General features: G+C 39.1%; 3 protein-coding genes across 3 annotated transcripts; all 3 read right to left on the bottom strand.

Moving 5' to 3' along the window:
- Positions 1-59,200: 59,200 nt before the first annotated feature.
- Positions 59,201-90,136, bottom strand: CLCA4 (chloride channel accessory 4). Its single transcript, XM_052637608.1, has 14 exons — positions 89,969-90,136; positions 84,461-84,601; positions 84,173-84,320; positions 79,580-79,688; positions 77,353-77,533; positions 76,796-77,014; positions 74,000-74,227; positions 68,535-68,712; positions 67,168-67,274; positions 66,271-66,486; positions 65,105-65,372; positions 61,841-62,011; positions 59,980-60,216; positions 59,201-59,640 (listed from the first exon to the last, which is right to left on the bottom strand). The coding sequence occupies exons 1-14, from the start codon at positions 90,125-90,127 to the stop codon at positions 59,201-59,203; spliced, it is 2,802 nt and encodes a 933-aa protein (XP_052493568.1). The 5' UTR covers positions 90,128-90,136.
- Positions 90,137-117,044: 26,908 nt separating this feature from the next.
- Positions 117,045-153,388, bottom strand: CLCA1 (chloride channel accessory 1). The gene is made up of 14 exons (XM_052637702.1): positions 153,227-153,388; positions 147,934-148,074; positions 147,618-147,765; positions 145,144-145,249; positions 140,329-140,506; positions 131,638-131,856; positions 130,865-131,092; positions 126,953-127,127; positions 125,060-125,166; positions 122,218-122,433; positions 120,891-121,152; positions 119,833-120,003; positions 118,237-118,470; positions 117,045-117,427 (listed from the first exon to the last, which is right to left on the bottom strand). The coding sequence occupies exons 1-14, from the start codon at positions 153,386-153,388 to the stop codon at positions 117,045-117,047; spliced, it is 2,730 nt and encodes a 909-aa protein (XP_052493662.1).
- A 17,292-nt stretch (positions 153,389-170,680) lies between these two features.
- Positions 170,681-213,061, bottom strand: CLCA2 (chloride channel accessory 2). Its single transcript, XM_052637901.1, is given in 14 exon segments — positions 170,681-171,123; positions 179,655-179,888; positions 183,781-183,951; positions 186,803-187,073; positions 189,496-189,720; positions 194,700-194,806; positions 195,621-195,798; positions 196,874-197,104; positions 200,294-200,521; positions 202,546-202,705; positions 203,956-204,064; positions 207,699-207,849; positions 211,607-211,744; positions 212,639-213,061. Coding segments are annotated over 14 exon segments (3,069 nt in total).
- Between the last annotated feature and the right edge of the window lie 35,917 nt (positions 213,062-248,978).

A 248,978-nucleotide genomic window follows, 5' to 3' on the forward strand; every position in this document is an offset into this window, starting at 1 on the left:
CTCAAAATCAGTCCTTCCAATGAACACCCAGGACTGGTCTCCTTTAGGATGGACTGGTTGGATCTCCTTGCAATCGAAGGGACTCTCAAGAGTCTTCTCCAACAACCACATTTCAAAAGCATCAATTCTTCGGTGCTCAGCCTTCTTCACAGTCCAACTCTTACATCCATACATGACCACTGGAAAAACCATAGCCTTGACTAGATGGACCTTTGTTAGCAAAGTAATATCTCTGCTTTTTAATATACTATCTAGGTTGGTCATAACTTTCCTTCCAAGGAGTAAGCGTCTTTTAATTCCATGGCTGCAGTCACCATCTGCAGTGATTTTGGAGCCCAAAAAAATGAAGTCTGACACTGTTTCCACTGTTTCCCCATCTATTTCCCATGAAGTGATGGGACCAGATGCCTATAGGGGAACCTGAAACTCCCCTGATGAGAATGACTATACCAAATCTACAATTCATTGAACAACATTCATCCAGAAGCAACTGAATATTAATCTTTTAGTAAGAAGAGATTTTCCTATTACCTGGAGCATTAGCTCTGAGTTACACAAATCTTCTAAATATTGACACATTTTATCTCCAAGCCACAAGCTGATAATCATCAGCTTAAGTGCAAATATGCAACTTTGGCTGTTATGTTCAATGCTGCCATCTCTAGTTGAAAGTCTCAGCATGTTCACTCCTTCCTGGGAACTGGCCATATTCCCAAGGCTGAAGAAGCTTCGTGACTTACTGATTTTCTTATCTGTTGGTTCCCAAGACCTACTTTCACAATTTCTGGTTAGCAGCTTAATATGTAACACCTTTCAGGATCTCTGTTCAGCCAAAGGCCTATTTTTGCCTTTGAAGCCTGTAATGATTTCCCCAGTTGTCTCTTAATCCCATACCCTTTCTTGTCTGACGCTTCTTCCTTGATCCAGTTGATAATTATTAGTTCTCTGTATCTGTGAATCTGTTTCTTTTTTGTTATATTCACTAGTTTGTTGCATTCTTTCTATTTCATATGTAAATGAAAGTCTTTCTCTGACTTATTTCACTTAGCATAATATCCTCTAGGTCTATCCATGTTGTCACAAATGGAACAATTTCATTCTCTTTTATCACCAAGTGATAGTACTTTACATGTTTATACCACATCTTCTTTATCCATTCATTTATTAGTCGGCACTTAGGTTGCCTCCCTATTTTGGCTATTGTAAAAAATGCTGAACATAGGGGTGAACATAGGGGTACATATATCTTTTCTATTTCATGTTTTTCTTTTCTTTGGATAAAGATCCAGGAGTGGAATTGCTTGATCATTTGGTAGTTCTGTTTTTTTAAGTTTTTGATGAATGTCCATCCTGTTTTCCATAATGGCTGCTCAGTGTTTTGCTCTTTAAGAGTACAAAAATGAGTAAAACATAGACACTGCCTTTAAAGAACTTGCAGATTTGGGATCTGAATTCAGGCCATCCAGTTATGGGATTCACAAGTGGATCAGTGGTAAAGAATCTGCCTGCCAGTGCAGGAGGTGCAAGAGACACAGGTTTGATCCCTAGGTTGGTAAGATCCTCTGGAGAAGGAAATGACAACCCACTTCAGTATTCTTGCCAGGAAAATGCTATGGATGGAGGAGCCTGGTGGGCTACAGTTGGTGGGTTTGCAAAGAGCTGGATATGACTTGAGTGACTGAACAGGCATGTATCCAGTTTCAGAATATATGTTTTTAAAGTATATGTAACATATACTACTTTTCAAAAAGGTGAATTAGAGAGTATCGCCTAGAAAACTAGATTGAAAGCAGTTTCTTTTTGTTTATATTACAAACTAGTACTTGATAGTACAAGATCCAAGTGAATGTGGATTGTTATGACCAGTTGTTATAAATAAATAGAATTTTTATCTTGTTTGAATTTTAGATTGAATAATGGAATTTTCGAAAGACTGTTTTGTCATGAATACTTCAGGTTAAGTAAAAGTCTTTCAGAATTTAATTATTCATTTTTTTATTATTTTGAGGACAGAAAACCTTTCCAATAAACAATTCTTAAGTTGAAATTGTAATGGTTAAAAGAGGTGAAAAAAATCATATTGTCATCAAATTACAAAAACTTAATCTCTAATAAAGTTTCTTTTAATGATCTTTATTAAAATTTACTTCTTTATTCTTTTCCTATTGTCTCTTCTCCTGAAAGATATTTTTCTGGATGCCTCACAGTAGTGTTGCAAAATTATTTTTTTATATACTATCTTTGAAAGAGTTACATAAAATGAGTTAAAAGCAAATGCCATTCTTTGTAATGTGAGATATAAAGAAGGAAATGTTAACAGAGTTCACTGAGAGGGTAACAGGTGGGAAGGCCAGGGGTCTCCAAACAGAGGAAATAGGTTGCAAGTGTCAGACATTTTTTATCTCTCTTAAGCAGCAAGAGGAAACAACTAGCGATATTTTATCCCCTTCTTTATACAAATTTACAGAAAAACATCTATTTCTGCTTTATTGACTATGGCAAAGCCTTTGACTGTGTGGATCACAATAAACTGTGGAAAATTCTGAAACAGATGGGAATACCAGACCACCTGACCTGCCTCTTGAGAAATCTATGGGCAGGTCAGGAAGCAACAGTTAGAACTGGACATGGAACAACAGACTGGTTCCAAATAGGAAAACGAGTATGTCAAGGCTGTATGTTGTCACCCTGCTTATTTAACTTCTCTGCAGAGTACATCATGAGAAATGCTGGGCTTGAAGAAGCACAAGCTGGAATCAAGATTGCTGGGAGAAATATCAATCACCTCAGATATGCAGATGACACCACCCTTATGGCAGAAAGTGAAGAGGAGCTAAAAAGCCTCTTGATGAAAGTGAAAGAGGAGAGTGAAAAAGTTGGCTTAAAGCTCAACATTCAGAAAACAAAGATCATGGCATCTGGTCCCATCACTTCATGGGAAATAGATGGGGAAACAGTGGAAACAGTGTCAGACTTTATTTTGGGGGGCTCCAAAATCACTGCAGATGGTGATTGCAGCCATGAAATTAAAACATGCTTACTCCTTGGAAGGAAAGTGATGACCAACCTAGATAGCATATTCTAAAGCAGAGACATTACTTTGCCAACAGAGGTCCGTCTAGTTAAGGCTATGGTTTTATGGCCCAGGATGACTCATCTCCTGCCAAGATTATCCCAAAATACATCTTATGGATGAGGGGCCTGGTGCCATTCTGAGTTTTAAGACATTCCTTTCTTTCATTAACAGATGGGGGAGCCCAGTTGGCTTCCATCTATGGGATCGCACAGAGTCGGACACGACTGAAGTGACGCAGCAGCAGCAGCAGCAGCAGCAGCAGTGACTATATAACATCCAGCTGAAGACTAGCAGGAGGGTACTCTTTCTGCCCCCTTCTGATGCCTATGTCAGAAGCTTTCTCTATCTCCTTTATACTTTAATAAAACTTTATTACACAAAAGCTCTGAGCGATCAAGCCTCGTCTCTGGCCCGGGATTGAATTCTCCTCTGGAGGCCAAGAATCCCGGCTTTTCATGGTTCAACAACAACCTTTCATCACCTGTAGGTACAGTACACTGGTTCAGAGATTTATGAACCATCACAACCTCACACACCCACTTACGCTACAGTCCAACCATTCTTAGATGTCATAGTTAACAGAATTTCAGTTTTGTTCAGATGTTTTCAGTTTTCACGTGACTGGAATAAAGGTCACACCTATCTCAAGCTCAGGGGTAAATCCAGGTTGATCTAAGCCCATAGTCTTCAAGTGTGGTTTGCAGACCCATGAACCGTGAACTTCCTGATGTTCAAGCTGGTTTTAGAAAAGGCAGAGGAACCAGAGATCAAATTGCTAACATCCACTGGATCATCAAAAAAGCAAGAGAGTTCCAGAAAAACATCTATTTCTGCTTTATTGACTATACCAAAGCCTTTGACTGTGCGGATCACAATAAACTGGAAAATTCTGCAAGAGATGGGAATACCAGACCACCTGACCTGCCTCTTGAGAAATCTATATGCAGGTCAGGAAGCAACAGTTAGAACTGGACATGGAACAACAGACTGGTTCCAAATAGGAAAACGAGTATGTCAAGGCTGTATGTTGTCACCCTGCTTATCTAACTTCTCTGCAGAGTACATCATGAGAAATGCTGGACTAGAAGAAACACAAGCTGGAATCAAGATTGCTGGGAGAAATATCAATCACCTCAGATATGCAGATGACACCACCCTTATGGCAGAAAGTGAAGAGGAGCTAAAAAGCCTCTTGATGAAAGTGAAAGAGGAGAGTGAAAAAGTTGGCTTAAAGCTCAACATTCAGAAAATGAAGATCATGGCATCTGGTCCCATCACTTCATGGGAAATAGATGGGGAAACAGTGGAAACACTGTCAGACTTTATTTTGGGGGGCTCCAAAATCACTGCAGATGGTGACTGCAGCCATGAAATTAAAAGACACTTACTCCTTGGAAGAAATGTTATGACCAACCTAGATAGCATATTCAAAAGCAGAGACATTACTTTGCCGAATAAGGTCCCTCTAGTCAAGGCTATGGTTTTTCCAGTGGTCATGTATGGATGTGAGAGTTGGACGGTGAAGTGTGAGCGCTGAAGAATTGATGCTTTTGAACTGTGGTGTTGGAGAAGACTCTTGAGCGTCCCTTGGACTGCAAGGAGATCCAACCAGTCCATTGTGAAGGAGATCAGCCCTGGGATTTCTTTGGAAGGAATGATGCTAAAGCTGAAACTCCAGTACTTTGGGCACCTCATGCGAAGAGTTGACTCACTGGAAAAGACTGTGATGCTGGGAGGGATTGGGGGCAGGAGGAGAAGGGGATGACAGAGGATGAGATGGCTGGATGGCATCACGGACTCAATGGATGTGAGTCTGAGTGAACTCCGGGAGTTGGTGATGAACAGGGAGGCCTGGCTTGCTGCAATTCATGGGGTTGCAAAGAGTCGGACACGACTGAGTGACTGGACTGAAATGAACTGAACTGAAAGGTCTCCAAGACCCTTTCAGAGGATATAAAAGGTCAAAACTGTTTTGATGATGATACTAAGTTATAGTATTTGTATTTTATAAACTTGTTAATATTTGATAATGCAAAGAATGTAGAGGATAAAACTGCTGGAAGCTTAGCAGAAATATAAGTAGAGACACCAACCTGTACTTACAATCATTGAATTATTCACTGCCGAATACTTGCAGTATAAAATAATGCCTCTTTCACTTAAGAGTGGAATTGATGAAGCAGTAAAAGTTAATTGTATTAAATTTCTAACCTTGAACACACTTTTTTATATTCTTTGTGATGATATAGCACTTCTGCTACATGGCAAAGCTGATGTTTGTACTCTAGGAAAACTACTTGGACAAAATGTGCAAGGTTTTCATAAACACCACTTCTTACTTGACAAACTGTGGCTATACAGACACAGATATTTGGCAAATACTCTCTCAAAATGTCATGCAGAAGAATACAACCAACAATATTTGTTGACAATGATAAAATTTGAGCTTTTAAAAATTAGAATTTGGAAAACTTATATCTGTTATTGCAAATAGCTTAAAGACTTTTCTCATAATGTTGGTAGTGGGTGGTATTAATTGATGTGAGTTTTTGATATTATATAATGAAATATGTGAACATTTATAAGATTTGCCTAACTCACTGCATCAGTATTATCCAAGTCATCAGAGCATGATATTAAAAATCATGCAAATGTAAAAGATCAATTCAAAATATAAGATATAGAAAGTGATAATAAGAGTATCAATTTACTTGATTTGTGATATTTTCTATATCAGTGCATGTTTGAAAACATTTATAAAATTTCAGTAAAATCAGTATCACATAAAATTTAAATACCAACTAATAAATATGTGATTTTAATAGTATCTTTTCATTTTAAGTACTCAAGAAGCCTTATTAATAAACAATAAACTGTTTCTAAGAAGACATAATTGGCTTACATTTTAGCTGTTCTTGCTTTAACAACCAAGAAAGATTTTTTATTGATGTTATATTTGTTAAACTTATGGATAACATGTGAAGAATAGTTTAAAAAATTTGAAAGAAGAGGAGAACCAAGGAACTGATATAGTATTAGGTCACCTAATCATAGTTGTCTATCAGTAATCAATATTTGCTACTTCCTTGCTCATTTAAGTAGTTTGATACTTATATACATACACACATAGACATATACACTAAAATATTGGCATAATGGGTTGAGAAGACAATTTATAATATAGCAAAAAAAATCATTTTGAAAATTAAATATTTTGTAATACATTGTGATTAAACTTCTTTTGCAGAAGAAATTTAGTAAAGTGGCACTTGGAAATATTTTTAAAGTATTCTATAGGTATCAAGGATATTTGCTATGACCAGTGTGTTCTCTTGGTAAAACTCTTAGCCTTTGCCCAGCTTCATTTTGTACTCCAAGGCCAAACTTATCTGTTACTCCAGGTATCTCTTGACTTCCTACTTTTGCATTCCAATCCCCTATGGAGAAGAGGACATCTTGTTTTGGTGTTAGTTCTAAGAGGTCTTGTAGGTCTTTATAGACCTACAACTTCTTTGGCATAGTGGTTGGCATAGACTTTGATTACTGTGGTGTTGAATGGTTTGCTTTGGAAATGAACTGAGATCATTCTGTCATTTTTGAGGTTACGCAACTGAATGCAGAGTTCTAGGGAATAGCAAGGAGAAATAAAAAGGCCTACTTATTTATTATTGCAATGTGAATAATGCAAAGAAATAGAGGAAAACAACAGAATGGGAAAGACTAGAGACCTCTTCAATAAAATTAGAGGTACCAAGGGAACATTTCATGCAAAGATGGCCAACAAAAAGGACAAGAATGGCAAGGACCTAACAGAGGCAGAAGAGATTAAGAGGTGGCAAGAATATGCAGAAGAACTGTACAAAAAAGATCTTAATGACTGGTTTAACCATGATGGTGCAGTTACTCACCATCCTGGTTACTAGACATCCTGGAGTGTGATGTCAAGTGGGCCTTAGGAAGCATTACTATGAACAAAGCTAGTGGAGGTGATGGAATTCCAGCTGAGCCTTTTCAAATTCTAAAAGATGATGCTGTTAAAGTGCTTCACTCAATATACCAGCAAATTTGGAAAACTCAGCAGTGGCCACAGGACTGGAAAAGGTCAGTTTTCATTCTAATCCCAAAGAAGGGCAGCACCAAAGGATGTTCAAACTGCCAGACAATTGCACTCATTTCACATACTAGCAAGGTAATGGTTAAAATCCTTCAAGCTAGGCTTCAGCAGAATGTGAACCAAGAACTTGCAGAGGTACAACCTGGGTTTAGAAAAGGCAGAGAAACCAGAGATCAAATAGCCAACATCCACTTGATCATAGAGAAAGCGAAGGAATTCCAAAAAACATCTACCTCTACATCATTCATTGGCTATGCTAAAGCCTTTGACTGCTTAGATCACAACAAACTGTGGAAAATTGTTAAAGAGATGGGAATACCAGACCAGCTTACTTGTCTCTTGAGAAATCTGTAATGTATGCAGGTCAAGAAGCAACAGTTAGAACCAGACATGAACAACAGACTGGTTCAAAATTGAAAAAGAGTAGGTCAAGGCTATATATTGTCACCCTGCTTATTTAACTTCTATGCAGAGTGCATCATGAGAAATGCCAGGCTGAAATCAAGATGGAATCACAAGCTGAAATCAAGATTTCCATAAGAAATATCAACAACCTCGGGTATGGAGATGATACCACTCTAATGGCAGAAAATGAAGAGGAACTACCCAGAGGGATGGTACGAGGAGGGAGAAGGGAGGGGGGTTCAGGATGGGGAACATGTGTATACCTGTGGTGGATTCATGTTGATGTATGGCAAAACCAATACAATATTGTAAAGTAATTAACCTCCAATTAAGATAAATAAATTTATATTAAAAAAATAAAGAGCCTCTTGATGAGGGTAAAAGAGGAGAGTGAAAAACCTGGCTTTTTAATTCAGCATTAAAAAACCAAAGATCATGGCATCCAGTTCCATCACTTTGTGGCAAATAGATGGGGAAAAAGTGGAAACAGTGGCAGATTTTATTTTCTTGGGCTTTGAAATCACTGTGAATGGTGACTGCAGAAATGAAATTAAAAGATTCTTCCTCCTTGGAAGCATCCCTGGGCTTCCCTGGTGGCTCAGAGGTTAAAGCGTCTGCCTCCAATGTGGGAGACCCGGGTTCGATCCCTGGGTTGGGAAGATCCCCTGGAGAAGGAAACGGTAACCCACTCCAGTACTCTTCCCTGGAGAATCCCATGGACGGAGAAGCCTGGTAGGCTACAGTCCATGGGGTCGCAAAGAGTCGGACGTGACTGAGCGACTTCACTTCGCTTCAGTTCACTTCTTCCTTGGAAGAAAAGCTATGACAAAGCTAGACAGCATATTAAAAAGCAGAGACATCTCTTTGCCGACAAAGGTCCATATAGTGAAAGCAGTAGTTTTTCCAGTAGTCATGTAGGATGTGAGAGTTGGGTCATAAAGAAGGCTGACCACTGAAGAATTGATGCTTTTGAACTGTGGTGCTGGAGAAGACTCTTGAGAGTCCTTTAAACTGCAAGGAGATCAAACCAGTCAATCCTAAAGAAATCAATCCTGACTATGCATTGGATGGACTGATGCAGAAGCTGAAGCTTCAGTACTTTGGCTACCTGATGCAAAGAGCCAACTCACTGGAAAAGACCCTGGTGCTGGGAAAGACCAAGGGCAGGAGGAGAAGGGGGCAACAGAGGATGAGATGGTTGGATGGCATCACTGACTCAATGGACATGAGTTTGAACAAACTCCAGGAGACAGTGAAGGAAAGGGAAGCCTGGCAAGCTGCAGTCCCTGAGGTCACAGAGTTGGACATGACTTGGCTACTGAACAACAACAACAAATAGGCATCTGGGGGACCAGTATTTGAGGTTTGTATATGCTACTAATTTACTTTCTACACACTATGTCAATTTGTATAAGCCTCTAGTTCCTCGTTTATAACATAAATTTAGATCTACCTCTAAGACTTTTCATGGAAATTGAATGCAAATGTGAGTACTGTTTGTATATACAAAATTCTATTCAAATAGAAAGCATTGTTATATAGGCTAATAAATGGGGTGCCCATTTATTATAATAATAAATAGTACTACAGGTCGATTCCATACAATAAAGCTAAGAACTCAAGTGTGGATCTTGGTCTATGAAGAGAACTCCCTGTTTGGAAGTCATAAGATTTGAATAGCTTTTAAAATATTACTGGTACATTCATGCTGGAAGTAACATTATTTTCTGATATCAACTCTAGTAATACACATGCTAAACAGATATTTTGTCTGAGTTTAAGGTCCATCGTTTCCAACCATAAAATATTCTCTGCGTGATACCAATTGTTCTATATACAAATAAAATCTGCAGGAGCAGTTTTTCTTGTGGTCGGCTTTAACTTGCTAAGCTAACAGACTGGACTTAAGACCATCAGGCAGTTCTCTTGCCATTTATTCTCTTCCAATAGTTTTAAAGTTATATGCTCTATTTCTGTTTGTTTACTGTGGTGTTCATTGTGGTGGACTCTATTGTTGCAGAGCAGAGGTTCTAAGGTGTGTGGGTTCAGTAGTCGTTGTACATAGGGCATAGTGTACACAGTTCCCACGGCATGTGGAACCTTTGGTTCAGGGATTGAATCCGTGTCCCCTGCATTGGCAGGCAGATTCTTAACCAGTGGACCACCATCAGGGAAGTCCCCTCATGTCTAAATAAGAGTTAATTTTTGTTGTGTAAGTAATCTTTGTTTGTATTTACTTGTATTTTGGCTAATTTTGTTCTTAATTCCTTTTTATTTCTCAGATCTATCTAGGGTCACTTTCCTTACTCTTCAGTATATCCTTTATCATTTTTTTTCTCAGTTTTTGTTTTCCTGAAATATCTTTACTTCTTCCTCATTCCTAAAACTATTTCCCCTGTGTATAGTATTCTAGTTTGATAATTATTTTCTCTTAGCTTAATGAAAAATTTAACTATCTTCTGCCTCCCATTTTTGCGGTTAAGAAGTTACCAGTTAGTCTAATTGTTATTTTAGGAAGCATTCTGTTTTTTGTCTCTATTTAATATTATGCCCTTTCACTGTGACGTAATTCAGAGTATACTTTATTTTATCTATCTTGTTTGGAACATTTAAAAAAGTTATTTATTTTTAATTGAAGGATAATTGCTTTACATAATTTTGTTGTTTTCAGTCACATCAACAAGAATCAGCCATAGGTGCATCCATGTCCCCTCCCTCCCAAAACTCCCTCCCATCTCCCTCTGCGTCCCTCCCTTTGAGATTGTTACAGAGCCCCTGTTTGAGTTCTCTGACTCATTCAGCAAAAGCCCATGGCTATCTATTTTACATATGGTATTGTAAGTTTCCATGTTACTCTTTCCATACATCTCACCCTCTCCCTCCTCGCCTCCCACTGTGTCCATCAGTCTGTTCTCTATGTCTGTTTTTTCACTGCTGCCTTGCAAATAAATTCATCAGTACCATCTTTCTAGATTCCATATGTATATGTTAGTATACAATTTATTTTCTCTTTCTGGATTACTTCACTCTGTATAACAGGCTCTAGGTTTGTCTACTTCATTAGAACGAACTCAAATGCATTCCTTTTTTATGGCTGAGTAATACTCCACTGTATAGATGTACCACAGCTTCTTTATTAATTCATCTGTTGATGGACATCTGGGTTGCTTCCATGTTCTAGCTATTGAAATAGTGCTGCAGTGAACACTGATATACATGTGTCTTTTTCAGTTATGGCGTCCTCAGGATATATGCCTAGTAGTAGGATTGGTGGGTAATATAGTAGTTTTGGGGCTTCTCTGATGGCTCAGAGGTTAAAGCGTCTGTCTGCAATGCAGGAGACCTGGGTTCGATCCCTGGGTTGGGAAGATCTCCTGGAGAAGCAAATGGCAACCCACTCCAGGATTCTTGCCTGGAGAATCCCATGGACAGAGGATCCTGGTGGGCTATAGTCCACGGGGTTGCAAAGAGTCGGACAAGACTGAGCAACTTCACATAGTAGTTTTACCCCTAGTTTTTAAAGGAATCTCCATACTGTCTTCCACAGTGTCTGTATCAATTTACATTCCCACCAGAAATGCAAGAGGGTTCCCTTTTCTCTGCACCCTCTCCAGTATTTATTATTTGCAGACTTTTTGATGATGGCCATTCTGACTGGTGAGGTGGTATCTCATTGTCATTTTGATCTGCATTTCTCTAATAATGAGCGACATTGAACATCTTTTCATTTTTTAGTCATCTATATGTCTTCCACTGTATAATCATAAGGGATTTGATGTGGGTCATACCTGAATGGTCTAGTGGTTTTCCCTAATTTCTTCAATTTAAGTCTGAATTTTGCAATAAGGAATTTATGATCTGAGCCATAGTCTTGTTGTTGCTGACTGTATAGAGCTTTTCCATCTTCGACTGCAAAGAATATAGTCAATCTGATTTTGGTATTGACCATCTGGTAATGTCCATGTGTAGTCTTCTCTTATGTTGTTGGAAGAGGGTGTTTGCTATGACCAGTGTGTTCTCTTGGTGAAACTCTGTTAGCCTTTGCCCTGCTTCACTTTGTACTCCAAGGCCAAACTTGCCTGTTACTCCAGGTATCTCTTGCCTTCCTATTTTTGCATTCCAGTCCCCTATAATGAAAAGGACGTCTTTCTCTGATGTTCATTCTGGAAGGTCCTGTAGGTCATCATAGAACTGTTCAACTTTAGCTTCTTCAGCATTAATGGTTGGGGCATAGACTTGGATTGCTGTGATATTGAATGGTTTGCCTTGGAAATGAACAATATCATTGTTTCATTTTGGGGATTGCTCCCAAGTACTGCATTTCACACTCTTTTATTGATTATTAGGGCTACTCCATTTCTTGTAAGGGATTCTTGCCACAGTAGTAGATATAATGGTCATCTGAATTAATTTCACCCATTCCAGTCCATTTTAGTTCACTGATTCCTAAAATGCCAATGTTCACTCTTGCCACCTCCTGTTTGACCACTTCCAATTTACCTTGATTCATGGACCTAACTTTCCAGGTTCCTATGCAATATTGTTTTTTATAGCATTGGATTGCTCCCACCTACCGTCAGATCTACAACTGGGAATTGTTTCCATTTGGCTCTGTCTCTTCACTCTTTCTGGAGGTATTTCTCCACTCTTCTCCAGTAGCATATTAGGCACCTCTGTGTCATATCTCTTTGCCTTTTCGTACTGTTAATGGGGTTTTCAAGGCAAGAATACTGAAATGGTTGCCATTCCCTTTTCCAGGGAACCGCATTTGTCAGAACTCTCCACTATGACCTGTCTGTCTTGGGTGGCCATACATGGCATGGCTCATAGTTTCTTTGAATTAGAGAAGGCTGTGGTCCATGTGACCAGTTTGGTTACTTTTCTGTGATTGTGGTTTTCATTCTGTCTGCCCACTGATGGATAAGGATAAGACACTTATGGAAGCTTCCTGATGGGAGAGACTTACTGTGAGGGAAACTGGATCTTATTCTGATGAGTGGGGCCATGATCAGTAAAATCCTTAATCCAGTTTTTCTGTTGAGGAGGAGGGCTGTGTTTACCCCCTTTTTGTTTGACCTGAGGCCAAACTACTGTAGGGGTAATGATGGTAATGGTGACCTCCTTTAAAAGGACTTGTGCACGCACTGTTGTATTCAGTTCCCCTGACCCCTCAGCAGGCCACTGTCAACCCACGCCTCTGCTGGAGACTCCTGGACACTCACAGGCAAGTCTGGCTCAGTCTCTTGTGGGGACACTGCTCCTTTCTCCTGGTTCCTGGTGCACAGAAGATTTGGTTTTTGCCCTCCAAAAGTCTGATGCCTTTCATCAGTGTCTTATAATTATAGGTATACAGTTCTTTTGTCTCCTTAGGAAGGTTTATTCCTAGATTTTTTTTTTGTTGTTGTTCTTGTTGTTGCAATTCTGAATGGGATTGATTCCTTAATTTTTCTATCTGATTTTTCATTGTTAATATAGAGGAATGCAAGTGATTTCTGTGTACTAACCTTGAACTGAGAATTTGCTAAATTCGCTGATCAGGTCTAGTGATTCTTTGATAATTCGTTTGGGTTTTCTGTGTATAGTATCACATCATCTGCAAATAGAGTTTTACTTCTTCTTTCCATCAGGGTTCCTTTGATTTCTGTTTCTTCTCTGATTGCCATAGCTAAGACTTCCAAAACTATGCTGAATAATAGTGGTGAGAGTGGATACCCTTGTCTTGTTCCTGATCTTAGAGGGATTGCTTTCAGTTTTTAACCATTGAGAATAATGTTTGCTGTGGGCTTATTATATATGGCCTTTACTGTGTTGAAGTAGGTTCCATGTACATTTTTTGAAGAATTTGTATCATAAATGGGTGTTGAATTTGATCTAAGGCTTTTTCTTCATCTATTGAGATGATCATATGGTTTTCATCTTTCAGTTTGTTAATATGGTATATCACATTGATTGATTTGTGTATATTGAAGAATCCTTGCATCTCTGGAATAAACCCAACTTGATCATGGTGTATGCGTTTTTTAATGTGTTGTTGAATTCTATTTGCTAGAATTTTGTTAAGGATTTTTGCATCGATGTTCATTAGTGATATTGGCCTGTAATTTATTTTTTGTGTGTTGTCTTTGCCTGGTTTTGGTATCAGGGTGATTGATTGTGGCCTGGTTGAATGAGTTTGGAAGTGTTCCATCCTCTGCATTTTTTTGGAAGAGTTTCAGATAAATAGGCATTAGCTCTTCCCTAAATGTTTGATAGAATTCCCTATCTGGCCCTGGGCTTTTGTTTTTTGGGAGATTTTTGACCACAGTTTCGATTTCAGTGTTTGTAATTGACTTGTTCATAATTTCTGTTTCTTCTTGGTTCAATCTTGTGAGGTTGAAGTTTTCTAAGAATCTGTCCATTTCCTCTATGTTGTCCATTTTATTAGCATATAGTTGCTCATAGTATTCTTTTATGATCCTGTGTATTTCTGTGTTGTCTATTGTAACCTCTACTTTTTCATTTCTAATTTTGTTGATTTATTTTTTCTCCCTTTTTTTCTTGTTGAGGCTGGCTAGTGGATTGTCAGTTTTGTTTATCTTCTCAAAGAACCATCTTTTAGTTTCATTAGTCTTTGCTATTGTTTCCTTCATTTCTTTTTCGTTTATTTCTGCTCTGATCTTTATTTCCTTCTTTTGACTTTGGGGTTTTTGTTGTTGTTGTTGTTGTTGTTCTTTTCTCAGCTGCTTTAGATGCAGAGTTCAGTTGTCTATTTGATGCTTTTCTTGTTTCTTGAGGTAGGATTGTATTGCTATAAACCTCCTTCTTAGAACTGCTTTTGCTCAATCCCATAGGTTTTGGGTCGCCATGTTTTTGTTGTCATTTGTTTCTAGGAATCTTCTGATTTCCCTTCTTATTTCTTCAGTAACCTCTTTCTTATTTAGTAATGTATTGTTTAATCTCCATGAATTTTTGTTACAGTTTTTTCCCCTGTAATTGATGTCTAGTCTCATAGCGTTGTGGTCAGAGAAGATACTTGACATGATATCAGTATTTTAGTTTACTGAGGCTTGATTTGTGGCCCAAGATGTGGTCTATCCTGGAGAATGTTACATGTGCACTTGAGAAGAAAATGTATTCGACTGCATTTGTATGGAAAGTCCGGAAGATATCTATTAGGTCCATTTGGTCTAATGTTTCATTTAAGGTTTGTGTTTTCTTATTGATTGTCTATTTTGATGATTTGTCCATTGGTGTAAATGGGGTGTTAAAGTCCCCTATTATTATTGCACTGTTGATTCCCCCTCTTATGCCTGTTACTGTTTGCCTTATGTATTAATGTGCTCCTATGTTGGGTGCATAAATATTTATAATTTTTTGTCTTCTTCTTGGATTGATCCCTTGATCATTATATAGTGTCCTTCTTTGTCTCTCATAATATTCTTTATTTTAAAGTCTTATTTTGTTTTGGTTTCCAATACCACAGTTCAAAAGCATCAATTCTTTAGCATTCAGCTTTTTTTTTTTTTATGATCCAACTCTCACATCCACACATGACTACTGGAAAAACTATAGCTTTGACAATATGGAGCTGTGTTGGCAAAGTGATGTCTCTGTTTTTTAATGCAGTGTCTATGTTTGTCATAGCTATTTTTCCAAGGATCAAGTCTTTTAATTTCATGGCTGCAGTCACTGTCTGCAGTGATTTTGGAGCCCAAGAAAATAAAGTCTTTAACTGTTTCCATTGTTCCCCCATCTATTTGCCATGAAGTGATGGGTCCAGATGCCATAATCTTGGTTTTTTGAATGTTGTATTTTAAGGCAGCTTTTTCACTCTCCTCTTTTACCTTCATCAAGAGCCTCTTTAGTTTGTCTTTGCTTTCTGCCATAAGGGTTGTGTCATCTGTATATCTGAGGTTATTGATATTTCTCAGTGTCACTAGAGGCAAGCTTCATCATGATCACTGTAGCTAGCATCCTTTCTTAAGGATTGTTTCCTGACATTGTCAAGTCTTGGAGTGAGCAGAGAGTATATAGTTTGAAACCAAGCTTTGACCTCTTCTGTTTTTTTTTTTTTTTAACCCCATTTATGAAAAGTAGGCTGTGCTTTGAGAGATGTTTTAGGGATTCCACTTATTTGTTGAAATTCTACTCTTTCATTCATTTCTTTAGCATATTTAAATTTTCTCTAAAGTTATGGTTCATTTTTTATTTCATATGAACATTTGTGTTTTCTTTTTTTGTATTTGTATTTATTTATTTGTTTGGTTGTGCTGGATCTTCAGTGCGGTGTATGGGCTTTCTCTACTTGCAGCGAGTGGGGACTACTTTTAGTTGCGGTGCATGGACTTATAGCTGTGGCTTCTCTTGTTGTGGAGCATAAGCTCTAGAGCATGCAAACTTCAGCAGTTGTAGCACATGGACAGTTGCTTTGCAGGATGTGGGATCTTCCCAGATCAGAGATTGAAACCATGTCCCCTGCATTCACAAGCAGATTCTATCCATACCACCAGGGAAGTCCATGGTTCATATTTTTCTGATTCTTTGCACAGCGTACCATTTTTTCTTATTATATCCTTGACATTGTGCTTGAAAGTACTCTAGAGATTGGGTTAAGTATTGCTTTCTCCCAAAAAAGTCATGCCCTTTGTTTTTTAAGAAGTCCACCTGAGTCAGGAATGGGTTGTAGTTTGGGGTAATTAGAATTCACATGTAGTTTCAAATATCTTGAGAATCAGATCTATTCTGTGTGTATTACAGGAGTTTCCCTCTAAAAAGGATTTTGGGGTCTAAGCATCATGAGACTTTCTGCTGTTAAGTGCAGCCACCAGCCTCTTGTTCTGTTGCAGTCTCCACAGAAGTCCCATGGAACAGAATTGGTAGAGGAATGGAAGAATTACTTCTGTATTTGGGACTCATACAGATTACAGTCTATCACACCAGCATGTGTGGTTCTTAAAGGCACTACTAGCTTCTTACCGCAGCATAGACCTCTGCCTGACATAGATCCTATCCTGTGCCAATGCTCCTATGAATAATTTTCCCTCTGAAATTTAATTCCTTTAGATGTTTTTGGATCCATAACTCTCTGAATTCTAACATGTGTATTGGTCTGCCTGTCTGTCTGGCTGTCTGTCTCTCTCTTTGTTGCATATCTAAATATATTATTTGTGTTCAAAGAAGGAAGAGAGGTGAATTTGGATTCAGGGAAGAGTTAGGAAGATATGACTGAAGGGGGCAAAGATTAAGATTGCAGAGTAGAATGATTGTGTATCTCACCTCCCCCTGCCCCCACAAACACATCAAAAATAAATCTGCATTAACAGTTATCACAAAGTATCAGATGAAAGCTGGTACAACAAAAAGCAAGGAAGATCCCCAATGTAACCAGGTAATATGAAAAGAAAAAAAAGAAAAAAAAGAATCAGGATGGACCGGCTCCCCTGGAAGGGAGCTTTGAAAGAGGAAAGGTTCCTTCATTCTGGGAACCCCTTTCACTGCCTGGAAGGTCCCTGGCCAGATAGGGAGCTGGAGTGGCCTGAACTTTGCTTGAGACAAGTGTACAGGTGCTGGCTTGCTGATGAACAGGGTAGAGAGAGACCAGAACTGATGGCTGCTATGACACTATGAAGCTATGAAGCTTGCCAACCTGTAAATAATAGGGATTTCAGAAGGGGAAGAAAGAGGACAGGGAATCAAAAAGATATTTGAAGAAATTATGGCTGAAAAATTTTCAAACCTAAAGAAAGAAACATATTCAGGTATAGGAAGCACAGAGGATCCCAAATAAGATGAACCCAAACACATCACTACATATAATTAAAATGGCAGAACTTAAAGATAGCAAGATGATTCTAAAGGCATAAAGAGAAGAGTCAGTTATAAGTGAACTGCTGTAGGGATATTAGCTGATTTTTCTGCAGAAAATTTGCAGGCCAGAAGGGAATTATATGCTCAATGTCCTGAAAGGGAAAAACCTGCAACCTAGGAATCTATATCCATCAATATTTTTATTTAGAATAGAGAAGAAGAAATAGAAGAAGAAACTAAGAATTTCTCAAACAAGCAGAAACTTAAAAAATACAGTAAAACCATTCAAGTCCATTCAGGTATGAAGAGACTAGAGTGATAAGAAAACAAAAAAAGATACGGGATAATTTGAGCAAGAATCAACAGAAATGATGAAAGAAGCTATGATATTGTTAGACTTTCATATAAAAAACATTAGAAAATTATGTTTACATAGTAAAGAGTTTGTTTATGTGCCGTGTAAGCCCCTGTAAGATTCCAGTGGGACTAACCTCACTCAAAAGCACTTCACAATTTTTACATTTAGTAAAGAGTTTAACAAACTGTTCAGTTTTATATCCATATTTGATTACTCTTGTCAGATATGCAGAAAATACTGAAAACATTTTAAAAAGAAGTAACTAGGCCTAGAACCTAGCAGTTGCCTGTTAATTACTGTTAACTGGCAAGATTTATGTAACTTTCTTAGTATTAAGGTTAATGAACTTTGATTTAGAACTAGATGACTTGGCAAACTTCCTATAAAGATATAACAATATTTGGACTGTTAAGTGTAAATAAAGTGTAATAATTTATAGTAATTAAATTTACTATATTTAATTACAGTAAACAACCTCTCACTCAACCATTTTTTACGTTTGAAGATATGTCGTTCAGTAGCTCAGTTGTGTCCAGCTCTATGAGACCCCATGGACTGCAGAACACCAGGCCTCCCTGTCCATCACCAACTCCCGGAGATTACCCAAACTCATGTCCATTGAGTTGGTGATGCCATCCAACCATGTCATCCTCTGTCATCCCCTTCTTCTCCTGCCTTCATATTTCCCAGCATCAGGGCCTTTCCACATGAGTCAGCTCTTTGTATCAGGTGGCCAAAGTATTAGAGCTTCAGCTTCAACATCAGTCCTTCCAATGAACACCCAGGCCTGATCTCTTTGAGGATGGACTGGTTGGATCTCCTTGCAGTCCAAGGGACTCTCAAGAGTTCTTCTCCAACACCACACTTCAAAAGCATCAATTCTTCGGTGCTCAGCTTTCTTTATAGTCCAACTCTCACATCCATACATGACTACTGGAAAAACCATAGCCTTGACTAGATGGACCTGTGTTGGCAAAGTGATGTCTCTGCTTTTTAATATGCTATCTAGATTGGTCATAATTTTCCTTCCAAGGAGTAAGTGTCTTTTAATTTCATGGCTGCAATCACCATCTTGGAGCCCCCCAAAATAAAATCTGCAACTGTTTCCACTGTTTTGCCATCTATTTCCCATGAAATGTTGGGATCAGATGCCATGATCTTAGTTTTCTGAATGTTGAGCTTTAAGCTGACTTTTTCACTCTCCTGTTTCGCTTGCATCAAGAGGCTCTTTAGTTCTTCTTCACTTTGTGCCATAAGGGTGGTGTCATCTGCATATCTGAGGTTATTGATATTTCTCCCAGCAATCTTGATTCTAGCTTGTGCTTCATCCAGCCTAGCATTTCTCATGATGTACCCTGCATATGAGTTAAATAAGCAGGGTGACAATATATAGCCTTGATATACTCCTTTTCCTATTTGGAAACAGTCTGTTGCTCTATGTCCAGATCTAACTGCTGCTTCCTGACCTGCATACAGATTTCTCAAGAGGCAGGTCAGGTGTTCTTTTATTGCTATCTGTTTCAGAATTTTCCACAGTTTAATGTGATCCATACAGTCAAACGCTTTGGAATAGTCAATGAAACAGAAATACATGTTTTTCTGGAACTCTCTTGCTTTTTCGATGATCCAGCAGATGTTGGCAATTTGATCTCTGGTTCCTCTGCCTTTAAAACCAGCTTGAACATCTGGAAGTTCACGGTGCATGTATTACTGAAGCCTGGCTTTGAGAATTTTGAGCATTACTTTACTGGCATGTGAGATGAGTGCAATTGTGCGGTAGTTTAAGCATTCTTAAGAATTGCCTTTCTTTGGGATTAGAATGAAAACTGACCTTTTCCAGTCCTGTGGCCACTGCTGAGTTTTCCAAATTTGCTGGCATATTGAGTGCAGCACTTTCACAGCATCATCTTTCAGGATTTGAAATAGCTCTAGCTTTGTTCACAGTGATGCTTCCTAAGGCCCACTTGACTTCACATTCCAGGATGTCTGGCTCTAGGTGAGTGATCACACCATCATGATTATCTGGGTCATGAAGATCTTTTTTGTACAGTTCTCTGTATTCTTGCCACCTGTTCTTAATATCTTCTGCTTCTGTTAGGTCCATACCATTTCTGTCCTTTGTTGAGCCCATCTTTGCATGAAATGTTCCTTTGGTGTCTCTAATTTTCTTGAAGAGATCTCTAGTCTTTCCCATTCTGTTGTTTTCCTCTATTTCTTTGTATTGATCACTGAGGAAGGCTTTCTTATCTCTTCTTGCTATTCTTTGGAACTCTGCATTCAGATGCTCATATCTTTCCTCTTCTCCTTTGCTTTCTCCTCTCTTCTTTTCACAGCTATTTGTAAGGCCTCCCTAGACAGCCATTTTGCTTTTTTGCATTTCTTTTTCTTGGGGATGGTCTTGATCCCTGTCTCCTGTACAATGTCATGAACCTCCGTCCATAGTTCATCAGGCACTCTGTCTATCAGATTTAGTCCCTTAAATCTAATTCTCCCTTCCACTGTATGATCATAAGGGATTTGATTTAGGTCATACCTGAATGGTCTAGTGGTTTTCCCCACTTTCTTCAATTTAAGTCTGAATTTGGCAATAAGGAGTTCATGATCTGAGCCACAGTCAGCTCCCGGTCTTGTGTTTGCTCACTTTATAAAGCTTCTCCTTCTTTGGCTGCAAAGAATATAATCAATCTTATTTTGGTGTTGACTATCTGGTGATGTCCATTTTAGAGTCTTCTTTTGTGCTGCTGGAAGAGGGTGTTTGCTATGACCAGTTTGATCTCTTGGCAAAACTCTGTTAGCCTTTGCCTTGCTTCACTCCAAGGCCAAATTTGCCCGTTACTCCAGGTGTTTCTTGACTTCCTACGTTTGCATTCTATTCCCCTATAATGAAAAGGACATCTTTTTGGGGTTTTCTAGAAGGTTATAGGTCTTCATAGAACCATTCAACGTCAGCTTATTCAGCATTACTGATTGTGGCATATACTTGGATTACTGTGATACTGAATGGTTTGCCTTGGAAATGAACAGAGATCATTCTGTCATTTTTGAGATTTCATCCAAGTACTGCATTTTGGACTCTTTTGTTGACTATGATAGCTACTCCATTTCTTCTAAGGGATTCTTGCCCACAGTAGTAGATATAATGGTCATCTGAGTTAAATTCACCCATTCCAGTCCATTTTAGTTTGTTGATTCCTAAAATGTCGATGTTCACTCTCGTCATCTCCTGTTTGACCACTTCCAATTTGCCTTGATTCATAGACCTAACATTCCCGGTTCGTATGCAGTGTTGTTCTTACAGCGTCAGACCTTACTTCTATAACTAGTCACATCCACAACTGGGTGTTGTTTTTGCTCTGGCTCCATCTCTTCATTCTCTCAGGAGTTATTTCTCCACTAGTCTCCAGTAGCATATTGCGCACCTACTGACTTGGGGAGTTCATCTTTCAGAGTTCTTTTTGCCTCTTCATAGTGTTCATGGTTTCTCAAGGCAAGAGTATTGAAGTGGTTTGCCATTCCCTTCTCCAGTAGATATATAGAGCGGAGAACAAATTTTATATAATAGTTTGTTGGCATAATTTATAACTCTTAAATATTTAAATATGTGATATTTGTTCCATATTGTATCATTTGTACATAGATATGAGGGATGTGCCCCTTGGCTTTGTTTCCCTCTGTGTTTTCTCCACTTTCTGCTATAGTCCTTTATGGTTGCCTCCTGTTCCTTACTGTGCCCAGCTCTTTTTGTATACTGGCATCTTTGCCCTCGTTGTTTCTTCTTCCTGGAATGCCTTTTCTCTTTCATTGTCTGGTAAAATCTCTCACGTGCTTCAAATCTCAATTCAAATGTTTCATTTCTGGGGAGCTAACCTGATCAGGTGACCTTTCCCTCTTCTGTGATCCTACAGATACTTTTAATTATATAGATTATATCACCTACAGTAGTGAACTTTTGAAAACAAGTTCTGATGGTATTAATCCTAGTTACCTTATGATAAAGTCCAAAATCCTTAGTGAGACTTGCAAGGCCCCCACCTCATTAAAACCCACATACTTAATTCCTCAGCTGCATTTCCTATTCTGATCAGACTAGTCGACCTGAGGCTCTCTTGCCTGACTCTTTGCACATGTTGTTCTCTTTGCCTTGAACATTAGTTTTTACCCTCTTGGTGAATCTCTACTCACAGCTTAAGTCTTAGCTGAAATTTTACTCTCTTAGACTTTCCATGACCCTTAGATTAGGTTAGTTCTCCCTGATTTAAGTACCCACTCTATGCACTAAAATAGTGTATCTGATACTATCTTTTCCATTATACTTCTTGAGTATGTTTGCCTTGTTCACATCTATATTTCTTTTAGTCAAGCATATGTCAAGTGCCTCAAAGACATTTGCTAAATAGTTTGTGTTTTTTTGGTAGAATGAATGGAAAAATAAATTCAAAACTTCATTTTAAGAGAAAACTTCTCACTCACCTCACTCTTTCTGTGCCTGTATGTAGGGAACAAGGTATAAAGAAGGTTGAGAAGTGCTTGCAAACGAGACTCTCAACCAGGGCTGAACATTCTTGCAAACGAGATGTTCAGCTAAGAATCCTGTTTGTTCCCGTGGGAAAAGAACATTTCTTGCACACAAGGATGTTTCTCTGATTCCTCAAAAGGAACAGACCCTGGGACAAAACGGATTCTAAGTTGATAAAGAAGTTCCCCAAAACACAGTCTTAGCTGCAGTAAATAAGTCAAGGTAAAGGTTATCTCTCCCTGCGCCTGTGCACTGTATAGTCTCTGAATCATAGTGCTTGGCAGCTTGCCCTGTAGCTTGTTGTGCTAGGGATATAAAATAAAGTAGCTGTAAGAAGCAAGTGTTAAAAATATAAAGATTTAAACCACTCTGCAGTGTTGGTGTTTCATTCCGTCTCCAGCATCTGGCGCCCAACGTGGGGCACGACGGAACCGAAAGGGTAAGCACCCCGGGGCAAAAGGCTGAAAGGGGGACTTTCGAGAAAAAGAGAAAAGAATAAAAATCCAAAAGGGAGAGCACCCCGGAGCGAAACGTTGAAAGGGGGACTTTCGAGAAAATAAGAAAAATAAGAGAAAAAGAACAGAAAATAAGAGAAAAGAAAAAGAAAAAACTATGGGGAATTCCCCGTCTTTAAAGTCACAATATATGGAGCTGGTTAAGGGGCTCCTGCATTCTATAGGAATTAAAACGTCTACTCGCTGCTTGAGTGAGTTATTCTGTCTTATAGAGCAGCATTGTTATTGGTTTCAATATCAAACAGAAGTACAGCTGAATCTGGAGGAATGGAAAGTGGTGCAGAAAGAGTGAAGAAGGCAGCATCAAAAAGGAAATGTGATTCCTTTAAGGCTGTGGACTCTATGTAGCGCTATAACACAGGCTTTAAAATTAATGGCTGCTGATAGTGAGGCCGTGTCATGTTCTCTTAAAAAGGAAGATCCCCTGTATGAAGATGTGCCTATGAGTAAGGAGAAGGAAGATGAAGGTGAAAGGGGGGCTTCATCTCGGCCTCCACTCAAACCCCCAGATGATAGTAAAGATTCATCCACTGAGTCAGATAGAGATGTAAGTTCTGGGGAGGATTCAGATTCTGTAGAGGCAATGACTACTGCCTTTCGGAAGGTTTTATCAAATAAAAAGTGAACTTCCAAGGCTGTTAAGCCTTCTGCACCACCTTACGCATCCCTATTTCTGGTAGCTGCCGACAAGGCTGAGGTAGGGAGAGAGAGTCAATAGTTTTGAAAGTATGGGAAAAAGTATATTTTAAAAAATGCTTATTAATGACTCTCGTCCTTTAATGTCACTGATTATTAAAGGTAAACAGTTTGAAAGATTAGTGGATACAGGAGCAGATGTTTCGGTTATTTCTCTCCAGCAATGGCCTAATGACTGAAAAAAAGAAAAAATTCCTCTTGTTTTAACAGGCTTAGGATCAATAGCAAATGTGTTGAAAAGCGCTCAACCTTTGTCATGCCAATTGTCTAATGGAAAGAAAGTATTTATTTCTTTTTACATTGTTAATATACCTATTAATATCTGGGGAAGAGATCTTTTATTTTCTTTAGGAACAACGCTTACCATCTCGTCAGAAAACTTGTAGCCACTGCTCAAATTCCTCGAGCTCTCCCATTGAAATGGTTAACTGATGTCCCTAAATGGGTTGAGCAGTGGCCGCTTCCAAAAGTGAAGCTCGAGGCTTTAAAACAATTAGTAAAAGAACAGCCTCAATCTGGCCATATTGAACCTTCTACGTCTCCTTGAAATTCTCCTGTTTTTGTCATTAAGAAAAAATCTGGTAAATGGAGAATGTTGACTGATTTAAGGGAAGTTAACAAATGTATAGAACCTATGGGAGCTTTGCAATTAGGTCTCCCTTCTCCTGCTTTGATTCCACAGGATTGGTCTTTGATGGTTTTAGATTTGAAGGATTGTTTTTTTAATATTCCTTTGCAAATAAAAGATAGAAATAAATTTGCTTTTACTATTCCAGTGTATAATCATGGGCAGCCCGTAAAACGTTATCAATGGACAGTGTTGCCTCAAGGAATGATTAATAGCCCTACACTTTGTCAGGAGTTTGTTGATCGTGCTCTTATTACTGTGAGACAACAATTTTCTAGTTGTCTTCTCTATCATTATATGGATGATCTTCTATTGGCAGCTCCTAGTAAAGAGGAACGAGATAAATTTTTTATTCATGTAAAGAAAGCTTTAAGTGATTTTAATCTTCAAATTGCTCCTGAAAAAATTCAAACTGAATTCCTATTTCATATTTAGGTGCTATTTTAGAACGACAAAAAATAAAACCTCAAAAAGTCCAAATTAGACGAGATAATTTAAAAACTCTTAATGATTTTCAGAAGCCTTTGGGTGATATTAACTGGTTACGTCCCATGTTAGGGATTCCTACACCTCAATTGCGTCATTTATTTTCTACTTTAGAGGGTGATACTGCTCTTAACAGTCCTCGGTCTCTTACTTCTCAAGCAAAAGAGGAATTACACTTTGTAGAGCAACGGTTAAATGAAGGGTTTCTTACTTATCTACAACAGGATCAACCTATATATTTCATAGTGTTCCATACTCCCTATTCTCCTACTGGAGTTATTGTTCAATCTGCAGGGTTGATTGAGTGGGTATTTTTACCCAATATCTATACAAATAAGCTTACTACTTATATGGATAGAATTGCTTTCCTTATTTTGAAAGGTCGAGGCCGTATTACCCAGTTAATTGGAAGTGACCCTCAAACAATTATTACTCAACTTACTTCCACCCAAATTTCTAATTGCTTACAGTTTAATGAAAATTGGCAGATAGCTCTTGCATCTTATTCAGGGACTTTTTCTAATCAATATCCTCAATCTAAAATGATAGATTTTCTTCGACATACATCAATGGTTTGTAAATCTCCTATATCTAATATTCCAGCTGAAGGAAAAACTATTTTTACAGATGCCAATAAAAATACTGCTGGTTATTGGACTGATACTACTTCTAAAGTTGTTCCACATTCCTTTTCTTCTGTGCAGCTTGCTGAACTTTGGGCCATTTGTTTGGCATTACAGGATTTTTTAGATATTCCTATTAATATTGTTTCTGATTCTAAATATGCAGTGTTTTCATGTATTTATCTTCCTGAAGCCACCCTACCGGTAACTTTAAAAACTAATATTGATAAATTATTTTTTCAGGTTCAACAATTATTAATTAGGCGAACTAACCCTGTCTTTTTTACTCATATTCGAGCTCATTCTTCTCTCCCTGGACCATTATCTCAAGGAAATGAAACTGTAAAATGGCAACATTTTGCATTGGTTCCACCTCAATTACAAATGGATGGGCACCTTCAATTACAAGGAGATATATGGAAATTATGGGCAGTGTCAGGTGACCTTACTATATGGACGGGAAACTTTACTTTAAATATTAATGATCCTAAGGGGCCATTTCAAGTTCATTTGCATATTAATAAATCTTACTCTGCTATAGCATGTGTAAAATTTCCTTATTCTTTACTGTATGGGCAATGGATTTGGAATGAAATTTTGGGAGTTATATCATGTTCTGATTGTAACTTGACTCAATGTATAAATCGTTCCTGGTGGGAAAATGTTGAAAACAAGATGGTCCATTCCAGTAATTATTCTTTGGTCATTGTGAAAGCACGGACTAAACTTTGGTTGCCTGTTAATCTTACTCGACCTTGGTCGGACTCTTTTGCTGTTACTCATCTTGTGAATGCTGTACAAACTCTTCTCCATCGATCTCGAAGAATGCTTGGCATTGTCATCGCATCAATTCTTGCCGTGGCTTCAGTAACAGCAACAGCAACTGTAGCAGGTCTTGCTTTGCATCAAGGCATACAGACTGCTGATTTTGTCAGGGAATGGCATAAAGATGCTCATTTATTGTGGCAACAACAGCATGATTTGGACTCTCAATTGGCTACTGATGTATTGAATTTACAACATACTGTTTCCTGGTTAGGAGATCAAGTGACTGTGTTAGCTACAAAGAGTGTGTTAAAATGTGATTGGAACTCATCTCACCTATGTGTAACCCCTGTTCCCTTTAATATGAGTGAGGGTTGGGAAAAGGTGAAAAGGTCTTTAGTGGGACACCAGAATTTAACTGCTGAAATTATGGAATTGGAACAAACTATATTGTCAACTTTTAGTAAGACGCTGCCTGATATTCTTGGTTCTGATATACTGAAGAGTCTTCAAGAAGGATTAGATAACCTTAATCCTTTAGGGCATGTATCTACATTGTTAACAACATCCTTTGTGAATACTTTGTTAATTGCTGCTTTATGTTTTATTGCTTTTATAGTCTACTGGCTCTGGCGAAAAGGGAAACAATTAAAAGAAGAAGCTTTGCGTATTCAAGCACTTATTCAGCATCTACAAGAAAAGAAAGGGGGAGATGTAGGGAACAAGGTATAAAGAAGGTTGAGAAGTGCTTGCAAACGAGACTGTCAACCAGGGCTGAACATTCTTGCAAACGAGATGTTCTGCCCAGTGTAGGGAACTAGGTTTAAGGAAGGTTGAGAAGTGCTTGCAAACGAGACTCTCAACCAGGGCTGAACATTCTTGCAAACGAGATGTTCAGCTAAGAATCCTGTTTGTTCCCGTGGGAAAAGAACATTTCTTGCACACAAGGATGTTTCTCTGATTCCTCAAAAGGAACAGACCCTGGGACAAAACGGATTCTAAGTTGATAAAGAAGTTCCCCAAAACACAGTCTTAGCTGCAGTAAATAAGTCAAGGTAAAGGTTATCTCTCCCTGCGCCTGCGCACTGTATAGTCTCTGAATCATAGTGCTTGGCAGCTTGCCCTGTAGCTTGTTGTGCTAGGGATATAAAATAAAGTAGCTGTAAGAAGCAAGTGTTAAATATATAAAGATTTAAATCACTCTGCAGTGTTGGTGTTTCATTCCGTCTCCAGCACCTGTATAATGCCATACATGGAGTGGGCACTCGGTGATATTATATTTCATTTTCATAAACATGTTTTCTTTATTTATGACTTATTTGCAATGGAATACTCAGAATTTTTTGGGTAAAGTTGTTCCAGTTTTATCCTTTTAAATACTTGAATATTTTCTGTAAATACTTCATTGGATATTTAGAAATTTTTTCAGATGCCCTGGTCAGCTGTCCTCAAACACATTTGCTATTTCCTCCTACTCTGCCTGTTCTAGAAGTTTGGAGACTTCTTCCCATCTAGGGTTCTATCTAGCTCTTTATTTCCCCAGGGTGATCTCATTCAGTCTTATCAGCTGATGACTCTCAGACTTGATGTGTCTGTACTGGAAATTCCAGATGGATGTAACTTAGTATCTTCTTGACATCTTTATTGGGATGATTAATGATGGACAGGGAGGCCTGGCGTGCTGCGATTCATGGGGTCACAAAGAGTCAGACACAACTGAGCGACTGAATTGAACTGAACTGAATTAGTATCTCAAACCTGACATATCCTAAATAGAGTTTAAGTATTTATTTATTTATTGACAATAACAAATTCTTATCCTCTTGTAAAGAAGTAGAATGATCTTTCATCATTGTAAGTTACTTTTGCTGTAAAAAGTAACAGCAAAACAAATGTTATCCCCCTTCTGATGAATCAATGACAGCTTCCTACTAAGACTTACACCTCTAAAAGCCAGCCAAGCAGCAACAGCTTAACTTAAATGACCATACTCTGGGTTGTAGTCAATTGATCCCTAAATGTTTCCATTTGTGATATTCCACTATTTCCTGAACTTCCTCCTGGAAATCCCGAATAATAGTGGTTTGTTTTCTTTAGAGGCTTCACCTGGAAACAAATTTCCTTTTTGTTTAATACAGAAAAGAGTCTAATTTTGCTTTCAATTACTTAATGGAGGCCTCTTCATTTTATTCCCTTCAATCGATGCTTCCCCAATTTTCTTCATACCATTATGGCATCATCATCTTCCACATGTAGCACATCCTACATATCAGTAACTTATGACAACTGTACCTTCAAAATTTGTTTTGAATCTATCTGGTAGAGCATAATGGCTAAGTGTGTGAATTGAAGCCACACTACCAGCTTTTCTATTAATACTAAATACACAAGTCAAGAACTTTACAAAAAAGATCTTCACGACCCAGATAATCACGATGGTGTGATCATTCACCTAGAGCCAGACATCCTGGAATGAAGTGGACCCGAGAAAGCATCACTACGAACAAAGCTAGTGGCAGTGATGGAATTCCAGTTGAGCTATTTCAAATCCTGAAAGATGATGCTGTGAAAGTGCTGCACTCAATATGCCAGCAAATTTGGAAAACTCAGCAGTGACCACAGGATTAGAAAAGGTCAGTTTTCATTCCAATCCCAAGGAAAGGCAATGCCAAAGAATGCTCAGACTACCACACAATTGCACTCATCTCACACGCTAGTAAAGTAATGCTCAAAATTCTTCAAGCCAGGCTTCAGCAATACGTGAACAGTGAACTTCCTGATGTTCAAGCTGGTTTTAGAAAAGGCAGAGGAACCAGAGATCAAATTGCCAACATCTGCTGAATCATCGAAAAAGCAAGAGAGTTCCAGAAAAACATCTATTTCTGCTTTATTGACTATGCCAAAGCCTTTGACTCTGTGATCACAATAAACTGTGGAAAATTCTGAAAGAGATGGGAATACGAGACCACCTAACCTGCCTCTTGAGAAATCTGTATGCAGGTCAGGAAGCAACAGTTAGAACTGGACATGGAACAACAGACTGGTTCCAAATAGGAAAAGGAGTATGTCAAGGCTGTATATTGTCACCCTGCCTATTTAACTTATATGCAGAGTACATCATGAGAAACGCTGGGCTGGAAGAAGCACAAGCTGGAATAATTGCCAGGAGAAATATTGATAACCAGATATGCAGATAACACCACCCTTATGGCAGAAAGTGAAGAGGAAAAAAAAGCCTCTTGATGAAAGTGAAAGAGGAGAGTGAAAAAGTTGGCTTAAAGCTCAACATTCAGAAAACGAAGATCATGGCATCTGGTCCCATCACTTCATGGGAAATAGATGGGAAACAGTGGATATAGTGTCAGACTTTATTTTGGGGGGCTCCAAAATCACTGCAGATGGTGACTGCAGCCATGGAATTAAAAGACGCTTACTCCTTGGAAGAAAAGTTATGACCAACCTACATAGTATATTCAAAAGCAGAGACATTACTTTGCTGACTAAGGTCCGTCTAGTCAAGGCTACCTATGGTTTTTCCAGTAGTCATGTATGGATATGAGAGTTGGACTGTGAAGAAAGCTGAGCGCCGAAGAATTGATGCTTTTGAACTGTGGTGTTGGAGAAGACTCTTGAGAGTCCCTTGGACTGCAAGCGGATCCAACCAGGACTGATTCTAAAGGAAATCAGTCCTGGGTGTTCATTGGAAGGATGGTGCTGAGGCTGCAACTCCAATACTTTGGCCACCTCATGCAAAGTGTTGACTCATTGGAAAAGACTCTGATGCTGGAAGGGTTTAGGGGCAGGAGAAGAAAGGGATGACAAAGGATGAGATGGCTGGATGGCATCACTGACTCAATGCACATGAGTTTAGGTGAACTCTGGGTGTTGCTGATGGACAAGGAGGCCTGGCGTGCTGCAATTCATGGTGTCGCAAAGAGTCAGACACGACTGAGCGACTGAACTGACTGACACAAGTCACTTAAGCTTTTTGTGCTTTAACATAATAACAGTACTTATTAATGCTTCACATAAGAAGTGGGAGCATGAACTAAACCAGTGCACACAAAGTACAGAGAACAGTGCCTGGCACATAATAAATGTCACATACAGATTAACTTTTATCATTGTGATTACCACACTCATCCAAGCTACTCTTATCTCTGCAATAACCTGGTAATTAGCATACCTGCTTCCACCCTTGTCTGGCCCAAATCCAGTTTCCACATGGTAACAAGAATAATCTATTTATAAAATCAACTTCATTAAAGTATAATTTACATACAAAAATGTTTCCATTTTTAGCATACACTTCTCTAAATTTTGAAAACTTTTACACCCATGTTACATAATCACAGTCAAGGTATAGAACATTTCCATTCTGTCAAACAGTTCCCTAGTTTCCCCTTTTAGTCAGCCCTTCTCCCCCACTCCAGCCCCCAGAAACCACTAATCTAATTTCTGTCAGTGTATTAGTTTATAGTAACTATGATTTCATATAATGTAATTGCATACTTGGTTTTTTGTTTCTTGAGTTTTTTGGTGTCTGGTTCCTTTCAGGAAGTGTGTTTTTGAAATTCATCCATATTGTGGCATGTTGTTCATTACTGTTTATTATTGAATTTCACTGTATTAAGACACTGCAATTTGCTTATCCATTTACCAGTTGAAGAACATTTATTTTTCTCCTCCTACTGTTTGGTTATCATGAATAAAACAGCAGTAAACATTTGTGTAAACTCTGAGTGGATAATAAAAATTGTTTAAAATTTTTGACTTTTATTAATAACAACATTTTAAAGAATTCTTTTAGTGCACATGTGCACATATTATTTTGGGATATATAATTCACAGTGGAATTTCTCAGTTACTGGGTTTATATATGTTCAGCTAGACTAGATAATGCTCAAGGGTTTTCTGAAGTTTGTCTCCCAAATTTGATAAAGACATGAATCTGTATATCCAGGAAGATCAGTAAACCTTAAAAAATAAATTCAGAGATCTATGGTGAGACCATTACTAGATATTTTCCAGTAATATTAATAGCTGATTACTTATCAGAAACCATGTAGGCCCGAAGGTAGTGGGATGGTTTAGTGAAAATGCTGAAAGAAGAAAACCTGCCAATTTAAGAATTCTATATAGGAAAAAACTATCCTGAGGAAGTAGAATCAACCTAAATGTCCATTAAGTTATGAATAGATAAACAAAATATGATATATTCAGGAATGGAATATTACTCATCCATAAAAAGGAATGAAGTACTGTTACATCAGTTCAGTTCAGTTCAGTCGCTCAGTCATGTCTGACTGTGACCCCATGAATCGCAGCACGCCAGGCCTCCCTGTCCATCACCATCTCCCGGAGTTCACTCAAACTCATGGCCATCGAGTCGGTGATGCCATCCAACCATCTCATCCTCGGTCGTCCCCTTCTCCTCCTGCCCCCAATCCCTCCCAGCATCACAGTCTTTTCCAATGAGTCAACTCTTCGCATGAGGTACTGGAGTTTCAGCTGTAGCATCATTCCTTCCAAAGAAATCCCAGGGCTGATCTCCTTCAGAATGGACTGGTTGGATCTCCTTGTAGTCCAAGGGACTCACAAGAGTCTTCTCCAACACCACAGTTCAAAAGCATCAATTCTTCGGTGCTCAGCTTTCTTCCACAGTCCAACTCTCACATCCATACATGACCACAGGGAAAACCATAGCCTTGACTAGATGGACCTTTGTTGGCAAAGTAATATCTCTGCTTTTTAATATGCTATCTAAGTTGGTCATAACTTTCCTTCCAAGGAGTAAGCATGTTTTAATTTCATGGCTGCAGTCACCATCTGCAGTGATTTTGGAGCCCCAGAAAATAAAGTCTGACACTGTTTCCACTGTTTCCCCATCTATTTCCCATGAAGTGATGGGACCAGATGCCATGATCTTCATTTTCTGAATGTTGAGCTTTAGGCCAACTTTTTCACTCTCCTCTTTCACTTTCATCAAGAGGCTTTTTAGCTCCTCTTCACTTTCTGCCATAAGGGTGGTGTCATCTGCATATCTGAGGTGATTGATATTTCTCCTGGCAATCTTGATTCCAGCTTGTGCTTCTTCCAGCCTAGCGTTTCTCATGATGTACTCTGCAGAGAAGTTAAATAAGCAGAGTGACAATATACAGCCTTGACATACTCCTTTTCCTATTTGTAACCAGTCTGTTGTTCCATGTCCAGTTCTAACTGTTGCTTCCTGACCTGCATACAGGTTTCTTAGGAGGCCGGTCAGGTGGTCTGGTATTCCCATCTCTTTCAGAATTTTCCATAGTTTATTGTGATCCACACAGTCAAAGGCTTTGGCATAGTCAATAAAGCAGAAATAGATGTTTTTCTGGAACTCTTTTGCTTTTTCGATGATCCAGCAGATGTTGGCTATTTGATCTCTGGTTTCTCTGCCTTTTCTAAAACCAGGTTGAACACCTGGAACGTCACTGTTCACATATTGCTGAAGCCTGGCTTGGAGAATTTTGAGCATTACTTTACTAGAGTGTGAGATGAGTGTAGTTGTGTGATAGTCTGAGCATTCTTTGGCATTGTCTTTCTTAGGGATTGGAATGAAAACTGACCTTTTCCAGTCCTGTGGCCACTGCTGAGTTTTCCATATTTGCTGGCATATTGAGTGCAGCACTTTCACAGCATCATCTTTCAGGGTTTTAAAAAGCTCAACTGAAATTCCATCACCTCCACTAGCTTTGTTCACAGTGATGCTTTCTAAGGCCCACTTGACTTCACATTTCAGAATGTCTGGCTCTAGGTGAGTGATCACATCATCATGATTATCTGGGTCGTGAAGATCTATTTTGTACAGTTCTTCTGTGTATTCTTGCTACCTCTTCTTAATATCTTCTGCTTCTATTAGGTCCATACCATTTCTGTCCTTTATCGAGCCCATCTTTGCATGAAATGTTCCCTTGGTATCTCTAATTTTCTTGAAGAGATCTCTAGTCTTTCCCATTCTGTTGTTTTCCTCTATTTATTTGCATTGATCACTGACGAAGGCTTTCTTAGTTCTTCTTGCTATTCTTTGGAACTCTGCATTCAGATGCTTATATCTTTCCTTTTCTCTTCTCTTCTTTTCACAGCTATTTCTAAGTCCTCCCCAGACAGCCATTTTGCTTTTTTGCTATTCTTTTCCGTGGAGATGGTCTTGATCCCTGTCTCCTGTACAATGTCATGAACCTCCATCCATAGTTCATCAGGCAGTCTATCTGTCAGATTTAGTCCCTTAAATCTATTTCTCCACTGTTTCATGCTATAACATAAATGAACATTGAAACCATGATGCCAAGCTAGACACAAAGGCCATATATTTTATGATTCCATTGATATTAATTGTTTAGCATAAGTTAACTCATGGTGACAGAAAGTAGCCTTGTCATTGCCAGGAGCTTGGGGGAGGTGAGAAGAAATAGGAAGTGACTGCTTAATGGGAATGGGATTTCTTTCTGGGGTGATGAAATGTTCTAGTGTTAGATAACGGTGATGATTGCACAGCATTGTGAATGTATTAAACGACCCTGAATTGGATTAGTTACATTTCTACATTATTATGAAAAGTAATTGTAATGACTATGTCTTTAGTGGTAGATTTTTTTTTAAGAAGGGCACTTGGAGTTAACTCTGGCAACAAAGTTTTTCTAATCTCAATATTACCAGATGGCTGCCAACTCAGTGTATATTTAAGGGTTTACACTTTAAAATGCTTGAACTGGTAAATTTACACCATGTATTTATAGTGTTCAGTTATAAATTAAATAAAATAAATGTTCTTGAGTCCATATGACATGAATAAAAATAGGGAGAATGGAGAAATGATAAATCTTAAAGCATTGCTCAGGAAAATTATATAGATGATCTTATTTGCAAAGCAGAAATAGAGACACAGCTGTAGGGAACAAATGTATGGCTACTAAAGGGGAATGATAGGGTGGGAGAGATTGGGAGACTGGGATTGACATGTGTGCATTTTGATACTATGTATAAAATAGATAACTAAAGAGAACCTGATAAGCATTAGCTTATGGCAGGGAACTCTAATAGATGCTCTGTGGTGACCTAAATGGAAAGAAAATCTAAAAAAGAGAGGATTATGTATATGTATAGCTGATTCATTTTACTATGCAGTAGACATTAACACAAAATTGTAAAGCAACTACACAGTCCAATAAAAATAATTTTTAAAAATAGACACAAAATCTTAAAGTATTGCTGTTAATAAATATGGAAGGAATGAAGAAATAGAAATCATCATTAGAACATCATGGAAATATTATTGCAGGCAAAGCCTGTCTTTTCATATGCTTGTTTACCACCTGTATAACTTCTTTGGTGAATATTTGTTCAGATCCTATTGCTCACTTTTTTGAGTTGTTTATATTTTTCATGCTGAGTTACACATTTGTTATTGGACATGTGGTTTAAAGCATTTCCCCCAGGTGTCTTTTCATTTTTTAGCAGTGTCTTTTGCAGAGTAAAAGTTTTCCATTTTTTATAAAGTTAATTATCAATTTTTTTAGATCATCATACTTTTGATTTCTATCTAACAACTCATCTCCAAAGCATATAGATTTTCTAATTGCTTTTCTTCTAGAAATTTTATAATTTTATTTTTTATATTTAGATCTATGATTAATTTTTGAGAATTTTTGTATAAGTCTTTTTAGCTATGTGTTACAAATTTTATTTCTTTTTTTGGCCAATGAATGTCCAACCTTTTCAGCATTATTTGTTGAACTGCTATTTTCTCATTTAAATTTCCTTTGCTTTTTTGGGGGGGTCAAAAATCAACTGTCTATATTTGTGTAGGTCTATTTCTGGACTCTATTCTGTTACACTGATCTGTGTGTTTGCCCTTTTGCCAATACCACACTCCTTTGATTACTGTAGCTTTATTGACTGATTGTTTAACTATGGATCAGTTTCTTTTCTTCCCTCTAGTTTTATTGAGATGTCATTGGCAAATAGAGTTATAAGATATTCATTTGTTTATTAAAAAATAAATATACATGATATATAAATTTCAATTGCATACATTTAATATATATGTTAATTACATGCATCTATATATTGTAACCTGACTGCCATTGTAGCAATAATTAGTACCTTTACCATGTTATATAATTATTCTTTCTATTTATTGGTTGAAATAATTAAATTCTAGCCTCTTAGCAAGTTTGATGATTATAGTCTCATAGCACTGTTGTCAGAGAAGATACTTGATATAATTTCAATTTTCTTAAATTTACTGAGAAATTTGTGGTCCAAGATGTGGTCTATCCTGGAGAATGTTCCTGCACTTGAGAAAAAATTGTATTCTTCTGCATTTGGATGGAAAGCCCTGAAGATATCTATTAGGTCCATTTGGTCTAATGTTTCATTTAAGGTTTGTGTTTCCTTACCGATTCTCTGTTTTGATGCCCTGTCCATTGGTGTAAGTGATGTGTTAAAGTCCCCTACTATTATTGCATTACTGTCAGTTTCCCCTCTTACGCCTATTTAGTGTTTGCCTTATGTATTGAGGTGCTCCTATGTTGGGTGCATAAATATTTACAATTTTTATGTCTTCTTCTTGGATTGATGCCTTGATCATTATGTAGTGTCCTTCTTTGTCTCTTATAATAGTCTTTATTTTAAAGTCTATTTTGTTTGAAATAAGGATTGCCATTCTGGATTTCTTTTGGTTTCCATTGACATGGAATATCTTTTTCCATCTTTTTACTTTCAGTCTGTATGTGTCTCTAGGTCTGAAGTGGGTCTCTTGTAGGCTGCATATATATGGGTCTTGTTTTGTATCCAGTCAGTCTGTGTCTTTTGGTTGGTGCACTTAATTTGCTTACAGAAACTCAGCAGTGGCCATAGGACTGGAAAAGGTCAGTTTTCATTCCAATCCCAATGAAAGGGAATGCCAAAGAATGCTCAAACTACTGCACAATTGCACTCATCTCACACGGTAGTAAAATAATGCTCAAAATTCTCCAAGCCAGGCTTCAGCAATACATGAACTGTGACCTTCCAGATGTTCAAGCTGGCTTTAGAAAAGGCAGAGGAACCAGAGATCAAATTGCCAACATCCGCTGGATCATCGAAAACTCAAGAGAGTTCCAGAAAAACATCTATTTCTGCTTTATTGACTATGCCAAAGCCTTTGACTCTGTGATCACAATAAACTGTGGAAAATTCTGAAAGAGATGGGAATACCAGACCACCTGACCTGCCTCTTGAGAAATCTATATGCAGGTCAGGAAGCAACAGTTAGAACTGGACATGGAACAACAGACTGGTTCCAAATAGGAAAAGGAGTATGTCAATGCTGTATATTGTCACCCTGCCTATTTAACTTATATGCAGAGTACATCATGAGAAACGCTGGGCTGGAAGAAGCACAAGCTGGAATCAAGATTGCCGGGAGAAATATCAATCACCTCAGATATGCAGATGACACCACCCTTATGGCAGAAAGTGAAGAGGAGCTAAAAAGCCTCTTGATGAAAGTGAAAGAGGAGAGTGAAAAAGTTGGCCTAAAGCTCAACATTCAGAAAATGAAGATCATGGCATCTGGTCCCATCACTTCATGGGAAATAGATGGGGAAACAGTGGAAACAGTGTCAGACTTTATTTTGGGGGGCTCCAAAATCACTGCAGATGGTGACTGCAGCCATGAAATTAAAAGACTCTTACTCCTTGGAAGGAAAGTGATGACCAACCTAGATAGTATATTCAAAAGCAGAGACATTACTTTGCCGAATAAGGTCCGTTTAGTCAAGGCTATGGTTTTTCCTGTGGTCATGTATGGATGTGAGAGTTGGACTGTGAAGAAGGCTGAGCACCGAAGAATTGATGCTTTTGAACTGTGGTGTTGGGGAAGACTCTTGAGAGTCCCTTGGACTGCAAGGAGATCCAACCAGTCCATTTGGAAGGAGATCAACTCTGGGATTTCTTTAGAAGGAAGGATGCTAAAGCTGAAACTCCAGTACTCTGGCCACCTCATGCAAAGAGCTGACTCATTGGAAAAGACTCTGATGCTGGGAGGGATTGGGGGCAGGAGGAGAAGGGAACGACCGAGGATGAGATGGCTGGATGGCATCACTGACTCGATGGACGTGAGTCTGAGTGAACTCCGGGAGAAGGTGATGAACAGGGAGGCCTGGCCTGCTGCAGTTCATGGGGTCGCAAAGAGTTGGACATGACTGAGCGACTGAACTGAACTGAACTGAACTGAACTGATTGATATATGTGTTCTTATTGGCATTTTCTTAGTTTGCTTTGGGTTTGTTTTTGTAGGTCTTTCTTTTCTCTTGCGTTTACTGGCTACATATATCCCTTAAGTATTTGTTGTAAGGCTTCTTTGCTGGTGCTAAATTCTCTTGACTTTTGCTTGTCTATAAAGCTTTTGAGTTCTCCGTCAATTTTGAATGAGATCTTTGCCAGATATAGTAATCTTGGTTGTAGATTTTTCTCTTTCAGTACTTTAAATATATCCTGCCATTCCCTTCTGATCTACAGAATTTCTGCTGAAAGATCCACTGTTAATTGTATGGGATTTCCCTTGTATGTTCAGTTCAGTTCAGTTCAGTTGCTCAGTCGTGTCTGACTCTTTGTGACTCACTTGTTGCTTTTTCCTTGCTAGATTTAATATTCTTTCTTTGTGTTTAATTTCTGTTAGCTTGCTTAATATGTGTCTTGATGTGTTTCTCCTTGGGTTTATCCTGTAAGGGACTCTCTGTGCTTCTTGGCTTGATTATTTCCTTTCCCATGTTGAGGAAGTTTTCAACTATAATGTCTTCAAAAATTTTCTCAGTGCCTTTCTTCTTTTCTTCTTCCTCTGGGACCCTTATAAGTTGAATGTTGGTGCATCTAATAATGTCTCAAAGGTCTCTGAGACTATCCTCAATTCTTTTCATTCTTTTTCCTTTATTCTGCTCTAAAGCAGTTATTTCCGCCATTCTGTCTTCCAGCTCACTTATCTGTTCTGCCTTAGTTATTCTGTTATTGGTTCCTTCTAGAGTATTTTTAATTTCAGTAATTGTGTTATCTCTGTTTGCTTATTCTTTATTTCTTCTATGTCCTTGGTGATTGTATTAACTGTGTTAATTGTTTCTTCCATTTTCTCCATTCTGTTTTCAAGTCTTTGGAGCGTTTTATTATCTTGTTCTGAATTCTCTTTCGGGTAGATTGCTTATTTCCTCTTTGTTTCTTTGGTCTTGTGAGTTTGTACCTGGTTCTTTCATTTGTGCCGTATTTCTCTGCCTTTTCGTTTCTTCCCCCCTATTTTGCTCTGTGTGAAGTCTCCTTCTCCCAGGCTTTACGATTGTATTCCTTCTTCATTTCGGTTTTTGCCCTTGGAGGGAAAGGTTGGAGGAGTGGTTTGTGTTGACTTCTTGTTAGGGGTGACTTGTACCTGTGTTGCAGTGGGAGGAGATCAAGCAGGTAATTACAGAAATAATGGGACGTATACACACACTTCCACACATACAGTTATAACCGAAGTATTCTAAAGAAAAGAGTACAGGAGTTTGACTTGGTGAGCAAGGGAAACCAAAAGTGATATTGACGAATTAAAAGCAAAGCTAACTAAGGCTCAATTTGGAAAACTGAGGCTGAGCTTTTTGCCAACTGGGGAATATAGCAAAGACAGCACAACAGTTTAACTTACATGGTGAAAAAAGAGAGAAGGAAAAAAGGGAAAAGAAAAAGAGAAAAAAAAAGAGGAGATGTAAGAGGAAAGGGGTAAGGAAGCAGTGGAATAAATAGAGTTAAAAAAAGAGAGAAATGAAAAAGTAGAAAAGCAGAGATAAATAGACATATGTGAAAAAGATTTATATATATTAAAGAATAGCTCCAGCTGGTAAAGAACGTGAAGAAAAGCAGTCAAATATATCAAAAACAAAATCAGAAAAATCACAAGTAAAAGGGTAAAAAAAACAACAACATTTTTTTTGTTTGTTTTTAACAAGAAAAACAAAGAGGAACACTCCACAGTACTGCTAAAGGCTAATGTGAAGGTAGACATATGTAGGGGGAACGAATAGTGTGATTTAAAAGAGAGAAAAGGAAAAAAAGGTTCTCAAGGTCGTAGTTCTTCTTGGTTGTAAAGTCTGGATGGGGTTGGATTAGTGGATGGGGTTGGATTAGTGTCCTGTGATGTTTTGCTGGTTGGGGTAGCTTGTGGCTATGTTCCAGTTGATGGAGCTGGATCTCATCTCTCTGAAGGGCAGCACAGTGTCCAGTAGTGAGTTTTAGGGTGTCTATGGGTTCAGTATGTCTTTGGGCAGTCCTCCTGGCTTTGGCAGTGTTGCTGCTGCTGCTGCTGCTGCTAAGTCGCTTCAGTCGTGTCCGACTCTGTGTGACCCCATAGATGGCAGCCCCCCAGGCTTCCCTGTCCCTGGGATTCTTCAGGCAAGAACACTGGAGTGGGTTGCCATTTCCTTCTCCAATGTGTGAAAGTGAAAAGTGAAAGGGAAGTCGCTCAGTTGTGTCCGACTCTTCGCAGTGTTAGACACATCTATTTCTGCAGTCGCATCCAAGTGACCGTATCAGCATATCTTCACTGCCACCAGCCCCCTGCTTGTCCCTGGAGTCTTTGCCTGTGCTCCTGTGCCCTGGTCCTACCTACCCTGCACTGCAAGCTGAAGGTTGCTAAGTAGGGGCTTGTGTGGATCTTTTCTCAGCTCCCTCTGCATCATGGAGGCCTGTGTGGGCTTCCCTCAGCCCCCTGAGCTTGCCTTCTGTGTCACAGGGCATGTGTGCACTAGCCTTGGCTCACTGGGCCTGCCCTCTATATCGTGGGACTTGTTGCACTTGTTTTGGCTCCCCAGGCCCGCCTCTATGTCATGGGGCTTGTGTTCACATGTTTCTGTTCTCTGGAATTGCCCTCTGCACTGCAAGTTTTGTGTGCTCTGAATTCCACGTTTGAATGCCATACGTCTCTTGGCACTCTGGGCGGGCCCTCTGCACCTGGGGCTTCTGTGGACTTCTCTTGGTTTGCTGAGCCTGCCGTCTGGTTGGGGCCACAGTCCATGAGCTGTTTATGGGCTGAGAAGTGCATTTTTCTCTGTTTTCTGCCCTTGAGGTCCTTTGTTTTGCCTGAGATTCCACAACTCCCTCTTGGGCCCCACTGAGAGGGAGCTTCCCAGTGCTTGGGAATCTCTTTCTCCTTCATGACTCTTTCCCTTGGGGCCCAAACTCCCGTTTAGAAGTTCTCCATCTTTTCGCTTTTTATGTCTCCATCTTCTCTCCTACATCATTCCAGGGAGCTTAGTCTGCCCTGACTCGGAGGCCTGGGGTCATCTGATGTCACCTAGAGGTTGCTTTGTAGGAGTTGTTCTGAGAGGGTAACAGGCAGGAAGGCTCAGTTCACTTCAGTCGCTCAGTCCTGTCCGACTCTTTGCGACCCCATGAATTGCAGCACGCCAGGCCTCCCTGTTCATCACCAACTCCCGGAGTTCATTCACACTAATGTCCATCGAGTCAGTGATGCCATCCAGCCATCTCATCCCCTTCTCCTCCTGCCCCCAATCCCTCCCAGCATCACAGTCTTTTCCAATGAGTCAACTCTTCGCATGAGGTGGCCACAGTACTGGAGTTTCAGCTTTAGCATCATTTCTTCCAAAGAAATCCCAGGGCTGATCTCCTTCAGAATGGACTGGTTGGATCTCCTTGCAGTCCAAGGGACTCACAAGAGTCTTCTCCAACACCACAGTTCAAAAGCATCAATTCTTCGGTGCTCAGCCTTCTTCACAGTCCAACTCTCACATCCAGACATGACCACTGGAAAAACCATAGCCCTGACTAGATGGACCTTAGTCGGCAAACGAATGTCTCTGCTTTTGAAAATGCTATCTAGGTTGTTCATCACTTTCCTTCCAAGGAGTAAGCGTCTTTTAATTTCATGGCTGCAGTCACCATCTGCAGTGATTTTGGAGCCCCCCAAAATAAAGTCTGACACTGTTTCCACTGTTTCCCCATCTATTTCCCATGAAGTGATGGAACCGGATGCCATGATCTTCATTTTCTGAATGCTGAGCTTTAAGCCAACTTTTTCACTCTCCTCTTTCACTTTCATCAAGAGGCTTTTTAGCTCCTCTTCACTTTCTGCCATAAGGGTGGTGTCATCTGCATATCTGAGGTGATTGATATTTCTCCCAGCAATCTTGATTCCAGCTTGTGTTTCTTCCAGTCCAGCGTTTCTCATGATGTTCTCTGCATATAAGTTAAATAAGCAGGGTGATAATATACAGCCTTGATGCACTCCTTTTCCTATTTGTAACCAGTCTGTTGTTCCATGTCCAGTTCTAACTGTTGCTTCCTGACCTGCATACAGATTTCTCAAGAGGCAGGTTAGGTGGTCTGGTATTCCCATCTCTTTCAGATTTTTCCATAGTTTATTGTGATCCACACAGTCAAAGGCTTTGGCATAGTCAATAAAGCAGAAATAGATGTTTTTCTGGAACTCTCTTGTGTTTTCAATGATCCAGCGGATGTTGGCAATTTGATCTCTGGTTCCTCTGCCTTTTCTAAAGCCAGCTTGAACATCTGGAAGGTCACGGTTCACATATTGCTGAAGCCTGGCTTGGAGAATTTTGAGCATTACTTTACTAGCGTGTGAGATGAGTGCAATTGTGCGGTAGTTTGAGCATTCTTTGGCATTGTCTTTCTTTGGGATTGGAATGAAAACTGACCTTTTCCAGTCCTGTGGCCACTGCTGAGTTTTCCATGTTTGCTGGCATATTGAGTGCAGCACTTTCACAGCATCATCTTTCAGGATTTGAAATAGCTCAACTGGAATTCCATCACCTCCACTAGCTTTGTTCGTAGTGATGCTTTCTAAAGCCCACTTGACTTCACATTCCAGGATCTGGCTCTAGATGAGTGATCACACCATCATGATTATCCGGGTCATGAAGATCTTTTTTGTACAGTTCTTCTGTGTATTCTTGCCACCTCTTCTTAATATCTTCTGCTTCTGTTAGGTCCATACCATTTCTGTCCTTTATCAAGCCCATCTTTGCATGAAATGTTCCCTTGGTATCTCTAATTTTCTTGAAGAGATCTCTAGTCTTTCCCATTCTGTTGTTTTCCTCTATTTCTTTTCATTGATCGCTGAAGAAGGCTTTTTTATCTCTTCTTGCTATTCTTTGGAACTCTGCATTCAGATTCTTATATCTTTGGGGGTCTCCAAACAGTGGAAATAGGCTGCAAGTGTCAGACTTTTTTCTCTCTCTCAGTGACGAAATCACCACTAAGTGGCAGGAGGAAACAAACTGCAAGTGTCAGATTTTTTTCACTTCTTTATACAAAATTAAAAGAAGGTTTCCTTTCAAATTCTGTGTTGCCATGATGACACCTGTTTCCACCTGGACTTAACTTTTCTCAAACCTTGAGCTAACCAATGTGTTTTTCTTATGGAAATGCTTTTCTTAAGCTGTGTTGATGAACTATGTATTTATCCTAGATTCTTTCTTTCTTCAAGTCAGTTCCACCTAAGACTCAGAACTAACTTGACAAACCAGTATGTTTTACTTATGCAAATGTTCTCTTAAGCTATGTTTATGAGACTGTGTCTCTGCTTGGAAACCTGCCTTTCTTCAAGATTCATATCAATCATTTTATGGCCCTGGATGACTCACCTTGTGCCAATGTTATCTCAAAATGCATGTTGTGGGTGTGGGGCCTGGTGCCACTCTCTGAGTTCTGAGACATTTCCTTTCTCTAATTAATAGCCTGCTACTAGGTATGTAGCTTCCTGCTAAAGACTACCAGGGGGGCACTCTTTCTGCCCCTTTCTGATGTCTATATCAGAAATATTCTCTATCTGTTTTATACTTTAATAAAACTTTATTACGCAAAATCTCTGAGTGATCAAATCTTGTCACTGGCCCCAGGTTGAATTCCTCTCCTCAGGAGTCCAAGAATGCCAGTGTCTTTCATAGCTCAGCAACAAACTTCCAGTTCAGTTCAGTTCAGTTGCTCAGTTGTGTCTGATTCTTTACGACCCCATGGACTGCAGGATGCCAGGCTTTCTTGTCCATCACCAACTACTGGAGTTTACTCAAACTCATGTCCATTGAGTCTGTGATGCCATCCAACCATCTCATCCTCTGTCGTCCCCTTCTCCTCCTGCCTTCAATCTTTCCCAGCATCAGGGTTTTTTTTCCCAGCGAGTCAGCTCTTCACATTAGGTGGCCAAAGTATTGGAGTTTCAGGTTCAACGTCAGTCCTTCCAATGAACATTCAGGACTGATTTCCTTTAGGATGGACTGGTTGGATCCCCTTGCAGTCCAAGGGACTCTCAAGAGTCTTCTCCAACACCACAGTCCAAATGCATCAATTCTTTGGTGCTCAGCTTTCTTCACAGTCCAACTGTCACATCTATACATGACCACTGGAAAAACCATACCCTTGACTAGGCGGACCTTTGTTGGCAAACTAATGTCTCTACTTTTTAATATGCTGTCTATGTTGGTCACAACTTTTCTTCCAAGGAGTAAGTGTCTTTTTATTTCATGGCTGCAGTCACCATCTGCAGTGATTTTGGAGCCCCACATAATAAAGTCTGACACTGTTTCCCCTGTTTCCCCACCTATTTCCAATGAAGTGATGGGACCAGATGCCATGATCTTCGTTTTCTGAATGTTGAGCTTTAAGCCAACTTTTTCACTCTCCTCTTTCACTTTCATCGAGAGGCTCTTTTGTTCTTCTTCACTTTCTGCCATAAGGGTGGTGTCATCTGCATATCTGAGGTTATTGATATTTCTCCTGGCAATCTTGATTCCAGCTTGTGTTTCTTCCAGCCCAGCGTTTCTCATGATGTACTCTGCAGAGAAGTTAAATAAGCAGGGTGACAATATACAGTCTTGACGTACTCCTTTTTGGAACCAGTCTGTTGTTCCATATCCACTTCTAACTGTTGCTTCCTGACCTGCATACAGATTTCTCAAGAGGCAGCTCAGGTGGTCTGGCATTCCCATCTCTTTCAGAATTTTCCATAGTTTATTGTGATCCACAGAGTCAAAGGCTTTGGCATAGTCAATAAAGCAGAAATAGATGTTTTTTCTGGAACTCTCTTGCTTTTTCCATGATCCAACAGATGTTGACAGTTTGATCTCTGGTTCCTCTGCCTTTTCTAAAGCCAGCTTGAACATCAGGGAGTTCACGGTTCACATATTGTTGAAGCCTGGCTTAGAGAATTTTGAGCATTACTTTTCTGGTGTGTGAGATGAGTGCAATTGTGTGGTAGTTTGAGCATTCTTTGGTATTGCCTTTCTTAGGGGTTGGAATGAAAACTGACCTCTTCCAATTGAACACAAAAGAAGGAGTGCTCTACTCATGCAAGAGGGTGAGGCAGCCAAGAAAGTTTGTAGGGTGGGATTTTAAAGAAAGACATGAGCAGAAGGCAGAAAAAGGAGCCTGAGAATGGTAGGATTAGAAATGCAGGATAAACACCCAGAGATAAAATCATGTGAAATTTTGGGAAGACTGAAAGTCTGACAGATTAAAAGTGTGAGATCACTAGAATGGTACAATAAGAGATAGGGAAGTGGAGGCAAGAGCCCCATTGGCAGGCCTGGCACTGATCCATTTGATAAATATTTTGGTGCTTTTGTGCTAGATGTCTTCCTGGCAAAAGTGATATATAGTTGCTGCCTTTGTGGCATGAGACTATTTTGAAATTAGTTTAAATGCTATTTTGGTTTTGTGCATTACTTTGGGGCCAACGTGGTAGACATATTAGGGAGGGCAGAATGCAGATACAGAGTTTATTTTTGTGTATGGTGTTAAAGGATATTCTAATTTTATTTTTTACATGCAGCTGTCTAGTTTTCTCAGCACCATTTATTGAACAGATAGATTGTATTTTTTCTATTGGATAGTTATTGCTGTTGTTGTTGTTTTTCCAGAGCTTTTGGCCATTTTATTTTATTTTTGGTTTATTTATTTTTACTTGAAGGGTAATTGCTTACAGTTTTGAATTGGTTTCTGCCAAACATTGGGCTTCTCTTGTGGCTCAGCTGGTAAAGAATCCACCTGAAATGCTGGAGACCTGGGTTTGATCCCTGGGTTGGGAAGATCCCCTGGATAAGGGAAAGGCTACCCTTTCAACAGAAAATTGGATTAAAGATTTACTGAACATGGCCCCACCCATGAGAACAAGACACAGTTTCCCCCATAGTCAGTCTCTCCCATCAGGAAGCTTCCATAAGCTTCTTATTCTTATCCATCAGAGGGCAGACAGAATGAAAATCACAATCACAGAAAACTAATCAAACTGATCACACAGACCAAAACCTCGTCTAACTCAATGAAACTATGAGCCATGCTGTGTAGGGCCACTCAAGACAGATGGGTCATGATGGAGAGTTCTGACAAAGTGTGGTCCACTGGAGAAGGGAATGGCAAACCAGTTCATATTCTTGCCTTGAGAACCCCATGAACAGTATGAAGAGGCAAAAAGATATGACACTGAAAGATGAACTCCCCAGGTTCATCTGCCCAATATGCTACTGGAGAAAAGTAGAGAAAAAACTCCAGAAAGAATGAAGACAGAGCCAAAGCAAAAACAACACCCAGTTGTGGATGTGACTGGTGATGGAACTAAAGTCCAATGCTGTAAAGAACAATATTGCATAGGTACCTGGAATGTTAGGTCCATGAATCAAGGCAAATTGGAAGTGGTCAAACAGGAGATGGCAAGAATGAACATCAACATTTTAGGAATCAGCGAACTAAAATGGACTGGAATGGGTGAATTTAATTCAGATGACCATTATAGCCACTACTGTGGGCAAGAATCCCTTAGAAGAAATGGAGTAACCCTCATAGTCAATGAAAGAGTCAAAAATGCAGTACTTGGGTGCAATCTCAAAAACCATAGATGATCTCTGCTCGTTTCCAAGGCAAACCATTCAATATCATAGTAATCCAAGTCTATGCCCCAACCAGTAATGTGAAGAAGGTGACGTTGAACAGCTCTATGAAGACCCAAAAGAGCTTCTAGAATTAACACCCCCTCCCCCCACCCAAAAAATATCCTTTTCATCATAGGGAACTAGAATGCAAAAGTAGGAAGTCAAGAAACACCTGGAGTAACAGGCAAGTTTGGCTTTGGAGTACAAGATGAATCAGGGCAAGGAGTTTTGCCAAGAGATCAAACTGGTCATAGCAAACACCCTCTTTCTACAACACAAGAGACGACTCTACACATGGACATCACCCAGATGATCAATACTGAAATCAGAATGATTATATTCTTTGCAGCTGAAGATGGAGAAGCTCTATCAGCAAAAACAAGACTGGGAGCTGACTGTGGCTCAAGTCATGAACTCCTTATTGAAAAATTCAGACTTAAATTGAAGAAAGTAGGGAAAAACACTAGACCATTCAGGTATGACCTAAATCAAATCCCTTATGTTTATACAGTGGAAGTGACAAATAGATTCAAGGGACTAGATCTGATAGACAGAGTGCCTGAAGAACTATGGACAGAGGTTTGTGACGTTTTGCAGGAGACAGTGATCAAGACCATCACCAAGAAAAAGAAGTGCCGAAAACCAAAATAGCTGTTTCAGGAGGCCTTACAAATCACTGTGAAAAGAAAAGAAGCAAAAGGCAAAGGAGCAAAGGAAAGATATACCCATCTGAATGCAGAGTTCCAAAGAATAGAAAGGAGAGATAAGGAAGCCTTCCTCGTGATCAGTACATAGAAATGACTCTGATGCTGGGAAAGATTGAATGCAGGAGAAGGGGATGACAGTGGAAGAGATGGTTGAATGGCATCACTGACTCGATGGACATGAGTTTGAACAAGCTCTGGGGTTTGATGATGGACAGGGAAGCCTGGTGTGCTGCAGTCCATGGAGTCGCAGAGTCAGACATGACTGAGCAACTGAACTAAACTGAACAGAACTACCTAGCATTAATCATCCATAGGTTTACCCATATCCCCTCCCACTTGAACATCTGTCCCACCACACTCCTCTAGGTTGTTATCAGGTCCCAATTTGAGTTCCCTGAGTCATACAGCAAATTCCTGTTGGTTATCCATTTTATATATGGTAATGTATGTTTTCATGTTCCTTTTCCATACCTCCCAACCTCTCCTTCTCCCTCAACCAGCCATGTCCATAATTCTGTTCTCTATGTGTGTGCCATTGGATAGTCTTAAGATGTCATCTTTGTTGTAGGTTAATTGACCGTAGGTTGGTGAGTTTATCTCTGGGCTTTCTTTCCTGTTCCATTGATCTGTATTTCTTTATTTGGTTAACACCATATACAAAAATAAACTCAAAATGAATTAAAGGGCTGCATGTAGAACTGGATGCTATAAATCTCTTAGAGGAATCAGAGACAGAACACTCTTTGGCATAAATTGCAACAATTGATTTTAGGACCAGTCTCCTCCTGTAAAGGAAATAAAAATAGACAAATGAGACCTAATTAAACTCAAAAACTTTTGCACAGTGAAGGAACCACAAACAGATTGAAAAGAATCCCACAGAAGGGGAGAAAACATTTGCAAATGATGGGACTGACAAGGGTTTAATCTGTAAAATTTACAAATGGATCATGAGGCGCAATATAAAAAAACACAAACAACCCAACTAAAAATACATAGAAGACCTATAGACATTTCTCCAAAGAAGACATAAAGATAGACAAGAGGCACATCTAAAGATTCTTAATATTGCTAATTATTAGAGAAATGCAAGTCAAATGTAATATGAAATACATTGTCAAATATCAATAAGATATTACCTCACACCAATCAGAGTGACCATCATCAAAAATCTACAAACAATAAATTCTGGAGAGGGTGTTCACTTTTGGTGAAATGTGAATTGGTAAGCCACCAGGGGGAATCTCCAAAGTATGGAGACTCCTTAAAAAACTAAAAATAGAGCTATCATATAATCTAGCAATCTACTCCTTAGAATATATCCAGAGAAAAAGATGGTTCAAAAGATTCCATGTACCCCAGGCTTCATTGTAGTGCTGTTTACAATAGCCTGTGGTAAGTACGAGAAATATAAATACATGATATAGCTTATATGTGAAGTCTGAAAATCTGATACAAATGAAATTACTTACAAAACAGAAACAGACTTACAGAGTTAAAAAAAGGAATTTATGATTACCGGGGGTAAGGATGAGTTGAGGAGAGAGAGAGATTGCGAGTTTGGGATTGACATGTATACACTCCTGTATGTAAAATAGAAAACTAACAAGGACACTGTATAGCACAGGAAATCTGCACGATATTCTGTAATACCCTAAGTGGGAAAAGAATTTGAAAACGAATAGAGGCATGTAAAATGTGTGACTGAATCATTTTTCTGCAGACTGGAAACTCACACCATATTGTAAATTAGTTATGGTCCAGTACAAAATTAAATTTAAAAAGATACAGAGACAAGGTAGGGGGCATCTGTATCCAGGAGATGATGGTGGATGCTGGACTGAGGCAGCATCACTGACAGTGAGATGGGGAGAGACAAAGACGAGATGGGGAGATGTCTGTGACGGGACCTGTCAACTGATGGGAGGCAAAATGTGAGGAAATTGGCGGGTCAAGGTTTGGCTTCCTGGTCTCCAAGGTTTGGCTTTCTGGTCTCCAATTTGAATGCCTGGGTGATAAGATATTTCTTTCTCTGAGAAAAAGAAATTCAGAAGGTGGTGTGGGTGAAGATAATATTTAAGTTTTATGGAATTGTTTCATTTCCTTATAAAAATTGACAAACCTTTATCCAAAAAGCTCTCTAAACTACCCACATTTTAAATGTTGCCTTAAAATGTGTGTTTGTGAGTATGTGTGACGTCCATGGTGTGGGAGTAAAGGTTGGAGAAGGAACTGGCATTCAATAGCAGGATTTCCTCTGATGGCCTTATCCCTTGACTTTAGATTCTCTGGAATCTGGAGAGCCCTGTTTTCCTTTCTAGGAAAAAAAGTTTGATTAAGGGTCCAAATATATTTGAGAAACTGCTGTGTATGAATTTACAATTGGAGAAAAGTGCAGGATTTTGATCGTTGCTACTTCCAAGTCCGATCAGATATTCAAATTATGGAATGAGTGATGGCGCTGCTTCATATCACAACATTGCTATTTTTCAGTTCCTCATATGCTTCTGTCACAATTTTGTGTAAATGCCCTCCCTTATTTCCTATACTGTGTGAGGACAGATAGCAGGACACATAGTGTTTAGCACTTTGCTTATATTCCCCTTGAGGTCAGACATACCACAAATCAATGTATGGGTCATCACATAGTTTATTAAAGAAAATAGAGCACTGGGATCATAATTCATATAGTTGTTTTGCAAAAAAATGTTACTTGAATTGAGGTATAATGGGCTATTGTAGTACTAAAGCTATAGGACCACTTAATGTTGCATTTACAATCTTTCACACAGAGTACGTATTCTTCATGTGTCAGTCCTATGTGGTGAGCAAGGCCACCATACGACAACCCTGAGATTGTGCTTTGCTAAACTCCAGTGATGCCATTAATATATGATTTAAATGGATCCCTTTGGAGTCATATGTGTGATGGTCCTAGATAAGAATTGAGATTATAAGGAAACAGAAGACAGAAATAGAGGGAAATGGAGCCAATCCAAGGGATGAAGCCATGCTCAGCACCAGAAGTAGTGGGCAATGGTAGCGGGGGTCACTGGAAATGAAGACAAGGACTTGTCAGGAAATCCAGCATGGAAAATGACTGGAACTATGCCTGCAGAAGGGAGAATGGATGATGATGAGGCGAACACAAATCTTATCTACAAGGGGGAAGGAAGTGGAAGACAGTAGGAGTTTGGTGTCCAGGAAATTGTATATCAATTGCTTTGTCACCATAATTTTGTGCAACAACATTATTGACTGTGATCACTATGAAATGAATTTATTGAGTGGTATTATCTCTCTACCATCTGAGCCATATCTCTCTGGTATATAAGCATGGAAGAATATTGTTCTTCCATGTCTATAATGAACTGTGCTCCAGAGTTCTCCTATCTGATTGGGTACCAATATCTCTTACTTACTCACAAGACACTCCAATTCCATTGTGTGTGTGTGTTAGTCACTCGGTTGTGTCCAACTCTTTGCAACCCCATGGACTGTAGCTTACCAGGCTCCTCTGTCCATGAAATTCTCCAGGCAAAAATACTGGGGTAGGTAGCCATTCCCTTCTCCAGGGGGTCTTCCTGACCCAGGGATTGAACCCTGGTCTCTTTCATTGCAGGCAGATTCTACACTGTTTGAGCCATCAGGGAAGCCCAAATTCCATTAGTATTATCAATTTTGTCTCTCATGTTTGGTTTGTTGGTTAAATCCCAATCCTATTCATTTTAAGATATGCTTATACTTGAGTTGGATTTCCCAGGTAGCTCAGACTGTAAAGAATCTGCCTGCAATGCAGGAGACCCGGGAGTTTCTTAGATGGGTCCTATAAAGCTCTTCTCTTTACACAGTCTCTTGACATGGGAGATCCCAAGTGGATTAAACCTAGTCACAATCTACAATTCTACTCAATAAGAAACTCTATACTCCTTCAAGTATCAAACATGCACAAAATACTCGATGCCTTCCACCTTCTCTCTCCTGTCCATTTCTTCCATGCCAGACTGTCAGGAACTCTGCCCTTCCAGAGGCTCAGCAATGCTGATGTTAGTGGATTACCCTCCTGACTTAGGTGGCTTCCTGGGATTTACACTTCATTCAGGAGTGTCTTTTCAGAACACTGCACTTCTCCAGAAGAACAACCTCTTTCTCTCTTGCCTTATCTTCTTGGGTGGATGGTGTTTAGAGTGGTAGAATTAGTGGGTGGTTGTCATGTTTGGCTGACTTAGCACCTCTCACTTTCTGTAAGGAGATGTGGCTTGCTGTAGTCTAAGCTTGTAAGCTGGTGTACATGATAATATTTGTTCTCTGTTTTGGGCCTGCATAGTTGATTTTTGGGAATGATATCTTGATGGGTAGTAAATATTCCCTTGTTCTTGTAGTAAAGGTCATATTGAAGGCAAAACCTTGTGCTCCTAGAAATCTGGATATGAATGGAAGGTCAGTGATGTGGATAGTGAGGATTTTACTTGCTTGTAGGCTTGATAACTATCATGAGAGATACAATTACTGAATGAAACCTCAGACCACTTTGAAAACTTATAATTATTTGTGACTTGTGTTTTGTTTAATATCTGTCTTTCTGTGAGACTCTAACTTCCATGAAGACTTAGGGTAGTGTTTTCATTCACCATTCTACTCACAGCATTTAGCTGCAAAGTGTTGATAAACAGTAGGAATTTAATTTCTTGGCTGACTGACTGATGGGCAATTTGCCCTCATTTAGCTGTTAAGGGCCATTGTTCCACCCATACCAGATCATCAGATTTCCAGGTAATAGGGTTGGCAGCAAAAGCAACAGCCTCTAGGATAAATTTGAATATCCTAGACCTTCTGTATTTTTGTTAGGAACCGCCTCTAATGGAGAAACAATTTTCTGCTGATCTTCACCAAGCCCCTTATCAGGATTATACCTCATTTGCAGCATTTGGTTAGTAGCCTTTTTATCTGGGCTATATAAAAGCATTTCCATCTGAGATAATATATCTCTCCCCCATAAAGAAAAAGGTAGTGAAGGAATCACATATGGACAAAAGGTGCCTGTGCCCCTTTCTCATCTGACCAGGTTAAAATTTGTGAGCTCTTAATAACCAAGGGCATTAACCCTATTCCTACCAAGCTGGCACTGGTCACGCATGTTGGCCAGGATGAGGGCCAATCTTTTCCAGCAATGCAAGAGACGTCTGCTCCAGTATCTAACAGCCCTGACATTTTATTCCCTTGAGTCAAAAGATCTTTCAAAGGCTTTGGAGCTGTAATTTCCTGCATCCAAAAGGCTAAATCACTAGATCCAAATACTCTGGGACCCCTATCTTGAGAAGTCAAAATTTTTCCTGTCTGATAATAAGGTAAAAGCAAAAGCTGAGTTACTCTTTGACCTTTATTAATTTGCACAGGTTTGGTAGGCGGTGAGATCAAAACTTTAATTTCCCCAATATAATCAGGATCTACTACACCAGGCACCACCGAAATTCCTTGAAAACAAAGTGAGCAACGCCCCAGCACAAGTCTCACAATGCCCTCAGATAGGGGGCCAGCCACTCCCTTTGGAATCGGAGTAACCGATTTCAACGTCAGGGGTTAATATTTTTGCCAAGTCCCCTTATCGGTCCGCTTCTCTCCTAGCCTGGGTGAGGCCCCCCTGAGGGGGTTTTCTCCAAGGAGCACGCTCTGCATATTGTGCACATGTCTGCTTTAAAAGCTCCTTTGTTGAAACAGCGTCAGACTTTGTTTTTTTGGGCTCCAAAATCACTCCAGATGGTGACTGCAGCCATGAAATTAAAAGACGCTTACTCCTTGGAAGAAAGGTTATGATCAACCTAGATAGCATATTAAAAAGCAGAGACATTACTTTGCCAACAAAGGTCCGTCTAGTCAAGGCTATGGTTTTTCCTGTGGTCATGTATGGATGTGAGAGTTGGACTGTGAAGAGGGCTGAGCGCCGAAGAACTGATGCTTTTGAAGTGTGGTGTTGGAGAAGACTTGAGAGTCCCTTGGACTGCAAGGAGATCTAACCAGTCCATTCTGAAGGAGATCAGCCCTGGGATTTCTTTAGAAGGACTGATTCTAAAGCTGAAACTCCAGTACTTTGGCCACCTCATGAGAAGAGTTGGCTCATGGAAAAGACTCTGATGGTGGGAGGGATTGGGGGCAGGAGGAGAAGGGGACGACAGAGGATGAGATGGCTGGATGGCATCACTGACTTGATGGACGTGAGTCTGAGTGAACTCCGGGAGATGGTGATGAACAGGGAGGCCTGGTGTGCGGCGATTCATGGGGTCGCAAAGAGTCGGACACGACTGAGCGACTGAACTGAACTGAACTTGTTCAAAAAAACTTTTTATCTTCCTCAGCCTTAGGCAACGCTTTGGGAGGCTTTGAGGGCAAAGTGGGGAACGCCTGGGCTCTGGGAGGCTCAAATGGAAGAGTTGGCGATTGCTTTAAATCAGAAAGTGGTGGATAAGTTTTTAAAGGTTTGTTAGAGGGGGAGGGGGCTCACCAGTGCGCCCAGTCCAGCGTCCTGTAATCCCTCTCCTTCCTCAGGAGGTAGAGCACAGTCTCCCTCCTTTTCTTCGTCAATGGCAGAAAATATGATCTGCAAAGAAGGTGGAGACCCACCACCCACCGCTATAGCCTCCCCCATAGGCTGTCTAACAGCCTCATGACGAGGGTCCAGGACATTTCTAATCATATTCCACAGAGCAAAAGCATCTATAGGAAGCTTTTCTGGCCCATGGAAAGTATAAAACAAACACAGAAATTTAAAGTCTTCCTGTGCTTTCTTTAATATCTCTATGGGCTAACATGTGAAGTAATATTTCAATAAACATTTGTCTATTCTTAGATGCAGAGAAACCCATTCTTCTAGAGAATATTCTTATTTATTCTATACCCTCCTCACCCTGCCTAAACTACAGAGGGGTGCTGGCCACCCACAGGTACAATCCTAACCGCCCCGCATTACAATCTCAAATTACCTACCGTTCAGTGTCCCCTGTTCTGGGCGCCACTTGCTGGAGTCCAGCTCTAGCAACCTGAAGGTGTGAGCGGTGTCGGTGAGAAACTGAGGCAGCCTCTCAGTTTTCTTGGACTGGCTGTTTATTTCAAGCTTATGATTCTCTTTTATACTTTTACAAAAGCATTAGGTCAGAGGTTTGATATTTTTAGTTCCCATTGACCCAGATTTATTTTTCTCCAAAAACCACTGTTGCCCCTCAAAAGGAGTTCCTTCCTCAGCGATTCTCTTATCTACTTTTTCTTATGTTTCCTTGTGAATACACTGTAACTCATGCTAATGTCTGGGCTGCATACCACATTCCTCAGTTTAATTCTTATCTTTCCAAGTCCTGTTTGCCCCTAGTATCCTAAGCTCACTATTTCTTAGAAAGGGCATCTCTAAAGTCCCTAATTTCTATAAGCTATAGTAGAATATTGTAACATTACAGCAATCCTTAAATCTTTAGCTTCTAACTATTTTAATTATTCCTAAGCCCTAAATTCAGCAACAAATGGGCTTCAGATAGGAATCCCTCCCATGGCCTCAAGCTGCGGCCTGTGTGCTCACCCTGGAACATTTTTTTGTAGAAGTCCTTGAACAAATGTCAGCGATTAACTTTATGACTTATTCTTTGAGCACAGCTGCAGAAGGCTTTATGCCTTCTCACGCTCCTCTCAAAAACAATAACACCTTAATATTCTCTTCAGTCAACTCAGCCAAGGAAAGGAAAAAACAAGTCAGAATCACAAAGCATATCTCCTTCATTCCAGGTCTGTGCCTATGGAACAAAGGGAGGGGGTTTAGGGCTGTGCCTCTATTTTGTCAGTAATGCCTAATGCAGCTCCCAACACCCTCAGTGCTGAGATATCTGAATTTAGGGTATGGCAATACAAACCTTATCAGCATGAGAGCTGCTATGAATTGAACACTAAGTGTGTGCAGAAATGAGGCCAAGGACTGCCATTATCTTGAGATTTATACAACACTTGCGGGAGACCTGGGTTTGATTTGTGGGTTGGGAAGATCCCTTGGAGAAGGGAATGGCTACTCACTCCAGTATTCTGGCTTGGAGAATTCCATGGACAGAGGAGCCTGGCAGGCTACAGTGCATGGGGTTGCAAAGAGTTGGGCATGACTGAGCGACTTTCACTTTCACTTTTCTGATGGTGGATATTAGTATTTTCACAGATTTTTACAGATGAGAAAATTAAAGCATAGTTTCTGTTGCTTTTATATCAATCTCTAATTACAAAGAACTGTTTTAAAGTTTTATTTTTTATCAGTTCATTATGTAGAGAGAGTTTAAAATATAAAATAGTTCTGAAACATTTACAAAAAATTTACAATTGTAGTAAAGATTAAATCTCTTTGGACCGCATATTACTTTCCCCAATTTCTACTCCTTTTCTCTGCTCTACTTCAGAATTAAAATCTTGAAAGAATTGTGTGTATACAGTTTCTGGATTTATTCACTTCCTGTTTTTCTTTAGCAAGATTTCTCTTATTACGGTCACTAATAACTGTGTTGTTATATTCATTAGCCACATTTTAGCATTAATCAGAAATGCTTGACTGCTTCTTCCTACTTGAATCATTCTTATCTTTTCTTGATCTCACACACGAGTTTCTCATTTGTATTTTCTTATAAGCTCTTCCTGTTTTTCCCCCCTGGCAATTTATGCTTTTCTATTCAATATCAAAACTATTTGTGTCATTTGGAAATTGATAACATTTCTTAAATTGTTTATTACTGAATAACAAGGTTTATTACTGAATTTGCAAAGAAGCAATACAAAAGGCTTACAGAATATGGACGTAAATAGATAAGTGGGCTCAGTACAATATACCTCCACGGTTCCTGGGAGTGGGCCAGAGGTTTTGCAGTCCATGAAGCTGCTTTGACGGGAATAATCTACCAGGTCACAGGGGTTCAGAGCTTCCTGTTTCCTTCAGTTTTCTTAAGGACACGTTAAGGACAGGGTCCACTTACTACCACATGAGGAAATTCCTCGCTGTGCAACAGATCATCATTACATACTTCCCTGTTTGAATTTGCTTTGCTGAGGCAACTTGGAGAAAATAGAAGTATATTTCATAGACTCTGTATGGCTTGGGTTAGAGTTGGTGACAAGAGATATTTGCTCGAAAGTTCAAGGATCTAAAAGAGCTGCCATGACTACTTGGAGCTGAGGTGATAGGAGGCAATAAGAGATGGAAACAGGCTAGCGCCCTTACTCTTCCCTACCCCGTGTCCAGCTCCTCTCCATTAGTGCTGGCTTTGCCGACCCATCATGATCCCAGACCCACAATGAGAGACTTGGCAAGAGTCTTACAGGGGTGGTAGCAGAGCAGAGGCAAAGACATAGCAAACAGCAAACTCCTACAGTTCCACGCTAGTTCCTGGCCTTGCTTAACTTCCAACATCCAACACCAAGAGCTAACTCCAGTGTTTCAGGGAGGTTTGTTATTAATATTTATATTACGTTTCTTTTTTTTTTTCTGATTCTACAGTTCTTTTTTCAGTTCTTTAGTGTCCCAGTTAACCCCTATAATAAATTCTCAATTCCATAATGTTAACAGTGGTTCTGATACCCAGATGGAACACTGAGTAATACTGTTATTGGTTGTTTCAGTAATTTAGATTTATGGAACAAACTAGTTGAAAACTTGGTGGCTAAAACAACTACCTATTTATGTCCTCCATAATTGTGTTGGCTTACTGGTCTTAAAGGGGAGGTTCTTTTGCTAGTTATGCTTGAAGTCTAATGACTGCAAATAGAATAATCTTGAGGTATGACTGGAAAGCAGGGACAGTTAGGCCTCTTTCATTCTCTGTATAGTCTTGGAATCTCTGCAGTGATCTCTGTCACTATAACTGAAGTTTTGTAAATGACAGAGTTATCAAGAATACAAAAAATGTAGTGTCCATCATTTCTGCTGCTTTCTGATTTTTAAATAAGTCACTGGGATCATCCTATACCCTAATGTGGGAGACAACTACATAAGGCCATGAACAATAGGAGCTGTGGCTCTTTGGAAATCCTTTTGGAGACTAGCAACCATACTTTAGTGTCAAATCGACAGCAGTCCTGACTCACTTCATAGTTACTTTGAGCTGTGCTATTCTGAGTTCCATTTTATGGTAGTGTCATCAGACACTGTGTTTTGGGTCTCACCATTTACCCATGCTGTATTAGGTCACTCTGACCTGTAACATCAGCCAACACCAAGTAGCATGCATTATAACATGGGAAAGTGGTTCCCTCAGTTCTGGCTGAGCAGCTGAGATGGTAAATGGACACCATCTCTTGGTCCTACAAGCTTGGACTGACCTCTCCAGGTGGGTCGTTAGCCTGTGACACTGCCAACTGCCCATCTGTAGGGGCAGCAGCCATTTGGATGGCTGCTGTGGTGGTTTTTCTCTTCAGGAATCCTGTAGCCATTTGAACCTTTGTGGTTGATAATGGGCTACTCTTCCCCACTTAGGGCTGCCTCTCTTCCTTTATTGGGATAGCTTAGAATTTTTCCTGTAGCTAGATTTCCTACCAGATGGTGATGGCCCTAAGGTTTCATTTCTATACCTGGTACATTTTATAAATAAACTATTGGATCATAACAATGCTTTAGGAATGTAATGGAAATCCCATGTAGAGCCTTTATACTTCAGATTTTCTCACTAGGTTATCCTGTACTATAGCCAGGGCTAGCTTTGTGGGGTGGGACTTGTACATTTGCATGGTGTCTCATGCTTAGAAGGTCCAAGTACTTGGTTTAATGCTTTGCTGTTACCATCTTAAAATCCTTATAAATTATTGAGCAGGAGCTCTTCCTTTTCATTTTTTACTGACTCATATAAATTTTGTAGCTTATTCAGAACACAAAAATGGTAATCATTCTGTTGTTTTTCTGATTCTTACCAATTCATAATCAGTTACTGATGTAGTTCTGGAAATAGATCTAAACCAAAGCCTGTCCTGGAAGTGGAGAGTCTTCAACTAAGACCCATCAGGGCAAAGCTGTTGCCCCAGAGAATCAGGGAGAGTACTAACCAGGCTGCTAGGGTTGATAGGTTGGAAGGACATAGGGAAAGTCTGGCTGTTTTACATTATTTCTGTCCACTATTAGAGAATTTCAGGCTTTTATTCCCCTCCTGGTAAAAAGTCAGTTGTCTTACTCTACCCCTTTGGAGAAGAAAAAGGCAATCCACTCCAGTAATTTTGTCTGGAAGAATCCTATGGACAGAGGAGCCTGGCAGACTACTATAGTCCATGGGGTCACAAAGAGTCAGATATGACTGAGCAACCAACATTTCCACTTTCAACCCCTTTCCTACATTTTCTCCATGTTTGCTTCTATGTATATAGCTTTCAGCAATGCTTGAGGAGGTGCCAGCCCACCAGAGGAATTAGTTGTGCTAACAGACCTTCTACCTCAATAGCACAGTCCCCAAATGCCCTTCTACACAGCTTATTTTCCAATGAATGCTGTAAGAGTAAAACCAACATTTCCAGTTATCAGGCATCCCCCACTTATTTCCTTTCCCCTAGCTTCTTTAATATCTTCCATATCAATGAAGTACAGTAAACATGTCCTTATTTATATTGTATATACTAGTATATTGTTGGAGAAGACTTGAGAGTCCCTTGGACTGCGAGGAGATCCAACCAGTCCATCCTAAAGGAAATCAGTCCTGAATATTCATTGGAAGGACTGATACTGAAACTCCAGTACTTTGGCCACTGATGTGAAGGAGTGATTCATTTGAAAAGACCCTCATGCTGGGAAAGATTGAAGGCAGGAGGAGAAGAGGACGACAGAGGATGAGATGGTTGGATGGCATTACCGATTGAATGAACCTGAGTTTGAGTAAAAGCCAGAAGTTGGTGATGGACAGGGAGGCCTGGCATGCTGCAGTCCATGGGGTTGCAAAGAGTCAGACACGACTGAGTGACTGAACTGAACTGAAAGACAGTGAAGTCGCTCAGTCGTGTCCGACTCTTTGCAACTCCATGGACAGTAGCCAACCAGGCTCCTATGTCCATGGGATTTTCCAGGCGAGAATACTGGAGTGGGTTGCCATTTCCTTCTCCAGGGGATCTTCCTGACCCAGGGATCGAACCCAGGTCTCCCTCATTGTAGGCAGACGCTTTACTGTCTGAGCCACCAGGGAAGTCAACTGATACAAGTATACAATTAAAGACCTTCAGTGAATACAATAAAATCAATTTATAGTAAAAAATACTCAGACCAAATTCATTTCTCAATAATATAGTTTATTTGCCTTTTTACATTTGTATTTTGACCACTCCAATAGACAGTTTGAACTTCTTGATGAAATTTGTATTTTTATAGAGAAGTTTTGTGTCAGATAATATGTAACCAGGTATGAATATGAAAAAGATATTTATCACCTTTTGATACATTAATAAATACAAATTGTTTAATTTAATATTGATTTACAATTTTTCAAATATCTCTGCATGTTTCTATTTAGTCAAAGGGTTCCTTGTAAAATTCTTAAAATTATTTTCACACATGATAAATTTAAAAATTCTGAAACATCCTTTAATTTTGTTGTTGATATATTCTTAAAACCCTGTTCTGGGTCTGCTAGGCTTTCTTCTCTTGTTTAAGATACAAATGGTGATGCTTAAAATCAGACTAACAATTACCACAGAGCCAACCACTAACAACACCAAGGTAGAAATGCTGAGTCCGGATTTAGAGGGATTTTTATCAGGACTAGGATCTGGATGAATTTCATCAGGAATGTAATCTGCTTGAACAAACAAAGCTACTTGCACAATGTTGGATACTTTTGATGTCAAATTGCTTTTATCCACACTTTGAATGGCAATGAATATGTGGGTTTCATTTTCCTCTGAGATATTTCCTGGTTTGAATGTGAAGGTTTCCTTGGAATTGGCCTCTTTTGGTAACAGAGCAGTAGTGTTTACTTGCAGAGCATCATCAAAATTATCCCTTAGATCCAGGATGCTTTCACTTATTCTTATGATATACTGTTGAACTAAGAAAAAATGTTATATGTAGTTTAGAAACTAGAGCATACCATATGAAATCTTTTTTCATTCTCCTCCAAAACGCTGTTAGTCATGCCAAAGTTATGCTCACATCCACAGCCTTATTTATTTTTCCATAAAAGCTGAATTCTGATTTTTAAACTGTGCAGATGATACATGGCAGGTTATAATATGCCACACTTGATGATTCATAACATGAGATTATAAAATTAATACTTTGCTGAGCTATTAATTATAAATTATTTCCCTCTCACACACCCTTAGACACTTGCTTTTGCAACAAGCAACTTTCAATTAATCAACAGTGCATGACACGTAGTCCTTACCTTTTCCAACATCAAAATCATCCCCTGGTGCTGTCCACGTTAGATTGATCTCATTCTCATGTGATGTGGCCTCAAGATCCGTGATTTGACTTGGCGGGAAGAGGTCAAGTAATGAGGGAGACTGTGGAACATTGGAAACCACAAATGCATCTCCTGTTGCTGTTCGGGTGAAACTCTCCACATTTGTCTGAGTGTCCTCATCATTTTCAGGTCTTGGTGGATTCCCTTCAATGTTGCCTGCATTACAAATTCCTGGTATTTAATGGACAAATCTGCACTAATATTTTCAGAACTCAATGAATTGTATTTCTTATCCTACATTCCCCCCTCTTTTTTTTTCCATATACACACTTTCATTTTATTAATTTTGGTGACAAGATCATAAGGATTCAGTTGGTAGAAGAATTCTTTCTTTAGCATCCTGACCAGAGTATTGTAGGGTAGAATTGGATAATAAATTGCTTTGGAATTAAGACTGTCCTGAATGGGAATATTGTTATATAGTTAATATATGCTTTAAAAATAAAGGAGTTGCTCTATTTCTTAAATTATCTTTAAGATGGGAATAAATCTGGGGGAATTTCTACTGGTTCACTTTCAGTCACTTGTGTCAGGTTTCATTCACACTTCCTCCCTGTTGCAACTGCTAATGACTAATATTCAGATTATATTGCAACAGAAAGCCCCTATAAGGGTGACATATGGGACAAAACAAAGGAAAGCTAACAAAAATGTATTCTTAATATTTTTCATTGCTTTCCTCTACACATTTTTCCTTTTGACTAAATAAAAACTTTGCAAATAAAGGCTTATGTAATCAGATGGATAAATTCTACCATTGGTTTCTAGTTAGTTCAGATCAGTCGCTCAGTCGTGTTCGACTCTTTGCGACCCCATGAATCGCAGCACGCCAGGCCTCCCTGTCCATCACCATCTCCCGGGAGTTCACTCAGACTCATGTCCATCGAGTCAGCGATACCATCCAGCCATCTCATCCTCTGTCGTCCCCTTCTCCTCCTGCCCCCAATCCCTCCCAGCATCACAGTCTTTTCCAATGAGTCAACTCTTTGCATGAGGTGCCCAAAGCACTGGAGCTTCGGCTTTAGAATCATTCCTTCCAAAGAAATCCCAGGGATGATCTCCTTCAGAGTCGACTGATTGGATCTCCTTGCAGTCCAAGGGACTCTCAAGAGTCTTCTCCAACACCACAGTTCAAAAGCATCAGTTCTTCGGTGCTCAGCCTTCTTCACAGTCCAACTCTCACATCCATACATGACTACTGGAAAAACCTTAGCCTTGACTAGACGGACCTTAGTTTGCAAAGTAACGTCTCTGCTTTTGAATATACTATTTAGGTTGGTCATCACTTTTCTTCCAAGGTGTAAGCGTCTTTTAATTTCATGGCTGCAGTCACCATCTGCAGTGATTTTGGACCCCCCAAAATAAAGTCTGACACTGTTTCCACTGTTTCCCCATCTATTTCCCATGAAGTAATGGGACTGGATGCCATGATCTTCGTTTTCTGAATGTTGAGCTTTAAGCCAATTTTTTCGCTCTCCTCTTTCACTTTAAGTACATAACATATTAGCCTCTTCATCCTGAGCTGAAAATGTGGCAAATTTTTGTTGATATAGGTCAGATGCTCCAAACAAATCTAATAATGGCTGGCTTTCATTGAAATGTCTATACCAAAGACACTGTAAGCTTAGGTTAATTTGGAGGCAAACTGTCCTGTGACTGAGAATTCATTCCAGAAATGGGAGAAGCTATACTCTGAAGTTATAAAATATTTGTAGCCTTAATCATACCAACTCACAATTATCCAAGCCACCGTTGATTTCAGATATTATGAAGTACTCACCATTTACTACCCAGCCTGGTATGTATGCAGCTGTATTCAGTGGATGCCTTAAGTTCCTTGTGACAGCATTTTCTCCTCCATGAGCTCGTACTTTTAAGTTATATGCGCCATTTTCTTTATAAGTTGTAAAGTATCTAGAGTAGACTCCATCATTCTTGAAAGAATCAGCACCTTGTTATGGAAGTGAAGGAATAAATTACTAATGTAAAGAAAAATAAAAACTTAAGTGTCTTCTAAGTCAAGCATATGGGCTTTATAAGCATATTGCTTTTATTGATCTCCCTATTTTGTGATTGACCCCTTGGGGAATATTTCCATTTTGCTCTGCCAATCAGTATCTTGTTGGATGGATATCCTTGTGGTACTGTGTTTGTATGTGTACATATGCATGCATACTAAGTCGCTTCAGTCCTGTCAGACTCTGCAACCCTGCAGACTGTAGCCCACCAGTGTCCTCTGTCTGTGGGATTCTTCAGGCAAGAATATTGGAGTGGGTTGCCATGCCCTCCTCCAGGAGATCTTCCTGACCCTCCTTCCTGACCAGGAGATCTTCCTGACCCAGGAATCAAACCGAAGCCTCTTATGTCTCCTGCATGGGCTGGTGGCCTCTTTACCACTGGTGCCATCTGGGAAGCCCGTGTGTGTGTGTGTATTATTTTTGTTGTGATTGTTGTTCAGTCACTAAGTTGTGTCTGACTTTTTTGTCAGACACATGAACTGCAGCACGCCAAGCTTCCTTGTCCTCTGCTATCTCCCACAGTTTGCTGAAATTCATGTCCATTGAGTCAATGGTGCTATCTAACCATCTAATCCTCAGCCCTCTTCGCCTTTTGCCTTCAGTCTTTCCCAGCATCAGGGTCTTTTCCAGTGAATCAGCTCTTTGCATCATGTGACCAAAGTATTAGAGCTTCAGCAACAGTCCTTCCAATGAATATCCAGGGTTTATTTCTTTTAGGATTGAATGGTTTAATATCCTCTCAATAGTCTTCTCCAGCACCACAGTGCAAAAGCGTCAATTCTTTGGCGCTCAGCCTTCTTTATGGTCCAACTTTTACATCTGTACATGACTACTGGAAAAACCATAGCTTTGACTATTCAGACCTTTGGCAGCAAAGTGATGTCTCTGTTATTTAATATGCCAAGTTTGTCATAGCTTTTCTTCCAAGGAGCAAGTCTTTTAATTTCATGGCTGCTATCACTGCAGTGATTTTGGAGACCAAGAAAATAAAATCTTTCACTGCTTCCATTTTTTCCCTTTTTATTTGTAATAATATATTATTACACAGACATACTGGTATATATACTGATACCTATGCATGTGTACTTAATGCCTTCATCTTATGAACTCATATGCAGATTATTATAGCATTCTTCTTACCGTTTCTCAGCTAGTCTGTTTGCAGCTCATGCTTTAAGCACAATTATGTTGTCTCTCTCTCTCTCTCTGAATCAAAGGATCCCCACTAAAGAAATATTATCTTTGCATAAGATTTAATTCTCATTGCTATCACCTACAAATTACTTATTTAACTTATCTTCAATGTCTCACTTTTCATTTTAATCCCTACCTCTTACACTATGATTGATTAATTTTCTGGTCTAACAGTGGGAAACCCCATCTGTTTTTAGAATAAACGTTTAGGAGAGCTTAGGAATACTGTATCATAAGGATATTTCTTCATATCACCAGTACTAGAGAGTTTTGTTAACTTGCAAACACATTTCTCCAGAGGGTTAAGACTTTTAAGAGAGAGATTCTTAAAATGAAATCCTTAGACCAACAGCATCTGCGTTTCTCTGGGTCATATAAGGAATGAAGGTTTTTCCGATGTTCCCATTCTGTGTTATAAAACAAGCTCTTCAGGAGTTTCACTTCAGGAGTTAAAATTTGAGAACCCCTGCTCCAGGTCATTGTTAATTGCCAATGCTTTCTTAGGTAAAGTCATTCTTAAGCATCTATGCTTTCTTAGGTAAAGCTGTCCCAAATTATTTGAGTTTTATTTGAGAAATTTTATTTCTCCTTGAGAAATGAAACAAGATACAGGAGTTTTAACGTAGCATGGAAGGGGTTGAGAGAAAGAGAGTCATGGGATAATTTAAGAAAATATTGTCATATTAGATGACGGCGCTGATAAACCAGACTTTTGCCTTCTAAACTTCTCACAGGGCCAACTCTAGTTGATGATAGGTTATAAGCTGGCTGATTTAACTACACTGAAAAGAAGCTAATTGAAAATTCTGACAACTTAGATGTTTACTGAGATAGTAATTTCTTTACTAAATGACCTCTCTAAAAAAGTGTTAGTTCCCAGAATAATTCAGAATTGGGAAAAGGTTTTAAAGTACAGTACCACTCACCCATACAGACCAAGGAGATAGAGAGTGGTCAACACTGTATTTTGATACCTTCCAATCAGATCTGGTATCTGATGATGACCCAGTGATGTCCCCTTCTCTCTGATGGCAGATCCAGCTTCCTTTGGTCTCAGTCCCCAAGATTATATGTGAACTTTTTATTCAGCTGTTGGGAATTTCTCATGGCTGTCATCCCCTCCCTGCCAGGGACCCAAATTGTACTGCTTCATTCCATACTACTACTTGGGTTTCACTGTCTCTGGCCAGAATTTCTTGGTTATATAATCCTGCTGCTGCTGCTGCTGCTGCTGCTGCTAAGTCGCTTCAGTCGTGTCTGACTCTGTGCGACCCCATACATGGCAGCCCACCAGGCTTCCCCATCCCTGGGATTCTCCAGGCAAGAACACTGGAGTGGGTTGCCATTTCCTTCTCCAGTGCATGAAAGTGAAAAGTGAAAGTGAAGTCGCTCAGTCGTGTCTGACTCTAGCAACCCCACGGACTGCAGCCTACCAGGCTCCTCCATCCATGGGATTTTCCAGGCAAAAGTACTGGAGTGGAGTGCCATTGCCTTCTCCATATATACCCCTAGGAAACACTTATTCAGAATTCCTGATGCTGTCCTCAATATCAGCAATGATACTTTCCTATGTATTGGAAGACATTGGTTGTCTAAATGGAAGAAAGAACAATAATGACAGGAAAGTTCATTGAGTGCTCTACCATGTGTAAGACACTTGCAAATCACTCTGGAGTTGTTACCTGGATAGAATTTCACCCTGGTCCAGTTGTTCATCCACAATCTGCATCAATTTTCTGATGCCTGTCCCTCTGCCCCACATTTCCTCAGGGACTCATAACATACCTTGAGTTATGAAAATTTAGACTTGTTCCAAGAAACCTGTGATTTACCTGCACCATTATCCAAAAGTTCCAAAACTTCTGTTTCTCCAAATTTTGATTCAATGAAAGCAGTCACGTTGGCTCCAAGAATGGGTAAATACCCTTGTAGAATTTCTGCATAAACAATCAGTGGGCTGGGATAGCTGTTTGTATCTTTATTCACTTTAGCATTCACTGTGATTGGAGGCACAAAAGAGTTTGCTGCCCGAGAATTTACTGTTATAGTCAATGTTTCTGAGCTTGTTTTTGCTTGAATATTGTAAGTCCACACACCCACCTAAAAATTCAATTAAAATGGAATAAGTATCCAACAGCAAGCTATTTTCTGTTTTTCCATTATCTAACTCTTAACTATTAAGTGTGTTACCGAATAAACAGAGCTTTGAGAGCTTTAAGAGTTTTGAGGGTAAAGAGGTAACAGTTGAGGCAGTTTGGAAAGAATATCCTATTATCATGCCTGGTATCCAAAGTTTATGAAATCTCCATTGGTAAAAATAAGTTTTGGAAAGTTTGCTTTGATCTTGGACTTATCCTTAGATCTCAGAGTCTACAGACTCTATGACCTGGTGAAAAATGAAAGTGAAAGTTGCTCAGTCATTTCTGACTGTTTGCGACCCCATGGACAATAGTCCGTGGAATTCTCTAGGCCACAATATTGGAGTGGGTAGCCTTTCCAACCCAGGGATCAAACCCAGGTCTTCTGCACTGCAGGCAGATTCTTTACCATCTGAGCCACAAGAGAAGCCTAAGAATATTGGAGTGGGTAGCCTATCCCTTCTCCAGCAGATCTTCCCGTGCCAGGAATCAAACTGGGGTCTCCTGCATTGTTGGCAGATTCTTTACCAACTGAGTTATCAAGGAAGCTCCCCTATGATCTGGTATAAGAAATAGCTTTGTAGCTATCTACACAGCAAGCTGCACAGACTTACTACATTGTCCTGTCAAAGTTATCCTTAGCCTACTTAATTTTTTCCTTTCTCTTCCTTTCTTCTAATGCTTAAGTTCTTTTTTCCCCCTCTGTCACCAAAATTTTCAGGACCATACAGTCATATCAAGTACATTCTACTTTATCTTAATTTTGAAATGATACAAGTATTGGCATCCACATTTATGATATCAAATGATGTATTTTTACCTGTAAAATTTGCGAAGAGGTCTAAAAATTAATTGCTTACCTTTGTAGCTCCTGGAATATTGAGATAGGCCATTTTGGAAGCTGAATCCACTGTGAAATTCTCCATTGACATTCCATTGGGATCAAAGAGATAAATAGAGGGAAGTTGTTGGCTCCATGTGATGAGAAAGAATGTGTCCTTTCCCACAGTGCTATCAATTATTACAGTGCCATTCATCCAGTCATTACTGTTGAGTTTTAATCCCTTACTTTCAAGCTGTTTAAATATATAAAAAATTAATAACTGTAGAAGAGAGTAATTTTATGCTTTTTTTCTGTTTTACATATTTTTAAATTTCTGCCTTGAGAACAAACTTAAATATGGCATACCACCTTAGGCTTGCGATCTCTTTGAAAGCTAATTGGGATGACAGTTGTCAGTCAGAAAGTGTGGAACTAAAGCTACTGAGGCGAGAACAGGATATAATAAAAGCATTAGAGCAGGACAATGGGATTTACAGTTGGAGATACAGCCCTGTTATTGTTTTCCCAGCTGTCTTGGTGAGCACCTACGCTAGGATTTAGCATTAAAGTGCTAAACTACCTCTGAGAAAATTAGTTCTGTGTGTGTATTGCCCTCAGTTTACCATTTTTCTTGACTTAAAGTGCTCCGTCACTCAGTTGTGTCTGACTCTTTGTGACACCATGGACTATAACTCTACAGGCTCCTAGTCCATGGAATTCTCCAGACAAGAATACCGGAATGGATTGCCATTTTCTCCTACAGGGGATCTTCCCCACCCAGGGATCCACCCAGCATCTCCTAAATTGGCAGGCAGATTATTTACCACTGAGCCACCTGGTGATGATACAGAACTCAAAACTTGTAACAACCAGATTATTTTTCTTGGTTAGGTCTAAATCCAAACATAAACACTCAAGGGCTAGGAACTCTCACCTGAAGAGATTGCTGGGAGGCATCGATGTTCCCTGATGCAAGGGCTGCAAAAGCATCAATAAGGCCATTGTTCTGGCCTTCATCTGAAGCATAAACATATTTTCCTCCTAAAATGTAAATACATTAACTAGGTTGCTTTTCAGAAAATAAGTGCTTTTCACATTTTAGTGATTAAGATGATATCAGGGTAAACAAAACCATAGTTTCAATGTGTATTATAAAAATAAATCCAAATCAGATAGGCATAAAAGATTATCTCTGAAATGTTGCCTAAAAAATTTCAAAACTGGGAGGTAAGCTACCTTTTAGCTCCACTAATAGAAATCTTTCTGGTTTAAATGCATCAACTAACTAAAGAATGTGAAAGGAGATGTTATAATTTCATGAACTAAAGCTCACAGGATCACATAGCCTTTAGGAAAATTATTCACTTTAATGATTATTTGAGATACAGTTCTGACCATATCAGCTTTCAAGTTTTCCTGCCAGAGTGGGTCAGAATCAGAAAGGTTAAAGAGATTTCATATTGAAGCATCCTGACAAAATTTGGCAATGAGCAGATAAAAAAATGGTAAGCAATAAAGACACGTTTAAAAACAATACTTTTGGAGGGATATTTAGGACAGAAATATTTTACAATGGCTATAAAATTACTTCAAAATGATGGGAGTTTGTACAATTAAGCATTAAAAAGCAAGTGCTTGTTTGGTAACATTAGAGGTCAATTCAATACAATAATTGGTTTTTATAATGTTATAAATTATATATTCTCTACTATGTTTAAGAAGGCACTGAACACATGTAGTCCATTTTCTTCACATGTCTTTGTAAGATAATAGCTATTTTACGTTTAATCTAGAAACGTTGTTATTACTATATTTATAGCCGGAGCTTCTGTTAAGCCCATCCCTTACCTTTCAGTCTATTCTCTAGCCTCATGTATTTCTCACTATCCCTCAATGTGGCTTGCATTGTCACCCCAACATGCTTTATATTCTCTGTCATCCTTTTTTCTTCCAGAGAAAGCAAACAAACTGATAAATGTTTGGCTCCTCATCTCTCATGCCTTGTTTCCCTGACTCTATTCAATGCTGAGAGAATCAATGACTCCATCTGCTCACATGGTGTTTGACACCTGTGTATGTCTCTTGTTATGGAGGAGTGTTATCTGACTATGCTTTTCTGATTAGTGGTGTTATTTGTCTCTCGGGTCAGCAGGACTATTGGCACCTTGAGATCATGTCTAGTTTAACTCTGATCCCAAGCTCCTGGCACAGCACCTGCAGAGGAGGAGCTTAAGAGAACGTGTTGAATTGTCAGCCTCTACATTTTTGTATTGCTATCAAAGGATGTAGGTCATATTTTACCTGTTGCAGTTCTCATCTCTCTGACTTCTTCAGCAGCATTTGGTCCAAGAGCAATGAAATGAATGATGGCCCCACTTTGTTTCACTGTCTCAATACAAGACTTTACGGTCTTATCCTCCCCGTCAGTCAGCAGCACTATTTCAGATCCATCTAGTTGGAAGTAAGCATTTCTAATTGCCTACAAATATAATCAGAACATTATTACAGGTGATCCTAGGTCAACTAGGCCTGGGAGAGATTAGGATAAAATGGACATAGAAAATAGTGTGCAGAAAAGAGGAGACAGCTTCATTTTTAAATCAAAGGATCTGTAATCACAACGCTAGGGGAATTTAAACAGGACTTTTTATTTTCTGTCCACCCACTGTAGGAAATGTTTGCTCAGATGAAGTTGTGTGGGAGTAGGGGTATGGAATATCCTACTTGAGTTCAATGACTATGACATCACATTCTGTGGCACTCACAAAAACCAGACACCAAGCATATAATGGCATTAAATATTTTTCTGCTTCTTTGGTTCTGCAGGCAGCTAGATGCATTAAGAGTTCACTTCAACATTTTTAAAGAAGCTGTTGGTTCCAAATTAGGGTATCCTCAGTATGCTAATAAACAAAAGGTGTGGAAAGTTCTACACAAGTTAAAAATCTTGTTATATAATTTTTAATTAATCACTAATAGTCACAAGCACATAACTAAGCATATTAATGGTGCTAAGAGAATATATGACTTACTGAGAATGTGTCCTATTTATGGCTTGAACCATTTCCTATAAAGCTAAACAGTTTGAAACACAGAGTTTTCAATCTAGGTACCCATAAGAAAGGATAAAGATAATTTATCTCAGGAAGGCAACTGTATTTCATCTTCTTTGACAGCTTTATTGGAAGTGGCTTCTTGATACATCATTTTGAGAAACCGAGTCCAGTCCAAGAGGAAAAAAAATGATAGGCTATCAGTGACTTAGGCAAAGAATGACTGCTATATATAGTTTTCAGTTCAGTCAGTTCAGTCGCTCAGTTGTGTCAGACTCTTTGTGACCCCATGGACTACAGCACACCAGGCTTCCCTGTCCATCACTAACTCTTGGAGCTTGCTCAATTCATGTCCATTGAGTCAGTGATATCATCCAACCATCTCATCCTCTGTCGTCTCCTTCTCCTCCCGCCTTCAGTCTTTCCCAGGATCAGGGTCTTTTCAGTTCTTCACATCAGTTGGCCTAAGTGTTGGAGCTTCAGTGTCAGCATCAGTCCTTCCAATTAATATTCAGGACAGATTTCCTTTAGGATTGGCTGGTTTCATCTCCTTGCAGTCCAAGCGACTGCAAAGCATCAATTCTTCAGTGCTCAACTTTCTTTATAGTCCAACTCTCACATCCATACATGACCACTGAAAAACCATAGCTTTGACTGGATGGACCTTCTTTGAGAAAGTAATGTCTCTGCTTTTTAATATGCTGTCTAGGTTGGTTATAGCTTTTCTTCCAAAGAGCAAGCGTCTTTTAATTTCATGGCTTCAGTCACCATCTGCAGTGATTTTTGAGCCCCAAAATAAAGTCTCTTACTGTTTCCATTGTTTCCCTATCTATTTGCCATACAGCGATGGAACCAGATGCCATGATCTTAGTTTTCTGAATGTATATTTTTAATATATTTGAAATATGGCTCTATGTACACTAGAACCAAATTAAAATTTAGGAAATGTTTTCATGCACTATAGCATTTATACATCATCCCCATCACATCCCCCCCTACACATTTTGGAACAAATGAAGATTCAAAGATGAAGCAGAGTTCTCTGTCCTTCATGTCTCCCTTGTATTATTTTATTCACTGAACACTTGCAGTGTGTTATTCACTGCACTGACTGCTGGGGATTCAGCAGGAACTACATGGATTTGGTATTCATAGAAATAATTACATTTAAAGATATTTACTGGGAGTTGGGTGAGAGACTGGGGAAATATAGAGATGATTGGCAAAGGCAAAACTAAAATAATCAATAAAGAGAAACTATAATATTATAGTGCTACCATTTACTCTGAAGGAGATCAACCCTGGGATTTCTTTGGAAGGAATAATGCTAAAGCTGAAGCTCCAGTACTTTGGCCACCTCATGTGAAGAGTTGACTCATTGGAAAAGGCTCTGATGCTGGGAGGGATGGGGGCAGGAGGAGAAGGGGACAACAGAGGATGAGATGGCTGGATGGCATCACTGACTCAATGGACGTGAGTCTGAGTGAACTCCCGGATTTGGTGATGGACAGGGAGGCCTCATGTGCTGCGATTCATGGGGTCACAAAGAGTCGGACATGACTGAGCGACTGAACTGAACTGAACTGAACTGAACCATTTACTGAAATTTGCTGTGAGTTAAATGTGTTTTACACATTTTGTAATTTAATCCAACTCCAAACTCCCAACCTGTCCCTAGATTACTACTCTACTACCAGTCTTAATCCTTACATTTTATTTGGTATAGGGTAACCAGAGTCAAACTGCCAATACCCGCTGGATCATCAAAAAAGCAAGACAGGAAGACATCTATTTCTGCTTTATTGACTATGCCAAAGCCTTTGACTGTGTGGATCATAATAAACTGAAAGAGATGGGAATACCAGACCACCTGACCTGCCTCTTGAGAAACCTATGCAGGTCAGGAAGCAACAGTTAGAATTGGATATGGAACAACAGACTGGTTCCAAATAGGAAAAGGAGTACGTCAAGGCTGTATATTGTCACCCTGCTTATTTAACTTCTATGCAGAGTACATCATGAGAAACGCTGGGCTGGAAGAAGCACAAACTGGAATCAAGATTGCTGGGAGAAATATCAATAATCTCAGATATGCAGATGACACCACCCTTATGGCAGAAAATGAAGAGGAGCTAACAAGCCTCTTGATGAAAGTGAAAGAGGAGAGTGAGAAAGTTGGCTTAAAGCTCAACATTCAGAAAACAAAGATCATGGCATCCGGTCCCATCACTTGATGGGAAATAGATGGGGAAACAGTGGAAACAGTGTCAGACTTTATTTTGTGGGCTCCAAAATCACTGAAGATGGTGACTGCAGCCATGAAATTAAAAGATGCTTACTCCTTGGAAGAAAAGTTATGACCAACCTAGATAGCATATTCAAAAGCAGAGACATTACTTTGCCAACAATGGTCCGTCTAGTCAAGGCTATGGTTTTTCCAGTGGTCATGTATGGATGTGATAGTTGGACTGTGAAAAAAGCTGAGCACCAAAGAATTGATGCTTCTGAACTGTGGTGTTGGAGAAGATGACTTTTGAGAGTCCCTTGTACTGCAAGGAGATCCAACCAATCCATTCTGAAGGAGATCAACCCTGGGATATCTTTGGAAGGACTGATGCTAAAGCTGAAGCTCCAGTACTTTGGCCACCTCATGCGAAGAGTTAACTCATTGGAAAAGACTGTGATGCTGGGAGGGATTGGGGGCCGGAGGAGGAGGGGACGACCGAGGATGAGATGGCTGGATGGCATCACGGACTCAATGGGCATGAGTCTGAGTGAACTCCGGGAGTTGGTGATGGACAGGGAGGCCTGGTGTCCTGCGATTCATGGGGTCGCAAAGAGTCGGACATGACTGAGCGACTGAACTGAACTGAACCAGAGTCATCTTCCAAAAATATGAAATAATTATGTCTTTTGTGCTTAAAGCCCTTCTGTTGTGTTTAAAATACAAAGCTCATCGTATTTTTTTGAGGGTTTGAAGAATATAGCCATTTTCTACCTGGCAATTACATTTCATTCCCCTTACTTGCCAAATTCCAGTGTCACTGGCTTCTATCATTTCTTAAATAATTCAGTTTTTGTTCACCTCATTCCCAAGGGACTTGGCCCTTTTCTTTCTACCTGAATGACTGGCTCCTTCTCATCCTTCAAATCTTAGCTTAACCATTACCCTTCAGATAGATCCTCTCTTCTAAAGTAGGCTTTGTCCCTCTTTCCCTCTTATTTAATCACATCACATTTGTTTGGTCACTTCACAAGACTATCTCCACAACCTTCAATTAAAAAAAAATTGATAGATTTATCTGTATATTATCTGTTCCCCAATAAATTAACATGTGAGATTTGCTTCTTACATAAATATGTGTTAATAAATTAAAATATATTATGGTTACTCCCTACAGTAAATATGTATTGAATGAATTAAACATGAACAACCCTACAGGCTAACATTCATACTCAATTTTATTGATGAGGTAATTAAAAGCTACTGAGGTGAAGAATGCTTAAAGTTAGAAATCTGGTAAGTGATCATTGGAGTATGAACCCAGACTTCATGTTAGAAAACTATACTAAAATGCCATTAATTCATAAAAGAGAGACATTTGATAGAGTTGGAAGTGGCAGGAAAAGCTGCATGAAGGATCAAGGATTTTGAAGAATGGATAGAATTTTGGCATACAAAGACAGAAAAGAAACATTTTAGACAGGGGAATTACATGTATGAAGGCTGTTAGTACATAGGGGCTTGGAGAACAACGTGTGCAGTAAATTGGTTGAAGCATAGAGTATTGGTAAGGGAGAATTGAAAAAAAAAAAGGCTGGCAAGAGAGGTGAGGGCAAGTTTATCATAGAATGAGAAGCTTTTCAATAACATCACACTGAGGAATTTAGACTTTATCTTATGGACTGTGAAGGGACATGTTTTTTAAGCAGGAAAATGATACAATTGATATTAATTTTGAGCTCAAGATGACCATTTGGATAAAAATAAGATTTGTAATAATAATTAATGTGAATTATATGTTTACTATGTAGTATAATGACTACTGTCCTAAGTACAAACATATATCATTTTGCTTAAGTCTCATAATAATCCTAATGAGTTAAGCATTCTTATTTTTCTATATTTTATACATAAGGCATTAGAGACTAATTTCCAAGGAAGCTGAAGACTGTGCCTAGATTATGTGGCTAGTAAGTAGTATAGTCAGTACTCTGATGATGTCACAACTCATGTTATGACCAGTATTCCTTACCCTAAGTATGCTTAACAGTTCTTGCTACATCTGGAACTTTGACGGATAAACATTAGTTTCCCTAACTGAATATAACAGAAGCTAAAATGAGGATTGCTCTGAAGGAGAATCAAATCATATAACTTGCTTAATTGCTTAAAATTGGATGACTCTTGCTGTTCAAGCCCTCTTATTTAATTAACATTCCTTGAGCACTGACTACTGCACGGTAATAAGACAAAGTCTCTGACCTCATTGGGCTTATACTCCAGTGAAACTGTAATAGTCATTTATTTACCCATTACTTTGCTCATTGATTTCGTTTAATGGAAAGATGGACAAGTGAATTTCTCTATGTGATTAGTTCTCTACTTTTCAGAATTACTTATGTTAAAATTAGGGAGCAAGTATGAGGAGCACCACTTAACATAAAAGTGTTCTAGTAATAAACAAAGTATATTTGAAGTATGGTTTTCACCTGAAATCCTGATTCAATTCCACTGCAGATGGAAGTTCCTCCTTTAGCAACTGTAGGTAAATTTTCCAAGAGCTTTCTTCTTTCTTTGCTGCTTATGATTTGGATTAGATTACTTCTGATGGAGGCAGAACTATCAAAGTGCACCATCCCCACCCAAGATCCATTTTCAACAATCTGCAGCAGGAAATGTTGGGCCGCTTGGTTCATTCGATTTAGACGATTAGAATTCTGAATAAAAACGGGTAATAAAAACAAGTAATTTTTGACAGGGAAGTAATAGAAGCGCACATAAAATGAGTGAACAGACTTTGTTGTTAAAGGTTTTCTATCAATGGTAATTGATGTTATTAAAGAAAGCAAATTTTTTCAATTGATAAAATTAAAAATACAGTTCTATTTATTATGTAATACATGGTGGTTTGATAGCTAAGTTGTGTCTGACTCTTTTCAACTCCATGAACTGTAGCCTGCCAGGCTCTCTGTCCATGGGGTTCTCCAGGAAAGAATACTGGAGTGGTTTGCCATTTCCTTCTCCAAGGGATCTTCCTAGCCCAGGGACTGAACCTACATCTCTTGTATTGCAGATGGTCTCCTGCAATACAGGTGGATTCTTTACCCACTGAGCCACCTGGGAAGCCTTATGTAATACATATGTATAGTATATAAAGGAACACAGGTTTTAAACTAGAGCTGATTCTGGGCTTCTAAGCACCTAAATTAGAGGTGTAGAGTATGGTGGAGGTTGAGTTGGAACTGGGGGGTGATTACTCAAATGTTAGAGACTGCTTGATTACTCCTGGGATCCTCCGTTCCAGTTGTATCAAGATGAGACTACTCCCCAGGTCCCATAATATCAATATCAAACCAGACCATCATGGACTCCAACTAGAGACTGAAATCTCTCCATCCGCTGGGCACCTGACTAACCAAAAGACGAAATTTACTCTAAATTCCACCTCGCCCATTTCTGCTTCTACACCTAACCACACCCCACCACATTTCCACTAATGGATTAACTGTAATTGGTTCTTTGGTAACCCACTAGGATTCAAGTCCTTATTTTCGAGGTGAATACCCTAGGATGTACACCTTTTCATGCATTGGTCTTTTCCAGTCCCTCAGTACCAATTGACCTGTGGCACTTGTTCCCAACACATGCCCAAGTTTCCCTCTGAACTGCCTAGAAACAAATCACAGTGAGGAACTTCTTCTATAATACATCCCCATCTTAGCAGGTTATGTCTACCATTTTGCTTTACCTTTAAACTTGACTATGCCTGCACCCTGTCTAGGGAAAACTGCTTATCTTCTCTCCCAATTAAGAATATCTTCTCTCCCAATTAAGAATCTCATCTCTCCCCAGGGACTCTTCCTAAAACATTGTTACGTGGTGAGGTCTAACACTCTGATATTCTTTCTGAAACCCTGTAGTACTGTGGATTATTTCAGCCAGCTGTATCATCCACTGCCATTTCCACTAACTAATCAACCCCCATTTGTTGAATATATTATTCCTGATCTTCAGCATGCTTTATTCCGCCTCAAATGTGCCATCCTTTTGACACATTCCACCTGCTATTTATAGTGTGTTCATTTCAACAATTTTTTATTGAATGCCTACATGTGATAAACCATATTCTAGACAAAAGGACACAAAGATGAATAAGACTACTTCAAGTCCTAGGAGACCTGGTTCCTAGATAAGATGGTTTCAAGTCCGAGAGGTATTCATAAAATAGTGGGAGAAAAATGTGTAATTTCAATATAATATATAGTAATAAGGGGAACCCTGATGACTCAGCAGGTAAAGAATTTGCCTGCAATGCATGAGACACAGGAGACATGGGTTCAGTCCCTGGATCAAGAAGATCTCCTGGAGGGGAAAATGGCACTCCAATATTCTTGCCTGGAAAATCCCATGGATGGAGGAGCCTACAGTTCATGAGGTCACAAAGCGTTGGACATGACTGAGTGACTAAACACACAGCCAGGTCACTGTGAAAGAACTACAGAAATGCCCTTAGCCCAGCCTGGAAGACCAGCCCATGTCCTGGACAAAGTGGATACCTATGCCAAATATTGAAATATAATTAAGTATTAACTCATGATGGGAAAGAGAGTGAAATCTTTCTTTATTCATATATGAACTTTTCAAGGATATGGATCTCTATTCCTAAAGCCTAGTACAAGCCTAGTACCATTCTCTTAATGTAGTAGAAGGAATGAATGGCTGAATCTGGCCATATCTTCTTTATAGTGATGCTTTCTGTCTGTGTCTTTGAGCATAAGGAGGTCATTCCTATAGCGAGTTTAAATAAGAGAAACATGTTAAGAATCCTCTTGGTTGATTTTGTTCCTTGATTTGGAATGTAGTTTGGAAGCTCTGAATTCACTCTTTCTTCATGCCTGTCAAGTATTTCCAATAGATAAAGGGAGTAAGATTAGGAAATAATTACATGTTTCAATCTCCAGTTCTGATCCTGCAACAAAAGCTTTAAAAGACTTAAAAGTTCTTTAAAGACTTAAAAGTTCTTTAAAGACTTAAAAGTTCTCCTTAATAAACTCTCCATTTTCTGGGAAAGAAAATTCTTGGATTAGGTCCTTCTAACTCTTATTACATCCTTCTTTCATTATAATGTTCATTGCCCCTCTTGAGGTCAAGATCACAGGAGGTGACAGTACTTATACCACCATACATTTTAGAAGAACCCAGGTGCAGGTAGCAGTCAGAATGTTCTTAGATATTCAATCACTGCCCTGTCCCTACATCCAGGAAAAATGGGCCCATGAACTCACCGCCATGCTTCCAGACTTATCAAGGACTAAGCACACAATTCTTTCACTGATCTTTAGCAATGAGAAGACAGGTGGAGGGGGTGGTGCCAACATAGCCGTCGTGTTTTTAAAATCCTCAGAATTGCTGATTACCTCCCATGTGCTTCTATAATTGCACATTTTGTTTTGTAGACTTGGAGCTTCTCGGTTATGGTTTTTTTCATTACAGAATTTAGTGACCTAAAAGGTTAACATTATAAAATGAAAAAAAAATTATATAGGGTGCATTTAAAAACTCACCAACAGATCTGAAAAAATTAAAAACCTTTTCTTTAAAAATGCTTATTGAATGAAATATGATTTAAGGGAGGAAATGTTTTAGTAAGGCAGATTTTCAATAATAATAGGTAACACTACTTGGGCACTTACTATGTGCCAGCCAATGTTCAAAGAATTCTATAATAATACATCTAATCCCTCAGGTCAACCTGCATAGATAATTTATAAACATGATAACAAGTCCTCTGATTGCAAATGTATCAACACAAACTGAAGTAACGATTGATTGGTATACTTACAGAATCAATACCTTGCATAAACATAATGGATGTCTTTTCAGTTTGATATTTATCAGGGAAGAATTGACAATTTTTTTGATACAGATTTGTCTTGGAGTCAATTCTGCATTCCCTATCTGATACACAGCTGCCTCCTTCACACACATATACTCTATTTAAGCCAGTAATACCTGTGGAACACCTGAAAATATGTGACAGTTAGTCTTTGAGGCAATCTAATCATTAAAATTTTTATAAAATATTAAGTGGTCTTCTTGTCAAGGTTGTTAATAATGGTCTTTATCAATATTTTTATTCTTATTTGTATACCACACACATCCTATTTTGACAGCAAAATTTAAGGGTTTCCACCAGGTAGCTTATCTGTTTTACAAGAAAATTTTGAGGGAAATCTGAAGTAGACTCTCCTGTCTATGCAAAGGGTGAGTCTGCTGGAATTAAATCTTCTGTTGTCCCACTTATACTAGTGATTGTAGGCTCCCCTTTGCCAAACATCTCTCCCAGTAACCTTGTGATGGTAAATACATTGCAGGAATCTGGAAAAGGCATCTTGTGAAATCATTTAGTCTTGGTACCACTTTAACCTTAGACTTTTTGTGTATTCCTCACTCAAAGAAATTTTCTTCAAAAGAATGAAATGTTGCATAGCTACAAGTGTTTGGATTACTCAAGAAGCATTTTTATGCAAAGTGAAATGTGGCTAGAAGGAAAGACGGGTTCTGCCAAGGCCAGTAAAGAAGAGTAGAGGAATTTTAGACATATGTCTTATTGCATGGAATTTGCAGCAAGAGACAGTGATTGCAACAAATATGTTGTAATGTTAGCGTAGCTCATCTTTTCAGTGTGTTCCAGTCCAAATTAAAGAAACAAAGACTAGATTTTATTCAGTAATTTCATAAGTCTTCTAAATATGTCTATGCCTCTATTGCCCCCAAACTCAGCAAACTTAATAGCATTACCTATGTTAACAACTTATAACTCAGTTGGTAAAGAATCCGCCTGCAATGCAGGAGACCCTGGTTCAATTCCTGGATCAGGAAGATCCACTGGAGAAGGGATAGCCTACCCACTACAGTCTTCTTGGGCTTCCCTTGTGGCTCAGCTGGTAAAGAATCCGCCTGCAATGCGGGAGACCTGGTTAGGTCCCTGGGTTGGAAAGATCCCCTGGTGAAGGGAAAGGCTATCCACTCCAGTATTATGGACTGGAGAATTCCATGGACAAGTCAGACATGACTGAGCAACTTTCACTTTCACATGTTAACAACCATGATGACAATTCTGTAGCAGAGACTGGGCTTTTAGGAGAATATGACCTAAACAAAGAGCTTCCCAGGTGGCACTAGTGGTAAAGAACCCGCCTGCCAAAGGAGGAGACATAAGAGGCATGGATTCGAATCCTGGATTGGGAAGATCCCCTAGAGAAAGAAGGGCATGACAACACATTCCAGTATTCTTCCCCGGAGAATCCCATGGACAGAGGAGCCTGGCAAGCTACTGTCCATAGTCTGGCAAAGGGTTAGACACGACTGAAGTGACTTAGCATGCATGCATGATCTAAACAAATGTTATCAAAATAATAATCTTTGAAATATGCATCCTAAAACTTGATGCTATGGTGCTGAGGAAGAATCTTCACTGAAATTTGTACATTTTTTAATAAGTCCCCATCCCCAGAAGGGCATCTAAGATTGATTAAGCAGCGGGCATCCAATTTTACACTTATTACTCCACATATTCTGTTCTCTTGATCTCACAATCAAGAGGATTGTCTACATTAAGTGTGATGCTTCACAGGTATTTTAACACAAATTTATTAATCTCAAGAAATTTCTCCTTGGCTCTTTGAAGCTGGCTGATTTCCTACTCAGCTGGAATTCTCCACTACTTATTTTTTCATTCTTTTGTAGCATAAATAATTTTTACCTCCTAGAACATAGTACAACCCTTTACATAGAACATTAACTTAGCACAAATGAGTTCTGGCAGCTATGGTAGAGAGGTATAAAAATAAATCAACTTGACTGCCAGATGCTCTTGAATCTATGTGTGTTTTAAATGGACAAGCAGCTTCTTTCAGGTACATTTTCTTAAAAAACCAAAAATCTCTGTTTTGTGATATGGCATTCATTACCTGCGTTGGGACAAAAATGAAAGAAAGGCTCTTAAAGAAATCAGTCTAAAGAAAATGTTACTGCCAGCAGTAATTAAAAAATGAAAATAGTCATGCCTTGTTGCTTCAATTTTCCTTGACTTTGCCCTGTAGAAAGGCTCATCATCGTTGTACTCATCAAATACTCCCCAGCGGAGATGGGCCCACTCGTGGACAAGCAGTCTACCTGTGGGAAAATATTTCAAATCCATGATTATATTTTAAGTGACATAACTTGTCCCTCATATTTTAATAAAAAAGTTAAAATCCATAATATTTAAATAGCTGTTAGCATTTGTATTTTGTTTATAAAACACATATGGTGTTACATTTTATTGCATTAATTATATCATTTCAGCATATTATTTTTTATCCCACATCTGTTAAGTCAACAAACCATTTACTATGTATATGCTAAGGGCAGAACAGTTTGAACTCTGAGTTTTGGTTCTTGAGGATCAAAAAGTCTTAGATATTACCATGGTTTTTAGCCCTGCAAAAGTTACTTCTACCACAGTATAAACATATATAAAATACACCTATGGTATTGAAATTTCATGAAGGTGCAACTTTCAACTGCATAATTGCATATAAAACTGCATAATTTAAAAATGTCTACATATGCTTGTTAAGGGTTGATAATGAAAAAAAGGTTGAAAAACACTGCTATAGACAAAATATAATTTGAGGATGTCTAATGAGGTGATAGTGAAGAGGAACTAAAGAGCCTTGTGATGAAAGTGAAAGAGGAGAGTGAAAAAGTTAGCTTAAAGCTCAATATTCAGAAAACAAAGATCATGGCATCTGGTTCCATCACTTCATGACAAATAGATGGAGAAACAGTGGAAACAGTGGCAGACTATTGTGGGGGCCTCCAAAATCACTGCAGATGGTGACTGCAGCCATGAAATTAAAAGACACTCCTTGGAAGGAAAGTTATGACCAACCTAGACAGCATATTAAAAAGCAGAGACATTACTTTGCCAACAAAGGTCCATCTAGTCAAGGGTATGGTTTTTCCAGTAGTCATGTATGGATGTGAGAGTTGGACTATAACAAAAGCTGAGTGCTGAATAATTGATGTTTTTGAACTGTGGTGTTGGAGAAGACTCTTGAGAGTCCCTTGGACTGCAAGGAGATCCAACCAGTTCATCTAAAGGAAATCAGTCCTGAATGTTCATTGGAAGGACTGATGTTGAAGCTGAAACTCCAATACTTTGGCCACCTGATGCGAAGAGCTGTGTGATTTGTAAAGACTTTGATGCTGGGAAAAATTGAAGGCAAGAGGAGAAGAGGACGACAGAGGATGAGATGGTTGGATGGCATCACTGACTCAATGGACATGAGTTTGAGTAAACCAGGAGTTAGTGATGGACAGGGTGGCCTGGCGTGCTGCAGTCCATGGGGTCGCCAAGAATCGGACATGACTGAGTGACTGAACTGAACTGAATGAGGTGATTAATTTATAGTACTTAGCACATATAAGCATTAATTAAATTAAAACAATTATTTTTTAATTATATATATTCAGCACTGTACTAGATACTAAGGAATACAGATATGAGTAAGATAGAGTCCTTGAGTAGGATAAGGTTCTAGAGAGTTGAGTCAGAACTAAACTTTTTTTCCCTAAGAGTTTCAGGATTAATAGCAGCATAAAGGTTAAATCCAAGCTTGAAATGCACAAAGAAGAATAAATACATTTTTGTTTTAGCAATATTAGGAAAAACTTTAGTGGAAATTGAAATGGAGAAGTAGAATTTGAAAATGTAGTCTGGTCCACTACACTATGTGTTTCTCCAACTATAATGGCCTCATGAGACATGAAAATAGGGGGAAAATGTCACCATTATGAAGAAGTCATGTTTCTTCTTTAAACCTTTGCTACTCAGTATGTGTTCCTTGACCAGCAGTGTAGCATCAATTGGGAGCTGAAAAGACACATAGAATGTTGTGCCTACTCTAGACCTAATGACTCAGAATTTGGTTATTATTAATCACAAGACCCCTAAATTACTACTCTACACATTAAAGTTTAAAAACACTGTTTTTAGGTTTCTTAGGCAAATGGTGCCAATGAGTGAGCATGAATTATTTATATCCTTCAGTGTGGGAGGAAAAAGCTCTCATATCAATGACTGTGATAGAAATTTGGTGAGTTTTAAGAAAACTCATATCTGCCTGCATCTGTGGTTCCTTTTTTAGAACAGTCCATGTCAGATTGACTTTCTTTTCAGCTCATGGCTGGTTGCCTGGCTCCCATGGTTTCCTCAATTTATTGAAAGAATAGAATTCAGGTACTCGACTCGATGGACGTGAGTCTGAGTGAACACCGGGAGTTGGTGATGGACAGGGAGGCCTGGCGTGCTGCGATTCATGGGGTCGCAAAGAGTCAGACACGACTGAGCGACTGAACTGAACTGAACTGACCACACATGTGCTGTGGTGTGCTGTGCTTAGTCGCTCAGTTGTATCCGACTCTTTGTGACCCCATGGGCTGTAGCCCATCAGGCTCCTCTGTCCATGGGGATTCTCCAGACAAGAATACTGGAGTGAGTTGCCATGTCTTCCTCCAGGGGATCTTCCCAACCCAGGGACTGAACCCAGGTCTCCCACACTGCAGGTGGATTCTTTACTGTCCGAATCACCAGGGAACCCCAAGAATACTGGAGTGGGTAGCCTATCCCTTCTCCAGGGCACCACATTTACAAAAGGGTAACTATGTGAGGAGATGATATGTTAATTAGCTCAACCATGGCAGTCATTTTACTATGTACATGTATGTGAAATCATTGTGTTATACATCTTAATTATATATAATTGTTGTTAAAAAGCAGTTCCTCTGACTTAGAAGTCCATTCCTATCTCAATTATTGGCTCAGCTCCTACTAGCCCTGTTCTTACTTCCAATAGTATTTCACTCTGTGTGTGTGTGTGTGTGTGTGTGTGTGTGTGTGTGTATACTTCTAGTATTCGCTTTGGAGGCAGCTTCCAGACACACTGAACTGCTGCTTGAGGGTTCAAAAACTCTTTCCAGGGAACTATTGTTTTGCCGTTATTATTTTTACTACAAATTGCATAGATTTTGAAGAGTTTCTTCTTTATCTTATTTCCTCCCAAAGCCCTGTTGTTTTTAAGGCATTGTTTTCCAGAATTTGAGTTTTCCCACAAACATATGTATCACATTATGGGAGAAATACTTGTCTAAGAAAGAGGAGGAAACTGTCAGTTATGGGATGGGGTAAGCTGAGGAGTGTGGGAAAAGAATAAAAGCTCCACTGGGGGCATTATTTTTAAAAACTGAAGAAAATCTTCCTCTTCTAAGACAGGTGGAGATGGAAGGAGATGTACATGGACATGAGTTTGGAAGTAGAAATGTAGAAGGTAGGGGCTTCTACTTTCTCAGTCAAGGCATTCATTAACTTATAAGGTGGAAAAGATTGGTTATTGGTCTTAAGAAAAGTGATAGATATTTAGAACAACTGTTAGGGGGAATGAGCAAGATGAGAGGAAGCAAGTCCAATCACTGTTGAGTAGATTTGAGAGCTTCATTGACCTTGTGAAATGTGTTTTTTAAAACAATACCAGTTAGTTTTATAATTTTCTTTCACAATCTTGGAAAGATACTACAGGAGTCAAAAGAAACTGCCTAGAAATTCAGTATGGAGAAATGGCAAGTTGAACAAAACATAAGGATAAAAGTGGTAAGGGAGTTGTGCTATTTACACTAGTAGGTGACATGACCGACTTTGCTGGACATGCCAAGTAGAAAAGAAGCTATATCTAGAAAGGCACAAGGGACTAAAGGTGCCAAGTACAACAAACATGGTCAGATCAAAGGAAGGGAGAGAGGTAAGGCTGGGATGGGATGGGATGATGGGGCTTTAGGATTGAGGTGGAGAACAGGTCCAGAAAATGTTGAGGACAAGGGCTGACATGTTTGACAAAGATAAAAGACTAAATAATGTTCACTGAAGGGGCAGTGCAAAAGGAAAAGGTGGTTCTGGGGAGTGCGAATTTAAGAAGTGTTTTATTGATTAGTGATGAGTTGGACACTGCTTTGACAGGGATATTCATTTTCATCTGAAATATAATGTGCTTTAGTTCACTTCAAACAGTGATCTTAACTCTTAGATTGAACTAGATGAAACTGCCATTTTCATAGGTAAAAATGATCACTTATAAACAAGTTCATCTGGTTCAAAGAATGGGTTGAATAATAATATTAGCAGCTACCAGCCTATTAGTGTTTTCTCTTGGCCAGAAACTGTCATCTTGGCCCTTTTGATTTTGCCTTGCATCTGCCTTTCATGGAGGTGGCATGTGATCAATATCCAGCAATGGAGAACTGAAAAATTAAAATGTGTTCCTAAAGCAAAAAATTTATCATGGCTGTCCCATATTCAAATTTCTGTAGAGACCATACTGAGTACATTTACAAGGATTATCTTGTTTAATGTTTCCAACAATTCTATAAGGCAGGAGCAGCTCCTCTATTCATCATTTTTAAAGGAAATAAGTACAGAAAGTCTTGGTCATTTGTTCAAGGTCACACACAGAAGAGTGACCTTGGAGTCGGGATTTAAGTCCACGAGGCTTGTATACTGAACATGGATATAAATCTACATGTTGGAATCATTGCAAAATATTTGTTTTAACCAAAATTCCTACCTGATGGTCCAAATTCATTTTGCTTGTTTCCAAGTACAAAGTCAGGAGTGAGATGAATATATTCTCCTTTTTCTTCACAGGCTGTGAATTGCTTAGTATATGGTTCATATCTACCTGGGAGTGTAGGTGGAGCAACTCTAACATCAGCCTGAGAACGTTTAAAAAGGTGTTTAAAAGATCAGAATAGAAATTATAACATTTGTCTGAAAAATTCTGAAATGATTAATTAACATCAAATTTGAGAAGCAGCAGAGAAAATATTTTTAAGAGATGCTTTTTGATTCTTACATGTTTGTAGCTTTCATGTTTTGGCCTCTTGTATTGAGTGATGCTCTTCCAGTTCTCTGGAATTAATATTGATACATTTTTGAAAAAAAATCTGTTTTCTGTGGCTTCAAACAGGTAAGTAGATGCATCAATCACCATGTTCTGTTATTATAGGAAAAAAGAGAAGTTAGGCTGGCCAAGGGACAGTAGACTAAATGAACAGGCATTCACCACAGGTATTTCTCACCTTTAGTCATTACAAAAAAAGCAACTGGCTGGTGAGTAGGGTTTCTGATTCAAAAATCAAAATCTGTCATCTGTCAGTTCAAAATTATGACTTAATTTGCACATTTAACAGTTTTCAGTCTTCTGTAATCAAAAGGCAAATACTTATATTTGCATTATGAGGAACTGATTAATATGATAAAGGGCACGAACTTTGGAAGCAGCTAGACTTGGTTTTAATGCTAGCTTAAGCCTCTTGCTATTAAAATTTGACTGGTTTATGTGACCGTTTTGAATCTCAGCCTTCTTATCTATTTAATATGCTCTTACAACGTATCTTTAAGGATGGCATAAACATGAAATGAGTTATAAATAAGTATTCTACACAAGGTAGTCATAAAACTCTTTGATATCATCACTATTGTAATTACTAGTAAGGAACAGCCTTACCTGATGCAAACTGAGAAAAACAGTTTATACAGATGGGTCATAGAAGAAGTTTTCACTGCCTCCCAGGAGAGGCAGTGGATTGGGGGCATGGGGAGTGGAGTGATGGGAAAGTTCATAGGAGAGGCCGAGCTTTTTAGGCAGAGCTTGCTCTGCCATCAAGGTGAAAATAATATATATTACATTATTAGTATCCCAAACCCAAAAATGTTAGGATTAATAAGAGAAATAGTAAATCCCATGGACGGAGGAGCCTGGTGGGCTGCAGTCCATGGGGTCGTGAAGAGTCGGACACGACTGAGCAACTTCACTTTCACTTTTCACTCTCATGCATTGAAGAAGGAAATGGCAACCCACTCCAGTGTTCTTGCCTGGAGAATCCCAGGGACCGGAGAGCCTGGTGGGCTGCCGTCTATAGGGTCGCCCAGAGCCGGACACGACTGAAGCGACTTAGCAGCAGCCGCCGCAGTTCCTCAAAAGAGCTTATTATCTGGTGGAGGAAATAGATGGTTGAAAGGTTCTTTGGTGATCTCTTCTACATGATAAAATCCACTGAAAAATTGAGGAATACTGGGTTCTGGATGATGATGTTACCCTATTCATGTTGCTGGCAAACATCACAGTATACAGTATTTTTTATTTGAAAATATCTCCTCCTTTTCAATTCTTCCTGACCTAAGACCAGAATATAACTCTTCTTCAGAAATTCCAAGGGTTTCTTCCTTTTACTCTGGAAGATGGTCTAGTGTGCTCTTAGTGTACTGAAGAGATCATTACAGTGATTAGGCTCAGAGCGGGCATCAGCCAGAAGCCAGAGTACAGAGAACTAAAGACCAGAGGACTGGCTGGCGGTGTGACAAGGTCTTTACAGAGCTCCCAAAGTAGGTTGGAGGTTACTTTTCACTTGATTATAATTACATTTTTCCAAGTATTCAAGCAAAAACCTGTGAAGTTTCTGACTCCTCCTTTCCCTCAACCCTTCTCTATCCCACACATCTAAACTATTAGCAAATTTCTCCATAATACTCTCAGAAAATGTCCAGGATCACAGCACATGAATGATCTCTTCCACAATATCTCCATTCCTATTCACCATCACTTTTCATCTGCTGCAGCTTCCTACTAATGTCTCTTGACATCTCTATGCTCACAACTTATACGGATGGGTAATAAGTGGAAGCCCTGTAGAGAGTGTCCTCAATGCTGCCATCAGAGAGATCTCAGAATAAGCAAGCTAGAGCACACCTGACCTCTGCTCAGATCCTTCTGTGGATCTCATCTCACTCAAAGTAAAAGCCCGGATCTTTCCATGGTCTGGGCCCTGCAACCTCTCCAACTTCAGCTCTCCTCAGTCTTCTTCCTGCTCATTCACAGTTGTTTCCTTGGTCACATCAAACATGCTGTCACCTCCATGCCACTGCAAATGCTGTCCCCTCCCCAGATTTTCCATGAGTCTTCCCTCACAGACCTCAGGCCTCTGCCAGACATCACAGCTAGTGAGACATTTCTTGGCCACCCTGCATGAAACGGTGACCCACATTCTCTCCCTGCCCCAGCTCTGCAAAGACTGCTTGTCTCCCTTTGCTGATTTCACTACATAGCAACCTACTACTACAGAATTGTTTACGTTGATTTTTTTAAATTATCTGTATCATCTGGAGAGAGTATATACTGAAAGAGATCAAGAGCTTTAAGAAAATTCACTGCTTTCTCGCCTGGAATGCTATAAGCAAGCATTCAATAAATCATTGTTTAAAGAATAGACAAGTCCAATTGCTAATTTACAGATAGGAAACAGAGGATCACATGTGCTGATAACCAGCAAGTAAACTGGGTTCTGAGCCAGGAATCAGTCAGAAGCTAGGGTACAGAAAACTGAAGATCCAGAGGACTGGCTAGGAGTTTGGAAGAGGACTTCAGAGATCTCCTTAATTAGACTGAAGATTACTTCATCACTGGCCTAAAGCAGATGAAATAATTTTCTACCTAAGGAAGTTCCCTAAGAATGTGTCTCCTCTCTTTTTGTTTCAGATCTCAATTTAGATCTCAATCAGTTGTTTTCTGCTTATAGTGATGACTCTCTCTGTCCCTTTGAGTGTATCTTGCATATAGTAAATTGAATTGCAGTACAGTTTGGGAAAATAAGATCACTGCATACAGTTTTGTGGGCTGCGAATTATACAAGTCCACGGGATTCAATTTATTTTATAGTCTTGTAACGTTATATAGTTGTCTTGGGTAGTGGTATGTTTATAAAGTCATGGAGGGATTTCAAATACCCTATATCAGATGACTGTGATAGCTTGGGGCCTGCTGGGGTGCTAATAATGATTTTCAGAGGCTTCCATGCAGAACTTTATAATATTCCATCTAAATTCCTTCTCAGAATTACTATAATATCCTAGTTGGATCAAAGAAGATTAAAATATTAATGTTTTTAAAAAAAAGTATTCTTCAACCCAAAAGACACATGAATAAAAGGAATAAGGAAAGTTGACAATTGAAGCTCAGGTCATAAATTATGAGTCAATTCAACATATCTTACTATGGTCAGATAATATCCCAAGAATGAGAGTATGTTCACTGTTCACCCTTTACAAAAAGAGCAACTTTTGTTGTCTTGTATAAACTGGATCTCAAATCCGTATCTATCAGCCTTCAAAACCCATGTGGAGGATCTCAGCTCTGATTGTACTGTTTAACTTGACCTTGGGAAAATTATTTCCTTTTCCAAATCCCAGTTTTCCCTTCTATATAATGTGGGTGAGAGTATTTCACAAGGTTGTCTGAAAATATCAATGTAAGGACTTTGTAGAAGACTCAGAGAGTGCCAGAAAACATTCTTCTAATCTGGGAATGTCTGCTAAACATTGAACTTTTACATTCAATAGAGAACCATTTTAACAAATGTTTTGCCCCTACAAACAATTCTTCCAAATACTGTTTCCTGAGCTTCAGTTAGTTTTGATACTGTTCAACTAGATACTAAAAAGCTATCATTCACAATCAACTATATTAACTGCTACTCAAGCCTGTGTTCATCAGTAAATTAATCTTTGTATTTTCCTGGAATTCAAAATGTGCCAGTAAGTAAATACTGCTGTGCTTAAGATTATACAGAATGAATGATAAATGGCAGCCACAATATCACCTGCTCACCATTCACGTCAAGCTCATCGGCTTCTGAGGGATAAGAACACCCATGGGGAAAGCAGAAAGTGAGAACTTAAGGAAACAATAGTGATGGAGTTAAATATAAGGAGTTAGTGAATGGTGAGGTGAGTGACAGGGAGAATTAATTTATATGGCTGTAACACCAGTCTCTTTATTACATGGAACGTTAAAGTTGGATGAAACAATAGATATAAGAGTCTTTGGTTCAGTCCTGGAAACTTTCTCTTGTCTACCCACTCTTCTGAGTGAACTCAGTTACCCTCATGCCTTGAAATCTCATCTACACACTGATGACTCCCAAGTTTTTATCTCTCCCTAGATTTCCTCCTTGAATTCAGATTCATATCTGCATCCATGTGGATATCTAATGGCTTCCCAGGTGGCGCTAGTGGTAAAGAACCTCTGTCAATACAGGAGACATAAAAGATTCAGGTTAGATCCCTGGGTCGAGAAGACCCCTAGAGAAAGGAATGGCAAAAGCATCTCAAATTCAAAATTTTGCAAACTAACTTCTGACCTCCCAGCCACCAAATTTTCTCCACTTAAGTCTTTCCCTTCTCAATCAGTGATAATACCACCCTTCCAAGTGTTCAGACCAAAACCCTTGAGGTCTTTGTGACTTTTATTTTTCCCTCTTCCCTTCCCCTACCCCACACATCTAAATCATTAGCAAACTTGTCTGTGATAAGCTCATGGCAAAGCACACGTTCAGGATCACACCACATTAATGATGTCTACCACAATATCCCTGTTCATAGTCACTGTCATTTCTCACTCCCAACAGCTCCCTACAGAGAGAGTATCCCTCAATCCCTCTGTGTTCAAACAGAGCTTATACAAGATGAGTGATGTGGGAAAACCCTCTACAGTGTTTCCTCAACACTGCAGACAGAATGAGTCCAGAACCAGCACAAGCGAGCACACCTCTCCTCTTCTATGGATTCTGATTTCACTCAGAGTGAAAGTCCAGATCTTTCCAGTGGTCTGGGCCCTGCTACCTCGCCACCTCAGCTCTCCCCCACTCTTCCTCCCTTGGCCACATCAAGCATATTCTCATCTCCACGCTGCTGCACCCAGTGTCCACTCCCAGGGTTTTCAGTGGACTCGCCCCTCACTCATCTCAGGTCTCCACCCAGATGTTATGTCTCATGAGACATTCCCTGACTACCCTGCCTGAAACAGTAACCTGCATTCTCCCCTTATCCCAGCCCCACCATCACTGCCTATCCCCTCTGCCAGTTTATTTTACTGCATAGCAACTTACTACCATGAACCTGCTATACACTGACATGTTTTTATTATCTGTATCATCTGAAGAAAATATATACTTCATGAGATCAAGAGTTTTAAAAAAGATCCACTGCTCTCTCTCCTGTCATGCCATAGCAAGCATTCAGTAAATCATTGTTTAAAGAACATACAAGTCCATTTGCTAACTTACAGATGGAGAAACGGAGGATCAGGGAGGCCCCATTCCTTGTCTTTGATCTTATGGTGGGACAGGGTAGAACCTTGTCAATTTCCACTGCCCATTTCAGCATTATTTTATTTTCTTTTTCTTACTGCACCTTGGTGCTTTTAAATTTCCTGAAGTACTGAGAAGTTTCCATTGCAGTTATTAACTACTATATATATATATATTTCTCATCAATTCAAATAGAAGAAATCCCATTACTTTCTTACCTGTATCTTTTCAATTAGTGTTTCATTTTCTGGCACAGCGGGGTCTATAGCAATGATAATTCCCTCATAGCCATTGTTATTCAGCCGAACAAGGGAAGTATTGGACCCCTGCAGCAGGTATAACATTAAGAGGAAGACAAAACTTCTGAATAACCCCATTGTTCCTCTTGAGTTGGTCCAGGCCCCAGTGTTGTTGAAGGGGCATTTCTTTCACCTTTAATCTCTCCATATATATATATATATGTATATATACTCCTGAACATTATCAATGTTGGCTAGTTATGGGACTTTGACTGTATAAAGGTCAAAGTTACATATGTGAGAAAATATCTGACTTCAGATTACACAATTGTTTTATTGTATGTTACTGTAAAGTGACCTGAATCATAGATGAGTTCAGAACGTTTTATAAAATACATTGCACATATTCCTTTTGGGACATATTTTCTATGCTTTCTAATTCTGGCTAATTTCCTCAGTATAGACATATACTTTGTATTTTCTGAAGAGTGCAATGTGACAATAAATAAAATTTCATCATGATATTAATAGAAAAAAATGCTAATTTTGTTATTCAGTTTTACAGTGATTTAATTATTATTTAGATTATTTACTAACAGTAAAAATAATAGAAGAGAATGTTAAGATTACTAAATGTAAATAATGTCAAATTAGGTAAGATGGCTTTGAAAATTATAAGTATTTTAAAGACTGATAAATTAAGGGAAATTTAATAAAGTTATTAAAGTTTTTAAAGCCCTGTCCAGTAAAGAATGCATAGAATTTGTTTTTAATCAATTATATCAAAAAAGAATGGTATGTGTTGGTTATTATTGAGGCAGAGTGAATCATCTTAATAGTTAATATTTATTCAGTACTTACCGGGGCAGAGATTCTTTCACTTACTCCTTACTGCAACTCTGTAACATAAGAATATTATTTTCATTTTATACTTGGGGAAACTGAGGCACACAGTTTTAGTACCTTGCCAAGATCACATAGCTAGTGAATGGCAGAGTCAGTATTTGAACCCAATATTCTTACTCCAGAGTTTTATCCTACTCCATAATAAGGCAATATTGTCTTATAAGGCAAATAATATAATAAGTTTTTTAATGAAAAAAGGGGGTCAGGATAGGAATTATAATGATGAGTTAAGTATATCTAGTCCTAAAGAAAAGGAGCCAGGACTCATCAGAAATCCAGAAGAGAACTGAAAATAAAATAATAAAAAATATCTTTAAATTAAGAGCTTAAGTAGGAGGATACCTGTGCTACATTGAAAAAGCAAAAGATTTTTATCAAGATAGAAGTTTCATCATATGTGTTCAGATTCCAACCTCTTAGGGAGCATCTCACACCCTCCTTCCATTCATTCAGGAATATTATGGAATAACTTTACATTCATAGAATTAATATTTTATGCAAGATACAGGGTGGAGCTGCTATACTAGCCATTGCAGGTGAATTGTGATTACCTGGAGGGATTAGACTGCTGCTGCTGCTAAGTCGCTTTAGTCATGTCCGACTCTGCACGACCCCATAGATGGCAACCCACCAGGCTCCGCCATCCCTGGGATTCCCCAGGCAAGAACACTGACTGGAGTGGGTTGCCATTTCCTTCTCCAATACATGGACGTGAAAAGTGAAAGTGAGGTCACTCAGTCATGTCCAACTTGGTATTGCCAGATATATACGAGGCAGTCTTTCTTGGTTTCCTCACTGACCTCACTTCCTACTTCCCCCTGCCTCTCCCTGAACTCCAGCTTAGGGGCTTCAAGCACACCGAGCAAGGTCTCCTCCCATAGAATGCTCAAGAAACTGATTTTACCAGTTCCATTCTTCTTTCTCAAGATTGCTTTGGCAATTCGAGGTTTTTTGTATTTCCATACAAATCTTGAAATTATTTGTTCTAGTTCTGTGAAAAATATGGCTGGTAGCTTGATAGGGATTGCATTGAATTTGTAAATTGCTTTGGGTAGTATACTCATTTTCACTATATTGATTCTTCTGATCCATGAACATGGTATATTTCTCCATCTATTAGTGTCCTCTTTGATTTCTTTCATCAGTGTTTTACAGTTTTCTATATATAGGTCTTTAGTTTCTTTGGGTAGATATATTCCTAAGTATTTTATTCTTTTCGTTGCAATGGTGAATGGAATTGTTTCCTTAATTTCTTTTTCTACTTTCTCATTATTAGTGTATAGGAATGCAAGGGATTTCTGTGTGTTGATTTTATATCCTGCAACTTTACTATATTCATTGATGAGCTCTAGTAATTTCCTGGTGGAGTCTTTAGGGTTTTCCATGAGGAGGGTTTTCCTTTTCTTAGAGGATCATGTCATCTGCAAACAGTGAGAGTTTTACTTCTTCTTTTCCAATTTGGATTCCTTTTATTTCTTTTTCTGCTCTGATTGCTGTGGCCAAAACTTCCAGAACTATGTTGAATAGTAGCGGTGAAAGTGGACACCCTTGTCTTGTTCCTGACTTTAGGGGAAATGCTTTCAGTTTTTCACCATTGAGGATAATGTTTGCTGTGGGTTTGTCATATATAGCTTTTATTATGTTGAGGTATGTTCCTTCTATTCCTGCTTTCTGGAGAGTTTTTATCATAAATGGATGTTGAATTTTGTCAAAGGCCTTCTCTGCATCTATGGAGATAATCATATGGTTTTTATTTTTCAATTTGTTGATGTGGTGAATTACATTGATTGATTTGCGGATATTGAAGAATCCTTGCATCCCTGGGATAAAGCCCACTTGGTCATGGTGTATGATCTTTTTAATGTGTTGTATACAAGCAACTTATGCAGCTCAATTCCAGAAAAATAAACGACCCAATCAAAAAATGGGCCAAAGAACTAAATAGACATTTCTCCAAAGAAGACATACAGATGGCTAACAAACACATGAAAAGATGCTCAACATCACTCATTATTAGAGAAATGCAAATCAAAACCACAATGAGGTACCACTTCACACCAGTCAGAATGGCTGCGATCCAAAAATCTGCGAGCAATAAATGCTGGAGAGGGTGTGGAGAAAAGGGAACCCTCCTACACTGTTGGTGGGAATGCAAACTAGTACAGCCACTATGGAGAACAGTGTGGAGATTCCTTAAAAAATTGCAAATAGAACTACCTTATGACCCAGCAATCCCACTGCTGGGCATACACACCAAGGAAACCAGAATTGAAAGAGACACATGTACCCCAATGTTCATCGCAGCACTGTTTATAATAGCCAGGACATGGAAACAACCTAGATGTCCATCAGCAGATGAATGGATAACAAAGCTGTGGTACATATACACAATGGAGTATTACTCAGCCGTTAAAAAGAATTCATTTGATTCAGTTCTGATGAGATGGATGAAGCTGGAGCCGATTATACAGAGTGAAGTAAGCCAGAAAGAAAAACACCAATACAGTATACTAACACATATATATGGAATTTAGAAAGATGGCAATGACGACCCTGTATGCAAGACAGGAAAAAAGACACAGCTGTGTATAACGGACTTTTGGACTCTGAGGGAGAGGGAGAGGGTGGGATGATTTGGGAGAATGGCATTCTATCATGTATACTATCATGTAAGAATTGAATTGCCAGTCTATGTCTGACGCAGGATACAGCATGCTTGGGGCTGGTGCATGGGGATGACCCACAGAGATGTTATGGGGAGGGCAGTGGGAGGGGGGTTCATGTTTGGGAACACATGTAAGAATTAAAGATTTTAAAATTAAAAAAAAAAAAAGAAAAAAAAAAGAAACTGATTTTAACTGATGGACTGACTGAATTAGTGAAGGACCACCATTTTAACCCCAAATAAAAACATATCACAGTGCATAAACAGAAACTTGTTTGAGGTCTCTGAAATGTTGGAGAAACCTGGGAGCTCAAATCCTCCCTAACGTTTGGGGGATATATAGTTTATTTTCAGGAGAGGCCATCGCTCCCTCAATAAAATCAGGAAACTCTTGGCTAGAATGTTGGAAAAGAGATCCTTCATCTTTGCCAGAGGTGTTAGGAAAAGCTCCCTTCAAGTACGAGATACATGATGCCCCATGAAAATAGACAAATATTTATCACATTCTCCTTTTACTTGTTTCTGGAAGCCCAGAAAGGAGTGATGCTTTGTAGAGCCTGAAAAGGGACCACCATGGAAATGAAGATGATTGTATGCCCTGACTTATTTTTCCATATATCCCCTTTGCTGAATTTCTAATGCTAGTTGTAAAGAGGGAATGATAATTGTAAAGATGGTATCTCAGAGCTATCCCCTTCCATAACTAGTCCTCCTCTTCCAGATTCCTAGTTGGTTGGTCCAGCTTCAAAGGTCTCCATCAACTCAACCTCAGGTGGGCTTTAGAGGCAGAGAATGGCTGGTCAAAAATCAGAAAAGGCCATGATAAATGGGTCTAGATCAAATCATGCTTAGGGAAAGAGGCTAACTTATAGGACACTTAGAAGGGTTGGATTTCCTTGTCTATTACTGAACCAAGGAGCTTAGAAAAAATTTAGTTGTTACCCAACATAACAAAGAGTTGGGCACGACTTAGCCATTGAGCAACAACAACAGATCAAAACTTATGATTTCACAGGTGTAACTGTTACAATGATGCCAAGTACTGTTTCCTTTTTTTCAAGTGAGTTGATTTAAAGATATATTAAGAAAATAGTAGAATGGGTACCTGAACATGGTAACAAAGAGTCTGACATGACTGAGTGACTTCACTTTTCACTTTCAGATTGATATATGCAATATTAAAAATTGTTTAAAATTTTCAAATATAATTACTATGAATTGTTTTTATATAATACTTTTATTATGCATGAAAAACTGTATTCAGCTTCAAAATACAGGGTTTTATTAAGTTTAGTTTTCACATAATAACCCAAAGGGAAAACAGTTGGTAGAATTTGATTAATAATAGATTCCAATGGGTAACAGTTTCTATTATATAGTATCAATGTTTGAGTGAGCATTTAGAAAACTTACATTTACTGTGTTAATAATTCCCTATTCTACTCTCTTTCTGTCCCAAGTAGGCATTTTATTGGCTGCCATAAATCATGGTGAATTCACATTTGAATGAGTAACACTGTTTTCCAAGAGCCATAAAGCAAACAAAAAAACATGTTTCTCCTTGCTATTTTACATTTATCAAAAATAGCAGAAGTCTCTTGTACTCCTCGCAGGGGGAATCAATATGCCAAGTTAAGAAAATGAGATATTAATTTTATGTTCTTTTTTTCTTTTTAACATTCCATCCCAGATTCTCCTCTTTCTTGGGGAATTTAGGTGAGTAACACTCAATTCCCCAGGGAGAGTCAGATTTCTGATTGCCATTGTAACACAGGATCTCTTGTCACGAGATTTTTAAATCATGGGTCAGTCACATTGTAAGACAGTAACAGCCAGTTTCTTTCCTTATGAAAAGAGGATTTGGATTGGCATTATTGAGGCAGGCATACGATCTATGATTTCACTTTTGATTTCCTTGAAGGAATGATGTTTGTAATATCTTCATTTTTAAAAAATGAAGAGAGTTTCTTTCTGAATTGTAAAACTGAGTTACTCCCCCTTAAGAAATTTCCTGAAGGTAATGAGTTCTCCACTAATAACACAGAATTTAGGGTATAAATAGGTTGGAATTCCTCCTCTGATGTTGTTTCTTCCTCCTTTTGTGGATCTTTCTGTGTATATTGGAAGTGTGGATCGCACTGTGTATATTCTGTTCTAGATTACTTGTGCTAAGCACACACTGGTCAGAATCCTTTCCTGCCTTCTAGAGCCAGATCTGGAAATCAGTCTCTCTTTCTCTACTGCTAGCACACAATTTATGAGAGCTTGTGGTTCCCTCTGTACCTAATTAGATAAGTATCTGCTTTTCAAACTATGTTTTGGAATAATAGAGGGAGTATGTTTCTGAGTTCTAGACCTGGAAAGAAGCATTAGAAATCCCAACTGTTTCTTCAGGTCAAATCATATTTCTTAGTCCAGTTTTGCCATTGATCTAGCCAATATTTTGATTTTCCAACTCCTATACCCGTTTCCAAATTAGTTCCAACTTCTGAAAAGGAAATGGCTGGGGGTTTTGTGTATATGTCTGATTTAAAAGTCGAAAGTATTAGTTTGATAGGAAACAGTGTAAAATCACATATTCATAGTTTCTTGGAACATCCCACCAATAAGGGTTTCCTATTGGCCCTTCTTCCTACTTAGTGACCAGCTTTCCCCTTTCTTTTCTCATTCTCTGCTTATTCTCACTTATTCCTTTCAGGACTGTTAAATTCCTGGAATTGCAAATACTCTTCTCTTTTCTACAAAGTAGCACTTTAGCTCTCTCCTGCTGCTGCTCCCAAACTTGCACATTTAAGCCTGTTAAAGATGAATGAGTGAGTGATAGTCACTCACTCAGTCATGTCTGACTCTTTGCAACCCAATGGACTGTAGCTTGCTAGGCTCCTCTGTCCATGGGATTCTCCAGGTAAGAATACTGGAGTGGCAGTCATGTCTGACTCTTTGCAACCCAATGGACTGTAGCTTGCTAGGCTCCTCTGTCCATGGGATTCTCCAGGTAAGAATACTGGAGTGGGTTGCCATGTAAGAGCTATATAGTCTTATATAAACAAAATGAGGTCTACTTTCCAACAGGTTCTTCATATGGGGCTAGACAGCCAGAAAGTGAAAGTGCAGTTGCTCAGTCCTGTCGGACTCTAACACCATGGACTGTAGCCTGCCAGCCTCCTCTGTCCATGGAATTTTCCAGGCAAGAGTACTGGAGTGGTTTGCCATTTCCTTCTCCAGGGGATCTTCCCGACCCAGCGATCGAACCCTCTCCCACATTGCAGGCAGACACTTTACCATCTGAGTCGCCAGGGAAGCTCTTAGATAGTCAGAGGTGGTTTTACTTTCCCTCATCGTTAGAGAACTAGACCTTGTTCAACTAGCCTCTATAGTGCTAGCCATATGGTATAAAACCCTATTTTCAGAGATTTTTAATTTCATAATCAAGCAGTTAGGCAGCCTTCTTACCAAATTCTTAGTCACTAGCTTTTCCGGCTCCAGTTCCTCTTGCACATCAGTTGTCTCACATACAATGCCATCTTTCCCTTCTCTAATTCTTCAAGAGAATATCGTTACCTTCAGATTGGCACAAGCCTTGACTTGCTGTTTAGAATATATCAGAATCTGGTCAATTTACAGTTTCAATTTTATCTTTTAATACCACCAGTGATAAATATTTCTCTCGCACACTTTGTGAAAAATCACCTTTACTTTCCACTATGGTATCCTTGACCACATTCATTTTTCTAATTATTCAATATCTAGCTTAAATTCTGCTTCCTATGAAGGTTTCCCTGACCAATGCCTCCTGTCATTTCCCTTCTCTGAATTTCTGTACCCTTTGATTAATAGCATGGTTTTCTACACAGAAAATCCTCTCAGGATTTTCAGGATTTAGGGACTGAGGTTTTGAATAGCTCCATAATACAGTTTTAGTGCTGGAAGACCTGAGAGACCATCCAGTTCAACCACTGATATTATGGATGACAACACATGTCCTAGGAAGATTAGTGACTTAGTAGCAAAACTCCAACCGAAACACCTGACTTTTGCCCAGTGTGACCTCTTCTCATGGCTTCCTGCTCCCAGCACCGAGCCAGTCCCTGCTTATTCCCCCTGGCTGCCACTGCTATTGCTATTTGTTACCCCAGCTGTACCCTGAACTCAAGGTACCTGTTTCTTTTTAGGAGCTGTAAAGTTAACAGATGCTACAGAAATTTTGTAACATATGATTCCTAAGTTAAAGACTTTCTCATTGTGTAATCAGAATTGGACGAACCACAAGGAGAAAAAACAAAAATCCTTTGAGCAAAATTGCTTTACACCGAAAGTTTGTCCAAAGAATTTTATGCCAGGAGCAAGTACTCACAGATTCATCTATTCATAGAGATCTCTATAATCCATTCTTATATATATATAGGATCCTGTAAGGATCAGGGAGAACTAATATTTATTGAGCATCCATGTCAGATACTCTTATTGTTACTTTACATTAACTCATTTAGTTTTCATAATCACTAACTTTAAATTTTTATTTTTTAAAAAATACTTTTTTGTAGTATAGTTGGTTTAAAATGTTGTGTTAGTTTCTGCTGTATAGCAAATTGAGTCATAAGACAGGTATCGTATTATCTTCCTCCTTCTACAAATGGTGAAACAGAGACCAGAGATGTAAAGCAAATTTTCTGAGTAATAAGCCCATAGAAGGAAGAACATGGGATTTGAACTTATGTCTCTTGTCTCTACATCATGTCATGGGTAGCTGTATTTTGCCCATTTGGTTACACAATGGACTATGGTGGTGAACACTCTTAGTGCTCTGCCCCATCTCTTCTTGCCGTTTTACTGTTCCTGTATACCTCTTCTCTCTGTGTCAGGGGACTTTTCTCAGTGGCTCACACTGGCAACTCTTCTCTGGAGGACGGTCTCAGGCTACAGGAGCTGCTTATCTGTTTATGCAGAGAGCCAGTGGTAGCTTACATCCTCCCAGGTGGTCCTTAGCCAGTGACTGACAAGTGCAGGGGGTGTGAAATCTTAGCGCCTTGGCTTCAAGTTGGGACAAGTTCTAAGATGTAACTTAGATATTAGAGCTCCCTGTGGAAACAACCTTAAAAAATCTCCACAGCACTGTAACCAACATCCTACTTGACTTAATTTTTCCTTGTTTTGTTTTCTTTCCTCCTTTGCCATTGTTTTCTTTGAGAACTTCCTTAATAAATTGCTTGTATGTAAAGTCTTGTCTCGGGGTTTAATTTTGGTGAATCCATTCTAAGATAGAGTATCATGACTTAATTTCTCAATATTATTTATTAAGCACTTCCTATATGCCAAGCACTATGTGATATTCTTTCAGTCTATTATGAGTAGATACCATTTCTCATTTTACAAATGAGAAAGCTGAGCCTTAATATGGTCCTCAGGGTCACGCAGCCAGTAGATGTCAGAACCAAGCTGAAACCCTGGTCTGATTCCCAAGGCATATTCATAACCCCTATGCTGTACTCCTCAAGGATAAGTAATTTCCCCTGGTAAGGAAGCCAACTCATAGTCAGCCCCTCCTTCTGTGGGAGAATACAAAAACAAATGATACAAATTCAAGTGTAAAACACAAATTATCATATATTTTACAGTTTTCTTCTCCTAATCCAGAAGATCTACATTTCTGTGACTGGGGAGAGCAAGAAATCTAATCTGGGCAAAACATATTATATGACACTTCATATGGTCTTTAGACTAGTGCCTTGAATATTTGTGGAGTATTTGCTTTCTGATAAGCTCAGAAGATAAAAAGAGTGCTTACTCATAAGGAATCTATAATTCAGTGAAGGAGGCTGATCTGTGAAGGTCTGTAATGCAATCTGACAAACACTGTAATAAAAGCACAAGATAGCACAGAAGAAGGAGTAAAATATTCTGATTCCGTCCTAGAGATGAAGTTAGGGGATGACTCGTGAGTCATAAAGAATGGATAGGATTTTAGTGTTTTATTTTATCTCATTTTAATTTAACTGTACTTTATTATTTTACAATGGAAGAACACATACCAGAATTGTGTTTGAAATAGAGGCTAGGATCTCAGAGGTAGAAAATGGCCTGTATCTGTGATTCTTATTAGAAATCTAATACAAAGACCTAGCTAGACCTCATTTACTTGCTCTGGTGGAAAGAACAGTAGTGCTTTCCTCTGATTGATAGCTTCTCTTTAAAATGACTCAGAATTATTTTATACTTAGAATATTCACTTTCAAGCAGTTATCACTTATATTCATAGCTATATAAAAGTGGGACTCTGAGATTTCAAGTGTTTCTAATATGGAGATGTGAACTTGAACATATTAATGGCCATGCTAGGTAAAGGAGAGTGATTTCCAACCTGTGGATTAAGACTCTAAGGGGACTCAAGTTTACTGAGATGGGTATTCAAATCCATATGCATATATATTCCTTTCCCAAGCTACAGTTACTTGAGCTCTTATCTTGTGGGGCAGTCATAAGCAAAGCAGTTAAGAATATAAGGGTTTGGAACTGCACTGTTCGAGTTTAAACCCTAGCTTTACCATTATGTGAATGAATTTGGTTAAACTACTTGACCCTTCTGTACCTCAATTTCTCAATATATTTTTATAACTATTCCAAAATTATTTACATGTAAAAGAAAATGTAAGAAAGGTAGGAAATTTGTAACAAGTAATGAAAAAGACAAAATCAGTTGGCCCTGAATGATTTTATTTTACCTCATTATAACTTTGTACAATAATTTACAGGTTCAGAGACACTATCTCTGTCCAAACAGAACCCCTTGTCTTTACACTAATTCCTCCCAATGTATTCTGCACATAGTCTTTCTCAATAAAACATGATCATATCTGGCTACAGTTTTTTTTTTTTAAAATCATCATTTCCCCATTGGCTATAGGTTAAAGTCCAAGATCTGTGGCATTTTATTCAAAGACTTCCTCTGTGGCTTAGCTACTTTCTTACTACCTTCTTAGTCCTCAATTTCTTGCCCTCTCCTCTTCCAGCTTAGGATACACAGAAATGTTTACATTTTCTCCTTTATACTCCTATAATTACATGACACTGTATTACAGCACCTGAAATTGCGTTGTCTCCTTAACTAGATCGTAAGCCTCTGGAAGAGCAGGGACCATGTGGTTCCAGACTAAAGCACAGTGACTATTATACAGTACAAATTGTGCTCAATGAAAAATGAATTCAAGTCAACAAATATTATATTCTAGGTTTTAGATATTGTTAGAGCAATAGTTAAGAAACAAAAATTTAGTAAGTAGGTTCTTGTACAAAGGTTACAATGAATTTTTTTTTAAGCTCTAAAAAGATTATGTTCTGAAGTGTTAATTATATTGTATGAGTATTTTAAACAGGACTCTATGGTTGCATGTGATAGAAAACCAACTCACATAAGTTAGTTAAATCTATTTATATGTTTGTTCATTTGAAGGATATTGGGTACATCTCACATAGCACGACAGTGGAGTAGCCTGAAGAGAACTCAAAACCAGCCCTACTGTACATTATCCAGGAACCAAGACAGAATTAGTTTTGCTGGCAACTTTGTATATCTAGGTCAGATTCTGAAAATACCTGGGGGATGATTTCCTAAAGTCTGAGATGGTCCCAAGGTGAAAGAATCCTGGCTGGTGAATGCATTAGGCTGCTATATAGGCTGTTCTGGAAGAGCCAGGCTCAGTTCATCTGATATTGTTTGATACTACTTGATATGGGTGTCTGAAAGCCTTGATTATCTGGCATCAATCAGGAATACGTACTGTCATTAAACTTCCCAGATAACCAGAGCCTAATTCATTTAGTTTGAAAACTTAATTTTAACACTTTTCAGGCCTTTCTTTCTAAAACAGAATATATTGAATAGAATATATTGACGATAACTTGGGTAATGTAATGGGGCACAAGAGTGAGTGCAGGTGTCAAGAGTCTTTAATGAATGTCTTCCAGAGGACACCAGGTTCATATACTCCAGTCTTTATCCACAGGACAAATTTTTATTGAGGCATACAAATACTTTCACAGAAAGGAAGTGCCAGATTTAAATTTTTTTTAGAAATCAATTTCAGATAAATTAATATGGTAATCTGTTATGGGAAAAGAGAGAGAAGAAAACCCATTTGCTGTGTGTGTGTGCTTAGTTGCTCAGTCATGTCCGACTCTTTGCAACACCATGGACTGTAGCCCGCCAGGCTCCTCTGTCCATGGGAATTCTTCAGGCAAGAATACTGGGGTTGGTTGCCATGCCCTCCTCCAGGGGATCTTCTCAACTCAGGGTTCGAACCCACCCCACATTGCAAGCGGATTCTTTACCGTCTGAGCCACCAGGGGTAGAAGAAAGCTCATTTACTTGTCATCTTTGAGTGTGTTTGAGCTTGCCTTTCTGTGACATCTCCTATTTCATATCGGAATTAGTTTAGTTGCACACTCAGGACCATCATTCTGTAAATCAACTTTGGGCACCACTCTGGAGACCAATACAAGGTTCTTGGAAATTTGCTAATCTCTGTAGAATTGTGTGCAGTGTCCAGAAGTGAAAGCACTGCTAAGATGTTGTCCATATATAGCAGAACTGTCTATTCTCCATTTTCCTCATTTCTTATATATATGTTTTCAATTTTGTAAACCTTTAAAAAATAGACATATTATGAGCATTCTACCAAAAGACTGTTTTGGAATGAGAATGAAGATGATGATATAGCTGATGAGATAACGAATATTGACTTAGTGATTCTTCTGTGCTGGACCCTGTTCTAACCACTCTTCTTATACTCATTCAGTTAATCTTCACATCAGTCCTATGATACTTTCATTTTATATCACATATAAAGAAGCTTTAGTACAGAGAGATAACTTGGCCGATGTTTCATTACTAGTGAGAGGATATGTATTTTTAAAGCATATTTATAGCAATATTTCATAAAGCAAAATGATAGAGTAAAATTTCATCACATGAATACAATAAAATTTACTACTACATTGATATTATTTCCAATTTAGGTATCTTTCAGAGAATGCTGCTGTGAATAACTTTGTTGGCAAGTTTATTTATTTCCTTATGATACATACTGTTTGTAAACTAATGTGTCAAGGGGAGATTTTTATGCCTTTTGACATTGCCAAGTGCTTTCTAGAAAGTCAGTGCCTATTTATAGTTCATGAAATGGTATATGTGTATACATGTCATTAGACTTTACAAATAATATGTATATATAAATACTATATATATGTATATTTAATTTGGTAACAATTATTTTATTATTTTTGTTGTTGCTAGTCAATGGGGTTGCTCACAGCACTTCTCTAACCTCATTCTCAGATAAGGAAACTGAGTGAACCCTAGTACTTAGGAGCTTCTGTTCATTACTCTTGGTTACCTTTGTCACTGTTTATTATTCAGGACTGCTGATTCACTACCAGGTGTCCATATTTGATACCTGTTTCCACATAGATATTATACTATCTCGTAACAAAACAGAAAGCTAACTAGACAACTAGGTCATGCTATACTAGCAAATTTGATCCACATACTATCCATCATTAAAACTAAAACAAACAAGGAAGCTAGGCAATAAACTCTGTACATTGATAGCAAATTTGATTGACTCTCAATTCTGAAGTTAATAGCCATGTTGAGAATAGTACCTCCTAACAATTTTGTGAGTCATCAGGATTTTTCCCTTATTTCCTGGTTCCAGGCCTAAATGTCAGTGCAGATAAGGAAGGTATATAGGAAATTGAATTAAATACAAAATATTTCCTGCATATGAAACCTTGCCTACATGATGAAAAACACTATATCTAAAATGGAAACTTAAAAAAAAATTCTTTCTGAAAAGTAAAAAGGAAAAATAGTTAATGTAGGATTTTAGTTATGTCTGATAAATGAAAATGCTATTAATGTTCCCTGTATCGTTATTCTAAAAATATTTATTGATCACCTTGTCTGAGTCAGTTGTCTTAGTCCTACCTGTCTGCAAGTAGACTTCATTAATATAGGGATGGATATGTGTGTGTGTGTGTGTGTGTGTGTATGTGTATAGAGAATGGCTATCAACAAGTCTACGAACAGTAAATACTGGAGAAAGTATGGAGAAAAAGAAACCCTATTACACTGTTGATGGGAATGTAAATTGGTACAGTCTCTATGGAGAACAGTATGGAGGTTCCTTAAGAAACTAAAAATACCCTTACCATATGATCCTGCAGTCCCACTCCTGTGCATATATCTGGAGGAAAGCATAATTCAAAAAGATACTTGCAACTCAATGCTCATAGCAGCACTATTTACAATAGCCAAGACATGGAAATTACATAAATGGCCATTGAGAAAAGACTGGATAAAAAAGATACGTTATATGTATGCAATGGGGGTGGGCGCAGGAGGAACAAGAGGAGCTACTCCACGTTCAAGGTCAGGAGGGGTGGCCATGAAGAGATACCCCTCATCCAAGGTAAGGAGCAGTGATTGCGCTTTGCTGGAGCAGCCATGAAGAGATACCCCACGTCCAAGGTAAGAGAAACCCAAATAAGACGGTAAGAGCTGCAAGACGGCATCAGAGGACAGACACACTGAAACCATAATCACAGAAAACTGGCCAATCTGATCACACGGACCACAGCCTGTCTAACTCAATGAAACTAAGCATGCTGTGTGGGGCCACCAAAGATGGGCCTGTCATGGTGAAGAGGTCTGACAGAATGTGGTCCACTGGAGCAGGGAATGGCAAACCACTTCAGTATTCTTGCCTTGAGAACCCCATGAACAGTATGAAAAAGCAAAAAAAAAAAAAAAAAAATAGGACACTGAAAGATGAACTACCCAGGTCGGTAGGTGCCCAATATGCTACTGGAGATCAGTGGAGAAATGACTCCAGAAAGAATGAAGGGATGGAACCAAAGCAAAAATAATACCCAGTTGTGGATGTGACTGGTGATAAAAGCAATGTCCGATGCTGTAAAGAGCAACATTGCATAGGAACCTGGAATGTCAGGTCCATGAATCAAGGCAAATTGGAAATGGTCAAATAGGAGATGGCAAGAGTGAATGTTGACTTTCTAGGAGTCAGCGAACTAAAATGGATTGGAATGGGTGAATTTAACTCAGATGACCATTATATCTACTACTGCGGGCAGGAATCCCCCAGAAGAAATGGAGTAGCCATCATGGTCAACAAAAGAGTCCAAAATGCAGTACTTGGATGCAATCTCAAAAACGACAGAATGATCTCTGTTCATTTCCAAGGCAAACCATTCAATATCACGGTAATCCAAGTCTATGCCCCAACCAGTAGCACTGAAGAAGCTGAAGTTGAATGGTTCTATGAAGACCTACAAGACCTTTTAGAACTAACACCTAAAAAAGATGTCCTTTTCATTAAAGGGGACTGGAATTCAAAAGTAGGAAGTCAAGAAACACCTGGGGTAACAGGCAAATTTGGCCTTGGAATACAGAATGAAGCAGGGCAAAGGCTAATAGAGTTTTGCCAGGAGAACACAATAGTCATAGCAAACACCTCTTCCAACAACACAAGAGAAGACTCTACACATGGACATCACCAGATGGTCAACACCGAAATCAGATTGATTATATTCTTTGCAGCCAAAGATGGAGAAGCTTTATACAGTCAGCAAAAAGAAGACTGGGAGCTGACTGTGGCTCAGATCATGAGCTCCTTATTGCCTAATTCAGACTTAAATTGAAGAAAGTAGGGAAAATCTCTAGACCATTCAGGTATGACCTATACAGTGTAAGTGAGAAATAGATTTAAGGGACTAGATCTGATAGATAGAGTGCCTGATGAACTATGGATGGAGGTTCGTGACATTGTACAGGAGACAGGGATCAAGACCATCCCCATGGAAAAGAAATGCAAAATAGCAAAATGGCTGTCTGGGGAGGAGTTACAAGTAACTGTGAAAAGAAGAGAAGCAAAAAGCAAAGGAGAAAAGGAAAGATATAAGCATCTGAATGCAGAGTTCCAAAGAATAGCAAGGAGCAATAAGAAAGGCTTCTTCAGCGATCAATGCAAAGATATAGAAGAAAACAACAGAATGGGAAAGACTAGAGGTCTCTTCAAGAAAATTAGAGATACCAAGGGAACATTTCATGCAAAGATGGGCTCAATAAAAGACAGAAATAGTATGGACCTAACAGAAGCAGAAGATATTAAGAGGAGGTGGCAAGAATACACAGAAGAACTGTACAAAAAAGGTCTTCACGACTCGGATAATCACGATGGTGTGATCACTGATCTAGAACCAGACTTCCTGGAATGTGAAGTAAAGTGGGCCTTAGGAAGCATCACTACGAACAAAGCTAGTGGAGGTGATAGAATTCCAGTTGGGCTATTTCAAATCCTAAAGGATGATGCTGTGAAAGTGCTTCACTCAATATGTCAGCAAATTTGAAAAATTTAGCAGTGGCCACAGGACTGAAAAGGTCAGTTTTCATTCCAATCCCAAAGAAAGGCAATGCCGAAGAATGCTCAAACTACCACACAATTGTACTCATCTCACATGCTAGCAAAGTAATGCTCAAAATTCTCCAAGCTAGGCTTCAGCAATACATGAACTGTGAACTTCCAGGTGTTCAAGCTGGTTTTAGAAAAGGCAGAGGAACCAGAGATCAAATTGCCAACATCCGCTGGATCATGGAAAAAGCAAGAGAGTTCCAGAAAAACATCTAGTTCTGCTTTGTTGACTATGCCAAAGCCTTTGATTGTGTGGATCACAATAAACTGTGGAAAATTCTGAGAGAGATGGGAATACCAGACCACCTGACCTGCCTCCTAAGAAACCTGTATGCAGGTCAGGAAGCAACAGTTAAAACTGGACATGGAACAACAGACTGGTTCCAAATAGGAAAAGGAGTACATCAAGGCTGTATATTGTCACCCTGCTTATTTAACTTCTCTGCAGAGTACATCATGAGAAATGCTGGGCTGGAAGAATCACAATCTGGAATCCAGATTGCCGGGAGAAATATCAATAACCTCAGATATGCAGATGACACCACCCTTATGGCAGAAAGTGAAGAGGAACTAAAAAGCCTCTTGATGAAAGTGAAAGTGGAGTGTGAAGAAGTTAGCTTAAAGCTCAACATTCAGAAAACTATCATGGCATCTGGTCCCAGCACTTCATGGGAAGTAGAAGGGAAACAGTGGAAACAGTGTCAGACTTTACTTTGGGGGGCTCCAAAATCACTGCAGATGGTGACTGCAGCCATGAAATTAAAAGATGCTTACTCCTTGGAAGGAAAGTTATGACCAACCTAGATAGCATATTCAAAAGCAGAGACATTACTTTGCCAACTAAGGTCCGTATAGTCAAGGCTATGGTTTTTCCAGTAGTCATGTATGGCTGTGAGAGTTGGACTGTGAAGAAAGCTGAGTGCTGAAGAATTGATGCTTTTGAACTGTGGTGTTGGAGAAGACTCTTGAGAGTCCGTTGTACTGCAAGGAGATCTAATCAATCCATTCTAAAGGAGATCAGTGCTGGGTGCTCACTGAAAGGACTGATGCTAAACCTGAAACTCCAATACTTTGACCACCTCATGTGATGAATTGACTCATTTGCAAAGACCCTGATGCTGGGAGGGATTGGGAGCAGGAGGAGAATGGGACGACAGAGGATGAGATGGCTGGATGGCATTACCGACTTGATGGACGTGAGTTTGAGTGAACTTCAGGAGTTGGTGATGGACAGGGGAGCCTGGCATGCTGCGATTCATGGGGTTGCAAAGAGTCGGACATGACTGAGCGACTGAACTGAACTGAACTGGAATATTACTCAGCCATAAAAAAGAATAAAATAATGCCATTTGGATGGATCTAGAGATTATCATATTAAGTGAAACAAATCAAACAAAGATAAGTATCATATGATATCGCTTTGTGTGGAATCTAAAAAAATTATTTAAATGAACTTATTTACAAATCCAAAACTGACTCACATTCATAGCTAATTTATGGTTAGCAAAGGAGAGGAGGTAAATTAGGAATTTCAAATTAACATATACACACTAATATATGAAAAATAGAAACGAACCTGCTGTATTCAATACAATGAACTATATCCAATATCTTGTAATAACCTGTAAGAGAAAAGTTGGCTTAAAGCTCAACATTCAGAAAACTAAGACCATGGCATCCAGTCCCATCACTTCATGGCTAATAGATGGAGAAACAGTGGAAACAGTGGCTGACTTTATTTTTGGGGGCTCCAAAAATCACTTTAGATGGTGATTACAGCCATGAAATGGAAAGACATTTACTCCTTGGAAGGAAAATTATTACCAACCTAGACAGCATATTGAAAAGCAGGAACATTACTTTGCCAACAAAGGTCCATCTAGTCAAGGCTATGGTTTTTCCAGTAGTCATGTATGGATGTGAGAGTTGGACTGTGAAGAAAGCTGAGCACCAAAGAATTGATGCTTTTGAACTGTGGTATTGGAGATGACTCTTGAGAGTCCCTTGGACTGTAAGGAGATCCAACCAGTCCATCCTAAAGGAGATCAATCAGTCCTGCGTGTTTATTGGAAGGACTGATGTTGAAGCTGAAACTCCAATACTTTGGCCACCTGATGCAAAGAGCTGACTCATTTGAAAAGACTCTGATGCTGCGAGGGATTGGGGGAAGAAGGAGAAGGGGATGACAGAGTATGAGATGGTTGGATGCATCACCCACTCAATGGATGTGAGTTTGGGTGGACTCCGGGAGTTGGTGATGGACAGTGAAGCCTGGCTTGCTATAGTTCATGGGGTCGCAGAGTTGGATACAACTGAGTGACTGAACTGAACTGAACTGAACTGAGGAAAGAATCAGAAAAAGAATGCATATATATTTGTGTGTGTGTGTCTGTGTGTTGTTTAAATATTGTTTTGGCCAGAAAGTTTTTTCAGTTAATGAATATGTTGTTCAATACAGTTCTTGACGAAAATGAAAAATGTGTTTTTTATTTTTATTTAAAACCAAACTTTTTAGCCAGCCCATTATATATATATATATATATATTCAGTTATATATATATATGTATATATATAATTGAACCACTTTGCTATACACCCAAAACTAATACAACATTGTAAATTAACCATGCTTCAATAAAAGGCCACACTGTATTAATGTAGTCAGTTTGAATATTAATAAACTTTATATTTTCCCTATTTTATGATCAAAAAACACAGGAAACAAAGAACTCTGGGTTCAAACTGCTGACTCTTATCTCTAATCAGCTGTGTGACCTTACTAAACATGCTGGAACCTCTTTACCTCAGTTTTGTAATTTGTAAAATGTGAATAATAATATTACCAAACTCAAGGGGGTTCTGTGAAATAAAAATGGGATAATATAGCAGAAGCTCTCAGAACAGTACCTGACACTTAGTAAGTGCTATCCCTGGTAGCCTAGTCAGTAAAGAATTTGTCTGCAATGCAGAAGACTTCGGTTTGATCTCTGGGTCAGGAAGATCCCCTGGAGAAGGGAATGCCAACTGACTCCAGTATTCTTGCCTGGAGAATTCCATGGACAGAGGAGCCTGGCAGGTTACAGTCCAAGTGGTCACAAAGAGTTGGACACCACTGAGTGACTTTATCACACACACATAAGTATATGTTAGCTATTCTTTTTGTTAGTATTACATAATAATAATTTTTCTTGTTATGCTTATTATTCTATGTATTCTAATTATTACTACTAAGAAAAATTGCTTGCATCTTCTCTTTTCATCAAGCTAATGTTTTATGAATAGTATTATTATAAATGCAGTTATGTTTCTAGAATCAGCCTGCCGAAGAATTCACCCAGAAATTCTTCTTGGCTATGGGAGAAAGAATACCTGAAAATCTGAGGCTTGTACACTATTGGCCTAGTTCATGCAACTGGTCTTCTTTTTCAAGAAGAAGTATAGTAAACTTATTTAAGAGATTACTGTAACTATGGCTTAAATATTACTTAAATCACTTACCAACTGAGACTCCAGGCAGATTCCTGAACTCTTAAGCCCTAGTTGCCTGTCTGTACTGCCTTTGATATGACATCCTTTCTCTTTAGAGGGCCCTGAGCTTGCCCTTTGCTCCTGGGCCTCCGCCAGGCTAGCCTCATGGGTGTGAGACTTGTGTAGTCATCATATATGGCCCTGGATTCAGAAAAGTCATATACTGACTCAATGATCTGCGGTAGTTGTCCTAAAATTCTTAGCCATTTTTCCCTTTGAACTTATTTTACGTAGAGTCTGATGGGAAGATGGATGTGTGCCCACCATTTCGTGCCACTTCCTTTACATATAGCATTCATGAGGCCCATGGGCACAAATTCAGGTGAGCTCACAAAGTGGTGGATTTCAGTGAGACTCAAAGTGAATACAGGATAAACATATTTTATCTAAGTAGATGGTGCCCTGACAGCCTGGAAAGGCTGTGCTTTCAGTTTAATCCAGAACTTTGAATGCAGAAAGAAGGCAAGGACATTCCAAGAAACACAGGCAACCAAGAAGCTATCATATCCTTTCTTATTCATGTTATTTCCCTTTGTTGCTTCTCAGTCACTCAGTCGTGTCCAGCTCTTTGTGACCCCATGGACTGTATCCATCAGGCTTCTCTGTCCATGGCATTCTCCAGGCAAGAGTCCTGGAGTGGATTGCCATTTCTGTCTCCATTTTCCTTTGTTAGTCAACTACTTATATTGATAATGATGATAGAGAAGGAAAAGGAAAACTAGAACAGCCCATAGTTCCTTTTCCTTGCAGTCCTTGCTTACTCACCGGTGAGCTAAATGTGGAAAGCGTTTGGCAGGCAAGATGTGAAGTAAAAACACTTAAAAGTTGTGCACTGTTTTCACTATTTTGGCAAGAATGAACTACATATGCATATGAGTTATAAAATACAAATTGTGTATTCTACATACAACTAAATGTTCTTATATGTGCATTTAGAACTAGCATTGCACGATGTAAAGATGAATGGTAAAAGTCACATGAATACTTTATAATTATAATTTTTCAAATTTAGAACAACTTTAAATTACAAATAAAATTACCATGACAAGTGAAAAAAGGCTATGGAAGAAATAAAAAAGCTTTATATTTTAGTAGCTTTAAAAATATTACTTTTTACTTCTGCTTAAACAAGGGGTCCTGCATTTTCATTTTGTATTTGATTCTCCAGACTATGTAGCTGGTCCATCCTATGGTATAAGGAGTCCACAAAGCCAAGAGATTGTACCCATCCAGTGAGTAGCCCCCTCCCCTTCTTCTAGAACACACCACACATGCCTGAACCTGAAATCTCCTGATAAGTAACTGATCCTCCTTCCACAGTCTGCATTGGCTAGAACTAACTGGGGTGGCCAGGGTCAGTTTTCCCCAAGACAGGTTGCATCAAATCAGGGTGTGTGCATTTCTAGGCTTGAGAGTACAAAGGACAGCTATTGATGTGTTGTGTGGGTTGAGGGGGGCCACACACATGTACATGAGGTCCCTCAAGTGAGTACTGGAGTTGGGGAGAGTAGGAAGAAAAATGGGTGCCCCATGGCCCGTCTGTTCTTGAGCAGCCATGTATCAGCATGAAATTGAGAGGGGTCTAATAATTGAAAATTTGAATCTGGGCTTTCAAGTCATTATGAAAGTGTTATTTGTCTAGACAGGAGATAAACACATTTAATAGTTTGTTAGCCTGATTTACATTTGCATATTTAGAGACATGGTATGTTGATCTCCACTTTTAATTTTGCCTCAGGCCTCTTAAATATTAGGGGAGGTTCTGGATGTGAATATGTAAAGCACTTAATGCCTGAAACTCAGTAAAAGCCCAGAGTGTGCTCAGTCACTTTAATCATGTCCGACTCTTAACTCTGGTTGTAGCCCACCAGGCTCCTCTGTCCATGGTATTCTCCAGGCAAGAATACTGCAGTGGGTTGCCATGCCCTTCTCCAGGGGATCTTCTGGTTCCAGGAATCGAATTCCTGTCTCGTGCATTGGCAGGCAAGTTCTTTACCACTAGCACCACTAATGATGTTAAGGTATCACCGTTCTCTTCTTGGAAAGGCCCTGCTTACCCCCGCCTGCCCTACACCTCTATGTCTTCTTTAACCCTCTGGTAGGAAGAGTGATAGTGATAGTGGTGGTATTCTGCTTTCCAATCCCCAGATACTAAGGCCTTGCTCTAAATAGACTGATTGCCTGGATCCCTAAAGTGCTGCCTTGGGGCCCATAGCCATGCCCTGTGAGTCAGATTAGCCGAGGTTCAGGGACTGCCAGAATTATGCATGAGTTTGCTGTGCCCTCTGCAGTTTGAATTGTGCTGTTCATTCTGCAGTTCCTCATATGCTTTTTGTCTTTTTTCCTAATGAATTTGGAATTACTTTAAAATTTAGGACAATATTTATCTCTATGATAGTTAAAATACACCAAGAAGAACCTTTTCATGTTTCCCTTTTCTCACTGGATGCCGGGAACTAGGTAAAATTTTGATTTTTCTCAATTATGATAATTGTGCATTGCTTAGGCTTTCTAATTCAATGAATTTCCTGTTCTCATTATTAAGTTCTTTCCTGGACTGTCATCCTTGTTTCTGCGACATTTTACTATAAGCCTCGTTGAACTCTGTTTTGTTAATTAGTCTTTATTTGTTTTAGTGAATCATTCTAACAAACACACTTTGGAAAGTTTGTTCTTTGGAAACATTTTGGCATTTCTTCCAAAGTCTAAACTGTAAAATTGTTGGGGCAGGTGGAATCTATTAAGGCCATATGTCAGGTAGTTTTTTAAAGCATAATTTTTAAAAACATAGTGTTTATATTCCCTCTCTCTAACTCTCTTGCTGGCATTGATCTCAACAAACTATCAATGAGCAAAGGAAAAGAATTAGGTCCCAACATGTAATATGTAGTAATATTAGCAGAAACAGAAATTTGATTAGGATAATTTTTTTCCTTTTCTTTTGTTGGTTTTTCCTCTTTATTTTATACTTATAACCAGACATTATGAAAGTGGAAGCATTGCTCCCTCTGTCAGATATTACGTGTGGATTAGTTACCAAACCATGGATTCTTAAAATAGATGTTTTCCCTAAAGTAGTGCCTATATACTATGTATGTTAATTGTCTACTTGCTTGTTTACATGCTGACTGGCTGTAAAATTTTTGAGAATAAAAACCATACCTGGGTTGCTTATCCATTTATACTTGTCATCTAACAGAGTGATTAAGATACAGTGTAGGTACTTTAAAATATATGCCAAGTGGATAAATGAACACCTCAGGCACATAATATGCTTAATATTGTCTCGACTGTGGCCTTGGAAGTATTAGATCAAACCATATGGAATTGCAATATTCTCCCATTTTTATTTATAATCCAATCCAATAGTTTGGTAACATTAGTGGGGATGGGGTGAAGATCAAGGAATTTTGAAGCTAAGATATTGATTGACTGTTTCATACAGATTCTGATACCAGGCAGAATGATTTTAAGGGGTTAGGGGGCAAGAGTGTCTTGGGTGAGATTAGTAGATAACAGAGAAAATAAGGGATAAAGGATGGCATAGATCAATGGTGAAGGATTGAGACTTAAAAATGATGCCATAGGAGTAATGACCTAGTTCAGGAGTTGCAGAGGGGAGCTCAGAAAATACTTCTCTCAGCCAAACCCTGATACTTGGATATTGGGAGAAGTTGCAGCCTCTTCTAGAAAAAGGAAGTCTACCTATAAGAGTTTAGGCTCAGTTAAGTGAAGGAGGAAGAGGAAGCAAGATAAAACTGTGGTTCTAGATGAGAAAGTCTAGGTAGGACACAGCCTTTATTTGAAAATCCGAGGTAACCAATGCCTAGAATATATTTATCAGATTTACCTACCCACTTAATTGACCTATCAGAAACTAAAAACAAAACTAAGATCATTGTGGGGTAATGATGGCATAAAGCAAGATTTTGTTTCTGTTTGTTTTTTTTTAATCACATATGATAATCCAGATCCATTTTGCAATGATCTGCTTTATAATCCAGAGTACCTAAGAATGTTTTTCTCTGCTGTTCTCTACTTTGTGTTATCTACATGCTGACATTTACCTCCTTTCCCTGAAGTAACATCATACATTTCTATGCAGTTCCTCACTGTATCCCTAGTGTTTTTAAAAAATTAATTTATTTAAGGCTAATTAAATAGCCTAATATGATATTGTTGTGGGTTTTGCCATTTATCAACATGAATCAGCCTTGGGTGTACATGTGTCCCACCATCCTGAACTCCCCTCCAGCCTCCTCCCTACCCCATCCCTCTGGGTTGTCCCAGAGCACCAGCTTTGGGTGCCCTGCTTCATGCATCGCATTTGCACTGGTCATCTGTTTTACATATGGTAATATACATGCTTCAATGCTATTCTCTCAAATCATCCCACCCACACCCTCTCCCACATAGTCCAAAAGTCTGTTCTTTATATCTGTGTCTCTTTTGCTGTCTTGCATATAGGATCATTGTTACCATCTTTCTAAATTCCATATATATGTGTTAATATACTGTATTGGTATTTCTCTTTCTGGCTTACTTCACTCTGTATAATAGATTCCAGTTTCATCCGCCTCGTTAGAACTGACTCAAATGTGTTCTTTTTTATAGCTGAGTAATATTCCATTATGTATATGTACCACAACCTCCTTATCCATTCATCTGCTGATCAGGGAAATGCAAATCAAAACCACAATGAGGTACAATCTCATGTTGGTCAGAATGGCTGCCATCAAAAAGTCTACAAACAATAAATGCTGGAGAGGGTGTGGTGAAAAGGGAACCCTCTTACACTGTTGGTGGGAATGCAAAGTAGTACAGCCACTATGGAGAGCAGTGTGGAGATTCCTTAAAAAAACTGGAAATAAATGACATACAACCCAGCAATCCCACTGCTGGGCATACACACTGAGGAAACCAGAACTGAAAGAGGCACGTGTACCTCTATGTTCATTGTAGCACCATTCATAATAGCCAGGACTTGGAAGCAACCTACTTTGGTTTCGTAACTTTCAGAAAAAGACTACAATCTGATCTTCTGTCTAGTTGACTGGCAAAGTACCTGGATGTGTATTCAATAAACAGTACTGAATTTTAGTACTGAACAGTAATGAATTTTAGGATATCACTGTTTTTCTAGCCTCAGAACTCTCTGCTGTTCTAATATAACAAACTTAAACACAAGAAAAACTAGTCTTTCTTAGACTAAAGGACATACAATCTATTCATTTCAGATTTTGTCTTTGGAGCAAACCCAAGAACTATTTGCTAGTTTTGCATTGCTTGGGCCCCTGTATAACAGTCTTTCCTGTACAATGCTGGAATGTGTTATAACCCCACAGTGAAGAATGATTACAGTGAAGAATGCTTTGATCAGTGCTATATTAAACTTCTGATTATTATATGGATGTTTCTGAAGCTGCTGTCCTTAACATCACAGTATCCTAATTCACAGAGGACCTGTAGATGAAACTTCACTTGGGTCTCAAACAGAGAAAGTCATGCTCCTCTTGAACCTATGTGTGTTTTTTTTTTTTTTTTTCCCACTGTAGACTGTTAATCTTTGTTCTGCCTACTTGGATGTTCAATATAAATGTGTGACCTGGGGACAGCAATTGAACAGAACATTATATTTGGTTTTGGATATGCTAAAGTTTCCTCTAGTTTTTATCATATATTTACTTTCTTCTGGGCTTCCCTGGTGGTTCAGATTACAGAGAATCCCACATGCAATGCAGGAGGTTTGGGTTTGATCCCTGGATCAGGAAAATCCCCTAGAGAAGGGAATGGTAACCCACTCCAGTATTCTTGCCTGGGGAATCCCATGGACAGAGGAGCCTGGTGGGCTACAGACTATGGGGTCTCGAAGAGTCAGACACAACTGAGCAACTAACACTTTAACTTTTTTCCATTTCTTTATTTTCTTAATTTTTAAACATACTTATTGTATGTAGCTTTAAGGTGCCTCAAATCCTGTTTTGATCTTCCTTTTAAGAATATCTGTAAATAAATCTAGAGTCTATGTAGAAACAATCTTCTAGATGTTGTGTTTTCAGAGAGTCACTTGAACATTAAACTCACTGTGCTAATAAACTGGGAATTTAAAACAACTTTACAAGAATACTTGCCCTTGGAGGCACTGGAATGTTTGATTAGTCCTTGATGGGAACTGTCATATTGCTAAGTCTATTTGTCCTTTTTCCCTTTTCTTCCCCTTCCCCTTTCATCTGTCATGACCGTAGCCTCTTCCAGTTTTGTTTAGTCCTTCTTGTAGTCCCCAAAACCTCCCTCCCCACACTACTCAGTCATAGATAGCACTCCTGATTTATCCTCACATGTTTCTTATTGCCTGTAAGAAAAAGGCCAAATCTTACTCATCTGTTTGTATTCAGGACCTAGCATAAGCCTGGAATATAGTGGTCAGCTAATGAATATTTGTTGAATGAACTGAATTGCATTACATAATATACTGCATATAAGGCATTAGTAGGACACTTGGCACAAAGTATACAGTAAATGTTTCTCAGTCACTGTCCTTCACACCTGGCCTGAACCTGCTTTTTTACTGTATGTGCCACCGCTGTGGCTTTAGGCATCTTTGACTCATATTTGCATGCGCATTGCATACATTTCTGTGCCTTTGGAGCCTTTACCGTGCTGTTATTTCCTTCCACAATGCAAAATGAAAGTGAAAGTCGCTCAGTCATGTCCAACTGTTTGCAACCCCATGGACTATACAGTCCATGGAATTTTCCAGGTCAGAATACTGGAGTGGGTAGCCATTCCCTTCTCCAGGAGATCTTCCAAACCCAGGGACTGAACCGAGGTCTGCTGTGTTGCAGGAGGATTCTTTACCAGATGAACCACCAGGGAAGCTACAATGCAATCTCTTTCTGAAACGCATCATCTTTGCCCAAATCTAGAGAAAAAGAATATATAATCCTGGTAATGTTGGTCCAAATCTCTTCTATAACAAGTCATGAATTTTATATTTATTTATTTTTAACTTTTTATTTTGTTTTGGAGTATAGATGAGTAGCAATGTGTTAGTTTCAGATGTACAGTAAAGTAATTCAGTTATACATATTCATGTACCTATTCATTTTCAAATTCTTTTCCCATTTATGTTGCTATATAATATTGAACATGCCTTTTATATTTAAATAGTTTGACCTAGTTGGTCATTTCTGGCATATTTCAATGTAATTACATGTTCTTTTATAACTGGCAAAGTTCCTCAAATCAAATTAAACATATTTCCATTTATTGATGCAAGCACCCCTTCTTTCTGTACTCAAGTAATAAGTGAGCAATGATTAAATTTTTGGATTTGAATACATACTTTTTATGCATGTGTATCCAGTTTTTAGTATTTTATTTCATTAAATTGCCTCATACAGGAAATCTAAAATACATTTTATAAATTTTTATAATCAAAAGAAGGATGAATGATTTATCTCAGGAAAACTCAGCCCAAGGAAATTTGTAATTCTCCTAGCCACTTCCACATAATTTTTAAAATGTGAATACCAGGAATGGTGCTGTTGATATTAATATCAGGACAAGGAAGAGAAGGACTTGGTTCCTCTGGAGGAATCTCTGGGGGAATAAACAAAGATACTTGTGCAATGTTGGAGATTTCTGACTTCAGGCTGACCTTATCAACAGCCTGTATAGCAATGAAGAGATCCGTGCCATTTGTAAAAGTGATGGTTTCTGGTTTAAACACAAAGACTTCTTCTGAGTTGGCCTCCTTTGGGATGAGATCAGTAGTGTTCACTTGAAGCGATTCATTGAACTTGTCTCTGAGCTCAAGAATATTTGTGCTTATTCTAATGATGTACTTGTCAGCTAAAACATAATTTAAAAAAAGGATGTGATTTGTAATCCTCAAGTCAAAGTTTTAAAAAATCTGTTAGAAACAATATCTCCATCCTATAACATACCAATGAATAAATGAAACTGATGGTCCATTTTTATAAGCACTAGTATCTTTTTTTTTACAGTTTAATTTTTATATCCTGTGCCCTTTTGTATTCTGACAGAGTGATAAATGTAAAACTGGATCAGGCTTGACTTAAAGCCTAGGTAATTATTTCTGGCCATAGCATCTGACTGAGAGAGGAGATAATCACTGCTTATTATTTTATTATTTGTGCTTCCCAAACGTGAATGTACACACACATCATCCAGGGATCTTAAAATGCAGATTCTGGTTCAGTAGACCCAGTTCTACACTTCTAACTAGCATTCATGTGATGCCCATGCTGCAATCCACAGACCATACTTTGAGAGAAAAAATCTGAGGTTTCTTCCAAAGGACAGCTCTGCTCCACAGTATCTATGCTCTATTCCCAGTTCTCCCCAAGAGACATTACGGAAAATGAGGTCTATTAAAGCACAGCTTGGCAAAATTTCAGAAAAAAAAACTGAGGATTGCCTATTCCTGTTTGAAATATCTTATACCTATATAGGCCAGTTGTTCAGATTCCATACTTCTCATGTTTAAAAGTCTTAAACTGTCATTTCAGAGGACATCCCAGGTCCCTCCTGCCTTCTGCCCTCAACATGCATCACAGCACACCTGCCTGCCTCCCACCCTCTGCCCCTCTGCTTGGCTGCTAAACTACTTTACAGGGTCCATACCACATTCAGCTTACCTCTTCCATGATCATAATCATCCCCAGGAGCTGTCCAAGTCAGATTAATGAGTTCATCCCCTTGGATTTTTGCCTTCAGGTCAGTGATTTTACACGGTGGAAAGAGATCAGGTATGGGGGCCTTTGGAACATCAGTGGCCACAAATGAACCTCCTGAGGATGTTCTGCTGAAACATACTTGCTTGCCTTGATCCTTGTTAATTTCAGGTCTTGGTGGATTCCATTTTACTTCACCTGCATTAAAAAATTCCTCAGTTAAGACAGATAACACCATGAAATTGCTATACTTCTCTCTGTTTTGTCATTGAGTTGCCCTCTTCTTACATTTCCCTTCTTTCTTCCAACACGCAAAACTTACTTTATTTGTTGTAAAGCTCCCAAATCAGGTCACATCACAGGGGAAAAAGCAAAGAGAATCATAGTTCTTTATCTCACATATATTTATTTCCTAGATATTTAGTGGGATAGCTTCCACAATTTGTTTTTTATAAATACACTTGTCCTGGAATTGATTTTGTGTGTGTGTGTGTGTGTTTAATTTTAAATTGGAGGATAATTGCTTTACAATATTGTGTTGGTTTCTGCTGTATGTCAACATGAATCAGCTATAGGTATACATAAATCCCTTCCCTCTTGAACCTCCCTTCCACCTCCCACCTTATCCTATGTTGTTGCTACCCCACTACCTTATCCTAATCTGAACCTGCCACACCATCAGTTTAAATACTACCTCTGCTTTAAACCTTCTCAGACTTCCTCAAACAGTCTCTTCCACCTAGGTAATACTGTGGGTTTTCTTGTCTTTCCTATTTATTTCTTAATCATTTGGCTGGGATTCAAGAATTGCCTTGATTATTTATTCTTTGAATTTTTCTCTTCCTCTCCATATTTGTGTTTTATCTTTCTTATTAGATTGTAGTTTCTCACACAATGTTTTACGTTGGGGGTTCTAAAATTGTGTGCTTTTGAAAGACTTGATTTTCTCAATGAATGCATGGAAATCTAGTTAATGTAGCAATTCCAATTTGCTTCACATTCTTGCTGAAAATTTGTATAAAAGTCATCCTGAAATTCTAAAAATCCCTGACCTGTTCAATCAGTGGGGTTCTTGTTTACCAGCAATAGCTTATTTAGATGCATTTTATTCTTTATTCATCATAACCATTCCATGAGATATTTACTATTATTACCTATTTTACAAGTGAGGCAGACAAAGCTCAAGAGAGTACCTGAAATACTTTATCTGGTAGAAGGCTGGAATTGAACCAAGGCGGTCAAAATCTATACTCAATCCGATGGCTTAACTAGGTGCTATGTTGTTGCCTAGAGAACAGTGAATGATGTCTGGACATATGTTTGATTGTCATGTCTGTGAGGGCTGCTTCTGATGTCTAGTAAATAGAGGCCAGAAGTGTTGCTAAACACCTCACAAGGCACAGGACAGCCCTCCACAATAAAGACTTATGTGACCAAAATATCAGTAATGGCAAGGTTGAGAAACTGATTTAATTCTGCACCATTCTCTCCTCTGGCTTTGGTTTTCCCTTGATTCCAAGCCTTTAACTCAAGCTTAGGATGTTGTTATAGATTACTCACCATTCTCAATCCAGCCAGGTATGTACATGGCTCCATTCTGCTGGGATGATACCGTCTGAGAGGCTGTGTTGACTCCTCCCAAAGCCCACACTTTTACACTGTATCTACCATTTGTATCATAAGCTGTAAAATACCTTGAATAGATACCATCATCCTTAGTAGCATCAGCACCTTGACAGAGAAATGAAGGAATTAAGATTTGACTGAGTTAAGGATGAGGTATACTTCTTTTACCACTTCGTGTGTGTGTAATTTCAGATGCATACATCTTGTCCTCTTGAATTGTCTTTCTTTTTGAAATCAGAGATCAAGTCATGTGTCTCTGTTAAATCCAACATAGCACAAAGTAACTACTCAATAAGTATCTGTTGAACTGAATTGATTTACTGTATGTTACTGGTGAGAAAAAAAGTGTTGTATGATTATTTTCTCAAAATTTATGACTTTTACCAAGGATAGGTTTAGGTAGAAAATTCATTTACAGAATTTGTTTTAACAAAGTTACTTGTTTTATAGTAAATAGTCAAGTTCTAAAATAAATGTAGAATTTTCTTTTTCTTCACCCTGTTAGACGTCTTAAATATAAAAATAATAGACTTTTCACTTTGGGCAAGATAATATAGAATTCACATAGATAGGGGAGTCACATATAACAATACTTGAATCCATCTCTGCTGCTTTCCAAATGTTAAAGCCTCTTTCTTCATCTGTAATGTAGGGATCATAATACCTCAAAGGTGTGTGGTGAAGATAAGAAATGCAGATCGATCTATCTATCCATCTATCACAAACTCCTAACACAAAATAGCTATTAATTTTCCTCCTTTCCTTTTCTGAGAGGGTTGGAGTGCCCACTGACAACTTTTTTGCACTTTATAGAAGCTGAAGGCAAGCCCTTCTCATGTTTCCCAACATTTTAAAATATAGGAGTGGTAGGGAGGCAGAGAGCTCTCCTGACCACAACCCCAGTGCTGGACTCCTCACCGCATTATGCCCTCCTGCTGTTGCTTGGTTGTTTCCTGGAAAAGAAAAACGTGTCCAGTTCCTGGGGTGGTTACCTGCTCCGTTGTCCAGTAATTCCAAGGTAGCTGTTTTCCCATCCACTGATTCTATCAGGGCTGTGACCTTGGCTCTGAGAATTGGCTTGGTTCCTTGGTGAATCTTTACATAAACTACCATAGGGCTAGGGAATTTGCCTGTGTCTTTGTTCACTTTAGAGGTCACTGTAACTGGAGGCAAAGTAGCACTTGATGCACGGGAGGTGACAGTCAAAGTCAGGGTTTGGGAGCTTGCTTGTAGGCTGTATTTCCAAATGCCAATCTAGCCAAAAAAATGGAGACATTTCCAGTTAATAAATTTCAGTGACAGACCTGACTTCAGTGCCAACTATAGGAAGAGCTCATCTGATATATGTACATTACAAGTAGATCTAAGGTTTTTTATATTCTCTTAGTCAAGGGAAACTTTGGTATGTTTGGACTAATCACATGGTTCTTACTGCCAAGAAAATTCTAGTTGGGAAAAATGAGGTTTGAAAGTCGTGTCCTTATCATAGCATTGGTTTCTCAAGAGCAGGATCAATAGAGGAAATAGTTTTCATTATGCCAAAGTATCAGCTGCTGTGTAATTTGAAGGTTCTCCTTTTAATACCTGGAGAAAATATCGCCGATTTCCTTTTTCTTGACTAAAGCTATGACCAACCTAGACAGCATATTAAAAAGCAGAGGCATTACTTTGCCAACAAATGTCCAACTAGTCAAGGCTATGGTTTTTCCAGTGGTCATGTATGGGTGTTAAAGTTGGACTATAAAGAAAGCTGCACGCCAAAGAATCGATACTTTTGAACTATGGTGTTGGAAAAGACTCTTGAGAGGCCCTAGGTCTGCAAGGAGATCCAACCAGTCCATTATAAAGGAAATCAGTCCTGAGTATTCATTGGAAAGACTGATGTTGAGGCTGAAACTCCAATACTTTGTCCACCTGATGTGAAGAACTGATTCATTGGAAAAGACCCTGGTGCTGGGAAAGATTGAAGGCAGGAGGAGAAGGGGATGACAGAGGATGAGATGGTTGGATGGCATCACTGACTTGATAGACATGAGTTTGAGTAAGCTCCAGGAGTTGGTGATGGACAGGGAAGCCTCACATGTTGCAGTCCATGGGGTTGCAAAGAGTCAGACACAACTGAACAACTGAACTGAAGAGACTTGTTGTCACACTGAGTGATTTCCACTGAATGGAGTTTTTTCCTTGTTCTCTTTCATTCAACACTCTTTTTTTTTTTTTTTTTAAAGCAACCACTATCATTTAAAAAGCTGTGATTATTCTGTAAAAATTTTATTTTATCTTATCAAACTGTGAGAAGGAAAAAAGATGAGCTCATACCTTGGCAATGTCTGGGATTTGGAGGTAGGCCATTTTGGTGTTTGCATCTACTACAAAGCCATCTTGTTTGTTTCCACTGGGATCCCAGAGAAGGATTTGGGGAAGATCAGTTGTCCAAGTGATGAGAAACAAAGTGTCTTTCCCCACAGTGCTGTCCACAGTCACTGTGCCATTCATCCACTGACTGTTCTGGAGGGTTAATCCCCTACTCTCAAGCTGTAAAGTTAAGTATACAGTTCTTTATTTGCTGGAGAATACAGCTCCCATCACATAATAGCTTCCATCTTGCCTCCAACTATTAGTCACCCCATTAAAAAGACTTCAGTGGTACCTAAGAACTTGGTTTGATGTTTAGTACCCATTATGATCCAATTCTTTTTTTAATGATCCAGTCATGAATGACTTTTCCAGCCTTAGCTTCCATAATATTGATTCTGACACCCAAACAAGACCACTTCCTCTTATGATCTTCATGAATCTCTGACTCTCTGACTACCACAATCTCTGCTTTTCCTGGAAATCTATACATTCATCTCCATTTGTCTAAGCCTTACCTACCCTTCAAAATTCAATTTCAAAATCACTTGATGTCCATCTCACCAGCAAAGAATAATCTGTCCCTCCTTTGATCTCCCACAGTATCTTTTTTTTTGAAAACTTGCAATTTTGTATTGGGGTATAGCCAATTAATGAACAATGGTGTGATGGTTTCAGGTGAACAATGAAGGGACTCAGCCATACATACACGTGTATCCATTCTACCCCAAACTCCCCTCCCATCCAGGTTGCCACATAACATGGAACAGAGTTCCCTGTGCTATACAGTAGGTTCATTTTAAATATAGCAGTGTGTACATGTCAACCCCAAACTCTCTAACTATCCCTCCTCCCATCCTTCCCCAGAAACCCTAGTTTCATTCTCTAATCTGTGAGTGGATCTTGTTTCCATCAATCCTTTGATGTCCTCGCAGTGTGTTTTGCTTGATACCTACCGGCATACTGTACATCTCATCTTATTACTGGACTTAAACCCTTAAGGGGACTAACTAGGACTTATTTCAACCCACATCTGAATTGTTTGACTTGCAAATAACTAAGTCCTAGGTCAATTATTATTGCAGTCCCTGTGAAGGTAAGTGAAATAAGTCAGTGCCCAAGGCTGATTTGTTATCTGGAGAGGAATGAAGGAGCAGCAGAGCAGGCTTGAAGTAGGGCAGGGCTAACCAGACTTCGTACAAAGTATGATTCTGCAGGATTATCTCTAGTTAATTATTTATGGTCTTTAAACAAATATCTGTTAGAAGATAGGATGGTCTGGTCATCGAGCCCAACTTTCTAGTTTTTATGATCTAAGACATGAAGAAAGCAAGGAGCCCTTAGATGTTGTTCTTATGACAGGTAGGGAAATGAGTCCTACTCATGTCTCAATCTCCCTCCCTTTTAGGTTTCTTAAATATAAAAATAATGGGCAGAAACTGCCTGACTGTGAACTTGCCCATTAATCAGTTTAATTACTTTTCTAAGACACACTCCTCCTGTGTTCAAATCAGGCTGTTGGGTTTAATATTCTAAATCTGAACTAGTAAATGAGTGTAACTGCTATATTCTTTGACTGAATAAATGCTACACTGATAAACTAAAAAGCCTACTGCTTTGAAATCTGACATTATTTGGCTTTAAAAAATTTTTTGATTGGAGTATAGTTGATTCACAGTGTTGTGTTAGTTTTTGGAGTCGAGCAAAGTCAATCAGTTACACATACACCTATGTTGTGTTTAGGTCCTAATTCTGTTGTGACCCCATGGGCTATAACCCTCCAGGCTCCTCTGTCCATGGCATTTTCCAGGTAAGAATACTAGAGTGGGTTGCCATTTACTTCTCCAGGGGTTCTTACTAACCCAGGGATTGAATTCATGTTTCCTGCATTGCAGGCAGATTCTTTGCCACTGAGCCACCAGAGAAGCACCTATAGATTCTTTTCCCACATAGGCCATTACAGAGTATTGATTAGAATTCCCTGTAATGTAGAATAGGTCATTTTTTGCCTTTGATTTACATTATTTTTACTTTCATTCTCAATAAAAGTTACAACTCACACCGGTGTGGTGCTGATTGTTCACTCTCTCTGGTTTAAAGATTCACATGAATAATTTTTACAGCCATTAGGAAAGAGCGCTTAATATATTTGTCCATTTTTTATTGTCCCAGGACTTTTGAAAGAAAATTCTGTTTTCTTGAAATTCTAGAACCAGAAGGGACCGCAGAAGTTTTCTGGTTCATGTCTGGCTGAGAACTCGAGTCCAGAGAGGTGAAATTCTTTGCCCATGGTCACAGTTAATGACAGATCCAGGAACAGGATCCAGGTGTCTGGACTGACCACATGGGCTTTTCACAGTACAAATCACTTTCCACTCTTTATAGGAAAATCTTGACAAATATCAGGGAGTTGAGGTAATGGAAAAAAAGACCAAGTAATCCCTGAACAGTTGTTCCAGATAATTTATATTGAGATGATCTACTCCGAAGACAATTCTGGGCCAATTATATTGCTATGGGTGCTTGTTAACGTATGTTAAAAAAGAATTCTTGGACCCATTACATTTTATGTTGATGGTTTCTAAGAGTAAGTCACTTAGTAATGTTTCCAAATTAGAAGCACTGATTGCCTTGTTTAAAGGAATACTGTTGCATTTTAGAAATAATGGCTAATATCAGGCTGAAGCTTCTATTTTAATTTTAATTCATTACTAGAGGAATGTGGAACTTAAAACTCATAACCATGAAATTCCCTATCTTGGCTATGGTTTTCAACAAACAGGAAAAACTGAGGAGGAACTCTGACCTGAATGGAGCGCTGGGAAACAGCTTTGTTTCCTGATGAAAGGGCCGCGAAAGCATCCATGAGGCCATTGTTCTGAACCTGATCTGAAGCATATGTCTGCAAACCTCCTAGAATGCAATTATGTTATCAGAAGTTATTTTCTAGAAAACAAATATTTGCAACATTTTAGCAATTGTTAAAACACGCAAAATACTTACTCTTTTGTGCTATTAAAGCATTAATATTAATAGATTAACATTAAATAGGTATCCAGATTAACTCAGAAGCTGATACTATTAAATATATTTCAATCCTACTAAACAAATCCTTCAGCAGCATCGTCATTTGGCTGCTTCAGCCCTCTGCAAAGCAGTTAAGAATCTCCAATAGACCAAAACTAGTAATATAAATCTTGTGTTTTAAAGGTCATGCACTTTCATACGAGCCATTAAGCCTCACTGCAAGTGTATTGATTTATTCTTATTTTACACATAATCTTAGCGAGCTTGACTTTGAAGTTTTCTCTTAAATCAGAAAAAAATGTGTATGTTACAGCAGCAAGAAATAACTGACAAGCGATGGTTATAGAAAAGTGTTATACATAGTAAACATGAGATGATATAGCAGCCATGTAGTCTACACCTATTTTGAACAGGTGTAACTAAGATAGTTGATGTTAAGGCACTTTTAAACTCTTAGTGACATCTAAAATCTGAGGAGAGTGTTTTGGTCATCCTGTTGGTGCCTCACCCAGATCCCCTTATCTAGACTAAGGCATCTCTCCCCAGCAGCTCTGAGTGTTAGCCAAACAGCATATGCTGCCTCCTTTTCAGAAAATTGCCTTACAAAATGGGGCCACCCTAGCTAAAGAACAGCATGGCCCACTCACCCCTGACATTTTTTAACCACTGACTGATGGACACAGTGGTACGATGGTCTGTCTTTGAAGACTGGACCAAATCTGTTTTGCAGTTCTAGATCCAGAGCCTCCTGTGAGGTCAGGCTTCAGCTGGCCTCCTAATTCACATCTGTGCTTAGCTTCTTCCCCTGCCTGATCTTGGTCCCTACCGCCCCTTTCACCTGAGAGCTCTCCCTCTGTAAATCACACGTGCCCAAATCCCTTTCTCAGGCTCTGCTTCTGGGAATCCCAGCATAAGACAAACACTGTTAGGAGCAAACAGTCTGTTGTTTTAGCTGGCTCAGAGGACAACTCAGCGATTGATATCCATAATTCTGACCCTAGGTTAAACAAATTTAAAGTAATAAAAACCCACTCTGCTGAAGAATAGTTCAGGTGGGATCTATTTTAAGCATGTGCATATGGAAGGTGAAGCACAGTATCTGAATGTTTTACAAAGAAACTGCATTACATTCTATGTTTTCAGAGTGACCTTCTGTGTGGTTCAGCAGGCACTTTGTTTTTCCCCTGCTACTTCTTGTTCAAGTCCCAGTTCAGATGTCACCTTCCTGTACACTTCTTCCCCAGATGAAGTCTAGGCTCCCTTCTTTGTGCTCACTGTACCCTCTATTACTAACACAGCACTTGTATCATGTATTATATAGTTAGTGGCTTGTCCTCTGTCTCCCCAGGGTCTCTTGGTCAGCTGCCAACGGGAAGTGAAAAGCTCCTAGTTAACCTAGTAGATTCTTTCCAATCTTTATAAGGTGTCTGGGAAGAGAGTCGTGCGTGGTGTGCTGGTCCCATCTTCTCCAGACTGCCCTAATCCTAGAAACAAGGCATTAGAATACATGAGTGGAGCCAGTTCTAAAGTCATTTGGGGGAAAGGGCAGCTGATTGGTCAGTAGGATAATCCCACATCTCCTCGCTCTACCCTTCCCCTACTGCCCAGTGCCCTGGAGCTCAAAGTCCAGTGGGAGAGAAAATGCAGCGGGACTCTGCAGGTCACCCTTCACCTGTCATTTTCGACATCTCCTCTAGTTCCTGCGCTGCAGATGGCCCCAGGGCAACTGTGTGGATGATGGCTCCGCTTTGTTTCACCTCATCAAAGCATGCACTTATAGTGTTGTCCTCCCCATCGGTCAGTAAGACGATTTCAGCTCCATCTGTTGGATATTTCTTCTTAATCACCTAAGGACATAATTCAGGCATGAGTTGTCACACTCAGGGTAGCCAAAGTATTGGGAAAACTGCAGTTAAAGGGAACGAGAAGAGAAATTCTAGAGGGAATAAACAAAAGTGTCTGGGAATGGTCAAATATCTCTCTGTCTTGCAGTGATACAATTATAAATCAGCAAGATTCATGGAACTTGACAATGCTTTTTTCCCTTGGTTAGCCTGTTGCAGAGAAGGCTCAGTAAGGTGGGATACAGGGCCGTCCCAGGGATGGACAGCTCTAGGGATTCAGAAAAGAAGGGTCTTCTAGTTTCCTTCACATGATGTCTCCTTGACAGGCTTTCAGAGGTTCCAAGTTAGCTTCAGAAACCATCCTCATTTAATAGGGATAATAATGGGGACTAATATATTACTATTATCATATTAGACTCATGGAAGATTTTAGCTTGCCTGGTATTCAGCAGTCTTACCATTCCAGCTGTTCATGGCTGGCCTTGGTTCTGATTGGCCAGTTCTCAGGTCACATGTGGAGAAGGCAATGGCACCCCACTCTTGCCTGGAAAATCCCATGGATGGAGGAGCCGGGTGGGCTGCAGTCCATGGGGTCGCTAAGAGTTGGACACGACTGAGTGACTTCACTTTCACTTTTCAGTTTCATGCATTGGAGAAGGAAATGGCAACCCACTCCAGTGTTCTTGCCTGGAGGATCCCAGGGACGGGGGAGCCTGGTGGGCTTCCGTCTATGGGGTCGCACAGAGTCGGACACGACTGAAGCAACTTAGCAGCAGCAGCAGTTCACATGAATTACTAAAATTTTTAATATCCCCTTTGATGAAAGCAAAACATTTTGCTCTTATTAGTCCCTAGTTCCTAATTGTCTTATGACACCTATGTCTCAACTATTCCTGGTGGACACAGGTTATGTTTTTTATGTGCTATAGAAAAGTTACACCTTGTGCCAATATTGGATAAGAAGGAAAATCAGATAAAAATCATAATGTTTATGAAGAGGAAGACAAGAGTTCACCTTCCCTTAAAAAGAGGAAGGGAGACTCAGACGTAGAGGAAACAAGTAATTCTAAGTAACTCCAATCTCTGGACCAGACTCTCAGAAAGGGAAGAAACTTGATGTAGGTTAAAAGAGAAGCTGAAAGCAGAGGAGACTTCTGCCCCACTCCTTTTGAGAGGGGGCTGCTCCACAAAGGATGAAGGCAGAACTCTGATTGCTGTCATGTGAGGAAGCCTGGAGCCCAGGAGCCCAGGAGCCCAGTCTGACCAAGCTGCAGGGCTCAGTCAGTCATGTCTGACTCTTTTGACTCTATGGACTGCAGCCCACCAGGCTGCTCTGTCCATGGGATTCTCCAGGCAAGTATACTGGAGTGGGTTGGCATTTCCTTCTCCTAGGGATCTTTACAACCCAGGGATTGAACCCAGGTCTCCTGCATTGCAGGCAGATTCCTTACTATCTGAGCCACCAGAGAAGCCCCTGAGAGGCCAGAGGAATGGCTCAATTTGGATTCCCTTGTCCCACTCCCTATCATTGCTGTGTGTCAGGGACATGCAGAAGTCTGCAAGTATCCATAGGGGAAATGGAAATCAGCTGACTTGATAATTGGCAGGCAAGAGGACAATTTATCTTGTTCTAGAAGCTAACGGGTGTGCAACCTCCCAAGGGCTAGATGCAGGACATGGGGTGCTCAGGGCTGTGCTCCAGCATTGAGAGCCAGAGTGTGGTGAGTCAGCTGGTGGAAAACCAATGGGCACTGATCAAGCTAAGAAAACAAGTAAAGTCCAGTGGCCCCAGCTCAACAGATAGCACTGCCATACCTGACCAGGGTCCTCACCAGGGGCCAGCAGGGAACTTGAGACAGGGAAGGATCCAAGGCCCTTTGCCTCATTACCCTGTGGTCATACACAAGCTCCTCCCACCCCATACCTGGGCTCTGCAGGGCAGGAGGAGCATCTAAATTCCAATTGTGTGCCTCACATACTCTCACCCACTGCAGTGGGAAATGCAGAACCAGAAGTTCCCTCTTCACCATCAGGCCATCTGGTATTAACCATTTCCCCTCGAGTTTTGTATACCATGAGTTCTGTAGACAGGTCAGTGATTTCAGTGTGTTTCCCTCCCTTATTTGCTTCTTTAACCAAAGTGTGTGGGTGAGTGGCAGAGGCAAGAGAACCCAGGTGCACAAAGGCATCTGGAGAAGGGTTTTGAAGCTGACTGTGTATGCTATAAAATCCACTTCTAGGAAACTGATCTTCAAGGTGGAATAGAAGGGTCAGAGGGTCAGACTGCATATGAGGGAATGCTTGAGTCCACTGTCAACATGAAACATGTGAGCTGAAAATTAATATTCCTGCTGCTGCTTGGAAATCGGGAATAGCCCCATTGATGTGTTGTGCCCCAAGCAGGCAGAGGGTAGACTTTCCCAAGACACTGCAGAGATTCTGAGACCTTAGACCAGCCAGCTTCTCTTAGCCTCCTATTACATATTTCATGGAACTAAATAGCCTCTAATAGATATAGAATATCATAATTTATGTTTGGATTACTTAAGCATCTGATATAATCAAATAGCTTAATTTAATTTTATTTATTGAGAACCTCCTATATAAAAGATATTGTGCCAGAAGTTAAAAGATAGTTCATATCTTGAAACAAGTTTTGTTTGAGCAAGGGACATGACAGGAAAGAAGACAGAACAGCTAAAACTCTTGAGATATTTTTAAAAGCAGAAAACAAGTTCATAGGATTCAGAAAGAGAAACTCTATACAGTTGAAAGGATCAGGAAAGATGTCAAGAAATAGATAGTGTCTGTGATGGATATGTGAAGGAAGAGTATGATTAGAGGTACAGAGGAGGGATGAAAAATTAAATACGAAGCTGGCTGGGCAAAAGCGTGGAAACTGCTGGCAAAGGACAGGTACTCTAATTTGCGTAAGCATAAATATCTGGAAGAGAGTCCCAGGTACTTAAGCCTGGAAAGGTAGGTAGGGGCTATATTATAAAATAAATTAAATATTAGATTGAGAAATTTTACTTAGCTTTGTTGAAAATGGGGAGAAATTGAGACCTAAGTAGAGGGGTGACATGATTGGATATTCAGATGGGATCTTTGGATACATCCCTAATACAGTTAGACTCGCAGTTCCTAAGCCCTCCTATTTCAAACTTAAACCATTTGCTTGCCCAAAAAGAGGTCTTATATACCCAAAAGTTTGGACTGTTACGCTACTTCAATATTTAACCATAACTCGAAGTTTACTTTTTTCTTCAGAGAAGATATTCTTTTATGTCCCTGTATACCTTTTATCATAGCATACATTAGTGTATGATTATACACTTATTTGTGTGACTATGAGGTTAAAGAATCATCCCCCAGTAAGATTTTAAGCTCCATGACAGCAGGTGTGGCATGTTTGGCCCTCATGGTACTCTTAACGCCTGGCACGTTGCAGTGCCTGGCATGTAGAAGTAACGTGCCCGGCATGTAGAAGTAACACCAGGAATGTTTCAAATGGAAGCAGAAAAGCGTGAATGTACAGATGCAGAAAAACACAAAAGTGTGAATGAATTAGTTAACGATAGTTTCGGGGGCCTGTGTCTGCACCATCTGGACCCTTGCTCTGCCCTTGGTTGTCTAATTCAGCTAGACACGAGGCATGCATAGAAATACTGGAGAAGGTAATTTCTTAGGAGGCAGAAATTGTAAACATCGGCAAACTATGATAGGGGAACTTGTCTCACAGTGAATGCTGATTGAAGCCCAGAGCAGATGGATGTTCCTCCTGAGGCTGTTGTGGGTAAGCTTTTGGTGAGCGTGTCTCTTTCAGTGGCACTGTTTATCTGTACAAGTTCACTTTGTACATAGGCAGCACTGTCAAACGTCACCATCCCAACCCAGGACCCTTGCTCAACCGTCTGCAGAAGGAAGAGTTTGCCTGCTTGATTCAGTCGTTTAAGGCGGTTACCAATCTAAATGGAAAAGCAGAAGAAAAGCAGTCAGGTTAGGTTTGGACTGGCAGACTGACAACAGAACAGAGGGAATCTGGAGGTAGTTGCCTCAGTGCAGAGTAAATAACAAGCTTACTCAAGGCACATCCTTCTATGGAGGAAAATTTCTCCTTTATATTTAGTAGTATATTTGGATACAATTTCAGGGCTTTTGTATAAATAACTCTAAAAGCTATATCCAGGTTTGGCTTTAGTTCATTAGTTCAATGCGCTAGAAATAGTTTTATAAATGTACATATTGTCAGGAAAACATAAGAAAGGTTAATTCTATATAGTTCATCAGATCTTTGCTCACAAATTGAAAGCTATTTGGCAAATGAGATACTTGATGCTGAATTTTTGTTGAATAGAGTGTAAGTGGCCTTTTCTGATGGAAATATTATGCTTGTAACTGTTCTGACCTTTGGGGTTGTGTTTATTCACAGCCAGTTCCAAGATGTGGTCTAGATCACATCATATAGAAATATGAGATGAGCACCCAGAAGACCAAGACCCCGTGAACTTACCGTCATGCTTCCAGACTTATCAAGGACTAAACACACAATTCTTTGTCCAATCTGCAGCAATGAGAAGGTGGGCTTGGGTGGCTGTGTTGTCATAGGAGTTGTTGTTTTAAAATCCTCTGAATCTTGGATCACTTCCCATGTGCTTCGGCGATTGCATTTTGTGTTTTGCTCGTTTGGGGCTTCTTTATTGTGATTTTTTTCTGTACAGAATTTAACCACCTAAAATTGTCAGTAAAATGATATAGATACCAGTAAATTACTTGTTAAAATCTTTAATAATTTGATTAAAATATTTTAAATGTAGATTTACATTTGTGTCCCCTCCTTCTCAGTCTACCTTGGGGAAAATCACAGTGAAAATTCAGAGCTTCTATTTCAAAACATGTCTTTGACCTCATTGGACCCTTTGTGCTCCTAAGAATCTATTTGCCTGTCCTTAGCTTCCCTCCTATTTCTCAAATTTGCCATTGCAAGCAATCACCAGTATCCTCAAGCCACCTATATCTCAACATTTCTCCACTGGTACCATTTTCTCTCTCCATTCCCTTCACTTCCTGCTCACTTTCTTACTTCCGAGTGATTTATAAATACCTTGTGTTTCAACTTTCAATACCAAACATTCCAGCTCTCTCCAAAATCCAGTTCGATGTCCCACAGGATCCTCAACCTCAGGTGTTCATAATGGAACACATCACCTTTCCTTTGACTCTGCCCCTCTTCATCACCAAGCATTTCTTAACTTGATGCCACCACTATCTATTCAGCCACCTAAATCAGGAAATGGTTTTCCTTCCTTCTTTCCTCTACAAAATAACACCATCAATACATTTCACTCTCTTTCTAGTACATCACCTTTTCTCCTTCTCCAATGGAATGTCCATCATTCAAGCCCTCATGGTCCCTCCCTTAACTACTGGAGTCTCCTATCTGACTTTTCCATACTGCTGTACTCCACAGCTGCCAGGGACATAGTCCTTCTTATTCCTGTACTTAATATCTTTTTGCGGCTCATCATTGCTCACACACTACAATCCAGACTACTTCACTTCACTGCCTATCCTCGCGCAGGCTGTGTGTCCCAAGGCTCTAATTTTCCCTATTGCAGCCTATAAGTGCTCAAGGTTGCCAGACTGTTTATATATCTCTGTGTCTGCTCACCATTCCCACTATGTCGAGGAGTTCTTCCTATGTCTTCTGCCTTGTGAACTCTACCTTCATGTTTCAGCTCCAAAAGTTATTTTCAAAATGTTTTCTCATTTCATACCCTTTCTACAAAGAATTTCCACTCAACCTTGTGACCTCACAGTACCCTATAAGAAATTGAAACAAGGCCCCTTTAACATTACAGTGTACTTACTGAATGGATGAAAATTAATCTATAACAGAACCCTATCTCATTAAATTTGCTTCCTCAAAACTTAGCCCCATATCTGATACACAATAAAAGCTCAATTTAAGTTTGTTGTTCTTGTTGTTTTTTAATAACATTTACCAATCTGTATGTCACTGGTGTTTTAAAATCTACAGAATGGCAATAGTTGCTAGGCAACAACTACGGGAGAACATATGCGATAGACAATACAAACACAGCCAACAAACGATAGTGTCTTCCCCTTTCTTCCAGGCAAGAGTACTGGAGTGGGTTGCCATTTCCTTATTTGGGGGATTTAAAAAGGAGGCTTAGTACACAAAAAAGGTATAAACTAATTCTTCCTCTCAGTGACTTTACAGTTTTATATTCAATTAAAAATCCTAAATATCTGGGATTCAAGTAATGTAGAAAGTCATCATTAGCTGGAAAACATTTATTTTTCTCTTTATTTGTATTTTTCAGATGGTTTTGGTAGTGTTTCCATATGATCATCCCTGGAGTAGGAAATGGCAAACCACTCCAGTATTCTTGACTAGAGAATTACGTGGACAGAAGAGGCTGGTGGGCTACAGTCCATGGATTTGCAGAGTCAGACACAACTGAGCAACTAACAGTTTCGCTTTCTGTATTATCATTATAGCTAATTTTTAGCAAGGGAATCTGAAATGCTTTTTTGTAAACCCCAAGCAGAGGCTCCCAAACCTGACTGTGCATCACCTTTAACTGTGACTAATTTAAAACAATCTAGTCCCCCCTTTGGAAGTTTCTGAATTATCCTGGAAATAACTACAAAGCCAGACTGAAGGATGGCCTTAGTGAACCACATTTTAAAAACTTATCTCTATTAAGGCTTCCCCTGTGGCTCAGCTGGTAAAGAATCCACCTGCAATGTGGGGACTTGGGTTCGATCCCTGGTTGGGAAGATCCCCTGGAGAAGGGAAAGATTACCCATTCCAGTATTCTGACCTGGAGAATTCCATGAACTGTACAGTCCATGGGATAACAAAGAGTCAGACATGACTGAGCAACATTCACTTTCACTTTATTATTATAGATAGACCCTTGCAAGTTACTACACTCTTATTCCAAAAAGAAAACATAATTTTGTGTAAAAGACTGGGAAGATAAGAGGCATTCTGTACTGAAGTCACTTAACTGATACCTTTATCTTAGTTTGTGCAAATTAGCTGATGTATATGTGTGGCATTAATAAAGATAATTTGTCAAGTTTATGACCAGTTGGTCATTTAAAAAATTATTAAGAAATGCAATAAAGACAATCTCTTTAACAAGTGGTGCTGGGAAAACTGGTCAACCACTTGTAAAAGAATGAAACTAGCTCACTTTCTAACACCACACACAAAAATAAACTCAAAATGGATTAAGGATCTAAACATAAGACCAGAAACTATAAAACTTCTAGAGGAGAACATAGGCAAAACACTGTCTGACATAAATCACAGCAGGATCCTCTATGACCCACCTCCCAGAATTCTGGAAATAAAAGCAAAAATAAACAAATGGGATCTAATTAAAATTAAAAGCTTCTGCACAACAAAGGAAAATATGAGCAAAGTGAAAAGACAGCCTTCTGAATGGGCGAAAATAATGGCAAATGAAGCAAATGACAAACAACTAATCTCAAAAATATACAAGCAACTGATGCAGCTCAATTCCAGAAAAATAAACGACTTAATCAAAAAATGGGCCAAAGAACTAAATAGACATTTCTCCAAAGAAGACATACAGATGGCTAAAAAACACATGAAAAGATGCTCAACATCACTCATTATCAGAGAAATGCAAATCAAGACCACAATGAGGTACCACTTCACACCAGTCAGAATGGCTGCGATGCAATAAATGCTGGAGAGGGTGTGGAGAAAAGGGAACCCTCCTAGACTGTTGGTGGGAATGCAAACTAGTACAGCCACTATGGAGAACAGTGTCGAGATTCCTTAAAAAACTGGAAATAGAACTGCCTTATGACCCAGCAATCGCACTGCTGGGCATACACACTGAGGAAACCAGAATTGAAAGAGACATGTGTACCCCAATGTTCATCGCAGCACTGTTGTTTCCAGGACATGGAAACAACCTAGATGTCCATCAGCAGATGAATGGATAAGAAAGCTGTGGTACATATACACAATGGAGTATTACTCAGCCATTAAAAAGAATACATTTGAATCGGTTCTAACGAGATGGATGAAACTGGAGCCGATTATACAGAGTGAAGTAAGCCAGAAAGAAAAACACCAATACAGTATACTAACACATATATATGGAATTTAGAAAGATGGCAATGACGACCCTGTATGCGAGACAGCAAAAGAGACACAGATGTGTAGAGCGGACTTTTGGACTCTGAGGGAGAGGGAGAGGGTGGGATGATTTGGGAGAATGGCATTGAAACATGTATACTATCATGTAAGAAACGAATCACCAGTCTATGTTTGATGCAGGATACAGGATGCTTGGGGCTGGTGCACGGGGATGATCCAAAGAGATGATATGCGGTGGGAGATGGGAGGGGGTTCATGTTTGGGAACTCATGTACACCCGTGTGGATTCATGTCAATGTATGGCAAAACCAATACAGTATTGTAAAGTAAAATAAAGTAAAAATAAAAATTAAAAAAAAAGAAATGCAGATGATCACTGACTCACAATGGTAAACTTACAATTTTTGGACTTTATTATGGCTTGATAAAGGACAGAAATGATATGGACCTAACAGAAGCAGAAGATATTAAGAAGAGGTGGCAAGAATACACAGAAGAACTGTACAAAAAAGAGCTTCATGACCCGGATAATCACGATGGTGTGATCACTCATCTAGAGCCAGACATTCTGGAATGTGAAGTCAAGTGGCCCTTAGAAAGCATCACTACGAACAAATCCAGTGGAGGTGATGGAATTCCAATTGAGCTATTTCAAATCCTGAAAGATGATGCTGTGAAAGTGCTGCACTCAATATGCCAGCACATTTGGAAAACTCAGCAGTCGCCACAGGACTGGAAAAGGTCAGTTTTCATTCCAATCTCAAAGAAAGGCAATGCCAAAGAATGCTCAAACTACCACACAATTGCACTCATCTCACATGCTAGTAAAGTAATGCTCAGAATTCTCCAAGCCAGGCTTCAGCAATACGTGAACCGTGAACTTCCTGATGTTCAAGCTAGTTTTAGAAAAGGCAGAGGAACCAGAGATCAAATTGCCAACATCTGCTGGATCATGGAAAAAGCAAGAGAGTTCCAGAAAAACATCTATTTCTGCCTTATTGACTATGCCAAAGCCTTTGACTCTGTGGATCACAATAAACTATGGAAAATTCTGAGAGAGATGGGAATACCAAACCACCTGACCTGCCTCTTGAGAAATCTGTATGCAGGTCAGGAAGCAACAGTTAGAACTGGACATGGAACAACAGACTGGTTCCAAATAGGAAAAGGAGTATGTCAAGGCTGTATATTGTCACCCTGCTTATTCAACTTATATGCAGAGTACATCATGAGAAATGCTGGACTGGAAGAAACACAAGCTGGAATCAAGATTGCCAGGAGAAATATCAATAACCTCAGATATGCAGATGACACCACCCTTATGGCAGAAAGTGAAGAGGAACTAAAAAGCCTCTTGATGAAAGTGAAAGAGAAGAATGAAAAAGTTGGCTTAAAGCTCAACATTCAGAAAACGAAGATCATGGCATCCAGTCCCATCCCTTCATGGGAAATAGATGGGGAAACAGTGGAAACAGTGTCAGACTTTATTTTTGGGGGCTCCAAAATCACTGCAGATGGTGAATGCAGCCATGAAATTAAAAAACACTTACTCCTTGGAAGAAAAGTTATGACCAACCTAGATAGCATATTCAAAAGCAGAGACGTTACTTTGCCAACTAAGGTCCATCTAGTCAAGGCTATGGTTTTTCCAGTGGTCATGTATGGATGTGAGATTTGGACTGTGAGGAAGGCTGAGAGCTGAAGAATTGATGCTTTTGATCTGTGGTGTTGGAGAAGACTCTTGAGAGTCCCTTGGACTGTGGGGAGATCCAACCAGTCCATTCTGAAGGAGATCAGCCCTGGGATTTCTTTGGAAGAAATGATGTTAAAGCTGAAACTCCAGTACTTTGGCCACCTCATGCGAAGAGTTGACTCATTGGAAAAGACTGTGATGCTGGGAGGGATTGGGGGCAGGAGGAGAAGGGGATGACAGAGGATGAGATGGCTGGATGGCTTCACTGACTTGATGGGCATGAGTCTGAGTGAACTCCGGGAGATGCTGATGAACAGGGAGGCCTGGCGTGCTGCGATTCAAAGAGTTGGACACGACTGAGTGATTGAACTGAACTGAACTGATGGTGCAAAAGCAATACATGTTCAATAGAAACCATACCTCAAATTTTGAATTTTGATCTTTTCCTGGGTTGTGGCATGCAGTATGATACTCTCTGGTGATGGTGGCTAGTGGCATTGAGCTATGAAGCTTCTAGTGAACCAGATGTTTATGAGGGTAAATAAGTAATGTGCTTACAGCCATTCTGTCTTTTTACTTCTGTACAGTATTCAATAAATTATTGGACATTTCAACACCTTATTATACCACAGACTTTATGGTAGATGGTTTTGCCCCAAAGTAATGTAAATGTTCTGAGGATGCATGAGGCAGGCTGGGCTAAGTTAAGCTGTTCAGTAGGTGAGGTATATTAAATGCATTTTCAACTTACAATGGGATGGAGAAAGATCTTTATTTTAAAACTATTTAAAGCTATTAAAATTATGTACAAACGCCCTAATGGCACCAACATTCTTAAAAAGATAGAAAATTTTAGTTAACAACCAAAAACAAATATGCAGGCTGAAAGATCTCTGAAAGTTAAAGGCTACTGATCATGTCCTTATTACTCACACAAAAAAGTACCTGATCCCCTGGATGAATTTCTTATATAAGTAACTCTCGTGTTTGTCTGTCTTTAAGAATATTTGAAGTAGTTTTAAGCCATTAAACTAAAAGCTAGTGGAAGAGAGAAGATGGAGAAGCAAAAAAAACAAAACAAAACAAAATAAAACACAACAACAACAACATAACAAAAAAACCAAAACTAAGCAAGGGGTCTGGGAAAGATAGGACTTTATTCCTCATTATGTTCTCCTGTTTTGTCCAATAGAGAAAAGCTGCTCACTCTTCACTTGACATGAAATAGATTTAAGGGGCTAGATCTGATAGATAGAGTGCCTGATGAACTATGGGTGGAGGTTTGTGATATTGTACAGGAGACAGGGATCAACCATCTGCAAGAAGAAGAAATACAAAAAAGCGAAATGGCTGTCTGAGGAGGCCTTACAAATAGCTGTGAAAGAACAGAAGCGAAAAGCAAAGGAGAAAAGGAAAGATACACCCATTTGAATGCAGAGTTCCAAAGAATAGCAAGGAGAGATAAGAAAGCCTTCCTCAGCGATCAATGCAAAGAAATACAGGAAAACAATAGAATAGGAAAGACTAGAGATGTCTTCAAGAAAATTAGAGATACCAAGGGAACATTTCATGCAAACTTGGGCTCAATAAAGGACAGAAATGGTAGGGATCTAACAGAAGCAGAAGATATTAAGAAGAGGCGGCAAGAATACACAGAAGAACTATACAGAAAAGATCTTCACGACCAAGATAATCAGGAAGGTGTGATCACTTACCTAGAGCCAGACATCCTGGAATGTGAAGTCAAGTGGGCATTAAGAAGTATCACTATGAACAAAGCTAGTGGACGTGATGGAATTCCAGTTGAACCATTTCAAATCCTAAAAGATGATGCTGTGAAAGTGCTTCACTCAGTATGTCAGCAAATTTGGAAAACTCAGCAGTCGCCACAGGACTGGAAAAGGTCAGTTTTCATTCCAATCTCAAAGAAAGGCAATGCCAAAGAATGCTCAAGCCACTGCACAATTGCACTCATCTCACACGCTAGTAAAGTAACGCTCAAAATTCTCCAAGCTAGGCTTCAGCAATATGTGAACCGTGACCTTCCAGATGTCCAAGCTAGTTTTAGAAAAGGCAGAGGAACCAAGATCAAATTGCCAAATTCGCTGGATCATGGAAAAAGCAAGAGAGTTCCAGAAAAACATCTATTTCTGCTTTATTGACTATGCCAGAGCCTTTGACTGTGTGGATCACAATAAATTGTGGAAAATTCTGAAAGCGATGGGAATACCAGACCACCTGACCTGCCTCTTAAGAAACCTATATGCAGGTCAGGAAGCAACAGTTAGAACTGGACATGGAACAACAGACTGGTTCCAAATAGGAAAAGGAGTACGTCAAGGCTGTATATTGTCACCCTGCTTATTTAACTTATATGCAGAGCACATCATGAGAAATGCTGGGCTGGAAGAAGGACAAGCTGGAATCAAGATTGCTGGGAGAAATATCAATAACCTCAGATATGCAGGTGACACCACCCTTTTGGCAGAAAGTGAAGAAGAACTAAAGAGCCTCTTGATGAAAGTGAAAGAGGAGAGTGAGAAAGTTGGCTTAAATCTCAACATTCAGAAAACTAAGATCATGGCATCTGGTCCCATCACTTCATGGCAAATAGATGGTGAAACAGTGGCTGACTTTATTTTTTTGGCCTCCAAAATCACTGCAGATGGTAATTGCAGCCATGAAATTAAAAGATGCATATTCCTTGGAAGGAAAGTTATGACCAACCTAGATAGCATATTCAAAAGCAGAGACATTACTTTGTCATCAAAGATCTGTCTAGTCAAGGCTATGGTTTTTCCAGTAGTCATGTATGGATGTGAGAGTTGGACTATAAAGAAAGCTGAGTGCTGAATAATTGATGCTTTTGAACTGTGGTGTTGGAGAAGACTCTTGAGAGTCCCTTGGACTGCAAGAAGATCCAACCTGTCCATCCTAAAGGAGATCCGTCCTGGGTGTTCATTGGAAGGACTGATGTTGAAGCTGAAACTCCAATATTTTTGCTACCTCATGCGAAAAGCTGACTCATTTGAAAAGACCCTGATGCTGGGAAAGATTGAAGGCAGGAAGAGAAGGGGATGACAGAGGATGAGATGGTTGGATGTCATCACCGACTCAATGGACATGAGTTTGGGTAAACTCCGGGAGTTGGTGATGGACAGGGAGGCCTGCCATGCTGCAGTTCATGGGGTTGCAAAGAGTCAGACACGACTGAGCCGCTGAAGTGATACTGATACTGATACTTGACTTCCTAACATTTCACCCTATCTTGCATCATCTGGGATAAAAACCTCACTAAATTCATGTCAAGCAAAAAAGAAGAAAAAGGACATGGCACTTACAGTATTAATACTTTGTGAATACATTATGGAAGCCTTCTCAGTCTGACCCTTATGAGGTATGAATTCACATCCTTCTTCATACAGTCCTGTTTTTCTGTCAAGTTTGCATGGTTGAGTGACACAGCTTCCTCCTTGACACTTCTGTATTACAGTATCACCAGTAATGCCTGCTGAACATCTGCAGATATATTCAGGTAGATATTTAAGTGAAATGATAATTTCAAAGTGCTGGACTCTCATCAGTTTCTACAGACAGCATTGTTTTCAATTTCCCTTTATAATTTAAGAAATAAATGTATCACCTTAAATATTAAAATTATCAAATTCTCATCAGAGTAATTTTCTTTACCAGAAAGTATATGAGGGGTTCCCAAAATGATATCAGAATGTGTTTCTATGCAGCATAAAAGCTAAGGCTGTCTTACAGCCACTGTTAAGAATTAATAAGGATCAAAGTCCTGAGGCACTTTCTAATCTGGTCCTCTCATTCCTGGAAAATCAAGATCCTCTTTTGTTTCTCTAGAAAGTTTTGCTGACATTTTTTTATTTGTTTGTTTGTTTTGATCCAGCTAGTTTATGTCATACAGTTTTTGCATAGTGCTTGTGTGTTTATATAGATATTTTAGATTTTTATTTATATGCTTATGAGTTTGTCACTGTTGTGAATGGAGTACTTTTCCCCCACATCTTATTTTTTGAGTATATAAAAACACATATGAACATAGGAAATTTGGAAAGTAGGAAGAGTCTAAAGAAGAGAAGAAAAAAATCATATCCCACTGTCAGAGATAAACTATTGTTAATGTACTAAAGCATTTCCTTCTCTATGTATCAGCATAACATTCTATGTGTAGCTTTACTGTCTGATCTTATAAAACTTAGTATTTTAGTACATTTAAATTATAATGTATTATTATAATTCATAATCTTTCAAAATGTGATTTTAATAACTGCACATTTTGAAATTACAATGTGAATTTAGCCTAATTTACTTAATTTTTTTTCCTCCATGAATTTTTCAGTGCTAAAAATAAAACTTCTGTGAATAAATGAAATTGGTGCATCACATTTTGACTCTATTTCCAAGCTTGCTACAACTGACACCCAGAATAAATGGTCAGATTCAGAAATTAGAACATTGTAAGTCTGTCGATAGAACTTATTCTAATATTTCCTTTAAAATGGATTGTTAAACATAAGATTAGTAGATCAAGAAATAGGAAAGAATTCTAGAAATTTGATGTTTGTCATCAAATTGCTTTCCAGGAAGGTTATTCTAGTTTATTTCTCTGATAACCATGTATGAGAGCACTCATCCTATTAGGAGAATCACACTGACTGAAACCGCCCACCCTGGCCAGGAACCATAGTAACTATCTGCATGCATTGTTTTATGACAGGAGGTCCTGGTAAGGAACATGAAACTAATAAGCCACCACCAACCAGAAGAGTTCAGGAAAGGTTAAAAGGAGACACCACATGTCCGATCACCTCCCAGAATCCTTCTCTCTGGCATCCATCTTGGCTGAACAAGGCCTGCACCACCAGGAAGGATTCTGAGTCAGAATGTTTGGCTAAAGACAACCCGGAAACTAATCCCATCACCATAAAACCTGAGACTGCAAGCCATGTGGCAGAGCTGTTCTCCTGGGTTCCCTTATCCTACTGCTCTCCACCTGGGTGCCCTTAGCAATAAAATCTCTTGCTTTGTCAGCACATGTGTCTCCTCAGACAATTCATTTCCAAGTGTTAGACAAGAGCCCAGTTTTGGGCCCTGGAATGGTTCCCCCTTCCTGCAACAATCCCACTGACAGGCACTGCTGCTGCTGCTGCTGCTGCTAAGTCGCTTCAGTTGTGTCCGACTCTGTGCGACCCCATAGACGGCAGCCCACCAGGCTCCCCCGTCCCTGGGATTCTCCAGGCAAGAACACTGGAATGGGTTGCCATTTCCTTCTCCAGTGCATGAAAGTGAAAAGTGAAAGGGAAGTTGTTCAGTCATGTCCGACCCTCAGCGACCCCATGGACTGCAGCCTTCCAGGCTCCCCCATAATACTAGGTAATAAACAATTGTCATCTTTGTCAAATCTGCACCTCTTTGACTACTAATGTCTGAACATTTTTACATTTTTACTGGCCATTTTTATTTCTTCTTTCATATAGATTATTTTCTCTTGTGTCTATTTTTCTATTAGGTTATTGTTATTGTTTTCTTTTATCTGTTAAAATGCTAAGCTTTTAAAGGCCTGTTTTTTTAAAATATTTGCAAACATCTTTTTCTGTTTTTTGTTTTTAATTTAGTTTATGTTTGATCTATATGCAAAAAGTTTTAAATTTATATGTAGTCAAATTTATCATTCTTTTAGTTATGTCTTTTTCCAACTCTTGAATGTATAGAAAGACATTCACCATTTAGGAATCTGATATTATTAATATACTTCTCGTCTTCATCATGGTTTTATTTTTTTATATTGATTAAGTCTATCCAGTTGAAAGAGAGTCTATTAATTTTTTCCCCACATAGCTAAAAATTGTTCTGACATCTAAAGAAACCTTGTCTTTCCTTGTGGATTTATAATTCTAGCTATAATAAATTATTGCGTGCCTACTAGTTTGCATTGTTTTAATTAATGTAGCTTTATTGTATATTTAAAATTCAACAAGAAAATTTTCCTTTATTACTATACTTCAAAAATGTTTGCAGCTGCTATCTACTGGATAAGCTCAGGGTCTTTAAAATGAGGTAAAAATAGAAATGTTTTGACTAGAGTTTCATAAGACCTATATATTAATTTGGGTTGAATTTACATATTCTATGAATTAAAAATATCTCAGTTATCTTAATTTTCTTTTAAATTCTTTAGAAGGATTTTGTGTTGTGGTTTTCTTCAGATGTAACTTTCACATTTCTTAGAGTTTTCTTCAAATATATCTGGTTACCTTATTGACTTCCTTTGTCAATTTTAATTTCTGTTTTTCCCTTCAGGGTTTCAAAGTGGATCACATTATCATCTGCCTAGAAGCAATTTTCTCTCTCTCTTTCTAGTATCCCCTGTTTTTTAAACCTTCCCAACACATTATTGCATTGGCTACAACTTTCTAAAAATGATTATTTCTAGTAGTTCCCATTCTTATCATATTCCTGGGAATGTTTAGTGATTCCCTACTAAATACTATGTAGGCAGTTGGCTTTCAATTGATGTTCTGCTTCATATTAAGGAAGCTTTCTATTATGGGTAGTACTGTCATTTTTGTAGTTGTTTCTGAGCCTTAGAAGTAATAAAAAATTGGTAGATAAACAATAAATACTATGTGTATGTTATAACAAAATTTATTGTTAAGAGGACATAGTAATTGTGTCAGTTTCACAAAATGTTATCTGTGGAAGGATGAAAATGATGTATAGATATTTCTAGACTATCCCATAGAAAGAATATATACTAATCAGCTTTTCTCTCAAGGGGAATACAGTTTCCATCTGAAAGCATAGCAAGAAGTGGGAAAGGCAGATGTCAGGGCTGAATGTCATCTGTGGGCTGAGATTTGAGAGGTTCACCTAACATGATCACATCAACACTGGGGAATGGATGCTGTAGTGGGTGGAGGGAACAAGCCAAAGGAATCGGGTAGATTGTGTACAGCTCTGGGAGGTACTTAGTGTCTTTTTATACCTAAAGTGACATAAGAGGAGAGAAAATGTCAAGTGACAGAATTTGAGTGTAATAAAGAAAAGGGAAAGCGAAGGCAGTGATGCTCCTTTGGGAGAAAGGGGAAGTCAAGGCAGAGTTCTGAATTCCATGCAGCTTCCTTTGGAAACCGTGCTGAGTAAAGACAGTAACCAAACCAAAGCTGAGTGCATCTCCTTAAAGAGCCATCATGGGAGTAGAACTAGAAGCAAAAGTGAAGAGGGCTGTTGCCCCAGCTCTAGTCTTTTAAAAGAGGCTGTTGTTTTTAACCGAGGTATAAATGTGCGAGCTTATCAAATTCCTTCAGAATCTGTTGGAATAATTTTCTTTTTTCCTTGATATACTATATTAATTACTTACCTATTATCATAGCATTTTCTGATATCTGGAGGATATCCTTCTTGGCCTTGGTGTGTTTGTTATTCCTGTAATTAGCCCAGGTGTAACTGACTATGCTTTTATTTGTAATCTTTTTGGAAAGCTGTATCTACACAATTCTTTTGCATGCCATCTGTCAGGTTTTAGTATCTGAAATATGTCAACTCTCTAATATGAATTGGGAAGCTCCCTATCTTTAATATTTGTATAAAAGCAGTTTATTCCCTGAAACTTTTGAGTCCAAGAACTTACCTGTAAAATTACGGCAGCCAGGGTACTTTCTAAGTATTCAGTTTGCTTTCTGCTGACACCATATAGGGTTTTATTCAAATTGGGAGAAATTTTGTTTTGTTTTAATGTTTGGACTGTCTTTCAGCTAAGTTCCCCAGTGTCTCTCAGGCCCATTCATTCTGATATAGTTCACACAGATACTATTCTACCTGCAAGGCACTGAAGTGTTATGTCTCTGATTATGAGACAGGAAGATGGAGATCCTGAATGTAGAACCTGCAAATTTCTTCTAGTTGTACACACACACAAAGAGGCAAATGATTTGTGGTTGCAGAGTAGAGAATTCATCTAAAGCACTTGTAAAGTGAACAAAAGTAGTAGTATTATGGGAAGCTGAAAGAGAAGACGCTAAGAATGAAAGAGGAAAATATGATAAAAGACTGACATTTTAAAAATATTCAATTCAAGACAAAATTGGTTGCAATTTAAAACAGTTTGGGAAAATTAATCAAAATATACATACACTACTGGTTTTTTTCTTCTATTGGATAGGTAGAATTTCTGGTCATTATTATACTCATTAAATACTCCCCATCGTAGATGAGCCCATTCATGGACAAATGCCCTTCCTGTGAAAAAATGTTGTAAACACTTAATTACAATAAGAATGGCAAAATTACCCTCTTAAATTCAGAGAAAGTAATTCTTCTGAAAATTATTATGCTTTACTTTTTTAAGTTAAAGATTTAATTTGATATGATAAGTGTACATTTCTATAAATATGACTACTTATTTTGGATTGTCAAGTGCTAATTAGGCACTTAGTAAGTACCAGGAAGCTATTCATTCTAAGGTAAAACAAGTGCCCTGTGCACACATACCTCATGGTCTAGCAGATGACACACATCATTTTAGATAACTAAAATCTTTAGGGGTGCAAGTGTAATGATGGAAGTCAGCACAGGCTGACCTCTAGGGCAGCCAAGAAGGTCCTTCTTCTTAATGACCCAAATGTGGACAGATCTCAAGGTCTGCCTACTCCACATCTGCCTTTTTGCTTTGACCTGGTCTCACCCTTCCAGTCTCATTGCCACTTACTCCTGAACTACTGTGACACTCACCCAGCTGGCTCCATGTGTCTAGTCTTCAATGACTTACCCATGGTGCTCAGGGTTAAGTCCAACTTCTCAATATGCATACAAGGTCCCTGATGATTCAGGCCCTGTTCCTCTCTGCAGCCATATTTCTTGCTGTCCACCCGCTTCGAAAACTCCATAATGACAATGGATTCCTGAACCCCTTTTGGTTTCTAGAGTCACACCGTATGACTTTGCTCATCTCTGATCATTTTTACACATTTTTCCTCTGCTTGGAATAACATCTCCCTATCTCTGACTGGGAGATAACTCCTACTCTTCTTTCAAAATTAAGCTTATATCCAGATAGAAGCCTTCTCTAACATCTTCAACCTAGCTCTTGTACCCTTCATTTTTCACTTTCATTATATTCCATTAAGGCATTTGTCATGCTATATTGTCATTGCTTATCTGCCAGTCTCTCACTATAGACTCTTATCTCCATGAAAAGAGGTACCATGACTTCTTCATTGTCATGTCTTGGCCCATATTGTCTAGACCTTAAAATGGCCTTAATAAATTTGTTATATTTGGATGAATATTAGTGACTTATGTACCGGTCAATTTTTCTGAAATGTAGATTCCAAGGTAGGCTGAATTTGGAGGATTAAGTGAGGAGGTGCGTGTTAAGTAAGCCCTAATATCTCACATTAAGGATTTTAGATTGCTCTAGGTGCTGGGGAATAACTGATGGCCTCTTAAAGATCGGGGAGATTGTGAGGGAGTAGTCATGGAATCAGAATACAAAAAGGAGAGGGTATAAAGGAATAATGGCATTGTATATGGTGATCTTGATGACTGGAGTGGGCTCCGGACCGGGAAGGAACAGCTTAGGTTGATAAGTAAATCAGTCAATTGGTAAGTAAATCAATTCAACACGTATTTACTGAGCCATACACTGGGAATTTTCTGTTCCTGTTTTGGAGATGTTGTAAAAGAAAAGCAAAGGGGTATGTTTGTTAGATACTCCTCCCTGTTGAGGTCTGTAAAAGTGCTCTAGTGTATTTGGGGGTGGGATATGCAGGCACCAACGCTCTTTTGTTTGCTTGTTTTCTCTGCCTTGCCTATTTGAATGAAAAAAATTCCTAATATTTTTAAGATAATAAAGAAACCTGGTTGCTAGTTAACCTAATTAGTTAATACTAATCACACTTGATTATCCTTGCAAAGTACATATTGTATATATGCCATTGCTGACTTCTTTTAATGTTTTATCCAAAGATTGCTCTGTTTGTTTCATATGAAAATGATAAATGATATTTTGTGAAGGAAATGTTGACTTTTTCTTTAGTCAGGTATTTGTCAGAGCTGAACATCAAGGCTTTTCTGTCTGGTACTCAAAGTGTGGTCCAAGGTCAGGCAGTATCAGCATCACCTGGGAGCTTGTTAATATGCAGATCCTCGAGTCCTACCCCACACCTACTGAATCAGAATCATTTTAACAATCCATTTATAATCTGAATGCACATTAAAGTCTGAAAACATTATATGTCTGCCATATGTTCTGGCCATATCTGAATTGCAGACAGGAGATTTAATTTGTTCAGGTGTCTTCCCACAGAACCATAGGAACCTAACATCACATTAACTAAACTATTTAATCAGAGTTATTATCTGATAATTGAGTATCTGAAAATTAAAAATATTATAGTTATGCACATATATTTGCAGGATATGAAGGAAATAAGTTTCTAACTGAAAAAATGCACTATTCTGAATCTGTTTTATGTGAGAAAAACAGGCTATAATAGTCTATTTGGCTTTTATGTTCTTACTCAGAAAGATAATGCTATTGTTGATCTATTTGCAACATAAAATTATTGAATTATTACATAGCAGAATATTTCATCTCTACCCATACCTTGTGGTCCATATTGAAGCAACTTGTTTCCAGCTAGGAAGTCAGGAGTGAGATAAATTCTATCACCCTTTTCTCCACAGCCTCCCATCTGCTCAGTATAAGGTCCATCGTTACCTGTTGGATTAGGTTCTGCAACCAGAACATCAGCCTGAAATTGAAGAAAAATTTTTCATCATTACAAAATTTCAGCAAATGAATTGACCTTATTCACAGCAGATTGTATTGAAACAATTTTATTTGATTCTAGAATATTTTGATAAAAGAATCTAAGTCACAAAATAAAACTAAATTTGAAAAAAGAAGTTAATGTTCTTACATTTTTGTAGGTCTCAAGTTTGGGTTTCACATATTCAGGTTTTGTTTTCCAATTTTCAGGAATCAAAATGGCAACATTTTTGAAATAGAATCTTTTTTCTGTAGCCTCAAACAGATATGGAGATGCATCAGTCACCATATCCTGGGGGTGGGTGGGGGTGGAAAATAAATATAAAGAAGCATGCTTAATGACAGAGAAAAAGATGAAATTACCAATTATTCTAATTTATATTTGTATTTCACATTTCCAGAAACTGGCTATTTATCAAGCTAAGAAAAGGAGATTATTTTGTTAGTAATAGTAGCTAGCCTTTTTTGAGATTTTTATTGCATGCTTTGTGTCACAGTATAATGGTTGACAATGAAGACTTCAGAAGCAGGCACTAATCCTGGCTCAGCACTTATGGTGGGACATCAGAAATTTCCTTGAGAGAATTCCCTGGTGATCCAAAGGTTAGGAGTTGGCACTTTCACTGCTGGGGACTGGGTTACATCCGTGGTTGGGGAACTAGGATCCCACAAGCCACGTGGTGTGGCCAAAAAAAAAAAAAATGTCCTTAATCACTCCTGAGCCTCAGTTTCCCCATTTTATAAGATGGAAAATATTACAGAGAGCAGTCCGTAAGGTTGTTGTGAGGATCAAATGAAGTCAAGAAAGTATTTGGAACCACGTTTGCTTAGCACAAATGCTTATCAAATATTAACTCTTCGTTTCATTTCATCGATCCTTTAAAGATCAATGAACCTTTAAAGGAGAAACTGAGAATTAGAGAGTATTAGTCTGAACATCTCACACCAAGTAGTAGTGAAAAGAAACTCAAATTAAAATAAATACAACTTCAACACCTCCTGTAATAATTTTGTTGTTGTTGTTTAGTTGCTAAGTTGTATCTGACTCTTTGTGACCCTGTGGTCTGAAGCAAAGTCAGCCTCCTCTGTCCATGGTATTCTCCAGGCAAGAATACTGGAGTGGGTTGCTATTTCCTTCTCCAGGGGATCTTCCCGACCCGGGATTGAATCCTAGTCTCCGACATTGATAGGTGGGTTCTTTACCACTGAGCTACCAGGGAAGCCCAAATGTTATGATAGTGTTTGTTTTTAGTATAAAACTAAGTATTAGATACAATGAAGTGGCATAAGTATATAATCTCTTTTCAAATTATGCCTAACTTTATTTCTCTAAAGCAAAAGAGCTGTAGTGTTCAATTACAAATGCCTGTTTCCCTGAAACAGTTTTCCTGAAATGCATAATGACAAGACAGTAGAAGGGATATTACAAGATATTTATTATAGAAAGGGAAATTGGGAATATTAGGGCTGAAAATCACTGAAAAATGCAAAAATGAGTGTAGACAGATGGAAGAAGATTGAAGACTGAGCTCCAGGGGCCCCAGCATTCAGAAGTGGGAAGAGGAAGAGCCAGCAAAGGAGACTCAGAAGGAGCAGCCGGTGCAGGGGAAGGAGATGGGAAGGCATGGGAAAGCACTTCAAGAAGGAGAGATTGGCCCTCAGAGTTAAACGCTGCTGAGCAATCAAGGAAGATGAGGACTAAGAACTGAGCAGTGAATTTGGCAACCTGAGTGAGCCGTTTTGTGGAATGGAGACGACAGCTCTATATGAATGAATTCAATAGGGTGGGCAATGAAAACAGCAGGTCAAGAAATGTTTCTACAAATTAAAAGGAAATCAAGAAATGAAGCAGTAGTTGAAGGAAGATTTTGGGCAAGGGAGGTTTGTTTTGTTTTGAATGGGAACTATTATAACATATGTATGTGCTAGTGGGGAAAACAACAAAGCTTATAATGCAAGAGGGGAAAGAAAAAAGGATCATTGCTGGAAGAAACAGACCTTACTGGAACAGACCAGAGAGACTGATGCCTAGACATCTATCTAATCCTAGGGGGTGGCCTTAGAAGCAGAGACAGTTCATCACTATATGGGAAAATAGTACTTGTGTATTGATGCAGGAGTAAATCCTGTTCTGCTACTTCTTGGGGATAAACTTGGGGAATTTATCTCTCTGAGCCTCAGTTTCTGTCTTTTCAAATGGTAATGATAATAGTTGCCTTGCTAGTTTTAAAAAAAGCTCTCAAAACGATTTGCTTCTCCTTCTTCCAAAAAAGCCAGATTTTGTACAACTACTAGGCAAATTTAATATTGTATCACTTTTTAAATAAAAATATTGAGTCAGTATCACTAAAAAGTTGAAAAATAGGTATAAGACTTCCTATGTTCGAACATTATATTACAATTTAACTTGTGAAATGTAAATTTTCAGTGTCTCCTAGGAAGACAGCTAAGCAGCATGAAATGTCTTCTATGTTTTATCAGGAACATTAATAAGGAATCTTTGACATCTGTTTCATATTTTGAGAAAGTGACCTCATATCCAAATAGACAGTTGAGCTTTTGAGGTTTGAAGAACGTTGAGAATGAAATTTATATGATGCGCTCCTTAAGAACAGGGATAATATACTGTCGACCACTGAATTCCTAGTACCTGACATAATGTGAATGCTCTGTAAATGTTCGTTGGATTGACGAACAAATGAGTGAATGAAGAGGTTACGATGAGGGGCAAACTGTCCAGGAGTGCCAAGACAGGAGGTGCTTGGGCTTGCATGCACTGAGGAGAACCCGACTACTCCCACTGTGCGTGTGTTAAGGGGAGAGCTTCTTGACTCTCACTCGGTCTTATGAAGTGTGCTCGCACCGCTTCCGCAGCCCAGACGAGAGTTGGGGGAACTGCTGCAGCGCCACCTGCTGGTATTGTGAATGGAGTACCTCTCGTACGGCCTTGCTGAAGCAGCTATTTAAGAACTGACTTAGAGGGTTCTGCTCACACGACACCAAGGGGAGAGTCTCCCCAAAAAGCAGAGAACTGAGGGATGGCCAGGAAGGTGGCAAAGCCCACAGTGAGGTCCCTTGACCGCAGATCTGCAACATCAAACGGGGGCTCACTTTTATTAACTACTCAGGGACTCTTGAGCACACTCTTGTCCTTAAAAGTGTTCCTGTGACAAGGTTAACTGTGGAAACCAACTTCTCTCATACCCAACTTGTTTAGGACTCATACCAGAAAACCAATTGAATAATGGTAGTGAGAAGTATATTTCTCAGGAGGAACCCCCAAAAAGAGTGAGGTGAATGTCCTTTTGCTTTTTCTCTCAGCTCAGTTCAGTTGCCCAGTCGTGTCTGACTCTTTAGACCCCATGGACTGCAGCACGCCAGGCCTCCCTGTCCATCACCAACTCCCGGAGTTTACTCAAACTCATGTCCATTGAGTCGGTGATGCCATCCAACCATCTCATCCTCTGTCGTCCCCTTTTCCTCTCGCCTTCAATCTTTCCCAGCATCAGGATCTTCGAATGAGTCAGTTCTTCTCATCAGGTGGCCAAAGCACCGTATAAATACAAGTCACCATTGTCATTAGAAAGGCTTTTCTGGCTCCTTTTCACTTATTCCTGAGGCCTGCTCACTGTCCAGCCAGACGCAGAAACATGCTGGTCACATTTTTCTCCCAGCTTTCCTTGTCCGTTGCTCCAATGGCTGCTTCATTTTTGCTAATGCTATTTCTAAGTTTGTTGTTCAGTCCACCAGTCATATCTGACTCTTTGCGACCCCATGGACTGCAGCACGCCAGGCCTCCCTGTCCCTCACCATCTCTCAAAGTTTGCCCAAGTTCATGTCCATTGCATCAGACATGATGGCATCCAGCCCTCTCCTCCTCTGACGCTCTCTTCTCCTTCTGCCCTCAATCTTTCCCACCATCAGGGACTGTTCCAATGAGTCAGCAGTTCACATCAGATGAACAAAACCCTGGAGCTTCAGCTTTAGCATCAGTCCTTCCAGAGAGTATTCAGGGTTGATTTCCCTTAAGACTGGTTTGATCTTCTTACTAGAGATAATCAAAGACTCACCTAATGTTTCTGATTGTTTAGAGATTTCACAAGGCATGAATTTCCCTTTCACTGATAGAAGTAATACCTGATGGTCTTCTGGTTTGAACAGGTGAACTTCCCCTCCTCTTCAACCATTGCACTTCTCTAGCCCCAAGCTACTCTGGTGGTTGAGATGGTTCTCTCCTCTAACTCCTCTTTCTGGGTTTGCACCTGTTCACCTGTTCAGAGCAAGGAACCTTTTGAGGCAACCCTTGGGGCCCTTGTACTATTAACTTCTGAGTTTACACAGAGGAACTTTTCCCAGAAACAAGTCTCAGTCCTTTTGGCTTGGTAAGAAATGATGAGCCCTTTCCATCTAAGATTAAAAGGAGACCTGGGGACTGATGAATTGCCTACCATTTGTTGAGCTCTTAATATGTACCAGGCATTCTGCATACATTTTTAAAGGTCTTCTAAGTTTTTGAGAAAATTTTAGACTTACAGATAAGACATGCAAAAAATGTGTAGAGTTCCCATATACCCTTCATCCAGCTTCCCTTATATGCATGGATTGATAATCCTCACAAAGTCCTGTGAGGAAGATATTTATTATTTCCCCCATTTTGTTGACCAGTAGTTTTGCCCATTATACAGTACTACCTCTGGGTGGGCTACAGTCACTTTCCAGGATTGGCTTTTATAAGGCATTTCCTTTTTATTCTTTGCTGTTTGCTGTTGTACAAAACCTCTCTAACCCCTCCATCTTACAGCAGTTAGATGCCTCTATGTGGACAGAAAGAGTTCTCTTCCCTAATTTTTCCTTCCCCTACAGAAGAAGCAACAAGTGAAATGAGGCTGCTCAGCACCCCTGAGAAGATGCCTTGCATTGGGCCTGGTAAAATGCAGGGTTTCCTCCCATTGGAAGGGTAAGGTTTGTTCTTAAATCAGAGATTAAGATTTGCATCTTGGACTCCTATATTAGAATCACAGGGAAGGGAGGGTTTAATCAGGAGAATAAAAGGAGACTCTGATAAGACCAAAGGTAAAATCAGACAAAGGAATTACCCTCTGCACATTTCATAATATCTGCCAAATATAGTTGGCTCTGCCTTGGTGTAGAACTAAATAATTTTCAGTGAAGTCATCTACAGCCAAAAAGTAGAGATATCATTTAGTAAGTGCCAAGAGTATATCAAGCTCTGAATTATATGCATTGCATGTATTATCTCATCCCTCAGAAGAATCATAATGGTTGCATTATTTCCATTTTATAGCTGAAGAAATGCAAGCACAGATTAAAAAAAAAAACTTTCCAGTGTCACACAGCTGGAATTAGAGAACTCATGTTTGTTCTAGCAATATATTATGCTTAATTTTTCAAAACAGCATGAATAGTTACCATTTCAGACTTACCTTTATATGTTGGATGAGTGTTTCATCTTCTGGCACATTAGGGTCAATTGCAATGACAATGCCTTCATAGCCATTATTATTCAGCTGAATGAGTGAATCACTCAGGGCCCCTTCCAGAAGGTGAAGGACCAAGATGAAAACAGAATTCTTGAATGACCCCATTGCTGTACATCTGCCTTTGAGTTCTCTCTTTGGAAAATGTTGGTTATGGAGGCATCTTTCCCTACCCCTATATATATGAATATATAGACACACATTTTTCCGATTTATCAGCGGTGGTTTATTGCAGGACTTTAACCTCTTGACCCCAAATTGTTTCACTATTGCATTTGTCTTCACTATGATGAATGATAAGTATATCTTGGTCTCAAATTCTGTGTACTTTTAAATATTTTATTTTGAGAGGAATGTTAACTTTGCCTTCACCTTTGCCAGTTGCTGGGACTGAGGGTGGGGAGCCACATCCGGTTCCCTGGAAGGACTCACAGCTGACAAGCAGCTTTACCATTGAAAGATGTTTACTTCTTACAAATGTTTGCCCAGTCAGGGACACCGACCCACCCAACACCACCCTCTAACCCCTGCTTGCCCAGTGGAAGCCTGACTGTTCTGCGTATTTGATAAGCATTCATTAAGTGTAAACCATATTTCCAGCTATCCCTCATAATGGTCTTTATTTTTATACTCTTTGATCTTTACATAACCTCAGCACCTCTTATTATTCTCTTAGAAAATCTACTTGTACCAAAAGCATTAGCAAGCAACATTAGAAAAGATAAAATTAATATCTGACTGTGCAAGGCAAACTCCCTCAAGTTTCCTTATCAGACCTATATTTCATTATTCAATAGCTTCTATTACCCAATAAAATTCAAATTAGCATTAAATTATTTTACTGAAATTAAATGTCTCTTAGGTGAGAGGCATTAAGATTATTGCCAGCTACTGTATAGATTCTTTTAAGATTGCCAAGTCTCAGATGAAAACTCATATTGGTCCACCACTTACTTTCCTGTATTCAAATTACTTGAAATATCCCTTCCTATACTATCATTTGATCTTTGCATTGTGGTAAGCATCGGTTTCATCTTGTCTGTCTTTTTCTTTGACATTCACTCATAAAAATTAAATTAGTACTTGTTGCTAATAATTAGCGTATGAAAGTTGCTCAGTCATGTCTGACACTTTGCGACCCCATGGACTGTCCATGGAATTCTCCAGGCCAGAACGCTAAAGCCTTTCCCTTCTTCAGGGGATCTTCCCAACCCAGGGATTGAACTCAGGTCTCCCATGTTGCAGTCAGATTCTTTACCAGCTGAGCCACAAAAGAAGCCCCAATAATTAGTACTTATTTTTTATTTAATTTAAATTTATTTATTTTAATTGGAGGCTAATTTCTTTACAACAGTGTATTGGTTTTGCCATACATCAACATGAATCCACCATGGGTGTACATGTGTTCTCCAACCTGAACCTCCGTACCATCCCTCTGGGTCATCCCAGTGCACCAGCCCCAAGCATCCTGTATCCTGCATCAAACCTGGACTGGGGATTCATTTCACATATGATACTATACAGGTTTCAATGCCATTCTCCCAAATCATCCCACCATCTTCCTCTCCCTCAGAGTCCAAAAGACTGTTCTATACATCTGTGTCTCTTTTGCTGTCTCGCATACAGGGTTATCATTACCATCTTTCTAAATTCCATATATATGCATTAGTATACTGTATTGGTGTTTTTCTTTCTGTCTTACTTCACTCTGTATATAGGCTCCAGTATCATCCACCTCATCAGAACTGATTCAAATATATTCTTTTTAATGGCTGAGTAATACTCCATTGTATATATGTACCGCAGCTTTCTTATCTATTCATCTGCCGATGGACATCTAGGTTGCTTCCATGTCCTGGCTATTATAAACAGTGCTGCGATGAACATTGGGGTACACATGTCTCTTTCAGTTCTGGTTTCCTCGGTGTGTATGCCTAGCAGCGGGATTGCTGGGTCTATGGCAGTTCTATTTCCAGTTTTTTAAGGAATCTCCACACTGTTCTCCATAGTGGCTGTACTAGTTTGCATTCCCACCAACAGTGTAAGAGGGTTCCCTTTTCTCCACACCCTCTCCAGCATTTATTGCTTGTAGACTTTTGGATAGCAGCCATTCTGACTGGCGTGAAATGATACCTCATTGTGGTTTTGATTTGCATTTCTCTGATAATGAGTGATGCTGAGCATCTTTTCATGTGTTTGTTAGCCATCTGTATGTCTTCTTTGGAGAAATGTCTGTTTAGTTCTTTGGCCCATGTTTTGATTGGGTCGTTTATTTTTCTGGAATTGAGCTGCAGGAATTGCTTGTATATTTTTGAGATAAGTTGTTTGTCAGTTGCTTCATTTGCTATTATCTTCTCCCATTCCAAAGGCTGTCTTTTCACCTTGTTTATAGTTTCCTTTGTTGTACAGAAGCTTTTCATTTTAATTAGATCCCATTTGTTTATTTTTGCTTTTATTTCCAATATTCTGGGAGGTGGGTCATAGAGGATCCTGCTGTGATTTATGTCAGAGAGTGTTTTACCTATGTTCTCCTCTGGTCTTATGCTTAGATCTTTAATCCATTTTGAGTTTATTTTTGTGTATGGTGTTAGAAAGTTTTCTAGTTTCATTCTTTTACAAGTGGTTGACCAGTTTTCCCAGCACCACTTGTTAAAGAGATTGTCTTTAATCCATTGTATATTCTTGCCTCTTTTGTCAACGATAAGGTATCCATAGGTGCATGGATTTATCTCTGGGCTTTCTATTTTGTTCCATTGATCTATACTTCTGTCTTTGTGCCAGTACCATACTGCCTTGATGACTGTGGCTTTGTTGCTTAAGTATATAATCTGTGATTAATCAAAAGTGAGGCATTGGAATAGAGTGGAAGTACCCAATTATAAAGTGGTTGTCCAGATAATCTAAGTATGCTTTTACATAAAAATAATTTATTCAGTGCTTATTTACTAAATATATGCATTTAATATGCATGCACCGTTAAAAGTTTTACATTTTAAGATATCTCAGACACCCCACCACACACATTATACATGTCTTTCCCCTGGGTTCTCTAGAAAAGACAGCCTAGGCAAGCTTATGTACTAGTGATTTGCAAGTCTAATTCCAGAACAGTGGGAGTGAAAGAAAATGGAAATAATTCAAGGAAGCCTGGGAAGCAATAAAGAGTACTTAGTATACCACTGTGGTGTCATAGACATCAGCAGGCCACACCCTGCAGATTCAGGTGCTCTGCCATCTGGGATGTCTCCCAATGGGCAGTTGGAGGAAGGGAAAGTGTTTGTTTGGATCCTTCTCATCTACATGTGATCACTTCCCCTGAACTTTCTTGTTGTGTCACCCAAACCTTCAGCAGCTGATTGCAAAAAAAAAAAAAAAAGAAAAGAAAAATGCTATGCCTCATGGTATATAAACAGGCAAAGATTCCAAGTGGTGCCTTTTGACCTCTGGCCATAGATCCACTTGGGCCCACAAGGAGTGACTGAGGTGCCCATTGGGTCAGGTGAGGCCAAAAAAACCTAAAGAGGTTCAATAAGGTGAGTCCAATACAATTTACTTCTTGAACTGCTCAGATCCACTCATGTCCTCTCATTATATCTAGTCCATTATTATAAGGTAAGGCTGGAATTGGGGGCACGAGCTAGTTCACGTTTTCACTGAGAAAAGGTACAAGACTAGTCATTCATAGAATCTCCTTTGAAGTGCTGGTCATGGGCAATCTCCTAAAATACCCAAAGCAAGAGAGTTGTTGAAATAAGTTGTGATGCCTGCTGCTACAGCTGGTCTCAAGACCAGTACAGATATGTATTATTTCCTTTCTTCATCAGCAATTTCCCTAATTTTTAGCCAGCATTTTGGCTGATCTGGGTTGTTTGCCTGATGGAGTGACCCAGCCCTTCATTCCTGAGGTGTCTGAGCCTTCGGTCACTCTGCCCTTGTTAGGCTATGGCTGGAGCAGATGCCTGTGACAGGCGTCACCTGGCATGACAGAGCAGTTTCAGTTCAGTTCAGTCAGTTCAGTCACTCAGTCGTGTCCCACTCTTTGCGACCCCATGAATTGCAGCACGCCTCCCTGTCCACCACCAACTCTCGGAGTTCACTCAGACTCACGTCCATCGAGTCAGTGACGCCATCCAGCCATCTCATCCTCAGTCGTCCCCTTCTCCTCCTGTCCCCAATCCCTCCCAGCATCACAGTCTTTTCCAATAAGTCAACTCGTCGCATGAGGTGGTCAAAGTACTGGAGCTTCAGCTTTAGCATCATTCCTTCCAAAGAAATCCCAGGGCTGATCTTCTTCAGAATGGACTGGTTGGATCTCCTTGCAGTTCAAGGGACTCTCAAGAGTCTTCTCCAACACCACAGTTCAAAAGCATCAATTCTTCGGCATTCAGCCTTCTTCACAGTCCAACTCTCACATCCATACATGACCACTGGGAAAACCATAGCCTTGACTAGACAGACCTTAGTCGGCAAAGTAATGTCTCTGCTTTTGAATATGCTATCTAGGCTGCTCATAACTTTTCTTCCAAGAAGTAAGCGTCTTTTAATTTCATGGCTGCAATCACCATCTGCAGTGATTTTGGAGCTCCAAAAAATGAAGTCTGACACTGTTTCCACTGTTTCCCCATCTATTTCCCATGAAGTGATGGGACCGGATGCCATGATCTTCGTTTTCTGAATGTTGAGCTTTAAGCCAACTTTTTCACTCTTCTCTTTCACTTTCATCAAGATGCTTTTTAGTTCCTCTTCACTTTCTGCCATAAGGGTGGTGTCATCTGCATATCTGAGGTTATTGATATTTCTCCCAGCAATCTTGATTCCAGCTTGTGTTTCTTCCAGTCCAGCATTTCTCATGATGTACTCTGCATAGAAGTTAAATAAGCAGGGTGACAATATACAGCCTTGACGTACTCCTTTTCCTATTTGGAACCAGTCTGTTGTTCCATGTCCAGTTCTAACTGTTGCTTCCTAACCTGCATACAGATTTCTCAAGAGGCAGGTCAGGTGGTCTGGTATTCCCATCTCTTTCAGAATTTTCCACAGTTTATTGTGATCCACACAGTCAAAGGCTTTGGCATAGTCAGTAAAACAGAAATAGATGTTTTTCTGGAACTCTCTTGCTTTTTTGATGATCCAGCTGCTTATATTTTGCTTGGCCTTCCCTGCTGGCTGGGCCTTGACTGCTTGTTCAGTGGAGAGTGCTTGCTGCTGCCTCATCTCCTAACACCACTGGCTGCTTGTGTCCCAAGGGAGAGGGCAGAGTTAGCATGGACCTACTGGGCAGGCTGTGGTGGCAGCTCTACCCTCTCTGGTACCCAAGTTCAGCCTAAACAGACTCACAGAGACTTTGGCTCACATAGCATCTCACACCATGGCACCTGGGATCTGGCTTTGTCAGAGGCAGCTGAGATTATTTGTGTATTTTATATAAACAGAAATATAAGTATGTCTTCCTGTGTTTGGCTGCTTTCACCTAATATTTTCGGCATGAATTTCAGCTATGTTGTTTTATGTAGCAGTAATCGTGCTCTTTTTCCTTTGTATTCCATTGTAAAAATATGCCACAATTTACTCACTGATTGCTTTTGATGAACGTTTGGGTTATTTCCTGTTTGGAGCTATTTTAAACAACAGTGCCATAGATATAAGCATTGACTTCAGTTGGGTATGTACCAAGAGTGGAATAGCTAAGACACAGAAGAGGTGTATGTCTAGCCATAGTTGATCTCCCAAACACTTTTCAAATGGTGTACTGATTGATCTACAGTTCTACGGGTACACAGTGTGGCTGGTCTTTACAATTTTATCCTCACTGGATGGGGTATAATCATGTTGTACTGTGGTTTTAATTTGCATGCTTCCTGATGACTGATGTGATTAGACACCTTTTCATTTAATTGTTAGTCATTTGGATATCCTCTGTTATGACATGCCTTTACAAGTCTCTGTCCAGTTTTTATCAGGTTAGTCTTTTTCTTCTTGATTTTTAAGAGTTCTTTTGATGTTCTGGTTATTGAGTTCTTTATTGGATGTATACATTGCAAATATCTTTTCCCAGTTTGTGGCTTGTCTTAGCAGTTCTCTTGGATAAACAGAAGTTCTTAATTTTAATAGAATTCAATTTAATGTTTTATTTTATGGATAATGTTTTTTGGGTCATATTGGAGACAGCGTTTCCAAGTTCATGAAGATGTTAGACAATATTTTATTCTAGAGCTTTGTCATTTTACCTTTCACAGTTGGTTCTGTGATCTATCACAAATTATGTTTTGTATATATAGTATGGGGTAGGATTCAAGATTTTTGTTTTGTTTTGCTCTCTAGGTAGCAGTACATGCAGATCATTTATTGACCGGATCATCCTCTACCCTCTAGGGCTTCCTAAGTGTCTCAGTGGTAAAGAATCCACTTGCCAAGGCAGGAGACGCAGGAGACTTGAGTTTGATCCCTGGGGCAGGAAGATCCTCCGGAGAAGGGAATGGGAACCCACTCCAGTATTCTTGCCTAGAAAATCTCATGGACAGAGGAGCCTGGTGTGCTACAGTCCATGGGGTCACCAAGAGTCCAACACGACTGAGCAACTGAGCACACATTCCTTTTCCCCCCACTGAGTTGCAGTTGAGCTTTTTTTATGAATGAGGTGACTGCAAGTGTGCAGACCTGTTTCCAGACTCTATATGACTAGGCTTATTATCTCAGTCCTGTTTTGTCTTAGTTACTGCTGGTGTATAAGTCTTAATATTTAGTAGTGTAAGCACTAGATTTATTTTTCTTCAAAATTATATTGACTATTTTTGGTCCTGTGCATTTAACTGTGAAAGTATCAGCTTGGGAATTCTACCAGAAGAAAATTGCTGGATTTGACAGGATCATGTTAAATTTATATGCTCATTGTAATATGTTAGCTAAATGATACAACCACCAGTGCCATGACAATTCTGAGGTCAACCATAAAAGGTCAAAAAGTGATGGTTACCCAAGTCCTGGAAATTTCCACTCCTCTCCAAAATAGTTGGAATAATCCTACCACTCATTAGCTTGTGAAATTACCCAGCTTATAAAAATTCTCCACCTCATATTTTAGGGCCTCTCACCTTCTGATATGGCCCTCACTCTGTTGGTGGACTGTATTTCTCCCAAAGCCTTTTTTCCTTTTTGAGACAAATCACATTTTGTCTATGGAATGTGTATCTTTCTAAATAAATCCACTTCTTACTTAAAATAAATAAATATATACATATTTATACATCAGTTTGGAAAGAATTGACATTTTAATAACATTGAGTGTTTGAGTCTTTCAATCCATGGTCCTGGAATATCTTTTCATTTTAAGTTTTACTTATTTGAGCTCAAGTATGTTTTATAGTTTTAACGGTAAAAGTCTTATGTACCTTTGGTTAAAGTTATTTCCATGGTTTTTTAAAATTTGGAGGTGTTATTATAAATGGTATTTTAGAAAATTTCATTTTCTGATTGTTTATTGCTGATATATAGAAATATATCAGATTTTTGTGTATTGGCTTTTCCTCCACAGAACTTACTAAACATATTTATGTCTAGTAGTTTATAGATTCTTTTGGATTTTGTATGCTTATAATTATGTCATCTATGAATAATAATATTCTTCCTTTTCAATCTTATAATATTCTTATTTTGTTTCCTTCTCTTATTACACTTGTGCTTCTCCCCAGTACAGCATTGAATACCAGTGGAAAGAATGGATATCTTTATTCTTGTTCCCAATCCCAAATGAAAAAGCATCCTATATTTTACCATTAAGTATGTTATTACCTAGAGATATTTTGTAGATATCTTCATCAGATGAAGAAAGTCTGTATCTATTCCTAGTTTGCTAACAGTTTTCTTTTTAAAAATCATAAATAAGTTTTTAATTTTCCCAAGTCCTTTTTATGCATCTATTGATTTTTATTTTTTATGCTGGTAATATGGGGGCTTACAAGGGTTTGAGTTTTTGATATTAAATCTCCCTTACATTCCTAGAATAAATTCTTGATCATGACATAGTATACTTTTTGGTGTACTTACGTTTGGTTAGGATTTTTTGCATCTGTGTTCATGAGAGAGATGGGCCTTAACTTTTCCTTTCTTTTAATGGTCGTGCCAGGTATTAGTATTAAGGCTATCTGGTCTCAAAAAGTTGGAAAATGTTTCCTATTTTTCTATTCTCTTGAATAGTTTTAAACAAACTATTTGCTTAAAACATATTTTTTCTTCTTTGAATTTCCCTCCGACCATTGTTTTAGCTTCATTGTGTAAGTTTTGCTATGACATATTTTAATTATTATTCAGTTCCAAATATTTTCTAACTTTTATTTTGGGTTCTTTTATTAGCATATGTGCTATATAAAAAGAAGGCTATTGCTTAATTTGCAGAAATTTGGGGAGTTTCTAGATAATCCATTATTAATTTCTAGTTTAATTCTACTGGAGCCAGAAAGCATACTCTAAGATTTAAATTATTTAATATTGGTTGAGTCTTACTTTTTGCCTCAGCTTATTGTCTATTTGGTAAAACATTTCATGTGCTTTTGAGAAAAATATTTTCTCTATAGTTATTAAGTTACAATGTTCTGTACATGTTCAACCAAGTTAATTAATCATGTTATCCAAATTTTCTCATTTGTTACCAATGTTTGTCTTTTTACTGAGAGGTATGTTAAAATCTCCAATTATAACTGTGAACTTATCTATTTATTTTTCTTTCTATTCAGTTCTATCAACTTTTGCTTTATATATTTTACAGCTATGGTTTTGGTGTAGGCAAATTTAGGATTGTTATATAATTATCATCACAAAATGTCTTTTCTATCTCTAATAATACCTCCTGCATAAAATCTACTTTTAATGATATTAATTATGGTATACTGGTATTTTGAATATTGAAAAGTTAAAAAAAAACAGCACAGTTCTTGGCATATGGAATTTATTCCGTGAAGTATCTTTACACTTCTTTATTCCATTACTCAAACTGTGGCCTTGAAGGGGAAGATTGGAGAGTAGTCAGCAACATGAAGAAACTGGGGCTTTGCATTAGATGGCATCAAGGAAGAATGACCAGTATATGTATGTAGGACATTGGTGTGTTTAATAGGTAGCTTTAAGCCATTTGCCATATAGCATCTCAATATGACTCCTGCTTCCACCCCCTAGTTCATGACATCCTTTAGTAATGGTAATAAGACTGCAAGGTATTCATACATTATTGATGACAGAAAAATTGGTACAAATGTTTTGGAATGACATATGCATTACAGTTTAAGTGTGTTTATCTTTCAACATAGCAATTCCATCGTAGGAATTTACCAATAGACTCATACAGGTGTACAAGAGTATATGTACAAGCATAATATAATTTGTCCCTCAAAATATACTTTACAATAGCAAGAAGGAGAATTAATAAGTAAGCTTATTTATTATCTATTTTATCACATCTTAAACATCTGTAGTTTTAATAGTAGCATGTATTACTTTTATAAGTGAACTAAATTCATATGTAAAACTAAAATATTAGACTGCTGCTTCTAAGTCGCTTCAATCGTGTCTGACTCTGTGTGACCCCATAGACGGCAGCCCACCAGGCTCCCCCATCCCTGAGATTCTCCAGGCAAGAACACTGGAGTGGGTTGCCATTTTCTTCTCCAATGCATGAAAGTGAAAAGTGAAAGTGAAGTTGCTCAGTCGTGTCCGACTTTTCGCGACCCCATGGACTGCAGCCTACCAGGCTCCTCTGTCCATGGGATTTTCCAGGCAAGAGTACTGGAGCTGGGGTGCCATCACCTTCTCTGAATATATTAGACTAAATACTATCATTTGGAAATCCTAAAATGTTAGCATAGAAGTGGTAGTTCTGTTTTCTCTATTCTTAATTTCTAACCTATTTTTCTTTATTCTTCCATTTAACACTCTCTGTTTTCTTTTATCTTCATGCTGTTGCTTCCTCTTTCCTATATTAGTGTGAAGTAAGGTTATGCAAGTTTTATAAATGTTCTTTTGAATGTTTGCTAACTTATGTTGCTTCTGTTCCACAAGCCAGGATATCTTCCTGTTGAAAGCTATTGCCCATTGTACTGAATGAATTCCTCCTTCTTGTGCCCTTGAGACAAGTGTTCTCAGAAAGCAGCTTTTTGGTAAGACTTAGCAGCCTCCCTGGTGGCTCAAACGGTAAAGAATCTGCCTGCAATGCGGGAGACCTGAGTTTGATCCCTGGGTTGAAAGGTCCCCTGGAGAAGGGCACAGAAACCCACTCCAGTATTCCTGCCTGGAAAATCTCCATGGACACATGAATGTAGGAAAAGGTGGCCTTAGAGAACCTAGTGAGTTACAGTCCATGGGGTCGCAAAGAGTCAGACATGACTGAGCAACTAAGCAACTAAGCACAGCAACCTGTAGCCACCATCTGGGTTGCTCTCCACCCATCCACGGAATCATCTTGCTGATAAGAGCTTTATAGTCTAAGTGCAGAAGGAATTTATGGAGGGAGGCATCTATTTTGACATTTGGGGACAAGCTCTAGTTACCTCCGTGCATATGAGCATATGTTTCTGTGCCTTTGAGTACTTCTCTGTCTATCATCATGTATTCTATAACTGTATCCCTAGCTTTCATATTTTATTTTGCCTCTATCTTTGTGCCTGAGCTGTGCTTTTTCTACTTCCTATGATTTGTTGTTCAGTTGCTCAGTTGTGTCAGACTCTTTGTGAGCCCATGGACTGCAGAATGTCAGGCTTCCCTGTTCCTCACCATCTCCTGAAGCTTGCTCAAACTCATGTCCATTGAGTCAGTGATGCCATCCAACCATCTCATCCTCTGTCCTCCCCTTCTCCTCTTGCCTTCAATTTTTCCCAGCATCATGGTCTTTTCTAATGAGTTGGCTCTTCGTATCAGGTGGCCAAATTAATGGAGCTTCAGCGTCAGCATCAGTCCTTTCAATGGATATTCAGGGTTGATTTCCTTTAGGATTGACTGGTTTAATCTCTTTGCAGTCCAAGGGACTTTTAAGAGTCTTCTCCAACACCACAGTTTAAAAGCATCAGTTCTTTGGTGCTCAGCCTTCTTTATGGTCCAATTCTCACATCCATATATGTGAAAGTGAAAGTCGCTCAGTCTTGTCCAACTCTTTGCGACCTGACTGTATAGTCCATGGAACCCGTTTCCAACTCCTTGAGTGTCCAACTCTTTGCAACCCAACTATATATTCTGTATAGTCCATGGAATATTCCAGGCCAAAATACTGGAATGGGTAGCCTTTCCTTTCTCCAGGGGATCTTCCTAACCCAGGGATCGAACCCAGATCTCCCGCATTGCAGGAGGATTCTTTACCAGCTGACCCATAAGGGAAGCCCCACATCCATACACGACTACTGGAAAAAAACATAGCTTTGACTATACGGACCTTTGCTGGCAAAGTAATATCTCTGCTTTTTAATATACTGTCTAGGTATGTCAGAGCTTTCCTCCCAAGAAGCAAGCATCTTTTAATTTCAAGGCTGCAGTCACCATCTCCAGTGATTTTGGAGCCCAAGAAAATAAAGTCCTATGATACATACAAAATGAATCAGATTCTCATTTCTTCAGAGCCCACTATTTATCTGACTTCCCCTCTGCTTCTATTCCTTGTTTCCCTGTATTTTACATTCACAGATAATATACAGATCTTAGCACATAAAGCATCATCCACCCAACTTTATATCCATTTCCCTTCTTAATTTTTAATCAGCTAGATTTTCTACCAGCCTCATATGAATTAAATCTTCTAACATGGACTGTCTTCACTTTATTTGAACTATTTGTTTCTATTCATTTGTCTTCTTTATTTCATTTAGATCTGATTCAGTTTTGCTCTCATTTCCCCTTTGGCTCTGCTGGTAAAGAATCCACCAGTAGTGTGGGAGACCTGGGTTCGGTATCTGGGTTGGGAGGATCCCCTGGAGAAGGGAAAGGCTCTCCACTCCAGTATTCTGGCCTGGAGAATTCCATGGGCTGTACAGTTCGTGGACTCACAGAGTCGGACAGGACTGAGAGACTTTCACTTCCACTTTTCACTTTTCTTACATTCATGTGTCAAATATCCATATGAATGGTGCCTTTCTCTTCTTCCCTATGAAGCCAGGTTTCTCAATCATGGCACTATTGACATTTTTGGCTGTCTAGATTTTAAAATATATCTTTGCTCAATTTAAAGCTCCTCATTGGCAGATAATTTTTAGCACTCTAAGATATCATTTTGTTTTTTTTCTGTCCTCAATTATTTCTGATGAGTAGTCAACTTTCCTATAATATATGTAGGTGTTATTTTCTTTATATGGATACAAATTTTAGATCACTGAACATGTTAGACCTGTGGGTTGGTAGTTTAAATCAAATTTGGAAAATTTTCATATTTCTTTGACTATTTTATGCTCTATTTCCCTCCCTCTAATTCTGGTACTTATTTACGTGTACATTAGACTACTTGATAATGTCACACAAGTCATTTGGTTTTTTTTTTTTTTTTTTTTAATGAAATGCTTCCATTGAAATGTTTTCTAATTTCCTTTCTCTAAGTCATATGATCCTTTCTTCTATAGTGCCAATCTGTTGTAAATCCATTACAGACTTTTTCCATACATTTCATTTTTCAATTTTAGTATTCTGATTTGCCTGTTTTTAAAGACTTTGACATCTTTCCTGAAATTCTTCCTCAATTAATCACGTATATCTATCTTTTCCTATAATTTATCTTATTTATAATGTTATCATAATCTAATTATCTACCAGTTCCAAATCTGGATCATTTTTGGATTGTCTTTTATTGACAAAGTTTTATTCTTATTAATTATAGAACATATTTCCTGCTGTTGCTGTGTATGTTAATGTTTTATTATATCCTGGATGATAAACTGTAAACATTTTGTGTTATATCCTCTTTCTCTGAGTTATGTTCTAGCATAATTGGATTATTGGTGAAGATAATCTTGATTCTATAGAGTATTGGTTTTAGACTTTGTCAGAACAGATCTATTTTAGTTTTGCCCTTGGTTTTAGGGCCTAATTCTTAGTCTGTGGGTGTGATCCTTAACACTGTTGTGGCCCTTCTAGAGTTTCAGTGGAAACACAAGGTGCTTACCACCCCCTCTAACTTAGGTGAGGTTGAACCTTAGACTTTTTCTCCTCAGGACGAGGCAGTTGCTGAAATCTCTGTTCAGCTCTTTTAGCCTCTAAGCTCTTATTTTCCTTTACACTCTTTTGCAGTTTAGGATTTATCCAAGGATTAAGAAGTTGCAGATTTGGGAATTTCCTCCTTATAGTTGCTTCCTTTCTGGAATTATGTCCCTCAGTTGTCACCTGCTTTGGCCACCTCATGCGAAGAGTTGACTCATTGGAAAAGACTCTGATGCTGGGAGGGATTGGGGGCAGGAGGAGAAGGGAATGACCAAGGATGAGATGGCTGGATGGCATCACTGACTCGATGGACGTGAGTTTGAGTGAACTCCGGGAGTTGGTGATGGACAGGGAGGCCTGGTGTGCTGCGATTCATGGGGTCGAAAAGAGTCGGACACGACTGAGCGACTGAACCCAGAGCTCTTACTTTTGGTTTACCAGCTCAGTAAGACTGCTGCTCTCTGCCTGAGCCCTATCCAGATAGTCTGAGCAAACTGGGAATGCCTTCTGGGGGAAATGCTGGTTAAATGTGGATATCACCTAAACTGTGTTCCTTTTTTCAAGGATCATAACCCCTCCAGTTTTCACCTGTTTTTCTTGGTTTCCAGTGCCTTCAAAGGGTTGTGATTTATCTTTTTTTCCAGGATTATAAATATTATCAGCAAGATGATTGGTTTGATATGAACAAATCTGCCATTAGTGCAATTGGATTCATCATGTTTTAAATAAATGATATAGGTGGGGATCAGTTCTTCTGAAATAATTACATTATGGCAGAAGGCAAAACCTAAAGCAAACAAAATAATTTTTAGTAGACTTTCTAATAATATGCTGGTGCAAAAGCACTTTTGGAACAGGCAGCATTGTACATATAACAGCAATCTGCTCAGCACATAGGCTACCTGAATTCATCTCCTAAAAATCTCTCTCTCCCATTGAAATTTAACCTTCTTTTACTATCCCTAGAATAGTGTAAAAATGGAAAGGATATTGTCCTCAATGTCAGGAACAGATTTCTATATATCGCATAACTAACCATTCTGACATATGAATAATACTTGCCTCTATTACCTCCCAGGCAGCTTATCCATCTTTGGGCTTCCCTGGTGGCTCAGATGGTAAAGAATCTGTCTGCAATGCAGGAAAGCTGGGTTTGATCCCTGGGTTGGGAAGATCCCCTGGAAAAGGGAACAGCAACCCATCCCAGTATTCTTGCCTGGAGAATTCCACAGACAGAGGAGCCTGGTGTGCTACAGTCCCTGAGGTTGCTGAGAGTCGGACATGACTAAGCCGCAGAGCAGCTTATATCACCTTAAATTCTTAAACTTCTCTTTCCTCTCCCAAATAATTGAGCAATTGGCTCAAAAGTTTTTCCTCCTCTTGCGATCTTGGATCAAATCATCAGGGATGTCACTATTCGTGTGGTATCCCACTAGTGACCAATACTTTAGAGTTCCTCATTCTCTTTGGCCCAGCTCCCATATATTTATATTCCTTATCATTTGTTCAGGATCAGCACCACCTCCTTTCCTATGGCTCTGTTCTGTTGTTGATTGCTGGAGTCTTGAAATCAGGATCATCCCACATTTACCACATCTTTCTTATTGTCTAATGTACACCTGCATAAGCCTAGGTGTCCTAGGTAGGAGATGAGCTCCTAGCAAGCAGTTGCAAGCACCATGTTTCTTTCAAAGAACTCACTCATTTAAGGATACTTTCTTGCAATGAGTAAAAGATAAGCCAACAAAGTGGTTTTCACTCCCTCACAGTCACTGACGCTTGTTTACCCTATACCTTTGATGAGATCACTCTTTCAGCTCTGCTATATTTCAGTTTACTACTTCAACATCATTAATCTGTTTCAGTTCTATCTCTCTCAATTCAGTGATTTGTGGCTTTAAAGCCATGTGTTCATACTATACCCACAAAACTAAAAGAAAAAAAAAACCCTGTTCCTTCAGTCTAACCCTGTTTTCTTGTTTATTAACCTTGAAGATTTAAATATTTCTAGGCATAATCCCTTGCATCTTTCCACATTTTCTTAAATAGACAGGAGTAGACTTCCCTGGTGGTCTAGTGGTTGAGATTATACTTGCCGGTGCAGGGGACGCAGATTCGATCCCTGGTCTGGGAAGATCCCACATGCCAAGAAGCACCTGGGTCCATGTGCCATGGTTACTGAAGCCCTGAAGCTCTAGAACCTGGGTGCTGCAGCTGCCAAAGCCTGTCTGCCTAGAGCTCACGCTCTGCAACGAGAGAAGCCATGACAATGAGGAGCCGTCACGCACAACAAAGAGTAACCCCTGCTTGCTGCAACTAGAGAAAGCCCACACGGCAGCAAAGACCAACACTGCCAAAATAAACAAATAAATGAATTTAAAAAATAGACAGGAGTGAAGGAGCATTATGGCAACTTGACTCCTGTATACTCTGCCATTAGCCAGCACAGTGCTTTAGATTACTCCCTTAACCCTTCATTTCCCTATTTATAAATTGAGGAAAACATTTGAAAACCCACCCACCCCATCTTAGTATTTTACCAGCTCATTGAAGCTACAAAAAAGCACATCCCAGGATACCAGACATGATGGAAGAAAGGGCTGAGGGACTGCCTGCCAAATGAAGTCTTGAAGTCCCCAACAGTGAAAATTTAGGCACCATGAGACTCAGCATGTGACAGGCCAGACCTGGGATGTCATAGGAACTGCAAGGAGACAGCCTAGAGGTATTTGCTGGTCATTTTACTCCCCAGCACTGTTCTGGAGTCTCTTACTCAAGGTTTCATGCTCTTTGTCTCTTTGCATTCTTGGTCCAGCTCCCCACTATTTCCTCTCCACCTCCAAAGTGAAAGTGAAAGTGAAGTCGCTCAGTTGTGTCCTACTCTTTGAGACCCCATGGGCAGTAGCCTGCACCAGGCTCCTCCATCCATGGGATTTTCGACGCAAGAGTACTGGAGTAGGTTGCCATTTCCTTCTCCAGGGAATCTTCTCGACCCAGGGATCAAACCCAAGTCTCCCACATCGTAGACAGATGCTTTACCGTCTGAGCCACCAGGGAAGTCCATCTCTAAAACTCAATCTAACAGTCATTCCTAGTTGGTGCTAGTAATGAAACAGTTCTATTCCACATTATTGTTTATATTTACCCAATAAAATTTTTGGTTCTATAATATGCAAAGCATGCAATTTTATTGCCCCATAATCTTAAAAAGATAAGAGTGAAATTAAATAAAAGATGACTTTTTATTTCCTTATGACCTGTGCTTGCCTCTCTATAGTCACCATCCACCCCTGTAGGTAAATACCTGTAGGTAAATAATCTTTTATGGGGAAAAGATTCCTGAAGTCTTATTTAAACAGTAAAAAACAGAATTAGTTAATAATTTCCAAAGGTCAGTTTCTCCCCTGTGACTTCTTTGGTTGAAGTTGAATGAAATGATATAGCCTATATGTGTGTTAAAATAAGCTCAGAACTATGTACTTTTTTCTTTACTTAGTCCTATGAGAACTATAACCATTTTCATTGAATAACACTCAGAGCAAATTATGTGGAAAGCTTCTTTGATAAGAGTAGAACATTATAAGCAATAAATTTAATATACCTCTGTTATAAAACCAGTGTCAGGGGACAAGGATAATACCTACATTTTAAGGTTAACTCTTACAGTGAACCAAATCTCTTTGAGCATTAGCAGTGGCATCTATCTGTAGTCTACTTAACCAAATGAAAGAAGAAAAGGACTTTACAATAGGTGCTTCATATATTAAATACAACTTGACCTTTAGTCATAAACAAACAACCTGTTCTGAACAAATAAGGAGAAATGAAAAATTAATCATAGCAACTGAACAATTGCTCCATGTAGATAATTATACTGTATCATTCAGGCATAACTTCCTTCTCTTTACTTGAACCTAGTTTTCCTCTTCAATAGAGCAAACTTTTGAATCTTTGATTCACTTTTGCTATTGCCTTTGCCTTTAAACACATTAACTTAGAGAATAAATTCCATTATTTTGTCTATAGCCAAAGCCTAAAGCTTTTCTAATTCCCCTCCCCCTCAATTAATGCTATAAAAAAGATTTTTTTGTGTATTTACGGTGTAAAATTCTGATCTATATTGCACAGAAACTCAAGGCGTTTTTAATAATTTGATTTTAATTTGACTTTATTAGTATGTTTTTGTAAAGTGAAAAAGCCATGGATCTTATATTTAAGAGGGAATGTACTCTGTACATTTGCTCATAGTAATTTTGTTTCATTCTCTTTCTTACCTGCTCTCTTTTTCCTGTTTAAAACACAGTGTGTTACAACTATAGTGAGGCAAATGATTCCTATAATACCTATCGCTGTCAGAACTCCTTTTAATATAAGATCATCTCTGTCAAGTACAGGAGAAGAGTTTGGGAGAATCAACAGAGATGCCTGGGCAATGTTAGAGACAGCAGACTTTAAGGAGTTTCTGTCTACTGCTCGTATTGCCATATAAATTCTGTGGCTTTTTTGTGCCTCTCCATCAGGTTGATATTCAGGTCCGTTTGTGAAAAGCTCTGATGAGAATTTAAATATCTCCTTGGTGCCAGCTTGCTGAGGATTTAACTTCGATGTATTCACTAAAATAGCATTGTTAAAGTCATCTTGAATATTCTGCAGACTTTTACTCACTCTTATTTCATAGCTGTTAGCTGAAATTAAAAAAAAATACAAATGGGGAAGTTAAGTGATTTTGAATAAACTCTCTAGTTTATTAGAAATGGCTTAATGACAATAGCAACCAAAAATATCAAGATGCCTATGAATAAACAAGGAGAGAAATATGCATATGAACAAAACTTTTAAGACACTACATAAGAACTCATACTAAAACCTGAATAAGAGAGAAGTTTTATTATGTTTTCAATAGCAAGATTCAACACAATAAAAGATGTTGTATTGTCCCTAAGTTATTTTGTAAATTTTACACGATTTTATTAAAAGTATCTCTAGTTTCTGTTTTAACAAGCTTATTGCAAGTTTAAACAGAAACTAAATAATCAAAATTAACCATATAAATTTACAAAATAGCAAATTTATAGTGGAAGGACTGACTTTATCAGATGAAAAACCCTGCAATGCTTCAACAGCTAGAAAACTGCAGTACAGGTACATGAATAGATCCATATACAAAAATCAACCAAGACATATTCAGGAATTTAGTATATGATAAAGATAGAATCCAAGTTAATGGGGGGAGGTACAATTTCTTGATAATCATATTAAAACAATTGGGCAAAAGCTGGAAAAAATATGATCCATACTGCAAACATTTTTTTCAGGATAAAAACTCCAAAGTAAATAAAAAGTTTGATGTAAAAAAATATTAAGAAGTAGGAAACAATGCATGAATTTCTTTGTAAACTTGAAGTGGAAAAGGACCTTATAATTAGGACTCAAGATTCAGATGCCATAAACAAAAAATTCCATGAATTTATACACATAAAATAAAAATTTCTACATGGGATAAAGACTCCTAAGCAAAATATAAACATATATGCTAAGTGACAAAAATATTTGTAACTTAAAGATAAATGGTAATGGTTGAGTGGCTTCTATTGGACTAACTCACTAGCAGATAATATATATAAATTCTGAAGGAAGAAAGGAAGGGGAAAGAAAAACTAGAATCTGATAAAAACAAACAAGAACCAAAGGAGTTACAACCTGTAAAAGAAGAAAACCAGATTGGGACTGATTTACATTTATACAACTTTTCCTTTGAAGGTACTTTCCACTTCAGTACAGATATCTAGAACTGATACACAAAGCTACTATCTTCTTGGTCTTAAAAATCAGAGGAGAAAGCGTGGGTTTGCCAGAGTGGTTGAAAATTAAGGGAGCTACAGAGGGATGAGCATCAAATCTGGGTATTAGCTTCTCTCACATCATTGGAAGACCTCTGAATTATACATGTGTGGGTGAAAAATCAAGGACTCAAGGGAACAACCATAGCTAGATGGCTGATAAATGGAGTAGAGTCTTCTGCCAGTGCCCATCACAGGGGAGATATAGAGTTTGGAGTGTGAGTCTTGTCACATTAAAGGAGCTTGGTAAGTATCTTGACATGCCTAATAAAACACTATAAAAGCTGTGCCTTAGGAATAAAATTGTGTCCCAGGATTAAGGGATATGCTATACGATTAAGAGCAAAACTGAAATAGACCAACACTAGCCAAAAGTGAAACCAAGCATCCTAAAATTCCAAGTGATCCAAGGTATCTACTAGAAAATTTCAGAACTCTTCAGGATAATACAATAAAGTCCAGGGTCTATAATTTACTACCATATGTCCAATATATAATAAAAATTACTAGATATGCAAAGAAAGAGAAAATGTGATATATAGTCAAGAAATATGTCAGCAAATCAAAGCAGTCACAAATGACAGATTTGAAATTAATAGTTAAGAATCTTAAAATAACCATGGTGAATATGGTCTACACATAAGACTAGTTGGATATAGTGAATGAAGGCACAGGAAATTTGAAGAGAGATATGAAGACTTTAAAGAGGAAACAAATGGAAATTTTAGAAAAAAATATAGTGAAAAAAATCATTTGAGAGGATTAGTAGCAGACTGGACACAATGGAAGAAAGAATTTGTAAGCTTGAAGACAGGTTCCTTAAAGAAAAGGAACAAAAACTGAACAGAATCTCAATGACCTTTAAGATCCACAGACATATCCATTTAGTGCATATGATAAGTTATGATATGATATATAATACCCAGGAAGGAAAGAAGAGTAAATTAATGTAGATATTTTTTGAAGATTTATCAGCTGAAAAATATTGTAAATTTTATCAAAAGAGTGCTCCACAGACTTGGAGAGTTCAGTAATCCCCAACAGGGTGAGTGTAAGAAAACCACACTGGAGTCACATCATGGGCAATTTGCTGAACACCAAAGATAAAGGAAAATAATTTAAAGCTAACTAATCAGAAAAAACTGGGGCCAGAAGACAATGAAATGATATATTTAAACTGCTGATAGAAATACTTGTTGCCCTAGAATTCTACATCCTAGTGAAAAATGTCCTTTAAAAATTAAGGGACACATTTCAGAAAAGTTAATATGGAGAAAATTTGTTACTCAAAGACCTCAACTACAAAGGAAATTATAAAAATCTGATCTGCAGGAAGGAAAGAAGAAGACTAGAAATGGTGTTTATACTAGATAGGTAATTAAAAAGGATAAATTTTTTCTCTTTAAAATTTCTTTGAAAGATAATTGATTGTTTAAAACAAAAGCCATAATAATGCATTGTAGGGTTTACAACAAATGTAGAAGTAAAATCTATGACAGCAAGACCACAACAGATGACAGAGGGTAAATGGAAGTATACTTTTGAAAGATTCACACATTACATATGTATGTGTATGTGTGTTAGTTGCTCAGTTGAATCTGACTTTGCAACCCCATTGACTGTAGCCCACTAGGCTCTTCTGTCCATGGGATTCTCCACAAGAATACTGGAGTTGGTTGCCATCCCTTTCTCCAAGGGATCTTCCCAACCCAGGGATCCAGCCCAGGTCTCCTGCATTGCGGGCAGATTCTTTACCATCTGAGCCACCCATGTCTCTTTCTATATGTGTAGTGGTATAATATTAATGCAAGGCAGATTCTGATAATTTAAGAAAAATGCAATTGATAGAACATAAAAATTTGAGTAAATGAGGGCAGAATTTTGTTTTGATTTTCCTTATATTGTTTTGACCTTTAAAACTGTGGTAAAATACCCATAACATAAACTTTACCATCTTTACCACTTTTTAAAGTGTATAATTCAGCAATGTTAAGTTTTATATTGTTGTATTGCTATTACTTTCAAACTATATTCATGTATTATCAACTCAAAAACAAAATTATTGGTCAGAAATAATTGCAGAAGAAAGCCACCTGTAGTACTCACTCTAATATAGCATAATTCTTACCTAAAATGGTTAAAAATAGATTCAACAGTAAACAGAATTCAAGAAAGAACAATTTTATTCTCAGGAATAAAAACAACAGGACATTCTGAGTTTTAATTAAAAAAATAAAAATATTCTAGTGACTATGTTTTGAGCACTTTCTAAATCTATAATAACTTTTAATAATGAGACTATATATATTCCAGAGTTGTAATTAGAGTAAAACACTGTTAAAGAAGGCTGGCAAGACAAAAATCACCTTCATATTCAAATTTATCAATCAGCCAATATTCTCTGAGTGAACCCACTTGAATTGCTTCCTACTGTGGATCAAATACAATTGTACAGATATGAATGAGAAACTAGGCTGACCATCGGATCTACACTCACAATGGAACGTGTTCATTTTTCCTATGCCCTTTGTTCTCTATAGAGAAAGCCCTCCCCATGGGGCTGTGCCAGAATCTTCTCTTAAATAATGAAACAAGTAATATTCCATAAGCCTTTGCATTTACATAGATTTTCCACATACCTAGTTCTCCCTGTGTGAAGTTGATCATCCCATTTTAAAATAAAAAAGACTGGGACTCAGAAGGTTAAATGTCATGCCTATAGTCAAGTTAGGGAGCTGTAGTATGGGAAATGAACTCATTTCTTCTAATTCCAAGCACCATATACTTTCAACAATGAGCAGCTATTAAAAATGGTTCAGGACAACTGTGTAACTACAAAGACTCAAAACTAATTCAGCTCATACATTCACGAAAGGTTTCTTTCTGTTTACAACAGTTGTCTCCCTGTGAGAAAGAAAATGGGCTGGTTCTGTATCTTTGACCTCTTAGGTATATCTCTAGTTTTGGCCTCTACCTGTACTTTCTCAAGTGACTTCCCTGGTGGCTCAGATGGTAAAGTGTCTGCCTACAGTGCGGGAGACCCGGGTTCAATCCATAGGTCGGGAAGATCTCCTGGAGAAGGGAATGGCAACCCACTCCAGTATTCTTGCCTGGAAAATCCCATGGACAGAGGAGCCTGGTAAGCTACAGTCCATGGGGTTGCAAAAAGTCGGACATGACTGAGCGACTTCACTTTTTGTACATTCCCAGTATATATCAGCCTATGAAAGCAGCTCTCAAGGCCATGAGCAAGACACTTAACCTCTCAGGAATATTCCCTTGCATTTAGAACAAGGGGTCAGACTAGTTTATCTTTAAGATCCTTTCAGGCTCCAAAATGTTATAACTGCTGCTATTTACTGAGCATTTAGTATGGAGTAGACACTGTTTTGGGCTTCCCAGGGGCACTAGTGGTAAAGAACCTGCCTGCCAAAGCAGGAGACATATGAGACACAGATTCAATCCCTGGGTCGGGAAGATCCTCTGGAGGAGGGCATGGCAACCAACTCCAGTATTATTGCCTGGATAATCCTGGATAGAGGAGCCTGGCAAGCTACAGTCCATGTGGTCACAAACAGTTGGACAAGACTGAAGCAACTTAGCGCGCGCGCGCACGCACACACACACACACACACACACACACACACACACACATTGTTTTAATCCCTCTCTGTGCCTTTTCTCATTCAGTTCTCTCAACTAAGACGGGTACTCTCACTATCTGCATTTTCATAGAAACCAAAAGTTTAGAGAAATCAAGTAACTTGCCTAAGGCTACACAGATAAAAGGTGGTCCGTCTGATTCCAGAGCTCAATACCTTAACACTATGTTGTGCAGCCTTCTGCTAGGCTGCACTGTCCCCTATTACCTATTTCCCATTTCCCAATAAGCTACTTTTCCAGTTACCAAGGTTTACACTTTCATTAGCATCTTTGCCAATAAATTTTTAGTACATGGAGAATCAAAAACTTGACCCCATCTTCAGGGAGTTTACTCTTTGTCAGTGGGTACAGTTCCTACTTCCTCTCTTCATTTGAAATCCAAACCATCCCTTAAGGATTATTTTATGTTTCTCCTACATTGGGCCTTCTTCCACCCAAGAAATGTAACTGAGGTTTGGGGGAAGTGGGAAAAAACCATTGTTACTGAAAAGCTTTTCAAAAGCAGCCAATTTTCAAGTTTGTAAAGAGAATATATTCAATGACAGTTGTATAAGAACACAATGAAAAGATGTCAGAAGAAACAGTTTGAAAGTCAGGCTGTTAGACACATGGGAAGCTGCAAGGAAGGAAGTGCAAGTTTGGTGCTTTTGTGCTCTGTCACTACTCCAAAGACTCTGCTCAGGCCCCTGGCACTAGAAGCTGGCCTTTCATCTGCTTCCACTCACTCTACATCCTTTTAATACCTTTAGCTCCCAAAGTCTGAATTATACAAATGGCACCGTGTAATACATAAAATGGTTTCTTGACTATTTTATGTCTTTTCTCTCTTAATGTAGGATTATAAGTTCTTGGAGTGTAATACCATCTTAAATTACTTTTATATAATGTTTAGCACTGTTTACAGGCTTCCCTGATAGCTCAGTTGGTAAAGAATCCACCTGCAATGCAGGAGACCCTGGTTCGATTCCTGGGTCAGGAAGATCTGCTGTAGAAGGGATAGGCTACCCACTCCAGTATCCTTGGGCTTTCCTTGTGGCTCAGCTGGTAAACAGTCTACCTGCAATGCAGGACACCTGGGTTTATTCCCTGGTTGAAAAGATCCCCTGGAGAAGGAAAAGGCCACCCACTCCAGTATTCTGGCCTAGAGAATTCCATGGACTATGGGGTCGCAAAGAGTTGGACATGACTGAAAGACTTTCACTTTCACTTAGCACTGTACTGGGCACTTAATATTGCTTAGGTGGTGCTAGTGGTAATGAACCCACCTGCCAATGCAGGAGACATAAAAGATGCAGGTTCAGTCCCTAGGTCGGGAAGATCCCCTGGAGAAGGGCAGGACAACCCACTCCAGTATTCTTGCCTGGAGAATTCCATGCACAGAGGAGCCTGGCGGGCTACAGTCTATGGGGTCGCAAAGAATTGGACATATTGAAGCGACTTAGCACATGGTAAATAATAAAAACTCAGTTTTAACAGTTATTAACCCATACTCTTAATGAAGAGTTAAGGAAATAACCTATTTCCATAATACCTTGTCCACATATATTCCCATACATAATAATGATCTGATAATATTTTGCTTGTTTCATATACTTTGTCTTCTTTTTATAGTATATTGTATATGGTAAAGAGTTGGTACTGTATATACAGTGATATATATGAGTTGTTCATTTATTGCTAATAAGGTTTTTAAGAATAGTGAAAATTTTCATAATTGTAATGCCAGAGAAATATCCTGATTGTTTTTAACTCTGGTGATAGAGGTGAATATCACACCTTTCTAGACAACAATTTGTGAAAAAAAAAAAAAAAAAAGAGGGTGAAAGCACATGTTTATGAGTTAAACAGGCACCTACTTGCTAGTTGGTATACTCATGGCTAATTGGTCAATTTTGCCATTGCTGGGTCATCAAATCAGTTACAATTGAGTGATCTCGGCAAGTCCATACACATCTAACCACTCCCTACGCCCTGATCTTCTGTGATCTGAGATTTCACATTGTAGCAGGGCTGATATGCTTTAGTCACCCTGCTCTAGTCACCCTCCCCTTCCTGCAGGGCCATTTACGTGAATGTGTGAAATCCTCTCTCCCTTTCTAAAGCCCTTTGTAATATCAGTTCTAAAGTTCCATTCAGTTGTGTTTCTTCTTTTCAAGCCATTCAAAATCACTGACACTGTACACCCATTTTCTTTGTGCTCTTAATTCAGTGGTATAGTTGAAACCACTGAGAACTGGGAACACAGTTACCAGTAGGCTGAGCTTGTCTCTTTTCACACTACTGTGCTTCTGAGGCAGTGAGGAAAGAGGAAAAATACTAGATGGCTGGCACGACACTTACTTTTACATAAAGATGGGAGTGAGTGTGGGTGGCTACTTACTTCAAATAAGAAGCTACAGAACTCTAGCAACACAAATCAAGAGTCCAGGAAATTTACTGGGCCCTCTTTCTCCTCCATTTTGTATTCTACATGTCACCTTAGTTCATATTTATAATACTTTGTGAAATAAATATTCTTAGTTCTATTTTTCACACATGCAACTGAGGCTAATAGAGTTTAAGCAAACTGCCAAAGATCCAACAGCTGGGCTTGTAGTCACAGTGGGGACTACTCTTTGGCTCTAATGTTAAGTTACAGCTGTTTCCATTATACAAGCGATACACCCATCCCACAGTTTCAATTAATTCATATTTCCAAACTTTAAATTAGGAGAATCCTTAAATTAGAATGTGAAATGTTTCTCTTCTTTCTTCTCTAGCAAGAAGAGATAGACTGTGATAACAGAAAAACTACAATATTGACTGTTTCTCAGCAGTGCAGAATTATTTGTAAGTAAGACACTTTCTGGAGAGAATAGTAGAGAATTATAAGCCAAAAAAAAAAAAAAAAAATCCAATTCGAAAGCAAGACTGGCAGAGGCCTAAGGTGGCCACTGTTATTCACTGATATTGACAAATTAGCTTTCAAGAGAGAAGGTTGGTTCCTACAGAAATCTCAATCAGAGGCTTTAGGAAATCAACTGTTTCATGTGTAACCAACGATAATCATGTTTTGGTAATGGCAAAGATGTTGGAACATTTATTCTTTCAGAAAATTTAGTCTGTTGAGTTGCTATCAAGAAATTGAGGTAGGTGGAAGCCTGGAGGCTGGCATAAAAGCATTAGAAAAGAAAGGGTAGAAGAAGGAACTCATCATGTCCAAGCAAGGGTTAGAAAGCCTCAAGTTGGAGAACAGGTCTGAGCCTCCCTAACAAAAAATGATGACCAGAAGTAGGAGAGGACAGTGTGCCAAGTACTTCATGACTTACAGGAATTATTCCCTTAAACCTGAATTGCAAATCCTTGAATTTACAATTTACCATTCAATCTTCAGAAAACTAATTGCCTCCAGTATTTAAAAGTCCATGCTCTGTCATGTAAAACCCATTTCTTTTGACTAGATCACTGTTACATATGATATTTATGTTTCCAACAGAGGTTTCTATATTAGTGTCATAAGTCTACCAGGACCTCTTCAATCCTGGGGGAGCTGATACATTCTCTTTCTGTACTCCAGGATACATGGCCTTATCAGCAACTCAAAACTTTTCATGACAACCCTCTGTAACTTTGTCAGCTGTAAATCCCCAAAGCTATTTTTACCCAACTGGCCCCTGACAGTAACTGGAAACGCCACTTTGTAGAAAAATAGATAATGAAAGGAAGAAACCTACCCTGGCCCTGGTCTAAGTCTTCTCCAGGTGCTGTCCAGGATAAAATCACCTCTTCTTCCTCTTTTACAGCTTCCAAGTCAATAATTTTGCATGGTGGAAACACATCAGGATGTGGGTCAGCCGGAACGCCCAGCACAGAAAAGGAGCCCCCTGAGCTTATTCGGCTAAAGCCCCACTTTTGCTCCTCCTCACTCCTGCCCACTGGTTTTCTTGGGGCATTCATCTGAATATTACCTGTGACATCAAAGAAAAGAATAGCCAAAACAACAAATTACAATCTCCTGGATAGCTTGTTTTTATAATTATTGACATTTTAAGACCTTATTTCCTTTGCTACATCTTTAGAATAAGTTTGTTTATTCAACAGTTCTTTTATTCATTCAACCATTCATTCATTCAATAAGTATTTTGAGGGCATATGCTGTGCCAGCAATCATAGACAGAACAGTGTCCTTCACAGAATTTATCACATGTTTTATAATTGTGGCAAATGTTGGAAGAAAAAAAAGGAAGGGTGCTTTGCCTGCCAATACAGGAGCAGCAAGTTCCGTCCCTGGGTCGGTAAGATGTCCTGGAGAAGGAAATGGCAGCCCACTCCAGTATTCCTGCCTGGGAAATCCCATGGACAGAGGAGCCGGGTGGGCTACAGTCCATGAGGTCATAAAGAATTAGACAGGACTTAGCAACTAAGCAACAACAAATAATTTAAAGTGGTATCAGGGAAGTAACATTTAAAGATTTCCTATAGTATGAGTAGGAATCAGGGAGATAAAGAGTAGAGGTTAAGAACATTCCAGGCAGAGAGAACAAGCTGAGTAAAAAATCTTGAGGTATGGAAGAGTTTTGCACATTAGAAAAATTTAAATCTAGGAGGAAGATAGTTTGAGATGAGACAGGAGAGAGAAGTTCAAGCAGGACCTTGTGGGCCACTATAATAGTTTTATAGTTTAATCCTACATGCTGTGGGGAAGCAAAGCAGTGATATGGTCACGTTGCTCTCTGACAGGTCACTCTGGCTGCTCTCAGTGGAGAATGGACTAGCATAGAGAGCAGTGAGGGTACTGCAACAGTCCAGATGGAAGAAGATGGTAGCTTGGGCTGGTAACAGCAGTGGAGGGGTGGCAGGCATTTTTAAATGTATTTTAGAGATAAAAACCAGCAAAATCTGGTTATGCATTTGAATATGGAATGGTAAAGGAGAGAAAGTTGAGGACCAAAAGAATAGCTCCCACTTTCCTAAAATGAGCAAATGGGAAGACAAACAGGCTAAGAGGAGAAGACAAATTTAAGTTTCAAGGTTTGTGGTCCCTGTAAATCACCTAACTGATGATGTCAAGGAGCCAGTTAGACATAGATTTTAAGCTCAAAGAAGAAGTTTTAGCTACATTTAATAATTTTGAACCTCCAAATTTGGAAATTATCAGCATAAAGATGTTATTAAAGCCATATAGGTTAATGATATTGCCCAGTAAGAATTTCAGCTGTAAAAACAAATAGCATTTGCCAAGTGCTTGCTATATGTCAGGCACTTTTTAAAGTACCTTCCATGTAGCAACTATTTAACATTTTCAGCAGTGCTATGTGGAGAGCACAATTACCCCCATGTTTTTAGATGATGAAGCTAAGTATACAGTCTAAGTGACTTGCCAAAAGTCACACAACTGGTAAATAGAGGAACTAGATTTCAAACTCAGGCAGTGTGGCTCCAGATAGAAGACTGAGAAGGTTAAGACTAAGCTCTGATAATTGCCAACACTTAGAGGCTTAGAGGCTTGGTCGGAGAAGGCAATGGCACCCCACTCCAGTACTCTTGCCTGGCAAATCCCATGGATAGAGGAGCCTGGTAGGCTGCAGTCCATGAGGTCGCTAAGAGTCGGACACGACTGAGCAACTTTACTTTCAATTTTCACTTTCCACTTTCCTGCATTGGAGAAGGAAATGGCAACCCACTCCAGTGTTCTTGCCTGGAGAATCTCAGGGATGGGGGAGCATGGTGGGCTGCCGTCTATGGGGTCGCACAGAGTCGGACACGACTGAAGAGACTTAGCAGCAGCAGCAGCAGCAGCAGCAGAGGCTTGGTAGAAAAAGAGGAGGGGAAAAAGAAAATAAGATGTAATTCAGAGAGTGTGGTATCATAGAAACCAGGAAATGACAAAGGAGAAATCAATCACCTGTGTCAAGTAAAATGAGGACTGAAATGTGTCCTTTGGACTTAACAGCAGGTGGTCATTGGTAACTAGAACCAGAGCAGTTCCAGTGGAGTCATGGTCATGTGGCTGGAAGTCTGCTTGCAATGAGCTGAACAGTAAACTGGGGGCAAGAATTTAATTTCAAGGAACTAGAGGACAGAGAGTAAAGAGGTGGACAGTAGCTTAAGGGGGACCAACAAACTTTCTTTTTAATATTCTTGAATGCTTTTCAGAGGGATCAGTAGTGTGGGAACATGCAAGGGAGAGCTCTCAAGCTCTGAATGAGCAGGCCGGGTGGAATCTACAGCAGATTCAGCAGAGGCCCTGGGGAGGAGAGGAAGGGAGTAGCTGCTGCAGTGTCTGGAGATTCGGCTGTGTGAAAACAGAGCAGTGGTCATTTTGTACCATATTGTGCACGTTCAGGGTCATCACCTGAAAAAGCTAATGAATGTTATGTGAGCTAGGCATGCTTGCTGCTGCTGCTAAGTTGCTTCAGTCATGTCCGACTCTGTATGACCCCATAGACGGCGGCCCACCAGGCTCCCCCGTCGCTGGAATCCTCCAGGCAAGAACACTGGAGTGGGTTGCCATTTCCTTCTCCAATGCATGAAAGTGAAAAGTGAAAGTGAAGTCATTCAGTCGTGTTTGACTCCTAGCGACCCCATGGCCTACAGCCCACCAGGCTCCTCCATCCATGGGATTTTCCAGGCAAGAGTACTGGGGTGGGGTAGGCATGCTTAGAGAAATCTAAATTTTTATTTCTGTGCTATCAAGGGCCTATATGAAGTACACAGATAAAACCAGAGTTGAATATGACTTTTCTATTCTCAGTGTACTGTAGATATTGATATTTGAATCCTTTAAATTCATGGCTTTAAAAAAGATACCAGTCTGCAGTCTGCAAGCTCCTTGATAGGAATCAAGTCTTACTGATTTGATGTCAGTAAGTCCTGGTGTCCTAGGACTAAGCCTGTCACTTAGTAGGCTTTCAAAAATGTTGATGTATAATATAAAGGAGGAGATATCTATTTAGAAATGAAGTATTATATCTAGATACAAAATCACATCTTGGTAGTAAAGTTGAGTTACCTTGTGAATTGATTTATGTTGGTTTTGAAGTAATCCAAATTATTTTAAATACAGGTGAGAGCAAGTTATATTCTAGCAACACAAGAAATACCAGGAGATGCAAATCCACTGTAGCATCTTAATTGTTTTCTACTGAAAAGTACATATAGTAGAAAAATATAGAATCATGCTATTGTATAGTCCAAATGATTGGTTATAGCTGCTAAAATGCATATAAGTATTCTTAAAGATTCTGCTGTTTTGCAAATAAGAATGCTTCCAAACATTTTTTAAGATTATGTTTAAAGACTACAGCATATTTCTGTTTGTTATCCTTTAACCACTGCTTCCTATCAGGAACTATTATAATAATGGTGTTTAAAAGAGATGTGTATCGTCCATATATTTGGCAATTTTATCTTGAAGGAAGGCAGAACATCTTCAGGAAGCCCTCACTTTCCCATAATATCTACACTCATATATTTCCAGGAACTCATTTCCTGTGTGGATTGTTTGGGCTGTTTGCTTCCTTCTTTAAACTGCTAACAACTTTTTGCCTCTTCCTTTTCCCTAAAGCTCTATAGAGAAACATAGGAGTTGGAACTGAGAAAATTCAATAAATCCCCTTGCTTGGTAGTAATTCTGATAAAACAGTCACAAAAAAAGGTCAAAATAATCCGTGGGAATTACCTACTGCCTTCCTGTTATCCACTGCCTTAAATCACTAAGGATTGAAGAGATAATCAACAAATTATGCACTGACTTGCACGAGTTTTGAAATTCACCTCTAATACATACACATACACACACTCACTAGAAATACACACACTAACTGATGTTATTCAAATCACAGTGTTTATGATTCTTACCATTTGTTATGTAACCTGGTGCGTACATAGCATGACTTCCTGGAATAGAGTGGGCTAGGGTGCGTATGCTGGGAGAATGGTTGACATGCACTTTCAAGCTATATCTACCATTTACAGCAAAGGAGAAAAAATACCTTGAGTAAATTCCATCATTTTTTATAACATCGGCACCTGTTATATATAAAAAAAAAAAAAAACTCAAGGTCAGTACTTATTACAGTTGACTACTAACATTTAATTAAATCATTAAAATAAGATTTATTCTCCTTATTTTCCCAATTTTTAGCCTATGCTGGCATGCTAATAGCTACTTTTGACATTATCAAGTGGTTAAAAAATTTCATTGGCTCTGTAATTTCTCCTTGTGATTCATTAACCTCTGAAAATTTATTTTCTAAAGGTGAATGAGTTCTACCTGCTTTAGTGCTAAGTAAAGCATTTAATCACCTTTAGAGTTCTAATTTCTGTCACTGAAAATAGTACTAGGTTTTCACAGAAACCAAATACAGTCTTAAGTTGGTTTATAGTCACAGACCCTTTTGAGGTAAAAGTTTTCTGATCCCAGTGAGTAAATATATATGCACATAAACACACATTTTCATACAAATTCAAGATGTTTATGAATACCCCAAAGCCCTGATTAAAAAAAACAACTTTGGTAGTTGATATAACAATGTGAAATTTTTTAATTTCCTCACTAGAGGATACATGGAACTGTTGTTCTCAATTTGAAGAGGCTCACTGACTTGGAGTATGACAGGCTTTGGGATCTGCCTGCTTCAGGAGAATGTGCCTTATTTCTGGAGGCATTCTGAAAGCTTGCTATACTTTCTTCAATTTGTATTGCTCCTTAGCTGCTGCTGCTGCTGCTAAGTCGCTTCAGTCGTGTCCAAGTCTGTGCGACCCCATAGACGGCAGACCACCAAGCTCCAGAGCCATTCAATTCCAAACCAAGTATGTGACTGAATGGCAGCAAAGCCTGGAACCCAGGGCAGCCAGAGAAGGTGTAGCTTAGGCCAGAGATCACATTCACTGTTCAAGTGCAGATGGTCACATGGGGCAAGCAGCTTGTCCTATTCTAGAGTCAGTTGGGTTCTCACACCACACACCCAAGCCCGGCACTGAAGGGCTCTAGAATCTCAACTAGAGAAGCAGGGCTGCTTCTTAACATGAGAAAAATGGGAGTATATTCTATTAAAACAAAAAACACTAAGCACTTTATGATCATAGTAGTTTTAGAAAACATTTTTATGTACTGGAAAGAAGTCAGATCTTGATATTTATTGTTCTAATTATTTATAAAGGTCTATCTTTGTTGACAAATGATAAAGCCAAATCTCTTCCTGCCGTGGTTACCACTGTTACCTCTTTTAATTGCTGAGTCAGAAAGAAATGGGAAAGAACACTGACTTGGACCTCAAGGGACTTTTTTAAGGTCTGGATCTGCTACTTTGTAGCTGAGCCCTCTGAGCCTCAGTTTTCTCTCCTGTAAAATGGGCATAATATCTCACATGGTGATTGTGATGATTACTTGAGAGTATGCATAAGAAAGTACATTTTAAATTATGACATTTTATTAGTATAAATTTTATTATTGTTCATTTTATTAGCTGATAAATACTATTTCCATTATAAAAATAAGTATTAGAAAACTATATGCAAGTGTGTAAATACAGAGGGAAAATAAAAATTTACACTTTGGTGTTTAAACAGCCTTTTCATTGTTGCTTTCATCTGGCTTAAATTTTGACATCAAATAAATAAAATGGTTCCATGGAATAAATATAAATGGTTCCAGGGAATAAATATAAATGGTTCCAGGGAAAAAATATAAAAGCCTATTGAGCATATTGAGCATAAGACAGCAGAATCTGTTCTTCAGGCCAGTCCAAGTGTTCTTTTGGACTATATACAAAAAGTGAAAGGTGTGGCCAGAGATAAGCATCAGAGTCTGAAAAGTTGTTTGGATCCATTCCAGTAGGCAAAACAAGAGAACTTCTCTAGTATTGTCTGAGGTAGACTTGAACTAAAAACCTTTAAATGAACTTTCGCTTCATAAATATCGAACAAGATTGCCATGGCAAGATACTAATGAGTTGTCAAACATGAGGCTCTTGAAAAAAATTTACCTTTGAAACAACAAAGGGAAGGAATATGATTTTACTGGTAGATCAAACACTGGGGCTGCCAACATAAACTTTGAGGTCTATTGTAATTCTGAGAATTTAGATTAGGAAAAGAACAGAACAGGAAAGATAAAACAATAAAGGAGTTTGTTTTTTAAAGTTAACACAAGTTAGTCAGAAAGAGCCCAGCTGCTGCTCTTTGCCCAGCTTGATGCTGTGCTATGAGGTATGATGATGAAATTCTTAACTCTATGCAGAATGAGTGCTTTGAGGCAGAGTTTGGGTTTATTTGCTTTGCTTTTCCAGTGATGGAAAAATCTCTATCCTGATTCCTAGGCTTGCTGGCCTGGTCTTCTCATGATCAAATAACATGTAAAAGGCACTGGCTATTTTCTCTCGTCAACTGAGCTAGTTGACTAAAGAATAGTCTATGACATCTCATGACTCACAAGTTCAAGCATCTCCCTTTTGGGGTTTTCATTTACTATTTAATTGTTTAATCCAATTATTTCAGTGCATAGTAAAACTGGTGAATCCGAGAGGAATGTGGGCCTGCCTACTCCCAAGTGACCTTTCTGAATGTGCTCAGTGTCACAGGACAACGGGAAGCCAAGACCCGAATGGTGGGAGACTTTCTCCCTCAATGCTGCTCACATACAGCCACACTCAGGAGCCTCAAGAGGACTCTCTTTTCCCAAGTTCACTTTTTGCTTTTGCTGTGCAGATGGAAACCTGTCGCTACTTGGTATGTCAATGACTATGACAATTTGAGAATCTCATAAGATTAGGTGAGAAAAAATATAAAGTTAGAGAATTAAAAAAATAACTTCATATTGATATTGCGGCATCAGAACAGCTCTTAAGAATGTGAAAAATGACATGGAATTCCTTGTTACCTGCTCCATCATCAAAAAGTTTCAACATAACTGGATCTGCAGTCTCTGGTTCAATTGTAGCAGTTACAGTGGCATTGAGAACGGGATAAAACCCTCTTCTCACAATTGCATAAATCATCAGAGGATGGGGAAAATGGGTGCTGTCTCTTTCCACAAAGGCTTCCACAGTGGCAGGGGGCATGGCTGAGCGGGAGGCGCGAGAGGTCACTGTCACTTTCAAGGCTTGAGGAGAGTGGTGGGTATTGTTCAGTGTGTAAGTCCATAGCCCAGGCTGCAAAACAAAGACTTTGTTTGTCAAGAAGAAAATCAACCCTTATTTTAAAGTGCAAGCCTAACCTCCAAGGGTTTATTGTTCTTGTTTTGTTGATACTGCATTTTCTAAAATAATACAAAAGAATGTTAGGAAGAGTAATATTGGTTAAGAGATAACTAAATTCAGTATTTACATGACTTTCACTGTACAACCCACTTTCTCTTTAGGGAATTAAACCCTGAATTTGTTTGTGGGGAAGGACACAATTTGATTCACATTTTTAGAGAATAATAATAAGTGTCCAGCTTCAAAGTACTTGGCAAACATTAATCTGAGCTCCTTCACCCAAAAGAAGGTTCAGTGTTTTCATTCCTTTTACATAATGAAAAAAAGTATAGCAGATAAAGTGGACAATTATGATTTATGTGGATAACCTGGACTAAAAGGCAATAGTGTCCTTCCTTCCCTCTACTTCCTTCAATATTCCCAGACCCAGAAATCTCAAGCAACAAAATCCACATGCATTATAAGGGATCAAGAAAAGGAATACTATTTTTTAATAGATCAGGATTTTATAATGTCTATGTTGAATTATAGAAATATTGCTAGATGCCATTCTCTTTATCTGCCTGGGCTGCCTGAGGGAAACCTGCAAAAGAATATCTAGAAGAAAACACTTAAACTACAATGCGGCAGAAATTTTTTCTTTTGAAAAAATTGTCCATAAGTATTTCCTTTTTTCCTCATTTCTGCTGCTGCTCCTTCTTAAACCCTGGAAGTAGCAGGAGAAACAGAGTGGAGCAGGAGGAAGAAGAGAGAACAATGGGTTAAGGTTTGACTATAACATTAAGATGCCTGATTGCCCTACCCAGCCTTCTTCATTGGGAAACAATGCTTTACCATTTTACAGTGAAGTCACAATTCAAGCAACAAGATTATCTTTTTTTTTTCCTGGGTTTTTTTTTTTTTTTTTTTTGGCTTTTGTACTCATAACATTAGTAACAGACACATGGTGGAAACTCCACATGGAAAACTTCTCTGTGGGCACAATAAGTATTTTGATACAGGGCACCTAATCCAGACAAAGGGATCAGGCAAAAGCACCAAGAAGTAGGTAAAGTGTTCCGGTCCTTGTGTACAGGTGTGAAAAGAACATGATGAGTGTGGAGAAAAGTAGGGACAGAGCATAAGGTATTTGAGAGAAAGGTTAAGAGATAAGCTTGGGGTTGGGGAACGCGAGGTACAAATAGTATATAAGAGGGGCTCAGGGATATATTGTACAACCTGGGGAATATAGCCAATCTCTTGTAATAACTGTAAATGGAAAGTAGCCTTTAAAATTATATTAAAATTTTTAAATTAAAAAATAATTTTAAAAAAGAGATAAGTTTAGGCAGAAGCCAGAAAGTAATAGGCTTGGTATATAATAATAACCACATGTATTTTATTCTGAGACCATCAAAGAGTTTTGAGTAGGACACAGATTTGATAAGATTTGTGCTTCAGAATGATCACTCTAATAAAGGTGCTTGAAAGGAAGGATGCTGGTGCAGAGGCTGGAAGACCTAGCAGAGGCTATCAACAGTCACGTGAAAGGGAGGTAAAGGCCAACAGACCTGAAGAGGGACTGCATTCAGGCAATGCAAGAGTGGATCTAACGAATTTACCACCCTGCTTACAACCTTTAGTGGTTCCCTTTAACTGTTCCTCTTATTGACTCTTGTATATCCATCTAGCCCCATCACGCCCTCCTCTTCTTCCCATAAATCTCCACTTTCTATGTTATTCTGTATTTCATCCACATCACACTAGTCCTTATAGTTCTATGAAAAGCCGTATTCTTTTTCTATAAGCCTTTCTATGCGCTGTTTCCTCTGCTGAGAATGTCATTTACACCTCTTGCTCCTTAGTCCTCCATATTTCCATTTCGATGTCTTCACTTTCAGGAAGCATTCTCCTTCCCCTGCTGCCTGCACATGCCTTCTTGTGTTCTGAGTACCCTGTTCTTATTCCTATTATGGCATTTTATTGTAAAGCACCTAGAACAAGACCCTGCACATAGGAGGTGTTCCAAAACATATGTATCGCGTGTGTTTATAGTACAGATTCTAAGTAGAGGGTTCTTTTCTAAGTGTACAGGTAAGTATTCTATATAGACTTTGTAAAGAAGGAAGTAAGCAAAAACTTATTTGCACTACATAAATAGTAATTTTCACTGCTGAACTGAGAGAAGGCTTTGGTATCCATTTTAAAGTTTTGAACATACCTTCGTCGTTCCTTTTAAATTTTGAACATTCACAAAATCCCCTCATAAATTTAAAGTAGAATTTGGGTATATCAGAATTGATTTCCTTTACACAATGCATTTAGTTTTGTGATTCATTCGAAAGTCATGTGCTTGACTAAACGTTGTCATTATGAACAAGCTTACAACACCTACCTTAGCTGTTCCTGGAATCCAGAGGCGAGCAGTCCGAAAAGCTAGATTGATGATAAAATCATCCATGTTGTATTTTCTTCCATTAGGATCAAATAATACAAGCTCAGGGGGACCACTGGTCTGCCATGTAACTAGAAAGGTCGTGTCATTGCCCACACTGTCATCCACAGTAACAGTGTTTTTCAGCTGATGCTGCGGTTTAACATTTTCACCTGTACTTTCAAGCTGTTCAAAAGAGTATATAAGTGAGAATTTCCAGCATATGCATAATCATTCCATATTTTCTTTGTTTTTATGACAAAACTGAATTGGCAGAAATAAAAACCATTCAATTCTAACATGTCCTAAGTATATATTTTTTGTATAAAAATATTTACTTCAGCAAAGTATTATAAGCACAGCAAATATAAAATATTTTTGTAGCTAGTACACATGTCACTTCATTAACTTTTATCAAGAGATTTTAGGTGTTCTCATATTTGCCTCTTATCCAAATCAACATTAGCTTCAGAGTAGCAGTTAAAGCAAGCTTCTTTTTACTTTTGTTTGTGACTATGCTCTAATTAATTTGTATATAATCTGTCCAGATACCATTATGTATTTGGATAAGAAATCAGACATGGGTTTCAGCTGGGTTTTGTACATTTTAAAAAAATAATTTAGTCCTGCTTTAAGCTGTATGCATTTAAACTGTGTGTGCAATTGTGACTTGTGTGTGTGTGTAACCTATGTAGACTGCATACCGATGGCAGGCACTGTGTTAAATGCTTTACACAATCCTTATGAAAGTCCTCCGTTGTTGCTGTTCAGTCGCTAGTCCTGTCCAACTCTTTGCGACTACATGGACTGCAGAACGCCGGGCTTCCCTGTCCTTCACCATCTCCTGGAGCAAACTACGTCCATTGAGTCAGTGATGCCATCCAACCATCTCGTCCTCTGTCCTCCCCTTCTCTTCCTGCGTTCAATCTTTCCCAGCATCAGAGTCTTCTCCAGTGAGGTGGTTTTTCATATCAGGTGGCCAAAGTACTGGAGCTTCAGCTTCAGCATCAGTCCTTCAGTGAATATTCAGGGTTGATTTCCTTTAGGACTAACTGGTTTGATCTCCTTGCCGTCCAAGGGACTCTCAAGAGTCTTTAACACCACAATTCAAAAGCATCAGTTCTTCAGGACTCAGCCTTCTTTATGAACCAACACTCACATCCATACATGACTACTGGAAAAACTAGTTTTGACTAGACAGATCTTTGTTGGCAAGTAATGTCTCTGCTTTTTAATATGCTTTCTAGGTTTGTCATAGCTTTTCTCCCAAGGAGCAAGCATCTTTTAATTTCATGGCTGCAGTCAGCATCTGCAGTGATTTTGGAGCCCAAGAAAATAAAGTCTCTCACTGTTTCCATTGTTTCCCATCTATTTGCCATGAAGTGATGGGACCAGATGCCATGATCTTAGTTTTCTGAATGTTGAGTTTTAACCCACGTTTTTCACTATCCTCTTTCGCCTTCATTAAGGCTCTTTACTTTCTCTTCGTTTCACCATAAGGGTGGTATCATTTGCATATCTGGGGTTATTTATATTTCTCCCTGAAACCTTGATTGCAGCTTGTGTTCCATCCAGCCCAGAATTTCGCATGATGTACTCTGCATGTAAATTAAATAAACAGTGTGGCAATATACAGCCTTGATGTACTGCTTTCTCAATGTGGAGACAGCCTGTTGTTCCATGTCCAGTTCTAACTGTTGCTTCCTGACCTGCATACAGATTTCTTAGGAGGCAGGTCAGGTGGTCTGGTATTCCCATCTCTTGAAGAATTTTCCACAGTTTGTTGTGATCCACACAGTCAAAGGCTTTCACGTAGTCAATAAAGCAGATGTTTTTCTGGAACACTGTATGTGTGTGTGTGTGTGTTTTCTGTGATCCAACAGATGTTGGCAGTTTGATCTCTGATTCCTCTGCCCTTTCTAAATCCAGCTTAAACATCTGGAACTTCTTGGTTCACATACTGTTGAAGCCTAGGTTGGAGAATTTTGAGCATTACTTTACTAGCATGTGAAATGAGTGCAATTGTGTGGTAGTTTGAGCATTCTTTGGCATTGCCTTTCTTTGGGGTTGGAATGAAAACTGACTGACTTTTTCCAGTGCTGTGGCCACTGCTGAGTTTTCCATATTTGCTGGCACATTGCACACAGCACTTTCACAGCACCATCTTTTAGGATTTGAAATAGCTCAGCAGGAATTTCATCACCTCCACTAGCTTTGTTCATAGTGATGCTTCCTAAGGCCCACTTGACTTCACATTCCAGGATGTCTGGCTCTAGGTGAGTGATCACACCATCGTGGTTGTCTGAGTCATTAAGATCTTTTTTGCATAGTTCTTCTGTGTATTGTTGCCACCTCTTCTTAATATCTTCTGCTTCTGTTAGGTCCATACCGTTTCTGTCCTTTATTGTGCTCATCTTTGCATGAAATGTTCCTTTGGTATCTCTAATTTTCTTGAAGAGATCTTTGTCTTCCCATTCTACTATTTTAGTCTTTTGACTTAGTCTTTCCCATTCTGTTGTTTTCCTCTATTTCTTTGCATTGATCACTGAGGAAGGCTTTCTTATCTCTCCTTGCTATTCTTTGGAACTCTGCTTTCAGATGGGTATATCTTTCCTTTTCTCCTTTGCCTTTTGCTTCTCTTCTTTTCTCAGCTGTTTGTAAGGCTTCTTCAGACAACCATTTTGCCTTTTTTCATTTCTTTTCTTGGGGATGGTTTTGATCACCGCCTCCTGTACAATGTCATGAAACTCCTTCCCTAGTTCTTCAGGCACTCTGTTTATAAGATCTAGTCCCTTAAATCTATTTCTCACTTCCACTGTATAAATGTAAGGGATTTGATTTAGGTCATACCTGAATGGTCTAGGTGTTTTCCCTACTTTCTTCAATTTCAGTATGAATTTGGCAATAAGGAATTCATGATCTGAGCCACAGTCAGCTCCCAGTATTGTTCTGTTCACTGTATAGAGCTTCTCCATCTTTGGCTGCAAAGAATATAATCAATCTGATTTCGGTGTCAACCATCTGGTGATGTCTATGTGTAGAGTTGTCTCTTGTGTTGTTGGAAGAGGGTGTTTGCTATGACCAGTGCATTCTCTTGGCAATACTCTGTTAGCCTTTGCCCTGCTTCATTTTTTTATTCCAAAGCCGAACTTGCCAGTTACTCCAGGTATCTCTTGACTTCCTACTTTTCCCTTCCAGTCCCCTATGATGGAAAGGACATCTTTTTGGTGTTAGTTCTATAAGGTCTTGTAGGTCCTCATAGAACAATTCAGCTTCAGTTACTTAGGCATTAGTGGCTGGGCATAGACTTGGATTATTGTGATTTTGAATAGTTTACCTTGGAAATGAAGAGAAATCATTCTATCATTTTTGAGATTGCATCCAAGTGCTTCATTTTGGACTCTTTCGTTGACTATGACAGGTACTTCATTTTTCCTAAGGGATTCTTGCCCACAGTAGTAGGTATAATGGTCAGCTGAGTTAAATTTGCCCATTCTGGTCTGTTTTAGTTCACTGGTTACTAAAATGTCAATGTTCACTCTTACCATATCCTGTTTGACCGCTTCCAATTTACCTTTATTCATGGACTTAACCTTCCAGGTTCATATGCAATATTGCTCTTTACAGCATTGGACTTTACTTCCATCACCAGTCACATCCACAGCTGGGAGTTGTTTCCACTTTGGCTCAGCACCTTCATTCCTTCTGGAGCTATTTCTCCACACTTCTCCAGTAGCACATTGGGCACCTACTGACCTGAGGAGTTCATCTTTCAGTGTCCTATCTTTTTGCCTTTTCACACTATTCACGCTTAGGTGGTTTGCCATTCCCTTCTCCAATGGACCACGTTTTGTCAGAACTCTCCACTATGACCCATCTGTCTTGGGTGGCCCTACATGGATGGCTTATAGTTGCATTGAGTTAGACAAGGCTGTGGTCCATGTGATCAGTTTGGTTAGTTTTCTGTGATTTAGGTTTTCATTCTGTCTGCCCTCTGATGTAGGAGGATGAGAGGCTCATTCTGAAAAAAAAAATCTTCCTACCTTTGATTTTCCTGAAAAAAAATCTTCCTACCTTTGATTTTCTCTTTAATAATATGAAATTTTAAAAATGTTAAAAGAAAGTAAATGCAAAAATTTAACAAAACTTTGTCCATGTGTTCATATTGTTCACATTGTCCTCAGAGGGCATAACAAAGCCGTCTGAGATGAGTGCCCTGGTCACTCAGATTTCACAGATGAAATCGTTGAGACTTAGGGAATGAAGCTGCCACACAGCAAGGAGGTGAAATGGGCATAGAGCCCAGGCTAGCTGACACCAGATCCTCTTCATTTAATTGCTGTGCATTCACAAGAGATATAAATCTATACATAACTTTGAAAAATTATTTATTAAATAAATACATTAGCAACACTGTAAAGTTGCTCAGACTTGTAAAGAACATAAAATTTTATTGGTGAATAACAGCAAAGACACTGTGGTTATTTGTCCAAACCAATTTCACAAGTGTTCCTGGTTGCTGACTACTGTGCCAAACACACTGTGTGCTGTACTCTGTACTGTTGAAGGAGATTAGATATAGTTTCTGCCCATAGTGTAATGGGGCTAATGACATGTAAAGAATGAGGGAGAGGTGGCCAAGTCTAGAAACTAATTTGAGTCATATGAACAATGTTTTGTTAATTTTTTTCTTTTACTTTCTTGAATATTTGTTTTTATCTCATGTTATTAAAGAGAAAATCAAAGGTAGAAATATTCAGGAGAGCAAATTGTACTCTAATCTAAAATATATATTGTCATTTAAAATTCATCTTTTTCCACATCTAATGATAGAATTCTGATCATTGCTTTTACTGTGTACACATAATCTTCATGTTAAATGTTTTCTTAGAATATTTTACTGACTTCATTGCTCCCATCAAGCCATTAACTTGGGAGGTTCACTCACCATCTGTGAGATGACTCGTAGGTTGGAGAAGTATAGACATCAGATAAAGATGGAGCCTGGTTCTAGTGAGGTCAAGAAGCTCATTAAAAGCGTTCTTTTAATTTAACAAGGACTGTTACATATTCAAATAAGGTTAGTGAGGCAGTTAGCACAATTCATCTATTTTTCTTGCTCCTCTTTCACCCATCTGTAAATAAAATACCGAGGAAATTCTGACCTGAATATGTTGTTGAAAAATGTCTCCGGTTCCTGAGGAAATTCTACTGAAAGCATCAATCATGCTATTGGAATTGGATTTATCTGGAACAAAGAACTTTAAACCTCCTGAAATACACAAGTGGGATGTTAGCTATTAAAATGTAAAGTAATACAAAAGATAAAATGATAGGCCTTTCCTAACAAACTTCCTTTGCTTAAGAGGGTGAGTTTGGGGAAAACAGGAGCTGTGCTTGGCTTTCTATACAAGGCATCCTATACAATCACGTGGTGAGTGGATGGCCGAGTCAGGTGGCTGTGTCTGTTCTATTAATGGCTGTAATTGTAGAATCTAGAGCTCTATCCAGTATGCAATAAAAACTCAATAAATATTTATTGAATTCAATAAATATTTAATGGATATAATTCCTAGACAATCTAGGTTAATTGCTACCTATTTATATCACTATGTGTTTACATTTACATTCTGAAAACATTATTGTCAAACATAATTCAACAACACCTAATTTTCAAGTTAGCATACTCCTTTTTTATTGAATATAAGATAAAATTATCTTATGCCTCATTTAAAACAAAAAGATGTATGTTTAATACTGCATGTGATCTTATCATAGAAGTTAGTGCATTTAAACATACTTTTAGCTCCTTGATTATACATACTCAGGTTGGTTTAACAAAGTAGTAATAATATTTTCATTAGATGTATAAAATTGGCACTTTCTAAGGAAAGTACAAAAAAGTCAGCAAATTTTTGACAGAATTTAGCACTGAATTATTGTGTTTTTTTCTAAGAAAACTCTTTATATTTTTTCTTTCAATTAAGCCCTGCATTTTGCTCACATTATATGCATTTCATGGCTGTTCTTGGAATATTCAAGTTGAAAGGAAATTCTCTAGAATATGTTTCCAGGAATTTACTTACCTGTAAGATGTGACAGTTCCTCCAGGTTTTTGACAGTAGATGAACCCAAAGCAATGGTATGGATAGTTGAACCACTGCTGAGAGCAGTGAGGAAGCAGTTGGTGATATGCTCATCATCTCCACTAGTCACTAATATCATCACAGAGCCAAAGGCTTTTCCATTCAGTTTTTCAACCACCTGAACACAGGGTATCAGTCATTTAGGAGGAGGTGTAATTCAGATTGCCTTACTAGGCAGAAGAATTTGCTTTCATTGCGAATTCCCCATAAGTAGGGCTTCTTCCTCTCCCAGGTCCCCTATAGGTCCCTGCACTCTCCATGCCCATCTGTGCTCAGTCCTTACCTCACCCCATCAGAGCACCTGCCACCCTACACACCATTGTCAGCTTACTCATGGATAGGGCTTCTTCCTGTTCAAATCACTATGAGATGCCCTAGTGTAGAACAGTGTCCATCGTAGAGGATATGGGAGAACATTATAGCGTGAGATCCTTGCTTCTGAGATCCAGTAAGTGGCCAATACAAGGACCTAGAGCAGTGGCTATACATTAGAATCAGATGAGAACTTTAAAATTTTTAATGGCCTGATCATACCCCAAATAAATTAAAACAGAATCTCTCAGAGTGAGACCGAGATATCAGAAGTTTCGTATCCCCAGGTGATTTTGATGGGCAGCCAAGGTTGAGAAACAGTTACCCATGATCAGCAACAATTGCAATTTTGTTCTGCTTGCTACTAGATGTTTAACAAATGGTTGTATCCTCAGTGTCAAATCCAAACTTATGCTGATTTAGATGAACTCCGTTATTCTTGAAACATACCTCTGACTTTAATTGATATTCATATGCTTAAATTCTAGTATGGCTGTAGGCAGGAGCCAGACATGCTGATTTTGTTTGGAAAATCCAAGGATAACAATGGCCACAGTCCCAGAATGGATAGGGGCAGTGTTAGAAATTATTCAGATGATACTGATGTCCCAACCCTGACCATTGTGTTCGTTTATTTACTCATTGCTTCAACAAATATTTCTGAAGCAACTATTTAATGTTATACGCCTTTTACTAGGTGCAGGGGATTCAGCAATGAGAAAGTTGTGGTTCCTGATCTTAAACTTCATCCATTATTATTTTCCTATATTTGACACTGTGACAACATTGCAACAGATTTCCCCAAATCAGAAGCAATCTCAGATATGAAGTGAGAGAAAGGAAAGTGATGGTGATCCAAGTCTTAGGGTGCTCTACTGTACCTCAAATCCCTTCTTCAGCCCTGAGCAAACACTGGTTTCTGCTTCAGCTGACACGGTGACAGGCAGATATGAAACCAGCAACTTTCGGTCATCATCATTGTTAATTTGGTGTAGCTGGGCTCTGATCTCCCCTTTGCTATGAAAACTGGCAATGCCCACAAAGGTATGAATCTCAACAATCTGCATCAAGTAAAATTCTGCTGCTTGTTGCAGTTGAAGGAGTCTGTCAGCCTATGTTTCAAAAAGAAAAAAAGAAAGATAATAACATTTGGTTGGTAGACAAAAGTATGACTTAGTAATTCAATTAGCAAATATCTCTGCTAATTTTTTAGAGATGTCAGATTATGATTTTTTGAGTTGTAAAGATTGATATGATGCTAGAATATTGTTTGATATTGCAGGCTCAAAAATGAATGTTTTTCAGGGAGGGTGGTGTGATTTGGAACTCTGCCCCCAAGATGCTGTTCATATTTAACCATTCCCTGCTGCTGCTGCTGCTGCTGCTGCTAAGTCGCTTCAGTCGTGTCTGACTCTGTGCGACCCCACAGATGGCAGCCCACCAGGCTCCGCCGTCCCTGGGATTCTCCAGGCAAGAACACTGTGAGTGGGTTGCCATTTCCTTCTCCAATGCAGGAAAGTGAAAAGTGAAAGTGAAGTTGCTCAGTCGTGTCCGACACTTAGCGATCTCATGGACTGCAGCCTACCAGGCTCCTCTGTCCATGGGATTTTCCAGGCAAGAGTACTGGAGTGGGGTGCCATTGCCACATATAACCACTGTTTCTCTCCTATCCGAATTCAAAGATCTGTAGAACCAATAGAGACTTGGTTTGTAATTTCTTCTTTGAAAATTCATCCTGAGTAAGAGGAAACATTGCAAAGACCTTACGGTAGAGAGGAACAGCAGTCAGGTATCTATTCTAGCACTACCCTCTGTTACCATGTTTATCTTAGACTGGGCATCCCATCTGTAAATTGGAGGAATTAATATTCTTTCCTACTTATTAAAATAGAATTACCATAAGGATCAACTAAGATATGTATAGGACAATAGTTGCACCTTGAAATACTAAGTATAAAGTAATACTAATATTACTGACTGTGTTTGGGCAGGTGATGCTAGTGATAAACTCATTAGGGTCACTTGTCTTGGAGGCTGCAGGAGCAACAAGCCGAGCTTCAGAGACCACCTGTTCAATTATGATTCTGGTCTCTGTCTCCAAACTACACATCTCCCTTAACATCTGGACCAGCTTTTCACACTGCTTAGGAATACCACTAATTTAACATCCCATAGGTGTTTCAAAATCTACACACGTTGAATTCATTGCCCTCCTTCCCAAATATTGTTTCTTTCAATATTGAGAGGTAAACTGGTAGAGTGGATAAAACAAGGACTCCGAATATGCCTTCAACTTTTACTAATAGTGTGACCATAGAGAAATTACTTATCCTTTTTAGCTGCAATTTCTTATCTGTGAAATGGATACATAGTAAGCATTCAGTAAATAGTAGCTATTGCTAATATCGTAGTCATGACCCCTACTTCTAACTAGTGAAGCCGGAAACTTGAAGCTCTCTTTTATTACTCTTGTGTTACCAGCCTCCATATCTGAGTGGGTATCCATTCCTTTCTCCAGGGGATCTTCCCAGCCCAGGGATCAAACCCAGATTTCCAAAACAACTGATCCAGAGAATGCAAGAGGATAAACTCTTCCTTAAAGTATTCAATACTATAATAAAATAACAGTTGCCACTTATAAACCAAAAACTTCATATCAACTATCTCATTATCCTCTCAACAATCCTATGAAGTAGTTAGCAGTGTTCTGGTAAATGTTATAAAATGGCTTTCTGGTCAAAAGAGAGAGGGGGGAAAATCCTGGGCTTGTTGCAGTTTCTGTGGGGTAAAATATTCCCACTGTGACTGGTTTAAGTTGTCAACCTAATGTCACTGAGTGCACAGTTGGGAAGAGATATGCAGGAGCAGACACAGAGATAGGATAGACCAGAAAGAACCTCAAGAGCCTATATCTGGGATCAGCAGACATTTTCTATAAAGGATCTGATAGTAAACATTTTAGGCTGGGTGGGACATATATTCCCTTCAGCAACTACTCAACTCTGCTGTTTTAGTACTAAAGCAACCATGGATAATATGTAAACAAATGAGTGTTGCTGTCATCCAATAAAATTTTAGTATGGATGCTAAAATTTGAATTTCATATAATTTTCATGTGTCTACCTAATAAACCCATTCTTAATTTGTAGGCAATGCAAAGCGGTAGAAATAATAGAAAAATAATTAGGAACTAATGAATTTTGAACATTTATTATGCTTATTTCAATATTTTATTTAATTATAAGTCTACATAGTTTAATTTTTAATAATGGCTGCATTTACAACTTGCAGATTTCCTAAAAATTTAACAGTTGACTCCTGTGAGTCAGTATGAACTGGCTCTGTCCCAACAATGAAATAGGTATTATTGTCTCTGTTTTACCAGTTGAGAAAACTGAGCTTCCAGAGAGGTTATTTGCTCTTGATTACACAGACAGTAAGTGAAGGAGCCAGGACTCAAAGCACATCTGCCTGATTCCAGAGACAAAACCTCTAATGGGCTTCCCTGATAGCTCAGTTGGTAAAGAATCTGCCCGCAATTCAGGAGACCCCAGTTTGATTCCTGGGTCAGAAAGATTCACTGGAGAAGGGATAGGCTACCCATTCCAGTATTCTTAGGCTCCCTTGTGGCTTAGCTGGTAAAGAATTTGCCTTCAATGTGAGAACCCTGGGTACAATCTCTGGGTTGGGAAGTGCCCTGGAGAAAGGAAAGGCTACCCACTCCAGTATCCTGGCCTGGAGAATTCCATGGACTGTATAGTTCATGGGGCTGCAAAGAGTCAGACACAACTGAGCGACTTTCATTTTCAAATGTCTAATACTGCCTAAGAATTATGGAGCTTTGGAGAGTGGGTTTCTGGAAGGCTGCTAGATTAGAGATGACTGAGATATGGTTCTCTGTACACAATGACATAGAAAATACACATGTAGTGGATATGCACATTTAACTGCAAACTCAGTCAATTGCCTCAGGAAGGGTGTTTACCAGTGAGTGGAATGTGGTCAAAAAGGAGCCTTCAGTATGTCAGAGTTTTGTAGAGGGTTTTTGTTGGAAAATATTGCAATTAATAGCAAAAATAAGGGCTGGAAATTACTTGTGCATTTTATTTATCTGCAGTATCTCAATTTCTGGGCCACATTCTGAATCTGTTTCTCTCATGCGCAAGAAGAGATGATGCCCGTAAATACTCCAAACGTTTGCCCTCACCTTTCCTTGCCCTTACCCTCTGAAAAGAAAAGAAATTAAAAACTGATAGAAAAAAGGGATGAATGGTTTATAACCATCTTGGTCCAGATGTTACCTCTGCCATCTTGCTGGACACATCCAGCACTAAACAGACCACTCTGTCCCCAGCCTGCACAAGAGAGAAAGTGGGAGGAGGCGGAAGCCCCGTCCCGTTCACGGGAAGACTGTTACTAAAGTCGTCAGAGTCTGTGATTATATCCCAGACACTTCTGAGGCTGCACATTTGGTTCTGTTTGTTTGGAGCTTCTTGGTTGTGGGTACTTGCATTACAGAATTCAACCACCTAGAAAAAGAACAAAGTAAAAATACTTAGAAAATAAAAATACTCCTCTCATACTAGACATACTTCTCATTCTCAGACAACTAAAAGTAAAAGGAAAGGTAAGCTGAAACAAGAGAAATCAGAAGTGCTACAGCAATGTCCATCTTTACCTCAAGAATGCCATTTCAAAAACAAACCTTGACACCCTTTGCTTCAAACACTGGCACCCTCGAGGTATTGTGATCAATCTCTATTAAATTTTATTTGCCCTTAGATAACAGAGAGAGTAGACCATGTATAAATAACTTAGTCTTAAAAAAATAAAACCCAATTCTCATTCCTTAGCATCATAATGTGTTAAAGAAAACACCCCAGGAGATGTTATCTTGGTCAGCTATTCCTTGAAATCGTATTTAATAACCACTGCACCTGTATCTATTGATCAGTAAACATATATCAAGCTAGCTCAAATACTGATCTATGTAAGAATAAGATAAGGAGAAAAGCAACTGAAATCTATTTCCTGATCTTCCCCTCATTTGGAGATATGGTCATAATTCATATAAAAATACTAAGCCTATGGCAGCACCCCTTTTAAAGGCATGATTTGCATTCGAAAGTAATGTGTTATCTACTTCCCAGGGGCTATATTCCTATGAAGAGTAAATGCTTTCTGCTAATAGAGCCATGAAAGCTTAGAGCTAAAATTAGAAATCTTATAGACTCTCTAATCTTGAGTTTAAATTCTTAGAAAATAAGCTGAAGTTTCAAAAAGTTAACCATTGCATAAAGACACAAGTTTCTTAGTAGGATGGGAAGACAAGATAGAACCTGTTTGTTGTTTGTTTTTAACTCTTTATATTTCATGACTATGGTTAGGAGATGGTGAAACTTTTCTGATGATATTAATGAGTAGGGCTTTCAAATGATCACAGAGACAGTACTAGCCATAAACAATGTGGATTAAATAACATGGAATTAGCTTGGCTTGAGATATTGAACCTGTAAATTTAAACCATAATGAATTGGATAAGAAATATGAAAAGTCACCTTAAAGTTACAGACTGACTCTTAGCCTTGGCTAAAATTGGACTGAAGGGAAAAAAAACCTATCTGAAAAAATGAATGTGTCAATCCAAGGAACACTGGGGTCAGCCACAGAGACAGAACACCTCACCAGCACACTGCCCATAGTGTTCCCAGCCTGTGGGAGAGGAAGTGACCCACAGAGATGATGAAGCTGGGAAAATGTATCAGGTTATGAAGGCTGATGGAACTGAATCTTGGAATCTCCTAACTCCCTCCTTTCTGATTTCACATTCTCAAAGCCAAAGCAGGCCTCTGGGTGGAATTTGGCTGTTCCATGATGGTCCCTTCAAATAGAAAATGAACTGGCTAGAAGACGCAAGTGTCAGATCTCTATGGCAGAGTACTCTTTTTAAAGAATATTACAAATGTGTTCTGGATTCCTACACAAGTTGCTTGTCAGTTAGTGGGGAATACTGACAAGACTGAGTTTTTGAACCTATAAAGCTAAGGGTTAGTTGACTTCCCTTGGTAACAACAGACTTTTCTTTTTAAGTTCTAGAATATGCAAAATGAGGGAAAGAGAATTAGGGAATTCCATGTAAATGAAAATGGTTTTCTACCTCAAATGTGAAAAATATAATCATGAATTACATCTCTGTCATTAACCCCTGGTATACTTTCCCATAAAAGGATACAGGAGAACCACTATACAAGAAATTTTTTGAAGACTCCTGGATTCTCCTTGTTAAACCATCTTCCTTGGAGAGCAAATAATCACTTTTAGAAAGGAATCTGTTTTTACTGATTACCTTGGACTGTGTGTGTGGGGTGAGGGGGATGCTGAGGTGTTTTCTTTTTAATCTGTAAAGTAAAAACTAGATTAACTCTAAGGTTCCCCAAGATTTAAAATGTAGTGAATCTTAATTGCCTTTTTGTTTAAATGCTTAAAACATATCAGTCTGTCTTGGGAAAAGGTGGTGTATTGTAGGAGTTTGTTATTTTAAGATCATACTTACAGAAGATAAACTTTGCATGAACATAATCGATGAAGTTGCATTTTGAGTGCTATTGTATATAAACATGCATCCTTCTTGGAAAATCTTGCTAATAATACAATTTTCTTGGGGGCAGGGACCTTTCTCACATACAAAAATGCCTGCAATGCCAGATGAACACCTAAAGTAGTAAAAGAAATTGGTTTTATAAAAACTTATGTTTCTTTTTCATTGGTTCATAAAATAATTTGTTTTAAGGATTGTAGATTGCTAGATACACATAAAACATTTTTAAAACTATTAAGAAAGGTCATTAATTTATAAATGCACTCCACTTTATTTTCAAGCATTTGATTCTCATGAGAAGCTCTGTTTTGCCAAGGGCTTTACCAGCTAAACAAGGTCAAAGCAAAAGCTACTAAGAAATCCCCATGAACTTTTGGAGGCCCTAGGAAAGCATGAGTGGTAATATCCTGAATCAGGGGCTTCTTTGAGCTCATTGCCATTGGACATCAGAGGAAGAAGAGGGTGAACAGGTAATGATGATAAAGGATTCCTTCTTAATTTAACAGTCTCAATACTGTTGATGGGATGAAAAACCTATAACTTTCAGGAGAAGAATCAGTATCTACCAAAGTTACAACTAAAATTACCCTATGACCTGGTAATTGTTAGAAGCTGTTCAATAGATACACAGATCTACCTATATAAAATGGAAATAATATATATAATATATATATATCATTATGACCTGTAGTAATAACAAATATTGTGAAGTGAAGTCGCTCAGTTGTGTCCAACTCTTTGCGACCCCACAGACAGTAACCGGCCAGGCTCCTCTGTCTATGGGATTTTCCAGGCAACAATACTGGAATGGGTTGCCATTTCCTTCTCCAGAGGATCTTCCTGACCCGGTGGTTGAACCCAGGTCTCCTGCATTGCAGGTAGACTCTTTACCAGGGAAGGTCATATATATGTATCATTACAACCTGTAGTAATAACAGACATTGTGAACAACTCATTTGTTTAACAATAAGGGCCTGGTTGAAAAATTATGGTATATCATACAGTGGAACACTATGCAATTAAAAGAAAAAAGTGAAGAAAATATTATGTTAATATTTGTTATATTAGATTATATTATATTAGAAATATGTGTTAATATTTATTTCAATTTTCCTAAAAAAAACACAAATAAGGTGGGTGACCTAGAGGGGATGAAAAGAGAATAGGGTGAAGAGAGTGGTGGGAGCATGATATATAAGAGTATAACTTTTTATATTGTTTTGATATTTGATCACATAAATATTTACAAATTTTTAAAAATACAATAAAATTTCAAAATTGTCAATTAAGTTTTAGCTGCCATGTTAAACTAATTTAGAATCAAAAAATAAACAATGAGTTTTAAACATGTGAAAAATCACTAACCTTGTTACTTCAATTTGACTTTGCCCATTTATGTAGAAGGGTTTCTCATTGTTATATTCGTCAAACACACCCCAACGGAAATGGGCCCATTCATGAACAAACACTCTGCCTGTGGAAGAGAGAATTTTTGTTTTGAGTTCCTAAAATTTCAGCAATGGACCTTGCTAATCATTGACGATATAGCATCAGCTGACTATATATACTCATTCTGAATGGTTGAAGTGTAATTCTTCCTTCCACTTTCCTCTTCCCCACCCCATTCCCATCTCCTGCTTTATTCCCACCACCACAAAAAAGGGAGCATAAAAATATATGCAGAGTACATCATGAGAAACGCTGGGCTGGAGGAAGCACAAGCTGGAATCAAGATTGCTGGGAGAAATATCAATAACCTCAGATATGCAGATGACACCACCCTTATGGCAGAAAGTGAAGAGGAGCTAAAAAGCCTCTTGATGAAAGTGTAAGAGGAGAGTGAAAAAGTTGGCTTAAAGCTCAACATTCAGAAAACGAAGATCATGGCATCCAGTCCCATCACTTCATGACAAATAGATGGAGAAAGAGTGGAAACAAGTGTCAGACTTTATTTTTGGGGACTCCAAAATCAATGCAGATGGTGACTGCAGCCATGAAATTAAAAGACGCTTACTCCTTGGAAGAAAAGTTTTGCCCAACCTAGATAACATATTGAAAAGCAGAGACATTACTTTGCCAACAAAGGTCCATCTAGTCAAGGCTATGGTTTTTCCAGTGGTCATGTATGGGTGTGAGAATTGGACTATAAAGAAAGCTGAGCACCGAAGAATTGATGCTTTTGAACTGTGGTGTATGGGGAGGGAGGTGGGAGGGGGGTTCATGTTTGGGAACACATGTAAGAATTAAAGATTTTAAAATTAAAAAAATAAAAAACTAAAAAATAAAATAAATTAATTTTGTTTAATTTGAAAAAAAAAAAAAAAAAGAGAGTCTCTTGGACTGCAAGGAGATCAAACCAGTCCGTTCTAAAGGAGATCATCCCTGGGATTTCTTTGGAAGGAATGATGCTAAAGCTGAAACTCCAATACTTTGGGCACCTCATGCAAAGAGTTGACTCATTGGAAAAGACTCTGATGCTGGGAGGGATTGGGGGCAGGAGGAGAAGGGGATGACAGAGAATGAGATGGCTGGATGGCCTCACCAACTCGATGGATATGAGTTTGAGTGAACTGTGGTAGTTGGTGATGGACAGGGAGGCCTGGCATGCTGCAATTCATGGGGTCTCAAAGAGTTGGACACGACTGAGTAACTGAACTGAACTGAACTGAAAAATACATTTAGTGTTGTAAGTGTAAACCAGTGATTTACCTGTTGCACACCTGTTAGAAAGTAGTGAGGAATCACATATCCTCTCATTTCCCTAATGAAGCTGCCTAACAGATTTCTATTTAGCTTCATACATGCCTATAAGTTCAGGATTTTGGGAAAGGAAAAAAAAAAAAAAATGGACTGAATGTTTTAATTTAATGGACTGAATTTTTATGTCCCTCCCAAATTCATATATCAAAATCCTGACCCCAACTGTGAAAGTGTTAAAAGGTAAGGCCTTTGGGAGTAATTATTAGATCATTAGGTTGGAGCCCTAATGAATGGGATGAGTGCTCTTATCAAAAGACCCTAGAGAGTTCCCTTCTTTCTGCCATGAGAGGACACAGAAAGAAGATGCCTGTCTGTGAACCAGGAAGTAGGCCAGTTCTGCTGGTGCCTGGATCCTGGACTTCCAGTCTCCAGAACCATGAGAAATTTCTGCTGTGAGTAAGCCTCTCAGTCTATGATATTTTGTTATAGCCAAACAAGCAAAATGGACTAAGACACCAAACAAGCAAATAAAGCTTTCCCATTTTTCAGTCTGTTTTATCCAGGCATGCCTGCTGCTTTTTTTCCTATAGATAATTCTGTCTGGAGCAAAAATTAAAACCCTTGGGCCAGGGAGGGAGGAACGAGCCAAAAGAATCATAGAACCTCCTCACCAGGTTGGATGGTCCTTTCTCTTTCATTATATCCCTGATTCTCCATGTTTAGCTCCAACTCTTACTCATGAAAATCCTCATCGTCAGCATCAAGTCCTTTAGAAGTTTCTCTCTACCTCTCTAAATCTTGCATTTCTTTCAATGTTCAGCAAAAACCTGACTTCTCTAGAATTTTCCAGATTAAGTCCCCTCCCAAAGTACACTTTCTTTACTGAATACTTTTAAGATCTGGGAAGGCAGGAAATGTTTGCTGAATTGACTCAGGTTGTGACCTATTGTGCAATTTTGGGACCTTGGGACAAACGAAGGGAGGGGAACAGTCTAAAGCTGAAAGTGTTAAGGAAAAGTTTCTGCCTACTCATGGAATTTAGAAGTGCTGGTGAAGTCATATATTTGTACAGAGATTATCAGTACCTCATAGTTACCAGGAAAAAAAGGCCTTTTTTAAACAAAGTGTTTTATAAAGTGTGTTTTACGGGGTGCGTGGCTCTACTTCCTGCTAGTTATACAGAGGATAATAAAATCTGTTTGGATTTAAGCGGGGGTAAAAGTGAAAACAACATTTGAACGGCACTACTGTACATCAGTTAAACGCAAAATTTAAGAACTGAAAAGCTAGCCCTCGACTTGCTGAATTTTTTCTCACCACAGCTTCTTTCTCAGATCGCATCCACTAAATGCTGGTCTCCAGACCCACGACACTGACTTCTCTGTCACACTCCAGTCATCCTTCTCCACACAGTCCAGGCCTTTCCAAGCACAGTCCACCGTTCCTCACACTCAGTCACCTAGATTCAGACTTGTGGATTTCCCCTTTAAACTGCTGTCTTTTACTTCTGACAAAAACCTAATGTATTCCTTAATGCTGCTGCCCACACACACACCCGTTGCCTTTCACTCTGGAGCAGTTCTGATCTCTGTTTCATATTTTTCCACTCTCTGGACTATCCTTACTTAGAGTCTTTAGGATTAAATAAAACAACACTTAAAAGGCAAATAGCTCAGCACTTGGCACAGAGAAAATTTTCTTGTTCTCATTACTATCTTCTTTGTCCTTGCCTTTCCACTGCTTCCAATCTTACTCAAGTCTCATGGCCTCATGCTTGGACTTCTAATTATTCTCTCGATAATCCAGTGTCTTCTTCACTGATCTGAGGAATCCAGACTATCCACACAGCCACATTCAGCTTCTGAAAACACTGCTTGGACGGTTTCATTGCTATGCTTGTAAACCTTCAGTGGTGATTCCTTAATCTGGGCATTCGAGGCTCTCCATTACTTACGCCATGTGCATTTCAGCATTTTCTCCCACTATTCACTGCCCATGATCTCTGCACCATCAGTGGGGACTACTGCTTCCTTCTCTCAAATACGCCCTGGGTTCTTCTGCTGCCACAGCTTTATTCATACTCTTCCCGCTCTTCTCTCCCTTCTTTCCATTCATCAAAATGATATTCAACCTTAAAGATCCTCTTGTGAGGGGATCTCTAGCTCAAATGCTCAACATGCTTTCCCTCTTTGCTGAATTCTTAAACTGCTCCATCTGGGTTACTAATCTGGTGCTTAACCCTTTCTGGCTCACTTTGATTCTCATCTCTTTTATGGGCATGTGGCCTATCTTCTCATCCAAATGGTAAGTCCCAGACAGGTTTCAAGTTCTCTGAATCCCTTTCAGCACTGAGCACAGTATTATAAATACTGCTGTCCATTGTCTGTTTCTTGATTGATCACACTTACCTCGTGATCCATAGCCAGCTGTTAAGCCATCATTTAGTAGAAATTCAGATGTAAGATGAATATACTTTCCCTCTTTTCCACATCCTCTATATTGCAAGGTGTATGGATCATCACCATGGGCCCCATACCAGTCAGTTACTATGACATTTGCCTAAATTAAAAGAAATGCCTTGTAATACCATGTATCTTGACTGTGATATTGGTGACACAAATATCTACATTTGTTAAAACACATTGAACTGTACATTTAAGACATGTGCATTTTTCCTGTGTGGTTTATATCCCAATTTAAAAACAGATTTTTTAAAACATATGCCTTTAGATGGAGTTTAGAATGAATTCACAACTAAATGTCAACACCAATATCTGTCACTTTCAAAAATGTGTACATTTTAAAAACCTAACAGATTTCCATGAAACTGCATTACTGTCATTTGATGTACTCATTTTCCAGATTAAAATTTTCTCAAAAGTCAACATGATAAAATTCTGATATTATATACACTGTAAAATGTAATTTAAATATTCAAAGAAATGTTAAGAGCATTTATACATCATTTAGAGCTGTACTGTGAAATGTTATAGCCTTTTCTGAACAACTTTCTGTAGGTTGATCCCTAGTCCCTTTATTCCCTTAACCAATCAGATCAACAAAACAATTTTTCTGTTGAAGTTATATTTCTTATTGTACCCTGACCATTTCAGTTACTATTTATAAAACATATTATTTTAAGTTGGAAACAAAATTATCTATTCCAATAACCATCTAGAGAACACAGTTTTATGTACAACATTGTTCATTTTTAGGAAGAAAGATAACACATTGTTTCAAGACTTGCTCTTAGACGTTGTCTGGAGACTTGTTCTTAGAAGTTGAGTATCTGGTTAATTTCTTTAAAGCTGATTTTGGAACAATAGATTTAATATAATCCTATAAGTGTATGGGCTTCCTTTGTGGCTCAGCTGGTAAAGAATCCGCCTGCAGTATGGGAGACCTGGGTTGGGCAGATCCCCTGGAGAAGGGAACGGCTACCCACCAGTATTCTGGACAGGAGAATTCCATGGACTGTATAGTCCATGGGGTGGCAGAGTCAGACACAATTGAGTGGCTTTCAGTTTCATAGATGTGTGTGTATATATATATATATATATGTCTATATATATGTAATGATCACTATAAAAGTACTACATGTGTACTACTGTGTGTGTGTGTGTGTGTGTGTGTGTGTCTATGTACACACCACTTAGGAATAATGGAAGGTAATGTTTTCATTTTCCGTATTTCTACACTGTTTTTTTTTTTTGCAATAAGCATGAATTATTTTTATAATAATTAACATTTATTTTTAGAAAGGTAAGAATTCAGGCCAAGGACTTTTCAAGGCAACACCTGTGAAAGAGCTACAGTCTTGCCCTAGAAGAGTCTTCACAAAGATAAAACCTCATTTCTATGTCCGGAAAGTTGTCCTGAAGCAACAAGGAAAGAGTGCTCTGCATTGAATGGAATACTCAGGCTGTTTGGGGTTATATTCTACTTATAGGCCATAGTTGGTTTTTAGCTACTTTTCCTAACCCTCTCCCCGCCCTCTGCTTCCTACCTACACTAGGCTGTGGATTCACAAGGACAGGAGCTATATTGCTTTTCCTTGTGTCCTCTGTCATGCCTCACATGGCTCCTGTATATAACGATTATTCACTAAGTGCTTGCTTGGTTAACATTAGGAGATTAAAAGAATTGGTATCTAGCAGATATATGATTCAGTGATTCTTTCCTTCAATCTTTCTGTTCAGTCATCTTTGCTTTGGTTATTTATTTGTCTTCTCCATTAGGATAAGAAGCACCACCTGATTTTGTTGTTGGTTAAAGCCAATACTTTTTTGTCCCACTAAAGGCCAAAGTGATTAACAACATCTGTGTAAGGTAACTGGTGACAACATGCTGCTGCTAAGTCGCTTCAGTCGTGTCCGACTCTGTGCGACCCCACAGATGGCAGCCCACCAGGCTCCCCCATCCCTGGGATTCTCCAGCCAAGACCACTGGAGTGGGTTGCCATTTCCCTCTCCAATGCATGAAAGTGAAAAGTGAAAGTGAAGTCACTGAGTCGTGTCCAACTCTCAGCGACCGCATGGACTGCAGCCTACCAGGCTCCTCCATCCATGGGATTTTCCAGGCAAGACTACTGGAGTGGGGCGCCATTTCCTTCTCCAGCATAGCTTAGAGCAAAAAGCATAGGTTTTGGAATCAAATAGGCATGAATTCAAATTGCTCCTTAATTTACCAGCTGTTTGACTTGGGATAAAATCCTGACTATATTTGAGCCCCATTTTCCTAATTTTCGATAACAGCAACTAACAGCAACAATTTTAGGTGTGACTGAGAACCAAGCAATATATATATTATGCAATTAAGCAGTTATATGGAATATGTAGGAATGTATACTATATAATATAATACACCAACAATATAATAATATAATGCTATATTGTAATAATTATACATATATGTATATATATATATATATATAATGTCTGGCATTTGAAGTGAAGTAAAGTGAAAGTCACTTAGTCATGTCCAACTCTTTGTGATCCCATGGAATATACAGTCCATGGAATTCTCTAGGCCAGAATACTGGAGTGGGTGGCTGTCCTGTTTTCCAGGAGATCTTCCCAACCCAGGGATCGAACCCAGGTCTCCCACATTGCAGGTGGATTCTTTACCAACTGAGACACAATAATATAATAATACACCAAAATTTAATAATATGATATTAATATTGTAATAATTATATATATGTAGAATGTCTGGCATTTAATTGAAGTTAAATAAACAGTATCTCTCTTCTTAGTTTATCCCAGTGCCTCTGTCTCTCTTATCTCCATGGCCAAGCATCAAATGCTTTCATTTGGTTATAAATAAAATAATTTTAAGAGCCCCTTTAACTTTTTTAGGACACTGGAATGCCTATAAAGATTGCTATTAATATATTATTCGGTTACTGAGGAATAAATTTCAAAAAGGAGCTAAGAATTAAAACAGCCTTAGGAAAACTCATGCCAAGTGACACAAATAAGGAAAAGGGGAAATTACCGTAATCCAGCCCTTCTATTTGAGCTGTCATTACAGATTTTGAACCCACCCCATTGCTGACACCCTAAGCTGTGTTCTCAACGCCTCTGCTCCTGCCCTTTCTGGTAGCTGCTAGGACTCTTTTCACAGTAATCTCAAATAGTCATTTGCCAAATTTATTTAACATTTATTTGTAGCTTGTTCCCAGTATACACCAGACATGACCATGGATGTTTATAATTTTCAGCTTACAAGAGTCCTTGAAGCTTAAGTTCTTTTTCTTTTTTTTGGTTGGGGAAGAAAAGGTAGCCATGCCTCTTACGCTGCTTTCTTTCTTGCTTCTCTCAACATACTTCTTGAAATCAGTGACCTGGACTTGGGCTAATGTGAAATTCTATGAATTTGCGCTCTTGTGGGATAAGAAAGTCAAATTTTTATGTGTGAGTGGCTTACGCTTCCGTGTGGACATGCATGTTTATTGCTCCTGACGGTGGGAAATGAGAATGCTCATAGTTGGAATTGTTCCCTTTCCATCTCATACTCAGAATAAAACTAGTTCTTGGTCCTTAACCAAGAATTTCAGAATGCAAGGACCCTGTAAGTTAAAAAGTGAAAGAGACCATCTGTGAGGCTGCTTGGGCAATGGCATTTTGCTAATTTTTTACTTCATAATTTTCACTTATTACATGTATGTATTTTCATACATTTTATGCATAACAATCTTTTCAGTAGTATTATTTGTGTATTAATATCAATGATTTGTTATTGCCTAAAGTTTGAACTCATTATATTGTATTTTCTTCTTCAGTTGAATTCATTTAATGAAATCCTGAATTCTTACCTTTTCGTATGATTCTTGTTTTACTTTGCTGTAATTACCAGCTTTCCATGTGGCAGGTATTAAAATCTTTACATTTCTGAAAAACACTCTTCTCTTGGTAGCATTGAATAGGTAAAAAGAAGCTTCGGTTATCATTTCCTATAACCAAATAAAAGAAAAGCTTATATTATTACTGTGAATTCTTAATGTTTTGGTTTTCTAGTTATACTTGAATAAGTAGTAACAAAAATAATGAAAATATTTTGAAGGAATGCATTTCTTTTAGAGACAACATTAGATTTGGGGAAAACTTGGAAGCAAAATAAATAAACTTCAAATGCTTATCTGAGAATTTAGGACATTAACTGTGTGTCTCGGCTTGCCCATATAATTTTCCCAATTTTGTAAAAGAAAAGCTTTCACAAAGCTTTCTAAGCTTGCACTGAACAAATCTTTTTCATGTCATACCTGTGGGCATGTCCAAGACCTCGCCTTATGACAATACTAATTTCATTAAAGCAATACCAAGGGAGACTCAGGTAATGGAGCTGTGAGCCTACCTTACCCTACTAAGGTGAAAATAGTCAAGTTACCTCACAGGACATTCAGGTGAAAGGAACGTTGCTCTTTGGCGCTCCATCCAGACTCTTTCTGTCTGAAAATTCCCACCCTCAGGATGGAATTCAGCAACATGATTTTAATAAGCACAATCATGCTTCTTCATCAGCCAAGCATCTGGTCTTTGTTGCCACAATAGGTTATTTTTGGAGTTTCTGCCCCCAAAACGGTCAAGTCATTAAATACAAAAGCTAAAATTAGTAGTAACCAACAATAGATAGAAGGGGGCTAGGTAAACAGTATGTAAGCTGAGACTACACAGAATTAGGTGAATGAGTTGGCTTGGCTGTAATTATAATTTTTGTTGCTATCTTTGAGAAACACCCCTTTCCTCTGCTGCTCAAATACAAACTAGGCAGGGTTGTTAATCCCGTAAAGAAGGCTAAAGGTCTATATGAATAAGATGATGGTTTCAGTTTCATAAACACCACTCACCTTAATGTTTGGGATGAGGTTCTGATCCTCAGATACCTGAGGATTGACTGCAACAAGTAATCCATCGTACCCATTGTCTCGAAGCTGCAGTCCAGCTCCCAGGAAGAGGAATTCTGGACTTAAGGCCACCAGGAGAGTCACAAATTTCAGGCTGCAAACAGGACCTTCACTGTCCCTGTGGGCCATGTTGAGAAAAACCTCCGATTCAGTCACACTGGTCCTGCCAGGTACATTGTGCCAAGTTGTTAATGGCGAAGCAGATAATTTCTTCCTGAACTTGGAAGGGCTTAGAGTCTGTGATGAAGGAGGTGCCTTCTTTGCAAAATCTAGGGTGGATCTAAATGAGACCTGTCTCTGCAAGTCCTTTTTCTCTAGGCGATGCCACACTTGCCTGTTCTATGGCTGGGTTTCCTCCTGAATCATAGTTGGGCAAGAAATCTTCCACCCCTTACTTATTTTATATCTTCTCAAAAGGAATAGGAAAATAAGGCAAAAGGAGCTTCAAAGAAGGAGGGCTGGCTGGCTGGGAATCAGAGAATCTGGGTTTTTCCATCCACTTTTACTAGACACACAGAGATCTGTTTTTCTCTCTTCATCTTTGAAAACCTCCTCCATCACTCAGAGCAACTACTTCCCTATGGCTCTCAGGTAATTTTTTGTTTGATGGAAGATTCCTTTGTCTGCTTATTTTGAAGACTCGAAAATCCATCCTGCAACCCTCTCCCTGAGGCCCTTAGATCAGCTGATGACTGGAGGGAAAGGATCGGGTATCCCCCAGGGAGAGCCAAGTGCCAGGAATCGCATGCCTGTGCAGGCCTCAGAGGCCATTCCTTCTGTCCTTGCTGCCTTTTCTCTCTGGATCAAGGAAAAGAATGGATTTCTGCTTTAGCAACTCTCTCCTGAGAGCAAGGTTGTGCCTCAGTCAACCTTCCATTTCTCCAATAGCTCTCACAGGATCTGGAGGATAGTAGGCCTCACAAATATTTTGTAAGTGATTAATGTTAGCTGATAATTATATAATGCTTTAGAGTTTACAAGTAAACCCACTTAAATTTCAATTCCCTAGAATAGGTGTAATTTTTACTACTATTTTTCAACAAAGACATTGGGTATCAGACAGATTATGAAAATTAGTCAATGGGGAAGGGAGCTAACTTTTATTGTGTGCTGGGTTTTATCATTTCTATTTTATTGGTTACAAAACTGAGGCTCAGAAAATCTCAATAACTTGTTCAAAGCTGTGTGAGTATTATTACAGGGTTAGTATGAGACCAACTGACTCTAGGTTCCAGGGTTTTTCTACTGAACCATGTCTCTATGTTCTCAAGAAACTAGGAATGAAGTGTTAAGAGCTGAAATGTTGAGGGATATTGAAGGGAATTTGTCTCTTACTGTCCTTCCGTTTGTAAACTTCCCTCCCACTGCTTCTCGCCTGCTTTTCCTACAAATTCCTTTACTGTCCTGGGAGCCTGGGCTGAGCTCTCTACCCCTTAAAATCCTCTCTTCCACTGTCAGTGCGTCAGGCACCTCCCCTTTGAAGCATGATCATGGCTACAGCGCCACATTCATATTGTCTTATCGGCTGCCTGCTTCCCGTTGAGGGGCTTGTGACAGAGGGACCCTGCCTGTTTTTCTCACTACCACCTTAGTATCTAATTCAGTAAATACTCAATAAATACTGGTTGAATAAATGAATGAACAGAGTCAGAGAAGTAAAGTAAAAGCAGAATAAGAAGCAGCCCTGGATTATAGTGTGAAAATAATCTCCCCAATTTTGAAAGTATCTCTTCTAGAAGAGATATTGCTCTTCTGCTCTGGAAATGTTTCCCTCTTGATTCCTCTTGAAAGAAGTTGCCTGGGTTTTGGTGCTCTCTCAGGGGTTCTGGAGAACAAGTGTCGCTGGTCACCACGTGGCTACCAGAGTTGCTCATGCTACAGCTCAGAGGTCAGTTTAGCTGCTTTGTCTTCTGGGGCTGATACACAGCCATGGTTTTTTCCTCTCACTCATGCTGTGTCTGAGTGGAAGCTACAAGTCATGGCAACTTCAAAGGCTTTGCCTGGAACTGTGACTCATTGATTGCAACAATGCACTTTATTTTCAGCTTTCCTTGGCATTTAATTTTCTTTTACTAATCCCTTATGTTTTCAAGAAAGACATTATTCCCATCAGCAGAGCAATATACTAAAAAATTAAATGCATAAGCCACATCATGACAGTAGCTTTTTTGCCACAATTAGGGAAGTTTCTTCTTACCACTGTGCACACTTATGTAAGTTTTTCACTGGCTAAGGTGGGAGCTGAGGGCTGACATCCAGCTCTGTCTCTACTTGTTCAACAGTTACAATGGCTCCCTTAGAACGGAGGGGTGGAGAATGTTGGCTACAGAGTGCATGCAACTTTATAAAGAACAATAATAAGTGAACAGTTTTATCCAACTTCACCTGGGTTAAAACCTGAAAAACACAGTCAGATTTTGCTCACCTTGGGCTGAGAGTCCAGGCATGACATCCACTCCTGTTTATCTGCTTTTTGATTCCTTGGTTCTGGAACCTAAACCCTAGGTCTGGCCGCTTGGCAGGATTCCACTCTCATCACCTGCCTCTTCAGATTCCTGGTCCCTGGCCTTTTTTTTTTAAACTGTGTCTTGGGAGTCATATTCACTCCTGAAAGCCTTTTCCCATCGCCTCTGTTCTGACCTACCTAAGAACACTTTCGGTTCTCAGCAACCAGACCTGGGGCCCGGCTGGCTGAGTATCTCTTCTTCCTACCTTCTCTTCTGACTGTGCTGACTCTACAGGAGACAAAACTAAAAAGCTGGCAAATCCTGACTTGACTAAGTGACTTAGAGTCATTCCTGAGCAGTGTCCACTTCCGATAAAGTGTGAGACCTTGTCAACAACAACAAAAACCCAGATTATACTTTCATTCCAAAAAAGTCACTGCTCCTATAGATTTTTTTTTTTTTTGCTCGTATAGATTTTATGATGTCTGAGAACTGAAACAAACCTGAAGTGAAGAAAAATGGGAATACAATGTTTAAGCATTTATTTCAATGTTATATAAATTTTAAGATTCTACTGTTTTTATCTGTTTTCAAGAAAATAAGAGTTATTCAGTTTCAGTAACTGAAGAATCTAAAGCATATTTTTGTTCATTGTCTAAATCTACAGTTCAGGCTGATCCCAGAAGGCCTCTCTTTTTTTTCATGGAATCTTCAGGTAAAGACCCATAATCAAAGTAAGTTAAACATGCAGTCAGGAGGTCTGACATCTTGGGGAGTCCCAAAAAGCTTTGAACAATTTTCTCTCAGTCTTTTGTTTCAGCTTGTCAGCAATCCCATTTAGAAGAGGAAAATATCATCTTTTGTGTGTCTTGGCTACCAAGCTTATGGGCCACTTCAGTTTTGCAGTATTTTTGCAAAGAGTTGGACATAGCTGAGAAACTGAACAGCAGTGACTCCACCCTCACAGTGGCAATAATGAAGATGATTTTGTGCACAAGAAAACCCTCCAAAATTTGCCCAAATGAATGGAAACAAGAACTACTTTTAATGATAATCCAAGCTAGTGATAAAGAATCTGCTTGCCAATGCAAAAGACTAAAAGACGTGGGTTCGATCCCTGGGTTGGGAAGATCCCCTGGAGGAGGGCATGGCAACCCACTCCAGCATTCTTGCCTAGAGAATCTCATGGACGGAGGAGTGTGGCAGGCTATCGTCCATAGGTTCACGAAGAGTTGGTCACGACCGAGCAACTGAGCACACAGCACGGAAAATGTGAGAAAGGTACGAATATTTCTCATTTGCACAACATTCTATAAAGTTGCTGTCTATAAAATATTGTTCTATTATGTACCAGGTAGTGTACAGTATCATGCTATGTATAAGATATTACTACCGTTATTTTTTTCAGAGAAGAAAAAAGAGAAAGAAAAAATGTAGGGGAAATTATTTTGAAAGATGAAAAATAACCAGAGAGACTCAGAACAAAAAGCAGAAGTAGAAGTATAAAATCTTGACTCTGTTCTTCCCTAGTTTCCCTTTCTATTTTCTTCCTGGTCTGATTCTTATCCTCAATACCTCTGAGAAGCGCCGGGCTCTGCCAGACTCCTTGACTTCCCCATTCCCACCAACAGGGGGCAGCAGATTTTTCGGTTTCCCTTCTCTCCTGATGCTGCTTCTACTACTCCATGTAACCCCACCAGACTGTCTGACAAAGAACAAGAATCAACTCTAACCAGATCTGGAAATGCGGGGATTAGGGCTCCCCCTTCTGTTTTTGGAGTATAGGTACGTGGGGCTCTGAATCCCCAGGCAAAACTCTCAGCAAACAAAATTAGCCTGCACAGACCTTCTAGAGCAGACCAAAAGATACTTGGCATAGTGCTTTCCAAATTTAAATATTCCTGAGAAGTACCCATTCAAATGCAGATTCCAAGTCTGGAGGTCAAGGTAAGGTCTATACTCTGCACTTTTATTCAGCTCCCAGGTGTTGCTGAGGCTGCTGGTCCTTGGGCCACACTTCGTGATTACACTCCTCACACTAGAAGGAGGTAGTCTGTGTAGTCTTTCTATATATATATATATTTAATTCTTATGGGAAAGGCCTGTGTTTTCTTCAGAACTCAGGAAAAAATATTGCATTAACTATGGATTTTTGAGGTAACACCATTGTTTATTCTTTGTAAAGAAATAACTACTAAATACAAGGTTGAAAGTAACAACATCAACGCAGATAGCTTGGTTTAATAGCTTATGCAGTGAATGGCGACTTGTGCCACCAGATTCGTGGTCTCCAAAGAAGAAGATTTAACTCCTGGACCAAAGACAGTCTCAGTCACTCAGAGCTTTGTGTAGATTTTATTTAAAGAGAAAGTGACAGAAAAAGCTTCTGATACAGACATCAGAAGGGGGAAGGAGAGTACCCACCTCACTAGTTTAAGCCAGGCCTCATATACTTCTCAACTCGATGTTGAAAATGGATAAAAAGAATACCTCAAGGTTGTAAGAAGTCCATCATACCCTTTCCCAAGGCATACATCCCGAGATAACTTTGACACAAGATTAGCCAAGGAGAACAGTTCTGGGCAACTGACTCTGGGTGAGATATACTGTTGCTGTGTAATCAGGGCTACCTCTTGAGAAACAGGTTCCCAGGCAAGATGTGTTAGAATTATAATCATTAACATAGAGCCTAAGAAAAGCATTTCTGTGAGTAAGACATTGTGCTGTGTGATCATTAGCTTCTAAAGAAAGGCCAGTTCTCGGGCAAGATACGTTGTTGCACGAGGCATAAGGAAAGTATGAGGGAGAATGTTCATCTCCTCCTTAAAGGGCCTTGGACTGCCTGCCGACGCGTTAACTCTTTCATTCCTCCCGTTTTCTTTTAGCAGAATATGGTTGCCAGGAAAAGGGGCAGAGAAAGCTTTCTGTAACTTCTTCCTGCTGGTAAGGGGCACAGACCCTAAGTTGTTGAGGCAACATATTCTCCTTACCCTCATATTGAGGATCTCTGATCCAGGGGCCCCAAGTAATAGTTGGAGGAGGCTGTGGCAATCGTAGGAGTTTGAACAACCACTTGTAACTTAAATGCCTCAAGCCATGTAGATACAAAATTCATTATACAGTTATACATATAAGGAGCAAACAGCAAGAATAAGATGATTACAATTATTACAGTCGAGATAGTTTTCCACCAAGGAGAGCTTGTAGATCAAAATTGTATCTGTGATGAGAGTCGAGCGTCAGGGGAGTCCATTTTGAAGCATGACCAGAAGCGCTGCATCACCTTTGCTTTGTCTGGGAAGCCCCAGTACCCTTTAGAAAGAACAGACTAGACAAGTAGATTTAAAAGGCAGAGACCAATAATCAGTAAAAGAATTATTGTAGTTAGCAGTCCAAGCAAGAGTAAGAATCAGGTCACATTTGGTAGTAACTTTGATCCTGGTCTAGATAGAGTCAACTCTTGGGCTGCCCTGTTTATAAGAATGGAGCCATCTGGCATGTTCATACACAGTTTGAATGTAGGTATAACAAACCCAGTTAGAAGTAGTTGAAAGAGTGACAACCTGAATCTTAACAAATAAAGTAAATCTTACGATTTCTTTTTAGAAGAATGAGTCTGAACCCCAATGTAGACAGCTGTTTTAGGGAGACTTATAGCCAGGTAGCCAGCTGTCTAAGTTTGTCCAGGTAGGCTTTAGCCTCTTATTGTGGTATTAACATATAAGCCAAAGTAGTTGTCACCATTAACAATTTCAGTGTTTTTCTAGGTATGAGAAGCTGCAAGAATTTGGGCTCAAGAAATCTTTACCTGAAAATACCTAACTATCTGAAGGCCTGTTTTGTCCATTTTTTTCAGAGCACAGAGTGAGTGTCTAATTTCTGATTTTCACCCTGAATTCCATTCAGGGGATTTTGAAGGTCAGCAGCTGTAGTGCCCATGATTTAATCTTTGTAGAGGCAGATGGCAAGTGCCAGTTTCCAGTCACAGGGCCCCTTTAAGGCCATGAGTTTGCCCGTGGTTCAGAGGGCATTTCATGACCATCTTGTCCCACAGTGCTGGGAAGGCTCATTCCCAGGTCAGTTTCCAGTCACAGGGCCCCTTTAAGGCCATAAGTTTGCCCATGGTTCGGAGGGTATTTCATGACCATCTTGTCCCACGGTGCTGGGAAGGCTCATTGCCAGGTCTGTTGAAGATTTCACTGATAGGTCACTCGGTGTGCTGTTACCCGGCTAGGCCCTGTGAGTGGCAAAAGTCTCTGGACCACACCTGTCTCACTAGTCTGTTGGTCCAGGAAAACATTCCCTCTTGTTGCTTCTTCTCATACACAGAGTCACACCATTGTAATTATGAATTTCATATGGAACTGTACATCATCATTATATCAGTGGCCCAGTCACACACTTGATAATGTAAGGGACAACACTTTTCAACAAGCAGTATAGAAAACAATTTAGTTAGTAGTAATAGTCAAGGCTATGGTTTTTCCAGTGGTCATATATGGCTGTGAGAGTTGGACTATAAAGAAAGCTGAGTGCAGAAGAATTGATGTTTTTGAACTATGGTCTTGGAGAAGACTCTTGAGAGTCCCTTGGACTGCAAGGAGATCCAACCAGTCCATCCTAAAGGAGATCAATCAGTCCTGGGTGTTCACTGGAAGGACTGATGTTGAAGCTGCAACTCCAGTACTTTGGCCACCTGATGCAAAGAACTGACTCATTGGAAAAGACCCTGATGCTGGGAAAGATTGAGGGCATGAGGAGAAGGGGACGACAGAGGAGGAGAAGGGGACGACAGAGGATGAGATGGTTGGATGGCATCACTGACTCAATGGACATGGTTTTGGGTGGACACCAGGAGTTGGTGATCGACAGGGAGGCCTGGTATGCTGCGGTTCACGGGGTCGCAAAGATTCGGACATGACTGAGCGACTGAATTGAACTGAACTGAATAGTAAAATCATAAGAGCTTAAGTCAAGAACTTCCATTAGGTATAGCCCAGTGACATCTCCAGGTCATCTGAGTTAGTTTGTTAAATGACTCTGGCCTGTTGTTAATCTCCTGGTTGTAGATCCTGGAGCATCTGCTGCTGCTGCTGCTGCTAAGTCACGTCAGTCATGTCAGACTCTGTGCGACCCCGTAGATGGCAGCCCACCAGGCTCCCCCATCCCTGGGATTCTCCAGGCAAGAACACTGGAATGGGTTGCCATTTCCTTCTCCAGTGCATGAAAGTGAAAAGTGAAAGTGAAGTCACTCAGTCGTGTCCGACTCTTCATGACCCCATGGACTACAGCCCACCAGGCTCCTCTGTCCATGGGAGTTTCCAAGCAAGAGTATTGGAGTGGGTCGGCAGTGCCTTCTCTGAGCATCTGATCCTTATTCAAAGACTGATTACTGAGATAAGCTTTAGAAAAAAACTCAGAATGCCTTTTGTAATAATTAAACCACTTGCCAATATAACATAACCACAAGGAACTGTCTCAGAAGTGAATCTTAGTATATACAGACCTTAATTAACAAAACTAGAACTTAATATTCATTGAACACATAATGGCTGCCATAGGCCTGACATCAGTTGGGTGCATTTTTCTTTTAGAGCTTCCCAGTATATTTGGATGTTTATATCTGATAAGGCTCCAAGTTCTGGAGAGATGAGGCAGAGAGAAAAAAGGTATAATTTTATCAATTGGTGTAAATCACTAAATTGTTTTAAACCATTAGTAACTTGAGGAGAAGAGTTTCTTTATATCTTTAAACAAAGATTAGAAGCCAGTAGTATGTCAGACAAAAAGTTATGAAAATTGTAATCATATTTAGCAGTTTATTCAATCCCATATAACTGATCCCTTTGTTCTGCCGTCCTTGCCTGATGATCGAGGATGCCAGTGAAAATAATAGTCTCTAAGAAGCTTGTAAAGTTCTTTATGCCAATGTCTGTATGACCTGTCCAGCAAAATGATTGTCCCAATCACTGGAAATTGCAGAAAGCACATTTTAACCATTTTTTTTCTCTCTTGTGAGATATTAACCCTGAAGCCAGGAAAGGCTTTATCTTATCGAATAAAAGTGAGGCTTGTCAGGGAACTGGGAAAAGCCAAGCAGCTGTCTTGAACCTTCCATAGCCCTGACTGTTTGGTTTATACCCATTATACCCATTGTTTATCCATTTTAAATTCCCTGATGAGGGGTTAACTTTGTAGAAGCAGAATGAGTTTTGTCTATGTCTATGCCATAGTCTCCATAGATCATTATGAAATAAGACTCATTTTATCAAAGTAACAAAAGATTTAAAAAGCAACTATGAGTCACTTGAAGACAAAGAAATTTATGTAGTCTGTTATCAAAAGCCATATTCTAAGAAGACTTTGTTCTTTTAAAGGGGAGAGAAAAACAAATTCTAGTTTGGTACCACTTTACATTCACTGTGAAACAATAGTTAATCAGAGTCAAAGTATCAATAAAAGGCAGTTTAATGACTTAAGAATGCTCAAACTACCACACAATTGCACTCATCTCACACGCTAGTAAAGTAATGCTCAAAATTCTACAAGCCAGGCTTCAGCAATACATGAACCATGAACTTCCAGATGTTCAAGCTGGTTTTACAAAAGGCAGAGGAACCAGAGATCAAATTGCCAACATCCGCTGGATCATCGAAAAAGCAAGATAGTTCCAGAAGAACACCTATTTCTGCATTATTGACTATGCCAAAGCCTATGACTGTGTAGATATCAATAAACTGTGGAAAATTCATTAAGAGATGGGAATACCAGACCACCTGACCTGCCTCTTGGGAAACCTACATGCAGGTCAGGAAGCAACAGTTAGAACTGGACATGGAACAACAGACTGGTTCCAAATAGGAAAAGGAATACATCAAGGCTGTATATTGTCACCCTGCTTATTTAATTTATATGCAGACTACATCATGAGAAACGCTGGGCTGGAAGAAACACAAGCTGGAATCAATATTGCCGGGAGAAATATCAATAACCTCAGATATGCAGATGACACCACCCTTATGGCAGAAAGTGAAGAAGAACTAAAGAGCCTCTTGATACAAGTGAAAGAGGAAAGCGAAGAAGTTAGCTTAAAGCTTATCACTTCATGGGAAATAGATGGGGAAACAGTGTCAGACTTTATTTTTGGGGGTTCCAAAGTCACTGCAGATGGTAATTGCAGCCATGAAATTAAAAGACGCTTACTCCTTGGAAGGGAAGTTATGACCAACCTAGATAGCATATTAAAAAGCAGAGACATTACTTTGCCAACAAAGGTCTGTCTAGTCAAGGCTTTGGTTTTTCCAGTGGTCATGTATGGATGTGAGAGTTGGACTGTGAAGAAAGCTGAGCACTGAAGAATTGATGCTTTTGAATTGTGGTGTTCAAGAAGACTCTTGAGAGTCCCTTAGACTGCAAGGAGATCCAACCAGTCCATCCTAAGGGAGATCCGTCCTGAATATTCATTGGAAGGAATGATGCTAAAGCTGAAACTCCAGTACTTTGGCCACCTCATGTGAAGAATTGACTCATTGGAAAAGACCTTGATGCTGGGAGGGATTGGGGGCAGGAGGAGAAGGGGACAACAGAGGATGAGATGGCTGGATGTCATCACTGACTCGATGGACGTGAGTTTGAGTGAACTCTGGGAGTTGGTGATGGGCAGGGAGACCTGGCGTGCTGCGATTCATGGGGTCGCCAAGAGTCGGACACGACTGAGCGACTGAACTGAACTGAATGACTTAAGAAATTTGTATCATGCACAAAACTCTCTTCTACCTACCACAAACCTTTTTTATTTGTCACAAACCTTTTTACATTTTGTATTTGCCCACTCAGAGACCAGCCACCTATAAGTTCAGATTGACTTCCTTTTCCCTGAACAGAATGTAATTCTACTTGTTAGAACTTTTTATTGAAAACACACATCCTACTTTCCTTTAGCAACCACGAACTGTACTTTTTATCATCATTCTGTAGATGGGTAAACATAAATCACCCAAAGCTATGTCAGTTACAAAAGTATTTTCGCCAAGTCAATAAATAAACATTAATATTAGGTATCAATTCAATTGTAAATGTGCCCCAGTTCACACAAGCCTGAAATTCATAATAGTCATTCATAGTATATTTTTCTTGAATTTAGAATTGTTTGATTTGTAAATGCTTCTCTTTAGGCCAATTAACCTTCAGCAATATTGCCCAAAGATGAAGACACACACTGAGACACATATAAATCAAGAGACCTCACAGTTCTCTGCTTGAAATTTAAAATGTTTCTTTGCCCTCCACCCCACCCCCCACCCCTGCCCCTTGGCTTGAAATTCTACTGATATGCTCATGGCTGGAATTCCAGACAGAGTGGGCTGTGAATCTCAAGGACATGATAAGAGTTAGCTTCAGGTTTTTTCCCAGGCATGTTTTTCTCAGGCAGGAATAGAGCTCCAAAAAAAGTATTTTAACAAGTCAGCTTTTTCCTAATTGCACATGCAAAAAGAAATAATCTTGCGATTTCAAAAAGATTTCATTTTAACCAGTTTTCTCCAGAGTCTAAAGAATATCACGGCCATTTAGTGTGAGAAATGCCATCTCTCCTTTTTGTAGTCATAGTTTCATAGCTAAAAGTTAAACCAGAGTGTGTTCAAATTGGCTCTGATGACAGGGGTTGGTGGGCTGACTGATAAGGTGTTGTCCCAGCAGGGATGGTCTCTCTGGGAAGGTAAGGTTCTCTCTTAAAGCAAAGACAGCCTGTATGTAAGGGCCTTTTTAGGCTCTGGGGATCAAACATATCCTAGTGTTTCAACATACAATTCAAAGGGGGTGGCTCGAACTGCTAGCTCCCATCTGTAAGAGAGAAAAAAGTGGCACGGAGTGCGGTGGCTTTTTTCTACTGGAGGTGTCCCTCCCTGCTCTAGATGGGGGCTGCTGCTGCTGCTGCTGCTAGATGGGGGCAGGGACAGGCATTCTACCGAAGCTTCCTTCCCTGGCCAGAGTTAACCCGTCTCTTACCGACGCAGGTGTCCTACCGCCGTCCCTCCTCGATCTACCACCGAGGAGGGGTAGTGGTGCCCCAGGGGTAGACCTGATGGCATCCCAGACTGATGTCCAGTTCCTCACCATTAAAACTTTGGCCTGATTTCCCCTTTTTCTCTGGTGCCACCTGGGGTGGAGCAGAGTAACCTTCTAGAATGTCTCCCAAGCTAAGACTGCTAGGGGGAAGCATCCTTCTGTATGCCTGTGCACATTCCTGAGCATATCCCTGACCGCAGTAGAAGTGGTAAGTCATAAGGGGATGAACAAAAACCCAAGATGTCCCTTCTGAGTGCCATCACACCAGTCTATGTGATAACAAAGGAGGTGATGGAGAGCTGGCCCTAGAGGGAAAAAAATAATCTTTCATGTTCATGGTGTGTCAAGGCCAACATTTCTATTCCTGTCCAGCGGATTGTACAAAAAGAATATCTAAGGAATTGAGACAAGAGCCAACAGAGGGCTTTCTCTGGTCCTCTAAGAGCTAGCGCTACTAAAGGAAGAAGCCAGCTGCATTTCCAATCTGCCCAAATCTGGAGTTCCCCAAACCGTGTCTTTAGGAATCTCATGCTGTTGCTGCTACTGCTAAGTCGCTTCAGTCATGTCTGACTCTGTGCGACCCCATAGATGGCAGCCCACCAGGCTCCCCCATCCCTGGGATTCTCTAGGCAAGAACACTGGAGTAGGTTGCCATTTCCTTCTCCAATGCATGAAAGTGAAAAGTCAAAGTGAAGTCACTCAGTCGTGTCCGACTCTTCGCGACCCCATGGACTGCAGCCTACCAGGCGCCTCCGTCCATATAGTCTGGAGACACAGCCATGATAAGAACTTGCCTCTGGGTCTCTGGGGTCAGGATGATGATTTCCAGTCAGAGAGACGTGCCTGGAGCTAGAGCTCCAGATAGCCCCCTAATGTGTTCCTGCCTGCAGTGTCCTGTAAAACTTGGAATGGGGGTTTGGCTAGAAAAACACAGTAACAGCATGGATTGCAAGTCCCCTGAAAGTCTACAGTCTGGCACCCTAGGTTGGTAGCTTTAATTCCCCCAAGCAGCTGTGAAATGGTCAGAGAGACCAGAAAAAGCTGACCAGCAAAAGAAGTTTGGTCCATATGTTTCTGAGTTAGTAGAGACTTTACAGTAAAAGAGCAAAGGAGTCTCAGCTCTGAGTATTCTTACCTTGTCTTGAAGATCCTGGGGAAGCCCCCAAGATGATAGCTTATGCAGTAAGCAGTGGACGGTGCCACCAGATTCGTGGCCTCCAAAGAAGATTTAACTCTAGGACCAAAGACAGTCTCAGTCACTCAGAGCTTTGTGTAGATTTCATTTAAAGTGAAAGTGACAGAAAAAGCTTCTGACACAGACATCAGAAGGGGGCAGGAGAGTAGCCACCTCACTAGTTTAAGTAGGACCTTATATACTTTCCAACTAGCTGCTGAGAATAGATAAAAAGAATACCTCAAGGCTGTAAGAATTCCACCAGACCTTTGCCCAAGGTATCATCCTGAGATAACTGGCACAAGATTAACCAGGGAGAATGGGTTCCAGGCAAGGTCTCTGGGCAAGGTAATACTGCTGCTGTGTAATTAGGGGTACAAGTCTTGAGAAACAGTTTCCCAGGCAAGATTTGTTACAATTATAATCATTAACATAGAGTCTAAGAAAAGCATTTCTGTAAGACATTGTACTGTGTGATCATTAGTTCCAGACCTAAGGAAAGGCCAGTTCTTGGGTGAGATATTTTGTCATACAAGGCTTAAGGAAAGCATGAGTGAGAATGTTTACCTCTTCCTTAAAGCTCCTTGGACTGCCTGCCTAAGCTTTAACTCTTTCAGGTTTTAGATTTTCAAAAGCCACAATCATCTATTATTAAAGCTCTTGCCTCAATTCAATCTGTTTTATTATTAATCATTATGTGAGCCATGATAAGATTGTTTTATTAATCTCTGTATGTAGCCTCAAGCAAGTAATTTCTAAGGATATACCTTATTTAAACAAGAAACTGCTGCCTTAATTTTTTCTTTTTTCACTTGCTTATTTATTCATTCATTCATTTACTCACTCAAAAATAAAATTGTATCAAATGTACCTCAGTAAATCTTTTGGAAATTTGAAACTATGTTTCTGCTAGATGTCAGGCACTATTCTAAAGGTTGGATGTGAAATGAAATGGACCAAGTCTGTCCTCAGAGAGTTAACAATAGTGGAGAGAGAGAGAGACTAAGGAAAGACATAGGATGGGATATCTCGTGGAAGTGATATGAGAGCATATGAGAGAGATTTGCTATTCTGTATCATGTGGTTGGGCAGGGCCTCACAGATAGGACTGTCAGGACTGGGGGAAGGAACCGTTTGACCACATGAGAGACAAGTGGTGCAGGCTGATAGAAGCACAAGAGGGAAGACCCTGAGGCGGGGGAGTGCTTGGAGTGAAATGCACCCTGAAGAGAGCAGTGGGAGACGCTATGAACTGGAGGGAACTGTGTCTAGAACACAGATCACATGAAGCTTGCAGCTGTAAAATTTAATAAATAGAAAGCTCAATTAAATAAAGTTGGGAGACCAGAAATGGTTGGGGTTGGGTGAGGGGGTAACTCTCACACCCTGAGACAACAGCTGAGCCCAGCAGGAAAAAGGAGACTGCTTCTTTCTTGCCAAGGACTCAGCCAACAAAAAGCCATGGATTCTGGGTTTACTCTAGCCTTCCCAAATTTCTTTTCTTCTCTACAAATTTTCTCCTTACCCAACTGTGAGGGACTTGCACGTTATTCATCTTCATTACAGATCCCAAATTGCAGTTTTCTGTCAATCCCAAATCAACCCATTTTTGCTGGAGAAATACCTGGCAATCTATTTGTTTTCATTCAGCCAAGCTTGTGGGAAAGACTAGAGTTTACCCACGAAATAGGAAATGGTGGATGTGGAGGAGTGACATGATCTGACTGTTAGACTTTTTGTGAGAATACAAAGGTGTAAGCAGGGGCCAGCAAAGGAGTTGTTGCTAAATGCAGTTGAAAAGGACAGAGCTCAGACAACAGTTTTGGCTGTCTTCTTTTAGCCTTTCCCCTCTCCATTGATTATTTTTGCTATGAAGATGAAATAAAAGCCTTTCAGTTGGTATGCTTATCAAGAGAGGAATCAAGGAATACTTCTTTGCCCAAAAGTGCCTAGCATGATGCTGACTGACAACAGAAGAGATTAACTGGGAAACAATGACATGTAAACAACCTGAGATCTGTAGTTACCTGTACTTAAATGACATGAAAATATACTCCATGTTTGTAACATAAGGCTGTGATTCTTTATGCCTTATCCATAAATGTGCTATAAATGGTAGCTATAGTTATTATTATCAATATAATTATCAGTTATTGTCAGCTGGAATTCTCTTGCTCTTAAGTGACCTACATGTAACTTGCTTTTATCTGTCAATTCAATGGCTAAGACTTCTGCAACTGCTTGGACACTTGGCTTGAAATTCCTTTTTCCTGGATCCACACATGTTGCTTCTGTTCTTCACATTGTTCAAATGTAGTGTTCTTGAGTTTCCAAAGAACTATGTACATACTGTGTTTGTGAGCAATTTAAATTTTATTGAAGAGTTCATAGGGGAAGCTAAGGAGGTATTTATGCCACAGAAAAAAATAAAGCTTTTACATCACTGAAGGAAGGCTTCAGCATTTTAAAAGTAGTTTTCTACAACCATGGAGCAGCCTGCTGCCCAAGTTGCTTCAGCTTCTTTCTATTTTGAGGGATCTTCATCTCTTGTCCTTTCTCTCTTTTCCTTACTTTCTAAAGGAAAACCAACCAATCAGCTACATCAAAAATCCCTGCCTGGCCTCATACAGAGCCATTGCCCTGCTCCTCTGAATCCTTGGCACCATTCAGAGACCAGGCATGGCAGAGGATTAGAAGGGCTCCTCTTCAACCACAGACATACATATTCTTCTCCCTATGAGGGATTCAGGCCAATGAGAGCTTTTAAACACCATTCTGGCTCAGGCACTTGTCTTTCTGGATGGTTTCAAAAGCCACTCCAAATCATCTCTCCATCTTCTCTAAATTCAAAGTAAAAACATTTATTCTTTTACCATTACTTTTCCTGTGACATGTCATTTCTATTTCCTAAAGTTGCTCTATTCTTTTTAACTAGCTGGGCATAGCTAAGGTTTCAGAGTTCATCCCCCATCCCACAATTCCTAGCAACCTACCTTGAGCCAAGTTTTCTTGAACAACCTCCCATCATAATTATTTCAAGAGTTTGGGCTGCAGCTTGCTTGAAAATTCCAGTGAAGGCCCTGCTTAAACTGAGATCTCCTTTCTTTATTCCTTGAAGTGAAGTGTTAGTTGCTCAGTCATGTCTGACCCTTTGCAACCCCAGGGACTATAGCCTACCAGGCTCCTCTGTCCTTGGAATTTTCCAGGCAAGAATACTGGAATGGATCTCCATTTCCTTCTCCAAGAGACCTTCCCAACCCACGGATTGAACCTGGGTCTCCCGCATTGTGGGCAGATTCTTTACTGTCTGACCCACCAGGGAAGCTCCCTTTATTCCTTATTACTTATCAATTCTTTTTTTTGGTCTCCATTATGACTATTTTCTTCTCTCCTTTTTTATGTTCTCCTAAAATGCTAGGGAGTAAATTTTTAAAAAGAATTATTAGTATGCATCTTTTATTACATAGCTGTTTTAATTTTTTTTCTATTAGAAAGTAATGGGGGTCTTTTGAGTAGGGATTCTTTAGAGTCATATAACTAGGAAAAAGGAAAAATCAATAAGTTCTTTAATATGATCCTATAATTGGTTATTAAAACACAATAATTTTAAGGAGAAAATGTGTAATGAATGATACATTTTTAGCTAAGATCAAATTCTCATATTATAAAAATATTAAGAGCATTTTTAAAACAATGGTTATGAAAACCTGACAAATGTTTTAAAAGAAACTTTTCAGGAAGCACTTTATCTTCTTAACAAAGAATAAAGAATTTTTCCAGTGTCATAATTTATCTTAAATGTTATTATATAACATACAATGTTTTATCTCCCTGAGGATAAGTTATCATAATATCAACTACAGTGATGAGTCACACACTGTAGATTGCTTATTAAGTAGTGGATCAAGCCAAAATATTAAAATCCCAGAGTCTAAGGATATGTTGAAATTTTCTACCACTTCTGTTTTCAATTATAAATTTTTATTGGCATTTGTCTTTAATCCTGTACTATGTTAATTATGTAGAAGCAGTGGTTACATGGTTAAGTGATTGGGCTTTGAAGTTATGCTTCCTGAACTGAAATCCCAGCTTTGCTTTCTACTGGCTGAATGGCCTTGTGTGTTAGTCGCTCAGTTGTGTTTGATTTTTTTGTGACCCCATGGATTGTAGTCCGCCAGGCTTCTCTGCCCATGGTATTCTCTAGGCAAGGATACTGAAGTGGGTTGCATTTCCTTTGGTAAGCTATTAAACATCTCCATGCCTCAGTTTCTACATCTGTAAAATTTAAATTGTACAAGTAATGATTAAAACTGTGTCTAGGTCAGAGTAAGAGTTTAGTAAATATTAATCCATATTAATTATGGCCTTCCCCTGGTGTGTGGCAACTGCTTGGACACTATTAGTTGCCTATCCAATAGTCAGCCTCCTTCTCTTTCTTGCTGGCAGAACAGAAGTCAGAAATATCTGATGCTTCTTTGCCCAAGGCTCCCTCATACTGGGGCACTGTGTAACCTGGTCCCAGCCAATAATCTAAGGAGTAGTCTCTTAGCAGGAGAGAGATGAAGGAGAAGGAAGAGGTGGAGTTGGAATCATTCACAGAAAAGGTTTTCCTCCCTGAAAAAGAAGAGAAGTGTCTACAAAAAGCCTACCCTTCTTTCCTGAAAGGGACAGAGGCTGGGAAAGTCAGCCTCTGTGGTCATTAGGTGAAGAGGGCAGCCAAAAAGTGGAGTGTAGCAGAGCTGAAAGGTAGAAAGAGCCTATGTCACTGACGACACTGGTGACAGCTGAGCCAAGCAGGGAGTGCCAAACTCCAGACTTCTTACTGTGAAAGTAAGCTCTGATTCTTCAAGCCATCATTAGTTAGGCATCCAACTACTTCCCACCAAAAATCTTGCAACTGATACATGTCCTCCAGAAAATAGCATTGTCGTCATTCAGTCACTCAGTCGTGTTTGACTCTTTATGACCGCATGATCTGCAGCACGCCAGGCTTCCCTATCCTTCACCATCCCCCAGAGTTTGCTTAAACTCATGTCCATTGAGTTGGTGATGTCATCCAACCATCTTGTCCTCTGTTATCCCCTTCTCCTCCTGCCTTCAATCTTTCCCAGCATCAAGGTCTTTTCCAATGAGTCAGCTCTTCAAATCAGGTGGGCAAAGTACTGGAGTTTCAGCTTCAGTATCAGTCCTTCCAATGAATATTCAGGGTTGATTTCCTTTAAGATTGGCAGATTTGATCTCCTTATAGTCCAAGGGACTCTCCAACACCACAGGTCAAAAGTGGGGTCTGATGCTCCTTTTTCCAAGGCATTTCTAAACAGTGCAAGTCAGTGTTTGAAAACGTGTACAGTAACTGGTTTAATAAGTAAATGTATGATATTCTGATGAACAAATTAATATCATTTTCATTTCCTTGAAAAAATTTTGTCCAAGTAATTTTCTTTTCTGTACAAAAGGATCATGTTGATTTCAACAAGCTAACAGGGAAAAGATCTATTTTAAAAATGCCCATCCATAGCAGACAAGCCAAAAATAGAATAATTAAAAAAAAACAAAGTTAATGTTTTAGTTTTCTTAAGCTATTCTTAAAGCATATACTAACCATAAGATACTAACAATGCCAATTTCATATTTGTATCCCTGAGTTACTAAGACCACATTCTATCTTCTTATGAATATTTTTTTTCATATTTGACACCTGGGGGTCCATTATTTTTTGAGTGTTCTTGACATAGTTAACTAACTCTCCTAATTTCTAATTATATTAGCAGATAGATCTTGAAATGATAGAATAATAAAATAATGTCTGTACTCTCTGTTCCACATTACATCTTTATACCATTAGATTTAAATTGCTTCTGTTTATTAAGAAAGTTCATGTCTGAAGACTCCAACTTCTGTGGACAGTATCTGGGTGAAAACTGATAATCAGATCCAGCAGTCTCATTCCTTAGTATTTGCTCAAAGGATTTCAAAATGTATGTCCACATAAAAACCTGCACATGGATGTTTAGAGTAGCTTTACTCCTAACTGCCAAAATTTGGAAGCAACTGACATGTTCTTCAGTAGGTGAATGTATAAATAATCTATGGTACATCCAGACAATGGGATATTATTCAACACTAAAAAGAAATGAGCTATCAAACCATGAAAAAAAATAGAGGAAACTTAAATAGACATTACCAAGTGAAAGAAACCAATCTGAAAAGGCCACATACTGTATGATTCCAAATATATTAAAACGTCCAAACTGTGGGAACAGTGAAAAGATCAGTGGTTGTTAAGGATTTTGGGGGGAGGAGATGAATAGGCACAGCATAAGGGATTTTTAGGGCAGTGAAAATACTCTGTATGGTACTATAAAGGTGAGTACATGCCACATATTTGTCCAAACCCATAGAATGCACAACACCAAGAGTGAAACTTAATTAAGCAATGGACTCTGGGTGATCATGATGTATCAGTTGAGGTTCATCAGCATCACAAATGTTCTATCTGGTGAGAGGTGTTGCTGATGGAGAAGCCTATGCATGGGTGGGCCAGAAAAATATATAGTATATCTCTGTTCCTTCCTCTTAATTTTAACTGTGAACCCAAAAATGCTCTAGGAAAATTAAGTCTTTAAAAAAAGAGAGAGCTAATCATTCTAATTCCATATCATGTGCTTTGAACCTTAAAGCAATCATTGTTTATTAATACTTCCTGCTTATGGGAAATCATGATTTATCAAGGTCAGGGCTATGTGTTCCACAAGTAAAGTAACTTACCCCAGCACTCACAGCTAGAAAACATAAATGCAGATGGAATGTTTTCAAAGCCCTTGCTGCTAATCACTATGTTATTGTAACAACGCATTTCAACCTTAGCTCATGCTTATTCCCAGCCTGATCTCCAATGGTTTCAGTTCAGTCACTCAGTCGAGTCTGACTCTTTGCGACCCCATGGACCACAGCATGCCAGGCGTCCCTGTCCATCACCAACTCTTGGAGTTTACCCAAACTCATGTCCATCGAGTCAGTGATGCCATCCGACCATCTCATCCTCTGTCATCCCCTTTTCTTCCTGTCCTCAATCTTTCCCAGCATCAGGGTCTGTTTAAATGAGTCAGCTCTTCATTAGATGGTCAAAGTATTGGAGTTTCAGCTTCAACATCAGTATTTCCCATGAACAGTCAGGACTGATCTCCTTTAAGATGGACTGGTTGGACCTCCTTGCAGTCCAAGGGACTCACAAGAGTCTTCTCCAACACTGTCAGGAGCCAGCATGAGGAACTCTGCCTGTGGCAAAGGTCTTGAGGAAGGAGGCTCGGCATTACACAAAGGTGGGATCGAGCCTCAGGAGACCCCCTGTTCCCAAGCATCTACCCCCAAAACCAGAGTCTGCCTACTTTACTGCTTTATGCTTTCACCTACACCTCTGACTTTACAGGGGGCTGTCCCCCACCACCTCTCTCGGAGACGGAGTTAACTTACAGATCCAGTTAATAAAAATTCCTGGGCGTGACAAGAGTGTTTCAACTTACAAACTCCTCTGAAGTTTCTCTAGCCTGCCTGAGCAGGTTTGTCTGGCCACATGTGATTGTTCACACCCTCCCAACCATGAGAGGCACGAGATGCTTTAAACTTTCTAAATACAGATTCTTTTGAGAAGTTATAAAATTATTAGTATAGTATAGTGGGTTGACTAGGAATTATATTGCTGAAGTGTTTTTCATTTGTTGAGCCAATATTTGCTGCTAAATCTCCATATTCCCTGCCCTTATAATGAATATAATTAGCATATAGGAGAAATAAGTATTAACCTTTAAGATTAATCATGTTAAACCTTAGGCTAAGTAAATTCCTTTCTTAATTGTAACCCACTGCACCTTCATGTTATAGGAATGCAACTTTATCTGGTACTTTCGGAGGGTGGCGCCTGGTTTAAGAAAAATCACCCCTGGAAAATAAGTTTTCTGGTTAACTGTTATCAGAAAGAAAGGGTCATAAAATGTCAGCAGGCCTCATGGCCAGAAGATGATGTAAAGCCACCTAAGACCTTTTGTATACATTTATGTTAAACACCTGATTTTGATAAAGGTCAGGACTGCTGACCCCCGCACGACTTTGAAATTTCCATTTGTCTCTATATGTAACAAAAAGGTATATAAGCAAACCTGAAAAATAAAGAAATTGGATCAGTTCCTGGAAAGACTGATTCCCCCGTGTAGTTCTTTCTTGTTTTCCATTTTTCTGGCTGAATTCCCATCTGGAGCATGGAGGCTCGCCATGTATACTTACTTGCCCTGGCTTCTAAGACCCACGCAAGAGGGAGCCCAAGGCGGGGCACCCTCCGCTATTCAAGCGGGCGCTGGTGGCCTATGTAGATGGTGCAAACCTCTTGTCTCGAGGTTTTATTGGTTTTCCATGTAAACCAAGTTATTCAGCCTCTTTTTCTCCACTAATTTTCCTTCCACACTATTCTTTCCTAATCTCTCCTTTCTAATTAAATAGTCCTCTCCCAGACGCCGACTCCATCCCCACTTCAAATTCCCTGGATCCACTGAAGCTGGACCCCGACACAACACCACAGTTCAAAAGCATCAGTTTTTCAGTGCTCAACTTGTTCTCCCCAAATTCATCATTAAGAATGTGATGGTATATGGAGATGAAGCCTTTGGGATATAATTAGGTCATAAGCGTGGACCTCATACTATAGAATTAGTGCCCTCATTAAACGACACGTGAGAGAGCTTGTTTCCTTTCTCTCTCCTGGGAGGATAGGATCTATCTGTAAAGTAGGAAGAGGGCTCCCACAAGGAAAGGAATCAGCTGGCATCTTGATCTTGAATTTCCCCACCTCCAGACCTGTGAGTGATAACTTTCTGTTATTTAAGCCACCCTGTCTATGTTATTTTTGTTATAGCAGCCCAAACTGACTAAGATACCAATTAGATACAGTTGGATAACTCTATATAGCAAAGTTAACTTTAAATCATACTTCATTTCTTACAAAAAACTAATCATACACTTAAATATAAAAGCTTAGAATCATAAAACTTTTAGAAGAAAACATAGAATATCTTTGCAAATGTGGAGTTATGAAGCATAAAACCATAAAAGGAAAAATACTGATAAATTAGATTGTACCAAAATTTAAAAAATTCTACTCATCAAAAGACACAATTAAGAACTGTGAAATTCCAGATGTTCAAGCTGGATTTAGACAAGGCAGAGGCACCAGAGATCAAATTGCCAACATCCGTTGTATCATCAAAAAAGCAAGAGAATTCCAGAAAAAACATCTACTTCTGCTGTATCGACTATGCCAAAGCCTTTGACCATGTGGATCACAACAAACTGTAGAAAATTCTTCAAGAGGTGGGGATACCAGACCACCTTACCTGCCTCCTGAGAAAGCTGTATGCAGGTCAGGAAGCAACAGTTAGAACTGGACATGGAACAACAGACTGTTTCCAAATCGGGAAAGGAGTATATCAAAGCTGTATATTGTCATCCTGCTTATTTAACTTCTATGCAGAGTACATCATGAGAAATGCTGGGCTGGAGGAAGTGGAAGCTGGAATTAAGATTGCTGGGAGAAATATCAATAACCTCAGATATGCAGATGACACCAGCCTATGGCAGAAAGCGAAGAACTAAAGAGCCTCTTGATGCAAGTGAAAGACGAGAGTGAAAAAGTTGGCTTAAAGCTCAACATTCAGAAAACGAAGATCATGGCATCTTGTCCCATCCCTTCATGGGAAATAGATGGGGAAACAGTGGAAACAGTGACACACTTTATTTTGGGGGGCTCCAAAATCACTGCAGTTGCTGACTGCAGCCATGAAATAAAAAGATGCTTACTCCTTGGAAGAAGAGTTATGACCAACTTAGAAAGCTTATTAAAAAGCAGAGACATTACTTTGCCAACAGAGGTCCATCCAGTCAAAGCTATGGTTTTTCCAGTAGTCATGTATGGATGTGAGAGTTGGACTATAAAGAAAGCTGAGCACTGAAAAATTGATGCTTTCAAACTGTGGTGTTGGAGAAGACTCTTGAGAGTGACTTGAACAGCAAAGAGATCCAACCAGTCAATCCTAAGGGAAATCAGTCCTGAGCATTCACTGGAAGGACTAATGCTGAAGCTGAAACTCCAATACTTTGGCCACCTGATGTGAAGAACTGACTCACTGAAAGAGACCCTGATGCTGGAAAAAAATTGAAGGTGGGAAGAAAAGGGGATGACAGAGGATGAGGTTTGTGGATGGAATCGCTGACTCAGTGGACATGAGTCTGAATAAACTCTGGGAATTGGTGATGAACAGGGAGGCCTGGCATGCTGCAATCCATGGGGTTGCAAAGAGTTGGACACAAATGAGCAACTGAACTGAACTGAACTAAGATACAGACTGAGAGGAAATACTCACATTATATTTGATAATAGTACAAATATAAAAGACTCCTACAAATCAGTAATAAAAAATAACCCAATAAAGGTGAACAAAAATCTTGAATAACACTTCATAAAGATATACATATGGGCCATAACTATTAAAACTGTGCTCAATAACATTGTTAGTTATCAGGGGAATGCAAATTAAAATCACAATGAGATGCCACTTCATATCTGTTAAAATAGCTTAAAAAAGGTGACTATAATAAATATTGGCAAAAATGTGAAGCAATTTGAACTCTAGTTACATTGCTGGTACAATCACTTTGAAGATGAATATAGCATTTTGTTATAAAATTAAAGGTATGTATATCCCCATGACCCAGCAATTCCACTTTGAGGTAAACAAATGAAAACAGGTTCATAAATGCCTTTTACAAGATTGTAGCAGCCTTATTTATAACAATCCCAAACTGCAAACTACCTAGATAGCTATCATGAGGAGAACTGATGAATTGTGATATATTCATATAACTGAATATTACTCAGGAATAAAAGGGAGCAAAGTACTAAAATAATGCAAGAACATGAATGAATCTAAAAAACATATATATTGAATAAAACAAGCAAGACACAAAATAATATATAATGTATGATTGCATTTATATAAAGAACAAGAATAGGCAAAATTAACCTCTAGTGACTGGAATTAGAAAATGGTTATCTCAGTGTGCATGTAGGTGGTGAGAAGGAGTGAAGGTAGTTTTGGTTGATGAACTGGAAAGGAATACAAACAAACTTTCTAGGCTGATGTAAGTTTCTAAATCTTAGTTTTAGGTAGTGGCTTTATCGGTGTATATAATCGTCAAAACTCATGTTCTGAACATTTAATATCTGTTTTGTGCACTTTATTGAATGTAAATTTTAACTCAGTTTAAAAGTGACCTGTGGTCATCAGGAAATAAGTAGTTATTAAAGGCAAGCCTTTGATGAGAATGGCAGAAATGAATACAAACATTATGGGGTGGGTTTGATCTTTATCACTGTATTAAGAGGCTTGAAGCAAAATGCGATAAGCTCAAGAGCTGGATTGGATCCCTGGGCTGGGAAGATCCCCTGGAGGAGGGCATGGCAACCTACTCCAGTATTCTACCTGGAGAATCCCATGGACAGAGAAGCCTGGGGGGCTACAGTCCACAGTGTCCCAAATAGGTGAACACAACTGAGTGACTAAGCACAGCACAGCGGTCAGGAAGGCTTCTGTGATTGCCTTAAAAACATCTTTATGGGTTGCTGGGATGACATGGTGGTGTTGGTTTAGTCACTAAGTCATGTCCAACTCTTGCGACCCCATGGACTGTAGCCCACCAGACTCCTCTGTCCATGGGATTTCCCAGACAAGAATACTGGAGTGGGCTGGGAACTTCCTGACCCAGGGATCAAACCCACATCTCCTGCGTTGCAGGTGGTCTGCTGCATTGCAGGCAGATTCTTTACCGCTGAGCCAGCATACACATCTAAATCACATACTAACGCTGTGAAGAGCTGAGTTACAAAGTAAGTTGAACAAACAAACTGACAAGGTGAAAAATTAAGGCACTGATTGAAAAGGAGTTGGATCTTGAGATTGTAGTGAAGCTGTCTGAATAGACTTAGATAATTCTGTCATCTTGATACACAGACCTTATAGAGCTTTGGACTTTCTGAAAAACTCCTCCTTCCCTGTCTTATGAGGCTGGTCCTGTCTTTTTTGAAAATTCTGAAATAACATTGACTGAGGAATTTACCTTCTCATAACTCAGTGTTATCCTTTCTTTATCCTTCTAAACCAGTGCTACCCAGTAGAAATATGTGAGCCATATACATAACTTTAAATTTTCTAGTAGCCACATTAAAAATAGTAAAAAAATAGTTAAAGTATAATGATATATCCTTATTTAATTCCATACATTCAAAATACTATCATTTAAACATGTATTCAATATAAAATTATTAACATATTATTCAGTCCATTTCAGTCACTCAGTCATGTCTGACTCTTTGTGACCCCATGGACTGCAGCACACCAGGCTTCCCTGTCCTTCACCAACTCCTGGAGCTTGCTCAAACTCAAGTCCATTGAGTCAGTGATGCCATCCAACCATCTCATCTTCTGTCGTCCCATTTTCCTCCCACCTTCAATCTTTCCTAGCATCAGGGTTTTTTCCAATGAGTCAGTTCTTCAAATCAAGTGGCCAAAGTATTGGAGTTACAGCTTCAGCATCAGTCCTTCCAATGAATATTCAGGACTGATTTCCCTTAGGATTGACTGGTTTGATCTCCTTGCAGGCAAAGGAGTCTCAAGAATCTTCTCCATCACCAGAGTTTAAAAGCCTCAGTTTTTTGGTGCTCAGCTTTCTTTATAGTCCAATTCTCACATCCATAAATGACTACTGGAAAAACCATAGCTTTGACTAGATGGACCTTTGTTGACAAAGTAATGTCTCTGCTTTTTAATATGCTGTTTAGGTTGGTCATAGATTTTCTTCCAGGGAGCAAGCGTTTTTCATGGCTTGAAATGTAGTGTCTTTCATTTGCAGTTACCATCTGCAGTGATTTTGGATCCCCCCAAAATAAAGTCTGTCACTGTTTCCATTGTTTCCCCCATCTATTTGCCATGAAATGATGGGACTGGATGCCATGATCTTAGTTTTCTGAATGCTAAGTTTTAAGCCAACTTAATATGCAAAATCAGTGTGTATTTTGCACTTAAAGCATATCTCAATAGTCACATTTTAAATGTTCAATAGCTAAAGGTGACTAGTGTATTCTTCATATTGAACCAAGGTTTCTTAATGCCATCACTATAGACATTTAGCCTGAAAAAAAAAATATATATATTTTGATGTGAGGGCTGTCCTGTTCATTTAAGGATGTTTAGCAGCATCCCTGGCTTCTACCCACCAGGTGCTGGTAGTACCCTCCCACACCTCCAGTTTTGATTAAAGAAAAAAAAAGTCAAGAACCACTAGTATAGATCTACAGTGTTGGCTCTCAGTATATTCTAGGGCGTAAGTAAAAAGTCTGGCCTAGGAAAAGGCTTTCACACAAAAATTAGCAAGACTTTGCTTATTTGTGCTGGCAGAAACCTATGGAATACAATAATGAATTCCAATGGTGTTAGAACAGGCATGAAAGAATACAATTTTTGATGAGACAAATATTTTTAATGACTATACTTTACCAGAGACCATAGATTTATCATGAGCATCTGGGGTGATTCTAAAGATTTTCTTAGTCTTTTGGTTGAAACCTGAACTTAGTGGTGGCCTGCACTTAAATAAAGTTGAAATGCTAGAACTCTCTCAATATATTTTAGAGAATTGACTTAAAAGATTTAAGTAGATAGGATAGTTAGAACAGAGTTATCATGTGCAACCCAGGCATCCATCTCTAAATATGTCCTGAAAAGGCCCGGAAGACATTCTCTTCACTAATGCATGGAGAAAATAGTGGGGAGGAGTGCCAGAATCCTTACACAGCACTGTAGCTGCTATCCTCTAAGCCCAGGGATGAAATTAGGAGATTATGCCATTTAACGGGGTCCCCAATTCCCTACTAGACATAGCAGAATCCAAAAATGGCAGAGGTCAAATGACCACACTTAACCATCAGAGATGAGGTAGTTGTAGTTATGGTGATAGGTAGGAGGGCCAGAGCAGTAATTATAGTCATTTGACTAAGAGGCATCTTTAGCTGCGGATAATTGAATATGGTGTCCCTACAGTGAAATGGACAATCTACGTGATAATGAAAAATTGATAGATATGATGAAGAGAGACCTAAGCTTCATCACCTTAATGGAGATTTACAATATCTTATCATTGGCTTCTTAACTCATGGCTATTAAAATAGAAAGCCCAGTTGGAAGCTTTGGAACTGCCTTTTCTACAGAAAGAGTAAACCAAAAGCAATACCATACTCCTGGGGAAATTCTAGTGATTAGTGCCAACAGCAAAGACTCAAAAAATGCAGGGTGGTGATTCTGACCACACTCCCATTTAATCTGCCATTTGACTTGTGTAGAAGATGAATGGATTGTGTAAAATGTTGATTCCTAGCAATTCCTAGCACCTAATATGCAGATATCACTTTAACAAATGTCTTTTACTCATCCTAATGATATGGCAACCCACTCCAGTGTTCTTGCCTGGAGAATCCCAGGGACGGGGGAGCCTGGTGGGCTGCCGTCTATGGGATTGCACAGAGTCAGACACGACTGAAGTGACTTAGCAGCAGCAGCAGCATCCTAATATGCATGGAATAACGGAAACTATTCAGTTTCATTTGGAAGTGAGAGAATGAGGGAGAATTTATTTATGTAAAGCTTTGATAATTCTTTCACTCCCACTCATAATTTAGTGTGCAGGAACCATGATGATTTTATCACCTTATGGGACATCACTTTTGTCTACTCTATTTATGATATTGTGCTGACAGGGCCCGATGAACAAGAAATAGCACATACCATAGATGCCTTGTGTAGTAAATTGTCTCTCATAGATGCTATGGACCTTGACACTATCTCATTCAAAGGCGGAATCCCTCACATTTGGGCTGACTCTCTGATATATTTTAGATAACAAAATGCAGCAGAAGAGATTCTGTGTAAGTTGTGTGGCCATAGAGCTGCAGTTTCTGCCTTTGTTGCTTGGAACACTTACTCTTGGGATACAGTTGCCATGAGGCAAAACTCAGGTATCACAAAGAGAGCCACATAGATAGAGGGGGAAGAGGCCTTAGACCCTCAAGTGAACCCACCAAGTCACTAGACATATAAAGTCATCATGGATAGTCCAGCTTCAGCAACAATCTGGTTGCAACTTAGTGAGAGACCCCAGGTACTGACACATGGACCAAAAAAAACATCCAGCTGAACCCTGCCTGAAGTTCAGAACAAATAAAACAGTGTTGTTTCAAACCACTAAGTTTGATAAAACAACAAAAGAAAACTAAAACAAATTGGAAAGAACACATACAATTTGGGGGTGATGGGGAGGGTGGTTTAAATTGTGACAATTGAGAGTTCTGAAACCTCACTGAAATTTCTGGGGTCCAAATGGTCTGGGATATATTTGCTTATTCCCTCAAAATGAAAGTAGTTTCAATTTGCGTCCCTTTGGATCATGATGTTGCATTGGCTAGGGTCACTCATTCAGTTGTATTCACCTGGGAACAAGGCTGTGACTTGAAAGTCAACTGGCCCACAGGTCTAGCACCTCAGGTGAGAGGCTCAAACAGCTAGGATCTGGCTAAGTCTCCTTCCTCAGCAGGGTAATTTGATTTCTTATATGGTGCCCGGTTTCCAAGAAAGGAAAGCAGAACCTTCCAGGTCTCCCAAGGCCTAGGTCTGGAACCAGTCTAGGATCACTCTTTAACTACACTGTATTGTTCAAATTCAAGAGGAGGAAAAATAGACTCCATTTGTGATGTGTATACAGGTCTGAGAAGAATTGTTTGGAGGCCATCTTTGGAAACAGTTTATTTTACCACCAAGCTGTTTTTTTAATTGCTTTTTTACTTTGCTAAGTATTTCTATTCATCAAGTATCTTTAACCTATTATTTCATTGTTTGCTGTTTTACATTATAGTGTACATTTGGTGCCATGAGGGGAAAAAAAACCCCATAAATTTTATCTAACACTGCTGAGGGAAAAAAAAACCAAACATAATTTTTATCCAACTCCACATTGTTGCATCCTACACACAAAAGTCCCACTAATGAGTTTAATGCTTATTAGGCATTTGATGTCTTAAAATGCTTTGCATCAGAGGTTTGCACGCTATGTCCCATAGGCCAAATCTATCCTGGTACTCATTTTTGTAAATAAATTTTAGTGGAGCACTGACAAGCCATGTGCTTATGTATCTTCTATGGCATCTTTTATGCAACAGTGACAGAGTTAAGTATGACAGAGGCTGTATAACCCACAAAATTGAAAATATTTACTGTGCGACCTTTTCAGAAAAAGTATACTGGCCTTTGCTTTAAGTTATGCAGAAATCCTTGGCAGATTGTTTCACAGGTGGTCAAGTATTTAATGATATTTGGGGAAATTGGGGTTTTTGATGGACTGGAATGTTTTCCCATTATGTAAAAATGGAATAAAAGATATTTCTATCCAAAAGTTCCCTATCCAACCAGATTTCAGGAACAGATTAGAGTCAGATGATGAGGGATGCCATATTTACTTTACCTGGACAATTCAGTTGAATAGGTCAATTTAAGAATTTTATGTAACCACTTTGAGATTTTTGTGAATGTTTCCTCTTGAATGTTTATCAGTTCAGTTCAGTCGCTCAGTGGTGTCCGACTCTTTGCAACCCCATGAATTACAGCACGCCAGGCCTCCCTGTCCATCACCAACTCCCGGAGTTCACCCAAACTCATGTCCATTAAGTCAGTGATGCCATCCAGCCATCTCATCCTCTGTCGTCCCCTTCTCCTCCTGCCCCCAATCCCTCCCAGCATCAGGGTCTTTTCCAATGAGTCAATTCTTCTCATGAGGTGGCCAAAGTACTGGAGTTTCAGCTTTAGCATCAGTCCTTCCAATGAACATCTAGGACTTCTCTCCTTTAGAATGGACTGGTTGGACCTACTTGCAGTCCAAGGGACTCTCAAGAGTCTTCTCCAACACCACAGTTCAAAAGCATCAATTCTTTAGCACTCAGCTTTCTTCACAGTCCAACTCTCACATCCATACATGACCACTGGAAAAACCATAGCCTTGACTAGACGGACCTTTGTTAGCAAAGTAATATCTCTGCTTTTGAATACGCTATCTAGGTTGGTCATAACTTTCCTTCCAAGGAGTAAGCATCTTTTAATTTCATGGCTGCAATCACCATCTGCAGTGATTTTGGAGTCCCCAAAAAATAAAGTCTGACACTGTTTCCACTCTTTCCCTATCTATTTCCCATGAAGTGATGGGACCAGACGCTATGATCTTCGTTTTCTGAATGTTGAGCTTTCAGCCACCTTTTTCACTCTCCTCTTTCACTTTCATGAAGAGGCATTTTAGTTCCTCTTCACTGTCTGCCATAAGGGTGGTGTCATCTGCATATCTGAGGTTATTGATATTTCTCCCAGCAATCTTGATTCCAGCTTGTGCTTCTTCCAGCTCCGCATTTCTCATGATGTACTACTCTGCATATAAGTTAAATAAGCAGGGTGACAATATACAGCGTTTATACAGGTGGTAAACAACAAAACAACTTATAATACCAATACAATTTAAATAAGTATTTTTCTTAACAAAAGCCTAACTTCTGTGTACAGTTATTTTTCTAATTATGACAAGTTAGCAAAGTTAGCTAGAATCCTAATTTAGTGCTAAAAAGGCCCCAAGAATTATGTTTCTTGGGCTTCCCAGGAGAGGGCTTCCCAGTGGCTCAGCAGTAAAGAATCTGATTGCTAATGCAGGAAACACAGGAGATTCGGGTTCAACACCTGGGTTGGGAAGATCCCTTGGAGTAAGAAATGGCAATCCATTCCAGTATTCTTGCTTGGAAAATCCCATGGACAGAGAAGACAGTCCATGTGGTGTTGCAAAGAGTCAGACAGGACTGATACGAACCATGATACAGCCTATAAGCCATGCCGCAACTAGAATGTGTCCACAGCTGCTAGAGAAAGCCACTTTGTTCTCATCCCAGCTCAGATAAGGTTCACCAAGGGGGTACATAGAATGCTGAATATGGATTCTAATGTTGCGATTTTTACCTAGCTCTACAGTCTGAAACAAAAGCTTGTGGCTCCGAAAGGGTTTCCCAGGTAGTGCTAGTGGTAAAGAACCTACCTGCCAATGCAGGAGACATAAGAGAGGGGGTTCAATCCCTGGGTGGGGAAAATCCCCTAGAGGAGGGCATGACAACGCACTCCAGTATTCTTGCCTGGACAATCTCATGGACAGAGGAACCTGGCAGGCTACAGTCCATTGGGTTGCAAAGAGTTGGACACGACTGAGGGACTGAGCATGCACGCTTGCCTCAATTCTACTTTTCCTTTTTTTTTCAGGTTAGAAGATTAGCTCAGAGAAGCTGACTTGCCAAAGGTCATGATCCATCAATTAGAGTAGGTACTTAAATGTGCAATTCCTAGGGCTTTTTAACATTTACATATATGGAAGTTAATGTATTGTGAACTTGTGCCGGGGCTGGTGGTGGGGATGGGGGAGCATTGCTGGAATCATCAATGGAAATTGTTCTTTAGTGAAACCAGTAAGAGTTATGCCACGGTTAAACTGCTCAGTTAATAGTTTCTTTATTTGTGAACCTAATGTGATACTCACTATTTTTAACGTTAGGTTGAAGCGTTGGATAACTTTTTTGTTTTTTAACTTTTCCAAGTAGAATTTTGCCTTGTTCAATTTATAAAAGTATCAGATTACAAATTATCGGAGACCCGAAAGATGGCTGGGAGGTAGCCGTCCGGCTCTCTGACTTAACAGGACAAAACAGAAGCCCAGAGAATTACCTCGGATAAACGGCTTTCAGCTGTTTACATTTACAGCGAACTTTCTTCCAGTCGCGATTGCCTTGGTTTTTTTCAAATTTCCCCCTTTAAAAAACAAAAGGAAGGCACTTTTGATGACTCAGGCCTAGTGTCAGAAGATTTGGAATGCATCGGCATTATTTCCCTTTCTGGGTGAACTCAACAGTTAAGACTCTTGGTAACTATACACAAGCGCTGCCCTTCCCTTAAAACAAAAGGTTGGGGGTGGGGGAGTTTACCGGGAGAAGCAACTCGGAGACAGGACGCCTCCCCCGTGCCCCGCCCCCTCACTCCTGACAACAGCAGCAGACGCCGGCGCTCGCTTTGCTGAACTCGGCCAATTGGCTGCGCCGCCGCGGGCGACCGAAGGGGCGGGGCGGCCGTTGCCAGAGAAGCTACTTGCTGGTTACCAACCCGGTTTTGTCCCGCTTGCTCCCCGTTGGGCATTCTTCCACTCAGGCCGTTCTAGGAGTTCGCCTGCTTCCGGAGTCGCGTTCTTGCCTTCCTTCCTAGCTTTCATCCACTGCACTGCCCCCCGCATCCTGCTCCCTGCTGGCCCACCCAGGGCTGGGGAGCACAGGTATGCTCGCCAGGGTTTGCACTAACGTTCACCCGACGTCAGCCTTCGGGCCCCTAGCGCGACCCGGCGGCGGCCTGACGTCACGGCGGCGTGATGACGCAGTGGTGGAAGCGACGGTCTGCTTTTGGAGGGGAATTTTGGCTTGCGCGGCGGAGGGTCGGTTACCGCGGGTGGCTTTAAGGGTCCCGGGTTGGGACCGTGGCCGTGGCCTTGGTGAGTTACGGAAGTGAAAGGCCCTCGCGTCCACCCAACACTAACCTCAGCCCCTTTCTGCCTACACCTCCCACTCACATCCTTGACTTGGGAAAGGCAGCGAGGAAGGGTGTGGTCCCTGGAACAGCCTGCCAGATCTTAGAGAGTTGGGCTTGTCCAGGACGGAGACGTGATCCAGAAGGCCCTGGTAACGGCAGCGCTTCTTTAGGAAATACTGCTCCCTTACGTATTCGGCTGATGTTGAAGTGCCCGCTATATAATATGCCAGACTCTAGTTGGCTCCGGGGCTCCTTTAGTAAAGAATACTTCAGGCCTCGGGAAATCATTCCTTTTCCAGGGCCCTAGATTTCCAGCCTCTATTCTTTAAAGTGTATGGTTTGGACAATTCACTAACTTATCTGGTTTCAGTTGCCTTATTCGTAAAAGGAGGGATAAGTCACTTTCGAGTGGTTGTAATAAGATTTAAGTTAACCAATGTCAGGTTTTGAGTAGGTGGTCGGTAAGTGGTGCTTGTTCAACCACAGCCAGACTTTGGCTGGTGTTGGGGAGAAAATATTGCAAAGACCAAGTTTCCCTATCACCTCACACACAGGTTTCCATTGTTTTTGGATGAATGAGGGCTTCCTTGATGGTTCAGAGAATGAGGTTCTTGGAGTAATTTTAAGTACCACTTGGTTGGTTATGGTTCAAGGAATAGACTGCAGAAAGCCTGTCTACTTTTAAAATGAGTTTAATACCCTCCTGCTTACAATAAGATTGTCACGGTCATGTTTGTTATGGTCCTTAACAGCTAGGTATCCATTTTCTTGCTTCTCTTTTTCTTATTTCAAAATTGATGTGTATTAGTAAGGTAGTTTTTGCATCGAAAACTCCCAAAGGTATGAGAAAATGGCTTTGTTTATACCGCTGCTAATCACTGCTTAGTTTGTGCAAATGACTGAGACCCTAGAAGCTGGGTATAGTAATGAGTTTAACATAACATCTATTCCCTTGGGCACAGTTCTGTTGGAAGTCAATGATTGTTCCCCTGGGCCCTGGCTTAGTAGAGCTCAGTCAGTTTTTTACTACATTGAAGATGATTTGTAATAATTCTAGAAGAATGATTTTTGAAAGAATTATTTTGAAGTTGAGTTGATTCTGTACAGATAACTCTGAGAAGGAAAAAATAATACATTTATTTTTGAAAGGTTTTTTTGATATGGGCAGTTTTTGAAGTTTTATTGAACTTGTTACAATGTAGCTTTTGTTTTATGTTTTGTTTTGTTTGGCCATGAGACATGTGGGATGTTAGCTCCCTGACCAGGAATTGAACCCATACTACCTGCATTGGAAGGTGAAGTCTGAATCACTGGCCAGCCAGGGAAGTCCTAATACACACTTTTAAAAGATTTTCTTCAAACTGGTCTAAGTTAATTTTTTACTTAACGGGATAAGTGGTCATTTTCTGCAACTTAAATGTTGAGCATCCATCCATTCAGATGGTCATGAGTAAATGAGGGGTTACATTTGATCATTTCCATACTGATCTCTTGCTTTTCCTATATTCTGATTCCTTCATTGTTTTCCATGGGGTTTTGTTTGTTTTAATCACCAGCAGGAGCAACTTTTGATTTTTTCAAAATTTTTGTTGCAAAACATTGTTGAAATTTCATCTCTCTTAGGATCTGTTTCTACTCTCCTCCATATGCCTAGTCTATTTTCCAAAACACCACTTGGTTTATCTTTAAAAGATGCACTTCTGATCTGGCATTCTCCTGCTTAAAATTATTTAATGGTCTGCCTTAACCTTTTGGGAAAAAACTCAAACTCTTGAACTTTGCATAGAATTACTGCTTTCATGTGTCCAGTCAGTCTCATCTTTTGCCAAGTGCCCTTTCAAATCATGTTCTGTCATGATTCCTTGTTCTTGCTGATACTTTACTCTCTATCTGGAATGCCTTTTTCTTTTCCCTTTTGCCAGCCTCAGATGCTGCTGGACTCTACTGTGGATTTACCTCTGGGAAGTCTCCCAGGATCCTGCTCTTTGCTTTCAGGGTACCCAGTGGGTCCCTTATAACTGTTAGCACACTGGATTTTAGTTGTCTGCTCTCTTGTCTTCTCTGGGGCTTCCTAGGTGATGCTGGTGGTAAAGAACCTGACTGTCAGTGCAGGAGACATGACACATGGGTTCGAGCCCTGGGCCAGGAAGATCCCCTGGAGAAGAGCCTGGCAACCCACTCCAGTATTCTTGCCTGGAGAATGCCATGGACAGAGGTATCTGGTAGGCTGCAGTCCATAGGTTCACAGAGTCGGATACAACTGAAGTGATTTAGCACGCTCACAGTCTTCTCTCAATTTAGACTTGTCTGTGTCTTCAAGGAGGTCAGTCTTACTCATCCTTTATTTCCTTGTACAGAACAGTTTTCATTTTTAAAATATAAACTGAATTTATAAGAGTATTATTAAAACACAGAAGTTTGTATGTTACTTTCAGCTGTGTAAATTCTTATATTTTAGTATCTGCTGGCTTTTGCTTCAAAACTGAGTTCCACCACTTCCTTACTTATAAACTTGAGCAAGCTATTTAACCTTTCTAAAACTTGGTTTCTTCATGTGTAGCTTTGGGGTGTTAATAGAAACTGTGCAGGGTTTTTGTGAGGTGATGTTATAAGGTAAGTTAATGCCCTGTTGGTAAATGGCAGCATGTCCTCATGCTGTTCATGTGTTGAAGGGAAAGAAAATGTTTTATTTTTATTTGATGAAAGGATACTGACTATTTAGGGTGAAATGGTACTCTGAAGACTTTGATCCAGTCTTCTGGGTAATTGGGTTCTCTATGAGGCCCACTTGATCTCTTAACTGTTTCAGGTTGAATAATAAATTATTTGCTCACCATCACTTACATATTGGAACCTAACCTATGCCTCTCACTGTATTATGTAATTTTTGAGGGTAAAGAGTGACGAGTATATTGCCCTCACAGATTTAGTAGCCATTTAAAATATTACTGTTTATATTGCAATTAAATTCTAAACTGTATAGTTCTGAAAATATTATTAGATGTTTAGGATTCTTGGTGGACTGAATCAGTCAGAGGAATATTTTGAGAAGGAGGGAGGACTTGTGCCTTGAAAATATGTATGTATCTTTTATTTACAAATCAGACACTCTTCCTGTCAACTTTTTCCTCGATATTATCCAATCTGCAACCCTTTTATTTTTAAATTCCTTTATTCATTGGACAAAAGCATTAGCTAATTTTCAAAGTTAATCTCTCTCTATATAAAAAAAGTTTGTTTTTTTTTCAATTTTGATAGCTTTCACTCATAAGATCTGTTTTCCATCTCTGGCTATTTTTACTCTGTCTAATTCCAAATACCTTTCTTTTTTTTTTTTTTTGCTATGGAGTCCAAAAAGCTATACAATTACATCTCTAGTAAACTTTTGACTAGTGTTTAGTGAGTGAAATGAGTAGCATTTCTGTATCTACTTGATGTTCTTTGCTGAATATTTCATAGTGAATATTTCAGGATAAGCTGCATGCTTTTGTTTGATGCTAAGTGGGAACTAGTTTTCCAAGGGTTAGTATTTGGCAAAACAAAATGAAATATGCAAGATTCATATGCTTTTCTCTCCAAAGAGGTTAGTTTTGAATGTATATTTGAAGCTGATTAATTTGTATAGAACAGTATAGGTGCTGTGGAAGGTCATGGACTGTGAGCTTTCCTTTCTGTGATCATGGCAGCATCATGGTCCCTGAACAGCCGTTGCTCAAATGCTTCTTACTGGCCAAAATGGAACATAGTTTAGTGAATGTAGCTGAGTTGCCAGAAACCCATGACCACTCCTGGAAAAGGCTTTAAATATATGCCTTTTGGGTAGAAGACTGAAAGTCATTTCTATATAGGAAATTTAA

The sequence above is a fragment of the Budorcas taxicolor genome, chromosome 3, assembly GCF_023091745.1.
Source record: "Budorcas taxicolor isolate Tak-1 chromosome 3, Takin1.1, whole genome shotgun sequence".
Taxonomy (NCBI): domain Eukaryota; kingdom Metazoa; phylum Chordata; class Mammalia; order Artiodactyla; family Bovidae; genus Budorcas; species Budorcas taxicolor.

Excerpts from the sequence above, each read along its gene's own strand:
- CLCA4 (XM_052637608.1), bottom strand. The coding sequence starts at position 90,127 with ATGGGGTTATTCAGAAGTTTTGTCTTCCTCTTAATGTTATACCTGCTG. Across the intron at positions 77,534-79,579 it reads AGGAAAATTGAAGCAACAAG|GTGTTCCACAGGTATTACTG; the intron begins GCATGACTATTT and ends ACATATTTTCAG. Across the intron at positions 60,217-61,840 it reads ACCAGGCTGGGTAGTAAATG|GCAACATTGAAGGGAATCCA; the intron begins GTGAGTACTTCA and ends TTTGTAATGCAG.
- CLCA1 (XM_052637702.1), bottom strand. The coding sequence starts at position 153,388 with ATGGGGTCATTCAAGAATTCTGTTTTCATCTTGGTCCTTCACCTTCTG. Across the intron at positions 147,766-147,933 it reads AACTTGAGACCTACAAAAAT|GCTGATGTTCTGGTTGCAGA; the intron begins GTAAGAACATTA and ends CTTCAATTTCAG. Across the intron at positions 131,857-140,328 it reads ATTCACAAAGTATTAATACT|GTGGTTAAATTCTGTACAGA; the intron begins GTAAGTGCCATG and ends TGACAATTTTAG.